The following is a 243,793-nucleotide window of genomic DNA, read 5'->3' on the forward strand; positions in this document are numbered from 1 at the left end:
TGTCAGTTGAACAAAAAGCCCAAACAGCAGATGTTTCATCCCCAAGATGGAAAGTCTCACAGTGATGATAATTAAGGTAAACCTAGAAAAAAAGAAAGAAAAAAAAACACACACACACACACACATACACACACACTAAATCCATTTTTAAGGTGGTTAGCTTCCTTCAGTTTCTGCGTGCTGGTTGGTTAAATGATGTTGAACAACAATGAATGCTCCATCAGGAAATAGGCATTTGAAAACTGTCAGGAAGACGGTTTTCAGTCACTAAACATTACACTAAAGTCAGCCATTACAGACATGTGGATAACTGCTGTCCTTAAATCCTTGATCACTGAAGCCAGCGTAGGTCTTTTTAACCACTTCATTCTTGTAGATTGTGACATGGAATGATTTGGAGGTGGTGGGGATTTAGATAGGACTGAAGTTTTTTGGGTTTTTTTGTATTCCCAGTCCATTACTGCCTGCTACATGCATAGAATGAAAAAATATATACTCTCTAAAGACCTGAAAAACATTTTAGAGAAAACTTTTCTTCAATATGTTTGATATTTTGACAGAAAGATTTAAATAGCCTAGCTAAAAACAAAAGGAATAGTTGAGAGTTAGACATTTAACTGAATAAAATGAATTAATCACAAAAGGTGTAATATGGTCAGGTCTTTAAAGAACAGAGGAATTTGTTTAAGTAATAGGCAATACAACAGATCAGAGGTTTTCAAAGTGGGAGGCAGGCCTCCCCAGGGGGGCTCCAAACAGTTTCAGGGGAGGCTCAGTGAATGGAAGTGAAAAAATATTGCATTAGTTATATATTAGTTAGGATTTTACTGGGGTTTTTTTGTTTTTTTTTCAACTTTCCCACATAAATGCCTTCAGATAGACCTTTTTATGTATTTGGTGTAGTCTGAAGTATGTCAAACAGCAATATCAGGCTATCTTGGCTCTATTGTTGAGTGTCTATGGGATCAAATAACATAATCATGATCCCATAGGCATGGATTTACATACATGTACAGACCTAGCGCCACCATCAAGTCAAAATTTAATTATGTCTGATGTTTTTGTCATGACTTAGCTCAAGAAGTCATAACAAAAAGGGAGACCATAGCACCACAGCAAATATTTAGCAAAGAAACTTAATTACACAAAATAACCAAATTAGAGCAAAATAAAACAGATTAGAGGTGCCAATTAAACCGAGTTAAAGAGGTGATAACTAATTAAAGTATGGCGTGTGGATGTCAGTGAAATCAGTACAAATTTAATGAATTGTGTGTGTAAATGTTTAGGTGTAACTCTATTTTTCTAGCACTTTTCAAAACACAATTACAAAGTGCTTTACAATAAAAAACAGAGCACATTTGAAATATAAAAACAAACTGAGAGCCATAAAACTAAGTACAATATAAAAAAAACAATAAAGTAAAATAAACTAAAATGCCATAAAATATAATATGATCACCAAAAAGCAATTTTCAACATGTGGGTTTTTAACAGTGATTTAAAAGATGAGACAGAGTTGGCAGCTCTAATCTCCTCAGGCAGAAGGTGTATGGGTGTGCAAAGCAAAATACTGTAACTAACTAAATGGCATCAAACCAAAAGCAGGTGTCTGGAAGGGAGAGCAGAGAGAGAGAATGACTAAAGCCGTGGCTTAAGAAACTTAAGGACACCGGGCCCAGGTGTACTGAGTTTCTGCAGTTAGTCACCTGCAGGGGAGAGACACAGATTAGAAACAGATACAAACTCCCAGATGACACTTCAGTTTATGACCAAATACCTGCAAAACTAATGACATTCCCATGGACCTAAGCTTAACTTTATGTTTAGTTCTAATTAGCAAATGAATGCTAACAGGCCGATGAACCTGGAAAACCTTACCTGCTGAAACATCTGCATGTTGGTATTATAAGCATTCTGATATTAGCATTTGCGCAGGGCACCGCTGTTTCTAAGTACCATTTAAAATTGTACTATAACAATTTTTACATTGCTGTACCAGGCATGTACTGGCCATCAGGCAAACCGCAATCCCAGTGGGCTGCTGGGTCCGTGGGTCGGTCGATTGTATATATATATATACACACACATACATATATATATATGTATATATACATATATATATATGTATGTATATATACAACAAGAGGCTTTTTATATCATTACCGCTGACCCTGTTGGGCTTGTTGGGCTTCAGAGAGACCATACCATACCATTACTTTTTTTTCCCCACAAGTTCTTCGCCAAGTCCCACCCTCCTGTGCTGTGATTGGCTAGTACTCGTTACTTCAACACATCTTCTGATTGAGTGGTAAGTATGTATATATATCAATAGGTATGCCACTGCCAAAATCTCTGTTTCATGGAAACTTCTGGAGAACAAAGTATGTACAGGCAGGGAGGAGGACATTACTGTTGTGCTAATATTGTGTATTAGCAGCACACGTTATCCAATTGTATCCTAGAAAAAAAAGGTGATTGTGGGCTGGTCTGGACAAAAGTCCAGGGCTGAATTTTTGTCACAGTACATAGCTGTTGCTGTACTATGGTACATTATTTGTACCATGCAAAATACCATGGTCAGACTGAAAATACCATCTATTACCTTCATAATACCATAGTAGTTTTTTGTAAGGGCAGCCTCAGAGAGCCATTAGAATGACTCTTAGACTTTTAGAAAAATTTAATGGCACAATAGGGCAAATCTGACGATGAGCTTCCTCTTGTGTGCCACAGCACACATTGAAAAACAGTTTTACACAATACAACAAATAAAACTAAAGTTGAAGACTCTGACCGTGCCGCCATGCCTGCAATCATGCAATATTAGCAGTCAACTTTCAGCGTAAATTTATTCCAAAATTAAAAATATAAATTTCATGACTAATATTATGATCATTATACCTGAATGTTAGTTCAGCTCTATGACAGCCCTGTCTCTCTTTGGTAGAGTGATCTGAAGATGGATCTGATTGGAAGAATGATCTGAAGTTTCCCTTTGGGATTAATAAAGTATTCAATCTATTTGTTTATCTAATATTTCTTTCTCCTTGCCTGTCAATGTCCTTGTTGATGCCACATCATGGTCCAAAGTGCAGCCTGAATTCCTAAATCTAAAGCAAGGAATACCTGCTGTCTTCTGAGCCACTTTACCTTTGGATCTCCATGCTTCCAGGTTCACCATGTGTACAAGAATAAATAAATTGAATAAATATTAATTAAATATATGAATTTAAAGGAATCCTGTTGACCACAGGTGGAAAAGAGCAATGTTTTGGTGAGTGTTACTGTCCTCTGCTGTTTGCAGAATGCCATAACAGGTGTGGTAACATGATTTAAAAGGTAGGAAATGTGCCGGTAAAAGCGAAAAAGAACAATACCAGCCAATATGAAACAATGTTTCCAAACATTCAAGAAAAAAATTTACCATTTTATACCTTAAAGCAAAACTACTTTTGTATTCATAAGCAATAAATTGTGCTCCAGAGTTAGTCAGAGTAAAACTATTGCACCATGAAACAAGTTCATATTCGATGGAAGTGCCTTTTTGAGTAAATTCAAGCTTCCATTTGCCCACCCATTTTTTTTAATGTTATATCTGTTTATGCTGGTCTCCACCTCAACCCTCTCAGCAAAATGAACCTGAGGCACATCAGCACTCCATCAAGGTTACGCCAGCAAGCAGAAGAGTTCTGCTGCAACATTTGGAATATGAGTCACACATGTGAAGAAGGAATGCTGAAGTGAAATCTACAGGGTAATGTGACAGTGTTGAAAACGCAGCCAGACAATTGCTCAAAGACAAAAAGCTTGAGGTGCAAATTGGAAGAATAAAAGGGCACAATTCTCTCTTTCCTTACGTAAGCACCCGTGTAACACAATGTATTTCTCACCACAGTCTCCTTCAGTGGCTCTTTGAAAGCACTCTTACTCTTGGTTTGATTTATGTGCACAGACATCAAATTAATCTCAACCTTATGAATTTAATTTCTGACTTCCCCCTCAAAATTAAAGTATGGGGTTCAAAAAGCTTAATAATCTTCTAACCATTGACTGATACCTTATCCAGTGTTTAATTCTAAGGAGTTGGGGGGGGGGAAACCAACCTGATGGACAGGGGCTCAGAATGGTGTGTGGCGTAGGAAAGTGGAGAGAGTGAAAGAACAAAATGTGTGAAATGAACAGTAATTAATGTTGAATAAGGAAGGCTAGAAGAAAAGGCCAGCACACGCCTCTCCCATCCAGCCTGGTGCTAATGGGAATATGATTGCATTCTCTCTTTTTTCTCCTCATGAAGGTTCTTTGTCTAATTCAATCAATACTTCAGGGCATTCAACGCACTCTGAATGGAAGCAAAAAGCGATTTAGACAGCAAATGGAGCCAGTTTGACCTGTGGTGTAATTAAGTGAAAAACCAGAAAATGAATGTGTTATTTTGAGAAAGCATGGCAATCCGTTCATAAACGAAAAAGAAAAAAAAACAAAACATCAGATCGGAAAAGTAAAGCAAGCTGTAACTCCCTTTTAAGCACAGCAATAAATTTGAGATTTGGAACTGGATCTTGCATATTTAGCTGTGACGGAAGTTGACATTTTCTGTGTGAAAAGAATTTTATGTGTCCTTCCTTGAGAAAACTGAGGAGCACGATCCACCGCTAACAGCTAACGTCAGTGTTCTTTAGCAGCCTTTTTTTTTGGCGAGGGGGGCGGGGGCATTTTTCCCTTGATTATAGTGACAGTGGAGAGAGTCGACAGGAAACGAGGTGGTGACAGGCATTAAGGGTCCACTGCCGGAATTGAGCCACAGACGTAGCGGTCATGTGGCATGCGTCTTAACCAGTAGGCAACCAGATCACGCCTTCGGCAGCCTTTTGAACTTCGCCTGACTCCAGTGAACTTGCCGAGCCATGCAACACAAAATATACGGTATGGATGTGTAGTACGGTACAGTGAACCTAATATGCATACTGTGTAGGCATTGACAAATTGATAAATCTTATCATCCCAAATTGAACAATTGAGCAGCTGAGTAATACATTCAAATAAAAAACTGAAATCTGCGATGCAATAACAAGCCATTTATGATCGATGTGAATTCATACATTTTCTCATTATGTCTCTATCTTTTCTTTATTGTTTGTTTTATGCTGCTTGTGTATGAAGATACGCGCGCCTGTGAAAACAAGCGGTATAAAACATTTGTTGTATTGTTTGCACGCCGTGCTGTTGTGGTTTCAGCCCACTCTGTGATTTCTTTCTCCCTCTCTGTATCGCATGTATGCATACACAAATCCCTGTTTACCTTTTTCTAGCACTTTGTACGGAACATAGCTCCCAGCACACATACTAGCAATTACCCTTCTTTCTTAGAGTTTCATCATCATCATTTAATCATTTAAGCAAATTTAGCCTACTGAACTCACCTCATATTGTGCACAGAATACAAAGTGACACACACTTTCATGTTAAAGAGCTGCCATACAGTAAGTCAAATTGCATAATGACTTGAGGACCATTTAGCATGATTGTACTTCTAAAGTGGAATTGACAATTACAATATCTGTGTGAAATGCCAGGGACTCTCTGTCCTTACTGTGAAAGGGGCATTCAATATGTTTTCTGTTGTGGTAATCAGTCCTGTGCGGTTCAACCTCAACCTCAGTCAATGCAGAGGGGCCAAACATCCTCACTCATGCACATCACTCAGCTGTACTCCAACTCTCCTCCCCCAGTAATTGTGTTTTCGTTTGCACTTCAGTTATATAATTGCTTCTGTTCCCTCTCCCCTCCTTTTCCTCTTCTATTTGCTCCAGATGTTTTATCAATGTCAGGCTATTTCTCTATGTGGCTCCAGGGTTTACAAGCAGCAAAGGTGTAAAGGTGTGAACTGCGCATATGAAAGGTGCAATAAAAAGTGAAAAACTTCAAATCAAACTTGAGGTACTGTCACAGGTGTGGTTTTCTCATTATTTCTGGGACAGCATGGGATGCCATTGTATTCTCTGCTCTTAAAAAGGTGTGTGAAGTTTAGACAGTCAACTTGAGTCATGCCAATATGTGTGATATACTGCACTTACCGCTGCACAGATCCACAACCCCTTTATAATATAAGCAGTCTTTTCAAGTTCAGTGCACTTGCTCACTCTCACTGCCACTGCTGCTAAACTGACTACAGGTTCTCACCATTCTGTCACCCATCAGCCCCACTAACACCCCAGCATCCACCTCTAGTCTCTGAAGTATATTTGAAAATTAAACTTGGTGGGCTTTCATGGGCAAAATGGAAGCACCAAAAAAAAAAAAAAAAAACACTCCAAATTTGGCTTTGATCATCGCAGTGTGCCACAGTGTGCACAGACTTACTGAAGAGGGAAGATGGATGCTGCACAAAATGTTGCAACTGTCAGGTAAAAAAGTTCAGTAAAATCCCTCTGATTTTATGTTGAAGGATGAGGCTGGCAAAATTCTATACTTTTTATCAACAAAACCCATGAAAAAAAACAAAATCAATAATGTTAAAGCCCATCTCTCTACACTTTCTGACTTCCCTGAAATGCCTGTGTCCCTCAGCCCCAAGCCCATTCATTCCTACTGAAGACCTTCAAAAACTGGTGACAAATATATACTTTCATGATTAAAAAATAGGCAAAATAATTTTCTTATAACAACTGGGCACTGTAGTTTTTAGCAAATGTTACTCAGACAGGGGTAATTAATGTATTTGGTGGAGACTATTTTCAGTCACAGATTACAGCGGCCAGTCTGTATATGTGGGATAATGAATGAACATGTCACACAGTGCAAGAGTGTGGCTCATTGATGTGTTTTTAATTGTTTTTTGGCAACAATGGAGGTCTATGGCACAGAAGAATAAGGTCCCTTGACACCTTGCATTAAACTGTGTTTTGGGTGATCAGATTGCAGTCGGATAGTGCTTGACCACATGAAAGTACACATGTAAATGCACCCAAGATGCAATGAGGACAGACAGATTGTGATCCGATCGGCCAAACCACCTCCAGAGATGGTCAGGGACGCATTGTGACCACATTGAACACAAGTATAAATGCAATTGTGTTGTCAATCCACATACAACAACTATGTGGGCGGAAATATGTAATCGTGCACGACTGTTCCAAACCAGCAAGGTAGCAGCCAGTAGCCAATTAGTGAGCTAAGCTACTAGCGAGAAAGCAGCAAGAAAGCTATGGATATTCAAGACACTTGTGGATCGAGTCAAGAGGAGACCAAGTATAGCAATGGTTAAGCAAATGGTGGAGAACGGCTACAACCAGTCCTGTCTGCAATGTCAATGAAAAATTAAACACTTGAACTTGGCATACATTTGTTGTTGTTGTTGTTGTTGTTTTGGTCACAGGTAAACAAGAGGAAGATGTGATGTTCAGTTGTTTGAGCTGGACAGAGCGATCATATTTCAATCAGATCTCAATGTGGACGCTGGAGACACATATGAACACCAAGTGTAAATGTAATCAGGTTAAGTCATGTCTACATACAATCTGGATATGAGACGCATTTTAAAGCAAGGTGTGAAGGGATTCTACGATATATCAGTCTTTGGCTACACTTCTCGGATCAATTCATTGATTTGGTCGTTTTTCATGGGATTTGTATCATCAGGCTTATTCTATACAAAACAACCAGGGAGCTAAACATTGACTGACATCAAAAGTTGATTTTTTTTTTCTAGGACGTCGTCGTCTGTCTGCTGCATGTTCGTGCCTCACTGTAAACTGCCGTTATTACTGTGGTAGATCAGAGTTACAAGTGTAATTATCAAGCCTGAGGTCTAATTTACCAACTATAATCTTGCTGTTCATTTCAATCATTAGAAGTCCATAATAAGGGATGGATTTGACTACAGTTAGCTTATGCACATGAATAAGTAGTCAACTAAAACCATAGCATGCTTTAGATCAATGTTTATTAACAGCAGCCTATATTTTTAGCAAAGGCTTCTCAGAATTATTTATCCCTAGTGTTTTTTTTGTACTTTTACTGAAACTCAACCTAGTCTTACATTCTCATGAAACACATGGAAACATGGTGATGTAGTGTGAGTTGTGCCATTATAGCTTCCTCTATTCTGTAGTCTTCAGTTCCCTCCATTCCATCAAAGGTCAGCACTGTCGAGATGATGTACAATTTGCATGTCAAATTTCACTTAAGTTGAACTCCATAGAAAAACATTCTGCAATTTTACTTTGCTCACATCAGTGATTCCTCTGACAGATATCATTAAATAGTCCAAAAGTTAGCAATCATACAGTAATAGGAAAATTGTGACCAAACCCTTATTCTGTGTGATGTATGCAGTAGATGGTATGCTGTGCACTTATTGTCCAGTGTCCACACAGCCTTACTAAAAGCTGTCACACAAAAAAGATACACACCCCGGTTCCTCCAGCCCCCTCTTGATAAATGCAATCACATTCACACATATACATACGGTGCTGAAAGATCTCCCTGGGTAAGCAGATAAAAAGAGTGACCCCTTAAGTCTGACAAGGAATGACACACTGCCTACTCTACACTCATCTGGAGAGAGCTGGACCTGTTGGGTGGTAAAACCCAGAAAGAATGCAGGTCACACACAGTCAGACATACACTCACATACTGACACACACAGGAAAAACCTGTCTGTGAATAAGAACCTCCATTGAAATTCCAGGCCATTGTTTGGGCTCTAAATAAGCACAGAGGTGTGGGGAGAGAATCACCATCTCCATTTAAAGGAAGCAAAAACTTCACACCTCCAAACGTCATTATGCTTATCCAAGACCTTATCACAGCTCAGGAATTACTCAGTCAGACTGCAGTCAGATCACAGGAGCTCCCCAGATATAGCCTTCCAAGAAAGAAATAAAATAAAAAATAAGATGGAATGAAATGCCCACTGCTACTTTACAGCCTTACTATCAGTGCTAAGCTACCGCTTTCGCTCAGGCATGCCGAGGGTGTTTTGTGCTGATAAATTTACCCAGTGTACAACTGGGTGCTACAGAGGGAAGGAGTTCAATGCTAGCTCTAGAGATTTGGCGACCCTAAAGAGGATTACAAACCACCACTAACCCTGTCAGGGCCACATTCTGTATGATGGCAATATCCATAATTAGGTGCAACTCAATGAATAAAAGCACAATACATTATAAAAGCAACAGAGGGGAATTTGAGGGTTGTAAATCTTCTAAATCATCATAAATCACACAGAGATCATCACAGAATAGAAAGCTTGGGGGATTAAAAAAAAAATTCTTGATTTATTTGGAGCAAATTCTTCAATAATTATTGTAAAGATTATTGAGTTGCATATTTATTACCTAATGTGAATGGAGAGGGAGTCATGCAAGCTCTCTCTACACAGTAGCTATGAAATGAACTAAAACATTGAGATAAATTAAAGAAAACATATACAAATATACAGTGACGCAGAATGATTCTATTCATGCTCTGAAATCTTGGCTGCCAAGTCGGAGCTGTGAGGTGCAGAATACTAATATGCGAAAATGCTTTTGAGCTTCAGGGGTCATAACCTGAGACATTTTAGCCAAAGCTCCAATCAATTCCAATTTGTCACTTCCACATCCTGGTGTCACATTTGCAAGCACAAAATGGGAGCAAATTGTTGTATTTGAAAAGGGACAAAGAGGATGTTCCAGGTCAACCCTGACACATTTACATCCCATCCGTTATGGTGCAAGGTATTCTGGGTATTAGTCACAATCTATTTTCACTATAGTGAGCTTTCCACACAGTAGCAGTTAATACGATGTGACGTGGATTTAGTAAAAAAAACATAAAATATACATGATGTTTTTCTGTGATAATTTAGGCCATTGCTGAGAAATTTAAATCATGACTTTCACTAGAAGAAGAGTGAACTAGTAAGAAATACACAATGTGCAATGACCTTCATCTCTGCAAACTTACAAAAACCAACATTCCCTCAGTGAGGTTCAAAATGTCAGGATATTTACAACCAGGTCATGTCTCCACAAGGGAGGAAATAACACGACATGCTAAAAATAAAATACACATAAACAGGCGGTTATCACATATATACAAACATCCATGACAGACTATACATACTGGATACACAAAAATACCTCTTGTGCACATACACACACCCTTCCTGAAACAAACAAACCTACCCACAGCAGCGCAGCATTGTGCGGATTAAGGGTCCTCTGTGGTTGTTTGCCTTTTTAATGGTGTCCTAATTATCATTTAACCCTAATTAACCTGCATGGATAGGAGCCGGGCCTTATTAATCCTGCACATTGTTGGTCCACTGTGGGGTAGAAATCAACTTCCTCATTCTCTCTTTAATCAGCTTTCTGCCAAAGCATTGCACAAATGATGTGTCAGCACATGCATGCGTGCACACACACACACACACACACAAACACACACACACACATGCACAAATCCATTTAGCAACTTAGTTGGTGGAAACATCACTCCACAAGGACAGACAAGGTGTCATGAGGCCACACAGCTTTCTTCCAAAGTTTAGTTATTTTCGTTATGCTGTCACATTTTGAAAAAAAAGTCCTTCTCCTTGGTTCCCTTGAATAGAAAAACATAATTCACTGTTATCAGTTTTTCAAATATGAGTTCCTTTGATGTTACGTGAACATTCATGTTGTGCTATTTGCTTTGCCAAAGTTTCCCTATTGAGTTTCGTATTTCAATTTGATGCTTTCATGAGCTAGCGGTTTATTTTGTGGTTTGAGGCACCAGTGCACCTCACATGTATTGGGCTCCGCATAATTGTTTTTGTATCAGTTTCTAGATTTGGAGTATTGGGTGCATAACATTGCCCTCTGGCTGTGGCAGGAAAAGAAATAAACAATTCCAGATCGGACCAAGAAAATAATGTCTGCACTGCTGTGGACCTGAGAGATATACAACTTCCTACAATCCTGCAAGACCGATCAGAAATGAGTCAGGGCAGCATGAAGAGTGCTACCAAAATTATAATATGAAATAGAAATATTTCAGTAATATTTAACTTGCTTGATGGAAAATTCAAGGTTAATAAAAATGAGGTCAGACAACGTTCCCATGCTTAGGGAAAGCAGCATGTGAGTGTATGGTTGTGTAAACTCAGTGTTTATGTTACTAACATGAATGAATTGATTATCGATGCACAAGACCATGACCATGACCATGACAGTCCTTTATTTGCCACTTACTTCAACTACTGTAAATCGTTACTCCCTACAGTGCACATATAGAGGAGTTGCATAAAAATACTACTGTTTGCCTAATCCCTCTTCCAGATAGCAATTGTCCAATCTTAGCAGTAATTGTAATGCCTGTCATGCTGACATTAAACTGCTTTTTTTTTTTGGTCGTTTCGTTGCGAAAATTTGCAATACAAGGCAAAATGGAGTCGTCAAGCAGTGAGGATGATTTTGTGGTCCTCTAAATTCTTGAAAGAAAAAGAAAGAACCACACAGTAAAAAGAAGACCACTAATTTCCACGATCCAATTGATCCTGAACAGCGGCCGGCAACGCACACGCGCACACACACACACCTGATCACATGTGATCAGCCTTCCGACTGGATCCACAAATATTCAGGGCACAGCCTCAAAACGCTGCAACATACAGACAAGATCATGGTCAATAGCCGTCCTGTAATCAGTCTGTGTATGATAGTATCAGTGTTTCGAGGCTATGTTGTTTGCGTGTACGGTGGCTCTGAGTGGTCAAACAACTCTGTAAAGGCTTTTGACGGATGCAAAAAAAAATGCAGAAAATCGAACCTGCTCCGAAAACTTTAATGACGGACGAAACTTTCGGAGTCGGTATGTAAATGTGATTGACACAACGTAACGTTGTATAATTTTTTAACGTGCAACAATTTCGGACGAAAAAAAACAGACTTGGTGTGCAAAGGCCTGACAGCATCCTGCTACGCAACTTAAGAGCCACAGACTCTGATCAACAACACACATTAGCTTTCCTGCTAAAGTCTTCTTCTCATCTAACTAATAAACATGATCACATGTCTTGTCCTACACCTTAGCTTGTTGAACGAGCCACCAAAACAATATTCACCAAAAAAAGTAAACTGCTAACATCAGTTTGCAGGGCAGGTAGCTAATTAGCCACTCAGTTCAGTTTCCTTTTAATGATAAAAAAAAAAACAATTAACAATACATTTAATAAAAAACATGTTGACATTATTTTTTGACTGCCAGAAGAGATGAATAAATGAGATTTCAGATGGACTGTGAAGAGTTTGGAGAGTGGTGTCTTCTTTTTAGCCTCTCAATACAACACAACACAATACAACAGACTGCAGCCAGCAACTGGTTAACTTAGCTCACAAAAAAAAAAACAGACACAGGGTAACAGTTAGACTGGTTTTGTCTGAAGGTCACAAATCCTCCAGCCAGCACCTTTAAAGCTCACTAATTAACACATTATATCTTTTTTGTCTAATCTTTACAAACCCTGTTTCCGGTCTTTATGCTAAGCTAATCTAACTGCCTGCTGGCTGTAGTCTTGTATTGGACAGACAGATATGAGAATGGTACAGTAACAATCTCTCTATTTGTTTTCATTTTCACTTACCTTTGGCATACTTGCCCCTGACTAGCACCCGATACAACATTACCTGTCAGAAAATGCACCATTTATTTTGTCATTCTCCCAAAGCACACAAAAACATGCTCCACTGTTTTGATGATAATGCTCTGAAACCGCAGAACAGGGAATAGGACATATTGGAAAAATAATTCAAGCCCGAGCTTGCATCACTGCAACACCACAGATGTGTCAGATGTTTTTTTCCATTATTTCAGTGAGAGCTGGTCTTCACATCAGCATGTTATCATATACAGAAAGGCAACAGGTGATATTTCAGGGGAAACCTGAAATTCATTAGAAAGCAATTACTTTCCAATCACTGGCTGACATTATCAAGTCACTGTGTCCTGCGCCTGTGACGGCAATATTCCTACAATGAGTATATCTTTTCCCTTACCTTTCCTTTGCTTATCTGTCTTCCATTTGTCCAATCATTTGTGCCCTGTATGCCTAAATTCGGGGGTTATGAGACATTGTGGTCCAATGCTTTGCGGCTGATAAGCTAAACCAGGAAGCTGTGCGGCATGACTCATATTTTTTTGTAACAGATATTCCATTTTCCATTCTTCCATCCATCCATTTTCCACCTCTTATCTGGGTCTGTGTCATAGTGGCACTAGTCTAAACAGAGAAGCCTCCATCTTCTACAAGAAGATGTGCCCCCGAGGTTGCCTCCCTGTTGGACATGTGCATAATAACACCATAAGAGGTGTCCAGGATTCGTTTTAATCAAAACCGCATCAAGTGACTCTTTGCGACACAAAAAAGCTGCTAATGGATATCTGAACTCCTTACCCATGCAAAGTCGTGATTATAAAAACAGTGATCCATATTTTACTTGAGATTTCATTCATTTCAAACTTTCTAAAACTTTAGAAAAGTATACCATCAAAACTTTTGTGCTAAAACATTGAACTGCCAAGTATCTTCCTAACTTTAATAAACTAGTGTCTACTTCCTTTTCCTCTGCTCCTGCCTTAGCTGCACTCTAACCATCGTCTCCTCTATGACATGATATATCTCCTCATTGCTTGCCACTGCTTCCTCCTCTAACTCTCCTCTTTTAGATTTCTCCTTAGTCACAATATTTCATACACTAACAACTATTAACAATATAGTAGTTCAGTGCAAAATCATGCATAGACATCATCAATCAGTATTTCATTAGAGCCCACTCATTTTCATTTAGACTCAGATGAAATGTTTTAACATCTTGCTTTTTCCCTGCTTTATGATGTAGTTATAATATTGTAACATAACAAAAGACAAAGTCTGACCACAACCTGATCTCAGGTTTACCCTGACCAAACACTGACCATATACAGTGCAATACAATTTTTTTTTATCAATTAATACACATGATGAAATGCACCAAAAATTGGGTGAGCATTCCTATGAAAGTCCAGTAATCATGTTAAATGAAGTTATGACCTACCGTCAAAACAAGGTCAGCTAATGTAAAAAAAACCAAAACAAAACAAAACATATAAATAAATAAAAAATGAATTCTATAAATGTATTAGCTGGCAGCTCCCTGGCAGATGGAAAGTTGTGAAAATTGTAAATAAGCCAATTTCTGCTTGTTGTTAGAGCAATGACATCCATTACACCATGCCATCACTGTTTTGGTTGATTGTGGAGCGCAGCCAGATGGCAGAAGTTGTTTTACACATTGCCTGACACGAGCTAGTTGCTGTTAACTTGCTAGTTGGCCTATGGGCACTAAGCCCACCCCCACTTCAAAATAGCATCAAAACTTAGGGCAAAAGAGGACAAGACATGTTAAAACAGGAAAACGGTCCAAAAGTGGAATTCAGCAATTTTACACATTAATTAGAGAGAGATAAATTATTACATTATTGCTTTGGTTTCTGTTTTATTGTTTTTAAATTCTGTTTTTACAGAATTGTTTTTCTTGCTAATGGTTTTGGGTTCATGTTCATGATTTACAGTAGATAACACAGACTATGTTCTAAGAATGATGACTTTATATTAAATATCCTCAGCCACATATTCTTGGAAATATAAAATTAAATGAGCAACTTCCCATTTTACAATCACAGGCTATGAAATTCCTTTTGTTAACAGAGATAGTGGGTGTTTGGATTTGGATTGCGGCAGACCGGCTGCAATTTGAAATGACTGAAGCCCACTGACCGCAGGCAACCCAAAACAGTAGTCACAAGACACATTCTTTGTATGCTTGCACTGGCTAATAAAACAGATTCTGATTGTGATTATGATTGAATTTACTCATGTCATGCTGAAATACAATCCCCAAACTAAGAATCATAAAGATACAAAAAATCTCCAGGGTTGTGTAAATAGTAGCCTATGCTACATGTATTCTCATATGCCCAGGCATCTTTGCAGCCTCTTCCCTTAATGATAATTAAAGTGATCATAATGCCTTATATGCTGTCTGCGGACTGATGTTTCTAATTTACATAACATAGCCTATGGCATTTTGTTGACAAGTGGCCATGGTATAGGCAAAGCGGAATAATAAAGTTAATTATAGTAAATTAAAGCTGCAATCAGCAATTAATTGGTCCTTGCACCATGCATGGTGGAACAGCCGTGGTATTGCTACTGCAGGTCAGTTGACATGGCACTGAAATTTCAGGATTATTGGACGCTGTGTGAATGGGTAAAATATTATTTCCTGTGTGGACTACATGATGCTGGAGATGCCGTTTTGGAAATTGTGTATACATCTGATGAAATATGTGTTACCAAGGCTTCACTTCCTGTTACCACATGCAAATTTTCTGCATCACCACAGCGACAGCGTTCCACAAAAACTCAAAAGCTTCACAATTTGGCATCGTGTAAGTCTTGAGATTTTGCTGACCAAAGTTGAGGTGGACCTTTCGAATCCTCTAGGAGGAGTTTCGAAAAGTTCCATATCTGTAAAGTGCCTAAAATGGCGTGTTGTCACATGACCCGTGACATCATCATTCAAGGTATCGACTATTCCTTCGCAATTTAGTATCACATTAGTCTGAGTGTTATACCAACCAAAACCAAAAGAGTCCAATAAACCCTGTAGGAGGAGTTTGAGAAAGTTTGCATAAAATACAGGAAAAACGCACAAAATTCACCCCGGTTGGGCAGAGCTAATGAAAGTCAATGTGTAATATGTCCAAAATGATCAGAGCAACGTGAGTACCAAATTTCATGAATATCAGAATATCATGTCGTGACGCTCTGAACTGTCCAGACATTTCCTGAAGAGAAGCTTTCTCTTTGTTGAGCTGTTGTTATCCCACTTCGGTTACCTGTGATTGGCACAGCTGTTTCAGAGCAATGAGAGCAGTGATGTGATTGGCTGAGAGAGCGTTTAATAATCACCTCACCCGCTGATCTGTATTCACCTTCACTCAGCTCTTTTGCACTATGCGCTGCTGCACACACATGAACCAAAATAGCAGATGGGCATAGAGACGCCCACACACGTGTCCGTGCACCCAAGACCTACCATGTTGCACTTGTTGTTGCACTTGCACAGTTAAAATAGGGCCCTGTATCTTAATTGCACATATTGTGTTACAGATGTTTATAAAAGTGTAGCCTCACAACTGAAGGTCATCCACCAATAAAGTGATGGCAGCTAGTTAAGTTGTTTGTTGTTTATATGCTGTGCGCTTTGTGAGGTCCCCTGAGCCAGATGGTCAAAAGGGCTTCCAAGCATTCAGTATTATAACAAAAGCAAAAAAGGTTTGGTTATTGTGTGCATATTGCATATTAAACATTTAATTGGCTATTATTATTATTTCCATGTGAAATAAATTAGCCTAATGTACAATTATTTGATTAAGGATTTAGTTTAAGTCACAATTTAAGAAGAAATGTTGTACAACACAAAAAATCTCAAAATGAGGCCTTTGGACATATTACAGATAGATAGATAGATAGATAGATAGATAGATAGATAGATAGATAGATAGATAGATAGATATACATAGAGTTCCTCAATTAATATTGAGCCACGTCATCCAATAAAGCACTCCAGCGTTTTATATATATATATATATATGTGATATATATGTGTGTGTGTGTGTGTGTGTGTGTGTGTGTGTGTGTGAATCGTAATTAGTTTGGAATAAATTCTGTAATTATGGTTTTTTAACAAGTAAAGTGGACTGTCTTCATCTCCATAGCAACAGTGGCCGAGGATCATGGGTAATATAGCCTTCAGCTTTCCAAAACCAAGAAAAAGAACTTTAATTCTCAGAATTGAAGGAGAAATAATTAAAACTGATGGCCTTAACATTAACCTATTATATTGTCTAGGTCTAGTCTTCAGTTAGTCAAATTAAGTGGACATCTTCCGAAATTACTGTCATTTCAGTACAAAATTCCCTCTTTTTGTCACGACCCCCCCCCACTGCAGCTCAACAGGAAACACTGTCCAGAGCAACAAAAAGAAGGAATTTAGTTCTAAAAACTCAGACTGCTGAAGCCTCATATAAGCTTCAGATAAACCTTTGAATACAGTTTTGCACAAAACAAGGATTGTGTCCCCATCAGATACATTAAAAGCACAGTAGGAAGGGATCATTTAATGGTCAGTATGAACAGGAGGATTACAGCCAGAAAATCCTGTTTTAATGTTCTTATGAACACCTGACTGTTATTTCAAGACAGACTTGAAAGAAATTGTGAACTTATCCTTTAATGTCTTTACTAAATGCATGCTTAAAAGAGGGTTTTACATCAGAAGAGGGTGATAACACCCAAGTTATCTTATTTAGGTGATTATTTCTGCATGTTTCCATTCCCCAGCAAATATAACTTTTGTTATTCATAGTGCAAAATTGTATGCATTCCCCTTTGTCCACCTTTCATTGCAGACACAGAATACCTGCATGGGGAAACCAACTCTAAGTAGGCCAGTAAGAAAAGCACAAATTGTACTAAACATTTCTGCACATTTTCATTTTTTTTTTTTTTTACATTCTATTGCAATTAATCAGTGAGGTTCATTAAAGAGGAATTCGACTGAATCACAGGTCAGCCAATTTTAATCAAGGTGAAGGATTTAGACACTGAGCAAAATTAACTGCATGGAAATTCATCTTATATTTCTGGATTTCTAAGAATCCCCAGTTGCATTTGTGGTCATATTTCCCATCCCCCCTCCATCTGTTGGTAATGGAGAATTAGTCAATAGGAAATCTTACCAGAGCAATAATATGATCGCAATGGCAGAATATTGTTTTCCATTTCAATGGTTCATTTCCCAATATAATGCAACTCATTACTCTCATCTCCCGTTGAGATTATCATTGCGTAGTTGAGGATGGTTTTATAAGATTGCGTGCAGTTTACTCTTATGTCAATCACCTAAACCAGGAATTCTGGATGTGCAATGCCTGACTCAATCAAGTCAAGTTTAAGTTCAGGATTTTGCTAACTCACTTTCTGGATGCTGTCCTGATTGAATCAAGAAACTTAACAGTGACCTCTAATCTAAGTTATCCCCCAGTGTCTATATTAGATCCATTTTTGTCCCTGGGATATATCCTTCTCCACCGCCACTAACCTTTTCTTTGCCCTCTTCATTTTTTTTATTCCCTTCCTTGCTTTTCATTCTTGCTCTGTCTCTTCCTCTCTCTCTGCAGGCAATTTTCTCCATTCACTTTTCCTCTCCTCCTCATGACTCAAGTCACAAGTCATTAGAAAAGCCTGACCTTCTGGGAAAGGTCTTGGGTAAGCAGTGATAAAGTAGGGTTGGCCCATTGAAGAAAGCTATGCTGTAGCACTGTAATAGGTGCAGCTATAGTCCAGGGAGCGGACTAATGATCCTTAACCTCCATGTACCATTAGCCCAAAATAAAGACTGGAAGGAGGAATACAGACTGAGGGAGGACAAAAAAGCAGTCTCGCTCTCCTCTACCCCGTCTGACATGGAGATGTGGTTGATGTGAACATTAAATGCACTTTATGTGGTGCCTCTGTATTGACATTTCTTTTAATCATCACTTTGTCCACTGAGGAAGTATTAGTCACTGCTAGCTTGAATGACACATGTAATAATGTATTGTGAACATTAGTTGCCATATATTGAATGTCTGGTTTGTCAATGTTTTCCTGTAACATATAAAATGTTGTATTGTAAGGATATTTTGTTAAATGAAGTTTGAAAAACAGAGATTCACATTTTTAATATAGAATAAAATCTGCACCTCAATTCAGTCTTCGTGTGCACATTGATGGTGGGATGAGATTTCCTACCTATGTAATATTCAGTAATGGTTGGAGCACTAATGCAAATTTGCACAAACCCAGTTGCATTTGGAAACCCTGAATTAATAAATAACGTTTAATTGTTCAAACAGTAATCATTCATATTGATTTGAGCATAAAAGTAACAATACTGTGACTGTAGAAATGCTAGACCATACAGGTTAGCCTTGCAAAGTAGATCTAAATCTCGTCAGCTCAATTTTTACTGTCTGGAAACCATCACCAACTGACCTGAACATATAGCTGGAAGCTGGACCAATGAATGAGCTATGGGGGAGTGGTTTACTTAATGTCATCTTGCATCATGACTCTTCACGTCTTTAACTCTCAAACCTTTGTGTACAACAACCTCGTCCGTGTAGACTTGAATTGAAGATGATTTAGCCTGTGCTCATACTTAGTCAAAAAACAGTTTTGGTGGATTCATTTATGAAAAACCTGACATTTCTCCAGAAGAGCTTCTGTCATTTTCCAATCACAGCCCACACACATCCCAGCCTGCTTAAAATCTCCTAAGCAAATGCCCATTTAGATTATGGCATCCATTCATCAATGCATCTACTGCATCCACTGCTTATCCATGTCCACCACATGGCGGTAGCTGGCTGGTTTACCTCTCAGTCAGTCCGTATTGATCAGATGCCCAAACCACCTCAAGTCGCTCGCTTTGACACAAAGCAGCAGCCTTTCTCTAGTTGTTTCCTTCCAGATTTTTGTGCTCTTCACCCTGAGAGTGAACCTAGATGCCCTGTGAAGAAGACTCTTATCTGTCGCCTTTATCTGCAATTTCATCTTTTTGGTCACTACTCAGAGCTCATGACCAAAAATTAGAGTTGGAATATATGTTGACTGGTAAAAACCCAGTTCCCTCTTCAGAGCTACAGTCTGCTACATTGCCTGCATCACTGCAAATGCCACAGCAATATGCTCCATCTTACCCTCACTTGTGAGCGAGCCCTTGAAATCCTTCAGTTGGGGCAAGAGCTCACACTCAGCCCAAAGAGGCCAATTTGCTGTTTTCTGAGTACCATGGCCTCAGACATCGAGGTGCTGACTCTCATCCTAACCTCTTCATACTGCAAATGGCACTGGAGGTCACAAGCCAAATAAGCCTGCAGAATAACACCATCTGTGCTGCACTTTTTTTTATAATATTCCACCCATTAAACAAAGATTTTATCCACTCCTCTGCTATGACTTTAGATTCTGTCGATGAAAATCACAGAATCAGTGACAAAAAACTGTCTTGGTAGAGTCCAACACCCACTGAGAATGCAGTGGTTGCACAAGGTCAGGATGGTCCCCAATTGGTCATAACCCTTCACCTCCAAGCCCAGCTCCTAAGACCTCTTCAGCAAGGGGTCCACTGTTTCATTGTTACATAATGAAAGGTGCACTATGGAAAGTATGATTTACAAATCCAAAATAATTCTGCAAAATCAATTTAATGCATACAGTGAGCACTTTTGGTGATATACCTTGATGTTAAACTTTGTTTTTTTCATCATATTGGATGAAACAATTGCATGAGCAATTTACTTCCTATGCTTTATTATGATTTATTCTGTACTTAGATGTTTTTGGATACCTGGTATCATCTGATTGCAAGTTTTCTGTATACCCTAAACTTGACTAAATGTACTTCTCTAATCTAGGCTACCTGAAATGTGCTAAGTATAGCTACTGACCAGCTGCTTCCTGCCATTGTTCACTGATGAGTCAGTGTGTGCGTAAGTACAGCCATGATGAATCACACTACATGATGAAAACTACAATTACCATATACTATGCTGTAATGTTCTTGGGGCAGGGTGAATTAATCTGCAATTGTGCATTCAGGGGTCTGATTCAAAAATACATTGGCTTTTTTTTCAAACTCTGCAGTACTAATAGTATAGAAGCATACGCATAACTGCCATTTAGCACCGTGCTCTTGGAAACTAAAAGTAAAATTCATGGAAAATATACACCAAAGCTGTCCATTTTACAGCTTTCATATGTCAGCATGAATGCTTACTTTGCATCACTGTAAGTCATTCATAAATTATTCTTTTCTGTGAGTTCAGTATTCCGAGGTTGAGATAAACAGATTTATCTTGATCAAGGCCACCAGTTATGAGATTATTTCAAGAGATTTGCTGTGGGAATGCCTGCACTGATGAAAAGATATATGCTGCAAGCTGCACTTGAATTCAGTCAATTCTTCAAATGAATCACACCCCCAAATCCCTCTCTAAACAACTGTCACAGCGCAGGCAGTCTGTTTAGCATACTGCGACTAATCAATTAACTGCTGTGTTGATTAATTGAAGTCTAAGTTAAACCTAGCAGACCAGAAGTAGATGTAAGAGCTCTGCTCCCATGATACTATTGATTGTATGAGGGTCAACTAGCATCTTGCGGAAGCATAATGTGTCAGTGTACCGCCCACGGTAGGAGAAAGCACCTTTTGGTGCTGGCCTGCATGCTCTTATTCTGAAGTGGATTATTGAATAGCTGTCCATCATAACAGTGCTGGAGTAGACAGATATCCTGCGCAGAGCACTGGCACAGGCAGGGAGCAGATGGTGTCATTTTTTATTAATGACTAACATCAACATTATGCTGTGTACAGATCAAAACAAGATGCACATATCACACCAGTGGGTGGACGCATGCAGTGCAGCCCCAAAGCATAAACTATACATACATCACCTTATGTGAGTATCACATAAAGTTTTAAATAAATCCTGAAAAAACAGGGTAGTCCAGCTACTACCTAACTGGGCCTACGAGCATGATTTGTGACATCACAACTAGTTTGGAAATCAATCCTGATCCATGTGACTTACACAAGTGTGATGTGGAAACTTGAAGCCTCCAGTGCACAAACACTGAGAATGGAGACATCCTGTGTCCACCAGTTAAACTTCAGAAATGAAATATATTTGCATATTCATAGATTCTGTATATTTTAAAGGAAGGAGCAGGAGTAGATGACATTTTAAGGATTTTAATGTGATAATGTAATTATAGTTTTTTTGTGGAAAAACCATATCAGACACGTTATTGGTCCAAGCAGAGTATTTTTATATGTCTTAATAGCTGTCTGGAGGGGATCTTCAATATAGTCATCATTTACTCAAGATGTGTGTATGTGTGTAGGTTAAACAAAATTTGAGAAGAGCAAAAAGCAAAAATGTTTGAGTTCCTCAAGTTCTCCGATCTCTGCTCTGATTTTTCATCTATTGCAATAACATGCAGTGTGGCCATCCCACATTCTCTTTCAGCAGTCACTTGACAAATCCCATCACATATTTGGGGAATAGCAGTTCATTGGCCAGTAGTTGAGATGACTGTCTATTAATAAACACGGTCACTGAAGCTTGACTCTGCAAGAGTTTGTCACTGATAGGATCGGTAAATAGAAAAATCCCCAGGCAGTATGTTACATTTCAGAGCTTTGACTCTGAAATGCAACATACTGCCATGCGGCTATGTGATAATAATAAGTGAAAGTCTAATCAGAATGGTTACAGATTATAGTTTATTTTGAATTATAAGAGAGGGATACTGGAATCATTCTGTTTGCTTCCTTTCTCCTTCCACAGAAGTGCTTTTAAATTTCATGGCAGACTGTCTGTGTTGCTTTGTATTATTGATAAGTTTTTGACTGTAATATTATAATTTACTTTTGTTGCAATAATATATCTACTGATTTTAGTAGTATATATTAGTATTAGTATGTCTAGAATTCATAATTGTAATTGAATTTATAAGCTGAAACTTTTCATTTTTGCATTGTTATCAGAATTTCAACTTCTGATATACAATGATAAAATCAGTAAGTAAATATACTGTTGGTTACTGTAGGATGTAACACATTCCAGACAGATTTACACCACAAATGATTTTAAGTAGTTTGATTACATGTGATGAGTTGGCTTTCATGAACAGTAAACTAATAGTTGACATGTTTTATCACTTCTGAACAAAGACATCTGCAGTTGAAATGTAAAAAGCAGTCAAAGTTCATACAAAGTAACTCATTTCAAAACGCTTTGAAAATATGAAATACATTTAAAAAGCTAACATTAGTTCAGAAAAGAAAATGTCTTTTTCAAAATCTGCATAATATTTGTCAAAAATGGATACTCAAGACCACATCCTCTCCTCTGTTATAAAGAATATAGTTAAGGCTTATATGCTGTACATGCATACACGCTGAAAGTGACATTTTCTAGCATAGCAAGGACTGACTCATCTGTAATAATGACAAGTCTTACTGAATAAGTCCAAACTTAATTGTTGGTGACATAAAATAGCTACCATTTACAGTAAGCATTGACAGCTACTACAATGAAGTGCCCCGAGGTACAGACTGCAAAGAAAACTGATGGTCAATTAGTAATGTCAAGGCAATTCAAAGATGAATCAGAGATGTCCAAAATTGAATATTTGAACAGATGAATATCTACATGACTTCAGTTCAGTTCACCATTTCTCCTCTTCATAAAATGCATTAGCTTATTAAAAAATACAAGACTGAAGTCTAAGGTTATGGATATGCAGGAATTCAGCTCTGCTCTGTCAACACGGTCTTACTCTCACAATCCCAGTAGTAACCTTCATTTATGTATAAAGCAGCTAAAGCAGAAAAACTCTCCGGTTTATTATACACTCAACAGACACACCGCATGTAAAATCTTTTATGAACATCAAAAAAAAGGAATGGGATGTGCAAAACAAGATTAGAATTAGGATAAATCATATTGCCATAGAGGTATAATGCTAGATACTGGGGAAATTAGCTCTCTGTTGTTGATGTAGGTTGTGTCGCATAAATGAAAATGTACATTTTGATGACAAATTTCAGAGGCAATTTCTTCTGCAGCAGTGGTCAGTATGCATGGTTAATGAAGTATGCATAAGTGTCCCTCCTCTAATATTTTGAGCCTCTGAACAGGAACACCTGAAAATATGTATTACAATTGCTCAAACACGCAATTTTCAGCCTCTATTTTACCTGCACAAATTCTCTTAAACTGGTGGTCTGTGGCTGACCTGGAGGGTCCAGGAGCAGCAGGTGCCAGTGTGCTTGTTATAGATCATGTGCTTTCACTTTGCGCACAAGCAGATCCGTTTCCTCTGCAGAGAAACGTTCTTTCTTACTTCCTGGCAAATGCGCCATCATAATAGCAATCCACCAAGGTGCAAGCACAGCTGGTTCTTAAAGGGAATGGGAAATGACACTCTGATTGGTTTATTGCATGTTATGCCAAAAACACACTCATGATTAATTAAGAGACTATGGACAACCCCTTTGAACCATGCACCTGGTGGCCAGTTTTCCACCATTAAAATAGCAAAAGTGGATTTGGACACACCCTAAATGCACTTGCACCATGCGCTTCAGACCGTGTGCTTTCGATCGTTAAAATAGGGCCCATAATGTTTACCATGTTCACCATCTTGATTTACTTTGGTAGCATGCTAACATTTGCTAATTAGCACAAATTACAGCTGAGTCTGATTGGAAAGTCATAAGTTTTACAGGTATTGTGACAAAAACAAATGTGACAACTTAAAAAATGTGACCTGGTAATGGTGCTAGATGAAAAGTTAAGGTATTATAACAATTAATACAATTCATTCTGTGGGTAACATGAGTGTCTGTACCCAGTTTAATTGAAATCCATTTAATAGTTGTCAAGATTTATCACTAAAAACCAAAAATTTCAACCTCATGGTGAGGCTATAGGAGAATACCAAAGTCAATAGGCACCATCCTCTAAGAAACAAACTTTCCTATGGTTTTTGAGATAATTTTGTCTTGATCAAAGTGGTGGACCAAGTTTTGTTGGTCTGTAGTGAATTGATGATTGGCCAGGTAATCAGATTTACTGTATATACTACAGAGGTGAAGACGTTTGACAGAATTCGCATTGTCAGCCAGAATGGTTTCCTTTAGCACTCACCCTAATGAGATATTTTCTACCCAGATGTAAAGCATTGATTCTTAAATGCAGTTTATGTGCGATAACCCTTGTTAGCCTGTTGTCCTTGAAGCAGGATAACAAATGCATCTCTTCTCGTAGTCTGTCTGATATGTAAAATGTGCTGTGGAAAAGAAAATCATTAATCATTTTATGCAAAATGGGAACGCAAAAACGGGCTAGTCACAGAGAGTGTGGCCTTGGCCCTGCTGTCGACAACAAAGGCTGTCAATAGCTGTCGTGTGTAGACTAAGTTAGTGCACACGAGATCCTAAGGAGAGAAGCTTCGTGTTGACACATGGTGGTTCTCCAAGCATATCACATAGATCAACCTTATCTCAGCTGCTTTTCACTTGACCCCCCGATATGCACACTGACATCCTGCAGAGCAAAAGGTTTTTCATAAAAGCATTCATTTTTATCACAGTGCTGCGCTTAGTCTCTCCCGCTTTGATTTGATGGAATTCCAAGGATCACCAGCAGCTTTGCATTGACATTGGAGGCAGACATAGTGAATGGCTTTTACTCACATATAACACAATACATTGCTTTTTTATAAACAAAAATACTGTAGGTGCTTTCTGCATCAGTGATCAATCTAATGAAAACAAGGTACCTCTCCTCCCCACATGGTTGCCAGAAGACTATGTAAACTCCATTAAAACAGCAGCAAAAATGTAATTAGTGTTAGGCATCACTAAGCATCAGCTCAGCAGTAATTCACTCTTTTTCTCGCTCTTTCCCTCCTTCGTCCTTCCCGACAATTCAGAATAGGGAGGGATGAAATTTCCCAAGGAATGCATACAGAGGATTACACAGGAAACACAAAGCTACTTGCACTCTAGCATTAACTGAGGCTTAGGTTTCAATACACTATGCACATTTATTCCTCCCTGGTGTTCTGAAAACCAACATTATAAAAATAATATATGCACCCCCTTATGCTACGGCCATTTATTCTATTGTAGCTCTCCCAGTGCTTATGAACAATTTCATTAATGTATCTAATATTCAGCCGGCAGTCATCAATAAAAAGCCTGAATTAATCTTACTGTGTCTTTCACGTTGACTGATTGCCTTGTCTTCTATACACTAAGTGAATTAATTACGCAGTCTCATGTCAGCTTAAGCACCTGAGAGGAGAAAAGGAATTAAGAAAACAGATAAAGATGCGTTGTAAAGTCCATTAGAGACAAATCAGTTCCCATGATTCAAATTCTATGATTAATATGCATGCTGATGAACATAGGAATATTAAAGAATATGAGATTCAATTTTAGGACCTCTGCTGTGCACTGCATGAATATCAACTAATGACGATCAAACGTTTAGTTGGCAGGGCCAAGCTGGTGTAGGTTTTTGGCATATGCATACACGCATCCCTGCACTCTTTGAAATTCATGACAGTGTTAAGGCCCCTGGATTTAATTAAACCAATTCAGGCGCGGTGGCAAACTGGATTGGTTAACGCAGCACTGTGGAACAAGGAGAGGCAAACTGGGAGGTCATAGTAGCAGGAAAACCTCTGCTGCTGAAGCACTGATAAAAACATAGTTGATGGAGTTGTGGGACTATGAGAAGATGAGAGGAAATGGCACTGAATGTTGCCATGGAAGGTAAATTGCTGAAGCAGACTCTTTGCATATGAAAGTGAGTTTGTAATTATTTTGATGAATATATATCACTGTCATTATTGCATTCGGTCACACAAAGAGAATCAATCTGCATACGTCTCTCTCCATGGTGCTGAAACATTCAAATGACAGATCTGTCTTAATACCTGCACATTTGCACTTAAAGTACAGGTTCACAATTTTTCAAGTCTGTCTTAAAACAACAGTCAGGTGCCCAAATTACATTGAAACAGATTTTGTTCGCTTTAATCATTTGTACTGTTCATACTAACCATTAGAGGATCCCCTTCAAATGTGCTTACAATATAAGTGATGGGGAAAAAATCCTCATTTTGTGCAAAAATGTATTTAAATGTTTATCTGAAGTTAATATGAGGCTTCAGCAGTCTGAGTTTTTTCTTAATTAAGAGGATATCTACCACAGTTACAGTCTTTTTAATTAAAAAAGTAACAAAAAGGGGGAATTTGGCACTAAAAAGAGAGATATTGTCTTGATTTCACTAATTTGGAAGGCTGAAACCTCATATTATCTTCAGATAAACTTTTAAATACATTTTTAAGTACATTTTCCTTTTATCTCATCCTATCATCAACTAGTCTTGTCGTTTTTATGTAATTTAGTTCTGTTGTTGTTTTGTTTGTTTTACCTTTTTGGGTGATTTATTTGTAAATTTATCTTATACGGTCTTCTAATTGTGTGCTTGTATTTTGCTGTTCTTGTGTTATATTTCTTTTGTGCTGTCTATGAAAAACATTTTGTGCTCCTTGCTTGAAAAGTGCTATACAAATAAAGTTATTTATTTTTTTATTTTGCACAGAAAGAGGATTGTGGATTTTGTCCCACTTACACTGTAAGTGCATTAGGAGGGAATCTTTTAATGGTCAATGTGAACAAGAGGAATAATTAATAATTTTCTTGAATTAATTATCAAGAAAAAACTATTTAAATTGTCATTTGGGCAAATGAATATTGTTTTAAGACAGACTTGAAAAATTGTGAACCTGTCCTTTAATCAAGTCACCTACACAAACACATGGCTGCATATGATTAACTTTTTACATGAAGCACAAATAATCAACATTAAACATATAGCCTTAAAATTACAACTAATTGACAATCTGCTGTGGGTGTGTTACGAACTGAACCGACTGTAACTGTAAAATCTGTGTGCTGATCTGAAAAGCTTCGGTTATATCAGTTTTTCTAATCATCATCATTAAGCTAATCAGAAGTGTGACAACAGAGATTACAGCTGTAATTTTAGAAAACTCACTACTGCCCAGAAGCCAGCAACGCTACAGTGTGAAAGTAAAGTCAGGAAATTTTCTGTTAATGCTGAAACACCTCTACTGCCTGAAATTCTCTGGCATCACCCATCAGCAACCCATCATGCCAGGTCTCTGTTTACCACATTTGCCATTACAGTCATAGACATTACAAGCTATGTGTGCCAGTGAAGTACAAGCTGTGTGTGCCAGTGAAGTACTTTATATGAGCCACTGCACAGTTGTACACTGATGCAATTTACAGTAATTGCCAGTGACATGATCTGACACAAAGTATAGCTCCAAACCATCTCAACAGATGTTTCACTGGAGCACCCTTTGGTCCTTTGCGCTCAGCATTCCTCACTTCCCCGTGAAACCTGCCAAGTTTGTCTGATGACAGAAGGTGACGGCAGGGAGTAAAGGGGGTGATTTGAGAAAGTACAGACAGTTCTCCAAGCAGTGTTTTTGGTTTGGGATCAAAGTCTTAAAACCCTGAAAACATCCCCATATGCATTCAGCCTTACATGCTTTAACTGTTGCATGTCATTGTCTGTAAAAATACAGATCTCCTCAATGCCTCAAAGGTTACAACTGATCCACAGTACATGTAAAATAGTGCAAGAAAATGAGATTCTGCAGCAATAAGTTACCTTATCCTTGTTTATGCATATGAAAATTACGTGGGATTATTGTAAATTTTCATTGAAATGGTTAGGGGCTACCACAATAATGGAACCTTTTCTCCCCCTTTAAAGGCAGTGATCTCCTTTCCACAATGCACTGACAGCTAAGTGGTGGAATTGCCATCTTGTAAAAGGAAAGAAAAACTGGTGCCCAGTCTGTGTTAAGGGATAGGTTAACAATTTGTCAAACCTGTCCTAAAACAATAGTCAAGTGCCCAAGAACATTCACACATTTTTCTTTTTCTCTCCACAATGTGCTCACAATGTAAGTGATGTGGAGCAAAATGCACAGTCCTCATTTTTCAAAAAATGTATTCAAAGGGTTTATCTGGAGCTAATAAGGGCCTGAGTTAGTCCAATCAAGTCAATATCTTTCAAAGTTACGACCTTTTTAGTGCCAAATTCCCTCTTTTTGTTACAATCCTTCCACTGCAGCTGAACAGAAAAACACTGTCTGTCGAGACACAAAAGTCTGTAAATGTGGAAGATATCCACTTTATTTGACTAACTCAGATAGCTGAAGGCTCATATTATCTTTTTTTTTCTCTAAATGAGGACTAATTGCACTGAAAGCACATTTGGAGGGGATCTTCTAATGGTCAGCATGAACAGGAGGAATGATTACAGTGAGCAAAATATCTTTCAAGTTTCATGGGCACCTGGCTATTGTTTTAAGACAGACTTGAAAAATTGTGAATCTATGGATACTTTCTAAAAGAAGGATCAAAATCGATGCAAAAGAATAGATCTTTTTTATTCCATGTTCCTCTCTTCCTTGTCAAAACCTGCTAAAAAAGTGTGAATAATATCACAAGCCCAAATATGTTTATACAACAAATATGCAGCCAAGAGGAAATGATATCTCTTTTAAATTTGAATTTTCACAATTCTGGAGAAATTACACACAAAGTCTGGTGACCATGCTTCCCATGCACTTTTTTTTTCTTTCATTTGCTTGTTCCCTGTAAAACAACTCCAGTAACAAATTTAACTAAATCAATCACAGTCAGTAGTCTGCTGTACCACGCACAAGATGTTCATCACAGCTAAGAATGTTTAAGGCAACGCTCCGCCACATCCATTGGATAGAAGATGATGCACAAAGCTGTTGTACCCACCAACCTGATGTTAAGCTTCCTTCCACTGTGGGCCTGCAGTAAAACATGGAACCAAATGTAACTGTGAAGATCATGTTTACCTAGAGTCTTAAAGTCATTACGTTGCAGCTGTCGACTGATGTTACTGTTATACGCAGCAGAACGCAGAGTGAGTAAACTGCTAATTTAGTTAATCTGCTGCAGGTAGTCATATTATCATTGTGACAGTTGCTGACATAGCTTCTACTAATTATTGACTGTGCATCTCGAATTAAATGTGTGGTCTATCATTATGTTTTAACCATTACTTTAAGTGCTTTATGGTTTGATGTGTACTGTATGTATACTCACTCAGTTACCTTTTTTGATTAAGTAATTCATTTGAATGTTTATATTAAGAAAATCCCCATATGGAGAAATTTAGAGTTAACTGTACTTTAATAATGTTTTCAAATTGGCACCTCTGTATAGTTTCATCTGTAGCAATGTCTACCAGATTGTGAACATGGCCAAATGTTAAGTCTGTTGTGTTTTTAATACTCATACATTATATTATTATGGTCTACTGTTTTATGCCCAAGTGAGATATATTGATTTTCTTTCCTTTCTTTTTTTTATGTGGTCTCAAAGGCAATGGAAGGCATCCTCTGCAACCTTGGCTTGTTACTCCATTAAACAATCTCACAACAGTGCACAGCTACAATTTTTTCCCACAAAAGAAAAGAGATGTTTTTGAGAACACAATTGGCATCCTTAAAAAAATAAATTCTGTTTCCTCAGTCACAAAAGGGTTGGACTTCAATGCCACAAAGGTGTGCAACATAGTAGTAGCATACTGCATTCTTCAAAACATTGCAATTAGCCTGGATGACTAATACTCATGGGCGTCATCTGACTAAACAAGTTTGGCACTCAAAAGTCAGATGTGACTGGGTTCTTTTCAAATTAGTTTTCCTTTTCAAAAGTCTGTTGTAGCCATTGGTAGATTTGGCTTAATTCTTTTTGGTTGTTATGCTACTTATATATTGATATATTTTGTTTTTGAATTAACTTGAACAATTGTTTATTGGAATATTGATATTTTACATATTCATTTCATTAAAAAATGAACTGAGAATCATATGTTTCATGTCTGGACCTCCGTGCGCCTCGTCTGGTGGCAGCATGTGTCACATATCAGTTGAGAAAGAGCATCAAGTCAATTTTTCCACTGCAGCTGCTGCCCAACAAAGACTGATGAGAGTTAGATATGCAGAGGCAATAGGCGGTGGTCTCATAGCTGACTGATCCTTATCCTTCCTTCAAAGCCTAGGTTTGAATTCTCTGGCTCAGCTTACATCTCCTACTGCTGTAACAGCTGTTTTATCATGGATCTTGAATTTAACTACTTCTCTAATAACCACCCGCTCTGCATAGCAGCGAACAGCCAAAAGGTCACACACTTTATCTGCTGCAGCTGGACAAGTGAACAGAAACAAATGTATGTGGGAAGAAAAAATAATAAATGATGGGATTCCAGTTAAAATGTGGTGCACTTCATTTTAGATTTCATTACATTTTCTCACCACCGGCTTGCACATAAAGATAAGTCTCAGTGTAAATAGTTGGTGCTTCGTTTGACCTTTAGATGCGAGGATGGAGTGGAGGTTTTAAAGGTGAGGCGTTATAGTTAGTAGCTATAATACCTGATTACCATCTGACCTGAGTGTTGACAGTAACTCAGGTGGTAGAACAGGTGGTCCACTACTCACAGGAGCATTGGTTCCTTTCCCGGCTCCTCCTATCAGCATGTCCAAATATCCTTGATGGGACAAGGTCATTTTTATCCAGTATAACTATATACTGTAGATGGAGCTCCTCGCCATCACAGGCTCAAATTTTCTGCAATGTGAGCATGTTGCAGTAATCTGGCTGCAGCCAATACAGTCTTATTTTCAGTCCAGCAAAACCTTCATTCATGACTTATGGCACTGCCCTTTCTCCATGTATAGAATTATCATATATAATTAATTTCTTTAGCAAGAAATAATACAGTTAAAACCTTTTGATACCTTATTAATGGGTGATTTTTATAATCCTGTAAAGCTTTACAGAAAAAGGACAGCAATCATAGAGCTTTACCACTAAATAAAATTTTATTAAGTTTTACAAGCATAACATTTTTGTTGTTGCTACCATGGGGCCCTTTTGATGGATGTGCTGCCCTGAAAACCAAGCTTCCATGTACATTTTGAGGCAAATGGATACCATACCATATAAATTGTGAACCTCTCTTAATATTTAAATTACATAATTTGTCATTTGCATGACTTGTTTTTGTATTTTGAGATGTTCAAGATGTGATGAGCACTCCAGTATGAAATGTTACATCAATTATTTGCTGATCATGCTGTGACAGTGTGTTTATAGTTCCTGTTTTCGTTCCTTCAAGCAAACACACTCCCTCTGTAAAACTGAAATAGAGTCACGTAAGAAGTTACAGTTCTGAAACAAACAAACTTCAACAGTCAAGCTACTTACACGACTGTTGGTGCAATTCAACAATTTTTATATATAGATATCTTTTTTGTATCTTCTTCATTGGCTCACTCATGACACATTCATGTATTAATCAGTTTGTTTCTAACTTTGAGTGTATAATATACTTGTCATTATTTGGTTTTATCTCTCTCTCCATCTGTGTCAAACATTCCTCTTAATCATTTTCAACTCTCTTAGAAAACTTGCAGCCAATCATACAGATGCTGAAGCTGAATTATTTATCTTTAAAAAAGTTGCTGCTAATGAGGAGTTGTTAGGTTACTTGTTGATTCTTGCATTTTGATCTTCTCATTAGTGCTTTCACCAGAGTTTGTTGTTTAAAGGTTGTCTCATCTATCTTTCAACTTGTCATTATTAGATGCTGGAGCTTTTACTTTAGAGATGTCAGTAAAGAAAGAAGAACATTTTCTCTCTCTACCTGCAAATTAAGACAAAATATTTTCCATCATGTAAGGTTTTGGAGCAGATGAATTGCCCTTAGATGTTAAAAAACCTAAACGTATTGTATGCCAAGTAATATACTGTAGATTGGCAAATACTTTTTAAATATTAAATGCGTTTACCACTCAGTAATGTATTCAAATGTTCAGGTTTCAGATTCAGCATAACTGAATTCAGCTTCAAAAGAGATTCACAAAACTCATTCAGAGATCACACACTGTTTTTGGTGCAACCTGGCAAAGGTTATCCACTTCAAGGAAAAACATGTTCTGGCAGCAGCCATGCGCTCGCTATCAACAAGTCATGGAAACGTGACGAGTGATTAGGTGTTCTGTTTTTACTGCCAGGTACAGTGAGTCAGTCTTGTGTTTCTCTTTTGAGACATTTTTAAACATTTATTATCATGCTCTGTCACGCAGGGCTTATGAAGTGGAGAACTAGCTAATGGAAGTAAGTTAAACCTATATATATACTCTCTTTTTCCTTTTCCCTTTCCCTATCTCTCTCACACAGACACACACACACATATTCTGTATACACTGGAGCATATGGAAGACACAGGAGCGAGCCCCATTTTTAAGGTGGAATGCCAGTCAATGTGAGCATATCCATCAGTGTTTGTCTCCCACTGAGATACTGAGATGATGGATGGATCTAATGGATTGATTTAAGCCTTGGCTCCTCTTACTGACTGACTGAATAACCGAGCCAATGCTGGAGCAAATAACTTCAGCTGGTGGGGAATGCATTTATACTGTGCACTTCCTCCAGTCGACTTCATCCATCACTCCGGCTGATTGTCATGTTAGGCTCTCTCAAGGTTATTGTGTATGCTTTATTATTTCTTATTATGGAAGGGATTTGACATCAATATTACCCAATCATTTTGTTCATGTTTACTTAAATATTACAAAGAAGTTTTCCCCAAGTTCTTGTTAAAGTGACTGATACATACAGTGAATATTAATCAATTAGCTCATAATTATTTATTTACAAAAGTCATGAGATCAGAATCGTATCATCTGATCCACCATAATAATACTGTAAGGGGGCAATATCTTGGCAACAACAGGTAATCCTGGGGTGTTGTCATGGTAATTACACAGGCAAAAACCTGATAATATCTGAGTGAGAATATCTTGCTCTTTAACATTGACTGTATATGAATATGGACGACGCGTCTCTCTTACTTCCTACCGCTATGCAGAAGTGAAGCCAAAATATCTCCTTTCCGGGAGCTGCCATCTTGCTTCTGTGATGTCATTTGGAGCCAGAGTCTGCGCAGTAGAGTCGGGCGGCGGGATGACGGCCCACGGGACACGCCCCCTCAGCCTGACGGAGGTTTGAGAGCTGCTGTCACAGCTGTCAATCATGACATTAGACCCCCCTTTCTGTATTGTCAAATAACTTATTAAAAACGAACTTATCAGAAAAATGGGTACTTGGACAGACATCAGCATGATAAGAATGACCTAAACTGACAGAAACCATCTTTGGGAAAAATTAATTTGGCTTTACTTTGGGGGAGCTGTCATGATGTCCATCTTTATACACAGTCAGTGGTCTTTAATAGCGGAATAATCAAGGCAGTCGTTGACAGGGAAGAACATCTCAACGGGGCAGAAAGTAATAACATCTTACTTTTATAACAGGGCAATATGTATCACCAGACAACATTACCCGCTTAGTATCTGTGATGTTATGTACCTAAACGGACCATGAGTTAAGGTTTTTTGTCAAACAGTTCTAGGTGCTGGGGGATGGGAAGCCAGTGAGGGATTGTGTGGAGATCAAGTAGCAACTGCAGTACCACAGCTTGAGGCTGAAGCCAATGCTGAAGTACCTGAAAGTGCAATGCCAACGACGGCCATTAGATGCTGGCTCCAAATGACTCCTGTTCAAAAAGCGTCAACTTCTCTCCAGAAATACTAAGTCAATAATTTTTTTCATCATGGTCTCCATCACTATATGGTCTCTCCTGCTCTGGGACTCACACTGAGTCAGACTATTTGTGACAATATTTCAATAAGTTTACTGTTACTTCATTATGATAGCATACCTGCCCTGTTAGCATAATTCAGCTAGCATAGCTAACATTAGCCCAAGTGTGCACCACTCAGCAAGTGTTCACTTCAATCAGAGGTAGCAGGTTGTGTTTCCATATCATAATGTCATATTAGACACAGAGTTATTGTAATTACCTGTTTACAGCTTTTAAAAAGTATTATTATCAACATTCAAGTAATTATGTCTGGGGAACTGTGAAAGTTGTAATATATTTGAGTTGGCGTTTAACTATTGTGATATGGTTTGTACTGTACATTTTTTGGTATGTACCAAGTATTTTTATGCAATGTTTAAAAAAAAATCTGCAATTTCCCAAGGGTTATAATACAATAGACAAATCCCAAACAACATACTGATGTTTAATTCAACATACATAATAGTGACAACGTGTTATGGTGAATCATTTTGTAGACTGTGTAAAATGTAAAATGTAGTTAATATTTTAATATGATTTGTTCTTTAATATATGAGTACATATTTGACAGAGTGCAGGAGAGTGAGACTTAATTAGGATTATTTGCTTTATATTCTATGTTCCATGCTCAAGTAATCAAGCTGTGGATTTTTCCATTTAAAATTCACAGTGAAAGTCTACTGTTGCTTGTCTGTTCTTTATTTCTTTCTATAGAGGCAAAATGGCATATTGAAATTAGAAACAATGTGTCACCTGCATCATTCAGCTGCTAATTTGTGGGTCTGTTGCTTTAGGACTTGATGATGATGAAGCTTTCATAAGTGGAGACAGCCTTTTTGTTTTGCATTTTTCCAGTCTGCTGAGAAAATGCAGCATCATTGTCTTTGTACAACCACCTGTAGTCAAAAATAAAAGACTTTTGAGTGATCCACAGGCCTCCATGAATTAAACATACAGGTGCTCGGCTGGAAGCGTGTGGATCAAAGCAAGTGTGCTTATGTGCAGAAATTTATGTTGATTACATTTTGGGACATTTCAGTGATAGTAAAAGAATTATCACAGCAGCTTATGTCAGGCAAAAAAAAAGACAAGATACATCTTGATTTTATTCTATTTACTTCTTAATGCCTTTCATTCAGAAGACACTCAAAAGACCCCTGTGCTGCTCATTATCATTGCAGAGAGGAGGCAAGTGACTGACTGTGGTTCAGTGTCATCTGTACAAACAGCCGTAACTCCTCATGGCCACTGAGGGTGAGGAAGGCAAGAAAATAAACAGGTGAGTAAACAAACGAATAACCTAATGTATGAGCCCTGACTCCACAAGGTGTGTTGTTTATAATCACCGTATATATTTCAGTCAAAATATAAGCCCATTCACCCTGGGCTAGAATTATCTGAGAAACCCCACATCTGCTCTGTGTGGTGAATTCTGTTCCTTTTCCTGTGTGGACCACATCTCTGGATAGAATAGAAATGTAGCTAGATGAACATATTGAATTTGTACCCAAAAGGCTATCAAAGCTTTCATCAGTCATTTCCATGGCAGCCTTAACATTTCTTATCGAGGAAGAAACAGAAACTTTTCTGCAGTCTGTGGCAGGATGTCCTACTTTTCTCTCGCCTTCGCTTTGCACTCGTATAACATTCTTGGACTCAGGATGGATACTTTTTTTTTTTTTTAAATGATCAAAATCTATGCAGCAGAATAGATCATTTTTATTCCATGCATTCTTCTTCCTTATCAAAACCTGGTGCCCATATCACCCAAAATGTTATTCTAGTGCCCCCTATGCTAGTAGTGGCTAATGTCAAAGTCAAATGTCAAAGTCAAATTCATTTACAAGCACATTTAAAAACAACCCACATTGACCGACGTGCTGTACAGACCAGAGCAGGTAGTTAGGATCACAAATACAAGAAACACTGACATAAAAAATAAGGCACATAGCTTGTAGGCACAAATGGACAACATATGGGAAAAGGCACAAGCCAAAAATCAGAAGGATTCAAATGCTAGTGCATAAAAGTAAGTTTTGAGCTTAAAAGAGTCGATGGAGGGGACAGATCTGATAGGGAGGGGGATGCTGTTCCACAGTCTAGGGGCTGCAACTGCAAAGGCGCGGTCACCTCTGAGCTTCAGTTTAGATCACAGGACAACCAGAGGGGTGTACTACAAAGCGAGATTAGTGGGTTAGCGAGGTATGCTGAGCCTAAAGCCAGGGTTTTCAATGTCACGAAGGTGGCTCTCTTTTAACCTGGCTAGATCACTATGGTAACTTATGCTGCAAACTTAAACTGGAGTTTCGACTTAAATCAGCTATAAAAAGCGCTGCCCTTTCACTGACCATCTGATTTGCTGCCAAGTGCATTTAACAATACTATACTACAATACTGCAGCTATTAGAACAAATATTAGATACAGCAACTTACCATTGCTTTGATATGTCATATTGTAAATTTGTAATGGTGCAATGGGGTAGGGTTACTTGTGGGATAGGATTTTGTCAAAATATATCAAACTGTATTTCAAATTGTAAAAGAAAAATAATTTAAAAAAAACTATTGGTATTTATCACAGATAATATTCAATCTATAAAATTTATTTCACTTTGATTTGGCCAAAAACTAAAGTGATTTCCACTTATCCTTCATTATGGGACAGAGTCAGACCTGAATGCACTTCTTGAGCATAATGTTTAAATCTGCTGCATCAAGTTTAAAGTTTAAGAGCTCTGAATGTGGGAGTCATTCATAGTGCATTGAGTGTAAAAAATAAATATATTAACTTACAAATTAATACGATCAGCAATTTTCTGCCAGAATCCCTCTCTCGTCTTATTTGCAGCAACAGTGTTGCTTTTTGCTGTGATAATGTATTTATTCTTCACAGCTCTCCATTATAATGACCTGTTCCTCCTGACTGAAGTAAGTGGCATGCGATCAGTCCGTTTTGTACAGAAAAGGAGTCAAACGACGCGCCAAAGGGAACGCGCACAGAGCCTGAAGCAGAAAGCGTGGGTTAACAAAGAAAGTTGAACCACTGTTGAACCACTGTTGTGATACCACTTATCTCTGATTCGAGTTTAGGGTTTGTTGAACCAGCTCACACAAAGAAAGCCTGGGTATGTTGAACTCGCTTTGTAGTACACCCCTCTGGTCTGCGCTTTATAAACAAACAGGAAGGACAAACAGGAGCAGCAACAGGCGACGACAAGTAGCCAAACACAGCGGCGGTGTGGCCTTCTTTTCATGTAGCCTGGAGCTGCTAGTCTCAAGCAGAGATGAAGAGCAGGCTACAGAGGTCTGGTAACATCACTTCTTTCTGACTCCACACCCCCAGACTTATTTCCATTTCCAAACTTGTAGTCTTCAGTCTTAACCAACGCTGACTGGACATCACTTGAGGCAATTTACAAGATTTTGTGCAGCTTTCTCTAGAGCCACAAAAGGTTTTATATACCTTTTTTCACCAATGGAGTAGTACTCACAAGAGTCATGAGTCTGGCCACCTGACAAAAGTCCAATATTCACTCCCCCTTTAGCTCTGTTGTAGCCTCAACCAGTGTCTAAGAGGTTAGAAATAAGAGCCACTTGAGCTGCTAAATGTTCCACTCTCTTCACCAGCTAGTTTCTAACTCTGCCTGCCTGCCGTATGGTGCCAAGCAGGTAGCGTACAGTTGATTAATAAGAGCTTGTTCACTGAAAACATCTGCCTGCTGCATCTGGAAACAACGCCAAGGGGAGCGAACCAATAAAGTTGCGGGTCTTAAAACCCAATCCATGAGCTGAAAGATGTTGAAATGGGGATCTACATTACATTTCTCATTTTTCTATATTATTGATATCAAAGTACACAGTTTTAAAACTCCTGAAAACTTGGCTTCAGATATGAAGTATTTATCTACAGTACCAAAAAGTTTGGACACACTTTCTCATTTAAGAGAATGGGAAGGTACCGCATATCATTAAATATTCATGACATAATCAACAATGGAAGAAATTCAAACTGCTAATCTGTTTCACACACATTTGATCAGATGTGATTGACAGTAAGCAAACAACTCTCCTCAACCGTCATCACACTTTGATCCAAATGTGCAAAAAATGCTGATTGGTGAACAGAATTAGGTGACGTCACCTTTTCCCAGCTGAGCCCCACCCACTCCAAACCAGTGAGAAAAGCACAGAGAAAAAGAGAAATTCAGAAATCTCTCATGAGGTTTCTGATGGCGCGTTACATTAACGCAATTATTTGTAATTTTACATTTGCTCATTACATGTACTGTTTTTTTTATACTGTGAGCTTTTACACATATCTCGTACAATTCCTCAGCTCTTCACACTTTTTCACCTATTTTTACTATATTTTTACTATATTTCACATATTCATTGTACATATCTTTTGTGGTAGTGGTATTTTTCTGTTAACCTTCTATTTTATTATGTACCACAACACAAAGGCAAACTCCTTCTATGTGTAAACCTACTTTTCTGATTCTGATAAAAAAAAAAAAAAAAAGAAAAACTCAACCATTCTAACTTTGGAAGAACATTTTGTTTATTGTGTGAGGCTTCAGTTTTGTCTGATATACTCTTGTATCGTGACAATGTGTGGGGTTCATTCATACAGAGCTAAAAGTAATAGTAGCTTGTGTGCAGTAGCCCGCTGACTGAGGAATAATGGTTTTACGCAGGTGCAGGCAGATGTGGATTTTCAAATTGGATAGAACCATGGGGTCGGGGAGGTGGTGGGTGGGTAATTGACAAGCACCCGTAGATTCAAGTGACATCAGTTCTGACCTGCACATCACTTCTTTACTGATAGACTCTTGCCAAGTCTAAAATGTACCTCCATCGCTTATACCTCTGCATTATCAAATACTTCTTCTCACACTTGTCATCCACTGTCACTGTTGGCTAACACCAACCATAACTTTATATCTCAATCTGGCACATGTGTTTTGGAACAAACGTCTTTATCTCTCCAGGGATAAGGCATCCAACAAGGGCAGGGGCTTCCTGTAGATTCCTAGAGATTTTGGCAAGATCGGCCTCTCCTTTGTTTTACACTGACACCTGTGTTTTACCCCTGTATGTTTTCTCTCCGGTACTTTGCCCTTGTTTTAAGCGAGAAAGGCTGACTGATTGGGGAGGACAGATGACTATTCAAGTTTGGGTTGGAGCCAATCCCCACCTCCTCTGGTTTTCCTGCTCAAGGTCGACAGGGAAAGGAGGGTAAAGGGTGTCTCTCCATCTCCCAGAGGTACAATTCACAGTGGCAGACAAGCAAAACACCGGAGCTGTCTAGCGCTGATTTAAGACCTTGCAATGTACTTGCCTTACTTTTTCACAACTTTTATCCAGTTTTGTTAATGTGTAGGCATTTTTGTACTCCTTATATGGATACAGCACAAATTATACATTATCATCAGTGGTGGAATGTAACAAAGCACTTTTACTCAAGTACTATATTTAAGTACAATTTTTAGGTACTTTCTTGAGTATTTCCATTTTATGTTACTTTATACTTCAACTCTACTATATTTATTTGGCAGATTTAGTTATTAACTTCTTTTCAGATTCAATTTTTATATAAAATAACATATTATAAGTTTATGAATTACAACACATTAGCCGTGTTTCCATCAGTGTATTTTTATGCATATTTTTAAGTGTTGCATTAGAAAAGGTTGATGGAAACAGCAAAATTCGAAAAAAAAAAAAAAAAAAAAAAACTTCCTCAATTTGGCAAAAAAGTTTTTTCACTTGGTTGAGGTGGTTTTTGCCTTTTTTTTAAAGAGTTAATGTGCTAAATGGGAGATAGAAACACCTTTGCCGAATAAGTTCTGATGTAGCGAACATTTAACTGACATTACTTATGTTTCCTCTGTATGAGCGTAATTCTGATGTTTCTTCTCTATACTGTGTATGTTAACAGTTTGAAATAAAGATTAAAAAAGAAACTCACGTTTCTGCTCCTCTGAAGAGACAAAAAATTATGGCAGATAAAAACAGCAGATCAGTGTGGAGCGATGAGGAGACAATCCTCAAATTACTACTTGAAACAAACAGAAATATCATATTTCCATCATGTATTCTACGTTATTATCCACTGTATGATGTTTGACTGGCACTTGTTTAGCTTGTTGCACCCTCTTCTTCTGCAGTGGTATAATGGCACCTGACTGGAGAATTAGCGCCACCTGCTGCTTATATCCATGAACAGTAGTGGATGGAAATGTGTATGAATTCACATTTTCTTTTGCAGATTTTCTGAAAATTTGATTAAAATTTGTGATACATTTGAATGGAAACCCAGCTAGGGTTAAAAAATAAACCAGTACTCCCCAACCTTTCTGGCTTTTGACCCTTTACAAAATATCACTGTGTAGTTACGTATTTTGTATGAAATTTCCCCACTTAACTTCTCACATGGTTTTCACGTTAACTGTTCAAATGATCCAATATTTAACCAAAAACACAAAGATTAGAGAAAAGTCCAAAAACTGAAAACAGATTTGCGTATTAGAACTGTTTTTCCTTCTTTCGTCTCCCATTAATCATCTCATGACCCCTCAGATTTATCTTGTGGCCCTTTAGAGGGGCCCAACGCCTAGGTTGAGAACCACTGGACTAAACTAGCTATCTGTATATAAAGTAGGTCAAACTAGCTCCATCTCCATACATTGATGCTTCAGTATTAATAATGTAATTTATTAAATTAATTTAATACATCTGTAACAGGGGCCAGTTTTATGCAAAATTAGTACTTTTATAGTAAATTTAGCTGATAATACCTCTGTAAAGTTTTAAATGCAGGACTTCTACTCTTAATGGAGTATTTTTACATTGTTGTAATGCTGCTTTTACTTGAGTAAAAGATCTGAGTACTTTTTTCATCAATGGTTATCATACATGACAAGATCACTTATCTAACTAGGCTGACAGTGATCTTATGATGTGTCTCTTTTGTTGGGATTTTCAACACATCAACAGCTAAGAAGGAGTAGAAAGAAGAAGTATATGCTTCATCCATGACTGAGCCGAGGTTACTCACACTCTCATCAAGAAACAAAGACTTTCTTCATCATAATTATTGATTCCAGCATGACAAAAAACACATCAGTCATACACAATCCAACCTCAAGAGGATTTGTTTGATCATATGGAAATGAATGTGTTTGAAATATAGGATAATGAAAGTTTCTTTGTATATTTACTGCCAACACTACTTCAATATTACATTTCAAAATATAGAGGGTTCTCTGCTGCCTCACATAATAATCCACTCATCTCCTCACATAATTTATTGTGTTTTGTTTTGAAACAAGGGGAAATTGAGAGTTGCGTGGTTAAGAAGGAAACAGATAATTGGTCTCAGAGGATGTGATACATGATCTGAACTGTGTTCTGAGATATCTTTATGCTGTTTTAAGATGTACACTGCCAGTGGCGCAGTTGGCAGTAGGCCCAGTTTGGTTTCTTCTTTTTTCCCCCACACAGTTTACTTTTATAACACTTCAACTAACAAACTCATAACTACACAAATATGTCAAGTCTGAAGTACTGTATATCAAAAAAAAAGCATAATGTTCAGTAGACATTAATTAATCTTTCTTCCTGTTCTTCCTGTAAACAAGCATATATTCTTCTCCATCCTGTCATCCTCAGTACGGCTCACCAAACACGTTTGTTTGTATTCATACATTATGTTGTGTCTGCATTTACATCTTGATATTATAAACATTCAAATAATTTAAAATAAAATTTCATTAGTGTGAATAATTTGAGTGCAGGGACTACTATTAAAATAAGTAGTACTTATTTTAACTGCCACAAGCAAGGAAATGTGCACAGAGCCATAATTCCTTTGAGGTAATTTATATCTGTCAGTTGCATTTTACCCTTGACCTGCATTATTAACCTCACATCTTTCTGCATGTTCTGTAGCATTTTTCCATTTGCACTTATATATTATGAATACATGAATATGATAAGACTTATACTGAAAACAATGAAATATGGAATAGCCTGTGATTTGGAACATGATGCATGTATTCATTCCTATTCTTGATTTAGCCTCTTGCATTTTCTCCTTCTTCCTCTTCTCCTTCTTCTTCTTCTTCCTCTTCTTCTTCTTCTTCTTCTGATTCCCAGTAACACAGCATGCTTAACAGAGAAAATCTGGACCAGAATCCAGGCTGTATTGCAAGACCCCTGACTGGCAGTTGCTCTAACCCCTAGAGCAATATTGCACCAATCACCAAAGACAGTTTGTCTTCACCTTTGCATGAATGTCAGAAGCTTCAGGGCAAGATTACTGGAGAGGCTTTGGGGGGATCCAGTTAGTCAATTTTGACATTTTATTTCCATAAAACATAAGCAGTAGTATATCTCTGCAGACTGACCCGAGTGGAAAATTTTCCAATCAGATATTGGAGTAATATTATTATACTAAGAGGACATGGTATGTTTTTCTCTGGCCCGTGGTGGCATGATAGGCTCATAACACAGGCACCCTTCTTCTGGGTTTTTATTTATTTTTTAGTTAATGAAAAAATCTCACACATAATTAAGTGTTGTGTAAAAATGAATAATACTGGTTCACTACTCTCATATGAAAATATATAAATCTGTCAAGGGTCAGAGATTTTGTTGTTGTTAAGGAAGCTATCCATTTAACGTCTCTGGCTGTATTAGACTTTTGTGAGTAATAATTAGAAATCAATGAGTGGAACTGTTGTATGGTGATTTTTATACTGTATGTTTGCTATATTTACTATAGGTTTTATATATTAACAATATCTTGATATATATTGATATCAATGTAAAAATTGACATGCCATGATAAATATTATTGCCCTTCCCCACTCTCATTCATGTTAGTCCAAGTGGGGGTTTAAGAGAGGGAATAAATTAATGAATCAGTGAATGAATGTTTCAATGAATATGCCTGTGAACTGCCAGCTGGATCCACACGATGCTTACTGTAGCATCTAAAACCAAATGCCATATTTCCCTGTTGGTCAAATATTAATTAAAGCAACATGAAATTAATTCTTTCAAAGCACCCCATGTAATAAATGTCTAATAATGCAGTGTCTGCATTTGGGTGTGTGCTGAAATTTGGGGAAAATGTACTGAAAACCTTATCTACAGTTATTCGGACTGTGTTGCCCGTATTCCCACAATTATGCATTCTGGGACTATTTTCAAAGGACTTTTAGTGGTGCAGAAGACAATAATGACTTTCAGCCTTTTGCAGGCCAAACACACCATTGCTGTCTTATGGAAAAATACAGAAGTCCGCAACTGTAAGTCAGTGGCTAAGAGACCTTTCCTTACTTTCCTACAGCCTGGAAAAAAGGAAAAATAGGCAATATTTCGGATATGTATATGATATGTATATATTGTTTTTTGGTTGGGTTGGTGTATGACTTGATACTTATGTCCGTGGTGTGAATGAAGTAGTAATGCATAATGCAAATGCTAGTCCTCCAAATCATTATCAATACCCCTGTAAATGGAAAATAACATCAAGCTATAACATTACTGTAGTTATATGAACAAATGTTGGATCATTACCCAGATATTACTTAATTAGAAATATTTGCTGCCTTCTTCTCTTCTCATCTTCTCTTTTCAGTTCTGTATCTGAACATCTGACTTTCTTTTCCATTAGGCTCCCACCTAATGGTGCTGACGTGCTACGGTAAGCGTATTGTATCATTTCCGGTTGCCGACTGTGTATACTGATAGCGTTGTTGCTGCTCTCATCTCAGTTGATTTTCCTATATATATCACATTACTGTTGATTAATATCTGCTGTATATTTAAACTTTCGCTAGTTTTACACAACCACTCTCAGCGCTTTTCTCTTAACGACTTTTCTCGCTAATCGCACAAGTTGTTAGTCACTTTAGCTCTGCAGCTAGCACTAGCAGCTAACTCAAACTAAGCAGTTAGCGATGGCTTCTCTCTCTCCCTCTCGTTCTCCTGCTCTCTCTTGCTCGGTGTGCCAAATGTTCAGTTACTCCTCTGCCTCCTTTAGTGATAGTGATAAGTGTAATAAGTGTAGTCTATTTGCAGCACTGGAGGCAAGGCTTAGTGAATTGGAAGCGCGGCTCCGCACCATGGAAAAACAATCAGCAGCTAATGTAGTTAGCCAGCCCCTAGTATCCGGTGCGGGCCGACCTAGCGTAGCTCCCACTCCCCCGGTAGCTCCCGAGCAGCCGGGAAGCCAGGGCGGCTGGGTGACTGTCCGAAGGAAGCATAGCCCTAAGCAGAAGCCCACGGTTCACCACCAACCAGTTCATGTTTCTAACAGGTTCTCCCCACTCAGCGACACACCCGCTGAGAAACAAACTCTGATTATTGGCAGCTCCATAGTCAGAAACGTGAAGTTAGCGACACCAGCAGCTATAGTTAAATGTATTCCTGGGGCCAGAGCGGGCGACATTGAGTCAAATTTAAAACTGCTGGCTAAAAATAAGCGTAAATATGGTACGATCGTCATCCATGTCGGCGGCAACGACTCCCGATTACGCCAATCAGAAGTCACCAAAATTAATGTTGAGTCGGTGTGTACATTTGCTAAAACAATGTCGGACTCCGTAATTTTCTCTGGACCGCTGCCTAATCTGACCAGTGATGACATGTATAGCCGCATGTCACAATTCAACCGCTGGCTGTCGAGGTGGTGTCCAGCAAACGATGTGGGCTTCATAGATAATTGGCAGACTTTCTGGGGAAGACCTGGTCTGATTAGGAGAGACGGCATACATCCCACTTTGGATGGAGCTGCTCTGATATCCAGAAATATGGCGAAGTTTATTAGTAAACCAAAACCATGACAACCCAGAGTTGAGACCAGGAGGCAGAGCTGCAGTCCTACACGCTTCTCTGCGCTTCCATTAGAGCAGTTACCCACCCAAAACCACATAGAGACTGTGTCTGTCCCCCGACCACATAAATCAATTAAATCCAAAGTATATAAAAGAAGAGTCATTCATGAAAATCTAGTAAAAATTAAAACCACCGCTGCAATAGTACAACAAAATAAGATAATTAAATGTGGACTCTTGAACATTAGATCTCTTTCATCTAAAGCAGTTTTAGTAAACGATTTAATTTCAGATCATCGTATTGATTTATTTTGTCTCACTGAAACCTGGCTGTGTCATGAAGAATATGTCAGCCTTAATGAATCCACTCCCCCCAGTCATATTAATACTCATATTCCTCGAGACACTGGCCGAGGAGGAGGAGTTGCAGCCATTTTCAACTCAAGCCTAATCATCAACCCTAGACCTAAATTTAATTATAACTCATTCGAAAGCCTTGTTCTTAGTCTCTCCCAGCCAACCTGGAAAACTTTACAGCCAGTTCTATTTGTTATAGTGTATCGTCCTCCTGGCCCGTACTCTGAATTCCTATCTGAATTCTCAGAGTTTTTGTCGTATTTAGTCCTTAGTACAGATAAAGTAATTATAGTAGGTGATTTTAATATTCATGTGGACGTTGATAGTGACAGTCTCAGCACTGCATTTCTCTCATTATTAGACTCAATTGGCTTCTCTCAGTGTGTAAATAATCCCACTCACCGTCTTAACCACACCCTAGACCTTGTTCTAACTTATGGGATTGAAATTGAACATTTAATAATTTTTCCACAAAATCCTATTTTATCAGATCATTTTTTAATAACTTTTGAATTCCTATTACTGGATTACACACCATTAGATAAAAATGTCCTCAGTAGATGTCTCTCTGATAGTGTTGTAGATAAATTTAAGGAAGCAATTCCGTCAATACTGAATTCACTGCCATGTCTCAATACTACAGAGGACTCTTATGTTAACTTTAGTCCCTCCCAAATTGATAATCTTATTGATAGTGCTGCAGGCTCACTAAGACAAACACTCGACTCCATCGCCCCCTTAAAAAAGAAGATAATAAAACGTAAGAGGTTAGCTCCATGGTATAACTCCCAAACCCGCAAATTAAAGCAAACATCGCGAAAATTGGAAAGGATTTGGCGTTCCACCAAAGTAGAAGATTCTCGCTTAGTCTGGCAAGATAGTCTTAAAACATATAGGAAGGCCCTCTGTAATGCCAGAGCCGCCTATTACTCAGCATTAATAGAAGAGAATAAAAACTGCCCTAGGTTCCTTTTCAGCACTTTGGCCAGGCTGACAAAGAGTCATAACTCTACTGATCCATGTATTCCTATAGCTCTCAGTAGTAACGACTTTATGAGCTTCTTTAATGATAAAATTCTAACTATTAGAGACAAAATTAACCACCTCCTGCCCTCAACAGGCACCGTTCTCTCCCCAAACACAGGAACCTTGGTAACGGCAGTAAATCCTGACATATATTTGGACTGTTTTTCTCCAGTAGACTTGTCTGAACTGACTTCAATGATTTGTTCAGCTAAACCATCAACCTGTCTCTTAGATCCCATCCCAACTAGGCTGCTTAAGGAAGCCTTACCCTTAGTGAGCCCTTCTTTACTAGATATGATCAATCTGTCTTTAGTAACAGGCTATGTACCACAGTCCTTTAAAGTAGCTGTAATTAAACCTCTTCTTAAGAAGCCTACTCTTGATTCAGGTGTTTTAGCCAATTATAGACCTATATCTAATCTTCCATTTCTATCCAAGATCCTTGAGAAAGCAGTCTCTAATCAGTTATGTGACTTTCTACATAACAATAGTTTATTTGAGGATTTTCAGTCAGGATTTAGAGCGCATCACAGCACAGAAACAGCACTGGTGAAAGTCACAAATGACCTCCTAACTGCATCAGACAAAGGATTTGTCTCTATACTTGTCCTGTTAGATCTTAGTGCTGCATTTGACACAATTGACCATCAAATCCTTTTGCAGAGACTGGAACATTTAATTGGCATTAAAGGAACTGCATTAACCTGGTTTAAGTCCTATTTATCAGACCGATTTCAGTTTGTACATGTGAATGATGAATCCTCCGTGAAGGCAAAAGTTAGACACGGAGTTCCACAAGGTTCTGTACTTGGACCAATTCTATTCACCTTATATATGCTTCCTTTAGGTAATATTATTAGGAAACACTCCATAAATTTTCATTGTTACGCAGACGATACCCAATTATATTTATCAATGAAGCCAGATGAACCCAATCAGTTAAACAAACTCCAAACATGCCTTAACGACATAAAGACCTGGATGACCTGCAATTTTCTACTACTAAATTCAGATAAAACTGAAGTTATTGTGCTTGGCCCTAAACACCTTAGAAACACATTATCTAATGATAAAGCTATTCTGGATGGCATTACCCTGGCCTCCAGCACCACCGTAAGGAATCTGGGAGTTATCTTTGATCAGGATATGTCCTTTAACTCCCACATAAATCAAATTTCAAGGACTGCCTTTTTTCACTTACGTAATATCACAAAAATCAGGCACATCCTGTCCCTAAAAGATGCAGAAAAACTAGTTCACGCATTTGTTACTTCTAGGCTGGATTATTGCAATTCCTTATTATCAGGCTGCCCTAACAAGTCTCTAAAGACTCTCCAGCTGGTCCAGAACGCAGCTGCACGTGTATTGACTAAAACTAGAAAAAGAGACCACATTTCTCCCATTTTAGCTTCACTACATTGGCTTCCTGTAAAATCTAGAATAGAATTTAAAATCCTTCTCCTAACTTACAAAGCCCTTAATGGTCAGGCACCATCATATCTCGAAGAGCTCATAATACCGTATTATCCCACTAGAACACTGCGCTCCCAGTATGCAGGCTTACTGGTGGTCCCTACAGTCTGTAAAAGTAGAATGGGAGGCAGAGCCTTCAGCTATCAGGCTCCTCTTCTATGGAACCATCTACCGGATTCAGTCCGGGGTGCAGACACCCTCTCTATGTTTAAGAGTAGGCTTAAAACTTTCCTTTTTGATAAAGCTTATAGTTAGGGCCGACCAGGCTCGCCTTGGATCAGCCCTTAGTTATGCTGCTATAGGCCTAGACTACTGGGGGACTTCCCATGATGCACTGAGCTCCTCTCTCCTCCTCCTCCTTTCCATCTGTATGCATTCATGTAACAGCAATGCATGTCACTAACTTTTCTTCTTCCCCGGAGTTTTTTGTGCTTTCTCATCTCACAGAAAAACCTGAGTCCCGGGCCGAACCTTCGCGGTCCTTCACAGTCCTGATGGCATCCTTCCCTGGCTGTTGCTGCTTGTGCTTGTTGTTGTTTGTTGTTGTCATTGTTTTTCTTCTGTCCCCCCTCCCCCTTTCCCTCTCTCTTTCTCTCTCTCAACCCAACCGGTCAAAGCAGATGGCCGCCCACCAAGAGCCGGGGTCTGCTTGAGGTTTCTACCCGTTAAAGGGGAGTTTTTCCTTACCGCTGTCGCCAAGTGCTTGCTCATGGGGGAATTGTTGGGTCTCTGTAAATTAAAGAGTACGGTCTTGACCTGCTCTATGTGAAAAGTGCCTTGAGATGACTTCTGTTGTGATATGGCGCTATATAAATAAAGATTGATTGATTGATTGATTGATAGTGCAGTGTATTAACATATACTATAATGATATACCGCTTCACCCAGAACCCTCAAATATGGTCAATGAGCAGGGGAGAGAAAGACCTTCAGACTGACTGTGTGCATCCGTGTCCTTGTGTGTCGAGAATCCCCAAGCATTATGACAGAAACTGTTGCCTGAGAGCATGTCCCAAGGCTCTGGTGCTTTGGTTTTGAAAAGCAATGTTGCTGTTGAACAATTGTCCAGTTTCTTACTGCATGAAAAAAACATCCTGGAAGCTTTTCTTTAATTAGAGTAATATTTCCTTTAATTAGGATACAGTATTATCATTTTTTAATAGATTCAATCGGTCAGTGCAATTATAGCTTTCTTAGGCATATAGCCACTGGCTTCTGCCTTTTATACATTGCATCATGCATGTGAGTCGATCAGTTCAGAGAGGTGAGACTATTTGCAATTAAATGAAAGCTGTCAACTTTATACTCAAACATTCCAGCGCATTAATTCAGCCACGTTCTTCAGCCAGCACCCTGCCGAAGGTGGACTATGAGGAGGGGGAGAGAAAGACCTTCTGACTGACTTTATCCCTCTTTGTCCTTATGTGTTGAGAATCCCCAAGTATCAACAACAAAACCTGTTACCCGAGAGCATGTCCCAGGGGTCTGATTAGCTCCATGGACCCTGGCCCTGTCAGTGGGATGGCTCTTTAAGGCTTGAGCCCATTGCTCGAGGGCGATGGCTCTTTGTGTTGTACCTAATATGTCCTGGCTCCATTACCACACTCAACCACACATAGATACTCATGCTCATATCATACATGTCAGCTTCGTGCATCTGTGCAATCACACATAGTTTTGTTGGGACCTTGAAACTGACCTATTAAGTATACCTATATTACAGCAGAGGAGGCTACACTATCTCCTCAAGGTCTGAGCAGAAAAATTTAAAAGAGGTGAACATGACGCAAGCATACTGGTTTTTTTGTATTTTATTTTGGAGGAGGCTAATTAAAAAAGTACTCTCTTGGCATTCTTCATTTTTGAACCATATGCTGTATATAAAGATGGATGTAGCAATTTGTTTTTCCATTTTGAGCCAGGACCTTCCAAATAAGGAGAGCAGGGTGTTGCCTTTCATGCTTTGGAAACACACCCCACTACCTCAAACTGAAGCAAACACTTCAGTGCACACTTGAGCTAACGTTAGCTACTTTAACTAAATTGTGCTAAAGGAGCTGGTACCATAATAAAGTAACATTAAACTTAAAATATTGCAACGATGGACTCAGCATCAGTCCAGGAGCCAGGGAGAGCAGCACATGAGTGAACTGTCAATCACAGCTGTCAGTCATTTCCCACATGGCAGACATCAGAGCCTAATATAAGTCTGTGGAACAATAATTTCCAAAATTACCACCAGCACACTTATTAGAGGGTCTGAGTTTAGCGATTGGATCATAATGACTTGTTGAAAAAAAGTAATCACAGTATTTCTGGAGAGAAGTTGACGCTTTTTGAATGGGAGTTAATTGGAGCCAGCATGTAGCAGCCATCGGTGGCGTTGCACTTTAAGTTACTTGGCACTGGCTCCGGCCTCAAGCTGTGGTAGTTGCTGCTTGATTTGAACAGACAAAGCTGAACATGTGTATCAAAACACAAAGCAGAATGCTAGCTTTGCTTTTATTGTTATATATGCTGATTATTTAATGTTCAACACATGTTCATATAAAGATATTAGAAACAGGGAAGAACGGTGATGTGGAAAATAATTAATATCTGAAACATAAAGGAGAAAAAAAGAAAAACTTGGAAAAAAGTAAAATTAATGATTCATGTGTAAAAGTGATGCAAAAAGTGAGAATCTTACCTCATCTGCAAGAGTGTAAATGCCTGATTTTCCAGATAGTTTTTCCATTCTTTCTGTCTTTATACCTCAACAACTTTGTTTTCACCTTTAGTTCAGAAAAAAAAACTGTAAATAAGCAAATCTTTTCCTAAGTTGTGGATGTTGTGTAATCTCCATTAGTGTTTCAAGACTGAGCCAGTTTGCACTTATTTATCACATAAGAAAATCAAAATTGCTTTACAGTTAAACCTCCCACACAATGCCTCTCTGTGATTTTTCTATTATTTTGTTCAACTGCTTCTGCCCGAAGGCCAGCGGAGCACCACAGAGAGAAACAAGGACATGTTGGTTAAATGTTTCTATCACGTCTTCAGCATAATCGCTTTGTGTTTATAAGGACCCAGCGGTCACAGATAAGCCGCTGTGCTCTATGTGTGTTTGCTGCCTCATCAAAATAGGACTGGTCTCTCTCCCTCCTGTACTCACCCTTTAGCATAAACAGAAATGTCAGAGCTGTTTTATTGGTACAGAATATTTACACATAGCTTTGGTAATACCTGCTTGCAACCAGTCATATCATCTCTTATCTGTGAGTTAAAGTTGTGTTTTGTTTAAATTTAAGGCTTTTTATACCTGAAGGGTTATAGCACTGTTTATTTGTTTCTGCCTTTTCAGGTTTTGTGCATAATGTCCACAGGGGATTGCAAACAGATCTTGGGTGATTTTCACAACCTGGCTAGGACACTGCCAGTTTGTGTTTCATGGGCAGGGTCTCCACACCATTTAAATGATATGGCTGGTGATTTTCTATATTTTTATTATTGTCAACTCATGTGCAGAGCCAAACCAACAATGAACTGATCCTACCTACAAGTTTTGTGTGTGTGTGTGTATCCAGAGCCTGATATATCTTATTCCTCTGTGTGGTAGACCTCCGTTGTTGTCCAAAAATGATTAAAAACAAAAGTGAGCCGTACTGTTGCACTGGGTGACATATTCCTTCACCACAAACAGTTTGGTCATGGTAGTTTGTTTAGAAACGGCTCCAAAGACTAATAACAGTGATCACATGTTCAGTGTCCAGAGAGTAGTTGTGTGTAAGGCAGATGGAACTGCACAACCACAGGAATGCCGTTCTGTTTACAGAGCTTTGCTAGCTTGCTGTGCTGCATACCATGACCTCTTGAAATTGTATGCACGTTCTTTACAATGTACAATGTAGTACAAAGTCAAGAGGTTGCAATATGTAGCAAAACACACTAGAGAAGCACTCTAACAGAGGTCTATGGCACAGATGAATAAGCTATATCAGCCTTTGGATACATACACAATACTTGTTAGCAGTTTCAATTGATTGTTTGTTTGGCTCTGCACATGAGATTTGTTGACAACTAGAAAAATATAGAAAATTGCCAGCCATATCCTTTAAGAAACATATTTAAAAACAGTCAAAACCATAAAATATAACTTAGCAAATTTTAGAGATATTAGAAACTGTCTCTCTTTGGACGCAGCCAAGATATTTATGCATGCTATGATTCTTTCCCATATGTCTTATTGTATCACACGTTGGGGGCAGGCTGGAGAAACAGCCTCTTGAGTCCTTATACAAACAAACTCTAAAAACTCTGGACAAAAAGCCAATGCATTTCTAGTTTATAAAATTTTAAATGGTTTGGTCCCTCCTCCACTACGTGACTTTGTGTATACTCACTCAGTAAATTCTATTAGATCCTCCAGAATATCCTCTATACAAGATTGTACCATACCATTTTGTCGCACTACATTTGGGCAATCAGCTTTTCTGTGAAAGCCACAACTCAGTGGAACGCCCTACCTGATGATATGAAGAGCTGCAGTTCAAAACCAAATTAAAAAATCTGCTAAAAACTACTCAGCTCTGTAACCACTGACTTTTAAATTTCATCTCATGGTCTTCTCATGAACACAAATAATCTTGCTTTTAATTTGACAAGCTTACATTATTAATTTGTAGTTGACATTGTGGGTGTATATGATGTGCTATTGTGTGTAGCTTTGTATTATGTGTTATGTGTCCTGTGTGTGTTTTTTGCTTTGTACTGATTGTTATTGTGCTGTTATATGGTTTAATTGTAAGGGACTGCAACAGCTAACTCTGGTACAGTACATCAAATGGTAACATTTATGTTTAACACTGTACATGGTCCCAATGAATACATAAATAAATAAATCTGCCACACAATTTGGCATATGCTGACCTACATGTGTTGACCTGAGTCTGCACTTGTCCAGCATAAAAACAAAATTCCATATGTCCTAAATGCATGCCAAAAAAGAAAGGTAGTTCGCTTTTAAAAATACACCATATCTTCAACAAGTGTTGTCTCATAGCATCCAGCAAACATGACACTGCTTGACTGTCAACTGATAGCAACTCACAATGCTTGTTGCCACCCACACTATGAGCAACATGTGGCAAGCTGGCAAGGCCAAAGAGAGTGCAGCCGCAGTGATCCTGAGAGAGGCAATAAGCGGTTCCTCTACAGTGAATATGACGTAAAAGCTTTGCTGTTCTCTAAAGAATGCAAACATTACCATGGAGATGGATAAGAAAAGTGGACCTATTACCAGTGAATGTGTTCATATGCACACTATTATCCCCTTTATGATTGGGTTTTTTGGAGTATCCTGGTTATGTGTTGTGCATGTAAGTATCATATCCTGGTTTCAGAAACCTGGACAAGTCCTTGTGATTTTGAGAAAAGTGAATATGCAATTTGTAAAGAAAAGATTGTCCTCCAAAGAAAAACAACAATATCTGTCATTTCAGCAAATGCCAAAAAAACAGCATATGCTTTAAAGCCATAGGAATTATGACTCTTGTCTGTTGGGAGTGAAGGAGGATGTCGGGTGGCATTTTTATAGAGCCACAAAGTCCACATGGGGAGGATGTTTGGGTGGATGGATGGGTCAACAAAATGTGGATTTTGCCACAGGAAATACTGTTTGTTTCCTGTTTCCTACAGACAGCCAGTGTTGGTTTCTTTTGACCATGACCAGGATCACTCCCTAACTTTAACCAAGTGGTGATTACTGTAATCATGATGACGAAGGTTCCTTAACCCTAACATAACAGTTATAGGACTGTCAACCCAAATTAAGATGTTTTTCTAACCATAACAAAGTACTTGTTGGATTTTAACTCAAATCATGCTTTTTCTTCAGCCCCAACCCGGTATTTTGTACCTAAACCTTGACAATAGCTTTGTCAGAAGATAAACAGATTTATTTTTCCGACAGAGATTTGTAACAGTTTTGATTGTCCTGCTGATAGGGGCGTCAAATCAGAAAATGCTTGTGTGTGTCATTCTGGAGAGCAGTTACAAAGCATGTACTTTTTTGCTCAGTTTGGAGGACTTGTTGAAACTGGCACACTGTGGCTGACAACTCCATTTATAGTGGTTAGTCAGTAAAACTAAAAATGTTAAATGATGATCAATACCCTGAAATGAAGGGAATGTTTGAGTGAAAAGAGGTTTTCTGCATATCTTCCAGCAATGTGCAGCTGAATCAGATGCTTCTCACAACACAAGACAGCAAACCTCAGAGGAAAAAAAGGACTGGAGCACACCGATAGATTTGCAGCCTTTAATATTGCAAGGAGGGGAATGTCTGACTTTGTTAATACAGAGGATGAGCTGAATTGTCTCTTTTGTTTTCATTACTGGTATTCAGATGCAGACACAGCCAGAAACCCAGCTGTGAGATTGGTGGCTGAGAAGTTGAGGAATCAAGACACAACTGCATATCATCAAATTGCAAATTCTTCTCATCAAACAACTGTATAAATTATTTAGTGTGTATGAAATCACCACTGAAGTCTTTTAAGTTATCTAAGTTAACATTATGCTCAGCAAGTATTTCAGCCATGCAAACATATGGAGAGTTATCAGTCCATGTAGTTGTGTAAATAGTAGGGGTGTGCCCGAATACAGGTGGGTTTTATACAAATATTTGTTTCATACAAATATTTTAAAAATTATTTGTTTTAGTGAAGAAAAACAAAACATGTCAAATACCAGTGCGCAGGTCAGTTACATCACTATCTCAGTCTCTCCTCTGTTCTGCTGTTACGTCTATCAGCAGGTCTCAACAAGGGGAGTCACATCCACCTGCTGCATGATGCACATTTCCTAATTCGGACATCACTCTTGGAGTTGGGGGTGTTCCCCAGAGATAAAGCTGAGCTACTGACACATGCGAAGTGCTCCCAAGGGACTCTCCATAACCTGTTGTTCCCCTTCTCCTTTCCATAAAGTTAGGTTGTAAAAAAAAGGTAATAAATGAAAAGTGCAAAGCAAGAATCACCTTTGAAGTTCTTACCTACACGTTACATGATGTGCTGTCTCTGTGTTATGGGTGTATAAATAGGTAGAGGTCTGCCTGCAATGTGGTGATGAATAAAGTTTTAGCTCAGTAGTCAGCGCAGTCGTCTATGATCTGGGAGACTCCAGTTCAAGACCCAGTGTGGTGACCTCCTTCATAAGGTAGTTTATTCATTCATTTATTCAACACTTATTGTAACACTTTAATTTTGTAAGATTAAAAGTGTAATAAAAAGCCTCTTTCCACTTTTATTCAAATACAAATGCAAATAATTTTGCTGTCTCAACAAATACAGATACAAATACAAATACGAGGCTCTCTGCACATCCCTCATAAGTAGCTTTATCAGATGATTACTTTTACCTTTTTAACTATTGGATTGCAGTTGTATTCAATTAGTGTATTAACCAAAGTATATATAACAGATGAAATACTTGTATCTTTACATGAGGTTATTGTGTGAATCAGTGTCTTCAGTCATTTTTTAAAGAAATTTGAATGAAGCCTCAACAGGAACAGAGTCTGCCCTTAGCAACATATTTTGGGTGTTGGGGCATGTATTCACATTTGTGGTATATTTATATATGGGAGTGGCTTTGCACCTCTTATCACAAGAACATGATTTAGCTCTCAGGAGAAGATGGTGTCCACTCTTCTTTACATTACTCGACTGCCATTATGCCCTTGTGAGAGGTACGCTGCTCCTACAAGAGATGAGAAGGCTTGATTTTATTGACCAGCTCGCTACCACACCTATTGTCAATGTGTACCTGTAATACAGTACAACCCCGCTCTCACAACTTCACTGCCAGTGTTCATCCCTCGCCTCTGATCACAAAATTACCTTTGCTTGTTCACTGTGAGCATGTGCTACTGCCTGCGTGTGTACCTTGATACAAGAAGATCCTGCCCTTATCTAATCTTGAATCGATTATTGCACATGTTTGCTCCTCTCAATGGAAAAGCTCAATCTCATCTGCAGTTGAGTCGTGATGCCTGCAGCAAGAATTTTTGTAAGAGAGATCACAAAATTAACTTTTTAGCTTTGCTGTCTTGACTTCCAGCATAAGTTCAAAATTATATTTGACTTGCATGTTTCTAATATTTGGGTGTATCTTAATATGTATTATATAGTGTTTGTACTATGTATTTAGCATTTGGAATGGAATTTTTCCTCTGGCTTTTAATATACGAAATATTTAATGAATGTTTCTTATATTCAAATAGTCAAATGGAAAATGGTATGGGTTTTATTCAGCACAAAACAATGAACGACACACAATTTCCTAAGGGTACCCATTCACTATATGAGTGACTTATTCAATAAAGTGTTCTATGCTTTTGTCTTGGCTCTTCCATGATTGATTTCAGTGATATATGAATGGTAAGCACTATACAATTGAATTAAATTTTGAAAAAATACACCCAATACATTGATTTTCTTTCTTGTCTTTTGTACCATAATTGCACCTTCAGGCTATTCACATCCTCTAAGCCTCTAAAGAACAAAGAAAAATGATAAATTGAAAAGTGCAGCCAATTATTTCAGTATCGGCCCACACATTGCATTTGTTGAATAGCATTACAGGATCGCTGACCTGTCTCTGGACCGTCAGGAATGCTGGCCTTATGGCGGGAGGATTGCTAGTTCAAAACTCCAAGTTTGCAGGAAGGGAGGGTAGATGAGTAAGTGCCTATCATCTCTTAACTGCAACTCAAGTGATGTACTTAAGCCGCTCTGTGGAGTTTCTATCTCAAGTTTTTTTTTTATGACATTCAACATTACTCACCAAAATACTATCAATTTTTAACTCAAATGTGTATGAATGCACTTCTTATTTCATGAAACATTTGCAAAGCAGCAGTCTCTTCTCATCCTCTTTTATTGGCGTAATACCTTTCACAACACATTACCCCAACTGCTACCACCCAAATATATATCACATCATGCTTCATGCACCATGCTCAGACAAATACACATAGTACACTATGTGTCCCTGCCAACCTTATCGCCAGACATGAACGTAAATATTGGATATGTTCCAAGACAACAGATTTTTATGTCTAATGCCAAAATTCCCTCTTTCTGCAATATCTATGCATGGCAACCACTGTATGCTTAACGTTAAGGAAATATCTTAGCTGATGCAAATAGAATATGCTTAAAGTCTCCTGCATGGAAGTTAGATATGCTACACACTCACTCCACTTTGTTTCTGTGTACATACATGAATTTTGTTAATTGTTATTATCTGTTAATATTTATAGTAGCTTATAAACATGAGTTAATGTGACTAGGAGTCTTTTAACTTGAATTGATGAGTTGAATGACTGTGCTGCTGACAGTTCACTAAACTCGTTAAATTAAGTTTCTAAAGTAGCATGATCAGCATATTAGCAGACTTCCCAGCATGCATTGTTTGAGAGTTAAAACTTTCCAGAGACCCTGGTACATAATGACTCCAACAAAAGCATGTTACAGAGAAATTTAGAATACATTGTACGAGATTTGTTAAGAAAAATATAAAAAATTGCCATATTTCTGAGCACAAAAAAGCTATTAACCTGAACTATGCAATGGCCAAGTATTACATAGAAGCTAAACATGGCCCACCATCCTACCTTTGTTTCACTGGCCTTGAAAAAGTCTGATCCAAAACATCTCTCTCAAAGAGAAATGTTTTGACAGGCTATATGAGATTGTACATTGTTGGAGTTACAGGCGTGGGTCTGGGTTTTTTTGTGGGTGTGGACTACTGTACACCTGTGTTGAATTAGTTCATTACTTTGATTATATTGTAAATATATATGGTTTGCTGTTCACACTATTCATGTGCTGAGGAAGGCATATGGTCGAAACACATCAGCAGACTGCTTTGATGGTGTGCCGTCTTTTTCTTCTTTTGAACCGATTTGTTGAGCTTAAGCACCCAACTGGAACGTTCTGCCTTTTTCTGGGAACACTGTAGGAATGTATCTGTAGGTAAACATGTAGTATGTTTATGCACAATGACATGTATTTCTAGGACATTTCCCTGCATCTTCTCCTACATGTTATTAATTTATTGGAAGTTGGCAACCATGCTTACCTCCTTGCTTCAGTCAAATATGGATATATAAAAATATATATTTTTCAGCACATGCTATGCATTTAGTCATATATCCGATTAATGTCTTTTTAAGATTTGTAACACATTTTCATGAGCAGTGTACAAAAGTTACTATTAAGAATCTTATTTCAGCTACATTAAATTATAAAAACAATAGTCCAAATAAAGTCTAGATAACTATAAAATGTTATTTAACAAAAAACTAAAGAAGACAGGATTTAGAAATTACAAAAAAAACCCACCATGGCATAAAGTATGACTGTTTGGACCTGCCTGCTTTGTACACTGGATGGAAAAAATAAATCTTTAAAGGCTGAAAACACCCTTTCATCTTGTCTCCACGGAAAAGGGTATTTTTATTTATTTTTTTATTTTTGTGATGAGCTCTATTGTTTTGGATTACAGTGACACTTATCTGAACTATACAGGAACAGCCCTATTCCAAAGCCAAATCTTTTTGGTCCTGCGGGTTGGTTAGTTAAGGACAAAGGCTGCTGTTTTAGTAGTCCCATACTTATATCACCCACAACATTATTTCCCATGGAGCACTTGAATACTTGAGTATTTTATGGACCATATACCACAGTGTAGACTCAGAGCACTATAGAGCTGCCAAGAGGTATTTAGTAGCTTTTATTTCATTGTCAATCAACAGCCCTTGCTTCTTGCACATGAAAGACATGTTTTTCATGCTTAAAAAAAAATCCTGCCACTTCTGTCAAGCCAGGAAATAATTACAACAATCAGTTCAAGATATGTAAGGGTTAGAGTTTACACTGTACTAGCAAGTAAATGTGTCATTTTGCAACTCTTGACAGTTCCGAAACAATAAAACAGACATAGTCATTCAACAAAGGAAGGGTATTTGCAGTGTATTTCTATTGTTCACGGTCTGTCAGGTAGCTCAATAGCCTTAAGGCTGTCCCAAATATTTAATGCACATTTATGGCTCCCTTTAGAAATATTATCAAGTAGTTAACCTTGCCTGACAGGCTGACCCCTGGCAAGAACTCTGGGAAATGAACCACTGAATTTCTGGTCAATAGGGTAATTATGTCAGGGAAGGTCAAACTACAGTGATTTACATAAAAAACGAGTACAGACACACGTTGTGAATGGTATATCCTAACATTTACTGCTGATAAGCACATGTGTAGATGATTCTGTGGAAGTAGATACTTCTACAGTCAGATACAATACCGCTGTTTGGGTTTTTTTAGCAACTTTTTTAAAGTGCTAAATTACAGTTTTATATTTCAATAACAGCTCATCAGCAGGAAGACTCATCACATTATTCTCACAGTATTCTCATTAAGTGAGAACAGCAGCTCATAGTGATGGAAATTACTTGACTCAATCAAGTGACTTTAAAGTTTATAAATTAGTGTTCATTGTTATTAATTAAACTACCCAACTGTATGCTATATATAGTGGTGGAGGGTACATTTACTTAAGTTCTGTACTTGAATACAATTCTGAGGTACTTACTATTTTAATTCCATGCTACTTTATACTACTCATCTCAGAGGGAAATATTTTACTTTATACTATTGGACCTAGGATGACCATATGAAATATGATGCATTACAGTAAATTAAACCACCCAATATTAATAAAAGAATGAGAATCAACTCCACCTCACATTAAAATGCTGTAATAATAATAATCAAATAATATAAACCTACAACTCTGACATTTTGTCCATTTTGCCTTTGGTTTTACTTTTATACTTATAATTAATAAGCTGATAATACGTATTATATAAACTTGTATGTACTGTATGTACAATTAAGACTTTCACTTGAAATTGAATATTTTTACAGAGCGGTTTTCCTGCTTTTACTTAAAGGTGCAGTGTGTAGAATTAAGTGGCATCTGGCAGAACGGACTTGGCAGAAATGGAATACAGTATTCATAAGTATTTAGTTTTAATTAGTATATAATCACCTGAAAATAAGAATTGTTGTGTTTTCATTACCTTAGAATGAGCCCTTTATATCTATATAGGGAGTGGGTCCTCTTCCATGGAGCCCGCAATGCACCACCATGTTGCTACAGTAGCCCAGAATGGACAAACCAAATAATGGCTCTCAAGAGGGCTTTTTGCATTTGCATGGAGTTTTGCGGCCACCATTGGTTCTCCTACACGCTTGAAAGGGTGAGGGGAGGCGCTAGATGCCACTAAATCTTACACACTGGTCCTTTAAGTAAATGGCTCTGAATACCTCTTCCACCTTAGTTGAAGAGCTCTTTACACCTTACTGCTTCAGTAATGATGATGCATTAATATAATAAATACAGTAAATATTCAGTTATTGCTTTTGATACTTAAAATACTGCTGATCATACTTCTTTCACCAATACTTGGTGTACATTGTTCCTTGAAGACAAACATTTGAGGATAATCACTCTAAAATAAATACAAAGACGAAGGAAATCGTTTGAAAATGAACATTTGGAGAGGAATAGCCTCATTTCAGTGAGATAACACCTACTTAATTGGCAATAGAATACCAATCGGAGGCCAGATACTCACAGGCTGAAGATAGACATAAATTAATAAAAACATAATTTTCCAGACATCACCACTGGCAAGAGCTCCAAGGCAATGATGTCGATTAAAAAACAAAACAAGGGTTGGGTGTATCTGAAAATGTAAAAAGAAAAAAAAAACTAGGGAGGGAGATAATTGAGATAATTAAAGACATTTTGTTCTCTCATCTCGTTACAGGCGCGCGCACAAACACCGTCGCGTGCGCACACACACACCTTTGCAATCTCTCAACAGGTCCACGGAGGTTTGGACAAGACATCTCTCTCTCTCTCTCTCTCTTTCTCTATGTCTCTCCCTCCCTCCCTCCCTCTCTCTCTCTCTCTCTCTCTCTCGCTCTCTCTCTCTCCGAAAAAACCGAAAGCCGTTGGCTCGCGCGCTCTGTCTAATTATTCCACTCTCGCGCAGAGCAGAGTGCCGGCTGTTGAAAGCTCCGCGCCACCACTCACTCCACCGCTCCCCTCCGCACTGCGATTCCGCGAGGTGGCGGCTGGGTCTCCTGGCGGACACTAACTGGCCCCCCCAACTCCCGGACCGAGCGTTCGTCAGGGCACGGGAACGTGTTTGGAGGTGTTTCGAGTAGACCACAAATGACCGGGACCCGCGGCCGCTGCCCCCAGACCCGATGGGGAGGGAGACAAGCAGAGCAGTGATGGGACAGTTTTCGGGAGGATGCTGCTTGAGTTTTGGCATCCTCGTGCTTCTTGGTTTGCAAGTACCGGCCACGTTAGGAAGAGGTAAGCACAGAAACACTCTTTGCTGAGCTTTTGTTTTTCCTCTGGGGGGGTCTCAGTCGGTGAGTGTAAACTCCAGGAAAAAGGTGTGTGTTCCTCGACAGAGTGTTTTATAGCTGTGGTTTTAGTTGGTTTTGAAAAGTGATACTCCGACCGGTGTTACAGTTTGTGTGTAGAAAAAAAGTGAGGTCTTATTATATAGGTTGCATTTGAATTATTGAATTATTTTTATTGAAGTTTTTTTTTTTTTTAATTGTAATGCGCCACGCGCTGGCTGAGCAGTGCGTGAGTAATGACATTTTTCTTAGTGTATTGGTGTTTTTAAAGGTTTTGAAATGAGTCGAGTTTCGTTTAACTCACTCTCATTAAGCTAATCTGATATACTAAATTGATTGTGCATCAGTTCTGCTCAGATAACATCTATGCTACTATAGATAAACTGCTATAGATAAAATGAGTGCTCTTGTTACCCTTTGCCATGTCTGAACTGTAATTGAAAAAAGGGAGCAAATTATTCCAGTAATGAGTACCAATATGAATCCTTTCATTGAAAAGTGGATGAAATATCAGTAAAAATGGGGAAGTTGGTTGCATTTTGTCTACTTGTGTAGCCACTGTAGGCTCCTGCTTCACATAGAAGACAGTGCAACCCCACTGCTGTGGACAATCTTGGTGAGAGATGTAGATAAATGCATGAAAGCTAATTTCACTTCCGTAGTGATTCATTGATATTAGTGGCTTTGGAAGTTGCGTATTTGTATTATATTAATTAATTAAGCATGTCCAAGAATATGTTTATCAGTGGATGAAAAAAAGTGGTTTTGTCTTATAGGTTTCCATCTAAAATGTTATTGTGCTGTAAAAACCTAGTAATCCAGTAATGCACAAATTTGTGATTTATTTATCTGATAGCGGTTTGTTTTGTAAGCCTGAGACACTACAGAGATGTTATGCACTGTCTAAAAATGTTTCCGTTTGGTCAGTAAATGGACCATCGTGAAATCTTTTTCCTCTGGTGAATTTGTCCTGACCTATTGACATCCGTTTAGCTCACATGGCAGTGTAACAAAGATGCATTTGCAAGTCAATTAGTTAACTAGCCCCAAGGTTTTCATTTTTGCATCCCAAGTTTGTGAAATTAGCTTCAACTTGGAAATTTGCATAGCATAAATATTAGATTAAGCATATGTATCTTCAGGGCAACTTTGCATGTCGAGATCAGGAGAATTTTTGTCATTCTTTTAAAGTCAGTCTGAGAGGCGTTGAAACTCCAGCTGTACGTTGTATTTACAAGACCAGCGTTTTCACAGTAGCTACATTTGCTTGTAAAATGTTGCATGATGTTTGAAGGAAGTGACCTACAGTCCAGCTTGGCAGGAAAAACGACAATTTTGTGAGTAAAATGTGCATGTGTTCTAAGATGTAGTTTCTATCAGCTGCTTATGTTGGTATATGTTGTTATACAGCTGCCAGGATCTCTGTCAGGCTGTAAAATAAATATTTATGTTGTGCAATAATATGGCTGTCAACAGTCAAATATTTTATGCAGAAATGAAATGAGATGAAATAGAAAAGGCAGACTCCACAAAAAACCTGACTAAATAATGTAAAACATGCAGGCCAGGCTAAGTTATGAAGCATGGTTGAGATATATTTTCAGTTTTCTAGCCACATACGCATACAGACTGTCCTACAGATGGCAATTTATTTGTCAATTAGAAGCCAGGATGTCATTCAGTAATCCAGAGTTATTCTTTACAGTATGTCTTGCAGAGATGGGACCCTATCACTTACCTGCAAGCATACAATTTAAAGCTTAGCACACTGAGAGACTGAAAATAATAAACTTACCCAAAGGAGAAACCCAGATTCTCTGCCTACAGGTGGATTCGGGGGAGGTGGGGGTGATGAAATGTTGAGCAGTAGCAATGAACTCAACAGAGGAGTTTGCAATGTGATCAGTGAAGTGTTGGCAGCGAGAGTCAGCAAGTGCATCGCAGCTCGAATATGTAATGAACTTATATGTAAGTAGAGTGTGACACGAGAGCGTAGCTACACAGGCTGAGTCATCTGGGAGGAACTGTGGCTTTGTAGACTTTTATGACTGTAAATTAACGAATTTAGAGATAGTTCATTTTGAAAAAGAGCTATCAGGAAGTGCTAAATTGTCACATTATTTCAACTGAACCTCAAAACAAGTGGACATTTCGTATTTGGATGGATATTAACATTACATCTGGTATCAACATTCTGCGACTTAACAGATTTACAAATTAACAACATATCCTCATTATGTTAATAGAAATAATCCTGGCAGCATTATGTTCCCTCAAAATGGATTTGTTGCAAATAAGTTGTATATAAACTTTATTTGTAGGAGACGGGGTTGCCTGTTGCCATATAGCTACCAAATGTTAAATGTCTATTAATCCGTGGCGGAAGATAGTCAACCAACAAATACACTGTTTATTCCTTTCTGAGTGATGTTTGCCAAAAAGTACAGTGCCCAGACATTTTATAAGCCTCTTTTAAATTACACTTAATATTTACAACTTATTTTTAAAGACATCTTCAGTGGGCTAACAAAGGAGTTTGGGGCCACAGACATGGTGGGGAAGTTTGAAAGTATTGTGAGACTGATTGTTGGTTTTGGTCTTTTTGTGGGATTTGTCAACAATAAGAAAGATATAGAATAATGCCAACTTTTTAAATCAGACTCTTTAATGGTATAAACTAAACAGATAGACTGCTTGATTTAAAATATAAATTAGCTCCTAATAGGCTATAAGGCTTTCGGGGTGAAGTCAATAAATGTGTCCTCGTTGCTTACAGCACTGTTCAGCCATGTAACTGCTCAAGCCACTCTTTTCTACCCACTGCCATGCTCCATGACAGTTGTCTGATTGACCTTAGATCATCATACAAGCCATTTTCTCATATGAACTCTGGACAATATCAGGAGAATCAGGTCCAGACATTGTCCGGAGTTGCCCTTTCACACAACAGGAGATTGTCCGTGTGAGACGCGTTCTCACCTACTGAAAATACTCCGTTTGGTTTGGGTGAGGGGTGGCACCTGTGTAGAGCGTACAGGAGGCAGGACATGACGCAAAATGTACAGCCAGTCATGTAGCCTGGTGATAAACAGCTGATTCTCTTGCCGTTCCTTGAATTTCGGTGTTGGCCCTTACCAACAGAAGTTCCTGAATCTTGTCATCTCTCAAGTTAAACATTTTCATTGGCGCCTTCAAGTGCCTGACCCTTCTTCTTCACCTTTGGATGTTTGTATTCTTCCGGTTTTGCGCCAGTCGCATGATAGAAACGTCATCAACACGCCCACTTGCTCACTGTGAATTCTCTGGAAAACAACCTGCTGTAGTCATACATGGGCTCAATCGGAAATTACACAGACTTTGTATTAGGGAGCTGGCAGGGTGAAGTCCTTTTAATGTCTGGTCCAACTGATACGACATTTGCGTTCTCACATATAGCTCCTCTGGGTAATGTTCAGATAACTTCAGGGATGCAGTGCACATATGAAAGGGGCTGCTCAGAAGATTACGTAGGATAACTGCCACTCCAGCCTTTCTGCAAGCCAGAATGTCATGCATAGCATGTGTGGACACATGCTAGTCTCAACAACACAGAGGCACTGTAGGATGCCATCACAATGCACACTTTCATTTCATTTTAGACACTTAAATTTCCTTTTAGTGTAATCAAACACGATAGTGTCTGAGGCTTACGGCTGCAGCCCATGTTGCCCTTGTTGTCTCCTACCGCTAAAAAGGCTTCCCAGCTCGAACATGGCGCAAGTGCAAGAACTCAAGAGAGTAACAGAAACAGTGAGAGAGAGAGAGAGAGAGTGGATTAAAGGGCAATGGAGTCATCGCTGCCATGTTTTATTTATCCTAAAAAATGACTGCCAGACTCTTTCTCAAGCTCCAGCTTTGATTTAACTGACATTTCACATGAGATGAATTCACGAGCACAGTTGGGCTGGTATCCACAGTTGTTTCTGTTCTGTTGGAGATCGCATGGTGGTCATATTGCCCAGTTTCACTATTGCATTATTCAAAGGGAACCCATTTCTCTATCCAACTCACCACCCCCCACTCCCACGATTTCTCCTCCACATTCAGAGGGAACCAAGCTCACCGGCAGCCAAACAAATGCAGGAAATATTGTGTACAGTGAAATCAGAAAGCTACATAATCAAAAAACAGGGAGATAATTGGGAGTTAAATTGGGAATTTAACATACATACACTCATTATACTGATAAAGCATGATGAGAGTGTGGGTTGGACAGAGCTGCGGTAGTAATCAAGTATCCATTGTCTTTTTTTCTGTATGGGATATTGAGACTTTGGAATCTGCTCAATAGATAAGCTTTTGTACATGATATTCCCAGGAGAGGTAGGATTGATTGGAACAGAATCCTTTTGTTTGCTCCAATAACAAACGATGCTTTCATTATAAATCTGTTGATGTAACTGAACATTTCTGCTCAGTTCCGTTGTGGTTTTGTATAGATTATTTGTAGGTCTTCTTTCCACTGTGCAATCAAGTTTTGTCTTTGTTGTAGAGCTGCAACGATCAGTCGATTAATCGAGTAGTCCGATCGACTGAAAACTAATCACCAACTATTTTGATAGTCAATGAATTGTTTGAGTCATTTTTTAAGAAAAAAGATGCTAAAATTCTCTTGTTCCAGCTTCTTAAATGTCAGTATTTTCTGGTTTCTAAGATAAGTAAACTGAATATCTTTGTGTTGTGGACTGTCTCGATTAATCGAGAAAATAATTTGTTGCAGCCTTACTTTGTTTTTATTGAAAAATGTGTTCACTGTATTCAGTTTTAAGTTTTTGGATGCAGTTCAGACATAGCTAGAGTGGTGATTATAGTTTTATCTTTTAATATAATTTATACATACTGTATCAGCCTGAATATAAGACGACTCCCACTTTTTCAAATGTAATTTCCAGAATGAAATATTGTCTTGGCCTGTATATTCGGGCAAATACAGTACTTCATTTGTGAATGTTTCCCTTCTGCACACACTCTATGTTCTCTGTGCCCAAATGCTGAGAGAATGACGGGATGTCAAATGTTGCCATTTCAGTTGCCTTCTGCAGATTTGCCTCTCAGCCTTGAAGCTTTCTGTTCGATAAAGGCTAGCATTGCTGTCATGTGTTTTCTAATAACACTGAAAGGGAAGCCCTTGGAGATAACTGCCCATCCACAATGCAACCATTCAATGCCTCACTGGCTAACTCAAGGGCATCGCCTCAAAGGCAAGATTCACACCATACACCATTCACTTCAATGCCAAATACTCCCCCCGCCCACCTCTCTTACTCTCTGTGCCTCTGTGTAGCACTTTTGTTTCCTCTAAAGCGCTTTTATTTCATAAATACCCCGTCCCTTCATCCTTTCTTGTTGTCCACTCCTCCCTTGCAATTCCTTTTGGTGTAATTTAGCTTCAGTGGATTGTTGCCGTGACAAATGTTTTGGTTCTGGTATCATTTCTCAACTCAGATGACTGAAGGAGAAAGGAGAGCAGAGCAGAGAGAGAGGCAGAACGAGGGAGCAGGGCATGTTAGAGGGAAAAAGCAGAGGGAGAGAGAGAGAGAAAGACAGATAGGAGGGTTACAGTGCTGAATACTTAAGTATCTCATGTTATCAGTAACTGCCACAGCAGTTTGTCAGTAACAGCGAGCACCTGTCACTACTCTCCCTGATGAATTAATTTCAAGAGTAATCAAAAGCAAATACATATTTAATGACTTTGGATCAAAGTAGGGCTTCAGTGTTTGTCTATGTGTGTGTTGTGTTGTTGTTGTTGTGTGTGCTACAGTGCTTTTAACACGCAGGAACGAATTTGTTTATGCACCAGTTTCGGTGTCAGGTGAGAAAACATGATGAAAATAAATCACAAAGAACACATGTAGATATCAGTATTAAGATTATTTTCTTTTTTTTATATTGTCTCACAAAGGATCATTTTGTGAATGGCGACATGACGTTCTAAAAATTACCTTCAGTATAGACGAAATGACAATACTGATGTGAAATTTATTGGAAACGTAATGAAAATGACAGGTTTAAAGAATCCATAGAGGTGAACATGTGATTAGGGCAGCAACTAATGATTATTTTCATTATCGATCAATCTGCCGATTATTTTCTTGAATCATTGATGAATCATTTGGTCTATAAAACATCAGAAAATAGAGAAAAATGACCATCACAATATCATGGAGTCCAAGGAGATGTCATCAAACGTCTTATTGTGTCAAATAAACACAACAAATATTGAATTTACAGTAATAATAATAATAATAATAATAATAATAATAATAATAATAAACTGTATTTGTATTGCAACTTTCATGCAAGAAATGCAGCTCAAAGTGCTTTACAATAAAGAAATTATGCTTCACATGAAAATAGACATAGAATGAACATAAAAACACAGACAGAGTGCCATAATTAATGTAACGTAAGATGGAAACCAAAACCCACTTGATAATAATAATAAAAATAAAGATGAATACATAGAATTCATAAAATCAAGTGAAATATTTTAAAAGAAGTGCATCAGAACATAAGTGCAAAGAAAAGTGCCAAAAAGAATTTCAAGCCTGTATCAGGGAAGTGAGCTAGTTAAAGTTTAAAGTGAAGAGATAAGTTTTTAGCGTTCTTTTAAAAATATTTAGTGTGCTGGTTTCCCTGATATCTATCGGTAGTGTGTACCGTAGCTTTCGGGCCTAATTGACAAAATGCTGTATCCCTGATTTTCTTTTGGTTGTTGCTGGTAACCTCCAATAAACCAGCAGCAGATGATCACAGTGCTTTTGAAGGCAAATAGTTAACAAGGGAGTTAGAAATGTGGGTTTGTCTTTAGCCTATTAAAGGCTTTGTATATAAAGAGGACTGTAAAATCAATTCTAAGTGTTATAGGAAGCAATTGCAGAGCAGCAAAACTGGACTGATGTGCTCTCTCCTCTTGGTTCTGGTTAATAACTGAGCTGCAGAGTTTTGAATGAGCTGAAGTCTCTCAGTGGAGGCTAGTAAAAAAAAGTGCATTACCAAGTCGGTTTGAAATGAAGGCATGGATCAGTTTCTCAGCATCTTTTTGATTTATAAATGGTCGTACTTTGGTTATGTTTCTAAATTGGAAAATTATGTTTTCATCACCTTGTTAATGTGGGAATTAGATCTGAATCTAATATAGATTTAATCCTGGGACTTAATTTCCCCAGATTGTTGAACAGAATTTCTCTTTTTGTTTTAGGGCTGACTAATTCCAGTTTTGTCCTTGTTTAACTTTAAGAAATTATTGCTCCTCCATTTATTTATTGCCAGAAGACAGGGAGTAATGGAGTTTATCACTGCAGCATCGTTTGGTTCAGCAGAGATGTACAGTTGTGTGTCATCTGCATAACTATGGAAACATACATTGTGCTCTCTGATGATGTCAATAAGTGGCAGCATGTATAGTGAGAATAATAATGGGCCAAGGCAGCACCCTTGTGGAACCTCAAAACAAACATCATGTTCTTCAGACACATGATCTCCAAGACTGACGTAAAACTTTCTCTCTTTGATGTATGTTTTGAACCAGTTCAACACACAGTCAGAAGGACCAACCAACTTTTCAAGACGATTTATTAGGATATCATGTTCAACTGTATCAAATGCTGCGCTTAGGTCTAAGAGGACACGAATTGACACCTTATTTTTATTGGTTAGTCTGAGGTTGCTGATTACTTTAGTAAGATCAGTTTCAGTGCTGTGGTCTGTTCTAAAGCCTGACTGAAATTCCCCCAGGACATTGTTTTCTTTAAGAAAGGAGTTTACTTGCACTGACACTATCTTTTCAAGTATCTTACTAATGAAAGGAAGGTTAGATATCAGCCTATAGCTGATTAGTGCATTACCATGTAGGTTGGGTTTTACAACAGCTGTTTTGAAGGCATCTGGGAACATGTCTGTTTGAAGAGATGTATGTATAATCTTCAAGACATGACTTGATACGCTGTGTAAAACCTGCTTAAAAAGTGCTGTAGGTACAGGGTCAATACATGAAGTGGAGGAGTTACACTCAGTGACAGTCTTGCAAAGCTCAGTTGATGTTATACAGGTGAATTTTCCCATGGTTACATCATTTTTACATGATTTGCTGAGATCATCTGTGTTTACATCAGCAGCAATATTGGCTCTAACTGAAGTTATTTTGTTATTGAAGAGCAATGCGAGTTCTTCACATTTTGACGCAGAAAACTGCAGTGGAGTGGGGGCAGTATTGAGTAGCGGATCAATAGTGGAGGATAATATTCTGGAGTTTCCAGCATTCTCTGCAATAATCTTGGAAAAGTAGTCCTTTCTTGCCAGACGTATTGCTTTGTTATAGGCAGTCATGGCTTCTTTGTATAGATTACAGTGAACTGTGAGCCTAGTTTTCCTCCATTTTCTTTCAGCTGCCTGACAGATTCTCGTAATCTCATTAACAATGCTATTGTTTAACCATGGAGAGATTCTGTCAGTCGACCTCTTTTTAACCTTTAGTGGAGCAGCAGTATTTAAAGCAGATGACAAGGTATATGGGGCTTTTTTTCCTATCTATCAAGAGCGTGGTCTTTCAGTTTGAGAGCATGATTTATTGATTTCATGTTCAGATTCTGTAATGCTTTGCCTCAAACTCTGCCCTTGCACTCAGATAGCCCCCGCTTGCGCTTAGATTTGCTCTGCTTCTGTTCAAACTGTATGCTTGCACTCAGATATATTGTCGCTTGCACGGATTTCCTGCTCCAACTTCAGCCCTTCTCCTCGCACTCAGGCTATTTATGCGCACTCGTGAAACGTCTGCTCTAAGATTTCTGCTCTCTCTCGGATTTTTTGTGCAACAATCCTGTCAAAACCTCCAACCAATAGAATGCAAGGTGTAGCGTTGACCAATGATCCCTGTCGCCTTGTGGGTGTGCTCGCTTTACTTCTCGGAGCGTCCCATACGGGCAGGTTACTCCTTAACCAGGTTCTTCCAATCCCACCCTCCAGGGGTTTATTAAATGTACTTCCCTTGCTTTTTTTTTTTACCACTTTTGGAATAAAAGGACAGTTAATGTATATACCAGGGCCCATACTTTTTACTATGATAGCTACATATAATAGTGACCGTATAGCACACCGGCCTCATCGGTGTGCTGGAGGAGAAAACGACGTCACCGTAATAACTCAGGAGCGGGAGTCTAGCAGATCCCTGTCCAACATGGACCACCAAAGTCGAGGACCTCAAGCAAGTAAGTAAGTTGTTGCAACGTCATCATGCAGAAACCTGTATCAGGTCACGTGGGAAAAACCTTTTAGAAGGGCTCGGGAAAATGGCATTTTGACGCTCAAACATACATATTTCGACCAAAATTTGAATTTTCAGATTTGAATACATATGGAATAATACCTGGAAGCTACAGATTGATATAAAAACCTCAAATAAACATAACTGTATGGCTCAAATTATGTCATAATATTAGAGAACTTTGCTTCAGCCTTGCCATCTAGGAATCTCTTATGAACCAAAAATTCCCTTTCAGTCTTCAAGATGAGGTTGTGATGGTCAGAAATAGGTCATTCGAATACTGAAACATTATCAGTGTTTAACCTTGTTGTTATTGCTAAATGTAGAAGGTTACCATGCTGATGAGTGGCTTCATTTACATGTTGGGTGAGTTCAAAGCTGTCCAGTAAATTCACAAGCTACGTAACTTTGGAGTCATTATTTTTCTTAATATAATATTCAGGTCTCCATTCAGGATTGATCATATCTAGTGATACCAAGTGAGATCAGCTCTGAGAATTCCTGTTGAAATAGTGATGAATATCTTGGTGGCTGATATAATGTAATGATGAGGACGGATAATTCTGCTTTGAGCTCAAGAGCAAGATATTCAAATGATCTAAATTCACTCAGGTCAATGTCATTACACACAAACTGTGTAGAGAAAATGGCTGCAATCCCTCCTCCTCTCCTGTTTTATCTGACTGACTGATAAAAAATTATAGTTTGGAGGACAAGCCTCTATCGGTGTTGCTACACCAGTAGTGCTGTTTAACCAGGTCTCAACTAAAAATGTACAATGCAAATTCTTTTCAGTTATCAGATCATTAACCAAAAAGGATTTGTTAGCCAATGATCTGACATTAAAAATAGCTAATTTCAGCTGTAGGGATTCTGTGACAGGAAAGGAGACTGGTTGTGGCTTAACGTTGACAAATTTAAGATAACTGAGACAGGTACCAGATGGTCTGTGATTGCTACAATGTGTTTGACCATGCCACCGGCTGTTTAAACTTGCAGTGTGGAACTTTTACATATAAATGAACGTATATAATATTCAAGCCGTTGCTAAACGAGTTTGATGCTGATAAAGCTTATCACCGCCAGATAAATCTCTCTGTATTTCACAGTATACAGAGTTTTCAAATCATGTTTCAGGTTTGACATTCCAGCGTTGGCCGGATGAATGCATACTGCGCATGCTCTATGGACAGAGCAGAGCTGGGTTTGGAGACATAGCTTTTACCAATGTAAGACCAAGGAAAGCATCACATATGAGAGCCTCAATGTTTGGCTTATGTCACTTAAACAAAAATGACTTAAATGATTAATTGATTGTCAAAATGGCTGCTAATTAATTGACTTATTGTTGCAGCTCTATAGTACATGTGATGTGTGCTTTAAAACACATGCAGCCCTTTACTCTACGAAACTAGAGCTGCAACGATTTCTCAGTTAATCGATTAGTCGACCGACAGAAATTTAATTTTGAGAGAAAAATCCTACAATTATCTGGATGCAGCTTCTAAAATGTGGATATAGTGTCTTAACTCCTCTATGAAAGTAAACTGAATATATTTGGGTTGTGGACAAGTAGTCAGGATAAAACAAGACATCTTAGGTTGGGATTTGAGAAACGATGATTGACATTTTCACCATTTTCTGACATTTTAAAGACCAAAGGACCAGTCAAGAAAATAATTGGCAGATTAATCAATAAATAAAGTCTTTATTTGCAGCTCTGTATGTAACTATGCTATTAGGGCTGTATAAACAGCAGTCATTAACCATGTTAGCTGTGAGATTGTCCTCTTGATGCTTGCATGAGACCAGTAAGGTGTGATGGTAAATGCTTAGTGAAAGCTAACACAGAAGAAGAACACACAGTTTGTTTGAATGCATGCACGCTCCAAATCAGTGGCATTTCAAGATAAGCTGTGATCCCATTTAATGCTTTTGCTCCAGGTTTGTTTTATTTTTGCCCTGTTTCTGTCTCATGAATGCAGTATCTGTTGAAAGACTGGTTAATGGTTGGGAAGCTGTTGGGGTGCTTCATCCACTTCCCTTATATCTTAGACCCCATTTTGTGAATTCCAGTGAGGTTTACTTTCCCTCTCCCTCCAGCAGAAAAATCAGATGATACCCTAAGCTATAGAAAAGGACCAGCCTGTCTATATTTCATGCCGCCCTGTCTGTCCTCAAAGGCCATTTGCTGCTTTTGTGAGTGTCAGAGATGCAAGATGGGGTTTAAGAGTCCTTCTTGGCGTATGAAGCCTACCTCTCTGTGGTCATGCGTGTTCTGTATGCTGTAAGACCAACAAAGCTCTGTCATTCGTGAAATGAAACACCAAGTGGAATCCCACTGGCCTTTGAAGATGCCTTCTGTGTTTTTCAGAAGAAATGCTCAGTCCTGCAGACAAAGAGAGACGATTCAGAAGCACAACAGTGTTTGTCCTTAAGAAGTATGAAGCTAAAACACATCAAACCCAAAGTTGATCTCAAAGATGGCAAAAATGATGACTCACATACTTTGTACTAGAGTGAACTTGGGGCAAACAGACTATATTAAAGACTAATGTATTTTCTTTAATCCAGATTTCATGAGTCTATAAAAAACAAGTATCAAAGGCAAAACTAATTGTGACGTTGACAAAAATAGCAAGTAAACCCATATATAAACTGCAGCTAATTGGTAATTTTTGCATAACTTCATTCCTCAAGAGAAGAGAGGTCCTTATTAAAACCAATACAAGTTGGATTTAAAGATGACTTTGTTTCCCCTCAAGAGGTAAAGTAATATCAGAGAGACACATGGCGGACAGCAGGATCTGATTTGAAAGGGATTATATACACATAAAGTCGACGCCAACTGAAAATTAAACACATTCATGTTTAAAATTTGTGAGAAATTGCTGTTGTGACAGTGCAGCATTTTTGGACGCAGTAGAAAATGTTGGCTAGCGAGCGACTCCTTAAATACTAGATATCATCAGGAAGTCATTATGCTTTTCTAAAAACGAAACAGAATAAAACAAATGAACAAAATACTGCAGAGGTTAATGAAGCTTCAATACCCTTGTGCGTAAACCTGTATTTTCACTTCTTATTAATGATTTACCTCATTCAAATAGCATGTTAATTCATTGTGTCAAAACATATTTATATACATTTTTCATACTGAACATGTACAGTACTTCAGTGCCTCTATCACGCCTACAATACATGATTTCACTAATTTGCTGTTTTTCCATGGAAAGATCTTTGATAAGAACATTTTAGCGGTTTAGGGTAGAATAACATGTTTCTTGCTGAGCAGGGAGAATAAACTCCATCAGACAAAAGGAGGCACACCTGTGTTGCACCTATTCTCTCTCTACTTACCTTTACTGTCCCCTTGTTATTGTGTTTATTCAGCAGAGTCAAGCAGTATTTGTTTGATAAAAGCACACAGTGTTCAATAATCACAGGTTCAAAGTTCAATAAACAGTCTGTGCAGTTCATCTCCCAGCTTGACTACTGTGTCGTCCCCTTTGCTGGCCTCCTTCCACCCCCTCTCAGACCCTTACAGCCGTCATCAGCCAACACTGGTCAGCTCTTCCTCGCTTTCCTTGGCCTGTTCCAGCCTTTTTCCCTCCTGGCCTGCTCAATAGCAAAATGTCACTCTTAAGTCAGAACTGCTGACTTTTCTCCTCTATTTCTAACACTCCAGCTCCATCTTACTGCAGCCCTCCCTCACCCCTGTCCACTTGCTCAGAGCAGGGTTCATAAGATGCGTGTTTTTGTTGTGTTGTTATTTTTTTGCCTACTATCTGTGTACAGGAGTCATGCTTCTTTTAAGTATGTTCAGCTCATACTGTTTTCATAGCAGGCAATCTGGCTATTTATGCTGTTGATCCTTGAAGCATCATCACATAATTATTTTTCATTTGCACCTATTCTAAATGACTCTGGACAAAAACTCGTGTGAATCAGTAAATATTACACTTTCTTCTGGGTGTATTTGTAGCTGCAAAACCTCCAATGGTCTTTGCTTATGGTTGGTCCCATTTGTTTAATATGAATTTCAATGTGCATCACAAAATTCTTCTTGCTTCACTGATTTAAATTCAAATGAGAATAAATTAAGTATTTTAAAAGACATTTTTTTTTTATCAACAACATAAAAAAGTATCCTTTTTATTTACATAATTCCTGAGCTGTGTTGAATGTCTTTCCTCTTGCTGGTTGAACTGGTTAAATTTAAGTGTTTCATACATGAGGTTGTGTTTTCCCCTGCTCTCTGAGCTCCACTGCAAGGTTATGCATCTGTAACTTTGATGAGGTTCCCCTTCAGCCAAGGACTCCCCTTTGTCATTAAGATAGATAACATCTATTCTGTGCATCGATGTGGCTACATTCATTTAAAGACTTCTTTTGTTTCACCCCACAGACAGTAGAATCAATAAATAGCTTTGCCTATTTCTGCTTCATTTCATCTTAGCTGGTTTGGACTAACTCATCCTCAGAGCTGGAGACAATGCAGAGTCTACAGAGACAGGGCTCCTATAGGTATATACTGTATGTATTATTTAGGAGTTAAAGAAAGAATGCTGGCGTTACTGTCTATCTGTTTGTTAAGAAGAAGAATTTCTCTGCAGAGAACAAAACCAGCAATTAATTTCTCTTGACAACTATATCCACATAGCCACAGCCAGAATAGTTTATGCCGCCATGCCATAGAACTCCACTGTCATCCAAAAAAGCAAAATAAACAACCATACTGTCACACTGTGTGACATATTCCTCTATTGGAAACAACGTGGGGTGTGTGTGGTTTATTCTGCAACAACTCCACGACATAGCTTGGTGTTAGGCAGACGTCATGCTGGTGTACCCTGTTCCATATTTAAACTGCTTTGCTCATTTGACAAGCTTAGAGGAATAAACACATTTCTTGTACCAAGTGCCCCGACATGCTGAGTATATGGTCTTTCAAAGGAATCTCAGTTGATTAACACAAGAATGGTACATGTTAATGATGATTCAGAGTTTGGTTTTAAATGGAAACAGGTTTTACAACTGGTTACTGGAAATAAGTTTTGAAAAAATACACTAATTGAATAAAGGGAGTAAACATTTTTAATGTACTTATGTCATCCACATCGATTGTAGTTGTAATGTACTCAGTAAGCCTTACACTGAGTGACGTGATCTCTTGTTGTTTGCCATAAATGGCTTTCGTAAACAGCACCACTTTGTTGTCAAAAGTCACATAAGAAATAGGTGTGAAACACTGCGTTTTAGAGTGTTAGATATCTACAGTATTGCTGCTGGATGACTCTTGCAATTGTCAGCCTGTCGTGGTCTCCAACCAGAGCATGTACTGACAAGACCCATATTCAAAGCACTGAATTGTAGAAGCATCTGAAATTGAAATGTCAGGTTGAAATGAACATGCCTTGAATTAGAAATAGAAATAGAAAAGACAAGCTATTGTGCAGCAGCATCGCGTGTTGACATTTTTGTGTGCATTGTGTTTACTGACTGTCTGGAATAGACCAGATTCAGTTAGAGTGAAAAGCTCTGCATTTTCCAGAGAAAATGGTGTAGCTTTTCTTCTGTGGAGTATCGTAATGAGACTATAACAACGGTCTCATTCTCCCACTTCTAATCTGTTATCTTGAGATCTGCTAATGTCTAGGTATCCTTCTCTTTTCCTGTGGATGCATGTGTTGTATAGCTGTAATCCAAAACAAGGCCTGACAAAATGAGAGGATAAAACCCAATTACCCAGTAGGCAGTCCTGAGTCATCTCCCATTTGTTCCAGCCATTTTCTCCTCTGTGTACTTCTCTTTATCTCGACTTGTATGGTTTACTCAAAGACCACCCCAGCTGATTATAATCTGTAGGTGAAAAGAAATGAGATAAAATAATGTGAAGAAGAAACTGAAGTGATAGAGTGAGCTAATCGATGGCAAGCAGCTTGCACACAGGGATTCTCTTTTCTCTTCAGTATAATCTTTCAGTGTGATTGTGAAGTTTGTGTGCGCCAGGCTTCTGAGGGGACCAATTAAGGAACGGCAGGGCAGGAGCCTGAACTGCTGGCTCTCCTAATAGCCTACTGGCTGGAGTGGTCCTGATCCATAGTCAGTCGATAACAAAGGCCTCCCTGGTCTCAGCCATTGAATGCCAACAATTAAACTCAAAATGACAGAGAAGAAAAATAATTCTCTTGCATGTTAAAAATCTGTTTTTACCATCACATTAACATGCTAACTAATTATTCAACTATCCAAAGCCTAGCGAACGTATTTCATCCCAAGACTGCTTGACCACACTTTGCCATCTTTTTGAGCTTAAAGCACACCAAATGTGTGGATGTTGGTGTATGTGTGCGCATTTTTCTTTGTTGGATCAGGGTTTGTTGTAGCAATCACACGCTGAGGGAATATACTACCGACATTCAGCTCCCTCCTTGCTGACCTACATGGTGTATTTTAACCTACAGGAACAGCAGGCTTGTTTTTCAAGGCTAATGGAGAACACTCCCAAGGTAAAACATAAACCGGGGATGCTATGACCCATCTCAAAGGGATTCTGTTCACCCTTATGCTTCAGCATTTCCCCTTGATGGGGTAGAGTCAGGTAGTCCATAATGTAATGTGACTGCTTTAATTTAATCAATAGCCGTAGATATCACTTACCAAGTTCTGCGGACACATTAGACTTTGGATTACAGGTCTATGTCGCTTCGGTGGATTTGATATACCACAGACTTAGGCGACTGCATTATATTCTGCTAGATGACTGCTGGAGAATAATTGCTATTGTTCCTTCCAATCACCATTCAATATTTTCTGTTGTAGTTTCTTAGTCCACCTGCTGCTGATGTATGATCGCTTTTGTATAACTCTGATGCACACGAAAGGCTTAGGACACTCATTCCTGCTTTCCTTACAACTCAACAAAGGAAACACATGGTTCTCTTTAAGAACAAGAAACAACTATTGACATGGGAGACACTTATTTTTAAACTGTTTTGTCGCTTGAAAGGTTATTCTTGTTTTGTCTCAGCAGCTGTTGAGTCTAAGAACGGCAATATTAGTCTAGAGCTGCAACAATTAGTTGATTAATCAATTAGTCAATCAACAGAAAATGAATCGCCAACTATTTTTATAATCAAATCATGTTGAGTCATTTTTTAAGAAGAAATTTCTAAAATTCTCAGGTTCCAGCTTCTTAAATGTGAATATTTTCTGGGTTTTTTTGTCCTCTAAGGTAATAAACATAATGTCATTGGGTTATTGATTGTTGTTTGGGACATTTTTCACAATTTTATGACTATAGACTAAACAACTAGTCAGTTAATCAAGAAATTAATCAACATATTAATTGATAGTGAACATAATTAGTTAGTTTCAGCCCTGTATTAATCCATCGGTCTATCCTTTTGACACTTTGGTCCAAAGCAACGTATCTCATAAACTACTGTCCATATTGTCATGAAATTTGATAAGCACATTTCATGCTCCCCAGAGGCTGGACCATGGTCTTACACTCTCTTGATTTCAGGATTGTGTTCACTATAATACTTTTTACTTTGAGTTTGTTATTTAGGATTTTGCAGATGGACCTGTAATAAAATTGTATACCTTTCATTTTGTTTATTGTTGTTTTTCTGCTGTTTCTTTAGTAAAGCCATTTTTCACAAACGTTTGCACACAATATACATGGATATGCCGTGGCGCTGTGATCATGCTGACTAATATACCCATCAAGACAAAATGGCATTCTTTTCCAGTGGCAAGGCCCAAAGCTTATCACTGTCAAATCATTTCCCACATTGTCATTTGCTGCTTCTCCTTATAGCATAATATAATACACATTTGGAAACTGTGGTTCCATTGTGCTTGTGGGAAGCACTGCTTTGACATCCATGCCTGGTTTCATATTATTTCCACCTGTCTCTTTTCACCATGACGAATATGGGCACAGTTTTGCATGTCCATTGTTCTTCCCACTGTGTCATTTTATTACAGCAACCCATTAGCTCCTTCTGGGAAATAGAGCCTATATTACTATGCCATTATGATAACTGGCAGGAGAAGTCTACCTTACACTTACCTACCGAGATTGTGACAACCAGCTCCTGAAGAGAGGGTGAAAAGGAGTGACAGAAATGCACATTTTACAAGGCTACCTTGTTCTTAGTGTCAAGGTAGTGCAGGATAAAAATATAAGGATGTACGGCATACAGGCTTTCTCCATTTTATGCTTTATATTAGATTAATAATTGATGCAAGATGTATTCTGTGCGAAATGCTGGGAACTAAATTTTGTAGTAGTCTGTATGTCTATACCTACCACATCCCATTGCCACATTACCAGTTGCCACAATACCATTTAGATTTATTTATATTTGTGGGTTTCTGTGTGTGTGTGTGTGTGTGTGTGTAAATGTGATTTGTTGATTCTCTGTAGTGCACTCTGTGGAGGCCAAGATATCTCCTGTGGTCTAATTGTGGTTGTAGGTGCTATTGATTTGTCTGCATCTGTTCGTTTATTTCCTTTCCATCCTATATTATCACCAATTCATTTTGATTTATGTCTCTTACCCTCATTCTTCTCTTCATTTCTCGTGTAAGAACAGCTTTTGGTCCTTGCTCACTGCATGCTATGTATCTGCTGTCATCAAGTAAATGGAAGAGGTGGCAGATTTTTTTGTTTATCAGGCGCGTGTGCACCTGTGCAATGTTGAGTTTCTGAGTCAGCAAGTTTTTACAAAGTGAGCACATGCAATACTCAAGTGGACACCAAACTGTTTATGTACTCATTGTGTCCTTCTAATAGTTATTCCTTTATTTACTCATTCAGTACTTTGCTCACCTCCAATGCAATGCTGCATCAGAGCTGCGCTTCATTATGTGCTCTACTTTAAGTGTCAGTGGCCTGAACTGGGTGTCTTTGTGTAGCAGGAGGCCTCATGTTTGGTTGCTCTATGGTTCAGTGCTTACTCTCTATTTCTACTTTTCACAAACTTTGAGACAGCTGCTTTATCAGACATCATGCACATTATTCTATTTCTATTAGTGCTAGAAACATGATTTCTTTTAGGCATTTGTACAAACGAACATCTTTTTGACTATTCTCCTTGGAATAGCCATTAGATGACAGTTTTACAGTTATTCTTAGACACACAAGGTCACCACCAAAGACTTATTTGACCTACAGTGCATCCTTCTGTTGAGTTCCTTTGTAGCCTTTATTGTAGATAAATAGTTCAAATTATCCTTTACCAATTATTTTATTGATTCCCAAGTTCCTAGAGCCCATGGTGATATTCTAAATGTCTTGATTTGTCAGATGAATAGTCTAAAACCCAAATATTTACTATCATAGGAGACTAAGCTCCGCACACCGAGGCCTCATTTACACCCGTCATTTTAATAGTCTCATATGCAGAATTCCAGATGCAATTTAATACACTTTCGTTGACACTTAGCAGTATATATGCATCTCTGTCGGCCAGATCACAAATCTGGTTGTATATGTCATAGCTTTCCTGGGCTACATGCAAGTAAGGGTGACCTGTTCTCTAGCCCAGAGAATGGTGGTAATGCACTTAAGGCTGTTTGGTAAGGTGTAGCCAATAACATTAAAGTGTACTAGATTCAGGACCCTTGTATTGTGCATGCTGGCTTACTTCCATCATTTACTGGCACTATTAAATTGCATGGAGCCATTGTAAATGTTATCAGTTACTCCTGTTCTTTTCCTGCTATGACAAGACAATATGCTGTAATGTTATGCAAAGCCACATTTTCAAAAGTTTAAAAGTTTTGGTCAAACAGGGTTGATGTTAACTCAAATACTGTAAGCATGCCTTGTCCTTATTTTAAAATTTTTTTTTATTTATTTGAATAGCAAGATATTGAAGCCAGGTAGTTGTGAGTTTTGTGCTTCTTTTAACAAGATTGAGCAGATGATAAAATACATAATGCTGTATGAAAATGTGAATCCTCAGAATTACTGTAAGTTTGTAGTTATAGCTTTGACTCTCTACGCCTCGTAGCATTTATCCTTGATGGCTTGCAAATAACTGATTGCACAATAGCACTATAGATGTAGTTGTATGTGGCATGTTACTGTAATACAACAGTAATAAAAAGTCACGGACATGTAGGAAATCATGCAATACAAATAGAATACAAAGCCTTTTTACATTACCAAGTCAGATTATTTATTTAAAGTCGGATGTCTTGCTCCATCAAATCATTCCACAAGAACTGACAAGGACAATGTATGATGGGTATGTAATGGCTACCTTGCAGAAAAATGTACCATTGTACTTGGTCTTGTCCAGTTTTGTTCATTCATGAAAATGTAAGTGAGTCACACAGTATAAGAAGATAACAAAACATTGTGAATATAACTAAAAATATAATAAAATATTTATTATAGTCCTTTTCTAAAACAACAACCGCCAAAACACTTTGCACGTCATCAAGTTACTGTATGCCAGGACAATAAAATGGTAAATAACACTTTGCTATTTTATTAACACTGACAAAATTATGTATCACCGTATAAATTATAGACAACTCGTCTGAAATGTCCTTGTGCTCTCTGCATCTGATTCTTCTCTACATGACTCATGCTGATGTTGTTTAGTACAGGTGGCAATAAACAGATGTGAAACCGCAAACCTGTTGTCATCCTCAAACCTGGCCGGGGGAACGAGCTTCCGGCAAGTCAAACAGCAAAGCTCATTTCTCATTCGTCCCCTGCAGCCTTCAGCTGATTCTGAACTGACTGGATCTTTCCTCATTTCACCTCTTCAATTGAGGACAATGCTTTGCTCATGCATTATGGGGATGGCATTGATTACAGGCAGCACCAGAACAGAGGCAAGGCACTCATTAGGCATTCTTTTTCATCACTGGCCACACCTCCAATTGTGTTTTGACAGTTTTATCAGGAATGACGGAGCTACTCTGTAAACACAATGAAGAATATGCTTTGTCAGGCTGTAGTATTGAAGTGTCCCCCTATCAGTGGACTGAGAGCAGGTCATCAAATAACTACAATTCATGCTATTTAAAACTATTTTTAGAAAGCTAACAGATCACAACTCCTTGCACATTAGGTTTGAAGGGACAGTATCTGTATGAATCCATTTGGCTCCACTGGCTTCTAGAGCTGCTGAGCTGCTACACCAATGGGGGATTTAGGTCTTCTTTTATTTAGATGACCTGGTTCTCATGACCCAGTCAAGAGAGCAGGCATAAGAGCATGTTCCAGTCTGTCTAACTGGTGCAGCATCTTAACAAGTTTTGCAGAAAAGTTGCTCATGTTCTTGGGACAGACAACAATTATGGAAACAGTTAGGTGGGTGCATGAAGTAAGATGGACCATAGTATTTTGGGGAAGGGAACACCGCTGAGCTCTTGTTTTTTGGTTTCAGATTTTGTATTTAAGAAACTAGAAACCCCTGGACTGTCCTCCTGTGTGGTACTCAGCCACACACAATATTCAAAGATAATATTTACACTTTTCCCCTAGCACAACACCTGTTTCAGTTCCTCATTTTTTTTCAGGGCATTGTTATAGGCAAACAAGACTAGTATATGGCTGTATGAAACGCTAGAGGGTTTCTAATTTGAAACAATGGATACAGGAAGTGGTGACACATGGTGACCAAGCCCCCAGGAAATGCGCTGAAAACTCCTCACATCTCCAAAAACGTCGGAGCAAATTTCCAGTAGGTGTTATTTGGATAAACTGACCACATATCGGGACTCTAAATGGTTAATTTCTCACCTGAAAAAATATTAAAACTTAATAAAGTGATATATTAACAGTCCTACAGCGAAATTTACAACAGCTTTTAGCCTGGCTCAAAATCTCCGCCATCACTGATAGCTGCCGGTTGGTGCAAAATGCATTATGGGACTTGGCTGTCCCAAGCTTCAGTGGCCTTTGGCTGACCAATGGATGTTACTTCATCACTCAGTCAGTCAGTCAGGGACAGACGCTTTTATAGGGCTGGCGCCCCGCTGTTGCCGTCCAGCCAAAAATGTGATGGGACAACAATATGTCTGGCAAACCAGCCAACTAGCAAACCAGAGGGAAGACTCATGCAGACACGAGAAGAGTTTAGAGGCACTTTATTTGGAAAATGACAGGCGTGTAGTCAGTCTAGTGGGCAGACAGCATCAGAAAACAGGCAAACAGGATGCTGCCAAGAAGCCAAAGTAGCAATAGCTAATAAGGACCTAATATGGAGATGAGGAACAGGTGTACAAGCAGGTGGCTGAATCTGAAGACTGTCAAGGTGGGAAAACAGAACAGGGGCGACAAGTGGGCAGGTGAGGAATGACTTGTGGGGGAAAGGGAGACAGCAAAGGCGTCAACATGACACACTTCTGAACGGGACACACTAATGTGTCGAAAGCAACCTGTTAGCGGATGAAGGAGACATTAACCTTATTAACCTAACCTGACTTATTACTTTTGTTCTTCACATGAAATTTGCCATTTTTGTTGTAGTTTCTATAATGTATATTCGCAACTATATTAAAAACATATTTCATACGGAGCAGGACCTCAAGGAAATTCAACTCATTTCTAAATTATGTGTCTTCCATGCCCTCAACAGCACACAAGTGTATTTATTATGAATACCTATTCCTTAAATAAAATAAACGAAGGAGAATGCAATCTGCTGTTGCTCTTATACTCCCATATCCCTGAGCTGCATTGTTGAGAAATGGTCTCTGATTAAATATTATACCAGAATTAAGTCGATATTGCGTTAGTGGTTTAATTTAGGTAATATACTTCAGGTAATATACTGCTATGTTACAGTTTGTTCTCTATTGAGTTATGATATGAAGCTGGGAAAACTGCTTATTTCTGCTTCTGCTCACATGTCCAGAAGCTAATTGTGAGGGTAAAGGCATACCATGTGAATGCTTTGGCATGTATGAGATGATTATGAGACAGTGTGCCTTAGTGTTCCTTTTTCTTTTGTGCTTCTCCTGCCAGATTCAGCCTTGTAACATCAGATATAATTTCCCAGACATACAGTATATGAATTTTAAATTCACAGAAATGCATGCCTAAAAGCTTTGATCCCCCTGCTCTATTTTCTTCTCACTCCCTCTCCTCTGCAGGTAGCGGAGCATTAACCTTTAGCCAGTGCTTCTAAAATGAGGGCTGGGGCGGTGGGAGTCTGATACCCTTACAGTACCTCCCCAATCTCCAACTTCTCTGGTTCTTACCCCTGTGAACCTTCCTCATTCATGCAAAAATGAGGGCTTGGTAAAGGTGGCTGGCTTTGATCAAGAGGGCTCTCTCCCCAGTAGTGCTTGATGGCTAACACATAAGAGCAAAAAGCTTTATGATCGCACTGGAGAAAGTGAAAGATGAATGTGGTGTTAAAGAACAGTGATCAGGGATTTCAAATGAAGGCCTGCTGTCAGTTTACTCGGACCTTAAACTCTGAAAACACAAACATCCAGAGTACATTGTATAATGCGATTTTGAAAGGATGTGAATTTCTTATACACTTGTCAAGACTTCTTTCTCTTTGAATTTCATAGATTTTAATTGAGCGCAGGAAATGAAGATCTATCAGACTGAATCTAGGCTATAGGCTCCTAACTAGCTTGGGATTGAGGGAAGTGCCATACCCTCATGATTGTAAGCCTGAGGCTCCTTTCATTGTTGCTGAAAGAAATGTATGCACTTGGTAGTTTTCTGTCTTGCTATGTTCAGTTCACAGTCCCTCTTTACATTTTTACACAGAGGGATGCACCAATCTGGCTCTTTCTTTGCTGATTTACTGATTCCAGTAGCTAAACTCAAGGGGAACTTACGGAGATCATTCCTATGAAAGTTAACTTGAGGCTTAACTTGGAGACGTGGAGACTTTCCTACACCAACCTTCTTTTTAGGATCCTGCATATTTTATATACATTGATCGTTATAACGCATCAACCTCAGTTAAATTTTTAACACATTTTGACCTATGGGCATTAGGACAGACCAAGGACGTGCAGAGGTTGTTAGAGGGGTAGGGGCCCAAATTCATAAAAGGCAATTTTTGCAAATAATTAAATAAGTATATGCCTGGAATGACTACTTTTGCGACACTGTTAAAGTAATATTAAAATGTATGTATTTTACCTGTGGTACCTGTGTACCTGTATACTGTTCATGTAACAAATAAAACTACTACGACTACTACTACTATTACAGGGTTTTCTCTGCTTTTGTATTATGGCCCCCGCCTTTGTTAAAATTCCAGCATGTGACAGTCTACAGTGCACACACACTAGAGTTATCTCATAGTTCATCTTTAAAAAATGCAGAGGTTGCAAGAATTTTTTGATATAAATGACTAAATAAGTACCTTTTCTGAACTTTCTACGCCGTCACTCAGAGACTAACGTTAATGGAGTGGAGCAGCGAACTCCAGCAGTAACAAATGAGACCGGCTGACCAACACGCACTGCGGCATTAAACAACTTAAACCAACTCTGGAGCAAAGAAAATAACTCTGTGTACAGTCTGTTTCACCTCAAAAACCCTGCATCCGCTCAGCAACTTGTACAACAATGGGTTTGGAACAGAGAGGCTGCTCTCCACTGCCGGAGACATAGGCTGACGCTAATAACAACACAGCGGAGCACTCCCCCTCATTTAGTTATTGTCTTACAGGCAGGAGACTGTAAGATACTTTCACATTAATTAATTCATTAATTAATGCAGTTAACTTTTTAAAATGAAAAGGCTTCAGAGCATTTATCTTATCTGCCAGTTCTGTTGTCATGGTCTTGTTACAGTCTGGCTCTGTGTTCCTTAGTTGTTATTCTCCTCCATTCCACCAGAGACTCTCAGCCTTTTCTCCTTGTTATGTTAAGACTGAGTTGGAGTAGGCTGTTTTAAGTCGTATCTTTAAAGACTTCTGGCATGATATCATTTAAGTTGCCTTTTTTAGTTAGACTGTATTCGTTGTGTTTCTTGGTTTTCGGTTTTCTGTTTGCTCTGTGTTTTTCCTCCTGTGTCCCCAGCCTGTTTTTCCCTCCACACCTGCCCTGCATTCAGCTTTGTTAGCCCTGCCCTTTTCACAGTGTTTTCCCCCTTGCCTATCAGCTTCTTTCTCGTTCTCCTGTTTTATCTCCTCATTCCCCTCACTTGAGTTTCTCCGCCCATCTCCCCACCTGCACCTCATCTCCTTGTTAGTTCAGTTAGTATTTTAACCCTGTTTTCAGTTCCCTCTTTGTTGGATCCTTTGTTCTGCTTTGTTCTGCTCTGCGTTGTTTAGTTTTGCTTTGACCTGCCAGCTTTGTTTTTTCCTACACGAGCCTTAAATAAAGAAGTTATTGTTCAGCCTCGCTCAGCCTGTAGTTTTCTGCATTTAGGTCCACCTGCTCTGTTCCACCTAACATCTGTTTCATATTGTATTTCAGTGGACTAAGGACACCGGTGAATGGTTTGGCACATAGTATACTGGCGCAAGAGACCTTTTCTATTCATTCAATCGAGAATCGATTTAAAATTGAGAATTGATACAGAATCAAATTGGTATCCAAGAATTGTGATAGTATCAAATCATCATCCCAGGCCTACAAAAACAACACCGTCATTTGTCACACCCTTTATTTTTTCATCTTGTTGTTCCATCTTGGCATAAAATTTGAATCCCTATGGACACTTTTATCTGTCAAATCGTGATTTTTTATCACTTAAGTGTATGACACTCTAAAAGTATGTGTACTCCGCACCATGCACGTTCTCCAGCCTTTGCCACCTTTATCTCAAAAAAATTCAGGGAAAGCCCTGTACTACTACTACTACTACTACTACTACAAAAACAAGTGTATGGTGCATGGGCACTCACCAATCTAGACGACCCCACATAGAAATTAGCCTACACCCCCTTAAGGCACTGCAACTTAACACTGCACTGCAATTCACAGAGGAATTACATCTCCTCAGGCCACTACACACAATATTGCACCGCTAGCAAAATCACTCTCCTCCGTAAACTTACACGTGCTATCAGGGCACACATGCAGCAGCACCTGAGGATCTGTCTAGCTCCCTCAGCAGCTTTCCTCACCGCGGTACTACGGCTCCAAGCTGCTCTTTTAAAATCAATAACATTTAACATTGAATTACACATGACAAAGACAAACAACTCCAAGTGAATAAGTCTTTTAAAACCACATAACTTTCCCGGCGTTCGAGACGCTCCCCCGGGGTCTGAGCTTTGGCGCTGGTCCGGCTTCAGTCAGAGTCTGCTGTGGGGGCGACCGCCAGTCCAGCACAGCGAGGCAGGAGGGCCTTGTCAACAGGCTGGAGAGCAGACAAAGGTACTTTTATCCCCTCTACCACTACCTCAGACCTACCTCACACAGGAACTTGCCCTACACCCAGCGGCAGTGTTGGCAGCCCTAAACGGCATGCGAACGGCAACCACCCTCTGGTAATGAGTGCAAAATACGAATAGCTCGGCTGGGCTTTTGCCCTGTAATGTTCACCAAGCTCCGCTCCCCAGAGACATGAGTGCCTGCTCACTTTGCTCCTCTCAATACTACTCCATTACTCTAAGACAACCTCCCCCCCCACAAGTGCAGTCACTTGCTTTCATCATCTCGGGTGAAATCACTCACTCTACTCTCTTCTACCTCCCTCCCTGGTACACAATGTCACTCACTGCACAGTGGATGGGACACAAGAACTCAACCATATTCCGCTGATTGCTGTCGATTCAATGCTAACGATGGCTAGTTGGCACATTTCAAGCTGCTAGATAGTTCAAGCATAGATATACCCTACTTGCCAAATAGTGTCAAGCAATTCCTAAAGTGCATCAATATCTATATAAAACAAAAATGGAACAGTATATTTATACTTTGTTTGGCCTGATACCTGACGTCTGCCTCAAAGTAACTCATCACACTGACTCACGCCGACTCTCGAGTGCCTATGCATGAGTATGTGTGCAATTTCACATGGATGCGATCTTTCACCATAGAAAGGCTCGGTGTCCAGACAGTGGTACCAATCTCCCGACCTGATATATTTATTTATTTTTTTAATTTTGTGCATGATAAGTGATTTAAAAAAAAAACAACAAAAAAAAAAATATATGACATGGGACAGTACAAACGGGAGAAGCAAGCATATAAGACCACACAATAACCCGGATAAAACATCAAAATGAACAAAAAATAAATAAATAAAGTTTTGGCTTAATACTAGATGTGTGTGTGTGTGTGTGTGTGTGTGTGTGTGTGTGTGTGTGTATGTGTCTAAGGATATAGAGGGGAGAGAGGGCAACTCTCTATTTGAAGGGGGGTTAAATGGGGATTAGGTCCTCAGATACCAAGCTGTCCAAACCAGTCAGGCCCCCTGAGCCCCCGTCAGCCACCTGGCCTAGTATGAGACATTCCCATAATGCAGAGCTATCTTTTGGTTTTAGAAAATGAAACATGATAGAAAATATATTAATAATGCAAACCAGTTAGTAACTAAAATAAGCAAATAAAAAAAGTAGATGAATAAATAAGTAAATGAAGAAGCAGAGAGAGGAAAAAAGAGAAAATAAAAATGGAAAAGAAAGAGGAAACAAATACTTAAATGGTTTGTCCTCACCTGATATTTTGATTCAATCAATATATCTGTTCAGCATGGCAGGCTGTGCACAAACAGGAATTTATTTATTTATTTATTAAAAAAAAACAACACCCCAGGAAAAGGGCACTTTCTCTCTAGGGGGCCAAACAGCAGGTGCTCAAGCCCTCTTTGAGGTCTATCTATGCATGCGCCTGGGGCAGACACACCATCACGTTCAACTTGTCTGATACATACGTGGTTCATGCTTTAATTAGCTTTTTTTTGGGATTTTACATCTATCGCCTTGTTTTGTAATTCAGGTGATAATTTCCCCACCTGCCATTCAACAACCTTCCAGAGAACGTGCTAGAAATGTTGCATCTACCTTTTCTTGTACATGCAAGTGAGGAGCAAAAGGCAAAACTGATAGCAAGAGCAAAACAGTGAGTTCTCAAGAGTTTAGTAGTGCTGTGTAAATGTCTTGTGGATGACTTGCATTACGGTCTGTTGAGTCACAGCTGGTGCTGAAAATATATATCTATTCACCTTATTTAACAGATTTCTGTGTGATGGTTTCCTGGTGATTCTGCATACTCTGCCTCCAACAAAATATCCTGCATCATGCTATGAGTGAAAGTAATGCCAGTGCTGTGTGACAGTCTCAGTAGTTTTCATATCACTGTATTTTACCGGCCACAGGAGACCATATGCTATTTAATGAAAAGTAGCATGGTTTAGATTTAGGATGAGTGTCCCGTTGCTGGGTAATTGCCTCTGAAACCCTGATGAACCACGACAGAATTAAATGCAGCTATAAAGTCTCATTTGGAATAGAACTGAAGGAAAGTGGGATCATAAGTATGTGACAGGTGGATGACAGCCCACTAATATTTTATCTAAGATAAAAAAAAAAAAAAAAGAGAGAATGATGAAATTATGAGTCTAGCTCATCAGCCATCTGCGCACTCTTATTTCATTGTGGGCCTACGTTACCCTGTGACACACATTAGAAAGCTGATCTGTAGTGAGTGCGAGGGCTCCGTCTAACCTTTGGGGAAAAGCTAAGAATAAACACTTCAATAAACCATTTTTGATGGCTGGTAGCTGTTGCTACCTGGACATTCAGACAGTGCACCAGCGTGGAAAGGTCACTTGTCCCAAACATATGGGTAATTGGGCCTAAAATACCAACTGGCATGTTTTCTTCCCACAAGGTGTACTGAATTCTGTCAACCTTTACAGACATCCTATTATGTCTTGTACCTGATAGAAAGGCGATTATGTTATGCCAATCCACATAACAATAGTTCAATTTATGGCCAGCATTATTTCTTTTTTAAGTTTATCAGATATTTTCAGAGTGCTGATAAGTTGTCAGCTCTAAAGGATAAGACGGGGAAGATAAAGGATAAAGAGTATCATTTTTGAGATTGTGAATCTGGAAAAATGCATTCAAAGCTTAAATTTTATTGGCTTTAAGGTCAGCAGGAAACAGCAAAATTAAGCTGCTATTTCTTCTTACTTCATTAGACATTTCATTAGAGGTTTTTCTGACTGTTTTCCTTAATGTACATAAAATGACAGCTCTGTCCTGTGCAGATTATCATGAAAAAAAGTTGTTTTCCATACTCTAATAAATCTTTACAATGTGATATCCCTCGGGTTTCTAAAGCTTAAAAGACATGCACTCATAGCGAGAGACACGGCATACCAAAATGTCATCAGGTAGAGAAGAAATGAATGTCACCATGCTCAGGGCTTGTTTCATGATTGAATGCTCCTGACAGATGGAATGGTGTTCTGTGTTTGTCATTGTACGGATTGTGGTCAATTCTCTGCAAACTTTTTTATTGATTTCAACAAATTTACCTCAATGTCAGGACATTAGTGGGAAGTTCCTATGTTTGTGTAGTGAATGATTTCCTTTTTGTCACAAGAGAAGGCCATCAATATGAGTCATAGTGGTCTCTAATGTGAAGAACAGATGTAGCCTTGGCAATATAGATGGGAAAAAAGAAGGGCTTTTTTTCCTGTTTTTTTTATGTGTTATTTCAACATTTGAGCACAAACCGACGGTGCCTTCGGGTGACCGGACTGAGCTGTTAAAAACGACGTGTTTGTTTGACCACCAGCATGTCACTGTCTTTTACTGTAATGATAACATCTCCGGGGATGACAAATAAGATAAGTGCACCTGACATAAGCACAAGCAACTACATGACAGCATGGCATTAAATTAGTTTAACAAGAGCTTCATTTTGTTTTCTTTTTAAACTTTCCTTTCATACAATCATACCTCTTAAGCTGAATTCCCAAAGTGCATTGTAGGAGTTTCTTACCTTTGATTTAATTATTGTCTTCAGATCCTCATTTACAACACCACCTCTTCTTTACTTTTGATGTTATTCACTCGTGTGGAGGAGGGAAATTGCTGTTCACTCAGAAATGCCAACGCCAAGGGGAGTTGTCAAGCTCTGATCCGCGTTAAGGGCGCACATCGATCTGACCTGTGCTTGAAAGTCCCCCTGGACTAACCACACGCAACCCCGCTTCCCACTGCTAGGTGATGGGTGTGGGAGACCACGAGGTGCCCTCTTCAGCTCATCTCTCCATTCTGGTTTCCCAGCTCCTGTAATTTTTTGTCTTTCTGTTGCAAGGATGAGTAAGGGCTCTGTCCTGGAGGCATTTCATTCCCAGCCCTCTACACCTCTCTGCCCGCTTCTCTCGAGCTGTGCTTTTTTTAAAAACTCAAGTGTCAAAGATCTCAGCTCTCCTCTCTTGGCAGGTTTGCACTTTGTCTTAATTTGAGCGATGCTGTTTTCATCCTACTGTTTGAGGAACCGAAGAGACCAAAGAGCAGCTTTGTAGATTTCTGTGCTGTACACCTACACTGCAGAGCAACTAATTCTTGTTGTTTGAAGTCTTCTTTATTGGTTACAGTTGTTATGTGAAAGACAGAGGATGAAGTGCAATTGGGTAACTTTTCAAAGCTCTCTGACAGCCTTGTGGAAATGGAAAACCGGGGAATTAAATTTGCTCAGTCATTGTACCTGAATAGTGGATTCTCACTTTTATTTATGTTCATTAATATTCTGTCTCTATCAGTTGTGCCATGATATTTAAAATATGTTGAATGAGAGTTTAATTATGTTTCTCATCATAAAGTTAAAGTGAGTCTCTCTGTGAACTCAAGCAATAGATAAAGTGAGAGAAATCACAGTGAGTAACTGCACCATAGACTCTGAATAGATCATAAATTTACAGTTTCCACTAGAATCACAGGTAGGTTCCCAAAGATGGTGAGTTTACTAAAAATGACATCTGCAAAAGAATATTCTTTATGTCCTAATCCCATATTTTGTGATACTAAAAAGTATACATTATATGGTAATTGTCACAGTGCCTGGTTGGAATAATTTTACAAGAAATGTGTGTTTCACATTTGCATTTCTGTGTTTCACACTTGATTGAATCTGAGTCTTCTTGCATGTTTGTTTGTTTGGTGAATATTTAGACAAGCGTGTTATGTGTAGACTGTTTAATGACTGAATAAAACCAAACCACACCAAATGGCGTTACAAGTGAAAACTGCCTCGCGCTGATCCCCGCGGCAGTAATAAATTGGTATGTGTATGAGATATTCTTGTGCATGAGGAGAGAATGTAGGGCCGTCAAAACCTGGCATCTAATGGTTGACGAGCGCTGCACAGCTGGCCAAAACTGTCAAAATCCACTGAGTTGTCGGTCGGCTCTACAAGCTGAGTATAGTAGCTGTCTTGAGGTTCTCTCCTGACCACATAGGTACAATACGCTCAGACATCATGGTCAATTTACTTGACGGGTTGGCATCATCCCAACTGACATCAGCAGCAGTTTGCAGCGACAGCAGTATTTTGTGTTTTTTAAGCCACAGTTCAATGGATGTATTTGTTCTTTTTTTTATTTATGGCCCAAATACCTCATGTACTTGAGTTGTGCTGTGAAAATAGTGCAAAAATAGTGTGTAATTTGTTGAAAAAAATGGCTTTAATAAACAATCTTGCTGTGCTTTACAGTTTTACAGCAGACATTAAACAAACTGTGATTGTCTTTTTTTTAAAATGGCATGTAATGTCTAAAATTCAGAGATATTTCATCATTTCATCCTCAATTTAAGAGGCTCATTATCATTATTATTCCCCCTTTTATATTTAAGGGGAACTGTCTAGACTTGTGTTGTGAATTATGGAGACTTATTGGAGAAGTTATTTTGATGAAATGAAATTATATTGGCAGTTTTGGAATACAATATGTGTCCAAAACAAATACTGATGGTAAGTTTAGAAGTGAAGCAGAATTTGTATTATAAATCTGCACGCAAAGCAGGACACTGCCATTATGTAACTATGCAGCACTCAGTATGTTTAAAATGCTGATAATGACATTGCTTGTGTGTAAGAATTTCCTTTCCTGGATAATGATTAGTTAATGACTAGTTGGATCTAATTAATTCATCCGTACAGCGCGATATAATGAGTCTACCCTGCATTTCACGAGTTGTTTTTAGCATCATTGTTCCATTTGTAATTTTTCATAGTGGAATCAGTTTGAGCTCAAGTAGGAAACTATTTCTGTGATGTGAGAGGCACTGACTGAGATGAATGGAGTAGCAGTAGCTTGTATTTGGTTAATTTAGGATTCATCATGGAAATACTAATTTCAGTCTGACTGACAAGGACCCAGTCATCCTTTTAAAGGAGGCCTTGTGACATACTCGCAGTCTGATTGAGCACTTCACTCAGCATGAGATGAGACAGAAACGCAGAAGCTGCACCTGTTGCAAACATTAGAAAAAAATGTGACAAAAAAAGAAAAGAATTTGCTAATTTTTTGCTTATTTGATGCTCTATTTTTAAAAAACTTAATTCACTCAGTGCACAACAGTAACCTTAGTAACTATTATTTTGTAGTTAACATAATAATAATAATGATAATTAGTAAGAGCAAAGAATGTGGCACATTCAGCACCCCAAACAGTACACTTCATTACTGTAGTACAACATTCTTTATTATGTTTTCTGTTTTCTGCCCATGATTATCTGAAAATACATGTAAACTTCATTGCTAGATAAAAAAAAACAATTGTCAAATGTGAGCGTGTTAATGAAAAATATTGATGCACCTGATGCTGCAGTCAGACACTGATGGTTTCAAACACAGCAGGCTGGCCCAGTGATTCAGCAACTTGTTTAAAAAGTCTAATGAAGCCACGATAGCGACATTTAAATGCTTAACTGTGGGTATTCCCCTTGATATTTTGTTGCTTTTCTGGTAGATGAACTACAATATGCTGTAATTACAGTTTATCAAAATAGGGGAAATGCCAAGTCTTAAAATGGAATGAAAATTCAATAACCCGACCATTAGTTCTGCTCCAAAAAATCTCTTAGACTTCATTTAAGTGATTAATTACGACAACAAAAAAATGTTCGGCTTTAGAAAACACTGCCTTGCAGTAATTATTTTGCCCTCACTCAACAAAAACAGTCGGCTAGAAGTTCATTCGGTCAAATCTGCTTATCTTTACCAACGTACACAGTGGATTTTGCACCAAAATCATCAAGCTCTGTGTGGCATCTTAGCAAGCCTGAGCAGGATAAACCTTCATGTTTTAAGTCTGATGAAATGCTGATCATAGCAGACACACTTTATGATGAGGAAATACTGCTTTCATTTCATATTTCAGTAATTGTGTGTGTGTATGTATTAGTCTTGGGTGTTAAACACAGAACATGGATTTTGCTGACAGCACTTCTCTGTAAATGAAATGCCAAAAAGAACATCCCATCTTAAGTCGTCCGAACTGTAACCTGTTGAATGTAATTTCACTCTAACATATCACATGGTTAAACATGGTTTCAATGCATTTGTACTTTTTTCTCAGATACAGTATGACCCTCTTGTATCTATGCATATTGAAATATTCATTTCAGAGCTATCAGAAAACAAAAAAAACCCTTAAAACTTTGTATTTTAACACTACTGAAAATATTGAAATAAGACTACTGTTAACTGTTAAAGCAACGTATTAAATGTCAAGCCAATTATCCTCTATAAGCATTAACCCTACTTGCCCTTAAGAGGTTCAACGTTTGAAACATCACAAACTTTATATGACTTTGTAGAGATGTGGTTTTGGTATTATGTGCATACCTCCTTCCTAATGCTGTCTTGTTATACTCATGCCTGTAGGAGTGTCGTGGCCTTTCATCATCATGGCCACCCACTCCTCCATCTACGAGGTTGAATCTGATATGTATGACATGAAACCTACTTTTAAATAAATTCAGTCGCCCACATTGGTCACACCTCTGAACTAGTGCAGATGTTATCCTGATACCAATTTCACTTTAGCAAAAGTTTTACAAATTGATTTATTTACTTTGGCTGTAACTCAGATCTGAAAAAAAAAGTCTGTGTATTGCATTTTAAAACTATTTTTAGTTTTTTTTTGAATGAGGCAATATCATATTCCCTTATTTAATGTTGTACATTTGTGTGGCCTGGAGGTAACGCTTCGTCTGCAAGATGAGATTAAAAAAACAAAACAAAACTTAATAAAACATTTAAGTGTGAATATGCAAAAAAAAAAAAAAAAAAAGGAATTCACGCCCGGTTTTCACAGGATTGGCTTCACCACTTCTGCTTTTAGCCATCCAGAAAAAAAACAGATCTAGATGGTGAGAAGGTAAACAAAAGGGAGAATGATAAGCAGTGCAATTAAAAAAGAATAAATATTAGCACTGACTAAATTCTCTGGAAAGACCTCAAGGCGGCACATCTGATGCAGCAACAGAAATAGCTTTTTTTTTTTTTTTTTTAACAGAAGGGGTAAACACTTCATTCACAGTTGAAAATTGGATTTTCAGTCTTTATTTCCAATGTGAATATTGTCTTGTTAGTGGATTTTTAAAGCACAATGTGCATAAATTATTCACACAGAACAGGAACTTAAGCAAGCAGATCACCCTACTGTACCTGGTGCACGGAGGAGGCATGTGTTAAGATCTTCCCTATTGTTTGAGAAATAAGAAGAAAAATGATGAGCAACATGTCTAATTGTAAATCTGTGTAGTTATCTGTTAAATTTATTCTCAAAAGTTTCTATCTTTTTTACCAAAACATTCAGAATAACAACATTATCCTGTTAAAGACAACAAACAACATGTGTTGAACACTTGAATTTAAGGGCAGAGACTTCTGTGTCACTTCACTTTACTGCAGTCATTGACAAAAAAAAAAAAAAAAACACACACAAAGGAAATCTGGCACTTTTTCTGAAGCTAAAGTAGAAGGAAGTGTTATCGCATAAATGGAGTTTGAGCCACATCTTAATTTTAAGAGAGATGTTAGATATCAAAGCGTTGGGAGGAAAAGCAGTGAAAAGGAAAGACAGTACCGCAACAGAAGGAATTAGAGCTCAGGTGTTTGAGGTTTTTATACAAAGTTTCTTCGTAATTGGAGTGTCAGTACAAAAAGAAAACACATGAAACACGTTTGAGTCTGTTTCTCTCACATCCTTCAGTAAAAAAGAGGGAGGCAGAGCTTCAAAAGGTAATTACATTTCAGTATCAAAGAGCAGGCAGCAGTTAGAGCTTAAGGCCCAAAAAATACAGTCCAACCTATTCCTCATTACTTCAGAGGACAGGGGTGTAAGGGTTCTTTTTTTTTTTTTTCATTTTTGTGTCTATGTGTGTATGTGTCTATCTGTAGGGTGTGTGTGTTAATGTGTTCATGTGTTTACTGGGGGTCAGGAGGCTGTACTGTATATATGTGTTTGCATATTGTTTGTTGACGTGTCTTTGGCAGGAGCCTTTACGCTCCAGAGAACAAAGGCAATGTTTCCAATTATAGTGGATTTCATTTGGTTGATGCATTGTCATGGCTGCATACTTGGACAGGTGTTGTTAGTTATAAAATGTATGCGTTAGCTCCCACGTCTTTTTCCGACTTGGAGATGGCAGCAGCGGGGAGGGAGGGAGGGAGGGAGGGAGGGAAGGATGGGGGACAGCTGTAGCACTCTGTGTTTTTTTATTCATTACACAGTAGAAAAACCATCAGTACTCTGTCCTCTAGGGAGTGTTTTGTTCAGGGCTGCTACGGCCTTCGCTGTGCGTCTGGCACGACTGTTTGAATAGTAAAGTAGTGAGAGTAAATTGTAGTTGCAGGAATAGTGTTTTTTTTCTGTGATTCAGAGAAGTGTAATTTGATATCAAATGGAAATTGGCATTCAGAGCTTGGGATAGTGATGATGAAGACTGAACACATTACTCATTGTAAAAGTAATTACATTACTTCATTACTCAGCAGCAAAATAAACACATTATCATTCATTTACTTTCCTTACTCAGCCGCCATCTTTTGAAGTTTAAAGTTTAGATGAAACTGCATTTGGAGAGGATCTAACTTCTGTATCGTGACGTATTTCTTAGTGAAACAGGATAAACAGGCGGGACATGATGTTGGGAAGATTGATTGATAGGTGGATGTCATGATATTATTAGTTGAAACTGGTTGGCTCAAGTTTACATAATCATACGTCATATTCTGTTTCATAGGAAGAAAACATGATTAGATTTATTATATAAGAATATTATATAAGAATACAAAGAAATGGATTTTTGTTTTGTTTTTTTGGCATATATTGTTAAATAGGTGCACAGTATGACTGGGGATGTGATCTAAAAGGGGCTTATCTCACTATCTCTCTCACTTTAATACATGTAGAAATAGAAAATGAGACGTTTGTGGTTTAACAAGCTGGAAGAATTCAGTTTGGAGGGATTTACTGACCATCCAACTGCTAGCGTTAGCGTAGCCTCAGTGACTGCAGACAGCACTCCAGGAGTCTGGACCTCAGCTGCACGATTCACACACCCTCCAGTTCTGAACAAAACCAGCGTCAGGTGATTCCTGAATGTAGGCGGTATACCTGTAGATAACATTAGCAAGCCAGCCAAGAACACACACAACATGTGAATAAGACAATTTTGTAATTAGTGCAAGTCACATTTCTTCTCCAGAGCAGCAGCTGAACACAGAGATCACACTGATATCAACCCTCCATTAATCCCAGTAAGACAGCGAGCACGCCGACCCCCCCAAGTGTCAAAGCAACAGAGCGTTACTGGGAGTAGTAACTGTACTGTTATTACTGAATTTCAAACTGTTACACTATAATGTAGAGACGATATGAATGGCTGACGGCGGTGATAATAATTAAAGATGTTGATGATCCCGATGCTAATGATGATGTAGGTTTTGATGAGGCTGATGGCGGAGGTCACCGGAGCTCATTCAAACTCAATCACCTGACCTTATAGAAAATTAATCAAAGCCTCATCACTTCAGAGTTAAGACAAAGACTTCAAAACTAGATCATAATTCTGTCCTTCTATATTTGACCACTCGTGTAGAGAGGCCCAATAACCTTCATTGGCAGGAGCGCTGTTCGAGCGGTGTCAGGGGTAATCAAGCGTTCTATTTTCCTACTCTCATCAGTTACTGAAAGTGGGCCGCCATCTCCCTGACTGGACTTAGCACACACACACACACACACACACACACACACACACACTCACACAGACACACTTCAGCCTATACAATTATCATAAGCATTACATTAGGTCACTTAAGCTATCGGTGGTAACTGAGATGGAAAATAAAATTAATGACAACCCTCATATAAGAGTCAACTTGAAGAATGTAATCATCAAAGAGAGGTTAAAATGAAATAGGTGTTACAGTGTTAGGTGTGGTATGTATTATTGAAAAGCCGTGCGCTGAAAAAATCTTTACTAGCTCAGGTTCGGAGTGGTTCATTAAATTATAAAAATATAAGACCGGTTTAGCCTGTTGGTGTTGTATTAAAACAAGCATGCAGAGAATTTTTTAGACAACATGAGTAGTGGTATAATGAGATTTAATGACATATTAAAATGAGATTCCAATTTAAAGTTGCATATCCAGTATCCTGCAGACCACTTTGGTTTCAGAGAGGAATATTGAGAAAGGCAGCAGCAGAGAATGAAGTCGGTTCGTAAAGAATTCTCTCTCGAGTTTTTCCCGCTATCTTCTCTTTTCTATCTGTTCTGTTCCCTCGCTTTCTTTTATTGTCCTCGACAAAGCCTCGAATCCTCTTCCTACATTCCTAGAGGCTTCGTATCCCTTTCTTGTGAATGGGGGGGGGACCTGTTTAATAATTAAATAAATAAAAGCTGCCTTTATGTTTTATGAATGGTGTACCCGTTTCATCGTAGCGGCAATGGATACGCGTTCTCATGATAAGACCCCCCCTGTTAAATTGTGAGGACGGTGGCTTACTTATCAGGTGAAGTGATTAGTAGCTACAACAAGACAGAATTATCTAACGTGTTTCGTTTCTACTTGTTTGCAGTATCTTGTACTGTGTTTGTACTGTATGTTATCTCATTAGGACTATGTCTTTAGCCTCTCTGCGTTGTGTGTCACACTACTACACCCTTACAGTCAGCCAAGAATCTCCAGTATTTTCAGAAGTGCATTGCTTGCCAATTCCTATCTATCAACTCCTCTTTGTGACCTTGGGAAGGTGCAAAAGAATCACTACTCAATCAATGCTTTTAATTAATCACGTTTCCTACTGGAGTACTACAGAAGTGCTGGAGCCAGGTAGTGAGCAAACACGCTACTGCTTATGTGAACTGCTGGGTAACTGAGGTCTTGGGTTTAAAGTTGGAGATATGGCCTGTAGCACATCAACCAGCCAGTCATTAATGCCTGTCTGCCTATCGTTGCACTCTCCCCTCACTCCCGTTGGTCTGCCACGTCTTTCTGATGAGGAAATATTGAGTGGAGAACCGCAAACCCCAGGGTTGTGTCTCAGCAGCCTGCTGATGTGCTTGAACTGTGAAAACGAGAAAGCAGGAGGAGGAGGAAGAGGAGGAGGAGGAGGAGGAGGAGGAGGAGGAGGTGGTGTTGTGGTGAAGGTGGGAGAGGGGGCATGGAGTCCTCATGCAGGTGGAATTGTTTTCTATCTGCTGAACTGGAAAACATTTCAGAGAAAATGTGTGGGAGGTTTTGTAGAAGAATGGCAAAGCACTGTATTGAATAGTAAAGCTTCAAAATGCAGCACTGAAATGACACGGGTGAGATCTGCATTATTCTATGGAATTTTTAAAGATGTTTTATGATAATTCGTATGAGCAAAGTCAACATACAACCCCGCTGGGGCTGCAACTAAGCAAGTATTTGAATTATTGATTAATATTTCCTATTACTATTTAATTGTTCATGAAAATTGTGTTGGAGTTATTCAATTCATAATGATACAACACAGACGCAAGCAGCGAAACCTCACAGAAAAGGTTTGTCATTTATTGCATGATAAATTATTTAAAACTTAAAAATCTGTAATTTATCAAGAAACAAGTTCAAGTGGTTTCTCGGTGTTTATCTACTGAGTCTATCGGGTTAATCGGGAGTCAAATGATCTGATTTAAGTATCTGCAACTCAACTGGCTAAAATAATTCAAGTCTAGAAATAAGAAAAACTGGCAAATTTATAGTGCACACGTTCACAAGTTCTGCCTTTCTACAGCATTTATCACAACCAAATAGATGTGCAGTGCATTGAAGTTTGCACTGAATGAAGCAGAGAGCTCGCTTACTTTAAGAAATACAAATCAGCTGAAATATTTCACAGTGAAATACACTAGAACAAGATGAATCATCGCATGGAAGCATGATATTATCAATTGGTAAACAAAAGGGGGAAAAAATGTAAATGGTTACAGTAATAGACAGCTGCAAGAGAGTTAAAATATTACAGTCAAGTCATGTAATATACCACACTACCTTGAAAATAAAGTTTTCTCATCCTCCACATAGACAAGGCCATGGTCTCACTTCAGTGGTTACTTGTCACTTGTGACATGTTCTCAGGTGTGTTACACTTCACCTCTGTTAAGAGCCACAGAGTTTCTACGGTATAGAAGAGAAGCTGTAATAGTGTAGCTTTAAGAATATAGTAACTTACAATTCATACTGACTTTTATATGCTCATGTTGTCTTTTTTCCCTTTTTTGTTCCGTCTTTCTTCCACCATCACTTTCACCTTACTGTTTCAGTCGCTGTCTCTCTCTTCACTCCCCTTTTCTTTGTTTCTTTTATGTTTAATCTCATGTTGGAAACATTAGTTCTTTTATGTTCACTTTGTCTCTTCAAACTGTTTTAGGTAAAGCAGCATATCGGTGGTAATTATAGCGCCTTGCAAAGTGCAAGGATTAAGGTGACTTAATTCAGAACAAAAGATGAGACAAAGTCTTAAAATTGGGTTGCAGAAATAGTTTTTTTCTCCCTTGGTAGAGAGATGTCTGGGAGAAAAGTGTTTTGCACTTTGTTTCTGATGTTTTACTATGACTAGCACAGTGCTAACTATTGTAAGTGCGGTGTGAGCGGATCTATTTTCCTCGAGGACGCTGTTTTGTAAGCTGTGTTAATGCATAATAAATTGTTTATGTTGCAACCTAAAAGTCCTGTAATTGGGTTTTTGTGTAAACAATTACTGAGTCAGTGTATGTAATAACCTCTACTGTCGGCTCATACAAACACTTGTACAATTCTTCAAGCTTTATGTGGTTAATATAAGAATAAAAACAGCCTACCACAGGGCCGCCTCAGTAAACTGCTGCAGCTGCCCTTGGAGAGAGTCACCTCCAGCAGTGCCATGGGTGTATTGTGCTTTCCAACGTTATTTGTATAAACAGCTATTGATCCTTGGGGGAGGACTGGCACAAGTCAGCAACTTTATCAACAGATGAAAAGAAATGAAATTACATTTTTTGATGGATGCTCCTGTCAGACAGAAAGAAAAACAAATGCCTACAGCATCAGTGGTTGCAATCCTTGCCAAGCAATGATTGCGCAGGTACACTAGGCTATACTGTAAGTTAATATAATAGCCTTTAGATCCAACACAGTTCTTATTATTTATTTATATGAATAGAGCAGCAGTACCACTCCTGGAGGTTACTAATTTGTCTGTTTTTGGCTGTTGCACCTTCACATTCCTTTAATGTTGCCTTGTTAACTCTAGCCCTGGTGATCGAAATGTAATTCCCCCGAGTAGAGTAGGCTTGAGCAGCAGCCCTTAGACTGAGAGTGCTAATGAGATCCCAGCGAGCTCTTTCATAATGAAACATCTTTGAGGCCAATTGTCCATCACTAATAATCATATGGTAATAACCACAGCAAAAACCTGCACTGAGGAATAGGCTTACACTCATTTACTCTTTTAAGTGCACTCTCCTCTTCAGCAAGGAAGAGAGATGGAGAAAGAGAAAAAGGAGAAGATAAAGGTTAAAATGGCGTATGACACAATGAAGAATGAATGAGTAAGTGGAAATGAAGTAAGTTTGTTAAGAAGGAACATATGGAGGTGGAATATGATAAGACAAGGAATAGGAGGTGAAATGGAAGACAGAAAACAGTCACAGAGTGAGAGGTGACAATACCACACATTTTATTTATCATGAAAAAGTGCAAATAATAACTATAAATATTAGCATGAATAAGTGATCAATTAAATCAGTTGTTCGTGCAAGAGTGTATTTGGGCTGGGGGGTTTGCGCATAGCGTTAGCTAATGTCGGTTTAATGTAGTTGCTAACAAATGGGCCATTCATCATAATGCTCCTTCCTCATTTACAACTGGTGCAGGTTGGGAGGATTGCATTAGCGCCACCACTGGGAATGGCAAGCTGGAAAACATAATGGAATCTAAATTGATGCCATCCAAAATCACAGTGTGTGCAAGCAATAATTAGGGATTCAGAGAGAGACAGAGAGCCGGTTTGCATGTCATTACAGGCCTGTTCGGTTGAAGTAACAAATAAAGTTTTTGAAAAATGATAAAGTGTTTGGACTTTAGGTGTAACAATTTTTTCTTACCTGTGCTAAACACCCGCAAGAAATGTCTTCAAAGGCTGATCAAAGTCATACAAACATTGCATCACTTGAGCCACTCGAGAAAGAGTAATGAATATGCAGCCACAGACTGAATATCATTAATTTTTGAAAAAAAAATAAAAATATCAAGGGCAAAGACCTCCAAGGTGTTTTATAATTCCATCGCCATGGTTACAGTGACAAACCATGTGGATGGTTTTGAACAGAAGGCACGTCACTCAGATGTCCTTCGTGACATTTTATTTTTCAATTCCGTTTTCATCAGGGTTAAAATTACAGGGGGGAAAAATGGAAAAACCTTCGCAAAAAAGACTTATTTTCTCAATAACTTTACTTTTCTGGTCATAGCATAATTTAGCTGAAACAGTAAAAAATGAATACCTTAGAGGAATATGTTGGAAATTGGAACATCAGTGGTATAATTACAGCTCAGCAAGGAGATGCCTAATGCTCCGAGTTTCCAGAAAAGCCATTATCTGTATAGTGTCAGGGAGTGAGGGCCAGTCCGCATGGACTCAGTGATGGGTCAATAAGAGAAAGGAGAGAGGAGCCAGGATAAACAAAACACCACAGTTCAGCCTGGCCTGGCACTGGTCACACTGGCCTTACTTGTACACACTCACGCAAACATAGCCATATATTTATGGACAAATAAACATACAAATGCTGAACCACTGGACCATGACAGGCTGTTGGTCTACTACTGCTGCGACTAAAAACAGCAAATAGAAATGGCTCATTGCCCAGTATATCCACTCAAAACTACAGACATGTTTGATTTGGAAGAAATCAGCTTAATTCACTTTTAATTACGTAAAGGTACACATGGTAAATGGACTGTATTTATATAGCGCTCTTCTAGTTTATTGACCATTCAAAGCGCTCTACAACACATGGCAACATTCACCCATTCACACACATTCATACACTGTTGGCAGAGTCTGCCATGCAAGGTGCCAACCTGCTCATCAGGACACTTCGACATGCGGACTGGAGGAGCCGGGGATCGAACCACCGATCTTCTGTTTGGTGGACAACCCGCTCCACCTGCTTAGCCACAGCAGCCCTCGAATACTCACCAATTACAAGACTTATGTGTGTACTACTGTAGAATTTGTTTGTTTATAGTTGAACCTAAGACCAAGTACAGGCCTCAATATTGACATAAAAGGCAAACATGGTCAAACTCTAGAGCAGGGATACTCAAATACAAGTCTCAGAGGTCTACTTAATACATTTCCACTGCGTCAAAGGGCCAGTAAGGGTGCATATTTCAGTACAAAAACTCTGTACATGACCAGCATTTCTATATTAATGGGAGACACCTTCATTGTGTAAGAAAGTCCTTAAACTTGAGCATAAGAAGGTCCAGGTGGCCAGGCAGAGATACTGATGTAAGTGTTCAATAGTGAGTTCTTCACCATAATCATTGTTGAAAATGTTTGATATAGTCTTGATATCACAACTTCAACTAATTCAGTTTTGGGATAGTTTTGTTCAAAACAGGCATTGCGTCCCCTCTCTTCATTATGGCCCAATGGTTTCGTACTTCCCTCTGGGAAAATGAGCATGTATTTCTCAGTTCAGTCATGCTTAAATGCATGTTTTTCACAGTCACCCTTTCTTTTTTTGTATTGGCTAGTTTTGGACAGGCCATTTTACTTTACCACCCGGAGCTCCTACATTCCCCAACCTTGCTAACTGTGGTGACTATTTGGCGGCTGAATGATGACAGCTGATGTGACGTGAGGTCACTTAAAAGCAGTCCGGGTCAGGTTGCAGTTAAATTTTGTACTGGATTACATTTTTATTCAGTCCAGATCCGGACCAGAGTGTCCCTCTTGAGTATGTATGCTCCAGAGCAAAACTGTAACTAAAGAAAAGCTATTACTATAACAAGACACAAACTTATACAAGACACCTGATATCAAATGTAGTTTATTGACAAAATTGCATAGATTTTGTTGTAAATTCATACAACATGAAAAATTTGAAAAGGAGTGATTGACAGAGGTCAAAGCAGTGACTCATTACATCAAAACAAATGAAGTGCTTAATGATGCATTTAGAAAAAGTTAAGCCTTAACAGAGACAGTTGCCTTCTTTGTCCCTTAATTTCACAGTAGCTGTAGAAAAATTCACATCTATCCGTGGCAAATATTGCAATAATACATTCTTGAACAAAAGACAAATAATTATGTTTACCTAATCCTATTATAGACCAGCCCTCAATTAACTTGTCCTTATCTAATTATAAGGAAACAAAAGAATGGTGCTTAACTTTTGACAGGTTAATTTTAACGAGCGCATAAAGTAATCCCAAACTGAGGAAGATATTGATATTAACCTTGGCTTTACAGTATATACTTCTACAAGATACACTGTTTACATCTTCACTGCCCTGCTTCCTAATTTACCTTTATCAATACAGATCCACACATAATCAGAATTCTCTGATGTATTACCTGCCGCCTCTGCCCAGTTACTTCTGGTCCTAATTGGAGTGTTCTTGACCAGGGATGTCTAGCAATTATACAGACTAGCTACTTGTTATGATTAAAAAAAAAAAAAAAGCAATGAATGATGCAACTAATGCACTGTCTGAACACAGCTACATGGATCTGTTTTGTCTGTCTGTAAAGGTTCATTTCAGGTCACTTTAAATTACGTTGCTCTTTTGCCAGACAGGGCTGATGTCAGACTTTCATGTCTTCTGACAGACATAAAGTTCAAACCTGGTGTAATTTTTCTGGATTGATGGAATTATTTGTGTTGAGGGGGAAAAAAAATAGTGAACACTGAGACTTTGCAGTGTACGATCTGCTATTTTTGTATATGTTTGCATTTTCCATTCAAAAACATAACTCTGCCATCTCTAATAGATTTGAAATTATGAGTAACAGCAAGCTGCCACTGTCTTTTAATCCGAAGATGGCCTAACAAAGCCACTATGCATCTTACTCTAGTAAAGCAATGATTATTGAACCAGACAAACTGTTGCACTACTCATTAAACAAGCAGTAAACATTAGCACATGGTAACACAGCTGTCTGACCTTGAACCATGTGTGTTTTTCCCTCACTGTCTCCGGGCAAAGACAGTCACCACATCATTAAAATCCAGCGCTCTGACCAGATCTGATTGAATCGCCATCAGTGGCGAGGAGCTGCGAGCCCCTCGGGGTCATATTGCTTCTCACTTCATTCTTTATAAGTGGTAAAAAGCTCTCTCCTCTTCTTCAGTTTGTGACCAGCCTGACATATACTATAGGCCTAACCCGATGTGTATTTTTTTTAAACCTGCATTAATCAGTATATTTGATAGTAATGTGAAATCAAACGACTGTGTGAAAGGGTTGCTCATACTGTATTGCCAAAATTGCAGAGAAATAACGCCTGCGTCTCTATGGAGCTTTTTAACTTCTTCAGCTCATTGTTTTGGTTTAATGGCCAGTACATTTGAGTCATGTTTAGTCTGAGTCACTCTCATTAACCCTTGCTGTTTTTGACAGAAAAAAAGCTCTGATAAACCCACTGTTCATTATCCTACTAGAAGAGAAATAAAGAAACAAAAGACACAAGATTTTTCTCAGGAATTTGTGGAGACCAAAACAGAGCTAAAAGGAGACTTGGAATTTGTTAGGTGGCTGAAAGTGTAGGTAGGCCTCAGCATTGATTGGATCAACTTTGTAACATGATAATGTGTCAGGGCTGTGTGTTTGTCAGCTTGTTTTGATGTTTTTTTGTCCCCTAGTGGCCAAAAATCAAGCTTCACTGCGCTAAAAATCTGAAATTCGGGTGCCCTTGTGAAGTGTACGTACCCTTGTTTTTGTTGATTGTTTTGTGAACTCCATATATAGTAGCTGAATGCACTTCAGGCTCAAAGTCCAAGTCACCTGCCCAGTCAGCCCAGTTCTACACCCATATTTGCCAGCAGCTGTGGATGAGGGTGCAGTGCAAGGACTGGTGGGAGCAGGTGGTGACCAGTGTGAAGAGAAAAAAAAAAAAAAAAGCTGTCAAGGGCACAGTTTCTTCAAAACAGGAATAGAACCCTCCTGTTTTTGTAGACAGGACATGCTGTTTCCATGTGCAAACACAAACAAGATGCTCCAAAAGTCCTGTGACCTCGTTAGCATATTTACTGTACAGTATACGATGATAAAAATCTGTACAGTATATTATTGACTTTGTTTTGCAGAATGAATTTCCAACTTCAAACATACAGTAATGCCTAGCAACTTCCAAGTATACAGTGTAGGTGTAATTTTAACATTTCACACATAAAAATGAACAATAATTAATATACAGCAAGATGCTACCTCATTACACATTACATATATTAGACACAAATTGCTAAACGCAGTTCTGACACTCCACCAATGTTCAATCTGTTCTTTAATCAAACAAAATACTAACTCAATGTACAGGACAGATTTCCTTGATAGAACTGCTGCAGCATACTTAACAGCTTTTTCATTGACTTCCATGACTTTGAAGGTTGGTATTCGCTTATCTGTATTTTATAAGACACACCGTAATTCGCATAGATCTCTATCACAAGTGTGTATCTCATTGGAGGTTGTTTTTTTTCTCTTGCATATCTTACAAGTGCAGGATTCACTACTAGTCATTTCCATAATACAGACATGGTAAAGTAAGTTCATTTGAAGTAAAACAGAAAGACGTACATAAACTCTAGCAGATGAAAAAATAGCAAAATTGACTTTTAAAATAAAAACTGAAGATATGATATTATGAATATTGCAGATTTCCTGATATACATTTTGTTTAGATAAACATGGTGGTTACACTTGCTGTACACAAAATAAGTTTTTTTTAAGTCTTAATTGAGAAAATTCACACTCTCACAGTTGTTTACAAGGATTCTGGGAAATGACAAATGATAAGGAAGGTGTGCACACCAGTTAATGAAATTACAATACGTATCATCACAAAATAAATTAATATGACAGACTGAATATAACTAATCATGTAACATTATCAGTAGATTATTAAGTGGTGGCATGCATGGACAACAAATCTACTTCTAGCCGTTAATCATGTTAAACCCATCTTATATACTTTACCTAAATGGGTTTACAACAGGAGCAATTATATCCACAGAGATGCACAACAACCAACAACTAATGGCATGCTTTTATCACAAATATCTGTCTCTGCAGCATGTCATCTATAACTATCTCTGCAAAAATACGCTCCCATTACTTCCTTATACATGCAAATGAACACATTTCAAACTGCAGCACAGTTTATTAGCCTGTATCTGTATCACTAAGTTTATAAGCGTGAAAGATTACACTTGGAGCACACACACTCTCTGAGAACAAAAGGTGTGCACCCACTTCGGCAGTGCCTCCTAAATGAATGTAAGCAAGCATCTTTAGCTGACCAGCTCATTATGATGTGATAATTGGCTAGGGACCATCAGACTGTGAGATGGCAGGCTCCAACCTTGTTAGTTTGAATTGCACCTCCATTACTCTGGTGTGCATGTGTGTAAGTGTAATATGGAATGAGTTGTGTGTGTTTGCGGGTGTTTACGCGAGTGCTCTTGTCTGTTACAGTCAGTAAACCAACGAACCTCACAGAACATTACAATAACGATTCAATTTAATTACATAGTGCGAGTTATTGTGGTAATATATTCAATTATACAGTATAGGCTCCCCATAGATTTTCGCACCTTGTTTCTAGAAGATGTCAGATGGACTTTAAATTTTTAAAGGAGCATCCTTGTGTTTGAGCTAAAGGATGTTGCTGTAGTACACTGGAAGTAGTACAAATAACAAGCGGCAGCTACCACAGCTTGAGGCTGAAGCCAGTGTGAATGTACCTTAAAGTGCAATGCCACTGACTCCTGCTAGATGCTTGTTCCAAAAAATCCCTTGCTCCAATTTAAAAAGCATCAACTCCTCTCTAGAAATACCAAGTTAATACCTTTTTTCAACAAGTCATTATTGTCTTAATTGATAAATTCAAGGCATATAATAAGTGTGCTGGTGGTCATTTTGGAAATTATTGCTCCGTTAATAAGGCGTGAAGACTTAGAAGCTTTGATGTCTGCCGTGTGGGGGCGTTGATTGACAGCTGTGGTTGACAGTTCGCTCACCTGCTGCTCTCCCTGGCTCCAGGACTCGCACTGAGTCGGACTATTGTCGCAATATTTCTGTAAGTTTAATGCTACTTGATTACTATACCTGCCCTGTTAGCAGAATTTTGCTAAGTAAGCTAGCATTTACTTTGGTCCGAGGTAGCAGGGCGTGTTTCCAGAGTGTGAAACAGGCAACACCCCACACTCCTTATTTGGAGGATCCTGGCTCCAAACGGAAAACATGGCGCCAACCATAAGCAGGAACTTGGGGCTTCAAACCGGCACCAGTGCAAACCAATGGGTGATGTCACACCTTGCTACGATGCACCCCTCGATAAATATTTACATCAGTATCATGCTACTTCCATATCTGCCCTCCTATGTCTTCTATATTCCCATTTTCTGAATATGAAACGAATATAGTAAAGCCCTGTGGATGCCCCCATCTTGAAGACTGTATCTGCATATCAGTTGAATGGCATGAATGTGGTAGCAATGTGAAGAAATCCGTATGGATGTAGGCAGCGATGTCTTGGTCTGAGCTCTTGCGAAACCTCATTCCAAGTTCATGATTCAGTCAGTGTGCCCCCCAATCTGTCCAACCAATCTTTGCCAAGGCAAAGCTGAGTCGCTATCATGCCGTCTGTATCCCACACAGTGCTCGAGCACATCATCGGCTGTTACGTGAAGTCCCAGGGTAGTGATGTCATCGTTGTCACAACAGTCATGTGCTGGAGGCTGGAAGCTATGGCCGGGCCATAGCCACTCATCTGAGCAAGACTACCAGCTGAGGATTGACTCAGGGAGGCAGCACTAATACCCATATGCTGTGACTATCACAATGACCAGTCTAACAGCAAACTGCTGTTTTCTCAATGTCAAGACAAGTCTCTCTGGTCTCTCACGGATGTATTGCTCGTACTAAATATTGCTGTTGCTCTGTTATGATGGATAAGATGAAGTTTGTATGATTATCACATTGATTTTCTATGGCATGGCCTTACCCTGAATCGATTCCATGCAAGCATGCATCAATCTCTTTATATTTATTTTGTACTTATATTTTTCTTTCTTTTAATTATCTCTCTCGGTAATAAGTGATGCAGTATTAATCACAATTAATGTGAAATAATGGCATTGGCCTTCTAAACGTCATGCTTAATTTTACAAATAATTTATTCATAAGCAATCAATTTTACTTTAAGACATCATATATCAATTTGAATTCCTGTTAAAACATTTGCACATCACTGTCATATTATTTACCGTAATCTAATCAACACTTTCTATCACCTTGTTGTTTCCTATTGGTAAATATGTCAATACTGCCTTTAAAAATAGAAGATTGATTTGTGATTTTATGACACACAACACACGCAACATAAATTATTAGTATAGTTTCTGAATAAGAAACTGAATTTAAATATAGTTATCAATAAAACAGGCCTACTGTCACAATTCAGATAAATCATACCTAATTTAATATTTGTTGAATTCTGTTTAATGTAAAGACAGGACAGAAAAAGTCAATGTGACCCCACCAGCTTGTGGACTATTCCTTAATAAATTCTGTTTGTAGGTATTTCAAGGTGCAAGATGAGTAAGATTATTCATACACTGCGGTTCTGTATTTGAGTTTATCATTGCGTACGCATTGAAATATGTGTCGTAAAGATGGAGCACGGGGGATCAAGGACAAAATAAAAATAAAATGAGGGAGAAAGAAAGAAAGTCAGTTGGAGAAAGACAGAGGAAAAAGAGAAGCACATGGTTAAAGAGGTTGGGACGGTTTCAGAATGTGAATCAGGGGTCGTGACGGTGACAGGGCCCCTAAGGCTGCATGACACCTGACATGTTTCATCTCCAGCCGTGTCACGTTCCCCTGCCACAGTCCTCGAGCTATGGATGCCGCAGCTACACACGGAAATAGAAATGACAATGTGCAGCAAAGAAAGGAATTATACAAAACCAGAGGCCTCGACATGGGCTGTGTGTGAGAAGAGACTGGAAAGCAGCCGTTTTGCCTCGGATCTATCCGTATCACTGATGCAAAGACGACCCCAAATCCATTACAAGCCAATTATATGTGCTGTGCCAGGGCTGGGGCTGGGCACTCACTCGTGAACTGCAATGCTTAATCCACAAAGAGGAACTAATAGGAAATTTGAAAATAGAATCCACACTTGAGTAACTTTGGAGGGATTTGGTTGGATTAATGAACTGTCAGGCTCACTGTCAACATGCTGGGGAGTGCAATCCTTTACCAGCCTTTGCTAGTCTCTTTCTAGTCTCCGTCTTTTTAGTCTCTCTCTACATTTCTCAGTTACAGACCGAGTTTTTAAACTGACATGTTCTCTTCCTCATGAGCAAAATGCCAACGTGAATGAAAATGACTGGTATACCACCTGCATATAATCTGCTTTTAAATGTCTGTACATCTCATCTATCCCATGCACACAGACAAAGGCTTGCAGACTCTCACACACACATGCACTCACAAATAGGACAGACCACTGTTCCCTTGTGAGTGAAAAGCCTAAATGAGCTTCCCCTCCTGGAGTAAAGGCAACGTCTGCTTCAGTCCAAGGGGACACACTGCAATCACAGGAGCTACCAGTCACACTCCACAGGCTTAAAGACAGCGGAGGAGGAGAGGAAAAGAGGGCTGAAAGTGAGAGGAAACGAGGTAAAAGCGACAGAGAGTGGCTCACATTTGGTTGACAGCTACACTCACAAACAGATGGGAAAAACACTTACAGGAAAAAAGTGAAGGAGGAATATACAACTGAGCCAGTATGAGATCATAACAAGGACACGCAGTGAAATGATTGAAACAGAAATACTTATTCAAACAGATACAATCCCAAGCTGTGGTTGTGACATTGTTTTGGAGAGCCTTGAGAGAAAATGGCCATTGCTGCATCTCTCCACGTCTATGATGGTGCTATCTGGGACAGATATATCATACCACTACTACTACAAATTAAACAGGAAACAAAACAACAACATAATAGATCCTGTGGATAAGCTGATGTCTAATCATATTGTAGACTTATTTGTGTGGGACTGTTAGCCCAAACACACATTACCACACAGACGATCCTCAAAATGATGGATGAAAGTGAGATAGATGAGGAATTGCTTTATGTTTCATCACTATAAGGTTCACAGTGAGGTTGACTACAGGAGCAGTTGGATAGCAGCATTACACTTGCATAAAAATGCTGTAGGTTTATCATAGAATTTACTCAAAAATCCATCTTTGTGTTTTGGTGCACTTTTGTTTGATTTGATTTTAGGATGGGATTTTTCCATCATTCATTTGAAGCGGTGAAAGTAGATTCCACCAAGACCAGTTGAATTGGAGTTCATGTTTTTAATGAAGGAATAAAGGCCTGGTCAGAGAGGAAAGTGAAAGCAAAATTTGGCTGTGTGTCTTCGCAAAATAGTTGGTTCTAGTAGCTTGGCGTGATAGTGACTACTCGCTAGTCAAGTTGCCGAATTGATGTAGCTGGTGAGCTAGGCGCTATGCTATCTGCCAGGAACATGGTAGCACTAGTCAGTCACGACAGCTCCCCAAACTTCTTTCTGTTTTCTCTGTATTACACCGTTTACCTCCCCTGACAGTTTGCTCTCAGTATTATATATGATTTTCTTCAATGAAGATGAGGGGAGACCAAAAAAAACCTCTCTGAGCCAGTTGACAGTTAGCAACTTGTTGCTTGTTCACTAAAGGGACAAAAAATCTACACAGTTTAGTCAAAACACATTTGTACCACTGAGTCTTGTCTCATACATGTCTGCAAACCATGCCTTCTTAGTGGAACAGTTTACTTTGACAGAGGGAGGTTACATAAAAGTGGATGGTGCAACACAGTAACAATAGTTTCCTCCAATTTTGGACTCTCTGGCTCTCTGTTTCCCCAAAGGAAAGGCACAAATTAGCATTATTCACCAAAGTTGAACTTGACAAGTGAAAATTACACAGATATACTTCATATACTATGCAAGCGAATGCACTGGGTGCAGCGACTCCAATGATAAGAACAACTTTTGCCATTTTAACCACTGGTGTAAACTGGACCTTAATGATCAATACATTGTGTGAAATCGACCATGTTTTTCTCACTGAGGCAGCCAATCCAGACAACAATGGCAGTAGCCATAGTCCAACAGTCTGCAGTAATGCTATTGTCATGTCAAATATATTTTCTAATGGAGTTGACCTTGTCTGTCAAATACACTATATACTTGCCATTTTTTAAGCTAATGTTTGAGTTGGCAGCACTGGCTTACAAAGAGCTAGTCTTTAGCACTGAAAGCTGGGATGATAATAGTGCTGCGCTGGATGAATGTTGCATGGTTCGTTTTGCCCGAGGAGCTCTCCAGCTGACTGAAAAGAACAGAATGGAGCTTGTACAAAAACAGCTCTTAGAAACAAAGAAAATACCTTAGTGATGATGGTAGTCCTTGCCCTTGGGAACTAACAGTAGTAATACTGCAAACAAAATCCCATTCACTTTCTTTCTAATTCTGTTGCCAACCCCGTTCAGTGCTGAGGCACAAAAAGGCATGTCACATCAGATAAACCGAAAGGAACAACCAATGACAACAGCAACAAGAAAGCAGTATTTTAGTGTGTGTGTCGCTGGTTGGCACTGAGTTGGTCTCAGTAATAAATACAGAGTACTGTTGGAATGGTTGAAGCAAATGGGGGCAGAAAAAGTACTGATTGTATTTGAATAATTCACCATTGGCTGGACATCCATAAACAGCAGTGCAGCATTATTTAAATGGCCATGAAAAATGCAGCCCATCATGCTAGGAATGAACAACCCCCCCTCATCTTCTCAATCCAATTTTTCCCCCTCTATAGCTTTTGTTCTTCATCCAATCGCATGTCATCTGCGTCTTCTTTACTTATCTACATTTTCTCTCTTCTCTTCATAGTTCACCTCCAGACCCCATAATCACCTCTCCATCCCACTCCGTTTCTCCATCCTCTTCCTCTCCTGTTTCTCTTAAAGCCAGTTCACTGTGTGAGTGGGTGTGCAGATAGCACTCCTGCCCTCCTCTCACACTATTTTACGTGATTGCCTTGCATCTGGACCACGTCTGTCTGTACTATAGGGAGCATAGTATGGCTTACATCCAATTAGACTGTCAATCCATCAGTACATCCCTAACCAGAGAGAAAGGGCAGGTCAGAAGGAATGGGTTTTTGTTGTGTGTGTGTATGTATGTGTGTGTGTGTGTGTGTGTAAGTGAGAGAGCATTTATGTTTCTCTGCATGTGGGTGTCGCGTATTTTATACATTTTGGATCATGGCTCTATTAAAGCAATAAGAAATGTGTAGTGATAATCTGCCAGTAGAGACAAGACACAAAGCCTACTGCTTCCACACAACACTGGCCTCTACATCCTAGTCTTTATTATTGATTTTTCCCTTGACATGATCCATGTTTTTCCATTTACTTGTCAGATTTTATGTTCTCAGACACAATACTGATCTAATAAAAGGCCGTCTTTGATCCATTCTTGCTATTCGCCACCAGCTAACACAAATGTATTGTCCCGTCCCTGTCGAAACTACAGAGCAGTGTGACGGTGTAAAGCACAGCAGCCTTGGGCATTTTGTTTGCATTTGTATTTGCGAGAGAGAGAGATGGTGTGGCACAGGAGGTGATGTGTGTGTGTGTATGTGTGTGTTTGTGTTTTGTGTGGGTGAGAGTAGGTAGCGGCACTGAATGACTCCTTTTTCACCAGTTAACAAAGACAAGTTGCTAAAGTTTTGCATCCAAATAAAGTTAAATGTGAAAGTTCAACACTTCACTCCTTTGTTAATACCAATCTTCTCCGATGCAGCAGACAAATGAAACTGCACTTAGGTCAATAAGATAGCTTTTAAAAGCCCGACTGTATGCCCTGGGGAGCTTTGTGTGTCTTGACACTTCCAGCCTGAATGTATATACTCTGCCAGGATGGTATGAGGAGCAAATGAGGAGGCAGATGTTCACGATGAGATGACAGTGGAAAAACAAACAAGTCAATTTGTCTGGATATTAGTCCAGCACAGGGTAAAGCCTGATTGATGCGGTCATTACTGCTCATGGGCTTGAAGCAACATGCTTGAAACCTGTTTAATCTTGATAAAATACATTGTAGAAGGGGATAAAAAAAAAGGAGATGAAGACATACATGTCAGGGTGGATTATGACTGGTGGGATCAGCTCAGATAAACAATATATTATGCCTGAATAAATTAAACTAGCAGGTTCATGGTTTTTTCTTTTTTTTTTTTAAATGATAAATCTAAATGAAGACAAAATGGTACATGTGTTTTATTTTCTGTGTGGCCAGAGCAGTTTGGGAAGTATCCATCTTTTTGGTTCTCTGGTATTCAAAGGAGGATGCATCGCCCTGCTCTCACTGAAGTTTCCTGACGTTGCTCCAAAAAGAGATAAATATGAAATATGAGAGCTTTCAGTACTGCTTAGGCCTGCAAAATAAGTCAATTAGTCACGGCAGGCAGCAGTCAAATGGAGATTCTGCATGATGGTCTTAACGAGGGCCGCATAGGACAAGCGTCCGACAGCTCGTTAAATTAATCCTTTGGGTCTGCTGCAAGTGGAATGAGGCATGTGTCTGTGTGACCTGCTTATGTCCTCCACATTACATTACAGCAAAATGTGCACACACACACACACACACAGACACACACGCAGACACACATCCATACAACAGACTCTGAGCTCCAAATGGACTGGAGAAAATATTTCTGATCAAAGTTTCTCTCTGGCCCCATGGTTGCACAGATTACATGAAAACCTCTGCTAGCGGGGAACTTGGGAATCTCTCTCCCTTATTCACTCTGTCCCTTTTTCTCAGTTTAATTTTTTTTTTCCTGTGTTGCTCTATTTTCCTTATCTATGACTCATTACATCCTATAAACATAGCCCCCTGCAAACACAAGCGCTCACAGTATGTAGGATCTAATGAGTATGTTAGACAACAGCTTGATTCTGATTTCTAGCCTATTTTATGTACAATACACAAACTATACTAACCTAGTTTGACTTCTCGTAATGTATGTGCTCTATGCATGTAAGTAACACGATAGAATAAACATGACGTCTCCTCCCTTTCTTGCCCTTTCTCACTTTTTCATCCTTTGCAGTTAACAAAATCCCAGTGTCAGGCCATTTGCTAACCTCGCATCACACCTCTGTCATATATCACATATTCCATCTGACTCCCCAACCTTCTCCGAGCCACCATATGAATATCAAAGCCACCAACATACTCTATATTTAAGGAAGGACATTCAGCTGCCCTGGTCAGCGATCGGCTTTGTCTAATCCATCTCAATCTACCCAGCATCTCTGCCTCTGTTTACCCAACAGGAGGAGCAGGCTTTGCAAGGTTATGTGCTTTCCTCTGCGTATGAACAGAATGTGAGGCTCTTTCTCATCCTCTGGCCCACCAGCTAGCAATTTACTCCTCTATTCTCATTTCCCAACCATAACAGAGGCCTATAAATTGCCCTGGGGAACTATGCTTGACCCCCTCATGTTTCCTGCTTATCGAGATTCCTTCACCTAAATCATTGTCTCGCCGTCTTTGACACGTGTGTCTCTGTGGTGCAAATTAAACATCTTTAGAGAAGTAAGCAGCTTTGTAACCTTTATTTTGGTACACACGCAGATATACACACACATCATAGACTGCATAAAAATAATGTAGCCACCGTGATGTCACGGGACTCACCATCTTGGTTTTTAGGAGCGACCAAAATGACCATATTTGGATGAGAGCTGGGGAGGAACTCCACAGGGTTCAACTACAGCACTTCATGCACTGCCATGGTAGTGACTTGTCAATAACAAGGTACCCATGCCCTAAAGCATACCGTACCTTACCATCTATTTTACTCTAAATGGAGCCATAATTTACAGAATGAACATCACGACTTTAAACTAGTGATTGAGACCATAAATACATTAGGAAACTGTTTACTGAGATAATAAATCAAGTGAGAATTAGGGTCATTTTCCCATAGACTTCTGTATAAACAGACTTCTTTTTGGAGCCAGTGGAGTCGCCCCCTGCTGGCCATTAGAGAGGATGCATCAGCTTCACTTTTCAGACCCAGAACTACCCACTTGGCACACACACACACACACACAAACACATATCTCTACGATACTCCCATAGCCCTGCAGATAATAGCAGTTTAAACATAATTAAAGGTGGTTTAAAGCCAGGAACTGCATTAATGTGTATCATTAACAAGTATTTTAACGCACTGTAAAAAGTAATAACACAGGGCAGGGCAGAACTCTGAGGATGCACTTTAAAACAAGAGAGTGAGAATAGCAGCACAGTAAATGAACAGGATGAAGATGTGAGACAGGCTATTGAGGCTAGCTAGCAACCATCATTTGTTTTTCCCGGGTGCAGAGATTATCTGGTTGAGTGATAGAGGTGGCCTTGATCAGCCCTCTCCCTGCATACAGCCGTATATCAGATGTCACGCTGCTGCAAAACCATCAACCCTTCACTGGCCTGGGACGCACATATTTACCATGGTAAATGGCACCCCTAGTCAGTAAACACTCCTGTTTTTCACCGACCGTCAGCATGCAGGAATGGATGATGCATCGTTCGCTGTACATTCTCTGTAATTGCTCACCGGATGATATCTGGGGAAAAATGACAAGGACTATAGTTCCTTGAGTGAAATGTTCCAGAGGCGAGGATGGGTTCGAAAAGTTGATGCTTTTGCCTTTTCTTTCCCCTTTTGATTATAGCTCGCCCTCATTAGGCTGCAGGCATTTGAATTGTACAAATCTATCAAGTCAATCAGAATTAGCTGCAGGTCTTATTTTGTGAAAAGGAGTAAAGGCCTGTCATGATAGAGAGAATGAATCAGTTCAATGAGCAGAGAATGGACCTAGAAAGCTGATTGCAAGCATGGAGAGGAGAGGAAAATATGTTCACCCATTAATTAATCTAATAGTTTTCATGAGAAAAAGAGTGCATATCTCCACTGCCTGCATAATGAGGGCCTGGAACAAAGTCATTCACTGCATCCCATTTAAAATCATGTGAGTATGGGGTAAAGACTGGGAGAAGAGGCAGAATACAAAGCTCTGAAAATCAAAAGGCTTTACCAATACCTATTGATGCTGTTTATTTAATAGAATGTTCATTAAATACTTTTCATGCTAAATCCCCTAAAAAAAAAGTGCTGCACTATTTTCAGCTGTAATGTAATTTTTTCTCCAAAGATGATTATATTCTAGAGTCATTAATCAGTTATGAGCACCTCACATTGGAAATCAAAAAATTGGTTTTCAGCTGTTTTGATTGGTTGAAACAGCAGAGAGAGAATGGTACCAGGATTTGATTGGAGAATAGGGGTGATATCACAGCTCACTGGTGCAAAACGGTTTGGGAAACAGCCTAGATCTTATTGAATTTTAATTCAGTGGATCTGTGATGCGTGTGATACAGGAGGGAATGGGAGCAGGAGGCCTTCTGGGTATCGTAATTTACCTTTCCCGTTTTTTCCAGAGATTCCATGTGATATCAATTTCATCTGAGGTGTTTTATTTCAACATTCACATGTCTCTCTGTGTGTGTTTTCACAACCGCAACTACACACATAGCGCACAGATCCAAACACACACTGACAAGGAGGCTTTTCAGCTGTGTTTTCTCCCTCTTAAGGGACCAGTTCTGAAAATCTAGTGTGGAGTTGAATTGTTACCACTGAAATGGAAAGGACAGATCAATTAATTAATAGTTGATGACGGGCTAAAGGTCTTGAGCTAGTATATTATTATAAATTTCATTCATTCACCTTTTTTACACATTCATATAGGTATGCTATCCTTAAGTAGGGTCTTTCATCAAAAGAGTCAATTATCTCACCCACACATGAATGTGGTATTTTATATAAGTGGACTGAATATTGCTTTAATGGTTACTTGCAGCTTAGATACTGAAAAGCATTCAACTAATGTAGCTATTAAATACGTTGACTTTTGCTATCTGGAGTTAATTTTTATATTCCACAATGCAGAGTGAAGATATTATCTAAAAAATTAAAGGGAACATTGTTAATATTAAGTAACTCAGAGGTGAGGTAGTTCTCCATAAATTCTTACAGTATTAACTTTTTATTTGTAAAGCTTTAATCCCAGCTAAAATAAAGAAAATAATAAAATAAGGGTGAAAAAATCAGTAACAAAAATAGGCTAAAATGGGAACAAATAGAAACATTAGAATGCAAAACAAACAAGCTAAGGAAAGCAAGTTTAAAAATGTGTGATGCAAAGAGAGATTTTAAAATGAGGGACAGCTTCAACTTCCTGAGCTAGATCATTCAATATGGGTCCTAACGGAGAAGGCGGCTCGCTCACCCTCAGTCGTCGCACTCTCTGGAGCTTTTATGACGCTGTCATGAACCAGTACACATCTTGCCATCCTTTCAGAGGAGATAAAAGGTGACATTAGGGGATAATGGTCTGAGAAATTTTGCTCACTAGCAATATCAGGACCTAAAATCATTACTTTAGGTTTCTCAGTGTTTAACTGTAAGAAATTACATGCGGTTTTTAAAAGGTTTTTCAAAAGCGGAGTTGATATGTTTTCTGTCATTTACATCAACAGAGAGAAATAGCTGTGTGTCATTTGCATGACAATGACAATTGATGCCATGACTACAAATATTTTGCCGCAGGGGCAGCATATAAATGGAAAAGCAAACAGGTCTAAGAAAAGATCCTTTCCGTGCACCACTGGACAAACTCACACAGGAGAAATTGAAATTAGCACTAGATAAAATTACCATAAATTACCACATACAAATAAAACCACTGAACCGTAAATGCAACCTATAGTTCAGGACAATCCAGAAGAATACAGCGGTCGACAGTATCAAATGCAGCACCAAGGTGTAAAAGAACAAAAAACAAAGACTTTCCATCACTGGCTGCTGAAAGCAGTTCATTTAACACTTTGATCAATAATGTTGTAAAAGTATGCTTCAGCAGAGCCACTAATTAATGGGAAATAAAAGACAGAGAAGATATTTGGACTGAGTCAAATACCTTTTTGAGAAATGTTGTGGGTAGAGCACAGGAGGAGGGTTTCATCCTAGAAATGACCTCTCTGAGGGAGTCCGAGGAGATAGGATTAGACGAGTAAACAAGCAGTAGTTTTTACTGGTTCTGCTGTCTTGTTGGATGAGTTGGAGGATCGATGTGCAACCATACTTAGAAAATAGCTTAAAAATTCCTCACTGGGAGTGATCAGTGCTGACATTTGGGGAAGGAACTATGGCTTGGTCAGTAAATAGGACCCCATAGGAATATGACAGTTTCATTTAATAATACCAGAGAGAGAGAGAGCTTTCACAGCCTTAACTTCTGCATTTAGATCTTTTACTAAGTCTTTCGATGCGGTTAGGTCTACAGTGTGAAGATTTTTCATGGCTGCTCTGCCTTAGACAAGCTTTTTCTAAGGCACAGATGTTATCCAGGACATGGAAGAAAGGTAGAATTCGGTCTAAAATAGAAGTTTGGTAAAATGACCCACTATTTTAACTGCTTTAGCTTAAGGCTGCTTCTCGATTGGACAAGAGATGAGACAACAAACTGCACTGTGCTGTGATTTGGGGCAGAGTAGGGCTGCAGTGTCAAATAAGATACACACCTGTGATCAGTAGCATGACTGTATCTTTTGGTTACAGTAAGACCAGTGTGTGTGATAAACCAAATTAAGAGTATGGCCTCTTCACTTGAACAAATGAGTAAGAAACAGTGGAAATGTAAGTATTGGTTAAATAACAATACTGTTCAGATAAAATGATCTTGTCTTTTAAAGTACCCAGTTTTAAATGGTTTTGCTCAAACAGTCCATCTTAACCAAAAGTTAATCACAGAAAAACTGATTTGCAGCTTTTAATGTTGATGAGCTTTGTCTCTCATAAGTTTGAGAAATGAGCACAGTGCATTATGTATGTACACCAGAGCAATTAGGGTTTTATTTCATTTTATTTCTTGCATCATGAAAAATTACATGAAAGGTACATGACTGAAGTGTGACATTGAATTTGCCTTGTAGAAAACAAGGGTGTTGATGGAGTACTGGATGCAGTTTGTGTCTTTCATGTTATCATAGTGTTTATGTTTGAGATCTTTGCACTGATGATAATGTTTAAGTCAGCTAAATGAACCATGAATTTCATTGAATTTAAATGGATGTTAAAGGTGCAATATACAACATTCAGCCCCACTAGATGTCGCACTATAGCACCACCATCTCAGACCAAAACAAATGTTTGTGTCGTTTACTCAATAAAGTTGGAAAAAAAACTGGCCCCTGAACCAGCAGCTCATGAAAGTCAGATCAAACTGATCAAATATGGATCAAGATTCTTTTACTGCATTGCCTGTTTCTCAATATTTTTCAAATGTTTTCAGAAACATATTTTAGTGTACTGTTTAGCTGTAATATGAGAAACTTTGTGGCTCGGCCATCATGTTGAAAATGGACATGTAGGGACTCACATGCATGCGTGGCCGGACTGACTATCAAAAGAAAGAACAGAGAGGCTCCAATTACAACACGAACAGACGTAATGTAACTTAATTATCTGCTCAGGTTGTAGTTTTTTGCTGACATCTAGTGGGGCTGAATGTCGTATATTGTACCTTTAAACAGCATGACACACAGCAGGTCCTTTTACAAAATGTGTTTATGAAGAAAATTCCATTATGCTCAAAGACAGCTATATACTGTACATTTCATCCAATGTAATGTCAAGCTGCATCTTCTTTTTTGGTCTGAAACAAACATGGCAATTAGAGATGATATCCACTTACTTGTCCGTTTCTCTTTTTTGTACTAATTAAGAGTTGCTTTAACTGCTCTTTTCTCTAATTGTGTTGGGAATAGTCTTTAATTGTCATGTTGTTAAATTAAGTTTAGTGAAAGAGGTGGAATCTTACTGCACCTTATTTGACTTACCTGCTTTCCCTCTGGCTTGCGATTGTGGGAGAGGTGATGTACACCGTGGTCATGTTTAGTTCCTCATCACTGCAACCTGAACACTCAATTTCTTCCCTCTGAGAAACCATGACAAACCCCCTATTTCAGTTGAAAGTGGGGAAAATAGACAGAGACATTTATCTTGACTCTAACTGTGCCTCTATCCGTTTAGTGGTAGCTTCATATGGACGCATGGTACAGAAGCTCTCACCACTCTGGACAGAGCTCAAAGGGACTTGGGCCCTGAGGCTTTCCCGAAGAGGGATGACAAACCTAAGGTGGCAAGTTGAAAGTCAATCCATCAGTCTGAATGAATCTCCAGTAGCAGTTAAGTGGACAGGGGAGATAAAATAGGAAAAAAAAGCATTATTGTAACATTGGATTGAGGGCACTTCCAGAGAGAACTGCACATCCAAGCAATAAACCTCAACATAGCAGGATTTCTTGGCAACAGGAATTTGTCACAACAACCTATTTAGGTGCACAGAAGATGTTTCTTGGATATATTGTTCTCTAAGACTGCATTTAAAATTAAGCATTTAAAATCCATTCATTCCCATGGAGTTGCAGCATTTAATGGATTTTCTTGCAGGGGGTGAAGTAAATCCATGCTATTTCTTTCCTTTTTCTGCACCAATTTCAACTTTGGTGAACTTTGACCCACAAATCTTCACCTTTGAGCGATAGAAAGTGGTGTTGATCTGCAGGGGAACAGAAAGCCGAGACTGAAATGGAGGGAGCTGTCATAGCTCATGTGTTGCACCATCCACTTTATGAAGTGCAATGGTTTGCAGACAGTTATGAGTCAATGGTACATATGTCTTTCAAATAAACCATAACTTATTGTCCCATTTATTACCTATCTCAAGGTAATGAGTTTGCTGACAGGTTAGCAAGTACTTTACTCAATAAGATTCTTCTCCTTCACCCTAACCCTTGAATGAGATGATGCCAAGAACACCACGGATGTCAATAGGGAGTAAATGACATGGAGAGAATAGAAAGACACTTGAGGAGCTATTGTGACTGACTAGCACTAGCTTGTCCCAGCCATGGATGTATTATAGGAAGTGGATCCTGGACTCAGAGATGGTGTCCATTCACTCAAATGAAAATTGCTCACCTGGTGCCAAAAAACGTTTTCTATCTTCCGGGATTGCTTCTGTGTTGTGTGTTTTTTCCTGCTGTCCCCGCCTGCATGTTTCCATTCGGCCCATAGACTTTATGTTGGGATGATTTCACAAACTTTAAAATCGCTTTTCTAAGCTCTGGGAAAGTTTTACAAATATAAAACCTTCATGGTTTAAAGATTCATAATAAAAAAGAGTAATAACTGACCTTGTTTGAAGTTTGAGGTGTCCTGTCATCAGTTTTATAGACGTCTCTTATAATGGTGGTGTACAGGGAAAAATGCTTTATGGACTGCAGGGGATTTTTTTTTCACTTCAATACTGTGAGTGGCCACTAGGAAAAATTGGCAGTAAAGCTGAGTGGCGGAGCTGTATCCAACTCTCTCAGTAGACCCATGGTCCCGGCTGGCTAGTGTGTTAGTGGTTAGCTTACCAGCTACAGTAGTTCAACAACTAGCCCTGCAAGTAGTCACTCTGCCACCACGCTTCTTGAACCACACATTTTGTGAAGATGCACAGAGTTTTATTGTGCCACTTTCTGGTTTGATCAAGCCTTAATACAAAAAATGACATGAACTTGAAACTAAGGATATCTGTGCTTCTCTATTTCCTGCGTTCATAACCAAATCTCTCATATGGATATTACACCACTAAAAGACCATAATATTCCTGAAAGTTTTGTTTGTGTTTTGAGGAATATTTTTGCCGTGAGGGATAGTTTGATACCACAGTAATCTTAGATTTACTGTCAGGGCTGTATCGTGTTCATCCATCCATCAATTTTCCATTATTGCTTATCCTTTTCATGCTTGGGTGGGGTGTGGTTGGATCCTAAACCCGCACAGACTGGTCAATAGATGGGGAACACCCTGCAGAGCACCTGGGGAAAACCTGGGGAAAGCATACCCTTGTACTATTCCATAGAGGAAAAACTAAAACTTTTCATTCAAGTATCAGTGGAATCAATGATCACTAAAACTGATTTTCTTTATCTTGGCAGAGAAAATGTTCTGAAATGTCTGTAAATCCACAGCCATGTGAGCTCATGTCAGTCAAAACATGAGTAATGGGAGCACTGTTTGTTCATCATCTATGTACACTCTTCATCTATTTATTTGTGCCATTGCTGCATCATTTCTATTGTCACATTCAGACCTATCTGAGGGCTTGCATATTCCAAACTCAGCTTCCACTTAATAATCTAAGCAGGTGTGTGCTGATCCTTTGGTAAACCAGGAGGTAATTATACTGTTTGCCGTATCGACAGACTAACCCACAATGATTGTGCACACACACACACACACACACACACACAGTCTTGGAAAAACTGAGAAAGCCAGATTTTATCCTAGCCTAACCATGGGAGTCTCCTAGGGGGGGATCAGCAGAGGAGGAAAGGGTGAACACAGTATAAAGAAAACCGGTAAAAAGACCAAGAAAGAAACTTGGAGTGTGGCACAGTGAGCCAGTGGAAAACGGAAGAGTGTGGGAGAAAGAGACGGAGTGAGTGAGAGGTAATGAATAGCAAATCAGCTCCTTTATAAAACTCTGCTTTCAGTGTTCAATCAGAGTAGCCCGGATTGGCAATTTTCCTCCGGCACAATAGAGCAGGCCCAAGAGGACCCTGGCCTGAGTTCAGAGAGGGAAAGAGAGAAAAAAGAGAGAAAGAGAGAGAACGACTAAGCCAATACCCAACCCTACCAACCCAGTGTTCTGTCAAGTTTGGCAAAAACAGCACAGACAACAGGAGGTACTCAGTAGTGACTTGCTCTTTGACTCCTCTTTTTTCATATATATTCCCTCTCTTCAATGATGTATGAGGTAATGAGAGTGAGCCTGTGAAGGAGCGGCAGCTACTCTCCTCGCTACAGTCATTTGCATAGAGGAACTCCCTGTTTCCTCCTGTGATAGGAAATAGCCTCAGGGATGGAGAGAATAGGCAGGAAGGGGCAGACTTTAGAGCTAAAATGACTGACAGTATGTTCACAGTGTGTACCCCGCTAGGTCAATGGCATACAACTATTTACATTTTTAACAGCTTGGATGACCTTGGATGACGTGCATGTGCACACTCGTCGCATGCTTTTACATCTTTATACTTACATAAATGTACAAGTTTCTGGTCAGTATAGTGATGATGATTATGATGATTAGAACGATGAAGTGGTAATCTGTAAATTGCATTTGCTTTTACCCCAGAAAGAAGTGCAGCTGGGTCACTTTATGCTGTGAATTTGTGTAGTGTATCTCCAGATTGAGTAACTTAATGGGAGAGGCTGCTGATAATTGTTATCATTTGACATGCAAACTGAAATTGGAATAAAATCGCTCATTAAAAGTGAACTGAGCATGAAAGAAAAAAGTCATACATAACTAATTTAGTCCGGCATAATAAGACACTTGATCATAGCCGCTTGAGCATTTATGCCATTAATTTTGCCGCGCACAATTTTCAGTCCCTTAAACTGTGGTGGTTACATAAAAGAGGGGAAACAAAAACGTCCTAATTGCCTCCATAAATTGAGATGAAGTGCTGCACAGCAGGCCAAACAGTTGAATGGCTTTGTTCACTCAGCGCAATCTGAAATCAAAAACAAACACACACACGCACACATACACGCCCACACACAGATTAGCTGACTTCCAAATACGTTCTTTCACCTACATAAAGCCGTCACCACACACATCTCTGGGTATGTTGTATGCTTTGTATGGCAAGCAGCACAGCAAAAATTACAGACAACTCTCAGGGGGAATAATTACAGTGGACAGTGGTGGGGCTGAATTGTACGGAAGCCAAATGAGGAGGCGAGTGAGAGAAAAAATATCTGGTGATCCATTTTCTAAGTCTGATCTAAATTGTTTTTTTTCTCCTTTGTTTATGACTTAAGAGCTGATGAAATAAAGGTTTTCCCAGCATAATCTTTCTAAGTTCCTCAAATTGTTTTCATCTGTGAAACAGGAGGGGGGAAAAAAGTTTTGCCTGGTGAAAAAAAAAGTTTTGTCAGGATCTTTTTTTTTTTTTTAAGTGACTTTTTTTTCATCTGTGAAAACAAGTGGAAAAAAAAGTTTTGCCAGGTGAAAAAAATGTCTGTCAGGATAATTTTTCTAAGTGTTTGTTGTTGTAATACTGACAAGAGGCTGAAGTGCACTATTGCCCCATTTTCTAAATAGGAGTAAAAGCATTCGTGTTTTCTTCCAGGTGAGTTTTATTTTCTCCATGCACTCTAAACACAATTTACATACTGTATATTGTGTGTTAGCAAGTTATGTAACATTACTGTCATGTCCTTCTTTTGGCTAGAAATGTGTTTTAATCGGCGCTAATCTGCCATTAGCTTTAGCCATACTGACGTTAGCCGGTAGCCCGCTAGCCAGCGAGTGAACAACTGCATAGCTAACATTAGTTTACTGTAACGTTGGTCATGCTATCGGGGACACTTCACCTCTTATGAGTGGGATGTTTTACCAATAAAGATTAAAACAAACCTTTATAAGTGAGACATTTGGATACTTGATAAGGGGATAGGATAATTTTGTACATTTAATGATAGCTATACACAACAGAATAAGCACTTTGGATACATTTTGATTTTGGCAGTTTAATTTAATATGGTTATTCATTTTTATGATATAGAATTAGATGCTATTTATTGAATATTACAATTATAGTGTAATGATTATTGTTAATCACTTCCTCAGTTGACAGTTCAACCATTGGTACTTAGACAATTGGTTCTCAAACCTTTTCATGTCAGGGACCCCCAAATTGATATGTAACAAGCCATGGCCCCCCATATGATAAGATTTTTGTCCCAGGGACCACTAACTGAGAGGATAGTTATTAGATATGATTTAGGAGAGAATTGCATAATTGTCTGTACTGTAGGTGGAGAGATAATTGTGGAGAGAGTGAAACCTCTGATCAGAACCCCCCTGGAGCCTCCTCAAGGACCTCTGGGGGACCCTGGACCACATTTTAGAGACCTAATGACTCAGACCAATCTAAATCACCCGTGAGGCCAGTCGGCTCATTTTTGCTCGTTTAATATTCCAGAGGGAAGTCCAACAAGGCAAGGCAAGGCAAGTTTATTTATATAGTACATTTCAGCAACAAGGCAATTCCAAGTGCTTTACATAAAACATTAAAAGCATCAAGACAAAGTGCAAAAACATGAATAAAATACTTAAGTAACAGCAACTATGACTCTGAATGATGCTGTCTTGTTTCACAGAGGACAGAATGAGACCTACACACTATTGGGGAGAAATTCAAATCTGATCAGCTTTGCGTAAGTAAGGTGTTATGAAGTATGACCCAATCTATCCAAGCATATTGGAGCAGTGAGATAAACTTGATTTTGTTGGTAGATTAAAGTGCTCAGAGAGAAAATAAGAATGTGCTGTTAGTCTTACCTCATGAATACTTTCATGCAAAACACAGTAATGATTGTACAACGTGCAGTGCATTAAAAAGACCCAAGTTTAGCTCACTCTCTCCATACATTATAATTATGTTTCTCACTTTAAATAGTGGATTTTCCCTTTCCCTTTCATTTTTTACTTTTAGACCCTTCCCTTTGTTTGCCATGATATACAACATAAGATTATTGCTGATTGGAGTAGAGGCATTTCATTTAAATGGAAAATAGGAAAAATACAGTGAGCACAACTTAAGTGTCCAAGCACACCTGAATATTCCATTATTAGCCAAGTACCTGAACCTGATCAGATGACAAGTTTCCAGCTTTGCAGTATTGTGTCACAATTGTACCTAGATTTTTGGAGAGGGTGATTAATTTCACTGTTTGCGATCTCTTATAGACAAAATATCGCGTAATTGAACCAAAGGCTGTTTAATGACAAGTCGTAAACAAGAGTTTGAAAATTATGTTTTTCAATCTCATTGTGTTTTTTAACAGAAGGCGTGTTGATGTAGAATTGCCCAAAATTTTAGAAGTGTTGTTGTTATGAAAATGATGAAAGCCCGATGATTGCTATCCCACTGGATATCATTAGAATCGAATCATTTCAGATATCTAATCTGCTTCCTTGAAGAGATTGCATAATCTACTCTGGTTACCCTGATTGGCCCATCACTCAGTTGTCAGTACTGTAGTTTTCAAGGAAACTCTTGTTTCCGACTTCTCGTTAAACAGACTTTGGTTTAATTATGTAATATCTTGTCTATAACAGATTGCATACAGTGAAATTAATCAGGTTGTCTAAATGTCTGATTGTGTCTGCCAAAAATGTAGGTACAACTCTCGCACAATACTGAAAAGCTGGAAACTGATCAGGTTCAGGTACTTGGCCAATAATGGAACATTCAGGTGTGCTTGGACCCTTGAGTTGTGCACACTGTATTTTTCCTATAGATTTTATCAAGAGAAAGAATGATTCATTTAAATGAAATGACTCTACTCCAATCAGCAATATTCTTATATTTTATATCATGGCAAACAAAGGGAAGGGTCTAAAGTAAAAAATGAAAGGGAAGGGGAAAATCCACTACTTTAAGTGAGAAGCATAAATATAATGTATGGAGAGTGAGCTAAAATTGAGTCTTTTTAATGCACTGCACGTTGTACAATCATTACTTTGTTTCGCATAGAAGTATTCATGAGGTAAGACTAACAACACATTCTTATTTTCTCTCTGAGCACTTTAATCTACCAACAAAATCAAGTTTATCTCACTGCTCCAATATGCTTGGATAGATTGGGTCATACTTCATAACACCTTACTTACGCAAAGCTGATCAGCTTTGAATTTCTTCCCAACAGTGTGTAGGTCTCATTCTGTCCTCTGTGAAACAAGACAGCATCATTCAGATTCATAGTTGCTGTTATTTAAGTATTTCATGCATTAAACAAATAAACAAAGCTTATTAACCTTACATGGCCTCCTCCTTCACTGACGTGGTTTGCACCGCTAGGATGGAATTGTTGGACCCACAAGTCAAATATTGGACTTCCCTCTGGAATATTAAACAAAAATGAGTTGACTGACCATTAGGGTGATCCCCATAAAAATGTCAACCTTACTAATATTCTATTCATTTGAAGTTGCACAATGTATCAGAATGACTATTATGATTAGAGGTTTCACTCTCTCCATGGTTATCTCCCCACCTACAGTTATGGAACTCTCTACCAATTATCTTCTCAGTTAGTGGTCTCTCTGACAAAAATATTATTAAATGAGGGTCCACAGCTTGTTACATATCAATTTGGGAGTCCTTGATATGAAAAGATTTGAGAACCAATTGTTATGGCAAAACCTTTTTTTTCATCTGTTCTTAAGTCATAAATACAGGAGAGAAAACAATTTATATCAGATTTAGAAAATGGATCACCAGAATTTTTTTTTTTTTTTTCTCTCACTTGCCTCTCAGTGCTTCCGTAGAATCCAGATGGACTTGGCAGAGCCATGCGGAAACCTGCTGCCAGTGTACACAATTCATACCTGCCTCACAACCCTCATTGCTAGGCCACCCGGTCCCTAAAACAGCAACATTTCACCCTGCATTAGGCCTCCTCTAGCTGGCGTACAATCTGGAGAGAAAGCTCAGCACACAAAAGCTAACACTGGCATGGGCACAAAGAGAAAAGAGAGAATTCCTTAATAGAACAAGTTGGAAAAAAGAAAGGAAAGCAACAGGGGTAATCAAACATAATAACTGTTATTGTACTGTAATTGTTATGGATTTCTGGTTCTATGAATTCTGTCTCCTTTGTATGTTAGTGCTGATGTAACCTGAAAGGAGTGAAAAGAGTATATTTACTGTTTGAGATTCTAGATGTACATCTACTTTTATCTCCTTTTAAGATTTTCTCTTAAAATGCTTTAACATGACTGTGTGTGCCTTATTTGATTTTGTACACCACATAAGACAAGGCTTTTATTCTATTACTGAGCACTCAGCGACAGAAGGAGCACTTCTGACTATGTTCGGTAGTTTTTCCTTGTTGGTTCTTTGGTGACGCTTATTTTCCTGCTCTGTGCCACTTTGAGTAGGGGAGGCTTTTGTCCTCTAATAGAGATGGAAAAGGACAGACAGGAAGAGTTTATTAAGGACTGTTTTAAAATGTGTCTTTTTTATTATCAATGCACTAATCTGTGTAGTTTCTCTAAGGTATTCAAAGATCCAAAACGTGAGGTGAACACGTGTAAAAATGCTCCCTAAAAGCCAAAAAACCATCTATACCATAGCCATTGTTACTAAGGTTGTTCCACGGGTTGTGGGCGTTGTCCACTTGCATATTTTGGATTAGATTCAGGCTTGAACATGTACAGAACCATTTGAGAAGTTTCCATTCTGAGTAAAGAACAAGAAAAAGAAGTGAAATCCTACTACTACTGTTTGTTTATGTAGCCTCGGGATCAGGGGCCTTAAAGAGACAGGAGCTAAAACGGTCTGTTTCAGACAGAGGCTGAACTGAGGGGCTGCATAAAAGGCCAGTATAAGATAAATAAGGAAATTTTACCTGTAAATCATGCAAAGATATTTCAGTAAAGCCCCAGAATACATATACAATATAAAAATTATAATATATGCTGTATAAGCAACTACTGTTTGACGAGATGTTTGAAGGAAACTGGAGCTTTTGTCAGATTTCCCAGGCAGCGATGCTTTGATTGACAGAAACTTGACTGATAGAAAGGAGTGAACACCATAATATTTCCTAGCTAAGAATACATGATCAGGCTTGGCATGTTAATTTTTTAGACAATATTTAGTGACCCATATTTGGTATTTCAAGCACAGTAAGGCTACATTTGTAATTTGAACGTTATGTCACATTGATATTCAGAGCATGAAATCCCTCCAAGACAGATTGGATTGTACCAGAGCAATGAGTCTATGAGTAGTTGTTTGTGTCACTGTAGAAATGTCTGTGTTGTGTCCTCACCATTTATTTTTTTATTATTTCAAACATTACACTCAGTTAAAAAGTAAACTTTAGTACCATGTATGGTTTCTTGTACCATACATGTCTTGCCCTGAACTCACTTCACTTCATGTTATTTACTTGTTAACTTGTGCCACAGGGACTTTGTTCATCAGTTTCCTTTCTGTGCAGTGCATCCTCATTTATGTATTGACCACATGTTTTGGCCACATGCAGTCGTCCTCTCTCTGCTATCAGCGGGTCCCATATCCCTGCAGGACAGAGACACAGATGGACACAGTGGGGATCCACAGCCAGCCTGGCTGACACACCAGCCTCCCGTCTCATCAAGCCCCTCACAGAATGGCAACACATCACAGAGTCACATCAGGAGGATTTCTGATTTATCCATTAGCAATGAAATGATTTAAATGCTAATTTGCCTTAGCCTCATATTTGCACTGGATGTGTGCTTTTCAGACTAATTAGCATCCACAGTTGGTTGATTCAGTTACCAGCCATAGAAGAGGACATAACTAATGTTTTCAGTTACACATCAATAATTTAAAAGGCTACATAATAAAGGGCAATATCATTATGTTCTCATACATCCAGAGGTGAACACTCAATTTATTTGTCTAGTTACTTTGCATTATTTAAGACATATAAATTTAACATTTATGTCCACAACAAGGATTTTTTTTCCTCCAGTGCGGTTTGTGTATTGAGTAATTGAGCCCTCATTATTTTGTATTGCGATGCTGTGGCACTGAAAAATTAAAAAAAAAAAAAATAGATAAAATATTAGAAAAAGTAGAAAATATATTAAACTTGCAGCACTTGTGTGGTGATAATAACCAAGGGATCCAATTCCATCTCAAACAGACTGTTTGAAGATCAAAGCTGTGACTTTATCTCCAAACTGTTGAAAGCGTCCAGAAAGGGGGCAGGAAAAGCCAAGACTCTCTCCACTTGCTTCCTGCATTTCCTGGCCTTCTGTACCGTAGCTTGGGTCAGGTTTAAACTATAAAATGAATTAATCTGAATCTATGGAATATAGATCCCCAATACTTCTTTGCAATCTTCAAACTAACCGTCAAATGTTGGCATTTCCTGCAGAAAGAGGAAAAAATAAATCCCTTTCTGCTAATAGAGAGATTATAAGGGGAGTTAATCATATTCATTGGATATAGATTATAGAACAATATTTAATCAACTGTGGATGTTAAACTTGTGGCCTGACCAGCCAAGTAAACACATTTGTTAAGTAAATTTCTCCATTGCTTCCTGCCTCAAATGAGCATCAGCTATTTGATTTGAATGTTTATTAAGTGACGTGTCACTGAACAAATTATTGTCTTCAAACCCACAACATGAAAGCAGATGGAGCACAGAATATTAACACATTACATTAAAAGGAAATGACACCGTAATAGCTGACTTTATGCATTTTTGAATGACAGGGTGTAATATAGAAGCACAGCAAACAAAATCTTGACTGACATCAAAAGTGTTAAAAACACTTTTTTTGGAGACATGATAATTAATATGATCACACTGGCAATGAAGTTTTAGAATTGACAAATTACTCACCTAAGCAAACTAACAATGAATCACTGAATAAATAACATCGGAGATTAATCATTTTTTAAGTATGGGCCTATATGAATACAATATGAAAGTTGTAATATTTTGGCAAACTTTATAAAGTGTGTTAAAACATCACAAAGAAGAGATCAGTCTTGCAGAACAACTTTATCTTTTTAGCACAGAGATACAGAAAGCAATTCCTTTGGGACTGTCTCATTTCACTGTGTGGGAGATTTCCTATTGAAAGGCATCAGGAAGTGGTTGGACGCTGCTCTTACTCGAAGGTGAGCAAGTTAACCGGAAGCTTTTTGTCAAAGCAACCACTTAGTCGTCAACCTTGAAGCCTTCTTCCCATCCCTTAAAGCATAAATCTCACTTTAGCTTGGCTTAGTCCAAATCTGTAGGTGAAAGGTAATTTAGTCGATGAAGAAAGATTGTGTAATTCCTGATTCATAGTTGTGAAGCAGTTTGTCCTTTCAGTCTGTGAAGCTTAGCAGTTTACTGTCTTTAGTGGTCCTCAGTAGAATATAAAATATTATTTGATGTGACAAACTGTACCAACAGTTTGTTATTATAGCTATAACCAGCCAACAACGCCACTGTTACCAATAAATTTTAACCCGCCTTTGAATGACATGATTATATGTGAATACTATTGAGTAAGACCAGGTATACCTTTAATTTAAAATCCTAATAAATGAGAGCTAAACTGGTCAATTGTTCCATAGAAAACAAGTCAGGTCTACTTGGAATTTTACTTTTCTCTGACTCACCTGCTCAAAACAAGAACCCTTAGAGGACATCAACAAAAAGCAACATTTTTTTATCCACTAAAGTTTGTGATAATGCTTACAGTCATATCTTATTTAATATTATGACTGCAAACATAGGCCTGGACTTTAATTTGTACGTAATATTTGCAGTGTAAATTACAATCACAGTATCGTTTAGAAAAACCACAATTACATATTTTCCTCAGTGAAATTTATTTTATTACTGTAACATGTAAAGTTACATCAACACCAGTTGAATACAGGGTTGAATATCAGTCTTTTGATGTGGATTCACTTGGCATTTATTTCACCTTAAAATCCTCAGCATGCTCAGATTTGTCTAACAAGCCTCCTTAAGAGCAGATACATTCTTAACTAACTGTAGCTGTGTAAATACTTGTTGCAGTAAATTGTTTAAAAATCACAATTATTATTTCTTGAAGTGGCTGAAATGGTGTTGTTTTTTTCAAAAGGGGCATACTGTGTACATGTTCAGCTTTTCTCTCAGTTCGTCTGTATTGTGATTAAACATGAGTTGCCATATGCTGTACACCTCTTCCGTGCTTCATTAGGAGTCCAATTCATTGCATGTTTTAGGTGAAAAAGCACTCTTGAGATTAATTTCGTGAAGTGTTGTGAAACCTTAATCATTTATTTATTTTCAGAGCCTGGGGCTCCGAATATTCATCAGTGTTTTGATGTATAGGTGTATTAATTTACTTCCATTTTAATTGTTGGGAGGCCAGACGTTTATGAATATTTTGTGTGCAATTAGCACTCCATGCAGTGTTGATGAAACATTTCACTAAATTACAGGGGATGGATTATGTTTTAATTATCTCTTAGTTTATCCTAACAATCCTGAGAAAAATGTGTTCTGAGTTATGGCATTATTCAGCTCATTATTCAGAAAACTGGAAGAGGAAGGAGGACTCTTCCATTTGTCCTTCCTCTAGTCTGTAAACACTCAGGGTCTATAGAGGTGGGTGACCATCAGATTTGGTGTCCACATCAACAGCTCCCTTGTGCAGAAGCTGCAGCTCTTTATGTAGAAAGTGATGATCTCTAGTTGGAGCCATTGTCCCTGGTGAATCCTATAACAAGGCCAGCACTTGGCACTGAAACTTTTCCCTAGTGGGAAGGAGAGAGGGACCAGACCTCTGGCTGTCAGGATAATTGGCAAAGGCACCTGGATCATACAGCATGAATGACAGACTGACATTCATTACCTTTAATAGTATTTCCTCCATCACTCTGTCATTCTCTTGCTTTCTCTTCCTCTCTCTCTCTCACACACACACATTCCCACTCTCATACTTGTTCTTGTTTTTTTTTTTCCATTTTGTTTGTGTCTTTGCGATCATCAGCCCTCCCACCATCACCCCGTTGGTCATCATCCAATGTCTCCCTGGTGTTGTAATCCTTGGCACCACAGAGATAAAGTCACTCTTGATGACTGATGACCATGGGTCCATGCAGAGATGAGCTGCAATTCGTAATGATACAGATATGCTATGTGCTTTTTATATGGTCCTCAAGGCTGTGTCTGTACAGCCGTTGCAGGTCAGAGGCTGGATCAGCAGTATCATTATGAAGTACATCATAAAAGTCCTTGTAAATAAAGCAAATGTGCTTTCAAGCAGCACCCACACCATAGACCTTGAAATGGCCAAGTCCTCGCGATGAATAAATGGGAATTTCATCAACCTCTTACTCTGGACACAGCAGAGGACTACCTGACTGAGGTCTGAGGGCCTTTTTAAAGAGTCGTTTATGATTCTGTCGTGACTGAAGCAGATAATGACCAGCTGTGGGTATCACTCACTGAGATTCTCAGGGACCTCATTGGCACACTAAAAGATCTCATTATGACATTTTACAGATGTCACCTCTGCCACTTGTGAGGTTTGCCTGTTGGCCTCCCATGATACGCTGGTCCTGACAATCTGGCCATGGTCAGGCTCTGGATTGGGACCTCTGGGCCGCTGGGCTGGAGAAAGCTGAGGTCGACAGCCAAGCTTACTGTGTGAACAGTGAGCGAGCTGCGGTTCACATTTTATTTTCTAATTATTCTCCAACTCTCATATAACTTTCTGTTCCCTGAAGTTGTGAAAGTCTGTCATAAGTAGACTTAAAAAAGTATCGTACACTAACACAGAGCATTGTGTTTTTTCAAAGGTGTAAATTATGGAATCACAATCATGAGTTTGCTTTTTGTTTTTTATCGTTAAATTCAAAGCATTGTTTACTGGATGTAAAGTACAACTTTCCAGTCATTTAACCCCTTAACATTCCTTTAAATTCCTGTAAAATAGCCTAAAACACCTATCCAAGGCATACCTAAAGTAAATTGAAAGCTGTTCTTGAACCATTAGGAGTACATGCATAGTTTTAGTCTCTTTTGAAAGGTAACACTGAAGTTTTTCCTCAGCAGTCAGAATCATTGTAAGTGCTACTGGCATTGAGTAACAGAAGTTTGAACACACTAAAATAGAAGGTTTTATTTCCGCCTGAATATTTTTTGCAAAGAGATGCCTGCAGATGACCTATAGCTGTGATTTATTAGCTGGAAAACACAATGGGACTACAGCATGGAGCCTTACCTAGTCCAAGTTCAATTTTAATAACAATACCACAGGAAATGAATATTTTACACATGTTTTTCTATGGGTATTTCTAGGCGTCTTGCAAGAAAAGGCCATTTAGAGACACCAAATAACCCCCGCTTCAGAATAACTGAAGCATAAACACATTATAGTGCTTTGTGCATATAAATAGTCAAAACAAATATGGTGTAAAAGCAGTTTGTATAAAAAGTAACACACAGCAAACTATTTAAATTTACATAATTGCCATGTGGAGGCTTTATAGAAACCACTAAAGCTGCATATTGTAATTTTCGGAATTTCATTGGTGATTTGAAGCGCCAGTCATCAGCAGAATCTGTTCCTTTTGGCGAAGTCTTTACAGGAAGGAAGAGGAGAAGGCACCTCGTCTTAGCGTGGACTCTCATTGGCTATTGTAGGCTGTGGACAGGACATGGAAGCTCTTATTGGGTCAAGTGAGGTGTCAATTGAAACGTCAGAGTCCAGCCTCCATTCTCATACTGAGATGTGGCTAATATTTACATGCTAACTCGAGTTATGATGGAGAACACAACAAAGATTAGGACATCTGCTGGCTAATTTGAAATGATACAACACCTGTTTGTGGATATTTATTGGTGTAATAATGTGTTTTGGACCAACCATTTTTGTCGGAGTTGTATCAGTCAGTGGAGTAATATGAGGCTTTATGGGTGAGTAGTGTGAATTTTGTAATTGTTTGTTTGTTGGTGGTCTGAAAGAGGCGTTGATTGTACCAGCTGTTGTGATTGTATCTTGAAATGGTTTGTATAAACTGAATTACACTGAATCTTAGCTTTCCAAAGATGTGTTGCATGAGTACCAACTTAAAGACAGGAGTTGTATACATGGCATAGTTGTGTACTTAATAGTCTGATGACCCGCAGGCGGACTGTTGGGACATTATTAATTAGTGTATAATCACCTGAAAATAAGAATCATTGTGTTTTCGTTAGAATGGTCCCTTTATATCTACATAGGGAGTGGGGTCCTCTTCCATGGAGCCTGCCATAGTGCACTGCCATGTTTCTACAGCAGCCCAGAACAGACAAACCAAACATATGCTCAAGAGAGGGCGTTTCACATTTTTTGCAAGTTTCACAGCCACCTTAGGTTCTCCATCATGCTTGAAAGGGGAGAGGGAGGGGTATTCGGTTGGTTCGGTTGCAACCTCACTGCTAGCTGCCACTAAATCCTACGCACTGGTCCTTTAAGATGCATTGAAGTAGGATATTGATCTGATCACACAAACCACCTCCATACAGGGTCTAAGATGCATTTTATCCAGAAGTTAGTCAAGTGTAAATGCAATGAACTATGACTTGTCGAGCCACTAAGCTCAACTTTTAACACCACTCAGATGGTAGAAAATCATCCAAAGTGCAGTGCAGAAATAAGGCAAGGCAAATCTATTTTATATATAGCACATTTCATATCAAGTAAACTAAATGTGCTTTACAATGATATATATGCAGCAAGGTATGTGACTCAATTTTTTAAAAATACAGGAAAAGCAAACAACAAAAAACAAGAGAAAACACCCACCTACTAAAACACATTGATGAAGCACACCAGCCTCCACACACGAAAATGACAGACACAGACAGTACAGTACACAAACACACACATGCTTCAGATCATTTATTCCACAAGCTTTAATTAGCTGCAGATAAAATCCTACATTCTGAAGCATCTACCATGATGAACAAACACACCAAGGTGTAGAGGATATTGAAAGTAGTGTCTTCTTGTTAATATTTTCAAATCTCCTGATATTACTATATTATTAGCTAAATATGTCTAGGTTAGAAACTGACATCAGATTGAGGTGTGAAAGGAAATTGACTATTGTCTGTTATAGGTATTGTATAAATAAATTTAACAGTTTTTAAATATACAGACTAGTCACCGGGTTGTGGTGTATGGTTATTACCTGAACATAAATTCAATCAGGAAATCAATTACATATTGTTGTGTTTTCATATTGAAGTTAGGTTAGTGCAGGCGAAGGAGGCCCACTGCTGCCGCTCCAACATTATCACTTTACTGCAAAGCATTGCCTATAATATCACATTTATTAGTCATATTTAGACTCATCCAGGTTCTTTGGATTGAAGCTCTGTGATACTAAAGGATTTTGCCCACCAAGTCCCTATTTTTCATCCAAATTGTCACGTTTAAAGATAAATATGACATCACCTTTACACACTGACGATTTGATTTTCTGCATTTTTCCGCATCCATCAAAAGCTTTTCGAGAATTGTTTGACCACTCAGAGCCACCGTACTTGCAAACATCGTCATCCAAAAGGGCATCTGATAGGCTGATTCACTTTGTCTCCCAGCACAAAGTACTCTGTGACAAAGAAAGTAAAGAATTCAGAGATGCAGACTTTAAAGTCTATGGGGATTGACTCGCTTTTGGAGCCAGCCTCAAGTGGCCATTCAAGGAACTGCAGTTTTTGGCACTTCTGCATTGGCTTCATTTTTCAGCCCTGGAGGTTGCCGCTTGGGCGTAACCTGCAGGACATATACGTCCACAAGACAAAAGAGGAACAGGGCAGAAGTTGACAGGGGACCAGCAAGAAAAAAAAGTGGAAATATATGGAAGCAGTGTCCTTCTTTAAATCCTCCATGAGAAAGAGAAGGTAACTCAGATAGACTACTACTCAGCAGGTCAGATAGTAATATTCAGGTGGGTGATGAAGATGAGGATGGAGGATGAAATAGAGGATGAGAACAGCACACAGACAGAGAGGGAGAGTGACAGTGTGGAGACAGAGAGGGAGGACAGCTCAGCCCCTTCAGGTAGCCGCGGTGCCAGATGCAAGACGCAGGCAGAGAGCGGTGACAGCCTAGGGATCTACCTCCAGTGGAGAGAAGCAAGAGAGGAAGTGAGAGAGGCAGAGCGACAGCAGTGTCAGGCCTGGCAGGAGCTGCAGACAGATGAGGTGTACACCTTTCTCTCCAGCTTGGCCTCCAGCATGAGGAGACTCATCCCAGAGAAACTATTCTATGTAAAAATCAAGATGCAGCAATTGGTTCATGATGCTGCCCTCTGGGGGGTCTTCCATCAGCAGTTTTCCCAGGATCCAACCTACCGTGATTTTTAAATTCCGAGTGTGAAAAGTTGTCCAGGGCGACGTGCACACTGTATCATTTAAGTATTTTAAAACAGCAAACCAACACCAGGTCTGTATTTTTCATATTAATCTTTGTTTTTTTTTTTCATTGCAATGTTTAAATATTTTTTTCAAAACCATTTAAATGTTATGTCACCAAATTTCAATAATATTGTTATTACTAATTTATTATCAGTTTAACAACGTATTATTATTGACTAATTTTTAATATAGCACTTTTTCACTCTGTTTGTATTGATTCAGATTCTGCTCTTCTAAGCAGCAGGTTCTTTTGTATTTATGAAGTCAAAATAAACAAGGAACAAGCTCATTGATCTTTTATGGATATTTTTGTATAACAATATCTGGTTCAGTGTTTTATTTACAAAATATAATAATATAACAGCCAATGCATATCTATACAGTATTGAACTTATGAACAACATTCAAACAAGTTTAAAATATCTGACGTCCTCCATCTTCTATAGTTGCATTGCTGTATCTCTCTCTAACCTATGAGTCCATGGTGCACATGATGCCATGGTGGTTGGCCAGCAGGTGAGGCAAAATATTGCTTAAATGTGTCTCAAATGCGCAGAGCTTCTGCAGATGCCCGGTTGCCGCTGGGCCTCTGGATCTCCTGTCAACACGCGGTGCCGTCAGCACCATCAAAACTGTCATCCTGGCCGGCTAGTCCCGCTACTTCGTGGCGCAAGTAGTTGCATAATATGCAGGTTGCCTTAACGATGCTGTCTGCCAGGTCAGGGTTCATCTCCATTGGCCTTTTATAAACCCTGAAACACTGGGTCAAAATGCCAAGCATTTTTTTGATATGCAATGTGCTCTTGACAGGCGGAGGTTGAAGATGCGCTTGTCCTCTTTAAGATGCTCTCCAGGGTAGGGTCGGAGAAGGCATGGCTTCATGGGAAAGGCCTCGTCTGCCATGATAATGTGATTGACCTTCCCCGATTCAGGTGCAGATGGGAGCTCCAATGGGGGTGGAACATTCAGTGTTCCACGCTGGAGGGCAAGTCCCAGCGCCGAATCTGCAAATATGCCTCTCTTGCTATTCCCGCCATAGCTCCCCACATCTATGGCAAGGAAACAGTCATCTGCATCCACTAAAGCGATTAGGGCAGTGGAAAAGTTGCATTTATAATTTAAAAAAAGGGAATTTGTGTGTGCAGGGGCCTCAATTCTGACATGCTTTCCATCCAGAGCTCCGGGGCAATTAGGGGAGTTCCATCTCTCATTGAACCTCCTTGCCGTGTACTTCCAGATTTCCTCTGCTGGAGCTGGCATGTATTTTTCCTTGAGTTGCAGCCAGATTTGGTCACAGGTCTCTCTCACAATCTTCCCCACAGCGCTTATGCCCAACCTGAAACTGCTGGCAACGGTGGTAAATGAGTCCCCAGTGCTGAGATATCTAAAATCATACAAAGATTGTTATAGCAAATGAACTGATGAACAAACAAATGTGTGTGTAAGTAGGTGAGTGTGTGGCACAAGCTTAATAAATTGTTGGAACAATTTAAAGCAAGGGCAGAAGGTTTGGTTTTAACTTTGGTAGGGACATTTTTTGAGGCTGACAGGATTTTCATGATTAAATGATTCCTGACAGTCACAAACAGATCAGTTGGACAAGCTGTGGCTAATTTAGCTTATGAGTAATGTTCACGTCTTAATGACACACATGTATACAATAATAACTAATCCACTCATAGATGGGGGAGAGATGGCATTAAATAGTAAATATTTCTCCCATTAATTTCAAAGATTAATGTTTGGATTAATTGCAACATTCTTATTAACTAAGCTCAACACTTTTTTAAAAAAAGAACCAGATGTCTTAATTTGCTTTTGGGAGGAAGCATTTAATTAAAACATGTCTGAGCAACAATCACAAATTAGCTACCAACACCTAGCGCCTGAAATGAAATAAAATATCAAATGATCTTAGTTTTTTCCAATGAAGTCATTTTCAATTCTGTGACGTTTGGAACATTTAAACTATAAATACTAACTGCTTCAGATTCTCCACCTCACTGACTCCACTGCTGCTGCTGCTGCTGCTGCCAGGCTGCTGCTATTCAACAATGCGTAAAGCTTGAAGTTGAAGGTTGCCAGATCCTCAGGTCAAGTATCCCCCATCCTGCTATTCACTCTTTATCATAATAACACACCTTTTTTTGCAGATGTTACCATTAACATTACATAGAATTAAAGCGGCTAGATTGTTTGAGATTGGTAAAAATATCGGTAGGGACAATCCAGCAACACCTTGAGGTCCATACTCAAATATACGCCCATGATTTAAAGGAATTTCAAGATGTAAACACTGTACATGTGTGAACAAGGCAATGAGCCAGGTCAGCCATTACGCACGACTGGATCTACTGGGATCTCTGGCACAGCCTCGAAACACCAATACCATCAGCTCTGGCAGAAAAGTGTGATAAACAGACTGATCACAGGACAACTATTGACCATGATCTTATGTATGCTGCAGCGTTTTGAGGCTGTGCCCTGAATATCTGCAGATCCAGTTGAAGGGCTGATCACCTGTAATCAGCAGTGTGTGTGTGTATGTGTAATTTAGACATACTGCCAGCCACTGTCCAAGATCAATTCGATCGCAGAAATTGGTGGTCTTCTTTTTAATGTGTGGTTCCAGTATCGCTAGCAGTGTATCAAACTGGACCAATGACATCCTGAAATCGACCAGGAAACAATCGTGATAATTCTGCAGCTCCTTTATCAGCAGGTGAAACTCTCCCTGTTCTTCACGTCTTCTCAGGATTGGATGGACCCGATATTTTCTTTTTTTCCTGTCAAGAAGTTAGAGGACCACAAAATCATCCTGCTTGACATCTCCATTTTGTCTCGTATTCTGAATTTCCGCAACAAATAGAATAATAAAGCATCGGAGCATCAGCGTGCAAGGTTTCTGTGTGTAACGATTTTTATCAGATGGATGGATTTAAAAAATTAATGAGAAATACAGACCACAAACATGGGAAATAATTGATAAATGATTAGGCTTTGAAGCTACATCCCATACTCTTACAGCTTGCAGCGCACAGCCTGTGAGGTTTACTTCAAAAAATGCTAAAATGCTCCAATATCTGCTGCTGTTGCTGCTGCTAGCCTTTTGACTTGGTCTGATAACCGTTTTCAGAGTGCTTGCACTTAATAACTTGTTGAGTAATGAAGCGAAGCGCAACTCTTTGCATGATGTGCTTTCAAGACACAAGCAGCAAATGCTACTCAATATTCAATATATAGAGTAAACAAGGTTGCAGCCGAACTGTAATCACCACAATGTGACAAACACTTACTACTACTCCTGTTCTGTGTGTGATTGTTTCTTCTTTATTGTGAGTTGTTCCAGCTTCTACCTTTCTATCAAAGCCCCTCCACAATATTAGCCTTCTTAAGTGTTTGTCTGCAGCCTCATTAGTCAAACCAGACAGAAGCATTAATTCTAGCAGTAAATGAACTGCCTCAAGCCAGTAATTGATTTGATGCGTTAGAAATGTGCTACTTTTGATCACCACTGTAGCGGCGGCGTGGATCAATACGACTATACGTTTCCAGTAACTGCAGCCTGTTACATGAAACAATGAGATGTTATTCTTTACAAATAGAGTGTAGAAAATTTTCATTGACCACTATACAGAATTTAGTGTAAGTCTAAAGTGATATTTTCATGTTTGATTTTTATTAATGAACGCCTTTAAAAATCCACAAAGGGTAAGCATTTTATTCTTCACCATGACTTGACTACGCCACTAAGATCAATGCCACTGTTACATTGTTAAACTAATTATGCAATCTCAATCTCTGAAAATAATTGAAGGTTTAGGTTGTAACCTTGCAATCTGCAAAGATATTTATAGGAGATGAGATGTACTGTCACGTTCAAAAGCAGTTTTCTTTGACATTTTTCCAAGCAATCAAACCGTTACCCATCCTCTTGACAAACCACATCGACACGTACAGAATAGCAAGCATCAAGAATTCACTTTGAGGTGAAATTAGAAATTGTGCATATATTTGCATAAATGTTTCCTTAAAATCCTTTTGTTTTGTACTTTCCCTCCAGTGAATGATGGCCTATATTCCTTTACTGATTGCATTATGAACCAGCTGCTACAGTGAGAATGTTAATTCACTGTCTTAATTCAGTTAGGTCTTGAATTGTAAGTACATAACGTGGTCGAACACTAATGAGCATATTAACTGACAACGTTATTGACGGTATTATTCAAATGTCAATAATGCTATGAATATCAATATAGCCTTTAACTGCATTTCGAAGCTCTATCCTGTTGAATGGCAGCTCCTTTGCCACAGCGTCAGCCAGGAGATTCTTCTTAATTTATTTCAGATTGACATACCGTTGCACACTTTTGTTCAATATTTAACCATTTACCATCCTTCACTATTTTTCAAACACCTCTCTCAAAAGACTCAATGTATTTTTCTTGCTCTTGTATTGATTGGGATCTAACTTAATTAATCATCAGGGAGACACTTAAGACTCTGCTGTCTTTCTGCTTCTATGGGTAATTCGACTGTATCTCCTCAATTTTTATTCATTACAAACAAGATTCGCCCACTGGAGATTCCTCATGATCTTGACTTAGATGAAAAAATAAATGCTGAAATAATTGGCTATACAAATGTGCAGCGCAAAGAATCTCCAATGCAAAGAAAATCATCAGATCCATTCCTCTTCTCATATCTCTCAGTGTAGAAACAGTTGAATTTGACGTGTACATGTTCGTGTTTAGCTTTATTTTAGTAATCTATGAGATGGAATTGGTGTTTTATAATGCTCCACTTTTCTGTTAAACACATATTGTATTGTAACAAACAAAACTGTATTTTTCTGTGCATAAAATAAATTGCTTCTTTTGCAGATCAGATATAGCAAGGCCAGGATGTGTGTGCGTTACGGTATCTGTTAAGAATTTGTAAAACCTTTCACATAACTGGATTACTCAGGGCTTATATCTGTACTTATATTTAAAGAAATATTAAGCGTTAATTAAACCCACAAACAGTCATAACTGTCAAAAATACATTAAGAATGTGTGGCAGCAGTTTATGATTAGAAACCAATGTTTACTCTACTGATACTCACCTCAGGTCTATCTGCTGTTGCTTGCAGTTCTGTAAATACTTGAATACATTTCTACATAGCTTTGTTTGCTGCCTCACAACACAGCTATTTTCTATTAGTTTTATACTGTTATGATGTTGCACGTGTATGTCAAAGGTGGTCAAAGGTATAAGAGTTGAGGTGTACGAATGCAGTGTAGGATGTTTAAAAAAATATTTGGGGGGGTAACTTTTAGTTGCTGTTTTCAATGTGAAATGAACCCAAATTATAATGCTTTCAGTAATCACCACCTTGTGTAACCACAACCACGTCAGTAAATAGCATCTCATTTGTAATAATTGTCTGTATTTTCTAACTAAAATAATAAGTACATGAAAAGCAAAACAATGCAGGCCTATTCCCTTTCAACAACTAAGATTTAGGAAGAGTTTTCAGTATAAACCACTATATCGCAATATAAGATAACGATCATGAGATCATGACAATATCATTAAAAGTTCTGGTTATTACATTCAGATGTCTTACAATTCAAAACCGATCTAACTTTGATTTCATCAGTATGGGTCTGATGCAGCCTCAGGTGTTTTACAAAATTACAACTAGTAGCTACAAGTACTGTCAAAAGAGCCAAAATGAGTGTAATATTCCTTCTTTATTGATGCTATTCTGGAAATTACTTCAGCTGAATTTTTTAGCGTGCTTTATTTCATCCCCAGATTTATCCCTGCCGATGTCTTGAGCACGGATGCAATAACATTATAGACTCGACTATTGAGCATTGCATCATTGGTTATTAGACTGAAAAAAATATGTTCTACATTATTCTAGATAAAAATCTGACTTCACTTAGTACATTGAGCTCAGTAACATTAGTCAATGACACTGATAACTCCACCAGTTAGCAAGACCCACGTGTAGGCTGTAATATTAACGTTATCTAGCTAACTTGCTAACACTACTGTTAGCTAACGCGCCAAACCAAAGACATTTTTAAAGTCTTAAGCTCTAGTGTTAATGTCACTTACCATAAGGAATTCAATGAGGCTTGCTTGTTTGGTGACGATGAGCTGAATACTTTTTAACCTGTTTACTTCCCATAACAAAGTCACGATTAGCTTTTAGCTGTCAAAAGCTATGTTTGGGTGCGTGAGCCCTGCATGCTTTTCAGTAGAGTTGTCTTATTCACCTCTTCAACATGAGGCCAGTCTATTTTCCATTTTTCAATTGTAGAAGCAGCAACTTTCTTTGCTGTCTTATTTGCTGGGGGTAATGTTAGTGACGGCCCAGGATTTGGGTTTCTTTCTTCAGTAACAGTTGGAGCTTTTATAATGAGGTCCATGGCAGCAGCTAACTTCACTGCAGGTCCAGGATTGCATAGCGTCTGCCAGGTATCGTAACAGCAGCGTAGTGTGAACAACAGCGCTGTTTGTGTGAGTGTGTGTTAGAGATGGAAACAGAAATTAAATGACTTGAATGAAAATAAAATGATTGCTTAATGTAGGATTAGGATATTGGCCTAAACTGGTAAATATAAAATTATTATTTTTTTGAAATCATGGCGGCTATTTTTTCCTTTCGATCACGGTTTTTAGAGGCATTCTGAGATTTCTTGGGGCATTGTTGCCTTTTCCTCCCATTAATTTCCGACGCTGAATATATGTAAAAATGCCCCCTGAAAGTCAAAGCCAGGAGCTTCAGCCTGCTCTGAATACTTCATTTGCAATGTGACCTCTACTTCCTCTTCGTGAGCCATCAAATTGTTAGCGCATACCCACGAAAGGTCGTCCGTTCCGTAGCCTTTGTTGTTAAGGCTACTGCAAAGGTTGTTCCAGGGGTTATTTGTGTTGTCCACTCGCATATTTCGGATCAGATTCTGGCTCAAACATGTACATGTAGGGTATCTGAGACTTGTACTTTGAGTAAAGAACAAGAAAAAGAAGTGAAGTTCAAATACTACTATTTGTTTACGTACCCTCTGGTGCTGGCCAATCACAACAGAGAGGGCTCATCAGTAGGGGGGCCTTAAAGAGACAGGAGCTAAAACAGCCTGTTTCAGACAGAGGCTGAACTAAGGGGTTTTCAGATATTCCAGTATAACCCCTGAATATAAATATAAACCCATAAATGTGCATGATACATCCCCTTTAAGTTCTTTTCCCCTCTGTTCATTTCCAAGATGTGCACGTTTCCTGCTATACATTTTTAAATTAGGTTATGCAGACTGTGCATAATCCAATAAGGGATTATATGACATTAACGGCCAGATTAACTAAGGTTTTGACATGTTTTGCCCCAAACACATGCAGTGTATTTATCAAGCAGGATCACCAGGCTGGAGTCGCAGTTTGTGTGTATTTTTAGCGAGTGTTTGCAAGATGTGGCTCTCACCTTATTGCATATGTATATAAAGGAGTATCACGAAAATGATAGGGGGAAACATGTCAACAGATGTTTATTATCTAATCCGCTGGATGGAGTCCTAGAATTTGCAATGGTTAGTTTTGTGGGGAAAATTGGCCGTCTCTGTAAAGCTGGCATAAAAATAGTGCTTATAGTAATAGTGTTTATATAAACCATAAGGAAGGTTTTGGAGGAAAAGGAAATATGACTTTACCTTTATTCTCAATGACTTCAAATAAAGGTAGTCATACCGGAAAAAATATCCAGAGAGATGCACTGTGCCAGTCATCTGAAAATAAATAATAGTTAATAAACAATATTAGTTGTTAGTTATAAACTATGTGATAATAAATATAGACTTTGGAACAGGCTTGGGGCGTGTGGTCTGTGTTCAATAAACTTCAATTTGAACTTGATAACCAATGAATTGTGATCACTACAGGTGGCAGCTGCAATTATCTTTCTTTTGGCTGCATTTGCCTTCATGTTCTTGAGAAACATCAGCTGTATCAACATTACCTCCATCTCCACCTGCTGCTCTGTCACTCTCTCTCTCTCTCTCTCCACCGCTTTAGGAGGCTTGTCTATATTAAGCCTTGTGTGCTATTCGTTTGACTCTTATTCCCTCAATAACACATTTAAAACAAAATATTTTACACATTTTTAACGACATGCATTGTTCACTACGCATCTTCAAAACTCTTCACACAGTCAACTGTAGTCAAACTGTGATGATATTTGCATTGTTTTCACATAAAAAGCATTAAATGACTACAGCCTTCAAATTTCCTGAATGCTTTTCTCACTCAAACACAAATAACCAGTAAAACTCTGTGGATCTGCAGCCCACATTGCAAATGCTTACATACTCACTTCAAAATGCTTCAGTTTGTTTTTAAAAACTAATATATATTCATATGCACAGCAATTAGCCAAATTATAACCACATTGAAATACTATATTCAACCAAAAAGAAGAAAATTTGTCAGAAGTAAAGCCCAGTGAACCCTTTCCTGTTGCACTAAAGTACATTTTTAATGAAAAGTTTGTTCACACAATATACACATTTCTTACACTATCAGCAATTAAAAAAACAACATATACACAATAAAAACAACTGGAGATCACAAAGTGGTTTACTCCTTCAAAGACTGCCATAAAAAGATGCATCATGTGTTGCCTGTTGTTTTTTTTTTTTTTTATCTCAATGTGCTTTGATTGACACATGAGCTGTTGTCAATTGAAATCATGTGTTAGTATCTGCTGGAAGGATTTGCTTTGTGTGTAAAATGAACTGTTGTGCCCAGTAGTGTGTTGGCAAAGCTAACTGTGTGAAGAGTTTTGAACATGCATACTCAGTATTGAGCCATGCATGTAACCAATCATTAAAAAAATTGTTATAATATGAGTCATTTTATGAGTAGTAGTTTTCCTCAGGGGGAACTGAACTGCAGAGGAAGTAAATGGTTTGGGATCAAGATCACTACATTATCATTTCTTTATGAGCTTGACAAATCCAACTGCTGAACTGCACCACATCACCCTTGCAAATTTATTGAGAATCACAGCGCTATTTTGCACTTCGCCACTTTCTTAGTAATTCTCGCCCCATGTTTCTGCTCTTACCTCATTGTTAACCAGCGGTTTTCAAGCTCTTCCATTAACTCTGTGGCAGCAATAAACAAAATGTGCCAAGATCTCCAGTTGTAGCAAGTATACAGTCTGATATTGTGCATGTTTTCATTTCCAGTATACTGGCACCTCGGGGGGAGAGTTGACGTTCTCCAACATTCAGACCGAACCTAATTCATCAAACTGAAGGGTGTTATCTGTCTGCTGCTATAAGAATAACATACATGACCTGTGAGGTTAAGTACTGCTCCCTGAACATGCGCTCTGTTAGTTACCGGGCAGGAACGGGAGAAGGAGGAAGGACTTTAACAGACCAGCTGTCTTAATTAAAGCATCCAGCTAAAGCACAGTGCATATAATAACTATGTGTCTATATGAAAAGCCCTTAATGGACAAAGCCTTGACATTGTCGATGGAAAAATCCAGTGACACATTTGACCTGGAGCTTGGACAAACAACAAGCCTCCCAGAGGAGAACATCAGGCCAGTGACACAGCCTCAGAGGAGAATTATGATGAGAAGAGAAACTGATGGACTTGAAGTGTTTTTTGTTCTGGAGGCTTGTAATTACAGCTCGGAGAGCCGGGGAATAATTACATGAGCTCCATCGGTGAGTGATAGAGGGGTAGGTGGAGAAAATGAAAATCAGAGATATCATCCACCTCTCAAGGAGGAGGGACGTTACAAAAGTGGAACATTACTATACCCCCCCTGTGAAAAGGAACAAAGACTGAAGTATTTCTCTCTGTCTCTGAGCTCCTCTAATCTTTTCCTGTTCATTTGTCTGTTTCTCCCACTTTTTTTTTTTTTTTTCCTGCACTGACGCTTCAACTTTTTCTATCATTTTCACTCTCTCTCTCTCTCTCTCTCTCTCTCTCTCTCTCTCTCCACACTGGTCTGTCTAGCATCCTCTCTCTCTCTCCTCCTTCTCTGACAGTGTTCCAGGCTACTCGGGGCAATTACAATTTAAAATGACAAAATGGAGATCATCACCATGTCACAAGATCAAGTGAAATTAAATGGCCCATGAAAAAAGCCTACGTGTGCTAGTGTGAAGCCGTCTGTGTGTATGCAGTCACTTGTACTATACAGTATGTGTGTGTGTGTGTCTTTGTGCCTGCTTGTTGTGCGTTTACTCCAGTGTACTTCTAACAGTGTATGACATCTGCCCACCACAGTGTGTTCTTTATCACAGTTTTTTGAGTGAATCACCCTCAGATGCAGTCAGGGGTAATGTAGTGTAACAGAAGGAGGGTCGCCCTGGTCTGCTCATTTTCCCATTGCCATTACTTCCTACATTCACGCGCACTCGCGACGGCAGCTGCATTCCTCTTACAGTGATGTCAGCATTTTTTAAGCCAGTAAAATATATCTGAATCCTGCATGCACTGCTCCTTGATAGTCATGATCCCTAAGAGGGATTTTACTCTGCATCCTACCACACTTTAACTCTCTTCACAGGCTTTTGAGGAAGAAAGTGAATTGGAGCTAGTCATAAAACACACACACACACACACACACACACACACACACACACACATACATACACTCCGGTGGCTTGGCTGTGGGCTGTTGATTTGGTTCCCTCCCTCTTTTTTCCTGAAACAGATGGTCTTATAAAATTTAACACAAGTTCTGGAAAGCAAAAGGGACACTAGGAGGGCATCAAATCCAATTCTGTTATTATTTAAAACTCATTTTATTGCACAGCTTAATGCTCCTTGAATATTGCTTGTGTTTTAAAACGTCCCCCCCACCCCACCCGCCCCCCCCCCCACATACACTCGATTCTAAATGCGGCATTAAAACCTGAAGCTATTGTGTTCAAATTTGATCATTCTTAGCTGTAGCATTTCCTCAAATAGCTTTGTCTAAGCAGGGTAGCCAGGATTGTCAGTGCTACACATCCTTTGCCTCAGCTTTAATTACACCATAGTCAGACAAGCTGCAGCCACCCCCTTTAGTCGCCATGCTGATCAATAAGTGGACAGACTCCAAAGCTCCATTGCTGCATGTAAGGAATATGGCCAGGAAAAGAGGAAAGAACTTGATGGAGGAGAGAGAGGAAGAAAAAAAAAATTGTTTCGTTGGCTTTGTTTCATCACTTTTAAAGCAAATTTAATCCTGCATGTTAGAAAATGTATTGGTTACCTTGTGCTCGCAGCGAATTGTGAATTAAAATATTTTAAAAAAGCTCGGTATTGGTATTCACAGCACACATAATTTAGTGTTTATATATGTATATGCTGTTTGTCCAGATGCAAAGCACAGAGACAGAGAGAGAGATGAATCGAGCCTCGCTCATCCTGAAAAGTGCAGGGTTTTTTTTTTTTTTTTGCACACCTTTTCCAAAAATGTATTTCTGATATTCAGATATAAACAGAGCCACTCTAGGGGATGATGCTGAAATGAACATGGTGGCAGAGTGCACCATTACTGTACCAAGTGCTCAGACGGAAAGAGAGAGAGAGACTGGCGGGGGGTAAAGAGGGAGGGGGATATAAAGTGAGAGAGACAGCAGACAGAGGAGTGCTCAGATGGGTAGAGTGGAAGATTTGTAGGGATAGAGAGCAATATGGAAGAAGATGATTGAGAAAGATGGATAGGGAAAGATGAGAGACAGAAAAAAGGAGGATGATTTAGAAACAGCAGGAGAGAGTGGGAAAGAAATAGAGCTGAGAAGCAGTGACAGGGGGAAGAGAGCTAAGGAGCTGGAATAGTATAGAGGAGGTGTCACCGTCAAGGGTGTCTCAATGAGATGCCATAAAACACTCTCTTATTCTGCCTACTGTCACAGGATAGAGTCAGGGGCCCACAAATACAGGTACGAGACACCCACCAACACTCAGACACTAAAGACACACTGATACAATAACATCTCACTTGTGTTTATTTGCCAACATCTCTGCTCTGGCTTTTCAATGTTTTGCAGTGACACTGGTTTCCCTGCATATCATTTTGTTGCAACAGGAGTGAGCAGCGACTGAAAAAATTTTTAAATCTGGAACAGTTTTCAGTTTTTCTGTCATCTTTATTTTCTCAGAAAGGGACTGTATGAAAATTATTACAAGGGGAACAAGGGTCACAATTGGGGGTTGATTATGGATTTTTCTCTTTTTTACCAGAGCAGGAGAGGGTCCCTTTTTTCCTTTTTTATCAGCATATTTATATTCTATTGATATTCTATTTTCTTATTCTTAGTATTTGGAATCCGGCTGCGGGTGAAAATATTAAAGAGCTCAAATCCATCGGCCACCATAGAGCTGCCTTCTGTGCACATTTCATTAATTCAGTGACAGTAATAACCATTTATTTTTAAGCTCTTTTTTTCAAAAAAATGAGTGGCAGTAATATTCAACACAGTGTTGTTTGTCAAACATTCTGCAATTTATATTTCCACTTCTAATGTGCGCATTGGAAGATATAGTACGAATGTTCTTTTTTTCTTTTGTGAGCAAAATACGTAAACAAGATAGTGGGGGAGTCAAGGGAATTATTTAAGTGAAACATAATAACCCAATAATTTTCATACAGTCCCTAACTGCTTTTAATTCTTTTGCAATTATAAAACCTATTTTGTGTGTGTTTCTACATGTTTCACATGCAGAAATTGTAAGAAAGAGTGCGTATAACTCTCCTGTGGTTCCTCAAGGTAAATCCTTGCTTTTCTTTGCTACTTTCTACATGACACAGTAGTCGTTTATGTTACCCAAAGTAATTATTTCCTCTGACCACACATACCATACACTGTCGTGGGCTTTTTGGTGGTCAGATGCACTGATGCTGCATATACACTGCAAAAATATAAGCCGCTAAAGAAGATAAGTACATATTGTTAAGTGACATCCTTAGTTAAACGCTGATTAATGCAGGAAACCGGTTTGTCCTATTCACTATTCAAGGCTGAATTACCAAGCAAGCAACACAGCAGGTAACTGCCCCAGGGCACCCCAAAAAATACAGGCTCTCTTACTGATCTGAGTTAATATACTGTAATTGAAAATTTGTCTGGGAAGATGCACCTTTAAAGTACAATTTCACAACATGATAATAAGGGTCTTGTGCAGTGCAGCGTTTTCAGATCTGTGCTTACATGTTGCATATTCTTTTTAATTTTTGTTTAATCAAATCAACCCACAGTAAATTGGAGGCTAGCTGTAATTCAAGCATAGAGCAAAGGATAGACAAAGTGTACAGATTGCACAGAGAGTGGGTGGAATGGCCATGTCTACTCATTATCTAAGTCTAGATCCTTATTAAGTCATCTTCTCTGTCAGAAATTATACGTGTTTCATATAGAAATTTGTAGATGATAGTGGTTGATGATTGGGTTGGATAATGATGTCTGGATGTACTCCATTTGTTATGTAATCACTTGATGTAGATTTTATGTTTTATGTGAGCTTCTGTGTATAATATATTTATTTTGTACATATTTTTTGTTAAGTTTATGTTCAAGTCTGTTTCACTTGGCTGCAAGACAAATATCCTCCTAGGGGACAAAAACATTAAAATGGAAATATCTGATGAAGCATAGCGTTAACTCACTTAGAGCACCGAAGTCAGTTTCTGATATTCTTCACAATCATTGGCCCATTCACAACTGTGTGGCCAGTAAAATCTAACCACATTCTTGCAGGTGTACAGTGGGGACATTAGAACCTGACACTCGCTGTTAACTCTGCTGATCACATTAATGCTAACGGTATTTTGTATTGTTTATTTACCTTAGATTAATGTATGTTTATCAAAGGGAACTGGATCTCTCAGCAGAATCCTGTTGCAGCTCTGATTCTTTGAGAGCTCCTTAAAAGAGTAGAGCCTTTTTTTTCCCCACCAAATCTAACTTCCTGGACGTAAATGTCTCTGACTGACTTTAAATTGGTATCTACTCCACTATAAGTAATGTATTTGGAAATTGTTATGATTTTAAAAGACTTGTAGCTTTCCCTTTAACAAGGAGAATATGTCTGAAATTGGAGCCAGACAGAAACGCTGTATTTGAGAATCTGTGTGGGCGTGCAGGTTGGCTAGCAGAAAGAAAAAGCTGGATTTTGTCCATATGTCCACAAAACCTAACATGTACTGTATGTTATCATGCAACACATAGCATGTACACAAACACTTTGGTAAAAAAAATAGTGATTATTTCTTAGTGTCATAATTGTCATTGCATGCAACAGCTGTGCAACAGTACAGCTCAGGCAGACATCCATGGTCCAGGTTGTATTAATGAAGATGTTGCAGAGCAGTACGAGCGGGCGGGACCAGCAGAGCCAGAGAAAGGTCAATGAGGCAGCCAAAGTGACACTCAGCTCAATGCTCCTAATTGCTGTGTTTGAGGAGAGAATGGAAACATGGACATTGTGACACTTTCCCGCTTGGTTTGCTCCAGTGAAGGGGCCCCATTAATGACAGGCTTTTGTGTGTGTGTGTTGGTGTCATTACTAGATGTTGTTATTTGTTAATGAAAAAGACTATCTTGAAAGTGGTGTGTACTTGTGACTATATATCTTGGGGGATACTCCTTAAAGGTGAAGTTGGCAGAAATGGAATATAATATTCATCAGTATGTTTTAATTAGTGTACGATAACCTGAATTGTTGTGTTTTCATTACCTTAGAATGAGTCCTTTATATCTACAAAGGAAGCAGGTCCTCTTCCACGGAGCCCGCCGTGTTGAACTGCCATGTTTCCACAGTAGCCCAGAACAGACAAACCAAACACTGGCTCTAGAGAGGGCCATTTGCATTTTTCACAAGCTTCACGGCCACCGTAGGTTCTCCTACACACTTGGAGGAGGAGGGGGAGGGGTATGCAAGAGTAGAGTAAATGGAGATTGGTTGTGGTGATAATTGGGAGTGTGGATAATTATATGATGGTGGGTGTCTGCTGAAAAAAAGGCCTGATTGCAGAAAATTCTGGCAAGATATTTTGTTGTTAATGGCAATCACCACTTTTGAATGATGCTGCTTTGTCCTCCTTAGTTCCAACAATGTTACATGATAAAACACTGTTTCCTAATTAGGGCTGAAACTAATGATTATTTCAATCATTAATTAATCTGTTGATTATTTTCTTGATAAATAGATTAGCTGTTTGATCTATAAAATGTCAGAAAATGTTGATTACCATTTCTCAAGGCCCAAGATGCAACCTAAAATGTCTTTGTTTTGTCCCAAGCAACAGTCCACAACACAAAGATATACAGTTTATTATCATATACCCTGTTTTACACCAAAATTTGCACATAAATGTGTTTTTTTAATGCTGGTAACCAGCTAAAAGTAGGCGATTGACTCCTTTCTCATTGCCAGTAGATGAGTTTGCCTTTCTGTTTTTCTCATAATACTAGCCACACTAACAGCCACTAGTTAGTATGAGTAGTATCATTGCTGTAGCTATACCATGCCATGCTGTGTGGCATAGACTGTATTTGAATTAGGTGTAGCTGCAGTGTTTCTGGTTTAACAACATCATGCTGAGCAGGTGACAGGTTTACGGTGTTCGTGCTCTCTGAAAGACGTCACCTGTGCTGATATAAAGTCACACAGCTGATGGACTGTTAGCCTAGCATGCTGATCCTACATAAACATGGATGAGACCATACGTTTACAGAAATCTGCAGATAGAAACACATGAAAGAGCAGCCGGAAAATGGACGAAAATTAGCATGTCCGCTCGGGTGTCATCTTTCCATCACTGCTGATCGGAGCTGAAGCTGATAAATACCCGTGACTACTGCAGAGTCATTTGACACGGGAATGAATGCTGATTGTACCCTTTCCCACTGAAGACAAAAGCCAGATGTTAGTGGGTGTTAGTGGGTTTTTTGTCCATTGTGAAAGAGGCTATAGAGGACTAAAGAAACCAGAAAATATTCACTTTTGAAAAGCTGGAACCAGCAAATTTTAGCGTTTTTTCTTAAAAAATGACTCAATTTTCAAAATAGTTGCCAATTCAATCAATCAAATAATCGACTAATTGTTGCAGCTCTGTTCCTAATATGAATAAAAATATATCCATTGTGTATAATGCTCCAAGTAGGAACATCACACTCTTACTTTTAAGATCAGCTCACCTATCATGAATTTTGTTTCATGTTTTTAATCTTTTCATTACTCTTTTAAAAGTCAGCAGCCTCTTGCTGATATCAGGATTTCAGTAACATGCCATTTAGTAGCTGTTTGATTCCCATCAGACAGAAATGGCCAACAGCAAAATAATGGCAATTTCCTCAAACATTTGCCCACAGTTTGACCATTATTCTGCTTCTGCAGCCTCATATCTCTTCACAGGAGGAGCTCTACCTCTTTTGTATGTCTGTAATTGGACATCAGTGAGAATGCTTGTTAAAGGATAGGTGCACAACTTTTCAAGTCTGTCTTAAAACAATAGTCAGGTGCCCGAATGAACATTGAAATTGTTTTTTCTTATAATTTCTTATAATCATACAAGACTGTAACTCTGCAAGATACCCAGCAAATCCTGTTTCAATAACCCTACCTGAATATTGTTTAAGACAGGCTTGAAAATTTGTGAACCTGTCCTTAAAGAAGATGCAGCTTGCTGACACATGTAGTGTATCAAAGTGTACATATTGGTCCGCTACAAAACCAATCAATCATTTACACAACTCTTTTAAACTCCTGTGCATGGTTTAATATTCCACCAGGTCTGTATTCATCTATGCAGTATGTCACCATATCTCATATTCACAAGGCTTAGACTTCAAGATAACTTGAACTTCAACAGATCCACTGTGTGTCATGTCTATTTCAGCTGTTGCACAATTTAGTCACTTAACTGGCAGGGCAGCAGGCACAAGGTGGAGTTGGTACGTTGATTGCTAGCGCCCTAAAGCCGATTTATCTGATAGATGTTTGTACCTGGCCCGTTGGGCTGACCTCTGGGGCAAACTCTAAATTAGATTTTTTTTCCCCAGCACAGACTGTGTTGCTATGTCACCTCTGTTTGTCATCTCTCCACCACCGTCAGCAAAGGAATCACTTGGTATACAGATATTATGAACTCCACGATAGCGAATGTGTCACGTCTCCTGAGACAAGGCGCTGTCGTGGATGTTGCGGTGGCAAAAAAGCAGAAGAGAATGGAGACAAAAGAAGAGGACCGGTTGGGCTGTGAGTGATAGATGGCATGGCCAAGGAAATGGTCTGGAAGAGAATGCTGCGTCAAGCAGTCAACTGGCCAGGCATCGATTTAATCTTGTGCACTCTCCTGATTTCACCGTGTCACAGTGAGATTGAAAAGCCTAAGTGGATGTGGGGCTGTGTTCACTCACCTGAGCACACTACGCTGATAAGCCCACAATGAAGCTAAAAGTGGGCTGAAACACTGGACGAAATAGAATGGGGTAGAACATCACAAGACACAGGGTAAGACAGCTGTTTCAAGCCCGCTAACAAGCAGCTAAATCCACTAGAGGGGCTGGTCTATTGATTTATACAGGGGTTGGAAGAGTCACAAAGCTCATGCAATTGGATCCTTTGTATCCAATGGATTTTGACTCAGATATCTAGAGAGATCCCTTTGGCTCAACGACTATCGATTGAGCTAAAGAGATTTTTATCTAATGAATATTCTAATTGCTGTCATATAAAGCAGGGGTGGTTAACTATGTGAAGAATTCGTGTTTGAATATGTTTGATAGATTCTAATAAAGCGCGAGGATTAAGCTGCAGACTTATGTTTATGTATAGCGGAGGGAAATTGATATTGATCCCTGGACCATCCTGGTTTCTGTGTTACATGTCATCCCCCCCTCTCATCTTTCATACCACTGTACAGTCTGCGGTACAGGTCACACAAATGTCACAAAACAATCTTTAATTAAAAACGGACTTGTTCATGAATCACATTTAATTTAAAGTATTAAAGTAAGCAGTTTTTTGACATTTAGCCTGCTCACGTTGCATTGTGGGATCAGTCGATGTTCAGGATTAGCTGTAATCCTGGGTATTTGGTGAATACATTCATTAATGGAGAAACGTGTTCAGACAAGTATGAACACTTTTACTGACTTACACACTTTGGAACTGATATGCACATACATGAGTACATACTATCATTCCCCTTTACTCACTCCACTCAATAAACCAGGTCACTCTTCAGCTCTCATCTGTGCCTGCACATTATGCATTGGCGCACATGCAGAGGCACACACACACACACACACACACACTTGACAAGCTGCATAAACAAGAACCACACAGGTCGACACACTGTGGACCTCCCTCTCATGTTTTTAAGATTAAGTGTCAGCTTCACCTTGACCTGCGGTGACTTCCGTGTTATTTTGTATGCCATCATTGCACTCTGGGTACCCCGTTAGATGGATTGTCTGGGACAATCAAAACAATATTAATTTTACCACTGTGTTGGGATTATAGTAGATAGCCTCTGCCACATTTAATCATGATCGCTTAGAAATCTGCTCAGCTTTCTCACACCAGTTCTCATCAGATTCATTAGCAAATCAAGTAGTTCCATTCCTGATAACGCAGGAGTTGAACAACGTAAAACTATAAATCTATGATGCCACCTGCATGGCCAAAAGCACCACTTGTTTAACTGTGTCTGTGCTGCCTCCTTTACAAATTAATTGTATTTAAGAATTCTGAATTAGGTGTTATCTGTCATCAGCTGGGATTTGCAAGCTTATATGGTATTATCCAAACATTGCTTAAGCATTGATTTATTCAGGGGAAGAGCACACCATTACTGCTCCAGCAGCATCCTGCTTCACATTCACACAGCTACATTCACACTCACACACACACACACACACACAAACACATGGGGGTTGTCCAGTACAATTCAACCCCTCTATTGCTGTCCACTGAGCAGAGTATCTGTCCAACCGGGGGATTTGTGCCTTTTGCCTTACCCAAAGGCAACACAGCAGACGCATAAATTAGGTGTTTTTGTATGCATGTGTGATAGAGAGGGTGAGAGATGGTGGTTTTGACTGAGGGGTTCAAGCTGCAAGCTGTCAGGGTCTCCTAATTGAGGCGTTATTGCCTCTGATGGTGGGCTCTAGCAGCGGGTTTATAGTGGTCTTAACCTGTTAATTAAAGTCCAATAGAATTCCTAATGAGGAGAGAGATTGCCTTCTGTCTGAGGCTGTGCGGTAGACGTTACTCACATAACATCCATATGGACAGCTGATGGCACAACCCCCTCCTTATGGATGCTGTAGTCTTTCAGCTAGGTTTACTCAGCATTCTCTTTCTTGAATTTCACACATTGTTGTGCTGAGATAAGCAAATCCTTACAATGCATAGGTCCCGCTCAGCGGAGTAGCCCACAATACCTGAGACACTGAGCAATGAATATGCCTTCTTATTTTTTTTGTTTGTCGTGAGTATGTGCATGGTGCGCACAAATAATCAGGTTATGTAAGGTGGAATCTGGGACGCTGTGTGCAGAGGATGTGCCACAAGGTGCTGAGCATGCCCCGCTCACTTGCTCATTTGCTCATTTGCTTGGTTATTTGAAGTGAAGCATCATTTGTGTGACAACAGAGAAGAGATTGGGTTGACATACTTGTGCCGTGTCCATCTAAGCTTGACAAATGAGGGTATTCAGCCTTAAAAGATCTCGATTCTTGTTGTTTTGCTTCTTTTTTCTGTTTCTTTAAAGATTCATTAGGAATCCCTGGCACAGTACACTGGGACTAAGTAAAATGGGAAATTGTTCATTAGTAATGTATTGCGTAGTCAAGCGGGGACTTTCATCCATTTTGCTTGGCAGAAATCATATACATATATCCTTCTGTCACTGGATGAGCTTGTTAGATATTTTTTTTGTGGCTAAATATTTCTTGTCCTATTAAAAAATCAGTGGATGACATGCCCGGCAGCAGTTTGCATACTTTCTGATTTAAATACAGCCTTTACCTCAACTTTGTTCCCTTGTTTATTATTCATGTTATCTTGATCACATGCCATTTACTGCAGAGCTTTTTGGCTGGATCACATACTCAGATTGCATTACTGGGGCAGTTAAAAGTAACGTTTGAAGACCTCCACTGGGACATGAAATGCAGGGCAGATTGGGCTCCGATGCTGCGCTTTGAACCACTGGCCCCTGCTCACAAAGAAAATCAGAGACGAGGTGAGAGAAAAGCGCTGCTGAGAGAAGAGGTGCGAGATAAAGTTACTTTCTTCCTTGCATTTTTCAGAGGCCATTAGAGATCTTTACCTTTTGATATATATTCAAGGATGCTGAGAGACATGGAAAAGCACTGTACAGGTGTTTGATTGTCATGAATTTTAAATGTCGAGAAACCACCGACTGCTTTCCTGATGGGCTTTTCGCCAACCTCCATTTTCTGTTGCTCTGGAGCCAAATCATAGTGTCAAACTACTAGTGAATTAGTTATGAGCAAGACCTCACTATAGAATGGGGAACATATTCCGAGTTAGAAAGACTTAATTTAGAGTTATCTGGACACTATGAACACTGTTGTTTTGTGTTTTCTTATATAAGAAGAGACCATATTTATTAAGTGTTATTAAGGGAGAATGACTATTATTGTGGTACTACCACCTTATAAGGCCCATACTGAGCAAAGCATACATATTAAGATCATAATTCATGTACAACAACTTCCTATCAATAAGCAGTAATTAGGAGTTTATTGAGGGAAAACTCTTAGTTAATGGCCTAGTAGTTGTAAATGGAATGGTAAATGGACTGTACTTGTATGGCGCCTTTCTAGTCTTCCGACCACTCAAAGCGCTTTTTACACTACGAGCCACATTCACCCACTCACACACATTCACACACAGCCATCAGGAGCAATTTGGGGTTCAGTATCTTGCCCAAGGACACCTCGACATGTGGACTGGAGGAGCCGGGAACTGAACTGCCGATCTTCCGATTAGCGGACGACCCGCTCTACCTCCTGAGCCACAGCTGCTCGTTGTAGAATAGTAGAATAAAGAGCCAATTTGCTACTAATATGCATGCTAATAAGCAACTAGTTGATGGTGAATATGTGTACCCTTATAAAAAAGTGTTTCTGCAGTCTTTTGTCTTTTATTTTTTAATTTTACACTGTATTTGGGAATAATATCATGAGTCATTCATTCCTGGGTGCTGGAGGATTATATGGACCATCATTTCTGCCACGTCTACTTAAATCTTCAGTAGGAGAAGGAAAGTGGAGCTGATGTAGCTGAATGAGTCAGACTGATATTGGCAGAAGTTAACACCTCCCGCCATAGTAGAAAGAGTGTTTCCAAATGATAGATAAGCCTTTGAAAATGTTCAAGGCTTTCATGAAGCCTTAAAGCTGAACTTGAAACCTTCGATAGCTCTTAATCTCTACTGTAAAGCTGGAAGTCTGACTGTGGAATATAATGTGCCGCAATCAGAGTGTCACAGGTTAAACAAAGATATATTTTTATACCAGACAATGCACTTTGAATAATGTTTTGACTGTGGTTTCTAGTTTGATGGCAATGTGCTCACTCATCAGAACATGATCTCCAGTGGACAGGACGCTTAGGAAGAGTTGGCAAAGTAATAATAGAAACCAGGAGACTACAGTACTATACAAACTAAAAATGAATATAAATGATACCATAAAGTAACCCTTGTGTATGTATGACAGGATATGTGTATAACATATATATAAACATAAGTCCTTACAAGACAGGGTTCTTGACATGCTTCAGTTATTTGGTATTGCACACCCATAAAGTTTGGAGATTTGCAAGAAACTGATTTTGCAAAGCAAAGCAGCCGAAGCTTCTTATTTTAGTTCCTAGGAAAGGTCAAGCTCTAAAAATTGTGTCCTAAAATCCCTATAATGCAACTCAGCAGTGTTTTTTATTAGACCCTCCCTCTTTCAAACTGACCACCCTAATTTTGTAACAAAGACTTTGAAGTCTCCAAGCCTGCACTGGGATAACCCTGATGACATCATTTGGGCTGTTACACTAGAGGCATTGGTCTATAGGGATGGCAGTGATCCATGACTGTTCCAGACTGAAATATCTCAACAACTATTAGATGGATTGTCCAGACATTCATGGTCCCCAGAGGATGAAACTTACTGACTTTGATGAACTCTTGTCCTTTTATTTAGCACCACAGGTCAACGTTTTCACTTAGCCGGTGAAATATCTCAACATGGGATACATCTCAATGATGAATCCCAATGACTTTAGTGATCCCCAGACTTTTCCTCAGCTATACTTTGTGTTTAGTGCTAATTAACAAATGATAGCATGCTATCACACTAAACTTAATATATATAATATACTAGCATGCTGACATAAGCATTGATAAAGCTCCATAGAGCCACTAGTCCTGTCTCTGAATTTTGAAAACTCCCTCCAGAACCATAAAATACATTATGCACCTGTTTTAACAGGTAGTACTTTTCACGATGATTAAAGTGATCTGTGATGTGGTACATTTAAAAAAAAAAAACTTAAATGTGAATGTAGTGCTCTGGAAAATGTCAACTAAAAACTACATATGATAAAATTCCTCATTAAATTACCATTTCTAATGCATTTTTTAAAACAAAGCCACTGATAAACAAAATACAGTAAACAAGCCAATTTAAAGGTGTAGGAGACATGTTTCCTTATTTTTAATATGATATTGAACCCAGTGAACTGGAGTAAATGTGTTTTTTGTTTTGTCCGAAATGCTGCTGAGTCTCAATGATGAAGTTAAAATGAACTGATCTAGTAATGTGTATCAGAGCTTGTATTGCTGGTGCGTAAACAACTCATGCACCTTCTTTACTTTTTACCACTAGCTTTTACCAATATCACCACTCATGTCAAAGCTCATTTGTGCTACCAACAGTGCATAAAACGATCGCCATCAAACTAAGTCTTCAAGGAAATATGCCACTTTGCTGTGCTGCTGTGCCCATCCAGTCAAGTCAAGTCAAACTTTATTATCCTACCAGGGGAAATTTGGTTGCAGGCAGGTATATTAAAAAACACATTCATCACAAAAAACATAATCACATTATGTGACAATCTAGACAGATCACAGGGACAAACAGTACAATGTGAGATCACTTCAAAATGAAGACAAAAAACTCTGTAGGAGGAACTCTGTATCTACGGCCTGAAGGTAGGAGCTCAAACTCCCTCTGCAGGGGTTGATCAGGACAGGGTGGCCTGGGTCTTCCTTAGGACCTACCTATAGTAGAGGTCAGAGAGCTGCAGCTGAGTCAATCCACTAACTTTACTGTCCACTTTGACAAGCCATCCAAGCCTATTCATCTTGGCCAGATTTAGATTCCCAAACCAGGCCACAATTCAGAAAGACAGACTCAATGAATCTTCTACAGAACAGAGTCATCATTGTAGTACAGACATTAAAGGAGTTCATTTTTCTCAAGAAGTACAGACATTGTTGGACCTTTTTAGAGATTGCATTTGCATTTGGTTGGAAACTCAAACACTGTACCCAAATACTTGTGATTTTCCACCAGGTCAATTTCATTCCCCTCAATATCTGTCAGTTTTGGTTTTGGTGCCGACTTCCTAAAGTCAATGATCATGTCCTTGGATTTAGACACATTCAACCCAAGAAAAGAGTCCTTACACAATGACACAAAGTCATCAACCACTGGCCCATGACCTAGTTCCTCTCCTTCCAGGAAGCTAAGTATAACAGAATCATTGGCAAACTTTATAATGTGTCTGTGCTGGTATTTGCTTTGACAGCTGTTTGTGTAAATAATATAAAGGAGGGGAGACAGAATACATCCTTGAGGGAACCAGTGGATGAGTGAAGTTTGTTTGAAAGGACACCATTAACTCTCACACATTGTGACCGGTCTCTCAAAAAGTCCAAAATGCATCCAGTAACATCAATATCAAGATTAAAATTGAAAAGTTGTTTCTCTGCAAGCAAATATGGCTGAATAGTATTAAAATCAGAGGAAAAGTCTACAAACTGGAGCCTGGCATGACTCAACAGACCCTCAAAGTGATGATACAGGTAATTCAGCAAGGTCAGGGTGGCATCATCTACCCCTCTGCCGGCCCTGTAAGCAAACTGTAGAGGGTCAAGTGAAGTCTGAACCTGCTGTAGAACAGCCTGTTTTATAATCTTCTCAAAAACCTTCATAACTAAAGATGTAAATGACTGCTCATCACTCTACAACCTGGATATTCGCTGTAAAAACTAATTGCAAACTAAACAAAACTGATAACATGCAGCTAAGAAGAAAAAAAAGAATATCACCCTCGATAATCAACCTTGTACATAATGACAGATGATTAATGATATTGATACATTTGCCAGAGGCTGTGCACCTATTCATTTGCAGGATATTAACTTTTTTATTAAATCTCATTTCTCCCCTGCCAAAAATTTAATAAAATAACAAAACAGCATTGGTCAAAATAAAGTTTGGTGTTCTAAACCTTTCTCACATATGGCCACACAGCAGTAATTTATTTATAAATTCATTCAATAATAGAGTCCCACTCTTATTTCTGCTCTGTGTTAAAGCTCTCAGTAAGAAGTGGACTGTAAAATGTGAGAAAAAGAGTGAGAGAGGATTGTTTTCTAGGGCTTTAGTTATTTATCGAGCCCCCTTACAAAGTACACTCACATTAGAATGAGCTGTCAGGTTGCCAGTGTGATTGCAGTCGAGATTGTATACACCACACAATGCCTTTAATTATGTCGCTGTCTCTTCTCTGTCAGAAAAGACAAAATGGATCAAAGGCTATATGGAAAAGAGTAAGTAAGCAATTATCTTCTTTTGTCTGCTATCACTGTCAGTCAATGGATGCTGGCTTTCTAAACAACATCAGAGCAAAAGCAAGGAAAAAATGAACGCTGATAGGTGAGGTAATAATTGTGTTGCTTATAACATGTTAATAAAGGCACTCCACATTTGCATCTGTCATTACTCAAAAGTGACTTGATTGTTCATGCGATATGGACAAACTATAATCAAATCATGTAGTGGTTTGGAGGCTCCCAGATATTACCCCCGCTCCTCTCTGGAGGTACAGTTGATTAAACTGATTCGAGTGGTGGGCTTAGCAGGAATAGATAAGAATAAATGTTATATTTGATTATACTGTGGTTTGCCATCAGGTTTATTTGGTCACAAGTAGAGTTCCCAGACTTTTCCTTTGAGGAGTGATGTACCTGTATGAATAAGTACATGAGGCAAATAACTTCTCTTGTACAAGAGGAGTCCTGAGTGTTCAGGTAATCTTAGTCTCACTTCATAGTTTAAATTCCACTCGAAATGTTTACACAGTGTGACAGTCAGGCTTTTAAAAAGCCTTACACATTGTCTACACAGGTAGTAAAAGCAGCTCATTAGCAAAACAGCAGCAGAAATACCAGTCCTCAATCAGTGTCTATACAGGATGCGTTCAAGCACAGTATTGAGTATAGGTAACAGGTTTTGGCAGCACCCAGAGCCCAAAACACAATTACTGTAGTTTATGCTCCTGAAACATAAGAAAATAGACTAAAGGTTAAAGTAAGCTCTGGTGGTGGTTGTGCATGTATAGCTCGAGTGAAACACGGGCCATTAAATGGCCTGTTTTGACAGCTGTATTGACTAAAATAGAAGCATATCTGTTCTGTCAGACATATGTCAGACAAGAACAGAAGATAATAATAGCAATGATTGCCGGGGATGACGAAATTAACTATAGACCATAAGCCTTGGTGAATGTTTTCAGGTGAATGTCCAAAGATACAGTGGTGCAGATCTCTCCCGGAAGAGTGTTCCAAAGGGTGGGGGCTGCCACACCGAAGGCTCCGACCTCAAAAGTCCGCAGGCTGGTGTGGGGGCGTGGAGAGCACAGCCGTGTCTGAGGACCACAAATTCCAGGACGAGATATAGCGATGGAGGAGGTCTGATAGGTACTGGGGGGCAATGGCATGGAGGGATTTGGAAGTGAGGAGGAGGATTTTATAAGAGATGTGGGACTTGACTGGGAGCCAGTGAAGGTGGGTGAGGGTGGGGGTGATGTGCTGCCAGGGCTTGGTGTGGGTGAGAACCCTGTCAGCTGAGTTCTGCACATGCAAGAGCCTGCTCAGGGCTTTGCTGGGTACTCCAGAAAGTACTCCATTGCAATAATCCACATGGGAGGTGATGAAGGCATGGATGAGGGTCTCTGCCACAGAGTCTGAGAGTGATGACCAAATTGTGGAGATGTTTTTGTGGTGGTTGAAAGCGAATTTGGTGTTGGATTTGATGTGTGACTGGAATGAGAGTGTGGAGTCCAGAATGACACTTAGGTTGCGAATTTCTAGGAATGGGCAGATGGAGCAGCTGTCCATGTCAAGGAGAAGATCTCCAACCTTCTGGAACAGTGCTTTGGGAGCCACAACTGTGAGCTCTGTTTTGTTGCTATTTAGTTTGAGTAGATTAGATGAAGCCCAGATTTTTATTTTGTGCAGGCAGTTGACAAGGGACTGTGAGGGGAGCTGAGTGGGTGGTTTAGTGCTGAGATACAGCTGTGTGTCATCAGCATAGCAGTGGAAGCTTAGACTGTAGTGGTGGATGATCTGGCCAGACCTGGCTTTTTTGCGGATAGGGGTGACTGCGGACATTTTGAAGCTGGAGGGTACCATGCCAGATTCCAAGGAGGAGATAGGCGTGCCTTTACCAAGGCTGTGGGCATGTGGTCCAGAGAACAGGTGGAGGCCTTGGTCTTGGTGACCAACTTGGCAGTTTGAGCAGCAGGATGAAGAGCCAGAGCAGGATGACGGGTCCAAGAGAGAGGTCAGGGATAGTCCTGATATCGTGGCAGAGAGTAGTCCAGTCGAGGTATACCGGAGCAGATAATCCACAGTTTGTTGAGTATACACCCATTCCTACTTGCAGTGAAAAGCATAAGTTGACTCAGATTGAGAAGCGGCGACATACACGCCAGCCTCCTCTCTTGATCTGGAAGTAATCCAGGTTTATGATATTTATTTAGATGAGTTTGTTTCCCTCCTAATATTAATGTGTGCATGAACAAAATCTTATGGAGAACTGTTTGATGGGATAGAGATGGGAGACTTTTTTGTCAGTTTCACATCCAGGTAACCCACTTTTGCTTCGGCATGTTTACTCTTTGATTATTGGGTGAGCTGAGGGAAGCACTATCTCCCGCCTGCCAAAACCAGGCTGGCAAGCTGTCACAACACCAATGAAGATGCATATACCACCTGGGTGTTTGTAGGTGACACACATTCACACAAACTCATGCACGCACATCCTATACACACAAGTACGCTTTTATGCACATGTTTAAGAGAAAACACATTTACTTCTTAAAATATTGGTAGGTTTTTCGACAGCAAAATATATTCCTGTGGTGCTTTTAGTAAGAACACTATATATCTGAAGGAATTAAGAAGACATAGCAAAACACAGCTAAACCACACCTCCCTTTTAGTAATATGAAATTACCAAAGTAACTGAAAATGCTATGAAATTCTTCCCTTCAGAAATATTTATATCTTGAAAAACATTTTTATTACATCTTTAATTACTTTTTGTTATAAATTCTCCTTACTTGCCTGAAATCGTTTTGTCTATAGCCACAAGACTTTTTTACCGGACGCTTTTTTGAGGCCACAAGCCACAAATGTTGGGAACCACTGGTTTAATGTTTAACAATGTGTTGTATTTTATAAGCTGAGGGTATTTTTCCTTTGTGTAAAATCTTAATTTGAAAACTAACTAAGTGTATTGGAGCAAAAAGTATAATATTTCCCTCTGAAATTAGTAGAAGTATAAAGTAGCAGAAAATGGACATACTTAAGCAAAGTACAAGTAACTTACAAGTAAAATTGTTCTTAAGTACAGTACTTGAGTAAATTAACTTTCCACCACTGCATGCCCCAGTAGCAATTACACTCTTACATAATAGTCGGCTGCAAAGCATACTATAGGAGATTGACTCTCTGTTTCTAGCCTTAATGCTTTGTGCTTTGAAAATCTGTGTTGTCACTTCCACCAGTGCTTAAAGAACGGATACACTCACAAACACTTACTTTTGGCCCCCCAGTCACAGATATGCAGGATAACTCTTGGTGGGCAAAATAGTGCTTGCCCCTCCTTTATTGATCACCATCCAGGTGCCCTTCAACGGGGCTCCGAACCTCCTGCTGTTTGAGTTTGGTTGTACTGAGTACTTTTGTACTATGTGTGTGAAGCAGGGCATTGCTGAAAAAGAGAAATTACCACATTTTTAGGCATTTGCCTGCATTGAAAAAATTAATTGAATCAACAGAGTAAAATTTAAGCCTAAAAAAGTGTAGTTGTCTGAGTGTGAAATAGTCGATCAGAGCAACATTTGTCCATTCTTGTTTTGACTGGACATCTGGCATGTGTGTAAGAAAAACTGACTCTGCCTGGGAGTGCTTCAGTTGTGGCACACACATTATCTGAGTGTGTGTGTGTGTGTGTGTGTGTGTGTGTGTGCGTCCTGTGTGTCTGTGTTTGTGCGTGTGTCTGTTGTATCCTGAGATGACAGATGAGAGGTTTGCATCAATATTTGAACAAAGCGTTCTGGCATATCTTTCTTTGGAGGCCATGCTGTTTTTAAAAGTCTGAGAGACAGAGCAGAAATTGCCTGTGTGACTCCAGTTGCAAAGAAATTACAAGTTATAGAGTAGATTTAGAGCTCCAGGGATTGCTGCAGCCTGACTGAAGTTGCTGTTAGGCTTGCCTGGGGACAGGGAGGAGAAGAACCAGGAAAGAAACAGGGATGTGATTTTAAATAATGGTATAAGATCTGGTTATTGCCCACCTACCATCTTGAATTTTACTGTAGTTTGGGGAGATGTTGGAAATAGATGGCAACTTAGCTGTACTCTTATAGACAACACACATTTTAAGAGAAGCATCTGTGTGCATCCAGCTGGTGTCAGTAGGGGTGTAACAGTATGTGTATCCATCTCAAACCATTCGGTACCAACTTTCCTCGGTTCGGTATGCTCCATGACCCAAACAATTACTGTCAAAATAAAAAAAATTTAATAATCTACTTACTCTGATGTGCCAAACAATAATTCTAGAGCACGGGTTCCACCCGAAATGTTGTGACAGTGTGCCACTTAACTGGCTTAGCCAAGTTAGCCTGGTTACCCTGGTTACCATGGTTACCCTGCTCATGTAGTGTCGCTGCTGTTGGAATGACAAATGAGAGACCCAAGCTGGACGATCCTCTCATGACATTGACTGAGTGCAACACTATTATTAAAATATGCACCGTTATCCCTGTATTTAAACGATATCACATCACCCTGTCGCCCTCCCCGCTCTGTGACAGTCAGCTTTTCAGTCCTCCAAAGCCATTCGGAACAACTATAAACACATTTGATTTTGTGATTTTCGTGGTCAGACAGCACGTCATAAGAAGTAGCTCTGAGAGAACATAAATCAGCATAAAATAGCTGTCAGCAGGTGTCCTGACTCCTTGCAAGAAACAGAAAGGTTGTTTTCCTGTGTTTCCCACAGCAGCACAACTAAACTGTTTCAATAATAGTTTTGACCAATGAGCCATTGTTGGATGTTTGCATTTTTTCAAAATAAAGGGCCAAAATGTTATTTTCTACCTTTCTTTTTTTCCTGTTGTACCGAAAAGGTACTGAACCATGACCCCAAAACATGCATTTTGTGTATCGTTAAACCCCTACCTGTCAGCTTGTCACCTCTAGCTGTAGGCTCATGTGTTTTTATGTGGATGAATCATGGATAGTGTCAGCAAAACACCGAACACAGTCAGGCTTTTACATGTTATCGCCTCTCTCGCCCCATTTGCTGTTGTCCTGGGAGTCAAATAACTCCATCTTTGCCTGCCTGTCTCTCCCCTGTGGCGAACCTGTCATTCAGAGATCTCTGCAGACAGAGAGGAAGTGGGTGTGGGAGCTGTGCATCACAAAGGTTGTGATCCTTCAGTGGGCCCAAGTTGGCTAAGGACCCAAAAAGAAGTGCCTTTCTTTTTGGACTCGCAAGTTTATAAGCATTTCCTGAAAATGCTGAACATTTTATTTTGCACTGTCTTCCTGCCATGCACCCGGTTGATCTGAACAGATGCTCCCCCAGCACTTCTCACTATCTTCAACACCCACCTATCATCTGCTTCACCAATCTCCCTCCACCCCCATCTCCTCTGCTAGCTTCAACTCTGATCCTCAATCTAGACCATCCATCTGCTGCATGGATTTGCGTCAATACTGCATATGAAGACACCTCACACTGGGCATATATAATTAATGCAGCGCTGACCATTTCCAAGCTGTATTTATTCATATATTTACACAGACATTAGCCTGAAAGTCAGTGTTTACACAATGGCAACGATACTTAGCAGCAAAAAGAAATCCACAAAATGGATCCCCGTTCACCAACTAACTTATTCCTCAAACCTGAAATGTCAACATGATGAAGTAATTAACCAAATATGATGCCACTGACTCTTAATTAACAAACTAATAATTAATTAGTAGATTTGTTTAATTCCTGGCTAAGCTAAGCTGCTTCCTGCTTATTAATACTGAATGCTGTGTAGTGAATTAAAGCAGTTGGCAAACTTTACTTCTTTGCTTCTGCCCAGTTTTTTCCAGTTGCTTGGTCTTTCAGACTAAGTATAATAGAACTGGTAATGCAAGTTATTTGTTATTATGTCGTCATTGCAGCATTTTTAAGATATTAAGATGCTCAAAAATAATTTTGAAAATGAGATACACGATAAAATGTTTTAGGCTTCAAGCCACTGATTATTGGACAACACATCAAGGCAATGTAGCATTTTATTAAAGCCATATATTCTCTCCCCCCTCTCTCTCTCTCTCTGTAGTGCTCTCTTTCTTTTACACAAACACACAGACACCGCTCTCGGTTTTGCTCTTGTTAGTGGCCAGGCAGATAATTCACATAAAGTATAAGCTGGAGACTTGTTTTATGGTGCCCCACACCTGTTGGAGGATTGAAATCGGAGATAATGTGCCATTGTGCCGGTGGAAATTTGAATTCATTTTGGGTGCAAAAGGGGCAAAAGTGTAGAGAATGGCAGTGTTGTGATTACTGAAACTGCAAGAGCAAGGGCATTTATATCCATTACAACTCTTTCAGACCGAAGCAAATGTGTTTCTTCTGGATGTTTCAACACAAATTGTCAAACTTGTTGAACCAAATCTGCCTGCAGCTGGGGTTTTGTACAGGTCTGACTCTTCAGGGAGGACACGGCTTACTATTGTAACAAGTACAATATCTAGTAACCCTGTAGCTGCTACGGTGTAGTATAGTACTGCAGAGATACTAAACAAGAAATGATGTCTAGCCCTCTGCCATAAATTCAGTTCAGAACATGATTAAAAATGTTTGCATGCACCTTTCAAAAAGATGTGACCAAATGAAGGAGACAAATCATAAAACATTATTAAATCTCAAGTGTAAGAGCACTACTGTGACCAGTTTTAATTATGGTGAAACAACCCTGTTAGGTGAGTGACATGAAGCTGCAGTTGTCAACCAGGGTTTGCACAAACATTAATGACCCATATTAACCCAGTACTAATTGTTTTTTACAAATGGTCAAACACAGGTTGAACTTGTGTTCAGCATCCCTTGTATATAAGGGGTTTGTGTGTTTAAGTGGTGTAACAATTACTTCCTGTAAAGGGCGGCAAGGGGTTGAGGTTCAGAAAGAAACAGCCTCCGGAACAAAACAGATTCTCCTGCAATCAGTTTTGCACCCCAGGAATCGGAAGTGTTTGCTGTACGGGAGCTGTTCAAAGCCTTAAACTGACTTGTTGGTCTGTTTGCAGGTGTTACAATGATCTGAAGTCTTGTTACAAGTGTACTGTGCTCCCAGTGAAAAGTTTAAAGAATATTTTGTTGCACCCTTCTCTTTCCTCGTGGATGTACGTGACACTCAGCTTGTTGTCTTGTGCAATCCACCAGCGTGTCCTTGTTTCTGTGATATTGTGATCCAGGCGTGGGTTGTTGCATCACTGGATGAAGTCATTCAACACCAGGCCTTGATCTGAAGTCTGAGCTCCACGGCAGGAAAGACGATCCATGTCATCTGCAAATTTCATGACATGGGAATTGGTGTGCAGAACAAAAAGCAGCAGGAAGAGGACACATGTCTGTTGGGGCTCAGTGTTTGTGTAGTGACAGTTAGAGTACCTACCACTGACAAGGAACCTGTGTTATCCATAGCAGTTTGTCTGTAAGAATATGAGATTGCAGTGTACTGAATTTGGAGGAGAATTTGGCAAACATCAGCCTGGCTGTTGCCTCTCCAGATCGCTACAAGTGTGCTGGAGCAGCAGTCATATTTCTCTGTGTGAAACAGCCTGTGCTACCACCCAAAGGCTTTACCACATTAGTCCAATCAGCTAGGGGCTCTTTCCCACTTATTTCTTTTAGATTTTCACTAAAAGCTATGAATACATTGAGCTGACATAAGAGACCACACTTTGCCCATTGCTTTTAATTTTGCATGTGAAGTGATGGAGTGTTTGCTTAAGGAAATCAAAAACGTTTTTGAGTCCTCTTACAGGTCGCATCACAGCAGACTGTGTCCACATCTTTGGCTAAAGTTTGTTTGTGTGCGAGACAAACAGAGTAGCTACGAGAGAGAGAGAGAGAGAGAGAGAAAGAGAGAGGGTGTCTGATAGAGTCATCACTCAGCCCTTTGGCAGTGATATCTTGTTTTCCTCTCAGACTGGGCTAGATATATCTGTGCCCCTTATGTGTTATTGCCGGCAGGGTTGGCCCTGACTATGTTGGTGCCCTAGACGAGATTTTAGATTGAAGCCCCAAAAGATTTAGATTGGAGCCCCCAAAACAGTGTAACCTCCAGTCCAAGAACTTCAGATATGAATTCACTCTAAAAATCAATTTCCACAGTGGTACCTCAAGCCCAGACAATGTCCTCCCAGTCCAGGCTAGCCATCAGGAATTATGGACAGGGGGATAAAATTTTCCAAACTGGGCTCTCATCCACATGAACTCCAGCAGCACCACCACCCAACCACCCTTAGCTCTAATACCAACACGAGCCATTTCAAATAAGCTCATAGCCATTGGCCTTGCACTGACATAGATAGAGTCTCTTACAACCATTTCCAAATCCAGTGTCATCCAGGCTATGCTCTGTTTTGCATACATATACTCAATATGATTATAAAGTAGAAAAGGTCAAGTCAGTTATTTGAAAACACACACAGAGAAACTTTGTCTTTCAAATTAGACTGTGACAAAAAAAGGCAAGTGGGAGTCAAGATGCCATTCAGTGAGTGTTTGGTGGCATTTCCTTAGGTAGCACATGAAGTTTGGTGGCTGTCGTGCGAAAACTGACAGAACAGTAAGGCTTTGGACGATCAAACCAGATGAAAACCCATGCAAGTTAATTGGGAAAAAGACAGGAAAACATTAAGAAGGGAGAACATGTACATATTTCCAAAAGCTATATATAAAAACTTCCACTCATTTAGCACCCCTCCCTCATTTGGCGCCCTATGTGACCGCCTTTACGGCCTATGCCACGGGCCCTGATTACCGAGCTGAAGCCTTGGTTGTAGATCGCTGTGAGACCTGTGAAGCACAGGGCACAGCGGTCTCCTGAACGATGGCGTTGAGGCATGCAAAGGAGAGATATTGATCTTTGGCCTGCCCTGGACCATGCAGATGAAACAACTACGACATGTAAATAAGTCGTGTGAGCAGATGTCACCGTGGAGATTGTTTGAACAGCAGACGGAAACCCCACAGCACCATCAACGCCATCACATCCTGCAGCCGCATGTCATACGATAACATGAGTTATCTCATTGTGTGTACTTACTACAAGGTGCAGTGTCAGTGGGGCATCCTATAGTCCTTAGTGTTGCACTTTGTGATCTATATTCAGCAATTTCAAGAGCAAAGAAGATGTTATGCTGTTCCCAGAGACAGTTAAGTGCTTGTGTTTCCCCCTGGAGTCACATGTCCCACTGCCAGCCTGAGGTTAAATCACACCAGAGTTTCCTTTTCTGTGTCTCTCCTAATCTGTCTGCCGCAATACTATGCCACCTGCTGAATATGAAATGAAAATACTGAAAGTGAGGGGACAACTGACTCTGAAATAAAGCCTGTAATGCTCACTAAACCTCACCGTTGTTGATATGTGAGGTATTAGTTGCAGTGGCGTTGCTAAGCATTAGTATAATACCTGATCTATTAACAAATGAGTCATTACTTGGAGGGCTGTGGCATTGTTTGACAGCTGTGTGTTTGTGCATTCATGTTCCCATTTATCATCGTCTGGATGCGCACTCACGTCTATGTTTTGCATCTATCCAAACACAAACACACCATGTCAATGCTCCATGCGCAAAACAAATTGGAGCACTCTGTACAAGAAAAGCTTGCCTGGAGCTAGTCATTTTGAAATTAAAAGCATGTCTCTTAGTTCAGCCTCAGTTCCAGGAATGTGGGAGAGAATGTGAATGTGTCACGCGTAGGGAAGAGGAACTCTGAGCAAGGTGCTGTGATTCTCACAGCCAGGGAATCACGTAGGGTCTTTTATCTATTCCTCTCAATCAGGAGACATCCGGCAGGAAAGGTAGGAGGATTAGATTAGCTAGAGAGAGGGAGAGAGAAAGAGAGAGTGGATTCTCTAATCCTGATGGGGTTTTCACAGGTACACCCATCACGGTGGAGAAACATGCAGTGTGCAGCGGGGAGTTGGGATCGGGAGGGGCGGGTGTGGGACGGGTTTGCCTGACTAAAACCTTCACACTTGCATGAAAGAGGTTCCAGCAAACTAGGAGATTAGTCAGAGTGTAATTACACTTGCGGGGCCTCAGAAGTAGGAAAACGTGCGCTGTCTGGAACACACCTCAGACGGGCGGGGAAGAAGGGAATAATGCCTGTTAATGTGCTGCCAGTGTGTTGCCGGTGAATTCTTCAACTGAATTAACCGTCTTTAGTGAACACCAACATCGTGAGAGATCAAAGAAGTCTTCATGGGAGTACTGTACTGTAGATCTGTATGATCAACATTATGAAGCATCTATCTTGTTCAGTTTCACTAAGATGTTTATTCTAATAATTTATACTAATTCATTTGTTGTTGTTGTTGTTCTTTTATTGAAAAGGATTCTGCTTGCTCAGTGGCAGACGTGTGTTTTTGACATTTTTGATCACAGCTGCTTGTAACACAGTGTCTGTCAAAGAGCACTTATACTGATTTCTATTCTGGGGTTGCACTGCGTTAAAAACTGCAATGTGTTCCAGCTCCTGTCCTACAGCTCAGCTAGTTGTCCCAAGTGTCTTCCCCCTGGAAACTCAGTATTTCTCACCTTTCAACAAAATGTTTCTCCTGTTGCTATTTCTTAGCATACAGAGTAGAAAAACAAAGCATATATCGAGGCAACAGTGCAGTTGACATAACTCTAAGCCAATGCTTCCCAAATAAATCGGGTTACCAAACAACAACACCAAACAAGGATGGCATTTCTTTTATACATGCAAGTATTTCGAAGGTTTGCAAAATAAAGTGTAGCCTAGATTTCCTCAAAGTACCCTGTATTTAAAATATTTAATACCGTGATGCTCAAGAGGATTGGTTCTACAGTGGACTACAGTGTGTAAATTACTGTATTGTAATGCTGTGGCGGCAGAGAATGGATGGTGGGGATGGGGTGATGTTGGGTTGTGTTATTTCTTATGTTGTGCTCCGAAACGATTTATTTGAGGGAGACCTCGCTGTAAGGAATAATGGCTGCTAGCTGGGCCTGGTTGCAGTAGGGAGGGAGGGAGAGAGTGAGGGATAGTAGAAGATAGAGAAAGAGCTACAGTAGTAGTTAACTAAATTTTAACTGCTGGATTAGATGGAAGCTGTTTGACAGGGGATAAATCTGAGGTGGTTTCAATTAGTCATCTTGGTGCCACGGATTAATCATTTTGTTCTGTATTTCTGTGTGTCTCATTTTAATCTCATTTTATTCTTCAGGCCCCCGAGGTGAAAGCCTGCAGCATGGCCAGTCCGGGACCCTGCCCCACTTCCTGGAAGAGCCCGTTGATGCTTACATCATCAAGAGCAACCCAATCAAGCTCCGGTGTCAAGCTCGGCCCGCTCTCCAAATCTTTTTCAAGTGCAACGGGGAATGGGTCCACCAGAGCCAGCACATGTCTCAAGAGCACACTGACCTGGGAACAGGTACGACAAAAAAATGATTCTGGTCATTTGTGCACAGACAAACATGTCATATATATACAGAATATACAAACAAGTATACAAGCTAAGCCTTTCTCCTGTCATTTTAAGTTATAAGGGTAGCATTAATCTCTCGGATATCAAGTACTGATTTCTGAAGACTGAACTTTATGAGCTTTGTGACAATCCCTATGTCCTAAGTCCGACCCTGCATGTATATTTGCCTCACTTCTTTAGTGCGTATTGTATGTCACATTTGATATAACTGAAATGACAACTGGTAGACCATGAAACGCACCAACTTGTTCGATTTTAAGATTGACTTTGAACTCCGAATGGTGTCTTTTTCTGATGCAACTTTCTGAAATACAGTTGTTATTGTTTTAACATCAAAAATGAATTCATTCAAACTGCAAAGATTTTTTTTTTTTTCCTCTAATGCCCTTGTCTGTTTTATTGCATCACCTCACAATGGGTATTAAATATCTCATGAATTCAATTATGTTTATACAGCAAATTGAATAGCAATAATTGAAAAACTAAATTATATTTTCTTCTTCCCTCTGATATTGACTTGTATTGTAATTAAATAGAATGATTGTCAGGTGAACGTTGTAAACAGTTAAATCCAGTGGGGGGAAAGTTGGGTTTAAATTAGGTTGGTAGTCCAACTTTTGAAGTACTGTTTTGTTAAGTGTTGTGCTCTTTTGCAAAACCTCCTATCTCGAATCCATATAAACTTATTTGCCACACTAATAATTATTCCTAGGTCTGCACTGAACATCAGAATCATCATCTAATTGGATTATAACTTGCAGAAAGACATCAGGATGAAGGTAAAATATTTATCTGCCTGCCTTGGCTACTATTAGTGCAACAGTGTTGATACTTCACTTAACACACAGCACCAATCAATATCTCCTTCCAGAGAAGAATGGACCTCTACATTTTTATCGCCTCTAGTCTGGATTCATAGCTCTGCTCTCATCTGGTTCCTTATCACCATATCATATCTGTTTCCACTGGGACAGACACGTGGACGGAGAGGCGCATAAGGAAAAGGGGATTGAAGGAGAGAGAATAAAAGCCAAAAATGAGAACATCCTAAAAATCCCCCTTGCACTTGAATTTCCTTAAGTAGAAAACTGGACTGTGAAAGGATGCGTCATCCTAAGCACAAGCTGCTGGAAGTCGTGACGAAGAGAGTACATGTGGAATTAGGGTACTTTATTAGTCTTTATTGTTACCTTGACCTCTGCTTGTTTAGCACCTCTGAAATAGATTTCAAAAACCAGACAGAAAACCTTTAATTTGAATGTGTTTTGAAAAGTGAAATAATTGTATCAATTACAGAGCATTTAGCTAAATTAGTGAGTCGTTCGTTGATTAGACTTAAATATACTTCAACATTGAGTTGAATTGTCGCAAAAGTTCTCAGTAAGTTTGATGTATTCTATTCTGGGGCTTCTTCCTGTCTATCAACACTTCAGACTGTCGCTATAGCACCAGTGCTGAAAGCCGAAGTGACAGTGTAACACATAGACAGACAATTCTTACTAAGTTTAAATTTCATGAAGGCATAAAATAGAGTTATGTTGTTTGTGGAGAGACTGGTAGATCCTCCTGCCAGTAATTAAAATGATAAATTCTACAGTTAATGTGAAGGTTAAGCATGTAAAACTACTTTGGTATGGTTAGGAAAAGATTGTCACCATGGTTAATATGAATATTACTTATTGATACAAGACAGGACAATGCATAACACTTTCAGCATAACCACAATCATTTCATTATCTTAAAGGAGATCATCTCATGCTTTTGTTTGGTTTTCTGTTAGTTTTATACTGTTATAATGACGGATGTCTATGTTAAACATGGTCAAAGTCCCAAAACTTGAGGTGAATGTATGTAAAAGTAAAGTGAAAAGCCAGGGCTTCAACCAGCGTGATGACATCAGACTGTTCATGCCCACAAACAGCCGTTCTGTAGCCTTTATTGTTTGGGTTGTTCTATGGGTTGGGGCTCGAACATGTACAGATGTACAGTATTAGTAATAGAAGTGAAATCCTACTTCTACTTTATGTTTACATGGAGACAGTAGCTAAAGTCTCCAGGGATGGCAATGTTGTTCTTTCTGTTCACCATTTTGGTCCAGAGTAAAACATCTCTATTGGACATTCGTGGTCTCCAGAGGATGACGCCTACTGATTTTGATGATCTCTTGACTTTTTCTTGTCTGTGTCTAATCTTTGGTATATGACCAAACAGTAGTAGTACAGAGCCTTTAGTCCACAATTTATGTAGGCAGATTTTTCACTTGTTGCTTTTGTTAAATACTATCAAAGCACAGTAGTTGTTCTGTTGGTTAAAGTGGTTGTCAAAACTTCTCACCAGGGTTCGCTTTTCATTATGAAGATGTTTTTGTCTTATCATTGATCATCTCAGTGCATATATCACCTTGTAATCAAACACAGGAGGGAACTAATTGAAAATGCAGTTCCAGCACTGCTGTATACAAGAAGAAAAACTACAACATTTGCATGAAGTGGTGGCCCTCTGGCATGACATAAAAATATCTTTCAGAGAAACTGTAACAACTACTTTATTGGATGATGCTTCAAAAGGAAAGAAAAGTGAAGAACACATTGTCCCCAAATTAATGCCAATATCAGTTGATTTTTAAGAACACTAGACTGGGCCATCTTTTACAGCCCACACTTGGATGTGACCACACACTCCAACAGAGTCCCTCTGAAAGCATTAAATGGCTTCTAATGTTGAAACTATCATTGCTTAATGCATCTTTTGTGCACAGTGGAATAGTCATTTCAAGCATGGCATTAATTTTTAGACCCAAAAAACAGATTTCACATTTCCTTTCAGTCTAATATTAAATGAGCAGCAGGATAAAAATGATTCCCTTTAATGTGGACTGCTTTGCTTTCAGATGTCGTTCCATTATATATTTATTTTGTTCTGCTCAGGTACATTGTGATGGGTTTTGAAACTAAAATGGAAAAAAAAAATAATAGCTAGTAGCAATATTGGCCATCATTTAATGGTTTTATGAAACAAGAATAATTCAAAGCACTCCGGTGCTTTTTCGGTGAAATTGTGTAAAAAATTTTAGCAATGTGTAAAACTAATAACTTCACATGTCTTTTCTTGTATTCTTTGATGCCTTTTTCAGAAAAAGCTGAATACAAAAAAATCCCATTCAGTATTGCTACAGGTTGAAAAAAAATCACTACTGCTTCATTATTGGGTTTAGCAGCTCAAAGTCAAAGTTCCCTTTATCTTGTGAAATATCTCGACATCTATTAGATGTATTTAGACAAAATTCTTCAGACATTAATGGCCCCCAGAGGATGAAGCTTACTGACTTTAGTGATGCCCTGGCTTTTACTTTACTGTTATTTTTATCCAGTTACATATCTACACATCTAATGAATGGATTTGCACAAATTTAGCGGATATTCATCGTTCATAGACAGTGAATAATGACTGTGGTTTGCCTTGAAATTCGGTTCAGATAATTCATGTCCCCCTCAGAATGAAATGGAATAACTTTGGTGATGAGGTCTAATCTTTTTATATGTTCCATACATTGGTTTATAACACAAAACTACCTGCAAAACTAATTACTTCAGCTGTACTTGGTGCCAATAAGCACATGCTAGCACTGCTGTGCCCCACATATACGCTAGTGTGGCTGTAGACTCTTCTTGTTTGCACATTGATTGAACGTGACACTCATTTTTATGGAGTAGATTATTCACTTGGCTCGTGGCCGACATGCTACATGTTTGGAAAGTAGCATGTGTTTTCTCTGTCTCTCCTTTTCGTTTCTCCTTCCATTACTCACTAATTGTCTTTCTTCGTTGCTTTCTCTTTTTAAAATGTTCTTTCATTCTTTCCTCTTAGCACTTCAACCCAACTAAGCTTTAACACATCTCCTTGTATTATAATATTGTGTGCTCAAGTTGAAGCCCCTGTAAGGGTGCCCTGCATGATGATGTGTGGCTTTGCCACTTTGGCATGCTTTAGCATTCCCATGTCTGAGATACAGAGGATTTCTCTGGACCTGATCAGGGATTTAGCGACTATCTTTCACTAACTGTGTCCATGTTACTGCTAAGGCTGTTTACACAGGCAGAGGTGGGCCGACATGCTACATGTTGAGAAAATCTCGCTTCAGCTAAGACATTTCTGGCTGTCCATCCGGCTTCATCTGTAGGAGGCAGTTGAACAGCTGTATCTCAGTAGAAGCTATTATAGTCTGAGTCAGGTGGTAGAATGGCCCCTGGGTTCAGCAGAGAGCAGGGGGCTGCAGCTATTAAAGCAGTAAGCTGTGAATTAAATGCAGACAGACTCAACAACAGATGCCCTGACACTATTCGACCAGAGGGGGTTGAGACAGAGGACAGAGACCGTATCTGTCCAGAGGTTGCTAACTCAACTAGGGAGATTTATTTGAGCTTTGTGTTGTGTTGTTTTTCTCAGATTCAGACCTTCCAGGAGACAGAAAGGCAGACAAAGAAAATAAATGTAGAAACCAAAATAAGAAAATGTCTATTAGAGCTTCTACGAATACCTTCAACTTCATTTGCCATAAGCATAAGAGAAGCTGGCTTTTTTAATTGTACATTACTATGTTTTAATAAAATATTCATGTCCCCTAGTCTTTGACTTTTCCTAGAATAATGTTGTGACGCATGCCCTATTGTTAAAAATAGTGAAGATGAAACCAGATTAAAAACGTGGGCATTTATATCTATAACCGCCACCTGGTAAAATTTAACCTGTATATGAAATGCATTTGTTTCTCTGTGGTTTATGTTTAAACATTTTAAGTTGCTAGGCAACTTGGAGTGTTGGAGTGTGTGATCTGACAAGTCGTAATTAAATGATAAAAAGAGCAGAGCAGAACGACCTGGAAAAAAAAAAAAAAAAAAACCTTTGCCAAGTGCCTGAAGTGGAGGAAAGCTGTCTGTGGGAAATTCACAGTCAAGGTGCTGAATTTCTGCTCAGAGTGTGTTTGAGGGACACGAAGAGTTCAGATGAAGATGATTTAGCCTACTCACAAATTCACTGTGAGTAAAACTTAGTTCATAATTAATTCATTTTTTGTTTTGCCATGTTACTGTTTATTGTTTATAGGCTATTTAGCCTAATTTGCCTGTTGCCTTACACTTTGCATGAACGGAACATCAAAAGAGAAATATATTTTTGCATTATGATGTTACAAATTTTAAAAAAAGCTTTAATGGTTACTTCAGGTTTCTTGGTGATGTGCTCTTAATTACACAGTGTTGAAATGAATTAAATTAATAATTGATAAGGTGAAAATGTGCTCTTGACTTTCTCATATCGATTTCGTTGTGACATCAAACCGATAAGTGCAGTGGATGTTTATCGTTATTATTATGGCTCATTATTGTCCATTTGGGGTATTTAGGTCAAACTTTTTCAAGGACCCCTAAACTCAATAATTAGACCACAGACCCCCATTTGATAAGATTTTTGTTTTTAGATGTTTTATTGCAGAAAGTGTATGAAACCCATGACCAGAATAGTCATACATTCTGTCATTGTGTTACTTGTGTTACCCCTCAAGGATCCCTGGGGGTCCCTGGACCCCACTTTGAGAACCACTGATTGAAAAAACATGAGTTATAATAAGAATAAGAATAAGAATAAGAATAAGAATAAGAATAAGAATAACTTTATTTGTATAGCACCTTTCATACGAAATGCTGCTCAAAGTGCTTTACATTAAAGACATAAAAAGAAGACAGACTTCAAGAACATTAAACAGGAAACGTGTAGATTAAAAGAAGACAAACAAGAAAAACAGTGCTCTGCATATAAAAAAACGAGGATACGAATAACTTAAAAAGGAAACACAGCTAAAATTCTTACTTAAAGCACATAATCAATCAGTGAAATGGAATAAAAATGTCTTAAAATGGAATAAAATTGCCTTAAAGATGGTGGGATATGGTGCTCAAGGAATGGTGTGACATAGCGCCATAGAAAGGCTGGGTTAAAAAGACATATTTTTAGGTGTCGTTTAAAGTTTTCAGCCAAGCCTGCATCTCTAATGTCTTTAGGTAAAGTGTTCCATAATTTGGGATGAATAATTGAAGAGAAGCTGCATCTCCATTTTTCTTTTGGGTAAGGTTATAGGTATCTAGCAAGCCTGCAGTAGAAGATCTAAGGGCTCGTGAAGGAACATAAAGCAACAGGGAGTCTGTGATGTAGCTTGGCCCTAACCCATTGAGAGAGCTTTATATACAAGTAGAGGGACTTTAAAATCGATTCTGGAAGACACAGGGAGCCAGTGTCGTCCAGCCAAGACTGAAGTGATGTGTTCTCTCTTTTTTGTTTTTGTTAGCAGTCTGGCAGCGGAGTTCTGAATAAGCTGTGATCTGTCAATGGACTTTTTAGGGAGAACCATAAAGTGCATTGCAGTAGTCCAACCTACTTGAGATAAAAGCATGAATTAGTTTTTCAGCATCTTGCTGAGTCAGGAATGGTCGAACCTTGGCTGAGATGAAAGAAGGCTGTTTTAGTCACTTTGCTTATATGGGACCTAAAGCTCAATCAGAGTCTAAAATGACTTCTACGCTTGTTACCTTTGGTTTGATCAAGGGAGTCAGGTTGCCAAGTCTTTTAAAGAGCTCATCCCTTTTTGCTTTGGGGCCAATTAGTAAGATTTCTGTCTTCTCCTCATTTAATTTTAAAAAGTTATTACTCATCCATCTATTGATTGCCGACAGACAGGCAGTCAGGGAGTTAAAAGTATCCTGGATCGCTTGGTTCAACAGATAAGTACAATTGTGTATCGTCAGCAGTGCTGTGGAAGCTAACATTATGTTCCCTAATAACATCACCTAGCGGGTTATCTCATAATGTGATGAATGTCATTTTATAATAATATCACACCCCCCAAATATGCAAATATGTCCTTCTAATACCCATTTTCAGTGTCATTTTAGACCGATTTATGTAGACGGCCATGCAAAGTGATTAGTGCTCTTAAAGATACTTAGATTATAAAACAAGAGGACCAAAACACAGGTGATGATTAAACAAACTAATTTTGTGACTTTAGACATTCCTCTGTGGAGACAATGCCTTAATACAATGACAGAATACATTTTTTAGTATTAAAAATGTGGTAGCCAGGCACACAGATAAATTTTACCCATTGGCAATTTAGATACAAACCCCTGGTGGTTCTAGTGTTAATATACAGTTTATTCCAACTGAACGAATCCTGTATTTCTCGATCTGTTAGAAGTGTAGCAGAGTAAAAAAATATATTTTTAACACCATGTAATGTCTAAATATTTTATACCTGCAACTCATCTTTTCTGCAAGCTAATCCTGACTGCTCGACTTTGCATGACAATGAGCGAGTGTGGGCTGTATTTTCCCTCTTTTAGTTAGTTTTAGTTCTTTTTTATTTTCTCAGATTCTAATCATGTAAGTTCTTGAAACATCAGACATGTACAGTGGGAAAGGCCTTAAATAGAAATAAACAATCTAATGTAAATGTGCATGCTGATGTCTTATGCATTATAACAATCCCTCCAGGAAATCATGATGTGGCGATCATAATAATTAATGCATTTGTGGGGGCTTGCAATTTTGCAAAATTCCTGTGATTTCTCAGCTTTAAAGGTGCTACTAGGATGATTTTGACATAAATATATCATCTTAAATTTAACGTCCATACCTTGCATTGAGAATGAAAGACAATTGCGACGAGTCCATCGATATCCTTTATTTTGTATTGATAATTGTATTGATTGTATGACCAGGTGGGATTCACAGGAGTTCTGCTGAAGGCATTACGGCACAAAGTAAGCTTTTCCACCTTTCCAAACAAAACTTGCTTTATCAACAAAAATAACTCCTCATTTACAGTCAGCAAGGCTCATCAACCTCTCCTCTCATCATCAAAATAAACCCCTTGTCTGTTTACTGGAAAAAAAGAGCAAAACAGGAAGTGACGGGGTTTATGGGAAATGTGGTCTTAAAGAAATTGCAATTTTTTTCCTTGACATGCAATTTTTGCCAATTCACGCAATTTTACTGCAAAAAAAAATCACATAAATCTTTACAAATTGCATACAAAATCGAGCATTTTTGATTGCAACAAATACAAAAAAACTCTGCGAAATCCTTGAGGGACTGATTATAAGTTTAAGCATTATTATGTGTCAGACAGATACTTTAAAAATCGTTTGTTGCACCACAAAGACAATCTTGTGCAATTGACATCAGGCTATTCTGGGCAGACCACATCTATTTAGAGCAGGATGCCACAGTGCATGTAACTTAACTCTCACCTCTTCTCTGAGATAGCAACACATACAGAAGTGTCAGGTGTTGAAAGAATTGTCTTTTCTTGACTCGTGGTTTATGTATTTCCTACTATACTGTCAAAAAAAATAAATAAATAAATAAAAGCTTGCAGCCAAGAGACAATAGATGAAATTCTTATTTTTTTCTTTAGATACTAGTGTACGACTATTGTCATCTATTTGATTTACACGACCGAGAGTTCAAAGACTTTCATCAACAGTATAAATTTCTTTTTTTCCAAGATTTAAACCAGACACTGTTGTCATGTATCATTGCAAGATGTAGTGTAGGTTGTAGAATCTCTAATGAATGCCCATTTGTTATCATTATGCAGTTATTATGAATAATGCCATTGCTTTGCTTTTCAAACCATTAACTGGGAAATGGTGTGCTGTCAGCCTGAAATATATTGCATCTATCGATAAAGAAATGTTTCATGAGAAATTTCATAAAAGAGGACACTGAGTGTCGGACATCCAAATAGTTTCTCTTATTGTGTTGCCATTATCAGTTTGATATTACTTGTTCTTTTGTCTGTTGTTGTTTTTTGATTTTCTATATTTGAGTTCTTTGACTAAAGGGGTGTGAAAAACATTTCCCTGACTAACTGCATTATTGACAAATTGTATAGTGACATATAAGAGCGGAATGGTAATGTGTAGTGACTAAAATGTTGGTCCAGTGAAGACATTAGACTGAACACAGCAAGATGCATGAATCAGTTATGAGTTCTGGGGAATCAGAATGCATTTGCCAGGTGTTAGTTACACAGATTATGCACACACTAAAAAAGCAAAGACTCTTGAGTGTCTGTTAACAGGAAAATGGTCCAAATATTGAGTGGTGACAGCAAGAAGATTATGATTGGATAATGAAAATTATAAAACAGTGAGGTATGAACTAAACCAGACTGTGAGACAGTCTGTGGTGATAAACATTACCCTCTTAGCCAGTCACATTACTGTCCTCTTACCTTTTGAATAGCTGTAGCAATCACAGGAGCAGTTTGAAAAAGCTCATTCAAAGGAATTCCAAGTAGGAAAATAATGTTGAGTGGTGCAGAGTGGCACAACAGATCTGCAGCCAAAGGCAGATGGTGTGGTATTTTAAGATGAATTTATGTTTGTAGAGATACAGAGAAATCCAGTGAGAATTATGTCATGTTTTCTATGATATTGCACCAGTAATCTACTATAGGCACTATAAAATTTGAACATAACTATGGAAATAAATAATAGAAACAATAATAGTTTGTTTAAACCATTAATATGATTGGATCAATAAAAAAACTACATTAGTAATTCTGCTGCATTACTTCATATCACGGCTAAAAATTTATTTCAAGAATTAAAATGAGATATACCACTTTTTACTTTTGCCAGACAAAAAAAGGAGGACATGAATCACAGGAGAATTGCTTGCTGGTAATACAGTGTTTTGGATGAGAAAAAGAGACAGAAATAAAGAAACAGAGGGTGAGAATAAGTGGTGAAGTGAACAGAGTGAAATTTTAATTGTCTCATTGTTTTTCACTGCTGCATGTGTCCAGCACATCCACATGATGTCACGTACATTGAACTGAGACAATACCGAGTTCCAGCTGACCAGCTTGATGTGTGCAGAAGTCTGTGCCGTTATTCTGTAGCAACCCAGCGCTGTTTGCACATGATTTAATCAATGTAAGCACAGTGAATCACTGCGTGTAACGACTCTGCTCAGCGCACTACTTTTCAAATTGGAGGCTGCAGATTCATCACATATATCTGTCCTCCTGCTTCAGTCGGTTGTAGGGATTTAATCACAGTAACTGAAGGAGAAGGCTTTCATATTTTTGGTATAAAGCACCTGTGGATGACAGAAACTTGTGATTATCATCTATTAATAGTTAATTCCTTGCAGAGTGTGTTTCTGAAATCACATATACTCTTTTGCAAATGTTTAATTAAAGCAGTTTGTTTATATTATTAGCATTATTCCTGGAATTTTTGCACATGTCTTCTAAGGATTTAGTTTGCACTCACTGACAGAATCACCATAATACCAAGTGAGTGACACCGAAAACAAACCTGGCTGTCAGATGTCTATTCTCAGCACTTCTGTGATTCAGTTTTCACCAAAATATCAGCACAACTGCCTCATTTGAATGAAACTACTATGTGTTTGTGCCTTTTCGTCCTCCCACCGTTGTGCTGAACATGCTGCGCCGCCAAACTGAAAAACACCAAAATGTCAAAGTGCTGTTTGTTGTAGTCTTTGCACTTCTATGAAAATCAAGCCATTGGTGGGTTACCAAACAACAAAATGCCAACCAGGTATGCCTGTAAATGACAAAACAGAGCATCGCACTTTCACATCACTGTCTTTGGCTTGACACCTGCAACAGTTGCAGTCAAAATGTAAGACTGGAACTGGTAACTTCAGTGGCCCAGTCAAAACACCCACAAGACCAAAAGAGACAGGGCTTGGCTGTTTATCCAAGAACTGTATCTTAATCTGCCCAAAAGAAAAACAGCTTAAGGGTCCTCTTAATTGTCCTCTTGATATCTCTAGAGGTGAAGAAGTGAGCAGGTTCTTACTCAGTTTACCTCTTCCACTCCCGCCACCCTACCATAGACTCATTTCTGGGGGGACAGCAGATGTTTAGGGGGAGATAGCAGGTCAACAGTATGTGCCACATAGAAGTAGTATACATCATCTAAAAGCTGGGAGCCTGAAGATCAATTTGAGATGCAGCTCAGCACTTGTGTGTCAAGTTTTTCCAGTAACAAATCTGTAATGAACAAAGTTTAGAGTGTATAAGGGCTTAGAACATTATGATGGAAATATATGATGGTCATGCCCATGCTCAGTTATGTCTCATAAATCATTGCAGCAATTTTTGGATTGATACCATTTGTTATACAGATTTGGTGCAAAATGTAACCATTTTTGACCCCTCAAAAATTGATAAAAATGGTCAAAAATCCTTCCAAAATACAACATTAAGAGACCAAGACGTTGAGGAACACCACAGAAAAATTTATGCTGTGATTTGGTATTTCAAAACTTTTGACATGTGGAGATTTCTGTAAGAATTGCATTTTTCGGCAATTGGACGACGAGCACTTCTGTTCTGGAAATTGCTCAGAAACTCCCTTATTGTCAATATACCCAGGAAAGCCATACATCCTCTGAATGTCCTAGGTCTCTAGTTTGTAGTTGTAAAGTTTCATGAGGCTGTGATTATCCTAGAGGTAACAATAGGTCATTTTATACAGTGAGATCAAGTTTCAAAAATGGTCTCACTACAATGAAATGTAGTGAAACCAAAATCCAGTGAGACCACATGAATAGAGTTGGGCTCATTGAATCCACAAGAGTCTCAGCTTTCCAGTCATACCAAATTTATGCAATTCCAAAACTGTTCAGGGACCCAGTATGCAGAAATATTCAAATACACTATTTTTAGAATAGGCAAAAATAACACATTTATGCTGCATGCAAAAAAACTGCATGGTTTTTGCCCAAAACTGCATGGGATTAGCATAAAGTGGGCATGTCTCTAAAGGAGAGACTCAAGGGTACCCATAGAACCCATTTTCTCTCAGATATCTTGAGGTGAGAGGTCAAGGGACTCCTATGAAAATGGCCATGCCAGTTTTTCCCTCACCAAAATTTAGCCTCAATTTGGAGTGTTATTTAGCCCCGTTACCAACAAGCTAGCCTGGTTGGTACCAAAGGATTCCTTACATCGCCTAGTTTCATATGATACCAGTATCTTCACTGTAGCTTTAAAACTGAGCCCACTACAGTCCCTGGAAGACAGTATATTACCCGCGGACACCAGCGTCACCAGGGAATGGAAGAGTTTAAGGCCCCTTTACTCTGGGCGATTTTGGGCTGCCTGAGATGAAAGTTTGACAATCCTGAGAGGAAACATAGTAATAATCTTTCATGCCTGTCATCAATCCAAAACGGTTTTCCTAGATTGCACTGTGAGACACGTCTACCAATGACCGATTTGGAGCTTTGGTGATCAAACGGCAGCCTGAGGCAAAATTCTGACAGTGTCAGAAATTTATGACCAAATTATCACATTGTGACTGCTGCTACGACCCATGTCTATAAATCAAACAATCAGAATACAGCATGTAGTTACACAGAATAAACTGGCCAGCGTGACATTATGACATTAAATGCAGTTGGTTAATAAAGTTTAGGGGGAAAATACACTTGTTCTCCTTAATACATCAATGGCACACAAAAACCAAAAGGATGGAAATGAAACAAAAATGAAGTTTTTGTGACTTTGCTGCACTTTTAAAACATATGAGCTGTGCAGATGGATGACACAAACTGATGATGTGGCTTTGCTTTCGTATGCTTTCTTTTACTTACATCATAGAGCTGCGATTCAACATGCATTCAGCGCACAATCTGACATACGTCAAGTTGATATTGTACAGTCTGATAGAGATTGTGATGAAGATTTTACTATAGGCGTCTCACCCATTATGACATGCATTAAACTTACACAGTTGTCTAAAAATATCAATAAATCAAAAATTTGCAAAGTGTTATATTGACACCAAGAGATGAAATGTGAACGACTTCCTTCCTTTTAGGGATGAGCAGATCAATACAGCCGATGCAAAGTCATGGTTTGAATATTAATACTAGTGTCGATAGGATCAATACCAAATAATCCTCACAGTATGTGCATGCTTTGCCTCTCTGCTGCTGTTCTGTGCATGTAGAGATCACCTCATTCAGAGAAACTATGAAAACAACATTTCACCAAAGTTTAAAGTTTTCATTAGCTAAGAAAAACATCCCTGTTTTCAGCTTTATGACAAGGCATTCAGATAATCCAATGGGTTTTAAAGTTTGTTTGTTTGTTAGCTTAAGAAATAGGAGAATGTTTCAATTTTTAATCCATGGCACATGTTTTTCACTTGACAGTGAGGATTAAAAAACATATGTGTTTTATCGTGCATGGTTAATCAATTAACAGAGAAAAGTTAACATAAAAGAAATTATATTGGTATCAATTTTGGTGATGCTGGCCCTGAAACTACTTATTATCAGATAGAAACCAGTTTTGTGGTGTCACCCAGCCCTACTTGGTCTTTTTGGCTCATTTGGGGTTTAGGGTCATTGGTTCACAGGATGCCTGTGAACACTAGAAGACTAGAAGACTAGATTTTTCACCTAAAAATTACCTATTTTGTTAGGATTTTTGTCAAAGTTTTCTATCATTAGAGTGTAGGATGTTGTTTAGCTGGATCAGCTGCTCGTCATTCTTTTCCATTGACAAAAAAAACAGACAGAAAGGGAGAGCAGAGAGAAGCAGAATGTAAGTGGGAGGCTTAATGCAGCAATTCACATCTGTAGAGTCCGAGTGGGAAATTTAAGCAAGTAAATGGAATTGAATTAACAATATGTTATCATTTTGTTGTTGTTTTTTTTAAATGTCTAGCTATGTTCCCACACATTTTAGAAGTAAATCTGAGCACCGCAGTACCAGTGGTGGTTGCAGGTTTCCCTGCGGATATGCATAAATATTTGAGAAGTGTAAACCTGCATTGTGTGCATGTGAGAGAGTGTTTTACCCGTCCTGGTTGATATGATGTTGAGCAAACATAGTTTCTGCCTCTAATGTGTGCCCTCGCTTTAGCACTAAAGCTAACTGGCCTAACCTGAACCGTAAAACAAGAGACTGATCAGGGTTGACAGTAATGGATGCCCCACATAAACACAGATAGAGAGAGCTTTCTGTAGAGAACATACCAAGTCAATATTGCTATGTAGTTCTTGTGTCAGTGAAGGGTTGTCCAGCCTAATGTAAGACAATGCCTGAAACTGTATCGTGAGACTCAAAGTGCACCGTGAGAGACAAAGAAAGACTGAGATGTGATAAAGTATAACAGTTGGGCATCTTAAACCCTTAATCCATTATTAAACTACATTGTTATTTTACTGATCTGAAATCATATATTTCTCATGCGTCTTCCTCAAATTCAGTATGAAGATAATCTTTACCAACTTTGGATTTTGCCAAGAAAAAGGTACATTGATCATCTTTCTAGGCAACACAACTGTTGCACAGTACTGTGTATCTTCAAATTTAGTGCAACAGTGTTTATTTCCTTATCCCTTTGCTGTTGTTAAGCCTTTTGATAAACCACAGGCAGACAAGGCTCAGCTGGATATTCTATGTAATCATCGCTACCCAGATTTTAACCTCCCTTCAGGAAAACAGCTAGCACTGATAAACTCCTTGGGATGATTTTAGGAAGCTGTATCAAGTCTGCACAGACACTAAATCAGAGGTTTATGTTATTTATAGGGGGAAATACTTGCCTTATAATTCCATAGACAACATAAAAGAAAGACAGTTGCTGTAAACAAAACAAAGCTCCCACTGCAGCCTACTGCGTGCTTTGACGTATCACAGAAAATGACTTTATTTTTGTCTCCTTTGAAATGCTGTAAGAGGGGTAAGAGATAGAAATGAGTGATAGAACTCAAGAGATTAGTGAAGGACAGAGTGAAAGAAGAGGAGAGAGGAAGGTGAAACAGAGGGGATATCTGTGGCTATAGTCTTCAGCTGAAAGGATGATACCCTGATGGAGAGATAAGAAAAAGGGGGGATATGGGAGAAAGAGGACATTAGAAATGGAGTGGGTGATAGGAGAGTGAAAGAGAGGCTGAAAATGGATACCGCGTTGGTTGTCTCGAGAAGGAGAGGATAGCAGCTCCTGCAGATTCAATGATGAAGAGATAGTGATTGAGGGAAAGTAGTGAATGCAGGGTGGATAGAGGAAGTATGGATATCTATTCCTGTTGATGCTCTGTCAAAGACTGACTCCAGTGTTGTGTATTATGATCCTAGCCAGCTGAGAGATACCATCACCCAGGCATGAACTCAGGACAAAGAAAGAAAGGTGGGGTCTGATGGGGGAAAGTGAGACACCTCAGAGTCCCTCAGTGTCACAAACTATTAGTTAAAGAAATTGAAGTGATACAAATGAAGTGGCCCACAGAGTGAAAACTACTTGTGTATGCAAAACTAGCTCCTAATAAGCAGACACGTGGTTTTTGGATAATCATAAACAAGGCGACTGGGGAAATAAGGACTCGCAGCATTTTAATGGTTGAATTATCATGATTTTTTCATGCACGGAGTAACGCGTCCCTTTGGTTCTGGGATTAAGTATGACATACACAGCTGGGACCAGACTGAAGATGTTGCTGGGAGCATGTTCCGCTTGTCTAGCAGGGTTCGTCTGTGTCTGGCCCTCAGCCAACCCTCACAGCCCCCACATGCTGAGCTGCATGCCGCAATGTCACATCACACAAACATTTCCCCAAAGCTGGGTTCACATCAGACAGACGCTCTCCTAAAGCTATATCCATCCACCTCAGCTAGCAGCCCACGCTGTGTCACCCACTATGTACACAGCGAACAGGGCTGTAGTGGCAAAATAAAAGGGTGGGTAAACCCTTCCTTACCTCAGCTAGTCTTATCCTGGCAGTGAAGGCTGTGGTGGTGGCATGGACTAATAAGTCTGTATCTAAAAAAAAAAAAATCAGTTCATTCATGATCTATATGGACTTAATTATGGATTAATGTTTGGAATGTAAATCAGCATCTTGTGTTTCATAATGGCTGAAACTGTTACTGTTAACAATTACTGATGTCAACAACCATTTAATGTGTCAACTGGAATTAAATTGCCTTTTTTGTCTTCTACAGCATACATATCCACTCTGTAACTAACTTGTCTTGTGTTCTCCTTTGAGAAACAATCAACATACCAAATACCATTCTGTCATCTGCTTACACAGCTGGAGTCTTTATTTCAATACAGCAAATCAATCTTCCATAAAGAGATAACATGGTGTTCTATCATAGGCATAGCAGACGGTCACACTGAGCCTGATAGCGTCCTGCTACACAACACCAGAGCCACAGACTTTGAACAACAACTCACATTAGCTTTCTTGCTAAAGTCTCCTCCTTATCTAACTTAGAAACATGAACACACATCTTGTCCTGCACCTTAGCTTGTTGAACCAGCCACCACCGGGTAAAATGCAGCTAATTAACATCAGTTAGCAGGCTAGTTAGCTAATTAGCTGCTCAGCTGCAGCACATTAAACAGCATATTAACACACCTGCAAATGTCACTTCAGACCCGTTAGATGTTAGTTTGGTCATTGCCCCTTAAAGGACTGCTTTGCCAATTTTCAACCTTATGTCTACCTATCCGAATTAGGGATATAGTGTTGTTTTTAATGTTCTCTGTGTCTCTGGGGTGCAGCTGCAAAATCTGTCATTCTTCTGGCACCAGCGCCATCATTTGATGTGTACAGTGACGTAGTTGGGGCAAGGAAGAACTACAGGCTATCTGTAGTGATGCCTTCAAGGACGGTCAAATACGGGTCTCCCAAAACACGCCTACCATGTTAGGGATAGGGAAAAGCATTCACTAAAATATCATACTACTAAATACTTTAAAATATCCGTATAATAATTATTGTAAAACATAAACTTTGGCTTCATTTAAGGGCTAAAACATATCAACTTTGTGGCCATTTATTTAATCAATTATTATTTGATGTAGCACCTTTCAGATAATGTCATGAGTCCATCCTCTGCACTCTGATGCATTTGTTTGTCTGATGAAAGCTACTCTAGTCTACCTGCTAGCTTCAGTGCGAAGGGTTTGTTTGATTTAACATCGGTGGGTGGTGGTTTGATGGTCCCTGCATTTTAACAGTTGTCTCAGTGTCCATACAAGGATTCACTGTTCAAGCAGAGAAGAAAAGGAAGGAACGTTAGTAAAATCTACAACAGAAACTGCATTAGGGAGGCCAGACTGGGTGCACTAACAGGTGTAAAGTGATGGAAAGTCTACGCAAACGTTCGGGGTGACTGCCCAAACACGAAAGCCCTGCTCATGATTGTTTGGAACCCTCACATAGACAGAATTCTGTAAATCCCCCTTTGCCGAGGCATTAAGTACGACAAAGACATCTTGGACCTGGTTGAGCTGAGCCAGACTGAGCTCAGTACGGTTCTGCCGAGCCGCTTGGATCAGGAGCCACTTGTAGCTGGCACAGCCTGGCTCCCTTAGGGCCTCTTCATAGACTTAGCCAAGGCGAAACAATGGGCCAAAGCCAGGAGAAATCTAACCACAGGCCTGATGCCAGATGGACCAAAAGAGAAACGGAGAAAGAAAGAGAGAACGAGAGAGAGGTGGGATGATGAGTGAGCATCAGCATTGGTATATCTCTTCTTGACTACTTTATAGAGGCTACATTAGAGACATATTAAAGGACATGATTGAAGGGGCATGTGAAAGCTGTTCCACCTTGAGGTCTGTTGTCAAGGCTTTGTGTCACTCTTTCAAAAGCCACTGGCATGAACATAGCGTAGCTGAAAGAGAGGCAAAAAGAAAATAAACAGACGGCTAGGGACAGGCTCATGGAAGGAGCAGAATAGATGTTTGTATTCCTGAATGCAGAGACGTGACTGCATGTCATCAACATGACCGAGCAGTTATTGGATAATTTTTCAAGCACAGTGTCAACTCCTCACTGAATGTCATTTCAGGCTATTTGAAAAAGGGACTTAAGCTCTTTGATGTCTGCTTAATGTGATGGAACCTGGGAGTGAGATTTCTCTCCTTTGTTTATCTTGCCTTCAGCAGAAACGCCATGGTCTTCACTCAAACAAATAATAGCCACCATTTCATGTGGGAGCATTATTTGTCACTAGTTTGTGTTTGAATACACATGTGAGTATGTGTGAAGACATTCAAGCATGTTTAAATTTTTTTTCATTTCACTGCCGCATAGTAATATGAAATGGGCTGATATGGAGCGCAGCACTTGCTGTTTTCTTATTTTATTTTGTGGCCAGAAATGTTCTTACTGTGTGCCAGAAAAAAAATGAGCTTTGCAGCGAATCTGAAGAACTGTAGCTCACTCCATCCTCTATGAGTCAGTATGCCTGGCTTTCAGCATAAAGCATTGCATCAGGAACAGTAGACTGTTGTTTATTCATTAGTTTATTCTGCTTTCTTCATCATTAATAAAGATGAGGAGGTCTGATTGTGGAAAAAGCCATTGTGAATTAAGAGGCCGTGTGCCTAAACCCATTCTCTAGTCCTCTTCATGCTTTAGGCTGTTGTCACAATCCAGTAGTGAAATTGCTCGTCAAAAAGCACTTTTTGAAGTTTAGAGGTTACATCAAAAACAGATACTGTATGATGGTGTGATGTTAGTTATTTTTAACAGTTGCTAACATGAATTTAAAATTCCCAGTTGACAATTTTAATACTCTTCATGCAGTTATTTGGACGAAACCAGTTTTCCATTTATTTAACCGTTGCTCTGATACAAAATGCATAATAATAAAACAATAACTCCCCCTGTACTCAAAAATGGGTTTTTCTTTTTTTTCCTTCAGTTGGATGTTTGGCAGCCACTGTGCAGAATGACTTATGTGCAGAGATTGACACTCAAATGGAGAAAGTTTCTCTGTTCTCACCTTAAATCTGAGTTTAAGACGCGTACCTACAGTATGAACGTGGTTTGTGACATCACAACTACCTGTAGTTTGGAGCCATTCGTGGTTCAGTGCACATACACTGGGAGTGGACTTTTCAGTGAGGCATTAGGTAGCTACCAATAAAATATACAAAATAACATAGCAAAACATAATTTAATTTACATTTGAAGCCTCCTTTAAAATAGAGAAAAGAAGGCACAAACTGAGTCTAAATAAAACTATGTAACTGTTAATGATTTGGGCAGCAATTAATAGCAGAAATGGGGCAATTTTAGCAGCAGGAAAACATTCTGGGCCCTATTTTAGCCGTGCATGTGCACCGACAAGCGCAGCGTGGTGGGTCTTAGGCGCATGGATAGTGTGGGTGTCTCTATGCGCACCTGCTATTTTGGTTCAAGTTTGTGCAGCAGCACAAAGTGCAAAAGGGCTGGGTGAAGGTGAATATAGATCAGTGGCTGTGGTCTTTATTAAATACTCCCTCAGTCAGTCACATCACTGGTCTCATAGCTATGAAACAGCTGTGCCAATTACAGTTAAACATGACAACGACAGCTTAGTAAAAAGAAAGCTTTTCTTCAGGAAAATATCTGGACGGTTCAGAGCGTCATGACATGAACACACATCACCACGAGTCTGCAGCCAAAAACAAGTTGGTGTAGTTTCTTTTCATCAGTTAGTTACTATAATAATGATAGAAATTCTAAAAAAAAAAAATGTTTTTGGTGAAGCAGTTTATATGATTGCATTGGACCAGCGCTATTTCAAGCATAATTCTAATGTATCTCACTTCGTAAATGGTCACATAGTTTAGTAATTAATGTTACACAACAGTGGTTGCAATGCAATCTATTTCATGAATAAAACATGAAATGCTACTTTTGCTGAAAAGAAAGTTGGAAAATAGGCTATGATGAGCCCTGGTAACCCAACGTCTCTCTCTCATAAACAGGAAAAATATTGAATTATAACCAACCAGTCCGACATGTGTAGAGGTGTGTGTGGGTATTCTGTAGCAGCCTAGTATTGTTTTCAGCTGATTTAATGAAGGTAAACACAGTGAACGGCCGCGCGTAATGGCACTGCGCTCTGGTGCAGCACTTCTCTAATCAGAGGCTGCAGATTTATCAACATATCTGTCCTGCTGCCTTCAGATGCTGCAGGGATTTAATGAACTGAAGGAGAAGCTTTTTATACAGTATAAAACAGCTGTGGACTACAGATGCTGTAAAAAATCACCCACATTCATTTATAGATACATGCAGACTGATTTACTGACTTTGCTGCTTTAACCACACTAAATGTTATTTTCTGTGCCAATTTTGGATGCAGAGTGTTTAATTTAAATAACTTATGTATATTTCAAGCATTAATCTGTTATTGCAGCACGTTTGCAGCAAATATTTAGTTTGATCCTGTTGATAAAATCACCAAAGCAGATGCAGATTGATATACCAGAAACAGATGTGGTTCTGAGTCATCTGTTTTCAGCGTAACATCTAGGACCAAATTTCAACCGAAATACATCAACTGCCTTTGCACTGCTTTATTTGAGTGAACCACCCACCTGTCTGCGCCTCTCCTCCCACCTGTGCACCGTGTGCTCTGGGCAAAGTGAGTTTCAAGGTCAGGTAAATACCAAACAGTTGGAGCGCTGCTTGCGCTGATAGTTGAGCCTCCACAAAAATTTGGCCCAGTAAGTCAATTAGATTTGCATTGGACCATTTTGCATGATTTTTCTTCACCTGTTAGCATTTTGGTAAATCTGAATCATGGAAAAGTCATGCTGCTTTACAGTTACTATTGTCATACTACTGTAGCAATTCCAGCTACACTGTACGCATAACAATCACATAGATTACTGAAGACAAAGTGTAAAAATGATGATGATGAGCCAAGTTTGGAAATTATAAGGAGTTTATATGCCTTGTGATCAGACATCCTAATTGAGTCTTTAATTTGTAGCGGTGGAAATGAGGAGTAGATTAAGATTACGATTTATTTTATTGACATTTCTCAGCACTCACATACATACATCTTCTGCCTCTGACCCATTCTATACACTAGGAGCAGCGGGCAGCCGCATTACAGTGCCAGGGGACCAATTCCACTTATTTTTTGCCAGTGGCACTGACAGGAGTATTAACCTTAACATACATGTCTTTGATGGTGGGAGGAAACCAGATGCTAACGTGGGGAGAACATGCAAACTCCACACAGAAAGGACCCGGGTTGCTTGCTGTGCTCACTTGCTGTGAGGCAACAGTGCTAACCACTGAGCCACCATGACGCCTAATGGATGGAGTGGATGGAGTGAGTTGGGTTGTGTTGTGTGTGTTTGTGTGTGTGTGTGTGGGTATCTTGTGAATAATATCAGTCAGTCATTGCAGAGGATTACAGTGTCTTCAGAGAACATTTCTGTTTTACATTACTTCATTAGGCTCCTTTTGATAACCTTTCATTTCACATTATTAGTTTTCATTTAATCCGGGCCCATGTCTAAGCTGCTGTCTGCAATGTACGGCATGATGGCAAAATCCTGTGGAGAGACAACTCCGCTACAAGTGTAGGGCTGCGTAATTAAGCAATAAGCCACAAGAGGCCAAGCTTTACAGTGATTTTTGAACAGCTGCTGTGAGATGTGTTGTTAGGCACAAGTTGTTGGCTGTTCAAAAAATCTGTGTTAAAATCAGCGCTATTGACTTACTGCCTTTAGCAAATGGTAAAAAAAATCTGAAAATTCTAGGAATAGTAGATGTAAATTAAGTAATAACTATAAGAATTTATCAGAAGTTATCATTCTAAAGATTTTCAGGAAATCAAACTCTTTGTGATAGTATTCATAGTTGACATTTTTTGCAGTAGCGATTAGGGCTGTAACTTTTTCAAAATGTCAAGTTTGAATGAATTCAAACTAACAAGTAATTTGTTCATATTAATTTGAACACAACCCATATACAGTAATGTGTCAGTTACAATTTACTGTGAATATCATTAGCATATATATGGCCAGTGATGTCTATCAATCTCAGAGTGTGTTACCGTTCAGTATAATCTTTATATAGTCCCGTCGGGTGTCATAAAACTGCACTATGTGTCTGGAGATAGCACTGTGTCGGACAAAGTTGTAGAGTTGATGTTGTCCGACGTGGCCCCCGAAATACTTCCTCACACTGCTTCTCAGACGCTTCAGCGTCTTGATTACCTGATCAGCACGGCTTTGCACGCCACTGTCCTTCTCCATTTTTATGTATTAGCTTAGTTTACTGATCAAAGAGCTTGCAATAGGTCAAGCTGATATGGAATTTTAAGAACGCCCTCTAGATCACAAGGCAAATTACTTCAAACGGTCCATTTATAGACTGTAATTTTTGAATTCAAACCGGTCATTGCACTTCAAATATTTAATTTGAATTGAGGTGAATAAAAAGTGATAGCCCTAATAGCGAATAAATGTATTTAGTTTACATTCTGTAGTTAACTCCCTATATAGCAGTTTTCATTTTTAGTGGCGTTGCCCGCTATTCTTTCATGGGATTGGAATTCCTTACCTACACAAATGAGTGATTCATAGGAAATGTTTATTTTTCACCCTCCTACAGCCAGATCAGAGCAAAATTAAGTGACTGCTAATGTAAACCCAACACCTCCTACTGCTGCTAGTTCACATTAAAGGCATTCAAATAGCAAAACACAGGGTGTCTATTAATGTGAAGCGCTGATTGTGATTGTCGATGCAAAATGCATCTTCCAAACAAAACTTGGTATTTTTTATATATATATTGACAGCTTATCAGTGGTGGGTCTTCTTTTTTATATTGGACAAAGTAGAAATGTTTGTTGCCCCCAGAATTCAGGGATCTGTAGCGTTAAACCACACTTTCTGTTAAAACCAGTAATCAAATCAACCAGGATTGAAATCTTAAAGATCTTGAATTGTGCAGTTAGTTACACACGTGACGTAATCCACTCTCTGCAATTTATATCCAGTGCACCCTTTTGCAATAAAGCATCAGCTGTTCAATTTAATTAATTATCCCTGTAAAAGCAACTGTATGCAGCAGCTCACCACTTAGATCAATAGATATACACACAATTGATGGCAAAGAAGCTAAAAACAATGGAAGACTTTAAACCATATGTGGAACTGTTAAAAAATACATTGATAAATAACTATAAATACCTAAACAGCAATCTAAAAGGATACAATCCAAAAAAGATGCCAAAAAGCTGTTGTGCTCTGCTAGCCCTTTTATTTTACAAACCCAGCTAGCGGGTAGTTATTCAAATTGTATCCGGTAAATCACTGCTGCACATATATGGCATTTAATCAGCACCATCTACCCATCCCCTGCTTTTACTGGGGTTTTTTTGAGGTGGGTGGTATAAGTTATTATTACTCCCTATGTGCAATCTTTATTGTATGCAGTGGGAGGGACGTGGTTAGAGCCTAGACACCAAGCATTAACTGTTCATAACTCTGTATTCATACATTAATGAATCTGTTCAAGTTGGCTGACTGAAATTCAGGTTTCAGCTGTGCTAGACAGACATCACATACTTCAGCTGAAAGCTGCAATTTCCTACATCACCAATAAAGCCAACCTATTATACGTTAATGGTCCGAGCCTGTCATCTTTTGTGCATAGTCTGGCATAATTGAAAGACCAGGCTTTTAAATTCCCATCAGTTGTCTCAGAAAATGCTTGGCTCACGCCTTGCTCATTGTGGGCTGCATCACAGACAATACACAGATATTAACGAATGACCTGTGTGACATTAAGTCAAAGTTCTGCTGCAGAAATAGATGATTTGATTGTCATAGAAAGTATCTTTGTTCAGATGCAGTATTTAATTGCACTGTTTTTCTTCTCTCCTCTACCTTGAATTATAGCCCCTTCAAATGTTTTCAAAGAAGAAATGAGTGTTCATGGTCTCCTTTAAAACAATAACAGGCTGATGTGTTCCTCCTCTCAGTTAATGCCTCCGCTGGAAAGCATTTAGTGTCAATTCTGTATAAATGGATTATTGTTTACAGATGCTGGAAGAGGATATGAGAGCTCACTAACAATTTCTATCTGCTACAACCAGCACTTTGCATTGCTGGCCATCTGTTTGCCAAAATGAATCTTCAACAAGGGTTTGTCAAAAGACCAGTGATGACGAAGTGGTCAGCTCTATGAATTTGAACTGGTTACAGAAGTATACAGGTTAAGTTGTTGTTCAAACAACAACATCCCTGACGTTTATTTGGAGTGACTAGCATTCTCTCTCCTCCATCTCCTCCTGGCAAATGGTAGATCTGTTTACTGCTGATAATCTTATCAGATTCAAATTTCACTCGTCATCCTGTCCCTACAAATCTTCATCCCTTTGATCAATCATCCCTGTGATATAATGAAAGTTAATCTGAGCAATCTACCGTCTTGTCTGCAGGGCTGAAGAGCCGCGAGGTGATGATCAACGTGTCACGTCAGCAGGTGGAGGACTTTCACGGCCCAGAGGATTACTGGTGTCTGTGCGTCGCCTGGAGCCACCTGGGAACCTCCAAGAGCCGCAAAGCAACAGTGCGGATCGCCTGTAAGCAACTCCATGTCACTTTGATACCAGACTGACCTTGTTGTCCCTGCAAAGGTTATTCCTCTTCAAACTGGTGGCATGATTTTGTTGAAGGAATAATATTTCCATGTCCATGTATGTATGTGTGAAGGGAGAAGGTCACACATGAAACAGGGACTATTTTAGTGTGCATCTTTACGTGCTCCTTCATGCTGTTCTTTAATGCAAGTTGTTTATTCTCCTCCCCTAGATCTGAGGAAGAACTTTGAGCAGGACCCCCAAGGCACTGAGGTGCCTCTGAATGGCATGATTGTGTTGCACTGTCGTCCCCCAGAGGGAGTGCCTGTGGCTGAGGTGAGGGCTTCTTGCACTTCAAACAAGTAACATTTTCTCCTGTGCTGCCTGGAGAGGAGCAGTCACCTGTCTGCTTTACTTACAGTGTAACTGTGTTTTCACCATACAACGTTTTGTTACTCCCCAGCCGCAGCAGTCGCAGACACATCTATTTTTCTCTTCAGTTTTACTATAAGCCAGAGCTGCAGTTGATGAGCTGCAGACGCCATTCGTTTGGTTTCTCGGGCTCACTCTGCGCCAGTTAGAGTGATCATTCATATACTGGGAGTAATATCTATCCATGTGCATTGCTGTGCTCTCTGCTATGTTCTCTGGTAAAAGGATGTACAGCTATGACTTATTTAGATGTCATGTATTCATTTCACTCACTATCGTTCCCCGTCTCTCGCTGTGTGCTCTGTGTGTGTGCATGTGTGTGTGTGTGTGTGTGCGTCTGAAAGCGAGAGCCTGTCATTGCCATTTTAATTTTTACTATGAATATAAAATGAGGCTCTCACGGACAGTCCTGGTGAATGGTGAGTGTTGTGCTGCGCTCTGATGTTGAGTGGATGTGGACTTTCATGTGGAGGCTCTGTAGGCAGATATGTCAATATCAAAGCGTGTGTGCCCAAGCATCTGAAGCTTTGCATTTACTTAAAGGCACAGCCCGTGATCCATACGTAAACAAAGTGACAGCCCTACCAGTAAGTTTCAAAGCGCAGGACTGGAACCCTGCTATTACTCCCGAATTGATTGACAGATGCTTACATACACTGACTAATGAGTTATTAATGTTTGATGAAGCTAATGGTTAAAGCTATGTTTACATCAGTAATATACGTAAACACAGCAGTAAAACAAGAAAGAGCTAGCTTTCAGTTTTAAGGGTACTTGAGGGGGTTCACATCCATTTTCATCTGTGCAGGACTCATGGCTGTTTTTATACATGGTTCTCAAATTTTAATGGCATGGCAATGATCCTAAACATATTACTTTAAGCACCCATAGAAAAACAGACTATAAATTATTAATCATTTAGAACCAGTTCCCATTCATAACTGGATTTTTTCAGGCATAGACAGGTGTTTCGAATGCTTTATCTACCCCTGTTTCCCTGCACGAGGACGGACTATTAAAAATAATCTTGATATTACGCACAATCAAACAACTAACTACAGCCTCAAAATGACTATGAATCAACACCTGTCACGGTGTCAACAAAAAATGCTTCACTAACACGGGATTTCGTGGGAGGATTTGTGGGCTTATTGGATTGAATTGCAATGTGTAAATGAGTAGAAAACTGGTTATTTCAGCATAGATCACTGAAACTGGTATTGGTACTGGTATTATGAGTTTCACAGTCTTCTGTCTGAACCCTGGGTCCTTCCACATGCAGCTTTAATGGCTGCACCAATTTAGGGCTGCTAGGTTTGTTTGTTTTTAGCTGGTAATTAAAGTATTTGCCTCTCTGTTGTGGTGTCTAATGATATGAGGATTGTTTTGTTTTGGCTTATATTTTTATATTTTTTTATAATGTCACAGCTGAAAATGAGTACAAAAAAACATCGTTAGCATTAGCTAGCTCACTTAACCTAAGTGAATGCAGGAGACAGGATACTTAGTAGTCATTTTTTCCTCCATTAATCATAAATTTGTGCATGGAACAGGCACATTCCCACTGAAAATTTAGTGTTTTACCTTGTTTGAAAGAATTTTGTTTTGCTTTCACAAAGTCTAGCTTGAAATACCCTTTGATCAAAAAGTATTATTTATTATTATTAAGTATTATTTTATTATTTATCATTGATCAAAAAGTATTATTTGTGCTTTTTGCAGATGGTATCATTATTTTTCTTTAAACAAATGCACAAATATCAGACCAACATAGATGAATGACAGCTCCATTACATGTTTTTCAGTGTTCAGACAAGTCAGTAAATTAGTTTTTTTTTTTAAGGCTAAACTTTACTTGTTGAGTCACCTGACTTAAATCCAACTGAGCATGTAGACGTTTTACTTGCTACAGGCTAGACTGGAACCAAAAAGCCTCTGAAACAAGAAGTTAACAACTACAAAGAAGACTGCAACACAGATGTGACAGAGCATCACTTGGGAAGACAGCAAGTGTCTGCTAACATCTGTAGACTTCAGACAGTGTTTGATTGAAAAGGATTTTTACCAAACACTTATGTTAGCTTGTTTAATGGCATTTGATCCCCTAAAATTGGAGGACTATACAAAAAGGGTTAAAAATGTAACACTGTTCATCTTAAATTCAAGCTGAAAGTCAGCACTTGAGTGTAAATAAACCTAAAATTTATACAACAGAAACCTTTTCTCCGACTAGCTGCATTATTGGATCTGTATTGTTATAATAAAACATTGATCACCAAGAAAAATGTAGACTGGGCCTTTAAGATTCCTTAAAGATGACAGTGGACTCCTTCCAAAGCACACATAATGCACGTGAAACTGTGTTTGTGCATTTTGTGTGTGTGTGTGGTGTGTGATGAATGATTCAGCTCACACAAATGGAGCATCGGTGTACCATGAGTCTCCCCCATGCATTGTGGTCATCAAATAGGCAACTCCTCATGCATTCATTAATGTGACTCCAACTAACAAAGAGAATGGTAATAGTAAATAATGCAGGGACAAATCCAGCTCCCTCTAGTACTTGCACCGGGGAAAAAACTCACATCCAGAGTTGGGGATGCGGCTGTACTTTTCTCTTTTCATGACTTTAGGCATTGCTGAAAGGTTAAAGCCTTTTTTTGTAACCAGCTCTGTGAAATTTGGCTCAGAGAGAAGCTGAGGCTCAGCTACAGTTTAGGTTGAAGGAATTGAGGTCATGATGCAGCGTGATCTGCTGAACTGTATTTGTATTCTGCAGCGTATTTATTTTGGTCATGACATTTATTTGAATCTTTCATACTTCTGCAATTTGCAAGGGATCCTGATGGAAATTAATACACGTGATGTTTAGGAAATGCGAACAGTTAATTTTTGTGACTGACAATAAATGCTCAGTTGACTACATGCAAATGAAATGAGCTCCAACTTTGCATGCCGTTTTAAGACACAAACGCTGTACAGCCGACTTTACAGCTTGAAATCCCCTTATGTCACTGCTCTGCTCATGTTCTCAGAAGCAACACTAACAGCATGAGAGAGAAGAACTTTATCCGCATCTCGCTGTAACTAAGCCACCCGGGAGTTTACTGGGCTGCTGTGCAGGATGTTAATGAAAATCAGAGAATGCCATATTATCTGTCCCAGCAGTGATAGAGGCAATAATCTGCGCACACTGTTAAGTCAGACCACAGAGAATATATCATAGTAAAACAGCTTAAGTCTGCTTCAGTTTATTGGTGACAAGAGTCAAGATGGCCAAATCGTTTCAATTGGCTCCACATTTTATAGACAGAGAGAGAGAAGTTTAACCTTAATCCTACCGACTGGGGTACCCGCAGACCCTAGAGATATACTGTTTATCATATCTCACAGGTGCTTTATTCTGTCATTACAATTTTTCATGACTTTGTCAATTAGTTTGTTCCTAATGACCTCATATCATTGTTTTCTGTTTCTGTTTTAATTAGTGCTTTTTAAAAAATACCACTGTATCGGGGTCCAGGGGGACCCCAGTCAAAAGCACCCAATTGTGCCTATGCAGTTTTAATAGAAGGAACTATTTATTGAGTTCACGTTTGCCAATTTAAAATATCACACACTATCGGGGGGGTAGGGGCTCTCTGTCAGTCAAGGCTTTGTGGAAAGATTGTACTTGGGATAAAAGCTGCAATTTGTATTAAAGGAAAGTATATATTTTAGTTTTACACAATATGCAAATAATTTCAAACAATTTCAGATGACATCAATTACATTACTAATAATGTTTTGAGAAGAAATAAGTTAACATTTTGCTATGATGGTTGTTTCTTACAGTAGTTTATTCTCGGGGTCTTCAGGGACCTCAGTCAGAAGTCCTTGTATGTTAAATATGTTGGTAGGATTACTGACTGTGATAAAATAATAATGATAACACATGCAAAGAGTCAGAGATCATTATGGCTATGCTAATGAATGTAGCTCTAAGAAAACAACAAGAGAACCATCAGAAACTAAAAGACATAATAACTGTCTGAGATTACACATTGTATTTTTGAACTTGCTGGACAAAATTTTGTTGTATTGCAAAGCAATAGTAGATCTCCTGAGCAGCTATCAATATGGCATAATATTTTGACAAACATCTATAGTACTCAGCAGTGTGATTATATTAGCTATGATTAGATGGTTGTTCCTAAAAGAAATAAATTGCACGAAGACATTTTTTCCTAACATCATGGTTAACTAACCCCTAAAACTCATTCACAAATCAAAATAGCTGTTACTACCAATGTGTGGCTGCAACTAACAACTAAAATTCATTATCAATTAATATGCAGATTATTTTTCTAGATTAATGGATTCATCGTTTTGTCTGTAAAATGTCAGAAAATTGTGAAAATTTCGTAATTTCCCAGAGACCAATGTCTCTGACACCTTAAAGTTTCAAATCCTCACATTCCAGAAACTGCAACCAGTAAATATTTGACATTTTATCTTAAAAAATATTAACAATTATCAAATTATCAGAATAGTTCATATAATTTTCTGTTGATTGACTCATCCATCAATCATATATCGTTGCAGCTCTACTCCAGTGTATTGAATAACTGATTTACATTTGGAGATACTGAATTTTTCAGAACCTAGAAAGAGATTAGTTCATCCAGCTGGAGGAACAGTTCATGTTATTGTCCGAAAACTGTCAAACATCTGTTGTACAGCTACGGAAAATTCAAAAAACTTAGCCAGCCCTTAATGAGTGAGGTGAAAACTGTGTCTGGCTTTGTACACCTAAAAGTTTAGTGGTGTAAAGGAAAAAAAGGTCTCCGATAACTTCAGAAAAAAACTGTTTTACAATCATTAGCCCCACATTAACCGCCCAAGTATTCTTTACCAAGTGTAATTAATCATCAAGCCTCTCATCCAAAGTCATTTGAAGTGCTTAAAATGTAATTATTCAGTGATAAACATTACATTTCCAGAGACGGTGTGCAGATAAACCAAGGACACGACAAGGGTTTAGCCACCCCCGCCTCTAGAATATGCTGCTGTCAGATTTCGAGGGCTCATTTGTTTAATGTGATTTCATGAAAGTCATTGTTGCATTGAGAAAAGGCCATATATGACTGAGGGAAGGCAGGGAGGTTGGAGGCATGAGGGAAGTGAAAGGAGGAGGGCGCTTGCTAATGAAACTCAACCTTAATTGAATCAGATGGAACAAAACCTACTGCAATGCTTTGTCTTCATGTCGCTTTCACTTCCCATTTAAATGATTGTAAATGTAGGTCATTACATTTGCTTTCAGTGTCTGATGCAGGGAGGAATTGGTATGACTTGATCAGGACATGCTTTTTTGTGTCGAGTTTATGATGGTTACCTTTTTGAAAATAAACACCGAGTGCTCCGGGCCTCTCGGCTTTCTCATCTCAGCATCTTCAAACAGCTTGAAGCTATCAGAAAAATGAAACTGCGCAGTGGTTCATGGACCGCTATTTGATGCTGCTTTCAGTACATCATGGGTTCATTTCGTTTGGTCTCTCTCTGCTGTGGCTGGAAATGAACTGTTACTAAACAAGACAAAAGTTACAGCGAAAAACTTTCAGAGGGACAAAGTGCTGATTCTCTTTGAGGATTTCATCAATGATCAGTTTAACTTAGCTGTTGTTTAATGGTCAACATAGTGACCTTGACACCACGTAACCTTACCCCCAGAAGACTGCCGTAAGGCCTGGTCGGCTGGGTTAGGTGTGGTGTAGTTCAACACCGGTTGCTGCTATCTAAGTGGAACAAATTTGCCAATTAAGCAAATCCGTTTCCTGTCCTCCCCAGGCACTGGCTTATCGGGCTCATTTGAGCCTGTCCTGTCCCTGCCTTCTCATCAGCATGTGCATCTCTCTATCACTTTCCCCCGAAGGGGAGACTCTAAGACCGACACAGAATGCAAATTACACTCTGGGTTTATACACTTCCTGCAGCTAACACTAGAAAAGAGTAAAGGAGGGGCAGACAGAGAGGGAGATTAATCAAAGCAAGAACATGAGACAGAAAAACCAACCACAGTACAAGACAATTATTTTAATTTACTTTGGTGTAAGAATTCCTGAAGATAAGTCCTCCAAAAAAAAAAATGGAAAGACACCACCAAACAGATTTCACATATTGTATTCCTACAATCATAGAGCAACTAGAGAGGAAATGATGAAATCGGTTACATTAAAGAAGACAAAAACTGAGGCTGTAGACTGGTTTAAAGTTACACTGTTCTACATCTACTGTTGCAACTTTTACACAAATGTTGAGCTCATTTGCTCTTTACAACAATGTGATTAGGAATCAGATTCAAAAGTATTCATGGTTTCCAATCGAGGTTTCCGTTTCTTAAAAGTAATTCTATTTTATTTTTTCATGAAATTGACTTTCTGAAATGGGATATTACTAAGGCGGTTCTAAAAAACGTATTTTTATTTTGGGGTGGCGGCAGCAGGAGCCCTCCATCTTTGTCTATGAATACACAGAAAACACACATGGTATTTTTGAAAGTGCAGGCACATGTGCAGCAAAAATGTTAATTGTAATGTAATATTTTGAAATAACAGAATAACACACACAAGCTGATTTAAAAAAAAACAAAGCAATAAACATAAAAATAGTACAAATGAATACATATAACAAACAAGAATATATATACTATATATACTTTACTTGAGTATTTCAGTTTTATGCTGTTTGATATTCTATTACACTGAATTTCAGAGGGAAATGTAGTTAGATAATTACATAATAGTTACATGAAACAAATGATAAGCTTCTAAAAAACAAGGCAATAATTGTTAAAGATTAAACTGATGGTTCCTGACCTTGTGACAAAAAAGCTGTCTTGTTGGATCCTTATCATGTTTCAGATGTGTTTGAGTTGTTTGCAGCTCCATCAAAGAATGATTTCCACTCTAAATGTCTAGTTTAACTGTATATGAAGTAGTTAAACAGCTTCACATGCACCAGATACAACAGTAAAATGTTGCTTATATACTGATGCATCAGTATTAACTACTACTAATCTAATAATGTCATACTACATACTACATTTTTCTGATAATGTTTTGGTTTACTGGGGAGGATTTTGAGTGATGGACTTTTTCTGTTAATCAAGTATTTTTACATTAATGTATTTATACTTTTATTTACAGTAAGTAAAGGATCTGAATACTTCCTCCACCACTAACAGCCACAGTACAAAACACTGCTGATACTGGGAACAAGGACACAAAATGTCAGAGACACGTAAACATCCTAAACAATTCAACAGTATTGCAAAGCAGATGACTGAATGATCCTTAGTAAAGGGCAGATCAATACCGCAGTAATCAATATTTCAACACTCAAACGCGGCTCATTTGTTATTGATACCAGCTAAAAAGGATTGATTAGAAAGTTGTTGTCTTTTATAAGGGCGGTTGCACGATTCTGGAAGACATAAATGCACTCAGACAGCACGTGTTTGTTCCATTAAACAGACCCTGGTGACAAAAGGATCCCAGTAGTGCACAGCGCAGGCATCCTCCTGCAGTCTGTTTTTGTAAACTTAGCAGTTAGGAATCGATTTTATTTTGTTTTTTTTAATTACACTTATTATTATCTTTCTTGTTAAGTATAAAAGTTCATATTTTATGTTGTTTTATGTTGTTGTGCACCACATTTGTGGTGCAGGTGTTGTGCAGGTGTTACAGATAATTCAACTTAAAGGTAATACAGTCATGTATTTGTTGTATTGTATTCTATTCACCTGTAAGGTATTCCTGTTTCTGTTCTATCTGTATTCCTGTTACTATCTACACTGTAAATGAGATGAAAAAAAAAACTTCTCTGCGTTGCTCTAATAACTGATTAATGAAAAATTGCTGCATAATAGACAATAGCTGTACATTCATCCAGCTAGTTATTTTTTCCTTGCTACATTGTGATAGAAATGAGTTTTGTCATTGAAGGAAATGTTTTATGTAATACAGTGTAGCCTGTCGCATTTACTTCTACCGTGTATTTCCTGAGGTGACTTATTATCCACTAAAGGTTGAAATATATTTAATTTACTCAACATAATGGTTAAAATCTAGGTACCTGTCAAGTTTAATCTCAGCGCTCCTCTATAAATATGCATCCCATCTGAATATGTGTTGAGAGTGAACAAAGGGTTGAGGGTTAATTTTCAATTCAGTGAATTACCCACGATATTACACCATTACATTTTATAGAGCAGCCTGCTGCCTGCAGGAAAAATTTTTGTTTTAGTTGATGTTTTTTTCTTAAATAAATGAAAGTGAATTTCCAAGTAATTTGATGTCTTACAACTTAAATTACTTATATTACTTATATAACTTGATATGCAATGTGTGTGGTCACAGAACTGACCTCACAGCTCTGAACGTATATAATTATATAAGTTCTTCTTATCTAATAGTTGGTGACAAATAGCTTCATCGCCATTTAATTAATGTGACCTTTTCTCACATCACCGGCAGTTAAGTAAAAATACCCTGCAATTTTATTTAGAGTGATAAATGTGAAGCAATAAAAGACTTCAAGAGCTGAAGTATGAATTTTCCTCTTAATGTAATTTTGTTTCTTGTATAACAGTAGATAACCTGTGGTTCAGTTCAAAAAAAAAAAAAAGTTCATTATCAGCACAGCTTCTAAACACTGTCTGTCGGTGACATTAGAGATGCCTTTGAGATGTTTTTTTTTTTTTTTTCTTTTTTGAATACTGCAGACAATACACAAATGTGACCCTGTTAAAAACAACAGAGCTCACCTCTGTCATCTTTCGGGCTGTTGTATTTTCAGTGAAGGTGATTAAGTACAAACCCCCTACTTGTCAAGGTTAATTCCCTACTTCTCAGATACTCTCAGGACCACAGTCAGTTAGAGAAAGTAAACTTTGTGCAATCAGAGGAATTTAAGACTATACAATCTCTTAGATAGATAGATAGATAGATAGATAGATAGATAGATAGATAGATAGATAGATAGATAGATAGATAGATAGGTCAAGACGGAGAGTGTCAGTGCTTGAAGCAACATACAAGATTATAATGTGATTGCGTGAATAATCCTTTAAAATGCAGTGAGGCATGAGCATAGTAATCGGTATGATGAAACCATGAGATAAGGGTGAATTTTGTATGATTAAACTAAATATTTTCACTGTTTCTCCACTGTGGAGGGTTGAAACTGACTGCTTGCATAATTGAGTAGATTGATGTTAGCAGCTGTGGAGAATGTAATACAGCGCGGACAGCAGCACGGAGGTTGATTAGACACTGCAGGTGTGAAATGGTGAGAAGCTAAAAATGAAGAAAAAGGATTGATAGGATGACCGATGCAAGCTACCAGTGGTCGGTTGGGTTGTCTGGAGCCAAATGATGAAAAAAGTTAAATTAAAGGCACATGATGAAAGACTTCTTGGGCCATCAAAAGGAGAAAAAAAAATAAAACGCTTGTGACAACATGACTCCTGATTTATTGATTTCCCAGCTCAATTTTTTCATCCAGGGTGCTTCGAAAGAGCAAAGCAATCTCTGAGTTTGTTGGCTGTTGTTATATTCCCTCGGCAAATGGACACTCTCCACAAACACACACACACTCGTGCACACACACACACACACACACACACACTATAGTACAACCCCATGCACAAACACATGGAGCTCCCAGTGGGGCGGAGTTTTTAATCCTCAAATACACTGCCATAAATCAAACTCCACTCCCTCGTGCCCCGGCTCGTCTCTCTCAATGAAAAGCTCAATCCAGTGGCACATTAATAGCAATTTACAGGGGCAGTCATGCAAGGAGAGGAGCATCAACAGAGCGTCCTTTATTTTGTAATTCCTTATTACTTGCACTCACTACACGGCCTCGGAATTGGTAACAGCAGAAGATGTGACCTACCTACTGCTACACTCCCTCTGAGGGGATGTCAGTCTGTTATACTATTCCCCAAAACCCCCCGGTCTTGTAATCAGAACGTGTCCCCTCACTTATGCAGCAGAGATATCATCTTAATTCCACGCTTTCTTCTTCATGTTAAAAAAAAAAACAACAAAAAAACTGGTGCATACATTACCCACAATGCAACTGGACTGCAGACAGTTTGGTCAGATATACATATTTATTATTCTAGTAGCGGTTAATGTAGTCTCAAGCTGCTAGCACAAGGAACAAGGAAAGCTCAATCAAATAGAAATTGTGATATGATTAAAAATAATACATCCAGTATTTGTATTAAAAAGGAAAATGAACGGCCAAATTGGAGTAATCTTAAGTAAATTTACGGTAACTATAACCTTGCAATTGAGAATGCATGAACTAGTTAGCGTTAGCAAACAAGCACAGAAGTTGAAAGTAAAAAAGTTAAAAGTAACGGATAAGCAAGCAAAATAGTTTGCTTAAAATAATTGATAAATGGCTATATGTTTATATGAATAAAATGTAACAGTATCTACTTTTACATAATTAAAAGTCTTAAATAACATCCACTTTATAATCCATTCATAATAAGATATCAGAGTGTTGCAAATGAAGGGGTACTTGAGCTCATCTGATAGGTCTGTAGGGGTGCATCAGATGAAAATAGGTTGGAAACCACTGATGTAAACAACTGCATTACCTCTTAATACAAAACCCAACAGAATTACAGTGTTCTTAGCACAAATAAACATAAATCATTGTTATGAGAGACTCATACCTGAAAAGGGGAGTATTTAGCATTTAGCTCCCCCTGCTGTAGCCCCCAGGTCACTACTGTCACTACTACTGTATCTGGTGTTGGGGTGATAATATAACCTTAAAAATCTGATATCAGACCACTAAGTTACTTAGTAATATTTGGTCTATTGGAGCACTGATCACATTATTCCATATGTTACATCTTCAAATGTGTTTATGTCTACCTGTTTTCAGGTGGAATGGCTGAAAAACGAAGAATCTTTGAGCTCTGATGGTGTCATCGATACAAGAGGCGACCATAATCTTATCATCTCAGAAGCCCGCCTCTCCGATTCGGGAAACTATACTTGTGTTGCCAGCAACATTGTGGCCAAGAGACGAAGTGCCACAGCTACTGTTGTAGTCTACGGTAAGTCATTAAACTCCAGATATACTTTCTTTTATTATTTTTCAAAAGAAAGTCTGTGTGAAGTCAGATTCTGTCTCAGCTAAAAAGGAATAAAGGTGGAATTCTTTAGATTTGCAGAAAAAAATGATCAAAACAATGTCAAACAGCTTTCTTGCTTGTATCAAAATATAACTTTCCACTACATAAGTAGACAGTCAAATTGGCACCTCAGCCAAATTTCCAGAAGTCATTAATATAGAAGGCTGCTCAACCACAGCATGTGGCTTTTTTCATACAAGAGTCTAATGAGCAGGTAATGGGCAAGTGATCCCTCATGTGTAAAAACAAGGAGACACAGGCAATATTTACAAGAACTCAATTATTAATGATGGAAAGGCAGTGAGGTGGGCTGTCACAATTCCCCGGCTTTCATCTGCCAGCTCTAAACACCTTTGTATAGCTGCAGGCCAGCACACTGTTTTCAGCATTTTTATAGCCCTGTAGAGAGCTCTGCTGAGGCAAAAAAAGAGAATAAGTGAAATTATAATGTCATGCTAGCACCACCTTCTTACACACTAGAGGAACACCTCATTAATTGTGTTTCATTTTTCTGATGTTTCATTCTGTCATTTTTTTATTTTTTCAGAGATGGCATTTAGCTGTTCATGTGATTCTTTCTGACACTTAGTTGTTGAGGCACATCAATCATTAAAGACCCCCTCAAGGCATGTTTCAAGATATTCTGCTTTGAATAAAAATTGTGTCTAATGTTTTTTTTCCTTAAAAAAAAGTTCAATTACCTTGTTAAAATCCTTAAAATGACAACTTACTCATTCTCCCTCATTGAAAAATACAAAATCTATGAATATGCAAATCTTGTTCATTTCAAAAGTTTAACTGCTGGAAACAAGATGTCTCCTACTTCCCTGAAAAGTTCATTCTCACTGTATGTGCACTTAAGGCTTCAAGTTTCTAAATCAGACTTGTTGTGACATTTTCAGACCTGCGTTTTTCAGTCCAGTTGAGTCAGATTCTGGTTCTTTTCCCCTCGGTGCAATTCAGTCAGACAGGTCTGACCGCTGCAATCATACTCGGTTGCAGATCAAAACAACCGTACTGAGACCCTTTGAGGAAGTGGTCTCATTCGGGTCCCAAACAAACTCTGGAGCGGTTGGTTTGTGGTGGGAATGTGATCCAACCTCAGTCCAACTCAACCACTAGGTGTACTCAGCAAGTTTGAGCTAAATGGCTCCCGTAGCCAAGCAAAATCAACAATTTCTAGTAGCTAGCCGGAGAATGAACCGAGGTCTGACCAGGACTAGCACAACAAGGAATATTGCATTTGGCCAGAGGACCTTTTTGCTCCCACCACACACATCTTCTAACCAGTGAGCGAAGTCAACGTTCCCACATGGCATTCGGTGATGCTTTTTGGTTCGCTTGGAAAACAAACCAAGGGGAAAATGCACCAAGTTTACCAACTCATCAAGCTATAGTTTTGAAGTTGTGATGTCACAAATCATGCACATATGGTACACATATGAAAACTGAGATTTAAGGTGAAACACAGAGAAACTTTCCCTCTTCAGCAGATGAATATGAAAGCAGCCTTCTAGTGTCAAACTCTGCTTATACATCATCCTGCACAGTGAAGCTCAAACATCCAAGAAAAGTAACAATAAGAAAAACACATTTCTGAGTGTAGGGGGACTTTAATTTCCATAATCCTAATGAAGTCTCTGACAGGCTTACTATTCCCAGTAGCCCCAGACAGATATACAGTAGTGGAATACTAGTATTTCTTCCTCTCCTATGACAGCAAAAGAGCTGATTAGTCAATCATATTACATTATTTCAGGCCTCAAATCAGAGGAAGAAGTGCGAGTTGATAGAAGGGAAGTCATCATTGATCATCCCTTTAAAGACAACCCTGTTATTTTTTACTGATAAGACATATATCATCGCCTTTGATTGAACCCAAGTGATTAAGTCTCTTGTGCTTTCTTTTCATGACTGAAAATATATTGTCAACTCCTGAATGTAGGCCAGTGTTCACATACATAGTCTTTTTTTTTTTTTCATTCTTTGGCACATACAGTGAATGGAGGCTGGTCATCGTGGACAGACTGGTCACCCTGTAATGTACGTTGTGGCCGCGGAGTGCAGAAACGTTCTCGCACTTGCACAAATCCAGCTCCTCTCAATGGGGGGGCCTTCTGTGAGGGTATGTCAGTACAGAAGAGCACCTGCAACACACTGTGTCCAGGTAAGCATACTGTCTGTGCACATGCTTAAAAATTTGCTGAAGAGTTTTTCGACTTTAAACCACCTTCCAGGTTCCAGTTAATGGTTCAACTAACAATTGAAAGGTTTATAGTCGCTGGTTAAATATGCTTCAGTGGTGAATTCAAGGAATCTCTGAGATTTTAGATTTGGTGCTGGAAAGTATGTGGCGTTCATTGTGAAATAGGTTCTCCCTTGCATTAAAGGAATAGTTTGACATTTGAGGAAATTCTCTTATTTGCTTTCTTGCTGAGAGTGAGATGGCTGTTTAATATAAAGCTATAGCCAGCAGTGGTTAGTTTAGTTTAGCATAAAGACTGGAAACAGGGGGAAACAGCTAGCCTGAGTAGTCTACTGGCACCTTTAACGCTCACTAATTAACAAGTCACAGCCTATCTAGTTTGTTTAATTCATACAAGAAAGTGTAAAAACAATTTGTGGTCTCAGAGTAATTAAATGCTGGGACTATTTCTTGGCCAGATGCAGTGACTTCCTGCAGATTTTGTTACCTTTGAGTAACAAAAGGCTGCTGTTTGGCAGCCAACTCTAGGAACTCCAAATGAACACATCAACGTGAAGAGGTTTCTCTCTGCTCACAAATCCATTTCCATGCAATAATAGCGTAATTGTGACAAAAAGGGAAGGCAACAAAATGGTCTCTGTGATTACCTGACAGAGTTTCAAGTATCTGTAAGTTGATTTTAATACCCAAAATTAACAGACAGCAGTGGCTGCCTGGAAGGTAGAAAATCAGTCTAAAAGCCCTCTTTTCAAGTAGTTACATTTCACCATAAATTCATTGCACATCTCTACTGCTGAGAGTGACAGTGGTTTGAATCTGAAATCTAATGCAGTGAAGCCTAAACAAGAGCAAATGATGAGAAAATGTGTGGAATATGGAGAGAGAGAGGTTTTAAAAAAAGCAAACCAGAGAGAGAGAAACAAACAGCAGAAGCTTAGGTTGTGAGAGGGAAAGCTAAGCAGCAGTTCCAGTTATCAAGACTGCCTTGTAATCTGCTCTGCCTAAGTGTTTTTTTTTTTCCAGACAAGCCCAAATTTATGATTTCAACCGCAGCACCAGTATAAAGGAAAATGCTCATCAGGTTTAAGAAAAAAAAAAAGTTATCAGGGGGAGGCAGTGCACTCCGGCAAACATTATCTCCTCTTTGCCAACTGCCTCCTTCTAAAGGATTCTTTCTCCGCATCAGAGTTTGAACATGAACGGGGTGCATTTGCGTTTAGATTAGCAGGAAGAAGGAAACCTTTAGAGCATTTGGAGATGGAAAGGAGACTTGATGGAGTATGGCATAAGCAGAGTGTCTTTTCACTCCAAGTCAGCAAGAAGGCTTCTTCTTCTTCTTCTTCTGAGGAAGAAAATGTTTTTTGTAAAGGTTGTAGTGCAGCTGATACCTCAAAGTGTTTTCTCATACAGTTCTAGGGGAATGTGAAATGAAATCTGTGTATGTGCATCCTTGTATTCTCTAAAAATGCGTATTTGTATCTTATCCCTCAGTGGATGGCGGCTGGGCAGAGTGGAGCGAGTGGTCAGTGTGTAGTTCAGACTGTGTGAAGCAGCGGAGCAGAGAGTGTACGGCTCCGGAGCCCAAACATGGAGGACGACTGTGTGACGGGGTGGCGTTGGCTACAGACAACTGCACCAGCGGCCTCTGCACACAGAGTGAGTAACATCACCAACAATGAGAAATATATAGTCAAGAAACATTACTGTCAGTCCTACTATATTCATGTCATTACAGATTTACTGGTCATAATTTTTGGCAGTGTGGGCTACATCGTGATCATCATTAAAATCATGCTCATTACCAGCACCCTCATCCATCTTCATTATTCAACCGCTTACATAGTTAGTCCACATGCATAGCACACAGTGCACACAGGCATGGATATATACACACACAAGTACACAACAGTAATTAAATAAACTTGTAGTAATCAAAAGGGTTATAGAGAAACTCAAATTCTGATGTTTCTCTGTCTTTGCAGATCGAAAGTTGCTACATGATGCTAAGCCACAGGGTGAGTTTCTCCTCAGCTTCAATTTCTTACTTGTGTTATTTTGGTAACACTTTATAAAACAGCACAAAATTATACAGTGTAATTTTGTTGTGTGAATCAGGTACTAATAGAATTCTCCTAAATGTAGGTACAGTGAAAGAAAACAAGACTACGAGGAACAAGGGAGTAACAACTGGGCATTTTAGAGAAAAGGAGAAATAAATTAGACTCTTTTGTGTTTACTGGGAAACAAAAACTTCTATTTGGGAATGATGGTGTTAACAACACTGATACTCTGGCCAACACTAGCCCACTACACAGCCTACCGGCTTATGTTCATTGGATTGACGACAGTGTGGTGCTATTCCTTATATTAATGGATGACGTGTAATTAAAGTGAATGCTTTTGCCCTTTGCTCATGGCAGTTATTAAGTTAAGATGCCCCAACAGAAAATCTGGTGTGTGTCTGACAAAAACTGCCACAGAGATATAAAGTTTTGTTGTAGAGAAGAACCTTTATCAGCTTTTATGTCCTGTCACAGTATAGCTTCAATAAACAATAAAGAACACAAACTGCATGTTGTCGTTTCACACATTAACAATGATATGTCAGTTTTGTGTTCACAACTTTTGGCCCCTAAGTTGCTGAAGTATCAGTTCATGCAAGTTTAATGACGAGCGTAGTAATTATTATTTAAATTATTTTGAATTACACGGTAAGAAAATGGTATGCAGGGAGTAATAAAAAATATCTCGGTGTTCTCTACTTGTTTTACTCTTTAATTGCACAGTAAGAACTAATAATGCATCAGTGCCCTGCCATCAGGAACTTGACCCATACATTTTATATGTTCTTCAATAAACCCTCCATCTGAACACTTTTCATTACCTCGCTGTACCCCCACAGTTTTTGTAGCATATCATAACTTTGGAAAATATATGGCATATAACATATATCCTATAATTACTTTATAGTCTCTGCATAATCAGCATTGTTAACACCATATATCCCAAACTTCAGTTTTGTCTCCCAGTACCGTACCCTGTAGATACCCAATAACACGTAGTATAATGAATCAATATAATTAATTTTTCCTACTGTACCTCCCTTTAAGTACCAGTAGGAACTAGCATCTGTACCTGATTCATACTACAAAATGACGCTGTGGCTGTATTATGAAGTTTTCCCTTAATGTTTATAGATATCATTGTCTAGCGTACAGTACATCCATGGCCTGGAAGAATACTTGATTCTGATTGGAAGAAGGTGTACAGCTATAACCACAGAGAATACTAGATTGTGTATTCCTCTGTTGCCTAGAGAGTGTTCATTATTTTAAGATTACCTCACTGCTCTTATTTAGTGTCATCGTCATCGTCATCATTATAAATCACTCATATTGTAGCTGGGCTGCTTACTTCAGCTGTTGCTAGGATACGCTGTCTACTATTTGTTGGAGTAGTAAAGTCACATAAAGACCACGGTCGACTTGAATAGTGTCAACACTAATGTTTTCATTGAGAACCCTGAAAAACCAAGACCTTATCAGAAGCCATTCAGTTGATTCAGCGTGGTTAACAGGCAGTTAGTGACAGACATTTGGGATTTTACCCTGAGAGAAGCTATTGGCACAAAATAGCAATAAACATTACTTTAATGGCTGGCAAGTAGCCATGCTATAAGAAAGATAAATCACTCTGACAGGTGTGGTTATGAAAAATAACACAGTGTGCATGATTGTGAAATCTACTATACTTGAAATAGAGAGAAGAGGTATTGTCAGATATAAATAACTGAAATATCCAGGTATTTATTAACTTTAGTAACTTATCAGTTTCAAACAGGTTCATCTGTGTATTGCTAGCAGGAATTTTAGCAAATAAGAAAATAAATTATTTCTTGTTAAAAGCATTTAATTTCCAGAGTGGTTGTGATGTTTCTGGTCACGGAGTAGAAATTTCTGACTGGTAGTGGTTCAGAGGATTGTGACGGTTAGTAAGTGTTTTCTCCACCCTTGGCATCCATCCCCACTCTTGTAAAATTACATAAAGTATGTCGGATCATGTCAATTTCACTCTATTGAGTAATGAAAGAAAAATACTATTTACTAATTTCTGTGTTACTATTTATTGTTAAAATAAACCTTGTGGAGTTAATCTCTGTTGTGTGGGTGCAATAGTGTAAAAACAGTTACAATTCTATTAAATCACTACACATGATTGTTATTCCCAACTTTACTATTATTACCCTAGTTTTACTTCTGTGCCAATACACTGTAAATATCAACTAAAACTGTTTTTTTTGTCTACATCATCCAGTGGTTTACCACATATCCATTATTTATGTATTATTGCTATGTAGGGTAATGGGCCATTTACATTTATTCATTTGGCAGACGCCTTTTTCCAAAGCGACAGTTATGTGTTCATAGCTGCTGTGTAGTTTGCGCAGTGAAAAATCAATTTGATACCTATTAAGCCGCAGGCATATGTTCTCCTTACTTGTCCTTTAACACAGTTGTGTATTTTTGTTTGTCAGAACTGGGGGAAAAGAATGCAACCAGGCTGCCAAAACTTCCCAAGCCCTCAATTAACCTGCTACTGTAGCTGTTAATGCCGCTTTGCATATTTTGTCAGTTTCTCCTCGTTTGAGCTTTAGGCTACTTAGAGGATTTCTCAGCATGTCCTTTTTCAGCGCAGATCTCATTATCTTTCAAGAACAAGCTAGCAGGCACTTTATTTCCCACTCATTCTTTTTCTTTGTGGAGTTGGACGCCGCGGTACTGGTGGGACCAGATATAGCATAATCATTGCCGATGAGCTAATTTAATGAATTGGTGTTGTCACATTATCCCAGTGGAACGTAGAGTGCCTCCAACACCAGAGCCAAGTAGTGTTTGAAATGACAGTCAGGTGCTGGGTTGATTATAATCGCCTTCCTTCCGAGGTTCCTCATTAGTAGCTTTAACACTCCAGGATGGAACAACGAAGCTGTGCATCAGGAGGCAGGGCAGACAAGCAATAGAAAACAGAAAAAAAGGTAGACTTGCCTCCTATAAAAGTCTTTCACAACTTCAACTCAGCTGATATTCCTTAGCAACACAGATTTTTCAGTTTATTTCGGGAGAAAATGTCTCCTAGCTCCCTAATTAAGCGTGGTAGACTTAGAACACGAAAGCGAAAAAGTCATTCAAAAAGATTCTCATCTCTCTTACTCACTCTTACTTTCCAAGGTGTGGAGAACAGCAGTGATGTGGCCTTGTATTCGGGCCTTGCTGCGGGGGTGGTGACGGTGGTGCTGCTGATCGTTGCTGTCACTCTTTACCGGAGGAGTCAGAGTGAGTACGGCGTTGATGTCATCGACTCCTCGGCCCTCACCGGGGGCTTTCAGTCCTTCAGTTTCAAGACCTCCCGCCAAGGTGAGCCACTGACTCACTCACTACATGTCTTACAAATCAGATTTTCACTCAAATGCAGCATATGTGACAGAGCAAAAGGGATGAAAGAGTAATTTCATAATACTTGTAGTGGTTTCAATCACAGAGGGTAGATTCATTCTGTGTTCAGATCTTCAGGAAAAATGGCCCACTAGTTGTAATACTTCCTGTACTAATCATTGATGGAGCATCCTCCCATATTTGACTGTATACATTTGGAATATGTTGAATAGATCTCCAGTGTGGTGCATTAAAAAGTAAGTTGTGTGGTTAATTTTTAAGAGACTATTGCCATGTTGAATGATTTAACTTATTAATTAAGATATGCACGCTGTTTGACTTTTACATAATTAGACCCAGCACATCCCATAAATCAGAATGGAGATTAAATGCACCTATCATTCCTGCAGCTTTATGGTAGCCACAGGTATTAAATCCACAAAAAGAGAAGGACCTCATGTAAGTATGTAGATCAAACAGTTGTGGATGACAATTTTGATTAAAATTAAATCTTAATCAGAAGCCAGCACAAACTCTGCCTTTATTCAATTAAAAATGTGTTTTGATGTGCATTTAAATTAGCATTAGATTAGAGATAATCTGAATTAAATCTATATTAAAATATCTAAGAGGCAAAACTAGGCACAAAATGTTCTTTGCACTTGACTTTGTAATAAGAGATTGTTAAAAACAGCCACCACCAATTGTACTTTGCCACCTACTTTACATAAATACAACTTCAGCTGCGACACTACACCCACCTTGGCACAAGTGGGTTAATTTGGATTCACAAAATTACCAAACAGACATGAGTACGAGAAGAGCTGTCCTACGCAGACTGAAAATCCCATCAGGATCGCATTTTATAGATAGATAGAGCATCAAGTGTCTTTGCTGAAGCTATACATATATGTATGTTTGTTTATTTGGTGTGTTGGTATATCTTATAAGTGCATAAATTAAAATGTAGATTTATGACAGCAATTGTAATCATATTACCCCCAAAAAAAACACCCTAGAGAATAATAAACCCTACCAAATAAAGTCTTTAGTTTTGCTTGCTAATACAGTGAGATTGCATCAACTCCAATAACAGTAACATTCTCCTTCAAACATAAGACATTTACACAAATGAAGAAGGGAGACCAGACACAGGTCTAATTTTGCTGCTTGTCTATGTACAAAGATACAACACACACTCTCAGGTACCTAAATGCAGCACTAGACATCACCCGTATGGAGGAGAATGAATGTCCTTGTATTTAACTTAAACTACAGAACATGCAAGCAAACCTTAAAGTTTTTTTATTAATATGTATTTATTTGTATATATGAATTATGCACATGTTTCTTTGTATTCTGATATAACTACATCAATTATTAAAAGTCCTTAGAGGCCAAATTGACTGTATTTAATTTTTTAGTTTGTTTACTTGAGCCTTCTGAGAGTCCTGCTGTCTCTGCACTAAGTGTCCAATAACGTACAGTATAAAACCTGATCCATAAAGCACACCATGCATTAATGCTTTATTGCTAACATCAGTATGCCCCAAGCAATAAACGTTCACTGAAAACTTATGGTTACAAGCACATTTCGTGTTGTAAACCAATTTACTATGAAACACTTATCAATTATTACTTAGATTTTCTTTACTAGTACCATAACTTAAGCAAAATTTTGGAGCAAATTGTGTCTCAGTGGAGTTGTGTGTCAGTTTGTGGCATTATAGGGTGTTTTGGTATTATCTTTCATGCAACAAAGCTTCAATTAATTATTCATAACTCCAAAATTAAAAATGTAATTTATCAGCGTTTTTTTTTTTTTTCACTCAGCCCCCGAATGGAGTATTTGTGGTTCTGTGTCTCCAAACACAAAAACATCAGAGCTCAGAAGTGAGGTGTTCTTTGCCCCACAGATTGAGGCATATTTTTACAAGGCTGGCATTATGGGTCGCCACAGCAACAGCTCTCAGCAGGGCATCATAACGTTAATTTTGATAACACAGCAGGAGGCAGGGAGAGCTTTAATCTTGGTCCCTGCTCCACTTGATAGAGGGGCTAAACAGCCAAAAAACTCCACAAAATCAGACATGTCCCCCCCCCCCCAACCACCCCCTTATGTGTTTCATTTTGCTACACACTGCTACAGTAGTTAGGCAGTAATCATTTCAACAATTCTTTTTTTGCAATCTCGTCACTGGTCATGAGTCACTGTGACAACAGCTCACCTAATTCCAAACAAAATAAATTGGCAATCTGTATTTCTTTGTTCATTAAGAGAAACCACGCTGTTTACTTAGCCGTGTCTTCCACCGTCATTTCATGCTTGCTGAAAGAGCTGTCGATGAGTCATTAATCACAAAATATTTTTCACCTTATAATAAACGTATTTCTATGATAAACCCAGAAAAGAGAGGAAACTTTTCTGTGTTTCTTGATTGATTCATAAGGTACTGTGACTCTGTATTTTAATTCTAATACAGCATACAAACATGCATCATTAGCTGTAACTACAGCAACACCCACCACACAACATAAAGAAAAATGTAAATATTCACACAATAAACTCCGTGAAGAACTCTGTATTTTAATTCAATGACAACATGTCAAGTTATGGTCACGGCATTTTTTTTTAAACCACTATGACATCCTATTAAATCACTGACATCAAATTATAACATCAAATTAAATTACTACATCCCAGCTGTCGTCATTTGCCATTTGTTACAGTAAGGTATACGCCTGTCTTGTTTCCATGGTGATGATATTAAAGTAAAAAACAGCTGTCATGACATACCCTTTAGGTTTTTATTGTTGTTGACAGTTTGCAGTTTAAATTGGCACTGTAACTGTAATTGTTGTTTAAAGATGTCTAATTGCTGACAGTAATTTGCTTTTTTTATCTGTATGTTTTTCAGCAAACCCCCTGCTTATTAATTCGTCCATGCAACCTGATCTGACAGTGTCGCGTACCTACACCAGCCCCATGTGTTTTCAGGACTCCATTGACAAGGAGCTGATGGCAGAGCGCTCACTCCTTGACCCGTTGCCTGATCTCAAGGTCAAAGGTCAGAAAATAGAACTGTTTTGAAAGCCTAAGACTGTGGCAACTACTTTTGGAGAGGCAAGAATTACAGAGTAGACAAAAAGATAAATCTAGCCTGCCTTGAACCTGTTTTTCACATACAGAAAAAAATTAACTGACATCCGTTAGTCCATCTAACTTACAGTTTCTACGCTTGTCAATTTGCAGTACTTTTTTGGAACAATGAGTTCTCAGTTTCATACAGAGGTAGACAAAAGCAGGTTTCTCATTTCTAGTTGACAACAAAATGACAACTGCAGCTGGCAGATTTTATCGTTTATACCTAGCTAGCTAATTAAGATAATATTAGCTCCGTTAAGCTGTTGAAAACACTGCTGCTCCTGCTTACTTTTTAATGTTTCCAGCTCATTTGTTTTAAAATGAGAATTCTGTAAAAGGAGTCTTAAATATGCACTTAATGGTTACGTGACATTGTGCTAAAATACTGAGGCTAAAGCTAAGTGTTCCTAGCAAAAAGTCAGCATCTTCACCAGTTGATGAATCATGTAAAAGAAATAGAAACATAATTTAGTTAGTCCTATAGTATAAAAGAATGGAGTTGTTGGAGTGCAAACCTCCACAAATAAATACAAAGTAATGGAGTTAGTTAATGATATTGAGATATGCTCTTTGGCCTTGAAAGTAATGCTCAGTTGCTACTGTAGGTAGTAAGCTAGTTAGCCAGACAAGCTAACATTTGCAGTCAGCATTAGAGCAGATAAACACACAGTTTAATCCATTTCTTATACATCTACTTTTGTATTTGGTTTTAAAAAGGCTAAAAAAAAAAAGATGCCATCCTCCAAACCTTTTTAAGTGCAGATTATCACTCTTATTATGGCCACATGCACGCTGCTTCACAATGTCTAGCCGTGTGGACCTATTTTGGTTGCTAAGCTAAGAAAATTGTCAGTTGGAGAGTGATTTGTCGGTTGGGAAACTTTTGGCTACAGCAACATCATTGTGTCTCTCATAGTGACCATATGTCATTTTTAGAGGTATATTCAAAAGAGCTACAGGAGTTGAAAGACTGAGTTTACAATGCTGCCATATTCCTGTCAACGTTTCTCTCGGTCTTATTTATTCATTTTATTCATATTTATGAGCTGAGTTTGTTGAAGTGCAACAAAATCACAGTTCCTTCAATGTATCTGTAGGGGTGGCAGAAAGGGCAGAGTACCACGTCATGTCCCACCCTCAGACATTTCCAAGAGGATTGGCTCCAGACTTCAGAGGGGTTGCAGTGGGGACAACGCTTGGCAGAAGGGAAAAGAATCTTTTCACTCCACAAGTCACACTGACTCCTAGCAGGCCTCTCCACAAAGCTACTGCGGTGTTTGGCCATGCAGGAGGAAGGCTGGTGGTACCTAACACAGGTGAGTCCTCTGTGGAGTAATTACCATTTGATATGTTCAAAGGTGAAATTCTTTTAAGACTATAACAAAACATCACACAGAAGCTGAAATCTGTAGGTTACATTATACACACTATACTAACTAACATTATACAGAGCATCAAGTGGTGCATTTTGAAAATGTCTGACCTTGTCATTGTTGGTCTGCCGTGAAAATGTCATCGATCCTTCCAAGTAACATGAACATGACTATATTATTTACTGAAGTGATGAAGTTAGACAGCATTGGCATTTTTAACCAACCCAAACATTTCGCAGAGTGTGAAGAGCATTAGTGAATACACACTTTTTGACATTTCACCAGATAAATTAAAACATAACGAATTACTTTAACTTACATTATGAAAAAAACATCTATGAGTGTATGTAATGTAAACCTGCGAAGCTCAGCCTATCGTATTATTCAGGCAACTCTTTCTCATGGCCTACATTCATCATCCTGTCCCTTGAGGGGCTTTATCTACTGCAGCGTAGATTGGCAGTAATTGTTTATCATACAGTAACGTGTTGTGTGTGTATGTGTCTAAGACAGACAGTCTCTGTGTATGTTTGTGACAAAGAGACCGCCGGCAGCATTGATTCACAAGGCCTCGGGGACTTGCCTCTGTCACCTTTTTCTGGGGCCGTCACCTCTCCGGCAGTCACCTTCGGTTAAGAGACCTGACAGTCGAGCAGGTGTGTGTGTCATATGTGTGAATTGCTGGCTATGTGTTGATCAGTTTTTGCATACCTCCTTCTCTGCAGGTATCAGTCTGTTGGTGCCTCATGGGGGGATCGCAGAAGACACTACCTGGGAAATGTACATGATCATCAACCAGGAGGACAGCAGGTGAGGGACTCTTACTGAGGCAGAGCAGTCTGCTTCTAAGGCTGCTCTCTTTTAATCTTTCAACCCATCGCACCGCATCCCTCGTCTCTCATCCTGCCATAGCGTCTCCTCCTCTCTTTGCCAAACATACATCGCAAACATGCACAGATATAGACGGACCCTCCCATACAGAGAATACACATGTACTGTCACATGTACTGTACGCATGCATACACACATACGGATACAGACATATTCCCAGCCAGCATGGGGTCCTTGCTCATCTTGCCGACTCTACAGGGGAGGACATAATGTGTCACAAATACATTGGCAGCTGCAGACAGATTGCATTACTGCCTTAAGCAACTGTCTCAGCAGAGAAAGATACACTCCATGGCTCTGATAGCCTGTTTTGTGTTTGTAGACATAGCTGTGACAATATCTTTTTCAATCATGACTGGTTAGAGTGGTGAATATTGTGAACTTTGTGAAGCCATGATGATAGGTGATATCGATCTGGTTTTTGGTTCGATGGAACGTGATATGCTACAAACTTAAGATGACTATTCCTTGCCAGCAGGAGCCTTATTTCTGTAAGTTTTCCGTTGAGATTTACACAAAGCTATTACTCAAGGAGAAAATGGCAGGGTAGATAAGAGCCGTTTGAAATGGTGCCTAATACATTTGGCTTCTTTGCAACAGCCTCAAAAGCTGTCTGACAACTCAAAGTCAGTTTTCGGACATGTTCTTGATTTAAAGCAGACAGTATCAACGTGTCAGCATGTCTGTGTGAAACCTCGCTAGCGAGATATCACCCTAACAACACAGCTAACAGCCTGTGCTTCTCAATGAAATTCAATTTCTACATCCGAGCGAGGATCGTGACATTCGGTGCGATCTGAAATTCAGCTGTCATCTCACCTCACCTCCCGCCCCCACCCATTAATTGCCCAGGGTCATCTGGGTTAAAGATACAGATCAAAGGTCATATATAGGCTGTGGCTCGGAGCACAGTTAGTGGGCTGGTTGCACACTCCCCTGCCCAGAGTCTCCCCAGTTCAGCCAAGCTGCTGCCCTCCAGGCTCCTGCTTTGCTCTGATAAGCCTGATGCTGTTTACTTCTCTGGCTGTCATTTAAGAAGCTGCAGGAGCCGTGCACCACTGGGCTGTCAGTCAAACCCTATCTTCTGACAGCTGCAGAGTCCAGGGGAGAAATTGGATCCTTTCTTCCCATTCAAACCTCGGCCATCTACATAAGACGACGCTTTCCTCTGCAAAGAATAAGAATCGATCAGCTCTGGCTCAGTTTCAGGTGTTCACAAGAGCTTCCGCTCGTCCTCTGGGTTTTTATGGCGTTGTTTTGTGTGTGATCCTCTCCGGCTCAGTAGGGGGCGGTGGATATTGTAGTCCAAGGACAGAATGATAGCGCATGACGGAATACGCCTGATATGAGGTGACTCACACAAGTTTGAGTGGACGAGTTGAGCTATATCATCCTCGTTTTTTGAGCATACTCTGCAAATTCCTTTGTAGTATCAATCATACCCGCCTCAGACTATGCTTCCTTTAATATTTGGATTAACAGTGGTTGTTTTAGGATTCATATTATCTGGACTGTCTTTTTAGTATTAACTGAGTTGACTTTATTTAATACTAATACTTTAATAAGCCTCTTGAACTCTGCCGTAACTGATTTTTTTGCCGTTTTGCAACAGCACAGCACAAATGACATATTATTACCTTTTGAAGTTGTTGTGGCTAACATAAACACATCCAGCAGACACAGAACAATGTTAGCATTATTTTTGTGTTTCTGGATACCTGATGAATTTAACTCAGATGTTCACTCTTCATTTATCTGTGTTCATCTCCACCAACTCCTGAGGGAAATATCTGCTGCCTGTCTGTCTGTCTACTGTTCGGTGCAGTGCAGGTAGCATACAGTGGCTTTGTCACTGAAAACAGCTGTCTGCTAATGCTGAAAAGAACACTAATAAGAGCGATGACAGTGAATCAAAACCATTAAACCAAAACAGTGAGCTGAATGAATGATGTTAAAATGTTCTGTAGAGTTGAAGAGAACTGCAAAATCTGTCGGTTTATGCCTGCGATTGACTCCTTTCACATTACACATAGTCAGATCCATTATTCATATAGAAATATTGATTAGGGTAGATTTAAGTAAAATGTTAATTCAGTTATATAATTCCAGCTCTACAGCTTAGTTTTTTGTGTGTAATTGTGCTAAACTCTGACTCCACGCTGCTGTGAAAGCTTGAGAGACAGACATGAAATTTCTAATTGTAGTCTGAGCAACAAAGCTGTGAATGTGCTGCATGCTATTGTGTGAAAAAAGTGAAATGCAGGCATGTTATATGTGCTGCACATATGAAACATGACTTAACTAATAACCCCAATCCACTATCTACACTTTAACCACCATCCTGGAGTGATATTTCTTTGTTCTCATAACCACAATCTGAGATGCTAAATAACTATCTTTAATCTTTGCTCACAGGCAATCTGGCTAATTACCATAGTCTCAGCAGCAGGTAACCTTGGTTTCCTCTGAGCCTGGGGCTGATTAGCACAAAAGTGCAGCTGCAGGGCCACAGTTCTGTCTGGATGTGTGATTTTATTTTTAGACAGCGGATCATAACCTCTTTTAATTTTTTAGTGTTGATTGGTAACAATATAATGAAGAATAAAGTTTCACACAGCACTCGGCACCAGAAACTGTTAATATAACAGGAATCAAACATCCTCAACTACACATTGCAAATGTGGGAACTGACACATCGACTCTCACCTTCCCGCCACGGTCTTATTCATAAAACAATCCTCATGCATCTTGCAGGTCTTACAGGTAATCATTTCAGGGATGGAAACTGTCCTGCATTAGTATAGCTGCTGTTTATTGACTTCAATATTATAGAAATAGCTGCAGTTCCTTATTGTTTTAAGTTAGAGTTAAATAGAAAAGTATTTTGATGAACAGTAGCTGTCTCCCAATTCCATGCAACATACTACTAGTATACACTGTATGTACTTTATTCTAATTGTCATATAAAGCAAAAACAATTAGTCGATTAATAAATAAGTTGGTCAAAAGAAAATTAATTCAGAACGATGTTAGATAATCAACTCATTGTTTCAGTCATTTTCACTTGAAATGATTCATTGTTTCAGTTGTTTTTCAAGTAAAAATGCCAAACATTTACTTGTTCCAGCTTCTCAAATATGAGCATTTGCTGCTTTTCTCTGCTTTATATTATTGCAAACTGAATATCTTTGGGTTTTGGACTCCTGGTCAGACAAAACAAGACATATGAATACATCATTTTCCATTATTTTGTCATAGACTAATCGATTAATTGGGAAAATAATTGTCATTTGCAGCCTTAACAGTATACTGTTTTGGCAGTCGGTATACAAGGAAGCAATGTACTTTCACATTTACACTAACAGGAAATAATGCAATGCTGATAGAGAACAGTCAAGTACATCTTTGCAATGCCACTGACAGTCAGGTTCCTCTTTAACAATTAATACACTTTTTAGAGCTGCAACTAACGATTATTTTCATTATTGATTCATCTGTAGATAAAGACCCAAAGATATTCAGTTTACTATCATAAAATATTCATATTTGAGGTGCTGGAATCAGAGAGTTTGGACTTTTTCTTTTTTTTAATGACTCAAAGCAATTAATCATCATCATTAAATATCATCATCATCAAAATAATTGGCGATACATTAAATTGATGGCAACTTATGGTTTAATCGACTGATCATTGCAGCTCTAAAGTTTTTTTGTTCGTCTCCTGAGATGTTCTTGGAGCAATCCAGTCTCACACTGTGGTTCAACAGTGTCCATCAACAATACACTCAAAAATCAAGTGTTTAATATGCACACAGGTTGAGAAAACCTAATTTTGAGTGTGAACAAACTACATACTAAAAACAGCTTAGAATTAGAGCATAGTATGGAATTGGGACACAGTTATATATATATGGAGCCAGGTGGCACAGCGCCTGTATACTGCTGTTTGTGTACAGTTCATGTCAAGTGCAACCTATAAAAATCATACGTTCGTTGTCTCATTCTCACTATGTTTGTGCTTACGTGTGCATACTTATATGTGTGGGTGCACTCTCACGTTACACTTCTGCAATGCATCCGTGCCTACACGTCAGGGTTTGTCTCCACTGCAGTTATATTAATGATGTTGAGAAATATCCATGCTGCTCCAGTGACAACAGCACCAATATCGTGTCCCGTGTATGTGAGGTGTCCAGCCGGGCCAGCTGCATGACTGATGGTGGTCCCATCGATTTCTCTCAGTCTTCAGGGCTTCCAGCCAAGATTGGGCCCCTGGCCAAGAGCAGCTTGGCCCAGCTAATCTGTCACCGGGCTGGCCAGAGCAGGCTTCATAAGCTCCATCGACCCACAAAGCTTACACGCTGTGTGCTAAAGCCTGTCCTCCCCAGCCCCACTGTCCATTAGTCTTGGTGCTTTAATCTTCCTCTATCTGTGTGTCTGCGTGTCAGCTAGTCAGGGATTGATTCATTATGAGTGTCCAAGGATTTGAGTTTACTTTGTTCATAGGCAAGGGTCACACTCTGCTATCTGAGTGTTTGTTTAAGAAGCAATTCATAAGTAGTGAGATACTTGTTGTCATTTCATACTGTCTTAAACCCCAGTGGGTGTTTTTTGGGGTTTTTTTGCTGTTTTGGTGTACAGAGAGAGGAAATTCGACTTAATTTTATCATATACAGTATGTTTGTGATATCATGAGATATGTCGTTTTAAAATGTGCTGTGGTATTTTACTCTTACCTTGTATATTTTGATTGTTATGCACCACAACACCAAAGCAAATTGATCGTGCAAACCTACTTGGCAATAAACCTGATTCTGATTCTACTTGTGTTCCTTTTTTCCTTTGTGTGTGCAGTACTTTGTCCGAGGACGGACCAGAGATCTTTCTGAGCCCTGCGGTCATGTATGGCCCACCAGGCCTTGACCTGTCCTGTCCCATAGCCATGACCATAGCCCATTGTGCTGAGGTTGCAGCCGATAATTGGACCATCCGACTAAAGAGGCAAATGCAGGACAACAAATGGGAGGTGAGTAATTTCTTATTAAACTTCAGCCTCAGCTATCAGGTTGAGATTTTCAGGTCCAAACGTCGGTGCAGAATGTTAAAAAGTGCAAACACACAACTTTCACCATTCGGCCAGAATATCAATACAATCTGATAAACTGCTATGACTTACTTTGATGAAAATTTTCATCCCGCAGTGTAGTCATGCAAGCACGAAGCCGATTTCAGGGTTGCCGGCTCAGATTCGTCATTCTGTATCAAATTCAGCCTTTCAAGCTCTACCTCATGCTGTCATACATCCAAAAGAAATGTCAGACCAAATGCAAATTGCGACTATTAGTCATTGAAATAGTCAATAGTCTTTTCCAGTTTAATGATAATGGTATTTTAAAGCATTACTCTTTCACATATCTGTGAAGTCTGCATTGCAGCTGCACATAGAATTAAACCACAACTATTTAAGAATTCTAGATATATGCATAAGGGAATATGTATCATCTCAATTATTCTTGAAAATAATTATTAAACTGTGACTTTGACTATGACTGCCAGTGAGATGAATATTTAAACACTAACTTGGGATTAATGTGGGTCCCAGAAAATACTGTTCACCAACTAAATTTAGCTACTTTAACTTTATTATTTATTTTTTATCTTTGTTAGAAAACCGTTGGAAATCTCTTCGGTATAAAAAGAAAAAAAGCAAGAAATCACTATTATCTTCCAACGGTTAGTGTTTTAAACAGAGATCAAATATAGTGACATACAATATAATGACTAAAACATAGAGACAATGGCAATTCATCTATAAAAGCTTCTCATAAAAAGGTTTAACAGAAGATGGTTCTAGTTTAAAAAATGATGTTCTTCAACTAGCTTTTAGCTATATTGAAAATGAAAATCAAATTTGCAGACACACCGACAGATTTTAATAAAAACTGGTAAAAGGTCTAAACTGGCAAGTGTGCTTTTTTAAAGATTTAGTACTTTATTGCTCTAAATGCAGTATAGTGCTATCTCTGCTGCTGTTGAGATTTTTTTTTTCTCACATCCAGCTTTCAGTAAAATAACACCTCGGAAAAGTCCTTCAACTCTGCCCTGTAGAGCTACTTCACAGTCTCACGGAGACTTGTTCAGACATCTGACTCCAATCCAAACACCCTCTATCCATTTTCGTGTTCCTTCTCGGCAGAGTATCTAAGATGCTCTTTTAATGTTTAACTAACCTCATCAAAAAGCTTTGGGGACCTCATCGAGGCGGAGTGACCCCGGAGCCAGTGAGCTTGCGTGACCTAAGAGGGCCTGTGGCTTTCTCCCAGCCGGGTCCTTTCACTCTGTGTGACATTTACACAGATGTAATTTGCCAGCAGACGTGTTACACAAAAGGGAGCTATCAAAAGACCCATCACTGGTGGGAGCTATATTCCATCGGAAAGGACAGGAAAGGAGACGACGGAGTCAGCAGAGAAGGAATAGACAGACGGAAAGATGCAGACGTGTTCAGAAAAAGAGAAAATGTTCCTCAAGAAAATGTGACGCCGTGACCCGTCTCAGTCTGTCGCTGTGAAATAATGAGCCCTTTATCTCAGGAAGGATGCTTACTCAAACCCTAATCTCTGAAATTAGTGATATAAAGGGAGATGGAGGTCTCTCTTCCTCTCTTTCCTTCTCTCTCTCCCCTCCTCTCTCTCGCTCCGTCTGCTTCTCACTGCCATTCCCATTAAAGCTTGCACTTTTGTACCGCTAGAGTTTGACTCCATCATTTCTCCCTGGCTGCCTGGCGGGGATGAGCTATGTCATGGAGATCTTTCATGTCTGCTGCAGTGCTAATGGGGCAGGTTTAGGAAGCTGTGGGCCACTAAATTACTCTGCATTGCTTTGTATGCTTTTTCCAGGCCATATGCAGAGGGGACCTGTGGGTCACAGTTATGTTTCAAAGGTGATTTAGGGAGGATTGAGCACAAGATGAGGAGCAATTGGCCATCGGATACAACTGCACCCCGCTAATCCGTTTTGTCAGTGTTACTATATCCCCATCTGTTTAGTGAGATGTGTCATTATTCATTTGGCCCTCGTTCAGCTTTGCACACTTCCTGATCCTATCTGAGTCTGTTTATGAGGCAAAGGTTCCAGTTTATTGTCTGTGAAGTGTCTTAATAATATCCTAAACAATAATAGAGTCACTTTTTAACTATAAAATGCTGGATCCATGCCTCTCATGGCTTGTTAACTAACTGCATGACCATTTAAATGTCTCTTTTTTTGCCTATTTTTCTACAGTCAGGCAATAATAGATAATAGATGCGGTAATATATCTCGCATGATTAATGATCGCAAAGCGTTGCCTTACTCACATATCACAAGCTTAATGGTGGTCAGCTTTCAGTTTGATGGTTCTGTTAAAGCCTCTTTCTCCCCCCCGCAAACAACTTCTTGGCAGTAAGTGAAATATATTAATCATGAATCAATGCAGTCAGCTCAGCTGTGTATAGCTCGCTGCTTAATCCTCGAAACCAAAAGTCAAAAACCTTCAACGAGACAGAATTCCAATATTGAGATATTCTCAGAATTAACTTGCAAGGCCTTAAAATGAACTGTTAACTGTCAGAATATGTGTTTAATGCATCAAAACTAAATATGGTCTCTCTTGATGTATCCTCCCCTCTAAAGGAAGTGATGTCTGTGGATGAGGAGAGCACATCCTGCTACTGCCTGCTGGAGGCCCAGAGGTGCCACGTTCTGTTGGAGCATCCGGGTCACTACGCCCTGGTTGGGGAGCCACTGACGCAGGAGGCTGCCAAGCGGCTGAGGCTGGCTGTGTTTGGTAGTCCGGACACCAGCAACTCTCTGGGCTTCACCCTCAGGGTTTACTGTGTGGACGACACGCCCCATGCATTTCAGGTATGAAGGAGAGTATAAAGTAAAGCTGAGGCTGATGGGAACGTCAGGAATGTCAAGTGTTGGACAAATTAAAATACTGACCTGATGATGATGCAATCCATCCAATAATTGTTGTGACATTTCCCTCAAAAACACAAATATGAACCTCATGGTGATGGTAGAGGAAAGGTCAAATGTCATTAAGGTAGACCATCTGGGAACCATGAATCTCTGTATAAACTTTCACAGCAGTCCAATACATGTTGAGATATTTCAGTCTGGACTGATCCCAAGCGATGCCCAGTATTTCCAACAGTTTTAGCACACAATATGGCATAAATATATGATTTAAAAATAAATAAATTGCAAGGTTCGGTCTGTGTGGCAGCTAGTTTTTCCTGGAAGAATTGATGCCTGAGTGTCTGTACTCCACTGAGAATCTGCCTGTTCAGTAACATTGCCACTGGGAGATGCTTGATGACTAGGAGACAAAGAGGGACTTTTAATTACAAAGACAACAGATGCTCCAAGGTTGCTTCCCTGCCCTTTCTTTGCGGAATTTAATTTGTTCTCTGTTAATTAAATGTGTTTCAGCATTGCATTCCATGTGACGAGCACTTGAACACGTTAAAATGAGACACATTCTCAGATGCAGCACTAGTTCATCATTGTACTCTTGAGTGGTGCTTTGTGAAAAAGTTTTCGCCCCTTCTCCTTGCAGCGTGGGCTGACTCAAACATATAAACACAGCCAAAAAGAAGAAAAAAAACAAACAACTTTTTACAGGAGTAATTTATTTCCTGTCTTAATTATAGACATATAGTTTTTTTCTGAAGTAGTGCTGATAGTTGTCCTGTACAGCCACTGTTGCATTGCCATTAGTCCTGCTTCACTTTTGGCTTCATTCAAGAACTAGAATGTGAACAAAGAGAAATTGGATGTTGGTGCCAAGAGCCAATTCACTCCACCTCTCCATCAGTCAAACGTGGTTATTTGTTCATTTGTTCTCTTTTTTTGTTTGGCTTTTGTTTGCGCTTCATACGACAATTAATTTCCCCTGTGAGCTTGAAGCAGGAATTGATCAGGTTCACGACAGCCCTGCACGGTTCGCATTTCCCTTCTCTCTGTGCTGTGCGAGTGAAAGGGTGAGCACCCACCGTGCATGCAGGGCTCACACCCGCCCCTCCCCTTGCGTCCCCTCATATACAGGAAATGTAAACACAAACATTCACATACACGGCAAAACATGCACACAGATATTATTGTTCTCCATAGAGCTGGGAAAAAAAATACAATACCACAAGACAGGAAGCCGCAAAGTATAATATTGACAAAAGACTTGCATAATTTGTTTTGATTTTTGTCTCTGTTTATGTCTTCTCTTTGTGTACGACCAATATGTCGGACAAACAGTTTGGGCTGCTCTCTTTATCTGATTTTTTCAGTGTCAGTTTGTCACTCGTGTAGTCTGTCAGTTTGATCCATTTTGTGTCTGTTTATGTGTTCTGAGCAGCAGTGACTCTTGGGAGCCGCAATCGAGCTTTTTTAACTTTTAAGGCCAGTTGCACGGGATGCTTTGAAAGCTTAAAGATACACAGTGCACCGCCCTGCTTTTATTTTTATTCAGAGTTTGATTTTTTTTTTTTTACATCACGGTCACAACATTCCTCTAAATGTGCAAGAGGCACTGAGCAGATATTAAATCAAGGCTCAAAGGGGTGCACGGGCATCACTTAAAACCCAATAAAACTCATAACTAAAAGGTTCCTTGCATGTAATGGCATTAGTCTCTTTAAATTAGGTTTTGTCTTACTTTGGATTTTCATATTTGTGTTTATTTATTTCATTTCTTTCCCCGTTTTTATGAGTTTGGAAGCTGTAGTGATTTGGTCGCATTGCAGAAACTGGTTCATGTGCAACAGCTGAATTCTCAATATCAGGTGTTGGGAGAACCAGTTTATTATTTTGCTGATTATTTTCTCAATTAACTGAATAATCATTTGGTCTATAAAATGTCTGAAAGTAGCGACAGATGCCCGGCGTGATTTCCTGAAGCCGCAGATGACGCCTTCGAATTGCTCATTTTGTCTGACAAACAGCCCAAAACCCAAAGAGAGTCAGTTTCATGTCATAAAACATGAGAAAAGCAGCAAATCCTCTTAATTAAGAAGCTGAAACTAGGAGGTGATTTGGCATTTTTTGCTTAAAAAATGATTAAATTGGTTAATTAGTTATGAAATTAGTTTTAGATGAATTTTCTGTCAATCAACTGTTGATTAATTAACAACTTAATCAACTCTTCACCTTCATATAAAGCACCTTGGTATAAAGCACTACAGTTAGGCTCATAGTTGTCTGTTTTGCTGTGTGAGGATGAAGGTATATTATAAACTTTTGTAAATTATTAATGAAAAGACTCATTTTGTTGTACATGAATAACCGTCCTGCACCAGAACTCGAGCCTTACACTGGGTTTATCAGCCATATAACATGTTACCTACCTCTTTTCTCTACTTCTTTAACCCCCCCCCACCCCCACCACCACTCCTGGAAAAAAAAAACAACAACCCACACCTTTCCTTATCAGGAGGTGGCAGTGGGCGAGCGCAGCAGGGGCGGGCGGCTGCTGGAAGAGCCGAAAATGATGCTGTTCAGAGGGAACACTCTCAGCCTCCAGGTGTCCATCCAGGACGTCCCACAGTTACTCTGGAGCATCAAGCCTTTCACCACCTGCCAGGTAGGCGGTTTCTTCTAGCTGTGGGTTTTGTGAACTTCTGTCATGTGTCGTGTAAAATAACGTAAAGCGGCGAGCAGGTTTTACCACGTTCACGTCTCATTTCTAATTTAAACCGAGCTCTGCTTTGTCAGGGTCACGGATCTCAAATGAAGCCACGCACCTTCATCTTCTCTACGTTCTATGTTCCTCAATTAGAGCTCTCTCCTCTACCGGTTTGCCTTTTTGTTACTTGGTCACATCAAAGCCAAAGGACAGCAGCAAGGGCACAGCAGGAGATCACTAAAGCTAGCTATCTCACCCACACACACACACACACACACACCCTTACGAAATAAATTATGACTACCAGGCAGGCACACGCACACACATCTCATAGTTATCTTCCTCGGGGTCCACATGCTGCATGTTCTGCTCTGCCCTGTGATGTTTATCCCACCAGTGACATCCTATTAGCTGAATTAGTCCACCATACTGCCTCCAGAATACCAACAAGGTTTTCTTGGAGAGGGAAGAGCCACAATGTGAGGGTCCTACAGGGAAGATGACTGTAGACTTTCATTCAGACACTACTCTCGCCTTAAGGAGGCTTTTACAAGTAGCCATCTTCTTGTCTGATGGATCTGAAGAGGGGGTGATTCATCCATAAAACACTGTTTTTGACCTGTTCTCACAGCGCCACTGTCTGGGTCACACAGTAGTTAGTAATGGAAGTCAAAATTGTCCTTTTAGAATCCATTCACTCACAAACTCTCTGACTTTTGGTTTTTTCTGTTGCTATATTTTGGCAGAAGTGCATTTTCAAACCGGGTAAATTAAGCCATCTCAGTCCTGCTTCCATATTCACATTACAGATTGGTGTTTACATTTTTAAATATACTTTTTGCAAAGGGAGAATTTACATACATTATAGTAAAAAGGACACATCCAATAATAATACATCATTAACAGTAATAATAATACAATCATCATCATCATCAATCATAATTATACATCGTCAACAATAATACATGTACATCTGATGTCTTTTCAGTTCCTTTACTGTTTTGTTTAAGAACCACATCACCTCTAATAGTGACTTAGTGAAGGACAACTACAACAGTTCATGTTATTGTCCAATAAAATTCATGATTCAATCTGGGCATTTTTTTTAGAAAGACACAATATAAATCACATTAATATTAAAACCAACACCTACCACCCACCCCCCCCCCCACACACACACACACACACACACACACAAACACACACACACACACACACACACACACACACATCTTTAGACCTTGGGCTTTTTAAAAGTAAATGTTCAATAGTTTCATCTTCATCACAGTTGTCAATAAGGCATTTTTTAGTTTTAACAAAGCAGCTCCACTTGACGACTGCTCGGACTGCTAGTCTGCCAACTGATACAATATATATCAATATCTGATTTATTTTCTGAAAACATAACTGGGAGTCAGATTCATCTAAATTTTTCTATTGGAAAACACCACCATACAGGTTATTACACAGTTTGGAGTATATATTTTTACTGGATATTTCAACCCAATCAGTATTCAAGGCATATTAGAAAATATCAGAAATTGGAATCGAAGACATAACGAGCCAACAATGTGGTAAATATGACTTGGGAAGACTGAATGTAATCCTGTGGGCTCTACTTCTTTGGAGTATAATCTTGTCTCATTACATAGACTATTTCCGCTAATATTGTGGACTTAGGTCTGTATTATTTATCAATCTACATGCTAAGACTGTAAGGTGTAATAAAACAGTGATATAAAGTTTAACTTCATTATTTCTCCCAGGCAGCTGTAAATAAAATAATAATAATAATGAAACAATTTACAAAATTCATGCACTAATGACTCCAGCTCTCCCATGGGCTCTAACGCTCGCTGCTCCTTTCTGACGGGTAAACTGCTTGATTAGGTAACATCACTGATTGGCTAAAGAGGCCACTCATTTGGTCTTAATTAATCATGTAAACAGCAAAGTGGGCGGCAAAGCAGGATTCAAATAACGAATGTCTTTAGCGGGGATTTAATGAGTTTGTTGTCTCCCCTCGTCTAATCCTTTAATCGTTCTCCCTGTCCGCCCTCTGTCTCTCCTCGCTCCGCAGGAGTTCTCCTTTTCTCAGGTGTGGGCCAGTAACCAGCGTCCCCTGCAGTGTGCCTTCTCTTTGGAGCGATACAGCCACTCCTCGTCTCAGCTCTCCTGCAAGATCAGCGTCCGACAGGTCAAAGGGGAGGAGCAGATACTCCAGGTCTACACGTCTGTGGTGGAGGTGAGTGGCGCTCTTAGAGAGGGACGACGTGTTCCGGCCCCGGGTGCGTGGGCAGTCATACCGCTTGTTAATAGGTTCTTTTATTACACTGAATAACTCTTGATTTGATTTAAGAGCTTGCTTAATGAGCCTCTCAGGGAGCTTTTCATGTATAGATTGCAAATTGTCTTCAGTCCTTGTCCTTGTCTTCATATTGAAGTAGTGAGATTTTCAGCTGCAGTATCAAGATCACCCTGACACCTCTTTTCTTTCTCGCTTACCACTAGAACGAAAAGGGAGTGGTTCCCTTTTTCACTCAGTCGGACTGTACCATCACCTCTCAGACGGGGTCAAGGGCCTTTAAAATCCCCCTGTCCATCCGTCAGAGAATCAGCGCCACCTTTGACACCGCTAATGCCAAGGGGAAGGACTGGCAGCTCTTAGCCCAAAAGCTCCACATAGACAGGTATGAGTTATAAATCTGTGAAGTCTTTTATTTCATTCCCATTCTTCACTTCATCCACATTCACCTATTGTTGAGTCATCTATGTGTTACACAAGCCGGGATATACCGTATGAGTCAGTGATTATGTTTTGCTCAAGTGTTATGACAGAATAATAGAATAATGACTAGAAAGCAGCAGTGCTGCATCTCCTGCTCGCTCCACTATATTCCTACTTTGAATACTATTTTTAATCTGGAATTTAGGCACCGTGTCTGCCCTAATCTTCCATCACCAACCAGACTTCAGTAACACACCACACTGCTGATTTCATTATAGATCTAGAAACACATGCACAGAGAAAGAGAGATAGAGAGAGAGAGAGAGGGGAGGGGGGTGTAAGGGCACTTTAGCATAGTCTGAATAACTGCGGAGAAGATGCCATGTTTTGCAGAAATCTGAGGGAAGGTCTCAGACCGCTGACAGGCCAGCCTCTGGTGAGAAAATGTGTTCATGTTAGCGCTCCTCATTAGCGGCATCTCTTCATGTGCCCCATCCTCCAACCCCTTGCTAAAGTCTCCAGAGGTGGTGCCAGGTCAGTATTTGCGTAGGCTGCGGAGGAATTTTAGTTGTTTGGCGGTGTGGGTGATCTCTATTTGTGCTTCAGAAGAGAAGTCATTAATCAAACGCTTATAGCCATGAAGACTCTTAGATCTGTGCAGTCAGTTCCATCGAGCGTTCGAGAGAGAAAGTACCGTCTTTTCTGTTTCTGTTCTGTCTTTCTCGCTAGTTGGAGAAACGTGAGTGGGGAAAAGTTAACTGACAAACTGTGACAGAAACTAGGTGATTAAGGAACTCCACTTTAACTGAGTCTGAAAACAAACATCTGTGACTGAGGGATAGGGGGGGAGAGAGGATTTTCAACCCAGTGGAAACACATGAAGAAGCATGTAATGGGAATGTCTCTACCTAGTTAAGCTGATTGTTGTAATTATTTCCCTGAATGTTTTGGTGGAACGTCATCATGCCGAGGAGAGTAAGTGGGATTGAAAGGCAGTAAAGAAACTCACAAGGTCCCATTGTAATGAAACAGTGCACTCTGTTGGATGGGTGTCATAACAACAGCAGAGGAAGGACATTTGTTTTAATGAAATCATGCTTGGAGCTTGTTTACTCACACAAAATAACACATGTTCACACCATAAACTATGACTACATTTGACTGTTTCCATAGTATTGTTGGCATTAAGACAAAGAAATTTACTTGATCTTTGCTGGTTATTACTGACTGACTAATAGTCAGATCAATAGATTTTATTAAATACATTTTCCAATTAAAGTACAAACATTGCTCAGTCTCCTTTGGGCAATGATAATATTTCTATATAAAAATCCATAAATTAAAACATTTTTATTGAAGTCGCCTCCACTCAGAAATGTATTTCGCTTACTGTTACTTCAGTTGGATGTTTGAGCTTCACTGTGCAGAATGATAAATGTGCAGAGTTTGACACTAGAAGGCTGTTTTTAAAATCTTCTGCTGAAGGGGGAGAAGTTTCTCCGAGCTCGCCTTGAGCTGAGTTACAGACGTGTACATATGAGCAGGATTTGGTGACATCACAACTAGTTTTGGAGCCAATCGTGGTCCGGTATGCGGCTCACACAAGTGTTATGTGGAAACTTGAAACCTCCAGTGCACATACACTGATAATGGACTTATCAGTGAAGTAAGAGACATCTTACGTCTAGCAGATATATTTATCTGCTTATTGTTCTGGATTTTTGGGGGAATTTCTAACAAGGTAATTGAGCTTTTTGGTGGAAAAAAAACTATTGCTGTTCAAAAAGACTAGATTTCTGTGTCTGGAGCAGATCTATAAGTATTTGTTTCTTTTACATAGAAACAAATGAGCTGGAAATTCAGGAATTACTAAATTACAGGAGACAACTCGTGTTATAAACTACTACCCATAATGAGTCTACACTGCTTAAAGGGACACTCCACCAATTTTATGAACTTCAGTCTACTATATATATTATAACAGTTGTGTAATATCTTCCGGATGATGCCAACAGGGCTATTTCAAAATTTTTAATAGAAAGTTACGAAGGTTACGAAGTTACGAAGAGTTACGAACTGAAAGAAGGGCTGGACAATTAATCGAAATTTTATCGAAATCACAATATGGCCAACTGCAATTTTCAAATTGCGGGAGGTGCAATGTTTGTTAAAGGCAAAATGTGTGTCCAAATAACATTTTTAATTAAATATTGTCGTGCTGCAGAGATGTCGTCGCCCACTCAACATATTCTACACTTAAGAAAACATCTTTGTTTGGTGCAGATCCCTGCAAAAATCACACAATAATCATTTTAATATGTTTTTCAATGAAAATGAGAATGATGTAAAAAATGATTATTCCCTCTGATATCGCAAATCGTATCGCCAATTGTAATATCAGTCAAAATAATTGCAATTAGATATTAATTAAAAATTGTTCAGCCCTAGATGAAAGTGGGCTTTTAAGAGGGAAGGAAGATCTAATGAAAGATGTGAGATGTGAGTTGGATCATGGGAATTGTAGGATCCAACGTTTTCGGAGCTTGACCCATATAAGAGTCGAGGTATCTCAGCCTCTGCTGCTTCCATTTTGCCTATTCTCCTTTTTTTTATCTGTCTCCTTACTTCCAATTTTATGGAAGTACGGAAACATCTTATCATAGTTAGTCCAAAGCAATCACTCCATTACTGAACCATTATTAACTGGCACTCTCACTTGTTCTCAGCATTTACTCTCTGCCATGTCATCCACACTAAAATGATATTCCCTTTTCCTTGGCCTATAGGAACCTGTGCTACTTTGCATGCCAGGAGAGCCCATCATCAGTGATTCTGAGTCTGTGGGAAGCTCAACACCAGGACTCAGGGGATTTGGATTCTCTGGCCAGTGCCCTTGAGGAAATCGGCAAGGTCCAGTCCCCCAGGACGGCCACGCTTGGCTTCAGCAAAGAAGAGCGAGACTCAGAATTCACTAAGCTTGGGTAGGACAGGTCGACAGCAGATCAAATCATGATGAACCTTTACTGCATGAACACTGATGATCAGGTGTGCTAGCTAACGTATGGTGTGGAGGAAGAGATGCAAAGAGGACAGCAGGGAAAATCAGTTGCGGACTGTTACTAAAGGAACACCTCTGCTAAACCAAATGGCACGTACAGACAGACGGCAAATCATGCAACGACCGAGAGAGAGAGAGAGAGAGATGAGAAGTATTTGTGTTACTGAGAGGCACCAACGAAACATTTTAGAAAGGGATATAGACATCTAACACCCATCTTTGATTGAGAAATGTCAACTTTTGACACTTTTGAAGACCGGTTTGATAACCTGTACTCAAGGATTATGGATATCTGTGTGAAGAGGACTCTCAACATGGGATGGAGTATGTTTTAGACAGACTGCCAATCAGGCGGGTGTTGTGACCTTCCCAGATTAGGACATGCTGGCACTTGCCCTCAAAGTGTTTAGTGTAATGTCGTTATGTTGTCATTCATTTTCTATATCTCCTAATGCTTTTCTTTTTCTGCATAGTGTCTCTAACGTTAGGTGAAAAAAACAGAAATGAAGGAATATCAGAACATATCGTTGATACTAATCAGGCCAGAGATACTGACGGTGATTGTCCACACTGATTAGCATGTAAAAAGAATTTGATGATGCCCACATGCTTTAAAAAAAAACAAACTTCTGAAGGCTTTTACAGAGATGAATTGGCATGGATCACATGGATAGCAGTCACTATTAAGAGACACACACATCCACATATACTGCAGTACCCCTGAGGCACTAATGTTGCACTTCTGAGGAACATTTTCAACCCCACAGGCAGACTACATGGTCAAAGCAAAGTCTGCAGAGGATTAGTTACACCAGTGATGTTTGCTGCACCTGGCAATCCAGCCAGAAATGCACTGCATCCCATAATGTCTATTAATCAACCTCTGCTTCGTTTGGAGGAAAATGTATGTCTCGATTGTGATAACTGACAAGACAAACTCTGGTTGAGTTGTGTGTACTTACTTACCCCCCCTGGGACTTAATTTTTCTTGAATTTTTGGGGGCTTTTTTTTTCAGATCACAGCTTGAAACTTATTACCTTGACATCATTATTTGGAGAAAAATCTCACACTCCGTCTCCTCTGTCTTCACTTCCCAGGCAGGGCCAGCATCCACTTGAACAAAGACATCCCAATCAGGACGATCCACACATTCAGTTACTCCTCCTGCCCCTAAACTTAATAAAGTGAACTTTGTGTTGAACTCTGTGTTGGCTCTCTCTTTTCATCTGCTTAATCAATTCAGCTCTTGAAAGGCATCCCACATACTGTACGGTCGAGAAATCAGCCACAGTAAATATTCAAAAAATGCATTCAGCAAAGAGATGAAACAGAGACCCATACAAAGTCCAATTTTCAGAAAGATGTAAAACAGCTTGGATGTCAGATCATTGCAACAGGATGGTATCACATTGTTTTACTGTTTGAACTGCACCAAAAAGAGACTTACATATGGATTAGGCCTCTTTCCAACATGCCTGATGTTGCTGGTGCTAACCCTCCATTCAAAAAGCTACAAAGTCATTTTTAAGATGTCTAAACCGTCCAAAAGATCAGTTAATGCACGCTTAAGACGGGGAATATACAGAGAGATAGAGAATCCTGTGCAAACTTGGTCAACTACAGTAACTAAGGATTCTCTGCTCTGTCTCTGCAAAAGGGTTTAACCATCTCAGAGTTACCCAGACTAAATGAAATAATGCTCCCCGTCCTTCTTAGATGTACTTAAAGGCATATTTAGACATTTTGGGAAATTAGCTTTTCCCTTTCTTGCCGAGAGCAAGACGAAAAGATTGATACTACTTTAATATGTAAGAGTGGTATCGATTTTCTCATCTAAATCTCATCAAGAAAGGGAGAAGTTTATTTCCCAAAATGTCAAATTGTGCCTTTAAGTACTTCTAAGAAGCCGGTTAGCTTAGCATAAAGACCGGAAACAGCTATCCCGGCTCTATAGCCGTACAAAAACTTGTTACACAACAATTTGCAGTCATCTTCATGCTGGCAAAGGATTGCAGATTCAAGTGTGCTCATGCTGGCTCTACAGTGGGAAAGCAAAATCCTGTGGATTTGAGTATTCATGGAAATTATTCTGAGATATCCAACCACATTTCATTTGACAGTTGGGGTGCTCTTGAAAATCTGTTTTCAGTGAGCCATGACTGCCAAATAATCAAACTGGAAATAATGTAGACCTCTAGTCTATCAGCAAGCCTTTGTCGTATATGGATCAAAGAACAGCACGAGTACGGACAAACCTCCATAAGGGGGGGGAGGGCTGATTCCTCACTATCAGCCGAAAAGGTCACTGTGTAGAAAGGCCAAAGTTTGGAATATATTTACACCTGGAGGAAACAGATTCACGTGGAGGCCTCGCTTCACTTGTCACATGCAGAGTTAGACAACCAATACAGATGGTTGTGTTTGGACACTTTGATCTGAAGCTCAACCAGGATTAAAGAACGTGATCAAAGAAAAGATACAGCTGTCAGAAAAAATGAAATCTCCTCTCCATAACGTCTGTTTAAAATTGTTGTATGACGTGGTTGAAGTAATATAAATGTAATACTTGGTCCTCAGAGCGCTATCTTTTTCATGTCCTCTACTCTAGAGATGCTTTAAGCTCATCTCGAGGCAGAGTAGCAGACCTTTATATAACCCTTAGATATTTTGGCCCAGTCGAGCAAGCAATCCAAGATTATATCACTATCTTGACTGAAGGCATGCCTTAAGGTCATCTGATGTAAACTCTTGATGCTAGTATCGTTAGCACAGCTTCTAAACAAGCTTTTAGCATAGTTTTCTTCCATCTTTTCCCTTTTAAAGGTTTTTTTAGGGAGTTTTTCCTTATTCTAATCGAGGGTCTAAGGACAGAGGGTGTTGTATTGCTGTACAGATTGTAAAGCCCCCTGAGGCAAAGGTATTGGGCTA

The 243,793-nt window shown here is 39.0% G+C and overlaps 1 protein-coding gene and 1 long non-coding RNA gene across 3 annotated transcripts; both read left to right on the forward strand.

The window, feature by feature from the left end:
* The first annotated feature begins 35,688 nt into the window (after positions 1 to 35,688).
* LOC121886059 lies at positions 35,689 to 43,090 on the forward strand. Its single transcript, XR_006092665.1, has 3 exons — positions 35,689 to 35,777; positions 39,630 to 39,764; positions 42,659 to 43,090. It is a non-coding gene; the product is annotated as an uncharacterized LOC121886059 (long non-coding RNA).
* An 18,215-nt stretch (positions 43,091 to 61,305) lies between these two features.
* Positions 61,306 to 242,066, forward strand: LOC121885597 (netrin receptor UNC5D-like). Of its 2 annotated transcripts, none has more exons than XM_042395211.1 (19): positions 61,306 to 61,635; positions 175,016 to 175,222; positions 199,590 to 199,733; positions 199,963 to 200,066; positions 211,116 to 211,290; positions 213,368 to 213,535; positions 215,066 to 215,230; positions 215,557 to 215,589; positions 218,803 to 218,988; positions 221,925 to 222,074; positions 223,249 to 223,467; positions 224,250 to 224,334; positions 229,270 to 229,441; positions 232,090 to 232,320; positions 234,887 to 235,036; positions 237,159 to 237,323; positions 237,590 to 237,768; positions 240,593 to 240,787; positions 241,963 to 242,066. In XM_042395211.1, exons 1-19 carry the CDS (start codon positions 61,524 to 61,526, stop codon positions 242,051 to 242,053), a joined length of 2,931 nt encoding a protein of 976 aa, XP_042251145.1. In that variant the 5' UTR covers positions 61,306 to 61,523; the 3' UTR covers positions 242,054 to 242,066. The 2 variants fall into 2 exon arrangements, with proteins under 2 accessions (XP_042251145.1, XP_042251146.1); XM_042395212.1 differs by lacking the exon at positions 61,306 to 61,635 and adding an exon at positions 175,989 to 176,055 and having other exon boundaries at positions 175,136 to 175,222.
* The last annotated feature ends 1,727 nt before the right edge of the window (positions 242,067 to 243,793 follow it).

This window comes from Thunnus maccoyii, chromosome 19 (assembly GCF_910596095.1).
Source record: "Thunnus maccoyii chromosome 19, fThuMac1.1, whole genome shotgun sequence".
NCBI lineage: Eukaryota > Metazoa > Chordata > Actinopteri > Scombriformes > Scombridae > Thunnus > Thunnus maccoyii.

Excerpts from the sequence above, each read along its gene's own strand:
- LOC121885597 (XM_042395211.1), top strand. The coding sequence starts at position 61,524 with ATGGGGAGGGAGACAAGCAGAGCAGTGATGGGACAGTTTTCGGGAGGA. Across the intron at positions 237,769-240,592 it reads CAAAAGCTCCACATAGACAG|GAACCTGTGCTACTTTGCAT; the intron begins GTATGAGTTATA and ends CTTGGCCTATAG. Across the intron at positions 240,788-241,962 it reads TCAGAATTCACTAAGCTTGG|GCAGGGCCAGCATCCACTTG; the intron begins GTAGGACAGGTC and ends TTCACTTCCCAG.